We start from the raw sequence: 288,358 nt of genomic DNA, 5'->3' as shown, positions 1-288,358 counted from the left end.
GCTCTTCACATAAACATATTCATGAATCATTTTAGAACATTAACATCTTTAAAACGTTGAAACTGCAGTTACCTTCTTTCCTTGATTGAGCACGATGCAATGGAGTGTTGAGCGGTGCCATATGAACCCGTGTAAGTCTAAAGAATCAAACTAGACTCGACTCTTTAGAATAAGGTTTCTAGGGCCAGAGCGAACGAACCTCGCTCTGATACCACTCTGTCACAGCCCACTATCCCAATGACGGGTTAACCGGGGTTATGACTTGGGTTGAACAATAAGAAATGGAAATGGACAATTACTTAACATTAAAGTATATGGAAATGTCACTCATAGATAAAATGCTAGGATCATATATGATTATTTGGATACTTATAAAACATACACATAAATGAGAACTGATTAAGGTGGGTTACCCAATAACACGTGTCACAATTTCATAACATAAAGTTATCCTAATCAAAGTGTTTTGCAGCGGAAAACGTGTGAGATATACATATGAAGATGTATACTCAAGGTTACATTTCTTGAAATGTCAAAGGAACACCCGCTCAACATCATTCCATTCCATCAACTGCTCAACCTGCACATTTAGAAATACATGCAGGGCTGAGTATAAAAATACTCAGTGGGCATAGCCGAAAATACATTCATGCATACATATATAAATTGAACTGCCATAACAGTAACACACAGGGGTTTTCTTAAATGACCTGCGCTTACTAAAATATTTCTTTCATTTTCATAAAGTCGATCGGCCGATCATTTTCCTTCATATGATCCATATCTGTTCCTTTCTATCACGCGCCGGGAAGGAGGCCTCCTTACCACGGACGCCAAGACCGGGCGCAAGCGACTCGCGGTCTCCATGAGTGTACACGTTAACCCTAGCTAGCGACCTTTGTCTAGCATAGGATCCCAATTGGATTTCCTTTAAAGTTGGCGAACCAACACAGATAGGATACATATAAAAACATAAACATTTTGGCAGTCAATCATTTTTATAAACATTTCATTTTCATAACATTTTCATTTTCATAAAGGGCATTAAACATATAAGCATTTCATAAGAACTGAATAAATAGTCAAAACATATCATGCATATATATTCGCATATGAGGCCTACGTCACGCAGGGGATCTCTATATACGTAATAATAAAATAATGCCCACCTGGATAGGCAAAGCCTGAAGATCATAATCACATAACCTGTCTTGGGAAAGCAGTGCTAATCCCCTTGGTCCACAAAGCCTACAAGAAATTCTATTCTTAATAGGTCTCCTTGAATCTAATCTTAAGTCATGGTGTAGTGCTTAACATTCTATGATTCACTTAGCCGGGTTTTTAATGAATAAATAATTAAAAACATTTCTCTTGAGTTAAGAACACCAACAATATTCTTACTCATCTTTCTTTAATAATTGGAATTATAAATAAAACCAATTAAATCATAAATACTTTTTATTTCATGATGCAAATGAAATGTCATGTCATGCTTAGCATATGATAAGTAATTACTTAAAATATGCACTTAATAATAATTTAATATTATTATAAAAATTATCCTTTAAATAAATTAATCAAACTAATAATAGTTCAATTAATTAAAAATAAGAAAGCCCAATTTAATTAATTGAAGGCAATCCAAAGTTTTTAAAAATAATTAATCAAACTAATTAATAGTCTAATTAAATAAAATAGGGAAGCCATTTAAATAGATGAAATAGAGCTCATGCTTAAATAAATAATAGCCCATATAAATTTAAAAGATGAGGCCCAACTCAATAATATATGAATGGCCCAGACTGAATAAAATAAATCGGGCCCAGCTAAATAAAATTAAAAATCGGCCCAAGCTTTTAAAAATCGCAGCCCAAATCTATTTAAAAATCGAAGCCCATCACTCATAAAAATCGGCCCAAATACTCGGCCCAAATCCCTCAAGCCCAAACCTCTACCCTATTTCCCCTCTCTTCCTTCATTCTCACGCACACAACACATTTCTCTCTCCCTCTCAGCCGCTCACTCTCTCTCGCTCTCTGGCTCTCCCGCCGCCGCCACCGGACGGCAGCACCGTCGCCGGAGGCCGGCGGCTCCGCCTCCTCTCTCCTTCCCTTCGACCTCAAGTCTCCCTCTCTCTCGGCGGCAGCAACCGCCGTCACGGTCACCGCCCGACATCAGCGGGCAGAGCCGCCGTGCAGCGGCCTCCTCTCTCTCTAACTTCCGGCGAGCAGCCTTGATAGGCGCCACCGCCGTCGACTCTCTCTCAAATCTCTCGCTTGTTCACAGATCCGACGGCCGTAGCAGCGGGAGCTAACCACCACCGTCCGCCGACTCCGACGCCTCACCTCTCTGTCTCCGGCAGACGACGACAACGCCGCCCCTGTCTCCCTCCGCTCAGACCAGCTCCGACCAGCCACCGCCCCACACAGGTAAACCCCCAAATCTCCCTTCTCTTCCTCTCAAAATACAGAATCTGAAAATCTAATTCCTCCTCTCTCTCTCTCTCGTTGGCAGGAAGAGGAAAAAGGCGGTGCCTTTGCCGCCGTGGCGTCGCCGGCGTCGAGCAGCCACCGGGCTGAAACTCACCTCCCTCTCGACTCATCACACAAGGACAGGAGACAAATTTCAAAGCTTCAAAATGAAATCTTTTCTCTTTTCTTTTCAATGAATCATGCTTTCATGTAAAAACAGTAAAAGTGTGGAGTATTACAGAAAATAGAATGATTATGCTTTGGTGTGTGTGATTTCTTGGATGCAAGAGGCTAAATGTTTTCGTTGTTGAGATTTGTGTGTTTGTGAAAATAAATGGAGATGCTTTACCCAATACTGCAAAGTATTATAATTTGAAGAGAATGAAACCTTGTGATAATTGTGTTGAGGAGGAGCTCCCTGAATCTGGGTTTGTGTGGTCCGAAAATGTGCAGCTGTTTAAGGCTCTGAAATTCTAGTTCGTTCCCCTTTCTTTTGGAAGAGAGAACTTCGTGAATTGAGAAGTAATGAAAATTGGGCTGCACTATAGTCTTTTGGCAGAAGAACATGGCAGACAAGCTTTACTCAAAAGCTATAAAGTGTAGACCTTTGAGGATTATAGGGAGTGGGTGGAAAGGAAATTTGACAGGTAGAGGGTAGTTGGTTGGAAAAGAAATTGGGTAGGTGGAAAGAGTGTAAAGTGTGAGTGTTGATTGGACTAATAAAATTCCTCAGGATAAAATATCGGGACTGTAATAAATACTTTAGGGTTCGCTAAATAAGTATCTCGTGAAACTTCATGAATGCTAAATTAAATAAATATGCAACGCACATAAATTTAATAATTAAATTTACAAATGCTTTTTGTAAATTACTTTTGTTGGAATTAAAATAAATTTATTTTCTTTATATCCGGCGTGAATCATCCTGACTTCTAAGTTCAAAATAAATTCTAAATTTAGCTCGGGGAAACGGGGTATTACAAGACCAGAGCTGAGCAGCTCGGAAGGTCAGAGCAGACCACAACTGAGCAGCTCGGAAGGTCAGCGCACTCAGTTGGCGAAGGACAAAGACGGGTCTACAAGATAATCAATTTGGGTAGTGCTAAAACAGATCTATTCTATGAGCGACACTTTTTAGTATGTCAATAACTCATTTTTAATTTCTTTTCCGAACCACTTTTGCAATAAAATTATTTCTTGAATTCAGGAAGTTGGGGTGAATATTGTAAATTTTATATACCTTTGGCTATTTTCTCTTTTTCCATGATTTTAGCAGGCAATTTCTTTCAAGATTTATGCAATAATATAAGTCCAAATTTATTCGAAAAAGCCTATGAATATTCTTTTAGCAACATCTCCAGTCTAGAATAGAAAATGCTAGAAATAAAATATAGAATTACTCCAATAAATTATTGTGATATGAAGCTTTACACACAAGATCATAAAAAATTAATGATTCCATTAAAAATTATACTAAGTTGCAGATTAAATGAAAATATCATGTTAAACAAAATTTAATATGTAATGGGTTATTTTCAAGGTCAGAGCTGAGACCAGAGCAGAGCCGCTCGGAAGGTCAGAGCAGAGCAACTCGGAAGGTCAGAGCAGAGACCAGAGCAGAGCAGCTCGGAAGGTCAGAGCAGAGACCAGAGCAGAGCAGATCGGAAGGTCAGAGCAGAGACCAGAGCAGAGCAGCTCGGAAGGTCAGAGCAGACCAGAGCAGAGCAGCTCGGAAGGTCAGAGCAGACCAGAGCAGAGCAGCTCGGAAGGTCAGAGCAGAGACCAGAGCAGAGCAGCTCGGAAGGTCAGAGCAGAGACCAGAGTAGAGCAGCTCGAGAGGTCAGAGCAGGGACCAGAGCAGAGCAGCTCGGAAGGTCAGAGCAGAGCATCATGTAAAATAATTTTTATGCTATTTCTACCATATACCACAGTTGGTACACAATAACATATTCTGTTTTTAAAATGCAAACAACAGAAGAAGGAAATGCAATCTATCACCAAATTCATCAGCAACACAATCAAATACAACTATAAATGTTTCAATCACCAAATTCATCACCAACACAATCAAACACAACTATAAATGTTTCAAACATGATGTAACAGTTTACAATTTACCCTATGCAAATTTCACATATCAAACAATACACTAGACAAAAATAAAAACTACTTATGAAGAAGAAAAATAAAAAACAACACACCTTTATTGGTAGTGAGGGAATCGGCGGAGTCAGCGAGGAGCGGTAGATTTCAAAAGTGGAATATGTAGGATTTTGATTAGAGTGGTGTTGGTAAAAAAAAAATCTTGAAACCATTATTTATAGTGGAAAAGGAGGATGTTGATTGTGAGTGAATAGAGAGATATTTTAAGAAAATCTTGCACTAATTGAGATTTGAGCAGCGTCTAATGTTTGAAAAGAGAGGATTTGAGGCATGAATATAGTTAGAAGGCAAATTAGAAGAAGAAAGGAGAAGACTTAGCAATTAATAGCAAATGAAAAATTAGCGTGATTCTGGAGGACGATAAATTAGGGTGATTCTCTATCTGCAACTTTGCCGTCTGTTGTGGAAGGAAGACTGCAGTAATTGAGATTTAAGAGAGATTAGAGTGAAATATAAAAGATTAAGGTGAAAAATTACAGATTGGATTCTCAAATGCCACGTTGGAGATTGAGATTGAAAAGAAAGAATTTGAGGGCTGTCACGTAGGCTAAGGCCTAATCGTATTATAGAATAGATGGTCCTATAGATTTCCAGTTCTCTATCATTCACAAATTTTCAAATAAAATTTGTAACATAAAAAACCCACGTATGAAACATAACATCTTCACTGAAATAAGCGAATTCGACACCCACTAAAGAGCCGTGGATTTATTTATTCAACGGTGAAAAAAATTCGCAGATTCGTAAATGTTTTTTAGACAATTTTTTTTCTCTGAATAAATAAAACTTAAACGCAAAAGAAAACAAGAAGATTGAATGGAAATATTAAATATTAGAAAATAAAGTTAGGTTTAGAGTTAGTTAAACCTAACAGCTACAGTCAGTTAAGTAATGGTATCGAGCTTGTGATTCGATCCACAGAAAATCAGTTTTTTTTCTCTGCTTCCTCTTTCTCACTCCAAATCTCCAAAATCCCCATTCCAGCCATGACTACACCCACACAATCACCTTCAAATCTACCAACTATGCATCCAATCAATCTTAAATTAGATCGCACAAACTACAATTTCTGGAAGATTCAAGTGATAGCTACTGTGCGTGCGTATGGATTTGAAGATATACTTCTTCAAAACAATCCTCTTTCACAATTCACGGAGTCTGCATCTGCAGAAACTACTCCAAATTCAAATCCAGAGTATATTACCTGGCTCCGCCGCGATCAGTTTATGTTCAGTTGGCTTTTGTCATCAATTACTCCTCAAATGATGGGGTATATTGGACGTTGCACCACCGCTGCGCAGATCTGGAGCACCTTCGAAACTTTGTTTCACTCACAATCTAAAGCTCGAGCAATGCAATTGCGTGCTCAACTCCAAATCATGAAGAAATGATATTCAACTATTGATGAGTATATACTCAAATTCAGAGAACTCTCAGATCAACTATTCAATATTGGTAAACCAATTCCTGAATCCGATCTCATTTCTTACATTTTTCAAGGATTAGGAGCTGAGTTTGAAAGTATTAGTGTTTTACTATCATCTCGATCTGATGAAATGACTCTACATGAGGTGCAATTCGCACTTCAAACTCATGAATTACGTCTGCAAAATCAGACATCTGTGATGACTAACACTGTGCAACAGTCCTTTCAACCTCAAGCTAATGTTGCTTATCCACAAAATTATGGAAATCGTGGAGGTAGGACAGGTAGAGGATCTAACAATCGTGGACGAGGAGGAGGCAGGTACCTTTCGAACAATAAGCCTATATGCCAACTCTGTGGCAAATCCAATCATGTGGCACTCAAGTGCTACAAGAGGTTTGATGTGAGCTTCACTGGTCCAGTTACTAACTCTGCTCAAAACACTCCACCTCAAGCACATACTGTTCAAGTGGATTCCACTACTAACCGTTACTTGTAGCAAAACTCCTCTTCTCAGGTTGCTAGCACAATGCCAAATCAAGCCTCTCCCACTGCCTACACTATCACTCCTGCCTCAACTCATACTTCATCAAATTCTGAATGGTTTTTGGATTCTGGAGCATCTGCACATGTCACATCTGACATGAGCAATCTTCAACTTCAAACTCCATACCATGGAACATAAACACTTACTGTAGGTAATGGATCTACTCTTCCTATCACTCATATTGGATCCACACATCTACCCTGTTCTGCTGCATCACCCAAGTCTCTTCTTTTAAACAATATCTTGTTTGTTCCTCACATTACCAAGAGTTTACTGAGTATCTCACAATTTACATTGGATAATAGTGTCTATCTAGAATTTCACTCTAATGCTTGTTTTGTTAAGGACAATCATTCTCACCAAATTCTGCTGGAAAGCAAACTTAGGGGGGTGTATTCGTTGTGGATTTCCACAGACTTTAAAAAGTCCATGGAATTCACATAGATTCCAGACGACTTTCAAAGAATTTGTGGTTGGATTTCACCTCGATTTTCACTGATTTTCGAAGAATTTAGGGGATAATTCTGGAATTGAAATCCATGATGCCAACGCCCGCTGAGTCCCAGCACCGCTGGAAACCCAACGACCGCTGGAAACCCAGCAAGCGCTGGGAACAAAATAGTCACCGCAAACACTTGGAAAATACAGTCCTTGCTGTCTATAAGTAAGAGATGTGGCAGCATAACTAATAATGCCACAAGGGAACAAAATAGTAACCAGGTATTCATTTGCATAAACCATGTGAGAAATTTGTTTTTGACAAGTCATTAAAAGTTACATCAGGAAGCAATACCTGAACTATTGAGATTATGGTCATAACTGACATGCGCAACCATCGCATGTCACGTCCTTCCTTTGCATCTGTTCTAGCCATGTCTGCCATTGAATGCAACAAGCTTTTAGCAACATTAGGAAACTGAACAAATCATTCTTGTAGTTCCTAAAGCGCTCCTCCATACTTATTAAAACCTCCAGCTCCTGACTATTTTGTTCCCAGCGCTCGCTGGACTATTTTGCAATGAATACCTGGTTACTATTTTGTTCCCTTGTGGCATTATTAGTTTATGCACTGGGCCCAGCGACCGCGGCAACCCAGCGGCCGCTGGGAACCCAGCGCCCGCTCAAACCCAGCGAGCGCTGGACTTTCTCAACGGATGCTGAGTTCCGGCGCTCGCTGGCTTCTTGGCCGCGGGCGCTGGAACTCAGCGCTCGCTTAAAATTTCATGGATTTCAATTCTCGTGGTTCTTGGCTGGATTTCGTCGTGTGTATTTTTTTGGATGAAATCCATGAAAGTCATTCCGGATTTTAAGTCAATGGAATAACGAATACACCTAGATTTGTATGGATTTTAAAAAGTCTGAAACGAATACACCCAGATTTATATGGACTTTTAAAAGTCTTAAACGAATACACCCAGATTTCTGCAGACTTTTAAAAGTCTGGAACGAATACACCCAGACTTTTAAAATCCATAGAAATCTATTAAACTCCACAACGAATACACCCCCCCTTAAAGATGGCTTATATCATCTGGACTTGACCTAGGCTTCCTTATTTTCATCCTCTGTCCAAACTTCAGGAAAGTGCTATATAGCTCAATCTATTTCTGATGTAAAGCTATTGCATGATAGACTAGGACATCCTTGTCAAAATGTACTCAAATCTGCCCTTAAGGCAATGAATAAACCTGTTACCATTTCTACTTCACAATTCTATGATGCCTGTGCTTTAGGGAAAATTCATGCTACTACCTTTCTATCTGCTGAAATAAAAACTACTTCCCTTTTCAGTTAGTTCATTCCGATGTATGGGGTCCCAGTCCAGTTCAATCTTGTGATGGTTATAAGTATTATGTTCATTTTGTGGATGACTATACAAGATTTACTTGGATTTATCCATTATCTGCTAAGTCTGAAGTCTTGACTGTCTTTACAAACTTTCATACCTTTGTTGAAAGACAATTTAACACCAAAATAAAAGCAGGTCAATCCGATTGGGTGGGGGGGGGGGAGAGTACAGACCACTTAAAACATACCTTAAAAACTTAGCAATTCTGTTTAGACACCCTTGTCCCCACACTCATCAACAAAATGGGAGAGCTGAGCGAAAACATAGACACATCACTGAGTTGGGACTCACTCTCTTAGCAACAGCTCACTTACCATACGAATTCTGGTGGGACGCATTTACCACAGCTGTATACCTCATCAATAGGCTTCCTACTCCATCACTCAACAACTCCTCTCCATACAAGTGCCTATTCAAAACTGTTCCTAAGTATCATCTCCTCAAAAACTTTGGGTGCACATGTTTTCCATATCTCAGACCCTATAATACTTCCAAATTATAGTTTAGGTGTCGCAGCCTGCCCAAACTAGGGATAGTTAGGCCAAGTGATCCACGACTAGGGATGGGGTTAAAGAAGAAGGGGAAGAAAGGGACGTCATTTATAACCGTAAAACTTACTCATCTTAAGAAAACTCGTCATAATTACTCATTAATACTCGTTTAAACAGTCTATGAGAGAAGACATAAAAACTTAATTAATATCATTAATCAAGTTGTACATCATATAAAACCATTCTCTTAAGACTCAAAGTATGACATAACATACTATAACATCAACAACATCTTGCAGCGGAAACTAGCTAGACATATGTATGAAGACATATTCTAGACAGGTTAACTACATTTATTAACAACCCTGGAGACTCCGTTCATTGTAGCACCATTACCACATCAGCTCAACCTGCACATTTTTGAAAAACATATGCAGGGCTGAGTACAAAAGCACTCAGTGAACACATGCCAAACATTTCATGCATATAAAGCTCTAAATATTGTCATTGCCGTTCTCATGCAAAACATAAGGGATTTATCTAAAAAGCCTTATGTTCGCTAAACTCATTTTCATTTCTCAAAGTTGTCTGCGCAGACTTTTCTCATCAAGTAAGTATCGTATCTGTTAACTTATGTACTGAGAGGGAGGCCTCCCTCTGCAGCACTGTAATCGGCCAACCTGAAAGCTGACTCACGATTATTGTGTACACTAATTCTACGTCGTGTAGAACCGATATCATTTCTCATACAGATAGATAACATAGTAAAATCTCAAATACTTTGGCAATGCAATAACTTCAAAATATATTTTCAATTCAAGTTTTGAAAGGAAAATAAAACATCAATGCATTTAATATCCGTTCAATCATACATCAATACATAAAACACATAAACATCTTAATTTTAGCGTAGAAAAGCCCACCTCGTTGCGTCTCGTATTAACGGGGAATATCACTCTCTCCCCATGTCTTTACTTCCCAAAAGGACTTTCATCGCTATGAAGAATCGATGAGAAGAAAGGTCATTACAAAGGAAACTCATTTATTAAGCCAAACTCAAATAAGGAATTAAAACTTAACATCTTTAATTCTACTGCTCTGCCAGCGCTGACTTGGCAGCCAGAGCTGACCACTCGACAGAGCTGACTCTGCAGGGCTGAAAATCACTCGGCAGAGCTGAAAATCACTCTACAGAGCTGACTCGGCAGAGCTGAAACTTACTCGGCAGAGCTGACCACTCGCAGAGCTGACTCGGCAGAGCTGACTCGACAGAGCTGACTCGGCAGAGCTGACTCGACAGAGCTGACCACTCGCAGAGCTGACTCGGCAGAGCTGACCACTCGCAGAGCTGACTGACTCAACCCAAAACACCTAAGGGATTGACTCGCAATCGTACGAGGTCGTCCTAGTGTTATAAGCTAACCCAAGTCGTCTCTCAAGGAAGGCTAAACAGGGCTCTGATCATGCTACGCACAGAAAACAGGAAATAAACCTAAACACTCTAATCAAAAGTTGGGTCTGACACTATCTCGCTCTCTAGTTCACCAAAACATAATTGAAAGGAAGCATATAACGTTAACTAGACAATAGATAAGTAGCAACTCAGAACGTAGTGATAAACATTAACAACTAGGGTTGTAATCTAACACTCCAAAACAAACGAATATGAAATCATAATCATCGATCAAACACTATCTAGGCATGAGAACAAAGTCAAGCATCAAATTCAATGAGAACATTAATCGTCATTAGAGAGATTCCTTAACATACGCAATTAAAAGGAAATTCACCAAGCAAATCAAAAGACGAACTAACTAGGCACTAAAGTTATCAAGGATCAATCACATCACGGACACTCATGTTAGGTCCGGAGGGTCTCGAATAGGTGTATGGGGGAGGGGGAATACACCTATGGGCTATTTTTCTTTCCTCAAACTGAGGGATCTCAAGATAGAGATCAAAGCGAAACTTTACACGCAAACTATGACACCTGTTAACTGAAAGGAGTTTTGACCAAACAGGGTTGACGACTGATACTGAAAACTCTTCAGTAAGGAGTTATCAGTTAAGTTACTAGAACTTAACTGATGCACGTAAGGGCTTCAGTCGAGTTTGCTAAAACAGAGATGATAACACTCTTCCTGACTATCAGAAGATAGATCAGTGAGACTGATATCATACGCAACAGAAATAAACTTAGTTTCGTAATAGCCTCGGTTGAGCACGTTGTTAATCTTATGTTTCTCTTTGCAGTTATTCAGTATTCAGTTTATCAATTAAAACAACACAAGTAAGAATGCAAAACTGAAAGCTGTAAATAACACAGAGACTTTTACGTGGTTCGGAAAAACCCTTTCCTACATCCACGGTCGGTTGATCAAACCAACAATCCACTCCGTAAGTGCTTAACAGGTGCACTGCAAACCAACCGTGTGCTTGCCGGGTGCACACAACCGTACCACTGAAGAAACCACTTCTTCAGTACCCACACTTCACTCGTGTCGAATTTCTCTCGCTTAGCACAACCCGCGCTAAGACTTCTCAGAGTCAGAGTTCCTTCCTGAACTCCGAATCACTCAAACACTCTACTCTTTCTTTCTGAAAGGAGGTTTGAACGGTTACCAACTATACTGCAAAGAACAAGTTCTTTGGAGCAAGTTTTGACCTTGGCTTCTGGGTAAACAGAGGTTTGCCTAAGGTCTAAGAGAATGTATGTAATCAGCAGTGACTGATTTTGGCTTTGGAATTCTCTTCTTCGATTCAAGCTTTGGGGAAGTTAAGCTTTAGGCTGAGTAGCGATTTTGGCAGAGCTTCAGCTTATGTTGTTGAATCGGTGAAGATTGAAGTTGATCCTCGAGCACTATTTATTGGAGAGGTCTTGAATAGATCCGTTGGCGGAGAACGTCTTCAAGATTTCTTCCGTTGGAGAGCATTTCGAATTTGGGCTGAGGCTTCAATCTTCGAGGTTCCTTGTTTGGTGGAAACAGCTCTCTTGAAGGACAGGAGATGTGACGTCTTTGATAAAGTAGCCACCAAATAGGAATGACCTCTGCAGAGATAAGGAGATCCTGAGATCTCTGCATTTAATGCGGCTGTACTTTTGTGAGTACGTGGCTTCCTTTGAACGTTGGAAGTTTAGTCCGAGGAAGAATGTTTAACTGATACTTGACTTTAGTATCAGTTCGCTGAGTCCACGGAGCACGCATTAAGTAATCAGTTCCGAACTGATTCTTCAACTGATACTTCAGTTGGTATCTTCAGTCTTTAGTCTTCAGTATTCAGAACCGCAAGCTAAACTAGAAACGAACTCTAACATTTGAGTTCAAAACTGTTCTAGTCTATTACAATTAAGACCTATGGATTTTGGTATCATCAAAACAAGGATTATGATATTCCACAAGGTTCCCAACAACTCATCTAACAACTCTCATTCATCAAGAAAATAAACAACCAAGAAAAATCCAATGGAACTTAATAAACTAAAATAAGAAATCAAGTGGGTTCTTACAATGAATACGATCCAAAACTTCAATCCGACGTAATGTAAACTAACATGATCTTCAATCCCACGAATCCAAAAAATGTTTAATGATGTTTAAATTACTCAAAAACTAGGGAAACAAAGGTGAAAATCGCCTGGGAGGTTGCTGGAGTCGAGAGCCCCCAAGAAAACCCTAAAAAAGGGGTTTTAAATCAAATTCCGTAACTGCCATTTTTTCGTGGGCGGCGGCCGCCTCCCTACGGCGCCGCTGCCTACCCCCTTCGCGGTCCATCTCCAAACATAAGCAGGCGGCGCCGCCAGGCAGCGGGCGGCACTGAGGCGGCGGCCGCCGTGAGGCGGCGGTGGCTGCTACGAAAATCTTCAAAAAGGCCTCCAATACTTCCAAAAATCGCCCGAGAACCTGGCAACCTGCAAGTGACACCCAAGTGCACGAAAAACAATCGAGCAAGTAAAAACAGATACCAAAAAGCGCAGAGTATGCTCGAAAGTGTACTAAAACACACATAAATGACGCTCAGAAATGAGGTAAACACTGACCACTCGCAGAGCTGGATTTCACGCACCAACTCAAAAAGTTCAACACTCACCACTCATGCTCAACAAACAAAGGGTTCTCATGCTTCTCTCTATCTAACATTCCTCAAAACTTCAAACTTAATCTATCATGCTCAACTTCCATCTTAGAACACAAAAACATACTAACAAAGCTCATGCAATGTTCAAAACTCAAGACACAAATCAGCTATGCACGACAAAACCTACAACTTATCATGCTTGGAAAAATACAATTTTAACATATAACAATCCTAGCATGCTCCTAAACACATATAACAAGTCACAACGATTAAATAAAAATCGAAGGACGAGCTATGATGAAGAACACGGACGGGCTGCCCTCATGGGTTTCATAGCTAGGGTTTGAACTGTGCTTAACTCTTTCATTAAACATGCTTAACAATTATCCAAGAACAACATATTAAAAACAAACGACGATCCGACGTCGTTTCAAAATAAAGTCGAGAAATCGACATTTTTCGACGTCGACAAATCTCAAAAATCTAACCATCAAAACGTAGGTAGAGATGACTCTTACCTAGATATGTGTTTGAAAAGATGATTGGGGCTCGTCTCGGCACTCAAATCGGAGCTTGAAAGCTCGAACTCCTCAACAAAGGTGTTATGCGTGAGATGTGTGTGTGATTAGTGTGTGTGATATAATAAAAAGTGAAAAGTGAGGGGTGATGGCTGCTTACAGCCGATACTTTAAGGGTGGGGGCTGCTGGGCGGTTGGGTGGGGTGGTTAAGGGTAGGGTAGGTAGATATTTTAGGATATTTAATCCACTAATCGTTAAATATCTCGTCTCGTCTCGATTTAACAATTAACTACCCATACTCTTCGTTACTCGCCCTCTCAACCTCTACTCACTTTCATTACACTCGTAATTCTATATAAATATAGAAAACACAAGCTCGTTCTTGAAATTCTGATAAACGAGCTCGGTTCGTTTATCGAGAAATTCCGGTTCACTATTCACTCGTCGTCCAAAAATAAAAACTTTCATCATTGGACTCGTATTGAAAAACTAAGAATATTTCTCGATGACATGCACGTAAGATTTTGAAAGTCGACAAAAAGACGAAATAGAATTATTTTACTATTCATCGTCAAAAAGTCAAAAATTTCAAAAACGTCTTACCGGACTCAGATCTCACTTCCGAGTTCATCGTTCTCATTCAAATAATTATCTCGAATTATTCAAATACTCAAACTCAATTACGGATATAAAATCCCACATCATTCTCACATTATCAAAAGAACATCTCAACATCTTTAAAATATAACAAGAAAACTTCATATAACTCATCATCTTTTTACAAAGTAAATCAAACAAGGGATCTAAACCGTAATTACTCAAACTCAAGCAATTATACAAGTCATCAAAAGCCTGGGTATTACATACCCTTCCCCTTAAAATAAATTTCGTCCCGAAATTTGTACCTCCTGTAAATGTTTCGGGTACTTCTCTCACATCTTATCCTCAAGCTCTCTTTCCACTTCTGTCTAACTATAACGTCTCCACTGGACTTTAACCAGTGCAATCGACATATTTCTTAATTGCCGAATTTTATGATATAGCATCATCTGAGGTCTCTCTTCATAACTCAAGTCTGGTTCTAAGACCATTTCTTCTTAGTAAACCACATGGTTTGGGTCGAAAACATATCTTCTCAATTGTGACACGTGAAACACGTTATGCACATTTCCAAAGCTTAGGTGGCAAAGCCAACCTATATGCTACTGGACCTATATTTTGCAATATCTCATAAGGACTTATAACTCTGGGTCTAAATTGTCCTTTAACTCCAAATCTATTTATCCCCTTTTAAGGGTGAAACCTTCAAGAAAACTTTGTCTCCTATCTCGAAATGTAACTCTGTGCGGCGTATATCTGCGTAAGATTTCTGTCTATCTTACGCTTATTTGATTCTCTGCCTTATTTATCGAATAATCTCAATCATCTCCGCGACTGTGTCGGGCCCTAATACTCTTCTCTCACCAACTTCATCCTAGTAAAGTGGTGACCTGCACATGTTTCCGCAAAGAGCTTCATACAGTGCCATATCGATAGTCGCCTGGTAAATGTTGTTATAGGCAAACTCAATTAGTGGCAACACATTCTCTCAAAGTACTCCTCTATCAAAGATAGTAGTTCTTATCATATCTTCTATCGTCTGGATGGTCTTTTCTGATTGTCCATCAGTTTGGGGATGAAAGGCTATGCCAAAATTCATCCTTGTACCCAACTCTTTCTGTAAACTCATCCAAAAACGTGATGTAAATTTTGGATCTCTCTGAGGTGATCTACACCGGTACTCCGTGCAATCTTAATCTCACGAACGTACAATTGTGCTAACTTGACTGGTCCATACGCGATTAGAATCGGTATGAAATGTGTAGATTTTGTTAGTCGATCTTACTATTATCCAAATTATTGTATTTCCTCTTTGACTTTGGGGTAAAGCTGTCACAAAATCCATCGCTATGTGATCTCATTTCCACTCGGTCCAACGGGTTTAACTTGTCATAGGGTCGTTGGTGTAATGCTTTCACTTGCTAACAAGCTAAGCATCGCTCTACAAACGAAGCTATGTCTCGTTTCATTCCGTCCCACAAAAATCTCTTTTTTTCAAATCCTGATACATCTTTGTGCCTCCTGGGTGGGCGGTGTAAGGCGTGTCATGAGTCTCACTCATGATCTTATTCTTAAGTTCATCATCGCGGGGAATGCATATTCTCCCCTCAAATAAGATAGCATTGTCTGATGCTTTTTGGTAACTCTTGAGATCTCCTGCTCTTATCATTTCTCGTAACTTGTTCATTGTCTCATCTTTCCTTGTGCTTCAATCACCATTTTCCTCAAACTAGGCATCGTCGCAACAATACTTGCTATCGTCCCTGGTGGTTTTATCATCTCTATCATCATCTTGTCAAAGTCCTTTATAAGCTCATCCTCTCTCGTGAGGAGACATCCTAACTTTGACGAGACCTTTCGGCTCAATGCATCGGCTACTACATTGGCCTTGCCAGGGTGATAATTAATGTCGCAGTCAACATCCTTTACTAATTCGAGCCATCTCCTTTGCCTCATGTTAATATCCTTCTGCTCGAAAAAATATTTCAAACTTTTGTGGTCCGTGAAAATCTTACATCTAACTCCGTAGAGATGATGTCTCCAAGTTTTCAGGGCATGCACAACTGCTGCAAGCTCTAAATCATGCATTGGATAATTTATCTCGTGGGGTCTAAGTTGTCGTGATGCATAGGCTATAAGTCTTCTTTCTTGCATCAAAACACATCCTAGCCCATTCTTTGACACATCTGTGTAGATGGTATACTCTTTATCCATTTCCGGGACTATCAGCACTGGTGCTGTAGTCAACCTCTTTTAAGCTCTTGAAAACTCTCTTCACACTCCTCTGTCCAATTGTACTTAGCTTTTTTTTCTAAGTAATTGTGTCATCGGTCTTGCTATCGTGGAAAATCCTTCAATAAACCTCTGATAGTATCCTGTTAAACCTAAAAAGCTGCGAATCTCGTTAGGTGTAGTTGGTGATCTCCACTCATGTACAGCTTGTACCTTGGCGGGGTCAACCTTAATTCCTTAAGATGATATAACATGTCCTAGAAAAGTTACTTCGTGTAACCAAAACTCGCACTTGCTGAATTTGGAAAAAAACTTCTCAACTCTTAGCGTTTCCAACATCGTTCTCAAATGTTGTTGGTGCTCTTGCTCATTCTTCGAATAGATGAGAATATCATCTATGAAAACTAAGACCAATTTATCCAGTTATGGATGGAACACTCGATTCATGTGATCCATGAATACTACTGGTGCCTTCGTCAAACCGAATGGCATAACTATGAACTCATAGTGCTCATACCTCGTTTGAAAAGCCGTCTTAGGTATATCCTCCTGTCAAAATTTCAACTGGTGGTAATCTGATCTCAAGTCAACTTTCGAGAAAAAGCTCGCTCCTTTTAATTGATCAAACAAGTCATCTATCCTCGGCAAAGGATATTTGTTCTTGAGTGTCAATTTATTCAGTTCTCGATAATCTATGCACATTCTAAGCATCCTCGAAACTCAAGTTCAATTCACTAACTCAACTCTAAGGAAACCCTCACGGTCACCTTAACATCCATCTATAAAGCGATAAGCATTCACAAATTGCTAACAAAAAGACCACTCTAAGTCCACCAAATATATCCATAAGTAGAATGCCTATTTTTGGAGGACTTACATAAAGGGGTCATATAAACCCTACAAAAACCATAGTATCTATCGTGATGCCCCTTCTAATTTGACACCATTAATAGTACTTATGTCTCGGTCTGGACCTCCTACGGTAATTACTACTAGCTAACTCATCTAGTTGCTACTTTAGCACACTAGAAACATCCATCTATCTAACATCAGTAGGGTACTATATTCGCATGCTCATCTATCATCATGTCAAAAGCTCAAGTACCAGTATCTCCTAAGTAAGTTATATACATCGCAATGTAATTGATAACTAATCAAAAACAAGGGTGTACCGCTCATACTCTCAAGATCATCACTAGCTCTAGTCTACATCGGCTCCTCTTTTCATCCTCATCAACTCTAGCCTTCCTCGGCTCTTTCTCATCATCCTTATCATTTATCATCTTATCATCTTCGGTAACTGATACTCAAGGATCGACTCGATATCTACTACACTCTTCTAGAGTCCTTGGTAGAAAACAGGCATCCGATCAGTAGATCCGCATAGAAAATCTGGGCATCTGTAACAAATCTTATTTCAGGCGGGTCCAATGCTCAAGACGACACGTCCCATCATATTGAGAGGCTTTCTTCCTTGCTCAATCCTACCACTCGATTGGTGGCACGGGGACTAGGTGCGCGATGCCATCCAGTCTAGTAACAACCAATAGGCTTTCATCCTTTCATAGTCTATGAGCATGTGTTTGAAAATCTGCTAGGGTATCTCTGTACCACATACTGTACGCCTCATACTCGTATCAGATCTTCCCTGAGTTCGATCTCACAGCAGTCCACTTTCGTGCAGTGCCAACAGTCCTGGCCAACCTATAAGGAGAACTTAAAGGTGACTCTAGGAACTAACTCTACTCGGCTCAAGCAACAGAAATAAACAAATCATAACTTAGCAAAACTCCTACTAAGTAGTACTGTTCTCTTAAAACTCAAGCTCAAAACATCTAAATTCTCATCTCGTCCCATCTTTACATAGTAGGTAACCTCTCTAAACAATGATATTAGATCCCTTAATCTAAATCATCGTGACTCAGTAAGATAACACAAATAATTCTCTCTCAAAGCCATCTCCAAAGACTATGGCTCATGATACTTTCTCAAGTACCATTCAAGTTGCGTGCGCAAATAACTCGCGTCACAAAACATCTCAACATATCATACAATATCTCAATGCAGCATGCTAATAACTCATCATTAATCATGCTATTATACTCGAACTCATAACTCATAATTATGCATCCTCAATCATATAACATCATATGATATAAACTCTCTCATGATTCAGCATGTAACATCAACATCATACTCATGCAACATAATAACTCGTTATTAATCAAGTTGTCATCCTCAAACTCAAAGTTATGCATCTTCAAAGTATAACATCATAACTTAACATATAATCTCAACATCAAGCTATTCAAAATTTAATGACAATTAAACCTTGAAATTCTTTCATACCTCGTTGAGCCTGATGTGATGGTGAGCTGAGCTCTCAGGTGTTAATAAGTATTAGCCTAGTGACTCATTCTAGACTAAACTCAAGACTTCTAATTCAGAGCTTTCCTTCGCTCTGATACCACTCTGTCGCAGCCCGCCCTAACTAGGGATAGTTAGGCTGAGTGATCCACGACTAGGGATGGGGTTAAAGAAGAAGGGGAAGAAAGGGGCGTCATTTATAACCGTAAAACTTACTCATCTTAAGAAAACTCGTCATAATTACTCATTAATACTCGTTTAAACAGTCTATGAGAGACGACACAAAAACTTAATTAATATCATTAATCAAGTTGTGCATCATATAAAACCATTCTCTTAAGACTCAAAGTATGACATAACATACTATAACATCAACAACATCTTGCAGCGGAAAGTAGCTAGACATATGTATGAAGACATATTCTAGACAGGTTAACTACATTTATTAACAATCCTGGAGACTCCGCTCATTGCAGCACCATCACCACATCGGCTCAACCTGCACATTTTTGAAAAACATATGCAGGGCTGAGTACAAAAGCACTCAGTGAACAAATGCCAAACATCTCATGCATATAAATTAAGCTCTAAATATTGTCATTGCCGTTCTCATGCAAAACATAAGGGATTTATCTAAAAAGCCTTATGTTCGCTAAACTCATTTTCATTTCTCAAAGTTGTTTGCACAGACTTTTCTCATCAAGTAAGTATCGTATCTGTTAACTCATGTACTGAGAGGGAGGCCTCCCTCTGCAGCACTGTAATCGGCCAACCTGAAAGCTGACTCACGATTACTGTGTACACTAATTATACGTCGTGTAGAATCGATATCATTTCTCATACAGATAGATAACATAGTAAAATCTCAAATACTTTGGCAATGCAATAACTTCAAAATATATTTTCAATTCAAGTTTTAAAAGGAAAATAAAACATCAATGCATTTAATATCCGTTCAATCATACATCAATACATAAAACGCATAAACATCTTGATTTTAGCGTAGAAAAGCCCACCTCGTTGCGTCTCGTATTAGCGGGGAATATCACTCTCTCCCCACGTCTTTACTTCCCAAAAGGACCTTCATCGCTATGAAGAATCGATGAGAATAAAGGTCATTACAAAGGAAACTCATTTATTAAGCCAAACTCAAATAAGGAATTAAAACTTAACATCTTTAACTCTACTGCTCTGTCAGCGCTGACTTGGCAGCCAGAGCTGACCACTCGGCAGAGCTGACTCTGCAGGGCTGAAAATCACTCGGTAGAGCTGACTTGGCAGAGCTGAAAATCACTCTGCAGAGCTGACTCGGCAGAGCTGGAAATCACTCTGCAGAGCTGACTCGGCAGAGCTGAAACTCACTCGGCAGAGCTGACTCAGCAGAACTGACCACTCGCAGAGCTGTCGCAACCCGATATAGCCAGTGATAGCGTATACCAAGTATCGTACGACTAATAAAATTAATCGTGAAAGAAATGGAATTTCACATCTTGTATTAGCGGAAGCATTTGCAATTGTACTCATTTTCAAGAAGATTTTAGGACCAAATAATGACTAGTTTGGGTAAACATAATTAAGCAGTTGTAACTTAGCAAGGGTTTGAGAAGTATTTCCCTTATGGGATATTACAGGCATAAGCAAATTAAATAAAGAGTTTCATCAGAGTTATGCAGCGAGATGCGTTACTATATGTGTGAAGACATATAGCAGGGAGTTTAAATTCTTATAGAGTCAAAGCTTATAAAGATAAATATGAGACATAGGAAAGACGCAGTCAACTGACAATTCCAACAGCCTTCACCCATCCTCGCGCCAAGCCAGACCTGCACATTTAGAAATACATGCAGGGCTGAGTACCAAAAAGCACTCAGTGGACTCATGCCGAAAATAATTGAAATGTTGCTCTTAGAGCTATATGTCAATCTTGCCCTTTTCAATGCATCAACAGGATTTAAGTGAGATTAAAAATACATGTTCATGTTTTTCTGTCATAAACTCATTTGCATCATCATAATAATATCATTAGTCTGCAGACATTATATATTCTCGGTATGTGCCAACTATGAGAACTCATATAATATATATATACTAGGTGAAGAGAAGGAGGCCTCCTTCAAATCACCGTGACCGGCCGACTAGAGACGGCTCACGATCACCTCTGCGCACAAAACCTTTACTGTCATATAAATCAGCCAAAGGCCGATATCTTGCATCATGATCATAATCATGTCTTTCATAGAGGCAACATACCACATCTCATTCTCATCAATAATAAATATGGCAAGTTGACAATTTTCATAATACTCATCAATAATGCTTCAACATGCTTCATTTTCATAAGATTCATCAATAATACTTCAACATGCTACATTTTCATAAGATTTTGCATTTGAACTCATTATCATGGTAGCTAGCCATAATAGAGTTAGAATAAAGCCCACCTATCTCAAGGGTCTCGATGACGTAACGCTCAGAGTCGTACTAACGCCGGCCGTCACTCGAACCTTTGGTGGCGCACGTGGTTTAGATTGCCATGTGACAAAATAAACTCTAGTTAGAAATTCATCTAACTAATATCTAATACTTATACTTGCATCAATGCTTAATCTCATCTTATAACTTCTCTACTATTTACCCAATTGGACCTCCCAATTTAATTGGATATCTTATCCAATTAAAAGACTCTCAATCCTAGATAAATAGCATTCAAATAAATCACTTGGTCATTCATACCTCAAAATAATCAATCATTCCACACAATACATTTTCACAATAGTCAATGACTTGAAAATAATTCTATGAACTTGAAATCTTTTTCCTTGTAAGTAAATTCTCAAATATTCATGTAAGCTTTGGAAAATATATAAAATTTTCTAGTAGCATTTTCATGCCATAACATGGTGTATATTTCCACCAAAACCTTTAAAAATCCTTAAAACAAAATCTAGGTAGGATTTTCGGACACCTACAGTTTACCATTCTGCTCTGCCTCAACTTTAACGAATAAACTGTTTTAACTCAGAAACCTCCTGGATTCAAAACTTATACCGATGAAAACCTCTTTGAGTCTAGTTTTCTTTTAAAAAAAAGTAGAGTGAAAAACTCCAAGTGGTTTAAGAGATATGGGTTTTGTTCCACAGTCTACCAGATTCGGCAGTTTTGCACGACTGGAAGCTAGGATTTTTAAAAATTAGTAAACGTTGGCCAAATGGTTTGAAATTTGACATGAATCTATATAAGACATGTATATTTCTACCATAAACATTTGGGTGTCTGAATATGTTTGGAAGTCACTGAAAAGTGTGACCCAAGGGACTGCCCTTCTAGATTTTCGGCGAAAATGCGCAGTAAAAGTTTTACATTTTAAAAAAGTAGTAAACAAAATCCAAATAACTTGAAGTTTTACCAGAGCTTACAAGACACATATATATACATATTTTAAAATGTTGAAGATTTTTGGACGAGGTAAACCTCGTCGACTCATCAGTCCAGAACGTAAGAAAATTTCTCAAAATGGTTGAAATTATAACATATACACATATCATCTTAGATCTATAATTCCACCATTATTCTCATGCATTTTCTCACTAATAACTCATCATGATTCAATTATCATAACATATCAAGGGTTTTCAAGAATATAGCTTCCTTTCTCATGCATCTAACATGTAGAGGTGTAAGCATATGAAAAGTAGTTGAAAGTTGAAGGAGTTCATAGCTCTTTCCTTCACCAATATTTTCGAAGATCACATAAGTAGAGAAGGAACTATCATGCTTCAATATGCATCAATATACATAACATAATAGAAGGATTTGAAGGTTACTACCAACAAATCAAGGAATGTGGAGTAGAGGGTGGTGCGTAGGATCCTTGAAGCTTGTGCTTGAAGGTTGGAGCACTCTTGGTGGCTTTAGTGTGAAGGTAGAACACTTTTGGGCTTCCTTAACTCTTACTATATTTGGTGAAACAAGAAAAGAAGGGTGGTGGAGTGAGGAGGGGAGGCTGCCGAAAATAAAGAAGAAGAAGAGAGGGAGAGAAAGCTTGGCATTGATGAGAAGTGATGGTGTGATCTTTCCATTAATGCCCAATCTTGTAGTAAATATGGAGTTAATGTGTGAGGATGTCATGAAGTGAGGGGAATAGAGAGTGAGAAGAGAGAAGAAGAGAAGAGAGAAGAGTGAGGGACGAGAGAGAGGGAGATGAGAGAGAGGTGTGTGATTTCCTTCATAAATGCAAATCTTGTAGTAAATAGGATGATGGTGGTGAGGATGTCATGCTCTTAATTGTGCAGGAGAGGGAGAAGAGAGAGATCGAGCAAGGGGGGAGAGGGGGGGAAAGAAGTGTGAGCATGTGCACGTGTGAGCTTGAGAAGGGGGATTGTGTTGGCTAGTTAGATTAGCCTTTTAGGGGCTCCTTAATGGTGCATGTGGTCTCCATTTATGGGGGAAGAGAAGAGTAATGTGGGAGAGGGGAGGGAGTGCGTGAGGGTGAGAGTAAGACCGAGAGAGAGAGAACGAGAGAGATCGAGAGAGAGTGAGAGAGGAAGAGAGAGATCGAGAGAGTGAGAGAGAAAGAGATATATATATATATATATATATATATATATATATATATGCTTGAATAATTAACTCTTATTTAGTGTGTAGGAATATATCCCAAGAAAATATATCTATTCACGTGTGAGGAAAAATATATCTCAATTATGATATTACTAATATCATAATAACAATGCATCAATAAATTATATGTGAATATTCTACTAAGTAAAATATCTATCTAACATAGACATTTCAATAAAAATATAGGGCGAAGATATGTCTCTCAATAATAGGATTTATAAGGCCTGAGAAAATAATATCGCCTCCTATTAAACTCTCAAAATAATTCTTGTCTCATTTATTCGCCCACGTGCATAATTCCTCTAGCAACTATTTAAAACTCAATTTAAATTCGAGCTAGGGCACAATTAGCTTCTCAAAATACGGGGTGTTACATCCTCACCCCCTTAAAAAAAATTTCGTCCCGAAATTTGAAATCTCACCTTCGGGAAACAATTCTGGATATTTTTCCTTCATTTTATCCTCCAATTCCCAAGTTGCTTCTTCTTGCCCGTGATGTCTCCATTGTATTTTGATCAAGGCAATTGACTTATTTCTCAATTGTTGGATCTTTCTATCCAACACAGCTTCGGGTCTTTCTTCATATTTCAGGTCCGGTTCAAGAGATATATCCTCTCGATGAATAACATGCTTCGGGTCAAACACGTATTTTCTCAATTGCGACACGTGAGAGACATTGTGAACATTCGCGAAATTTGGAGGTAACGCGAGTCTATAGGCAACAGGGCCTACTTTTTCCAATATGTCGTATGGGCATATAAATCTAGGCTTGAGCTTTCCTTTTATACCGAATCGGTGAATCCCACGAGAAGGGGAAACTTTCAAAAAGACGTTACTTCCCACTTCAAATTGAACCTCTGTGCGTCTAGTGTCGGCATAAGATTTTTGGCGATCTTGAGCTTCTTTAATTCGTTGCCGAATTTGTCTCACAGTTGTGATCATTTCTTCCACTGCGTCAGGACCTAACACTTTTCTTTCTCCTACTTCATCCCAATAAAGCGGAGATCTACATTTTCTTCCATAGAGGGCTTCATATGGTGCCATGTTAATAGTCGTTTGGAAACTATTATCGTAGGCAAACTCAATCAGGGGTAACACTTGTTCCCATTGAGCTCCTCTATCTAACACTACAGTCCGAATCATATCTTCCAAAACTTGTATAGTTCTTTCAGATTGTCCATCCGTCTGGGGATGAAAAGCTGTGCTAAAATTCAACTTGGTACCGAATTCCTTGTGTAAGCTCATCCAAAAATGTGAGGTGAACTTTGTATCTCTATCGGACGTAATTGTCATTGGAACTCCGTGTAAACGTACTATCTCACGAATATATATTTGAGCTAACTTTTCAGATCCATGCGTAATAGGAATTGGTATGAAGTGAGCACTTTTCGTCAATCTATCTATGATCACCCAAACGGCGGTATTCCCTCTATTCGACTTTGGCAAAGCAATGACAAAGTCCATGGCAATGTGGTCCCATTTCCATTCTGGGATTTCTAACGGTTGTAATTTGCCATAAGGCCGTTGGTGCAACGCCTTCACTTGCTGACAAGCTAAACATCGTTCTACAAATGAAGCTATGTCTCGCTTCATGCCTTCCCACCAAAATCTTGCTTTTAAATCTTGGTACATCTTTGTACCTCCCGAATGTGCTGCGTAAGGCGTGTCATGAGCCTCGCTCATAATTTCGTTTCTTAATTTCTCATCATTGGGTACATAGATTCTTCCCTCAAACATCAATGCATTATCTGCGGCTTCTTGGTATGAATCAAGCTTTCTCGGTACGGATTTTCACTCACAATCTTTCCAATTTCTCATTCTCTCTTTGCATACTAACGATCCTTGATCTTAGGTCGGGGGTAACACTGAGTGTTGCCATGATCAGATCTGTGGTTTGTGGTGGAAATACCACTTCCAACCTTAACCTTTCAAATTCCCTGACCAAGTCATTCTCCTTGGTTAAGATACATCCTATCTTGGCTTGTTCCATTCTGCTCAAGGCATCTGCCACGACGTTGGCTTTGCCTGGATGATAATTGATTCCACAATCATAGTCCTTGACCAATTCTAGCCATCTTCTTTGTCACATATTCAGATCCTTCTGTTCAAAGAAATATTTGAGAGTCTTATGGTCGGTGTAAATTTCACACCTTACTCCATAAAGGTGGTTGACTCATCCAGAAACACCTATTGGATGGACTCGAATTTATACGAGGTCGTCCTAGGGTGGTAAGGTGACTCAAGTCGTCTCACAAGGAAGACTTAACATGGCTTTAATCGTATTGCTCATGAGAACTGAAAGGAAATCTAAACACTCTAATCGGGTAATTGGGTCTGTCACTAACTCGCTCTCTAATCACCAAGGCATAAACAAAAAGAACAGGAAACATTAACTAACGTAGAAAACATATAAGAACTAAGAGCATGCAATTGAGCATTAAACCAATCAACTAGGGTTTTAATCTAGAGCTTTAAACAAACGATCAAATTCATAACCTTCAATCAATTTGAAACCAAAGCATGAAAACTAAAACAATCATTCGATTCAAGCACAATGAAAACCTTAATCACCATAAAAGAAATCTCTAAACATTCACCAACAAGAAAAGAAAAGCGTAAGCAATAGCAACGAACTACGAATCACGTAGATTATCAAACTCAACAACAATGATCTCTAATCATCACATTTATCAAAAGCATAAAACAAAGATTCAAGTAAACTAAAGGATTCATAAACCAAGAGAAACAACGAGTTCTTACAAACGTAGTGATCCGAGTGAAAACAATTCCAGCGGAACGAAACGATCAAGCAACGACAATCCAATGAATCCGAGTACGAAAGTTGATGTTTAAAATCTCTAAAAACCAAAGGAAAATAATGGAAAATCGCCCTAGAGGCTGTGCTGATCGAGAGTATCAAGTAAAACCCTAAAAAAGGGTTTTTATACTCAAATCCGTAACTGCCGAAAATTAACAGCGGCGGTGGCCGCCGTGGACGGCGGCCGCTGTGGCACGGCGCCGCCGTGATGCCCTTTCGCAGAAACTCCCAAAAACGTGCACGGCCCGCGCCGTGGGGCTGCGGCGCCGTCTAGACGGCGGCCGCCGTGGCGCGGCGGCGGCCGTGGGTTGTCTTCGAATTTTGCTTCAATCTATGCTGAAAAACTTGACAACTCTCGAATCCTGCACATGACAACAGTATACCAAAAAGGTCATCGAGCACGTGAAAAATAAGGCAAAGAGGAATAAAACATGCTCGAAAACACGGTAGAACACTAGCAAGTACCGCCCAAAAACGAGGTAAACAACCCCCCCACACTTAAATCCTTGCTTGTCCTCAAGCAACAAACACACAATCGAAAGGAAACCCACAGGCGATTCTTCTTACCAATCAAACTCAAACCAATCCAAGCCCTTCAAGAAATCAATGTCCCCCAATCAAGTGTTCAAAGCTAAGATTTAAAAGTGCAAGAACGAGGTGATACAACTCAATCCGATCAGACCCAGTTCTCCGCTAAGGGTGAATTTCCTAATGCAATTCCCTTTACAATCATGTCTCATTCCTTTTCATATTCTTTCACTATTCGCATCACGCTTTTCTTTTTTTTTTTTTTTTGTTTTTTTTTTTTGGGGTTAAGTTATTTTCGCTCTTAATAGATGGGCCATAATTCACGAGATTTCACTTTTGGAGGTGATCCAAAATGTTCTCGTGTGGTTTCCCATGCTCATAATGAAATCATTAGAGGAGCAGAGACCCAGACTATCAGAAGCTCAACAACCAACCAAACATTTCACAACAGAGACAGATATTAGGAAATTGCACTGAAAACACTCCCCTTAGCATCTACCGGACAAATCACGTCAAGAGTTGCTCATCAGGGTGTTGTACCAAAACCTTAAACTTATTACACTTCATAGGGAGCAAATCAATCAAGAAAAACGAGGACAACAATCCAAACAGACACAATCCAGAATCGCCAATAAGTCACCATCAATCATGTGATGTACTTAAAAGAAACAGGCAAGAAGAAAAGAGAAGGGGACCATTCGCCCCAAGACAAACAACCAGGACAACAAAACCAAGCATGCAACGAAATGATAAAGCATCATAAACCGCATGCGGCACAACCAACAACACAACCAAGACAGGACCATAAGACCCCCACAACGAAAAATAACGCCCCTCCCCCACACAGAAAAACTTGCACTGTCCTCAGGGCATGAAAAGGATAAAGTTAGAGAAAGTCCCTGAATAGGAGTGCAGTCAACACAGCGACGGCGGTAGAGAGAGCGGCGACCGAGAGCCTGTAAACCAAACAACCACAAAACCTACAAGAGAAAAACAGCAGAAAAGCAAGAAAGAAAATAAAGACAAAACAAATATGTACAAAGGTGGGTAAGAGGATGCTCAGTAGGGGCCCCGAGGGGGCCCGGGGGGTGCCGGAACTGGTCCTGGTTCTGCAAAGAGAAGGAGGCCCACTGTCTCTCTAAGTCGGCGAGGTAGTAGTTCGTGTCAGTGAGGCCCTGGTTGGCGTCGGTGAGGCCCTGATTGTATTGGGCAAACCGAGCATCATAAGACGACACCTGTTCACGCAAGCGCGTGACTTCTCCGCCAATGGTGTTCACACGGCCGTAGACGTCGCCCAACTGTGCATGCATGGGCGTCACATAGCCACCAAGATGGTCCAGATGACCATAAATGTCGTCGATCCGAGCATAGATGCCGCCCACCGAGTCCTCCACTGAATCAAAACGGGAGGAGACCTCCTGGCGGAACTGGCCAAAGGACTCGTCAAAATGGGCCTGAAACTGCTGAAAAGCATCGGAGGGGCCCGCCTCAGGATCATAAACGAAAGCAGGTGGTGGCGCGGGTTCTTCGTACTCCGCCTCATCATTGTCCTCATCATTGTCATCTACGACATGGCACGCCGAGGATGACGTGCCCTCGCCCCGTTGGAGTTGCTGCAAAATGGAACGGACGTTGTGGCGTTTGGCCTGAGGAATGATGGTGAAGTCTTTGGCCACAAAAGTCTTGAGCTCAGAGTGATCAATCGCCCTTGTCTCAGAGGCGCGCAGGTGTGAGGGAACCTGGGTCGGCGGAAAGAGGCCGAAATGGAGGGCCAGGGCTGTAGAGATGGGGTTCAGAGAAGGCTTGAAACCCCCGTACCGGGCCATGCTGTGAAGCTGGTTCCAAATGATGGTCGTGGCGTCAATCTTCTTCTTTCTCTTTGCACACCATAGCATATAGAGTTCGGTCTCATTGACTTTGTTCGCTTGGTCCTTGCCCAGAATGCAAAATGACAGGAACTTATGGAGCACGCCGATGTCAGCGTCAATGAGTTGGTTGCTCGGGGCACCTTGGCCAGTCCAAGTGGGCAATCCAGTCAGTTCTTGCCAAGCCTTAGCCGGCACCCACGTATCCGGGAATCCCCTCAATCGCTTCGGGTGAAACCCAAAGGCTTCACTCATGATCCGGTAGGTTACGACGCATGGCGTATTGAGCATGCGGCAATGGAGCTCGGACTTGTCTGCTGTCATATTGAGTGTGCAAAGGAACTCCAAGTGCAATGGAAACAAACCCGGCGGCGTGGTTTGGGAAAACTTGAAGAGTCCCAAACTCTTCAAATGTGCCGTGACGTCTTGGTCGAGTTGCACCCTTCGGAGCAGTGGCCAATCAAGACATCGAGGCTGAGTCACCTTCTTCCCTTTAAGGGCCTTCCATCGTGTGCCCTCCCAGTCCTCAAAGATAGCAAAAGGAGCATTATAGACATGTCGGATGTCCTTCGGTGGCGAGGGAGGGCGGGGGATCGGCGAGGCCGGCTGCCGGCTAGAAGAGGCCGGCTGGCGGCTGGAAGAGGCCGGCTGGCGGCTAGGAGAGGCCTGAGGGCTAGGCGGGGCCTCATCTTCGCTTTCGTCGACGACGAGGGGGCGGCGGCGCTTGTAGGTGGTGAGAGGTGCCATGGGAAGAGCCGGAAGTAGACGGCGGCGGCTGTGCTGACGGCGGGGGCGGTGCAGACGGCGGCGGCCGTGGAGACAGCGGTGGCTGTGGAATACAGCGGCGGCCGTGAGCACGGTGGCGGCCGTAAGCGGCGGGAGGAGAAGGGCTGGTCTGCTCTGCGTCGGCGGCTGCATACTGAGAACGGCGGTGGCTGCAGGGGTGGTGGTGATGGAGGTTGTTAACGATGGAGACGGGCTGGCGGGGGGGGGGGGTGGAGGTTGGTGGGCGGTGGTTGGCGGTGGGGAGTGTTGGTGGTGACGGCGGGTGGTGGCGTGGTGTTTATGGAGGTTGGTGTGAAGGTGGAGAAAAGGAGGTGGGAGGTGGTGGACGGTGGTGGTCGGATGTGGGTGGTAGAGGTGGTGGGGCGGCGATTATGGAGAAAGGGAGAGAGAGATAGGGAGGGAGGCGGGAAGGTGGGGGGGGAGGCAGCTAGGGTTGGGTTCTTTTAAAGGGTGGGGACGGGCCGGGCTGGGCATAGCGGGCTGGGCTGGCTGGGCTGGGGGTGACGGCGGCCGCCGTGGGACGGCGCCGCCGTGCACCCCCTTCGGGGTTTTTGTGTAAAGAGCTGGTGAAAAAAGGTGGCTGCGCCCGCCGTGAGGCGGCGGCGCCGTGCACGGCGGCCGCCGTGAGACGGCGCCGCCGTCCCCCCCTTTCGGCGTTTTGTGTAGATTTTGAAGATTTTGGTGGCAGCAATTGGCGGCGCCCGCCGTGTGGCGGCGGCGGCCGTGTGCGGCGGCCGCCGTGAGACGGCGCCGCCGTCCCTCCCCTTCGGCGTTTTGCTGAATTCAGCCAGAATTACACTCTTTGGGCTCGGGGACAGTCCGGTAAGCCTATTTCCTGCAGCACCACAAAAGAACACCAATGAAAACCCAACTAACACCAGCAACAACAGGAAACAACACCTCAAGGACTCACTCCACACAAAACAAAAAGGAAAAGAGAAAAGAAGAAACGTGGGTTGCCTCCCACGAAGCGCTCTAGTTAAGGTCGAGAGCTCGACGGTATTAAGCTTGTCAAAACAAAGGGTCGTGGAGTGCTTGGGACTCCACTACGGCGGCAACCACTTCATGCTCCAAGTAGGGCTTCACTCTATGCCCATTGACGGTAAACGTCTCTTCGTTGTTCTCCTTGCTTAAGATCACAGCGCCATGAGGGAGAATCTCCTTAAGAATGAAAGGGCCACTCCAACGAGACTTGAGCTTGCCCGGGAAAAGTTTCAACCTTGAGTTGAACAAAAGAACTTTCATTCCGGGTTGGAGATTCTTTGGCACAATACGGCTATCATGCAACCTCTTGACCTTGTCTTTGTAGATCCTTGCATTCTCGTACGCCTCGTTGCGCAATTCATCGAGTTCTTCCATTTGCAAGGCTCTGTGCTTCCCCGCGGTAGTAATGTCGCAATTGGTGGCCTTGATTGCCCAATAAGCTCGGTGCTCAACCTCCACCGGTAAGTGGCATGCTTTACCGTAGACAAGGCGGTAGGGGCTCATTCCCAGGACTCCTTTGAAGGCAGTGCGATACGCCCACAAGGCATCATTGAGCTTAAGAGACCAATCCTTACGCGAGGGTTGGACCGTCTTTTCCAGTATGCCCTTGATTTGCCGATTACTTGTTTCGGCTTGGCCCGAGGTCTGAGGATGATAAGGTGTGGCCACCTTGTGAGTGATGCCGTTTTTCCTCATAAGCTTCTCAAAAAGCTTGTTGCAGAAGTGTTTGCCTCCATCACTGATTATGGCCTTGGGGAATCCAAACCTACATAATATGTTCTCCTGCACAAACTTTAAGACAACATTAGCATCACATGTCCTTGTGGGGATGGCTTCAACCCACTTGGACACATAATCGACGGCAAGCAAGATATACTCAAAACCGTAAGACATAGGGAAGGGGCCCATGAAATCTATGCCCCACACATAAAAAATCTCCACAACAAGAATGCTCGTGAGGGGCATTTCATTCCTGCGCCCAATTGTCCCAACTCTTTGGCACCGATCACAAGCAAGATAAAAAGAATGAGCATCTTTAAAAAGGGTTGGCCAAAACAAACCGGATTGGAGGACCTTATGAGCCGTCTTTTGTCCACCAAAATGCCCACCACAATGGGTTTCATGGCAAAGCCTCAACACTTGTTGTTGCTCCACATCCGGGATGCATCTCCGAATGACCTCGTCCTTTCCCAACTTGAAGAGATAAGGGTCTTCCCAATAATATTGCCTGCAAATAGCCAAAAACCTTTTCCTCGCTTGGGATGTTAGATCGGGTCTTAATTCACCACAAGCAAGATAATTGATAATATCAGCAAACCAAGGCACAGGGGCAATTTCAGAAGTATGTTCAAACGGGAAGGACTCATGTATGACATCTTGACTCGATTCAACCACATTGTGCTCAAGTCTAGATAAGTGATCGGCAACGGAGTTTTCACTCCCCTTCCTATCCTTAATCTCAAGGTCAAACTCTTGCAATAATAAGATCCAACGGATAAGACGTGGCTTAGCTTGGGACTTAGTCAACAAGTACCTTAGAGCCGCATGATCACTATGGACAATTACTTTAGAGCCTATGATATAAGCACGAAACTTGTCTAAAGCAAAAACCACAACAAGCAACTCTTTTTCAGTGGTGGTGTAATTCACTTGTGCGCTATTCAAAGTCAAGCTAGCATAGTAAATGACACGCAACATTTTATCCACACGTTGACCAAGAACGGCTCCCACAGCGGAGTTTGACGCATCACACATAATCTCAAAAGGCAAAGACCAATTGGGTGCAACAACAACAGGTGCAGTGCTCAACTTAAGCTTCAACAATTCAAAAGCATGCATACATGTTTCATTAAAATCAAATTCCACATCTTAAGCAAGTAGACGACATAAGGGTTGGGTAATTTTAGAGAAATCCTTAATGAAACGCCGGTAAAACCCGGCATGACCTAGGAAACTCCGTATACCTTTCACATCAATTGGTGGGGGTAATTTTTCAATCACCTCCACCTTAGCCCTATCAACCTCTATACCATCTTTTGACACCACGTGGCCAAGAACGATGCCACTAGTCACCATGAAGTGACTCTTTTCCCAACTAAGAGTTAGCCCACTCTCTATACACCTTTTCAAAACCAAATTAATTTTACCCAAGCAATCACTATACGAATTTCCAAACACGGAAAAGTCATCCATAAAAATTTCAACAAAATCACCTATCATTTCCGCGAAGATCGACATCATGCACCGTTGGAAGGTCCCCGGTGCATTGCACAGCCCAAAAGGAATCCTCTTCCACGCAAAGGTACCAAATGGGGTTGTGAACGCCGTCTTGTCCTGGTCCTCCGGCGCGATTGCTATTTGGTAATAACCTGACAAACCATCAAGGAAACAGTAAAAATCATGGCCAGCTAAACGATCCAACATTTGATCAATGAAAGGAAGCGGAAAATGATCATTCTTTGTGACGGCGTTTAGCTTCCTGTAGTCAATACACATACGCCAACCCGTGACCGGGCGGGTCGGCACCAGCTCCTTGTTGTCATTCAGGACAATCGTGATTCCTCCCTTCTTGGGCACCACATGCACCGGGCTTACCCACTCACTATCGGCGATAGGGTAAATGATCCCTTCCGCTAATAGCTTGAGTATCGCTTTGCGTACTACCTCCATGAGGACGGGGTTGAGTCTTCGTTGACCATCCCTCTTAGGTGTTGCTCCATCCTCGAGGTGAATCCGATGCATGCATGTGGCGGGGCTAATACCACTAATGTCGGCAAGGCCCCAACCAAATGCCAACTTGTTGCTCCTTAGCACTCCCATCAACGCCAGTTCTTGCTCATGCGTGAGCTCGGCGGATATTATCACGGGCTTCTCCTCTCCTTCTTCCAAGTACACATATTTGAGGTGTTTAGGGAGATCCTTGAGTTCCAACTTGGGCTTTTTGCACTTCGTGGCCTCTTCAAGCACCACAGGCTCATCAATGGGGAGTTTGTCTCTTCGTTCTCTCTCTCTTTCCTCGGCTTCCCGAGCAAACTCCTCCATGTCCGCGATCCTGCAAAGACCTCCACTATCTCTTGTTCCTGCGCAAAAACCATCTCGGCGAGGCCATCAATAGCATCTATATAAGAGCATTCATTAGTGAAAGAAGATGATGGCAAAGCGCGACTATGATGCACAGAAAAAGACACGGACTCTCCTAACACGGTCATTTTTATTGTTCCATTTTTCACATCAATCAACGTGTTAGTGGTGGCCATGAATGGTCTTCCTAGCAGTAAAGTGTGTTCCTTGCCATTCTCATGGACTTCTCCTATCTCAAGCACAACAAAATCGACAGGCACAATCAAACCACCCACTTTAACTAGGATATCCTCAATAACCCCGCGAGGATACCTAACTGATCTATCGGCCAATTGTAAGCACATTCTAGTGGGTTTTAAATCGCCTAACTCTAATTGCTTAAAAATAGAGTACGGCATCAAATTAATCCCTGCCCCCAAATCAAGCATACCCGAGGCCTCCTTACCGTTCCCCAAAGCAATATTGATAACAAAACTACCTGGATCTCGTTGCTTGGGTGGCAAGGGCTGCTGCATGATGGAATTGGCAACCTCGGACACAAGAATCTTCTCGTTGTCAACAAACTTCCTTTTCTTGGATGCCAGCTCCTTGAAGAACTTCACGTAAGCCGGGACATTCCTGATCACGTCCAGAAGTGGCAGGTTCACGTTCACCTTTGCCAACATGTTGTAGAAGTCGGTGAACTGTTGGTCCAGCTTTTCATTCTTCAACCGGCTTGGGTAGGGAACCGGTGGCTTGTATGGCTTGGCAGCCTTGTGGAGCTTCACCTCGGGCTCCTTCTCTTTCTCCTTTTCCTCCTTTCTTGGCTGCAGCGGCTCCTTTACTTGCTCTTCCATGCGAGCTTCTTTGGGTGGTTCTTCCACAGGGGCTTCCACTTTGTTATTCACCACCTTTCCATTGCGTAAAACAGTAACTGCTTGGGCTTGGTGGGGCTGCAATCCTTGTCCATGGAGCTTCCCTGGTTGTTGCTGCTGCTGCATCTGGTTCAATGTCCCGGAGAGCTGCCCAACGGTTGTCTCGAGACGCTTGATTGTAGCCGACTGGGACTCCATGCTCTGCTTGGTCATCTCCATAAAAGATTGCATGGTGTCCTCGAGAGTCGGCTTCTGTGGTTGGGCTTGCTTCTGAAACTGTTGGGGAGCAGTCTGAAATTGCTGCTGCTGCTGAAAATTCCCCTGCTGCATAGGGGGTTGTTGGTACTGCTGATACTGCGGTGGCTGCTGCTGGTAAGCTTGTGGGTAGTTCTGCTGCTGAGGAAAGGGGAACTGCTGTTGAGGTGGGTAGAACTGCTGCTGGTTCTGATACCCAAATTGCTGAGGAGGACGGCGGAAAAGATTTCCTTGATTTGATCCCGACCCTTGGCCAGGCGCTTGGTTCCTCCATCCAGAATTCTGCTGAGTTCGCCACCCCGAGTTGGAATTCTGTTGCCCTTGATTAAACACGGGCCTCTGTTCAAATTGAGGTCTCCCCTGGTATCCCTGAGCAGCATAGACCTCTGCCTCCCCTTCAGGTGTGAACTCCCCCATTCGGTGGCACTCGTTAGTTCCGTGGCTAAAATCGCCACAAATGCCACACCCTTCTGCTGGCGGTGCCTGAGCTGGCGGTGCTTGTGCTGGCGGTGCTTGAACGGGTTGAGGCTCCACCTGATTCATTCTTAGATGCTGAACTTGCCTCATCAGGTCCGCTACTTGCTTCTGCAGCTCATTGTTTGGGGCTACAGCATTGGCTTCGATCCTCCTTCCTCTGACTGATTTTTGTTGAGAACTCGCGGCAAGAGTGTTGAAGATCTCCTTGAGCTGATCAGCTGTCTTTCGGGCAATGTTGCCCCCAGCGGTACTATCCACCATAAACTGTGCCGTCTGAATCAATCCGTCATAGAAGAACTGCATCAACATGACGGGAGCCAACTGGTGCTGCGGGCACTGGCGGAGAAGCTCTTGGAATCTTTCCCAAGCCTCGTGGAGGGGCTCGTCAGCTCCTTGCATGAAGTTCATTATCTGTGTCCTAATCTCTTGCGTCTTGTGATTAGGGTAGTATTTGAGCATGAACTTCTCACTCGCCTCCGCCCATGTGGTGATGGAGTTTGGCGGCAAGGACAGTAACCATGTTCTAGCCCGGTCCTTGAGTGCATAAGGTAAGCACTTGAGTCTCAACTGATCCTCGATGAGCTCCAGTAGTGGGAAGGTCCGCACTTGAGTGCAGAAGTCACGGTTGAACTGTAAGGCGTCCTCACTCGGCATCCCATAAAAGAGCGGCAACAGGTTCGAATCGTTGGGCTTCAGATTGTAATTCCGGACTGCCGTGGGAAGCACTATCGCTGACGTGCTGGTGGTCCCAATGACTGGCCTGGAAAAATCTCCCATGTACTGGACATTCTGCTCCGCCATGGTTTCTTGGTCAGGATTAGGTCGAGCTTCTTCTTCTCCTTCCGAGTGCAACGGAGGTGTATCCTCAACGGCTTCCAGAATGGGGTTGGAAGCGATTCTCTCTTCACGGTCTCCCTCTTGAGACTGTGATTCCACAAGGGTTCTCGAACTGGACTCAGACTCCTCCTCCAGGCTTAAAGGGACCTCACGAGGTCGGTGAATGTTGTCGTAGTAGGGCACAAGCTTTCTCTTCAAGCTTCTACGTCCTTGCATACACAACACGAACAAACAAATCAAACGCACCGGAGGGAGAAAAATAACCGAGTCAAAAGAAAAGAACAAAAATAAATACGGAAAACAATGCAACACAATCAAATGCCTAAAGCCTTCCCCGGCAACGGCGCCAAATTTTGACTCATCCAGAAACACCTATTGGATGGACTCGAATTTATACGAGGTCGTCCTAGGGTGGTAAGGTGACTCAAGTCGTCTCACAAGGAAGACTTAACAGGGCTTTAATCGTATTGCTCACGAGAACTGAAAGGAAATCTAAACACTCTAATCGGGTAATTGGGTCTATCACTAACTCGCTCTCTAATCACCAAGGCATAAACAAAAAGAACAGGAAACATTAACTAACGTAGAAAACATATAAGAACTAAGAGCATGCAATTGAGCATTAAACCAATCAACTAGGGTTTTAATCTAGAGCTTTAAACAAACGATCAAATTCATAACCTTCAATCAATTTGAAACCAAAGCATGAAAACTAAAACAATCATTCGATTCAAGCACAATGAAAACCTTAATCACCATAAAAGAAATCTCTAAACATTCACCAACAAGAAAAGAAAAGCGTAAGCAATAGCAACGAACTACGAATCACGTAGATTATCAAACTCAACAACAATGATCTCTAATCATCACATTTATCAAAAGCATAAAACAAAGATTCAAGTAAACTAAAGGATTCATAAACCAAGAGAAACAACGAGTTCTTACAAACGTAGTGATCCGAGTGAAAACAATTCCAGCGGAACGAAACGATCAAGCAACGACAATCCAATGAATCCGAGTACGAAAGTTGATGTTTAAAATCTCTAAAAACCAAAGGAAAATAATGGAAAATCGCCCTAGAGGCTGTGCTGATCGAGAGTATCAAGTAAAACCCTAAAAAAGGGTTTTTATACTCAAATCCGTAACTGCCGAAAATTAACAGCGGCGGCGGCCGCCGTGAGACGGCGGCCGCCGTGGCACGGCGCCGCCGTGATGCCCTTTCGCAGAAACTCCCAAAAACGTGCACGGCCCGCGCCGTGGGGCTGCGGCGCCGTCTAGACGGCGGCCGCCGTGGCGCGGCGGCGGCCGTGGGTTGTCTTCGAATTTTGCTTCAATCTATGCTGAAAAACTTGACAACTCTCGAATCCTGCACATGACAACAGTATACCAAAAAGGTCATCGAGCACGTGAAAAATAAGGCAAAGAGGAATAAAACATGCTCGAAAACACGGTAGAACACTAGCAAGTACCGCCCAAAAACGAGGTAAACAGTGGTGTCTCCAAATTTTCAATGCGTGTACTACTGCTGTTAGCTCTAGGTCATGTGTCGGGTAATTTGCTTCGTGTGGCCTAAGCTGTCGCGAGGCGTAAGCTATTACCTTTCCCTCTTGTATCAATACACAACCTAGTCCTTTCTTTGATGCGTCCGTATAGATAGTGTATTCCTTGTTTGCTTCCGGGACGGCTAGTACTGGGGCAGTGGTCAACCTCTTCTTCAATTCTTGAAAGCTTTGTTCGCATTCGTCTGTCCACAAGAATTTGACTTCTTTCTTGAGCAGATGAGTTATAGGCTTGGCTATTTTGGAGAAATCTTATATAAAACGACGGTAGTAGCCTGCTAATCCTAGGAAGCTAAGAATCTCGTGAGGTGTCGTTAGTGATCTCCATTCTTGCACTGCCTGAACCTTGGCAGGATCCACTTTGATTCCTGCAGCTGAAATGACGCGGCCTAAGAAATTGACTTCTCGTAGCCAAAACTCACATTTACTTTACTTAGCATAAAGCTTTTCAGTTCTTAGCTTCTCTAGCACAGTTCTAAGGTGCTCTTCATGATCCTTCTCATTCTTCGAGTAAATCAAGATGTCATCTATGAATACCAACACGAATTGATCTAAATATTCGTGAAACACTCGATTCATGAGATCCATGAATACGACGGGGGCATTTGTTAATCCAAAAGGCATCACTATGAACTCATAGTGTCCGCATCTCGTGCAGAATGCTGTCTTTGGAATATCCTCAGGTCGTATCCTCAATTGGTGATACCCTGTCCTTAAATCTATCTTTGAGAAAGCGCGTGCTCCTCGAAGTTGATCAAACAAATCATCTATTCGTGGCAAAGGATACTTGTTCTTTAGGGTCACCTTGTTCAATTCCCGGTAATTGATGCACAATCTTAAACTTCCATCTTTCTTTTTGACAAACAGGACCGGTGCTCCCCAAGGCGAAGCCCTGGGTCGAATGAATCCCATATCCAACAATTCTTGTAGTTGCAACTTCAGTTCTTGCAATTCTGCTGGTGCCATCCTATATGGTGCTTTGGATATTGGTGCTGCTCCAGGTTCTAAATCGATCGTGAATTCCAATTGTCGGTTCGGGGGTAGACCTGGTAGAATATCGGGGAAAACGTCTTGATACTCCCGCACTATAGGTACATCTTCAATCTTTACTTGTGCTTCCTCTTCTTGGTTCAAGTATACTAGATATGCTGTCGCACCTTTTTCTTTTAGTATCTTGTTCGCTTGCACTGCAGAGATGATAGGTGTCTTCTTCCATTTTCTATTGATGGCATAAAAACATGTAGGTTCCTCGCCTGGTGGCTGGAATGATATCCGTCTCTGCTCGCACTGTATCACCGCATAGTGTTCTGCTAACCAGTCCATTCCCAAAATGATGTCTGTGCTCCACATGCGCATAAGTCTCAACGTCTTAGCCTTAAGCTTAAGAGGTCCTAATTAGAATTCCAAGTTAGGACACACATGTGTAACAGTGGTGACTTTCCCTAAGGGAGTGGCTACCCTTAATTGTAGCTGGGCTGGTTCTACATTCAGTTCTAACGTATCCTCACAGGTATATGAGATGAAAGAATGTGATGCTCCCGTATCAAAGAGAATAACAATGGGTACACCTTTCAGTTCCCCAATACCTGTTAGGTTTCCTTGGTTCTTATCCTGATTCTTCTGATTAATAGCATACATCCTTTGATATTGCGGTGGTCTTCCTGCTTGCGGTGCAGGTAGCTGCTTATGAGGCTGGTTTGGACGGCGAAAAGGTTGTTGCTGTAGTGGTTGAGGTAGAGGAAGAATTCCTTCCATTGCCCTGAGCTGTGGGGTTGGAAACTGATTGGGTCTTCCTCTACTCATCCCCTGCTGTCGGTTGGGGCACTGGCTCGAGTAATGCCCTGGTTTTTCACAAGTGAAACAATTTGGGTTTCCAGCTCTGCACACTCCTGTGTGTAACTTGTTGCACTTAGGACAAGGGGGTATCCCTCGGTGTCCGGGGTGTGATGTCGCTGGTCCACCATAAAATGATTTATCGCCTTTCACGAATGGAGGCTGAACATTCTGGCCTTGCCATGGCTTTTTACCCTCATTTCCATGATTTTCCCATTTGCGTTTTCCTTTCTGTCCTTGGTTAGAGTATGGAGTGTTTTATGCTTGCGTGTATTGAGCTGATGGAGGTGTTGGTGCGTGTGTTGCTTTCTCCGGTTGCATTGCTAGCTCCATATCTAGAGCTCTGTTCAAGGCCTCGGCATAGGAAAGTGCCGTTTGACTTGCCAATACAACTCTTATCTCTTGTCGCAGTCCGGCGCAAAAACTCGGACATCTTCTCATCCGTATCCACTCTATACGGTGCATAGCGGGCTAGATCGCAGAATAGTCGATCGTACTCCACTACAGTTTTATTCCCTTGCTTTAAGGTGGTAAACTCCATCTCCTTCTTTTTCCTATAGCTTCTGGGTATGAACTTCTCACACAGAGCAGTCTTAAAAAGCTCCCAAGTGGTTCATCTAACTGCTCCGGGGCCATAGTTTTCTGCTTTGCTTCCCACCAATAGTCGGCGGTTCCTTTCAGCTGGAAAGACATGCACATAAGACGTTCTGCGTCGTTGTATCTCAAAAATCGAAAGATTCGTTCCATAGCACGAATCCATTCTTCTGTTTTGGCAGGGTCTCCCGTGCCTGCGAAAGTCGGTGGGTTCTGTCTTAAGAAAATTTCTTCCACCATCCTATCTTGAGGTGGAGGCGGCGGCGTAGGTTCTCTGGGTTCTTCCTCATTCACGGGTACATTTCTGTACACTCTTCGTGGAGGCATTATGATAATCTACAAGTTTGGGTCAAAAGATAAGTTCCTCTATGTGACAAGTCTTCTCATACTCTAGTCTCATAGCTGAGTAATTCACAACATATCATGCATCTCATATATATATATCTATATATACATATATATATATTCACATAGAGTATACTTAATGCGTCAAAGTACCCTGTTTTCAATCAATGTATACATATTGTCAATAACTTCATAACAATGCATCAAACAAGTAATCACATTTCTCATTTAGTCAAAATGGCCTCTTTGGCCAATCATGTATATACCGTGAAAATTGCCTCAGCGAGGACTTCTTTTGTACAAAATTGTACACTATGGTCTATATACTGCTATAGGTCAGTACAAAGTACTACTTTGTTAAAGACCTAGCTACTGTATCTATACTGCGTCTATGTACAAGCAGCCCTACAACTGGGTACAGATACTATCCGTTACCCGTGTACTATAGGGGCCCAATAACCGGGACTGCTCCTGTGTCGTCCTCCGTGTCTCTAACTATCCCCTGGGGTCGTGAAGGCCCTGGTGCGAATGGATCAACATCGGCCATAACAATCTCACCCTCTCCAACAATAGGGAGGGGAGGAACAGGGAGGGTCTCACGGATGGGGCTCATCAGCTGCTCAGTAGTATCGATGGCCTCAGTAGTGTCGATGGTCATCGGGGTAACAAAGGATAAATATCCAAAAGTTGGGGAGTACATCCCGGGAGAATACATGGGGTAGTGAGGGTCCAAGACATCAATAGGAGAAATCTCTTCCTCGGGCAGAGTGCCCTGAGGAAGTGAAGGAATAGGGTCATCAATCGGCTGGGAGCTAAGGAGCTCTAGTCCCAATGCCATAAGAGAATCCTCAGTCTCAGGAAGACCCTGAGGCTGGCTCTCTGCCTCACCCTCTCGGGTGTTACTCTCCGTCAGATAAAAGTAGGGTGGGTTCGCATACATCATGAACCGGCTCAACAGAATGGTTAGGTACTCCAGGAATCGCACCTCAAAACCTCCCGGCGCCAACGGGCTATAGAAGTCTGGGGCAATGAAATGACACCAGGCCTGCCAGTGGGGTGGCATCCTATGTGGTAGTATCTGCATGGCCTGCTGAGCCGTGACCCCGTACTCTACGGCGTCAATCCACCTGTGGTGGAAGCGGGCTAGGAACTCTCCAATAGTCTCGTGGTGCTCCAAAGTACAGTCATAGAAAGCCCGTACTATATCGAATCCGTCTTCCATGCTATAAACAAAAATAACAACTCGTGTTACTCAAACTAAGTCAAGAATGACTTACTCGTTTATTACTCAATAACATACTTGTCTGTCGGTGTTCCTCTAGGATTCTCGTAGTGCATTGGTATCAACATTGATTCCAATAAAAATTCCACCATCTTACTTATTCAATCAACCAAAGCAAGGTATAAATAAAATTGCATTATGCACTAATCATGCTTCTTTCTCAACTTATAAATATTGCTTTCTCATCAACTTAATCAATTGCATAACTCACGCTCATAAGTAACTTTAAACTTTAACTTCTGCTTACCTCATCAAGCTGGCGGAGATGGGGTGTTGGCTCTTGTCAGTGACATAACTCTTTTAGTCTAAGACTCTAGCTTAGACTCATAAACTCAATCAAGAAGAGACTCTATAAGAGATTATACTCAGAGCAGACGAGCTGCTCTGATACCACTCTGTCGCAGCCCGATATAACCAATGATAGCGTATACCAAGTATCGTACGACTAATAAAAATAATCGTGAAAGAAATGGAATTTCGCATCTTGTATTAGCGGAAGCATTTGCAATTGTACTCATTTTCAAGAAGATTTTAGGACCAAATAATGACTAGCTTGGGTAAACATAATTAAGCAGTTGTAACTTAGCAAGGGTTTGAGAAGTATTTCCCTTATGGGATATTACAGGCATAAGCAAATTAAATAAAGAGTTTCATCAGAGTTATGCAGCGAGATGCGTTACTATATGTGTGAAGACATATAGCAGGGAGTTTAAATTCTTATAGAGTCAAAGCTTATAAAGATAAATATGAGACATAGGAAAGACGCAGTCAACTGACAATTCCAACAGCCTTCACCCATCCTCGCGCCAAGCCAGACCTGCACATTTAGAAATACATGCAGGGCTGAGTACCAAAAAGCACTCAGTGGACTCATGCCGAAAATAATTGAAATGTTGCTCTTAGAGCTATATGTCAATCTTGCCCTTTTCAATGCATCAACAGGATTTAAGTGAGATTAAAAATACATGTTCATGTTTTTCTGTCATAAACTCATTTGCATCATCATAATAATATCATTAGTCTGCAGACATTATATATTCTCGGTATGTGCCAACTATGAGAACTCATATAATATATATATACTAGGTGAAGAGAAGGAGGCCTCCTTCAAATCACCGTGACCGGTCGACTAGAGACGGCTCACGATCACCTCTGCGCACAAAACCTTTACTGTCATATAAATCAGTCAAAGGCCGATATCTTGCATCATGATCATAATCATGTATTTCATAGAGGCAACATACCACATCTCATTCTCATCAATAATAAATATGGCAAGTTGACAATTTTCATAATACTCATCAATAATGCTTCAACATGCTTCATTTTCATAAGATTCATCAATAATACTTCAACATGCTTCATTTTCATAAGATTTTGCATTTGAACTCGTTATCATGGTAGCTAGCCATAATAGAGTTAGAATAAAGCCCACCTGTCTCAAGGGTCTCGATGACGTAACGCTCAGAGTCGTACTAACGCCGGCCGTCACTCGAACCTTTGGTGGCGCACGTGGTTTAGATTGCCATGTGACAAAATAAACTCTAGTTAGAAATTCATCTAACTAATATCTAATACTTATACTTGCATCAATGCTTAATCTCATCTTATAACTTCTCTACTATTTACCCAATTGGATCTCCCAATTTAATTGGACATCTTATCCAATTAAAAGACTCTCAATCCTAGGTAAATAGCATTCAAATAAATCACTTGGTCATTCATACCTCAAAATAATCAATCATTCCACACAATACATTTTCACAATAGTCAATGACTTGAAAATAATTCTATGAACTTGAAATCTTTTTCCTTGTAAGTAAATTCTCAAATATTCATGTAAGCTTTGGAAAATATATAAAATTTTCTAGTAGCATTTTCATGCCATAACATGGTGTATATTTCCACCAAAACCTTTAAAAATCCTTAAAACAAAATCTAGGTAGGATTTTCGGACACCTACAGTTTACCATTCTGCTCTGCCTCAACTTTAACGAATAAACTGTTTTAACTCAGAAACCTCCTGCATTCAAAACTTATACCGATGAAAACCTCTTTGAGTCTAGTTTTCTTTTAAAAAAAAGTAGAGTGAAAAAATCCAAGTGGTTTAAGAGATATGGGTTTTTTTCCACAGTCTACCAGATTCGGCAGTTTTGCACGACTGGAAGCTAGGAGTTTCAAAAATTAGTAACCGTTGGCCAAATGGTTTGAAATTTGACATGAATCTGTATAACACATTTATATTTCTACCATAAAAATTTGGGAGGCTGAATATGTTTGTAAGTCACTGAAAAGTGTGACCCAAGGGACTGCCCTTCTAGATTTCCGGCGGAAATGCGCAGTAAAAGTTTTACATTTTAAAAAAGTAGTAAACAAAGTCCAAATGAATTGAAATTTTACCAGAGCTTACAAGACACATATATATATACATATTGTAAAATTTTGAAGATTTTTGGACGAGGTAAACCTCGTCGACTCATCAGTCCAGAACGTAAGAAAATTTCTCAAAATGGTTGAAATTATAACATATACACATATCATCTTAGATCTATAATTCCACCATTATTCTCATGCGTTTTCTCACTAATAACTCATCATGCTTCAATTATCATAACATATAACCCTCTCAAGGGTTTTCAAGAATATTGCTTTCTTTCTCATGCATCTAACATGTAGAGGTGTAAGCATATGAAAAGTAGTTGAAAGTTGAAGGAGTTCATAGCTCTTTCCTTCACCAATATTTTCGAAGATCACATAAGTAGAGAAGGAACTATCATGCTTCAATATGCATCAATATACATGTTTATACATAATGAAAATATATACATAACATAAGAGAAGGATTTGAAGGTTACTACCAACAAATCAAGGAATGTGGAGTAGAGGGTGGTGCGTAGGATCCTTGAAGCTTGTGCTTGAAGGTTGGAGCACTCTTGGTGGCTTTAGTGTGAAGGTAGAACACTTTTGGGCTTCCTTAACTCTTACTATATTTGGTGAAACAAGAAAAGAAGGGTGGTGGAGTGAGGAGGGGAGGCTGCCGAAAATAAAGAAGAAGAAGAGAGGGAGAGAAAGCTTGGCATTGATGAGAAGTGATGGTGTGATCTTTCCATTAATGCCCAATCTTGTAGTAAATATAGAGTTAATGTGTGAGGATGTCATGAAGTGAGGGGAATAGAGAGTGAGAAGAGAGAAGAAGAGAAGAAGAGAAGAGAGAAGAGTGAGGGACGAGAGAGAGGGAGATGAGAGAGAGGTGTGTGATTTCCTTCATAAATGCAAATCTTGTAGTAAATAGGATGATGGTGGTGAGGATGTCAGGCTCTTAATTGTGCAGGAGAGGGAGAAGAGAGAGATCGAGCAGGGGGGGGGGGAAAGAAGTGTGAGCATGTGCACGTGTGAGCTTGAGAAGGGGGATTGTGTTGGCTAGTTAGATTAGCCTTTTAGGGGCTCCTTAATGGTGCATGTGGTCTCCATTTATGGGGGAAGAGAAGAGTAATGTGGGAGAGGGGAGGGAGTGCGTGAGGGTGAGAGTAAGACCGAGAGAGAGAGAATGAGAGAGATCGAGAGAGAGTGAGAGAGGAAGAGAGAGATCGAGAGAGTGAGAGAGAAAGATATATATATATATATATATATATATATATATATATATATATGCTTGAATAATTAACTCTTATTTAGTGTGTAGGAATATATCCCAAGAAAATATATCTATTCACGTGTGAGGAAAAATACATCTCAATTATGATATTACTAATATCATAATAATAATGCATCAATAAATTATATGTGAATATTCTACTAAGTAAAATATCTATCTCACATAGACATTTCAATAAAAATATAGGGCAAAGATATGTCTCTCAATAATAGGATTTATAAGGCCTGAGAAAATAATATCGCCTCCTATTAAACTCTCAAAATAATTCTTGTCTCATTTATTCGCCCACGTGCATAATTCCTTTAGCTACTATTTAAAACTCAATTTAAATTCGAGCTAGGGCACAATTAGCTTCTCAAAATACGGGGTGTTACATCCTCACCCCCTTAAAAAAAATTTCGTCCCGAAATTTGAAATCTCACCTTCGGGAAACAATTCTGGATATTTTTCCTTCATTTTATCCTCCAATTCCCAAGTTGCTTCTTCTTGCCCGTGATGTCTCCATTGTATTTTGACCATGGCAATTGACTTATTTCTCAATTGTTGGATCTTTCTATCCAACACAGCTTCGGGTCTTTCTTCATATTTCAGGTCCGGTTCAAGAGATATATCCTCTCGATGAATAACATGCTTCGGATCAAACACGTATTTTCTCAATTGCGACACGTGAGAGACATTGTGAACATTCGCGAAATTTGGAGGTAACGCGAGTCTATAGGCAACAGGGCCTACTTTTTCCAATATGTCGTATGGGCGTACAAATCTAGGCTTGAGCTTTCCTTTTATACCGAATCGGTGAATCCCACGAGAAGAGGAAACTATCAAAAAGACCTTACTTCCCACTTCAAATTGAATCTCTGTGCGTCTAGTGTCGGCATAAGATTTTTGGCGATCTTGAGCTTCTTTAATTCGTTGCCGAATTTGTCTCACAGTTGTGATCATTTCTTCCACTGCGTCAGGACCTAACACTTTTCTTTCTCCTACTTCATCCCAATAAAGCGGAGATCTACATTTTCTTCCATAGAGGGCTTCATATGGTGTCATGTTAATAGTCGTTTGGAAACTATTATTGTAGGCAAACTCAATCAGGGGTAACACTTGTTCCCATTGAGCTCCTCTATCTAACACTACAGTCCGAATCATATCCTCCAAAACTTGTATAGTTCTTTCAAATTGTCCATCCGTCTGGGGATGAAAAGCTGTGCTAAATTTCAACTTGGTACCCAATTCCTTGTGTAAGCTCATCCAAAAACGTGAGGTGAACTTTGTATCTCTATCGGACGTAATTGTCATTGGAACTCCGTGTAAACGTACTATCTCACGAATGTATATTTGAGCTAACTTTTCAGATCCATGCGTAATAGGAATTGGTATGAAGTGAGCACTTTTTGTCAATCTATCTATGATCACCCAAACGGCGGTATTCCCTCTATTCGACTTTGGCAAAGTAGTGACAAAGTCCATGGCAATGTGGTCCCATTTCCATTCTGGGATTTCTAACGGTTGTAATTTGTCATAAGGCCATTGGTGCAACGCCTTCACTTGCTGACAAGCTAAACATCGTTCTACAAATGAAGCTATGTCTCGCTTCATGGCTTCCCACCAAAATCTTGCTTTTAAATCTTGGTACATCTTTGTACCTCCCGAATGTGCTGCGTAAGGCGTGTCATGAGCCTCGATCATGATTTCGTTTCTTAATTTCTCATCATTGGGTACACAGATTCTTCCCTCAAACATCAATACATTATCTGCGGCTTCTTGGTATGAATCAAGCTTCTCGGTACGGATTTTCACTCGCAATCTTTCCAATTTCTCATCATCTCTTTGCATACTAACGATCCTTGATCTTAGGTCGGGGGTAACACTGAGTGTTGCCATGATCAGATCTGTGGTTTGTGGTGGAAATACCACTTCCAACCTTAACCTTTCGAATTCCCTGACCAAGTCATTCTCCTTGGTTAGGATACATCCTATCTTGGCTTGTTCCATTCTGCTCAAGGCATCTGCCACGACGTTGGCTTTGCCTGGATGATAATTGATTCCACAATCATAGTCATTGACCAATTCTAGCCATCTTCTTTGTCACATATTCAGATCCTTCTGTTCAAAGAAATATTTGAGACTCTTATGGTCAGTGTAAATTTCACACCTTACTCCATAAAGGTGGTGTATCCAAATTTTCAATGCGTGTACTACTGTTGCTAGCTCTAGGTCATGTGTCGGGTAATTTGCTTCGTGTGGCCTAAGCTGTCGCGAGGCGTAAGCTATTACCTTTCCCTCTTGCATCAATACACAACCTAGTCCTTTCTTTTATGCGTCCGTATAGATAGTGTATTCCTTGTTTGCTTCCGAGACGGCTAGTACTAGGGCAGTGGTCAACCTCTTCTTCAATTCTTGAAAGCTTTGTTCGCATTCGTCTGTCCACAAGAATTTGACTTCTTTCTTGAGCAGATGAGTTATAGGCTTGGCTATTTTGGAGAAATCTTGTATAAAACGACGGTAGTAGCCTGCTAATCCTAGGAAGCTACGAATCTCGTGAGGTGTCGTTGGTGATCTCCATTCTTGCACTGCTTGAACCTTGGCAGGATCCACTTTGATTCCTGCAGCTGAAATGACGTGGCCTAAGAAATTGACTTCTCGTAGCCAAAACTCACATTTGCTCTACTTAGCATAAAGCTTTTCAGCTCTTAGCTTCTCTAGCACAGTTCTAAGGTGCTCTTCATGATCCTTCTCATTCTTCGAGTAAATCAAGATGTCATCTATGAATACCAACACGAATTGATCCAAATATTCGTGAAACACTCGATTCATGAGATCCATGAATACTACGGGGGCATTTGTTAATCCAAAAGGCATCACTATGAACTCATAGTGTCCGTATCTCGTGCGGAATGCTGTCTTTGGAATATCCTCAGGTCGTATCCTCAATTGGAGATACCCTGTCCTTAAATCTATCTTTGAGAAAGCGCGTGCTCCTCGAAGTTGATCAAACAAATCGTCTATTCGTGGCAAAGGATACTTGTTCTTTAGGGTCACCTTGTTCAATTCCCGATAATCGATGCACAATCTTAAACTTCCATCTTTCTTTTTGACAAACAGGACCGGTGCTCCCCAAGGCGAAGCACTGGGTCGAATGAATCTCATATCCAACAATTCTTGTAGTTGCAACTTCAGTTCTTGCAATTCTGATGGTGCCATCCTATATGGTGCTTTGGATATTGGTGCTGCTCCAGGTTCTAAATCGATCGTGAATTCCAATTGTCGGTTCGGGGGTAGACCTGGTAGAATATCGGGGAAAACGTCTTGATACTCCCGCACTATAGGTACATCTTCAATCTTTACTTGTGCTTCCTCTTCTTGGTTCAAGTATACTAGATATGCTGTCGCACCTTTTTCTTTTAGTATCTTGTTCGCTTGCACTGCAGAGATGATAGGTGTCTTCTTTCATTTTCTATTGATGGCATAAAAACATGTAGGTTCCTCGCCTGGTGGCTGGAATGATATCCGTCTCTGCTCGCACTGTATCACCGCATAGTGTTCTGCTAACCAGTCCATTCCCAAAATGATGTCTGTGCTCCACATGCGCATAAGTCTCAACGTCTTAGCCTTAAGCTTAAGAGGTCCTAATTCGAATTCCAAGTTAGGACACACATGTGTAACAGTGGTGACATTCCCTAAAGGAGTGGCTACCCTTAATTGTAGCTGGGCTGGTTCTACATTCAGTTCTAACGTATCCACACAGGTATATGAGATGAAAGAATGTGATGCTCCCGTATCAAAGAGAATAACAATGGGTACACCTTTCAGTTCCCCAATACCTGTTAGGTTTCCTTGGTTCTTATCCTGATTCTTCTGATTAATAGCATACATCCTTTGATATTGCGGTGGTCTTCCTGCTTGCGGTGCAGGTAGCTGCTTATGAGGCTGGTTTGGACGGTGAAAAGGTTGTTGCTGTAGTGGTTGAGGTAGAGGAAGAATTCCTTCCATTGCCCTGAGCTGTGGGGTTGGAAACTGATTGGGTCTTCCTCCACTCATCCCCTGCTGTCGGTTGGGGCACTGGCTCGAGTAATGCCCTGGTTTTCCACAAGCGAAACAATTTGGGTTTCCAGCTCTGCACACTCCTGTGTGTAACTTGTTGCATTTAGGACAAGGGGGTATCCCTCGGTGTCCGGGTTGTGATGTCGCTGGTCCACCATAAAATGATTTATCGCCTTTCACGAATGGAGGCTGAACATTCTGGCCTTGCCATGGCTTTTTACCCTCATTTCCATGATTTTCCCATTTGCGTTTTCCTTTCTGTCCTTGGTTAGAGTAGGGAGTGTTTTATGCTTGCGTGTATTGAGCTGATGGAGGCGTTGGTGCGTGTGTTGCTTTCTCCGGTTGTATTGCTAGCTCCATATCTAGAGCTCTGTTCAAGGCCTCAGCAGAGCAAAGTGCCGTTTGACTTGCCAATACAACTCATATCTCTTGTCGCAGTCCGGCGCAAAACAACTCGGACATCTTCTCATCCGTATCCACTCTATACGGTGCATAGCGGGCTAGATCGCAGAATAGTCGATCGTACTCCACTACAGTTTTATTCCCTTGCTTTAAGGTGGTAAACTCCATCTCCTTCTTTTTCCTATAGCTTCTGGGTATGAACTTCTCACACAGAGCAGTCTTAAAAAGCTCCCAAGTGAGTTCATCTAACTGCTCCGGGGCCATACTTTTCTGCTTTGCTTCCCACCAATAGTCGGCGGTTCCTTTCAGCTGGTAAGACATGCACATAAGACGTTCTGCGTTGTTGCATCTCAAAAATCGAAAGATTCGTTCCATAGCACGAATCCATTCTTCCGTTTTGGCAGGGTCTCTCGTGCCTGCGAAAGTCGGTGGGTTCTGTCTTAAGAAAATTTTTTCCACCCTCCTATCTTGAGGTGGAGGCGGCGGCGTAGGTTCTCTGGGTTCTTCCTCATTCACGGGTACATTTCTGTACACTCTTCGTGGAGGCATTATGATAATCTACAAGTTTGGGTCAAAAGATAAGTTCCTCTATGTGACAAGGCTTCTCACACTCTAGTCTCATAGCTGAGTAATTCACAACATATCATGCATCTCATATATATATATCTATATATACATATATATATATTCACATAGAGTATACTTAATGCGTCAAAGTACCCTGTTTTCAATCAATGTATACATATTGTCAATAACTTCATAACAATGCATCAAACAAGTAATCACATTTCTCATTTAGTCAAAATGGCCTCTTTGGCCAATCATGTATATACCGTGAAAATTGCCTCAGCGAGGACTTCTTTTGTACAAAATTGTTCACTATGGTCTATATACTGCTATAGGTCAGTACAAAGTACTACTTTGTTAAAGACCTAGCTACTGTATCTATACTGCGTCTATGTACAAGCAGCCCTACAACTGGGTACAGATAATATCCGTTACCCGTGTACTATAGGGGCCTAACAAAATAAGTACAAGCCCTGGTCTGGGATGGAACTATCCATTGCCAGCCAAATCTATGGGCTATCTAAACAAAGCTACCATATACATATGCATCTCTACTTAATACCATCATATCAAAACCATATCCACCCATGACCTCTACCATCACCCCGGCTACCAGCGTCACTCCCATCCTCCATAGCATCATTACCGTCGTCCTCTCGAGCGTCGCCCAGTCGAGGCACATAAGGCACGCCGTCCTCACTGTCAGAGTCGGCACGGTGGAACGGGTCATAAGCGGCTCTCTCCCGAATCGGATCTCCTCGAGGAACGTCCGTCTCTAAGGCCAGGCCCATGCTAGGAAGATCCAAGGCCTGTGAGGTGAGAGTCCCAATAACCGGGACTACTCCTGTGTCGTCCTTCGTGTCTCTAGCTATCCCCTGGGGTCGTGAATGCCCTGGTGCGAATGGATCAACATCGGCCATAGCAATCTCACCCTCTCCAACAGTAGGGAGGGGAGGAACATGGAGGGTCTCACGGATGGGGCTCATCAGCTGCTCAGTATTATCGATGGCCTCAGTAGTGTCGATGGTCATCGGGGTAACAAAGGATAAATATCCGAAAGTCGGGGAGTACATCCCGGGAGAATACATGAGGTAGTGAGGGTCCAAGACATCAATAGGAGAAATCTCTTCCTCGGGCAGAGTGCCCTGAGGAAGTGAAGGAATAGGGTCATCAATCGGCTGGGAGCTAAGGAGCTCTAATCCCAATGCCATAAGAGGATCCTCAGTCTCAGGAAGACCCTGAGGCTGGCTCTCTACCTCACCGTCTCGGGTGTTACTCTCCATCAGATAAAAGTAGGGTGGGTTCGCATACATCACGAACCGGCTCAACAGAATGGTTAGGTACTCCGGGAATCGCACCTCAAAACCTCCCGGCGCCAACGGGCTATAGAAGTCTGGGGCAATGAAATGACACCAGGCCTGCCAGTGGGGTGGCATCCTATGTGGTAGTATCTGCATGGCCTGCTGAGCCGTGACCCCGTACTCTACGGCGTCAATCCACCTGTGGTGGAAGCGGGCTAGGAACTCTCCAATAGTCTCGTGGTGCTCCAAAGTACAGTCATAGAAAGCCCGTACTATGTCGAATCCGTCTGCCATGCTATAAACAAAAATAACAACTCGTGTTACTCAAACTAAGTCAAGAATAACTTACTCGTTTATTACTCAATAACATACTTGTCTGTCGATGTTCCTATAGGATTCTCGTAGTGCATTGGTATCAACATTGATTCCAATAAAAATTCCACCATCTTACTTATTCAATCAACCAAAACAAGGTATCAATAAAATTGCATTATGCACTAATCATGCTTCTTTCTCAACTTATAAATATTGCTTTCTCATCAACTTAATCAATTGCATAACTCATGCTCATAAGTAACTTTAAACTTTAACTTCTGCTTACCTCATCAAGCTGGCAGAGATGGGGTGTTGGCTCTTGTCAGTGACATAACTCTTTTAGTCTAAGACTCTAGCTTAGACTCATAAACTCAATCAAGAAGAGACTCTATAAGAGATTATACTCAGAGCAGACGAGCTGCTCTGATACCACTCTGTCGCAGCCCGATATAGCCAGTGATAGCCTATACCAAGTATCGTACGACTAATAAAAATAATCGTGAAAGAAATGGAATTTCGCATCTTGTATTAGCGGAAGCATTTGCAATTGTACTCATTTTCAAGAAGATTTTAGGACCAAATAATGACTAGCTTGGGTAAACATAATTAAGCAGTTGTAACTTAGCAAGGGTTTGAGAAGTATTTCCCTTATGAGATATTACAGGCATAATCAAATTAAATAAAGAGTTTCATCAGAGTTATGCAGCGAGATGCGTTACTATATGTGTGAAGACATATAGCAGGGAGTTCAAATTCTTATAGAGTCAAAGCTTATAAAGATAAATATAAGACATAGGAAAGACGCAGTCAACTGACAATTCCAACAGCCTTCACCCATCCTCGCGCCAAGCTAGACCTGCACATTTAGAAATACATGCAGGGCTGAGTACCAAAAAGCACTCAGTGGACTCATGCCGGAAATAATTGAAATGTTGCTCTCAGAGCTATATGTCAATCTTGCCCTTTTCAATGCATCAATAGGATTTAAGTGAGATTAAAAATACCTGTTCATGTTTTTCTGTCATAAACTCATTTGCATCATCATAATAATATCATTAGTCTGCAGACATTATATATTCTCGGTATGTGCCAACTATGAGAACTCATATAATATATATATATACTAGGTGAAGAGAAGGAGGCCACCTTCAAATCACCGTGACCGGCCGACTAGAGACGGCTCACGATCACCTCTGCGCACAAAACCTTTACTGTCATATAAATCAGTCAAAGGCCGATATCTTGCATCATGATCATAATCATGTCTTTCATAGAGGCAACATACCACATCTCATTCTCATCAATAATAAATATGGCAAGTTGACAATTTTCATAATACTCATCAATAATGCTTCAACATGCTTCATTTTCATAAGATTCATCAATAATACTTCAACATGCTTCATTTTCATAAGATTTTGCATTTGAACTCATTATCATGGTAGCTAGCCATAATAGAGTTAGAATAAAGCCCACCTGTCTCAAGGGTCTCGATGATGTAACGCTCAGAGTCGTACTAACGCCGGCCGTCACTCGAACCTTTGGTGGCGCACGTTGTTTAGATTGCCATGTGACAAAATAAACTCTAGTTAGAAATTCATCTAACTAATATCTAATACTTATACTTGCATCAATGCTTAATCTCATCTTATAACTTCTCTACTATTTACCTAATTGGACCTCCCAATTTAAAATTTTTAAAATTTTTGGACGAGGGAAACCTCGTCGACTCATCTGTCCAGAACGTAAGAAAATTTCTCAAAATGGTTGAAATTATAACATATACACATACCATCTTAGATCTATAATTCCACCATTATTCTCATGCATTTTCTCACTAATAACTCATCATGCTTCAATTATCATAACATATAACCCTCTCAAGGGTTTTCAAGAATATAGCTTCCTTTCTCATGCATCTAACATGTAGAGGTGTAAGCATATGAAAAGTAGTTGAAAGTTGAAGGAGTTTATAGCTCTTTCCTTCACCAATATTTTCGAAGATCACATAAGTAGAGAAGGAACTATCATGCTTCAATATGCATCAATACACATGTTTATACATCATGAAAATATATACATAACATAAGAGAAGGATTTGAAGGTTACTACCAACAAATCAAGGAATGTGGAGTAGAGGGTGGTGCGTAGGATCCTTGAAGCTTGTGCTTGAAGGTTGGAGCACTCTTGGTGGCTTTAGTGTGAAGGTAGAACACTTTTGGGCTTCCTTAACTCTTACTATATTTGGTGAAACAAGAAAAGAAGGGTGGTGGAGTGAGGAGGGGAGGCTGCCGAAAATAAAGAAGAAGAAGAGAGGGATAGAAAGCTTGGCATTGATGAGAAGTGATGGTGTGATCTTTCCATTAATGCCTAATCTTGTAGTAAATATGGAGTTAATGTGTGAGGATGTCATGAAGTGAGGGGAATAGAGAGTGAAAAGAGAGAAGAAGAGAAGAGAGAAGAGTGAGGGACGAGAGAGAGGTGTGTGATTTCCTTCATAAATGCAAATCTTGTAGTAAATAGGATGATGGTGGTGAGGATGTCATGCTATTAATTGTGCAGGAGAGGGAGAAGAAAGAGATCGAGCAGGGGGGGGGGGGAAAGAAGTGTGAGCATGTGCACGTGTGAGCTTGAGAAGGGGGATTGTGTTGGCTAGTTAGATTAGCCTCTAGAGGAAGAGAGAGATCGAGAGAGTGAGAGAGAAAGAGATATATATATATATATATATGTATGTATGCTTGAATAATTAACTCTTATTTAGTGTGTAGGAATATATCCCAAGAAAATATATCTATTCACGTGTGAGGAAAAATATATCTCAATTATGATATTACTAATATCATAATAACAATGCATCAATAAATTATATGTGAATATTCTACTAAGTAAAATATCTATCTCACTTAGACATTTCAATAAAAATATAGGGCGAAGATATGTCTCTCAATAATAGGATTTATAAGGCCTGAGAAAATAATACCGCCTCCTATTAAACTCTCAAAATAATTCTTGTCTCATTTATTCGCCCACGTGCATAATTCCTCTAGCTACTATTTAAAACTCAATTTAAATTCGAGCTAGGGCACAATTAGCTTCTCAAAATACGGGGTGTTACAAGAGCTGACTCGGCAGAGCTGACCACTCGTAGAGCTGACCACCATCAGAGTTAACTCGGCAGAGCTGACCACTCGCAGAGCTGGATTTCACGCTCCAACTCAAAAAGTTCAACACTCACCACTCATGCTCAACAAACAAAGGGTTCTCATGCTTCTCTCTATCTAACATTCCTCAAAACTTCAAACTTAATCTATCATGCTCAACTTCCATCTTAGAACACAAAAACATACTAACAAAGCTCATGCAATGTTCAAAACTCAAGACACAAATCAGCCATGCACGACAAAACCTACAACTTATCATGCTTGGAAAAATACAATTTTAACATATAACAATCCTAGCATGCTCCTAAACACATATAACAAGTCACAACGATTAAATAAAAATCGAAGGACGAGCTATGACGAAGAACACGGACGGGCTGCCCTCATGGGTTTCATAGCTAGGGTTCGAACCGTGCTTAACTCTTTCATTAAACATGCTCAACAATTACCCAAGAACAACATATTAAAAACTCACGACGATCCGACGTCGCTTCAAAATAAAGTCGAGAAATTGACGTTTTTCGACGTCGACAAATCTCAAAAATCTAACCATCAAAACGTAGGTAGGGATGACTCTTACCTAGATATGTGTTCGAAAAGATGATCGGGGCTCGTCTCGGCACTCAAATCGGAGCTTGAAAGCTCGAACTCCTCAACAATGATGTTATGCCTGAGATGTGTGTGTGTTTAGTGTGTGCGATATAATAAAAAGTGAAAAGTGAGGGGTGATGGCTGCTAACAGCCGATAGTTTAAGGGTGGGGGCTGCTAGGCGGTTGGGTGGGGTGGTTAAGGGTAGGGTAGGTAGATATTTTAGGATATTTAATCCACTAATCGTTAAATATCTCGTCTCGTCTCGATTTAACAATTAACTACCCATACTCTTCGTTACTCGCCCTCTCAACCTCTACTCACTTTCATTACACTCGTAATTCTATATAAATATAGAAAACATAAGCTCGTTCTCGAAATTCTGATAAACGAGCTCGGTTCGTTTATCGAGAAATTCCGGTTCACTATTCACTCATCGTCCAAAAATAAAAACTTTCATCATTGGACTCATATTGAAAAACTAAGAATATTTCTCGATGACGTGCACGTAAGATTTTGAAAGTCGACAAAAAGACGAAATAGCAGTATTTTACTATTCATCGTCAAAAAGTCAAAAATTTCAAAAATGTCTTAACGGACTCAGATCTCACTTCTGAGTTCATCGTTCTCATTCAAATAATTATCTCGAATTATTCAAATACTCAAACTCAATTACGGATATAAAATCTCACATCATCAAAAGAACACCTCAACATCTTTAAAATATAACAAGAAAATTTCATACAACTCATCATCTCTTTACAAAGTAAATCAAACAAGGGATCTAAACCGTAATTACTCAAACTCAAGCAATTATACACGTCATCAAAAGCCCGGGTATTACATTAGGTCATCTAAATGCATCTTTATAGGATATAGTCCTCTCCACAAAGGGTATAGGTGTCTTCATTCAACGGGTAGAATATATATTGCCCGATCTGTATTATTCAATGAAAAAGAATTTCCATATCCTATCCTATTTCCTAACACTGACCCTGTCCCATCTCACTTTTCTGCTGCAACTGCTCTTCCTATACCTCTTCCCCTGCCTATACCTACTCCCATTCAATCCTCTACAGCCTTTCCTCCGTCCATAAATTACAACAATTCCACACCACAACACACTCCAGCTCACTCTAGTTCTCAATCTTCTCCACCTCACACATCCATCTCATCTCATAATCCTAGTCCTCTACCTCCTCGAAACAAGCATCACATGGCCACTAGATCCAAAGCTGGGATCTTTAAACCTAAGATTTACATAGCTACTTCCATCCTCTCTCCTGCAGAAATTTTTCTTTCCACAACTGGTTCTGGTTCTAGTGCTGCTCACATTCAATCTAATTCCCATATGGCTAAGTTCACAGAGCATCTCTCTGATTCTGAAGCAATTGCAAATCTTCTGTGGCATAGTGTTATGGCCTCTGAAATAGAAACTATTAAACTCAAAGATACATGGGATATTGTGAAGGATTTTAGCCCCAATAGGATCGTTTCTCGGTATCTTAATTCACTATACAACGATTAATTCCTACCATGCTCCTATGAATTTAAGTGCTGCACATTGGAGTTAGAAACACTTACTTGCGAATTGATTCGTATATCACTTTGACTTACTATGAGTGAGAGTTATATAGTAACTTTGAGTACTCTGTATCTTGGGTGATAGCGGTCAATATATGATATTTGATTATCTGTATTAGTACCCGTATCCGGTATAGGATAATGACATCCCCTTAAGGAGCTCAATAAGGTTTATTGCATCAAACCCTGCAGGTTGATTAAGTTCAGGCGCAATAATAAGGTTTGAGTGGTACTGCTTAAGGATTACAAAGAAATTAATTAATTTAAGCTGTCAGAGCTGTAATTAATTAATGGATGTCGGATATTTTAAATACGGAGATTTAATAAGTCAAAATACAAGCCCCGACTCATCACCGGCAATAAAGGGGTAAGTCAGTATTGGTTCTCTAGTGGAATGAACTAATATTTATAAATTAATTATGGTCTGGGCTGACCATGGAGAATTAATTTATTTGAGACCCATCTTTATTACTTGTATATGGTCCCTAGACTGGCCCAAAGTCTCCTTGCCCTAACAGAGACAGAATTCGCCCATCACAAGCATTCTGGCGTCCCACATCTTATTTATTTATTTAAATACAGATGTCTGCTCTCAGGAAATACACACAAAAAAATAGGGTTTTGAGAGCAGAAGCAAGAGACGCTAGACGTGTAGGCAATTCTCTCTTGGGACTTTCATAGCTCGTTGTCCATCCAACGGTGAAAGCTGAGCGGAATACAGTCTAGAAGGACAGAGCTGGAGTCGTTTGATTCAGTCATTGACAGCCTTTGCATACAGTTTACAAGTAAGTAATTCTAACTCCAACGTGCAGCAATTAATTTCATAGGAGCATGTTAGGGATTAATCGTTGTATGATAAATTAATAATAATCCAAGAAATGATCTTCAGGGCAATTCGAGTATTAATTCAGTTTAATATTCCTTCAGTTAATATATAACTCTCACCCATAGTAAGTCAAAGTGATATACAAATCAACATATATATTTAGAATCTCATTAGTATTAAGATTCTATTAAGTCACTGAGATCTTGATTCTTCACTTACGTCAGATAGAAGAATACATCTCACTGTGATCCTATCAATACGTTATGACGTACCATTATAGACAAGTAGTCAAGACAAACTCCTTCCATCTATACTGCAGCCTAAACCAATGATGAAGGAATATTAAACTGAATTAACGTTCCGTATGCCCGATGATCGTTTCTTGGATTATTATTAATTTATCATACAACGATTAATCTTAAACATGCTCCTATGAATTTAACAGCTGCACATAGGTGTTAGGAATTACTTACTTGTGCAGCGGATGCATAAGTCGTTGATGATCGTGTCGAAAGACTCCAGTTCTGATCTTCTCGACTGTATCTCGCTCAACTTTCACCGTTGGATGGACAACGAGCTATGAAAGTCCCAAGCTAGAAATCACCCTACGTTTCCTGCGCCTCTTTGCTCTCAAAAACCTTAATAATTATCATTGTGTGTTTCCTGAGAGCTGACAGCTGTATTTATAATACAGAACAAAGGGAGAGGGCGCCAGTTATAGGGCAGGGACGATTTCTAGCCCTTCTTGGGCTAGGAGACATTGGGCCAGTACAGGGACCAGATACAAGGAATAAAGATGGGCCTCAAAAAAATTAAATTATCTATGGTCAGCCCAGACCATAATTAATTTATAAATATCAGTTCATTCCACTAGAGAACCGATACTGACTTACCCCTATATTGCCGGTGATGAGTCGGGGCTTGTATTTAGACTTATTAAAACCTCGTATTTAAAATATCCGACATCCATTAATTAATTATAGCTCTGACAGCCTTAATTAATTAATCTCTTTGTAATCCTTAAGCAGTACCACTCAAAACTTATTATTGCGCCTGAACTTAATCAACCTACAGGGTTTAACGCAATAAACATTATTGAGCTCCTTAAGGGGATGTCATTATCCTATACAGATACGAGTACTAATACAGATAATCAAATATCATATATTAACCGCTATCACCCAAGATACAGAGTACTCAAGTTACTATATAACTCTCGCTCATAGTAAATCAAAGTGATAAACGAATCAACATATATATCTGAAATCTTATTAGTATTAAGATCATATAAGTTACCGAGATCTTGATTCTTCACTTAAGTCAGATAGAAGAATACATCTCACTGTGGTCCTATCAATACGTTATGACGTACCAGTATAGATAAGTAATCAAGACAAACTACTTCCATCTATACCGCAGCCTAAACCAATAACTTGTCCTAGAGTTATTTCGGCTGTGATTATATTATATCTCTTAAGGTTATTCCAATTATACGGTCTTCTGTGATCTACAACACACCATATAATCTACTTATATAGAGATAAATAACATACATATGCATTCATGAACCCAATCAGATAGGAGATTAAATAGTGAACACAAGAATCATTGTATACAAGCATACAACGTTCTTGCTTTCAGTATACAGATCCAACAAATGACTCGTCCTAGAGTCATCTCGACTGTGATCATTTTATATCTCTTAAGGTTATTCCAATTATATGGTCTTCTGTGATATACAACACACCATATAATCTACTTGTATAGAGACAAAGGACATACATATGCAATCATGAACCCAATCAGAGAGGAGATTAAATAGTGAACACATGAATCATTGTATACAAGCATAAAACGTTCTTGCTTTCCGTATATAAATCCAACAATCTCCCACTTATACTAAAACAAAACGTTTAGTATACAATGTGACTAAATACTAGCTATTACAGCAAACACTTCACTTCTTCTCCCACTTATACTGAAAGTTTTTCTCTAAGTGGGTGGCATAAACCGCAATCCCATCCCTCGAGCATGCTTCTCGTAGGCCTTTTGCGGCAAGCTCTTCGTGAAAGGGTCAGCTAAGTTCTCCAATGTATCAATCTTCTCAACTAGCACATCTCCTCTGGTTACGATTTCTCGTATGATGTGGTACTTTCTCTCTATGTGTTTGGTCGCCTTGTGGCTCCTGGGTTCCTTAGAATTTGCCACTGCACCCGAGTTATCACAATAAATTATGATACTCTTAGGCAAATTAGGCACCACTCCTAGATCCAAGAGGTAGTTCCGGAACCATACAGCCTCCTTAGCAGCTTCAGAAGCAGCTACATATTCGGCTTCCATGGTGGAGTCTGCAATACATTTCTGCTTTGCACTTCGCCATGATACGGCTCCACCTCCCAAGGTAAACACATAGCAGAGGTAGATCTCTTCTCATCCCGGTCAGCCTGGAAATCCGAATTGGTGTAATCCAAAGGAGATAGACTGTCTGAGTGGTAAACTAACCTATAATCTCGAGTCCTCTTCAGGTACTTAAGAATATGCTTTACTGCAGTCCAGTGTCCTGGTCCAGGGTTCGACTGATATCTTGCAACCATGCCAACGACATAGCAAATATCAGGTCTCGTGCAAAGCATTGCATACATGAGGCTACCTACGGCGGAAGCATAAGGTACCTTCCTCATTTCCTCAACCTCACTAGGTATCTTAGGACACATGTCCTTAGACAGAGGAATGCCATGTCTGAAAGGTAGCAAGCCTTTCTTGGCAGCTTGCATGCTAAAACGAGCAATCACAGTATCAATGTAGGACGCTTGAGATAAGCTCAACATCCTTTTCTGACGATCACGGACAACCTTGATCCCCATGATGTACGCTGCATCTCCTAAGTCCTTCATTTGAAACTGTTCGGATAACCACTTCTTTATGTCCGATAATAGCTCAACATTGTTGCCAATGATGAGGATATCATCTACATAAAGTGCAAGGAAAACCACATCGCCATTGGCATCTAAACGGTACACGCAACTTTCGTTTTCACAACGAGTAAATCTATAGGATTTAATAACCTCGTTAAAATGTTTGTTCCATGACCTCGAAGCTTGGTTAAGTCCATAAATGGACTTTTTCAGCTTCCATACAAGATGCTCTTCGCCCTTTTTCACAAACCCTTCGGGTTGCTGCATATAGATGTCTCTTCCTTCTTCAAGGAAACCGTTTAGAAAAGCGGTTTTGACATCCATTTGCCAAACTTCAAGGTTCATGTGGGCTGCTATGGTAAGGAGTATTCGGATAGACTTAAGCATGGCAACCGGCGAAAAGGTTTCATCGTAATCTATACCCTGTTCCTGGGTATAACCTTTCACCACCAGTCTAGCTTTAAAAGCTGCGACTTCGCCATCCGAATCTCGCTTTCCCTTGTATACCCACCTACTACCTATAGCCTCGAAGCCATCAGGTAGTTCAGTTTTCTCGTATACATCCATAGCAGTCATGGATTCTATTTCAAAAACCATGGCGTCGCACTAAGAATCTGCATCCAGATCTTTCATCGCTTGTCTATAGTTATCAGGGTCGACATCCTTTTGTTCATCAACATGAAGAAGATCCGAAGACTCTCCCAAGAATATAAATCGATCGGGTTGAATTATAACCCTCCCACTACGACGAAGCGGTGGTGGTACAGCTGTGACAATGGTTTGTGCAGTATCCTGTGGTGCATTTACTTGCACACTTGGCTGGGGTGATGGAATCGCCTGTCCATTGCCTTCGATTTCTTGAAGGACAATCTCGGACCTTGACTTGTGTTCATTTATATAATCCTGTTCCAAGAATCGTGAGTTGGTGCTAACAACCACTTTCTGATCCTTAGGATTATAAAAATAAGCACCTTTCGTTTCCTTAGGGTATCCTATAAACAGCATTAACTCGCATCTAGGCTCCAATTTCTTCGCTTCCTTGTCTAGCACGTATACAGGACAACCCCATACCTTTATATGGTTCAAGCTGGGCTGACACCCTGACCATAACTCGATAGGAGTTTTAGGAACCGATTTGGACGGTACCCTATTTAGCAAATAAACCGCTGTTTCCAAGGCATATCCCCAAAACGAAATAGGCAATGATGCATAACTCATCATTGATCGTACCATTTCCATAAGAGTTCTGTTTCTTCTCTCTGCTACACCATTCTGCTGGGGAGTACCCAGTGCAGTCAATTGGGATGTAATCCCACATTCTGACAAGTATTGTAAGAGCTCGTTTCCGAGGTATTCGCCACCGCGATCAGACCGCAATGACTTGATAGATTTACCCCTTTTCTTCTCCACTTCTGCCTTGAATTATTTGAATTTCTCAAAGCATTCAGACTTGCGTTGAAGTAGGTAAATATACTCAAAACTTGAGTAATCGTCAATGAAAGTGACAAAATACTCATACCCTCCACGAGCCTTTGTGGACATCGGTCCACACAAGTCAGAGTGAATCAATTCTAACACATGCGAGGCCCTATTCCCCTTGGCCTTAAAAGGCCTTGCCGTCATCTTTCCTTCTATACAGGATTCGCAGGTTCTAAATGGAACAGCTTGAAAGTCTTTCAAGACTCCATTTGAAACGAGCCTTTGGATCCTATTTAGATTGATGTGGCCTAACCTTAGGTGCCACGCATGCGTATATTGTTCATGAGAATAATACTTCCTCTTATTCAGATTAGGACAGATTTGTGATGTAGATGCAACATGGACAGAATTTTTAATTGGACATGTAATAGTATAGAGAGAGTTGTTCAAAATTCCAGAACAAATAGTCATGTTATTTTTCATGATAGAGACGCCTCTATCAAAAGTAACAGAAAATCCATCCAAAAACAATTTTGAAACAGAAATTATGTTCCGCCGAAACTCCGGCACATATAAAATATCTCTCAAAACTAAAATGTCATCACCAAAACATAAAGATAAATCTCCAATAGCAACAGCTGCGACCTTTGACGCATTGCCCATAGAGATGGTGATCTCATGACTTTCCAGCTGCCTTGTCGGCTTGAAGCCCTGCAAGGTGTAACAAACATGATCAGTTGCCCCCGTATCCACTACCCATGAATGAGTAGAAAACGAAGCTAAACATGTCTCAGTTACTAGAACTTGTGACGTACCTTGTCCCTTTGCCTTGAGCATCGGACAATCTTTCTTCCAATGCCCAGTCTTGCCGCACTTGAAGCACTTTCCCTTTCCCGTCGGCTTCTTCACGCCGCCGGTAGGGCCGTCCACTTTGGCTTTGCCACTCCCACTAGCTTCGTTGTCATTCTTGCCCTTTGGACCTTTCCACTTCTTCTTCCTACCTTTCGACGAAGAAGTAGATCCCTTGGCAGATACAAGAACCTCTTTCCCTTTCCGCGTGCCCATGACTCCCTCCGCCGTAACTAGAGCATTCAACAACTCATTAAGAGTATAGTTGACCTTGCTCATAACGATATTGAGATGGAAGTTCTCATAAGATTTTGGGAGAGTATTGAGGATGATATCGACTTTGGCTTCGCCTTCGATACCCCCTCCTAGCAGATCAAGCCTGTCAAACAAATTTATCATATGCATGACATGATCGTGCACAGAACTACCATCGCTCATCTTACATGCCAAGATTTCTCTCATCATGTTAAAGCGGGCAGATCTTTCGGACTCCCCATAAACCTCAGAGAGATTTAACATGATCGTAGTCTCATCGTCCATGCCCTGATGCTGGAGTTGCAAAGTTTGCGACATAGTCATCATAATATAGCACTTGGCCATATTATTTGACTTGTGCCACCTCCTATGCGCCTCACGTTCCGCATCAGTCGACTGATCAGTTAAGGTCGCGGGACGTGGAGTGGTAAGCACAAAAATGTGCTCATCAGCGTCAAGAATATACATTATGTGGCGTTTCCATTCGGTATAGTTAAGACCGGTGAGAGGATTGTTTGCTAGAATATTAATTATCGGAGACATAGACATATCTGAAAGTAAACAATTTAAATATGTAAGAATATGAAAGCATATAGTTCGTAACAATAATATTGTAACCTTTTGATAAAACAATATTAATGAAACCTCCAACGGCTCAAAAAATTCCATGTGCAAGCCACGTGGGGTGGACAGTTACACACGAACTCCTCAACCAGACTATTCACCTAGTCATTTAATTTCCATGTCAACTTAACCTTTTGACAAAAGAAATTAATAGTTGGCACCTTAACTAGACCATATCATCATCAAGAAGGGACTCCTTGGGGAGTTGTACATTGTACTTGATATGATATCTAAGCAATGACCACATTTTAACCTTGAAAATTAAATTCTCGAAATTAACATACTCACTCGGACCATGTCGCTTTCAATTTAATTTTATTGGTTATATTATTTAATTCCATTCTCCAAAGTACTTGTGAAAATTACACAAGTAAGCCACGTGGGGTGGACCGTTACTGCATAACTCCCACTACTTTAATGGATTTAAATATTTTTTATAGAAACCTCTTCTGACAAACTTATGAGAAACAAATACGAAGTAAGCCACGTGGGGTGGATCGTTACTCATATTGCTAAACACTTTGTCTAGAGACCGCATGTGGAGGTCTATAAAATTTTAAGAATAAAAATTATTTCAAAATAATCACAATCTAACTTTGAAATTAAATTTTTGAATTTGACATACTCACTCGGACCATGCCGCATTCAATTTAATTTCTTAGTTATCTTATTTAATTCCATTCTCCAAAGTACTTGTGAAAATTATACAAGTAAGCCACGTGGGGTGGACCGTTACTGCATAACTCCCACTACTTCAATGGATTTAAATATTTTTTATAGAAACCTCATCTGACAAACTTATGAAAAACAAATACGAAGTAAGCCACGTGGGGTGGACCGTTACTCATATTGCTAATCACTTTGTCTAGAGACCGCTTGTGGAAATCTAAATAATTTTTAATCATCCATAAAATTATTAAGCTTAGTCTTTTTTCTTTCAAAAGGTTTGTACATGCTCAAGCACATAATCCTAATCATGCTTTTCTAGAACGCAACATGTAAAACATGCTCGCAGAATTCTAAAACATGCTTAAGAAAACGATAAACCTACTATCATGCTTGTCTAAGCGCAGTTAATAAAACACATTAACAAGCAGAGACGAACAAAAGCAGGTAAAGAGCATAAGGGATTAACACCACGGCATGCAAATAACAGAAATAAAAAAATTAAAATTTTTCGTGACCCATTCGTGGAATCCCAACATCTATTCTATTTTAAAAATAAAATAAAATAAAAGTAAAAACCAAAAACTAAAACTTGGCCCGAACACTTTAGGCCCGTCTTTGGAAAAACTAGGGTTTGGGCCCCCTAGGGTTTGAGATACGCAGCTAGGGTTTGGAAACCCTAGCTGCCGCCGCCTCCATTGGACAGCCGCCTCTCGGCGCGCAGCAGCGGCCCGGCGCTGCAGCAGCACGGCGCGCGCAGCGGCCCGGCGCTCGCAGCAGCTCGGCGCCTGCAGCAGCCCGCCGGTCGGCAGCCTTCCAGCAGCGTCCAGTAGCAGCAGCAGCACTCCTCGACGCCTCCAGCAGCAGCAGCAGCAGCGGAGCAGCTCCAGCGTACGGCACCAGCAGCGGCAGCGCGTCGCCCGTCGGGCGCGCAGAGCGCGTAGGCGCGGCCCCGGGCGCGCACTGCCCCTGCCGGCTGACTCCTTGCCGTCTCACCCAGCCCACAGCCCGCAGCAACACGTCGCGCACGGCATGCACGACAGCCTGACCAGGCGCGCGCGCAAGCATTCGTGCCCGCGCTGCCCTCGGCGCTGGCAGCCTTTGCCGCACCGCACCGGCACGCATCCTCACATCGTTCATCCGTCGTTGATTCGTCGTCATCCTCGTCTCGTTCCTCAGTTTTACAGATTACAACGGAAAAACAAATACAATTTGAAAACCTAATCTAACCACGGATTTTCTCGCGGTAAAAACGATTACAACGTCAAACGACGTATTCCACGAATCAACAGACCATGAAGAACAACAACAGTAAAAACAACGCACATTATTAATCGTACATAAATTAATAATAGAGCCATGAAATTAATCCTGGGCTCTGATACCAATTGAAGGAATATTAAACTGAATTAACGTTTCGTTTGCCCGATGATCGTTTCTTGGATTATTATTAATTTATCATACAACGATTAATCTTAAACATGCTCCTATGAATTTAACAGCTGCACATAGGTGTTAGGAATTACTTACTTGTGAAGCGGATGCAGAGGTCGTTGATGATCGTGTCGAAAGACTCCAGTTCTGATCTTCTCGACTGTATCCCGCTCAGCTTTCACCATTGGATGGACAACGAGCTATGAAAGTCCCAAGCTAGAAATCACCCTACGTTTCCTGCGCCTCCTTTGCTCTCAAAAACCTTAATAATTATCAGTGTGTGTTTCCTGAGAGCTGACAGCTGTATTTATAATACAGAACAAAGGGAGGGGGCGCCAGTTATAGGGCAGGGACGATTTCTAGCCCTTCTTGGGCTAGGAGACATTGGGCCAGTCCAGGGACCAGATACAAGGAATAAAGATGGGCCTCAAATAAATTAAATTATCTATGGTCAACCTATACCATAATTAATTTATAAATATCTGTAACACCCCGCTTTTTCCTCTTTTTAAATATTTTGAGATTTATGTTTAAGAGCACTAAGATATAAAAATAAGTTATTGATGAGATAAGATTTTTAATAAGTTGAACTATTATGTTTTCAATGAAGAACTAGTGAATGAAATACTTTGAGGAAATAAAGATGTATAGAGATGAAAGATGTATAGAGATGATGGTTGAACGAGGATGAGGTTAAAGATGTCTTTTCTTTTGATAGTATGTTAGCCGAGTTCTGGCCTTGGAGTTCTGTTTTGGCCTAGGAGTCAGCTATGGCTTGCGAGCTCTGCTCGGGATGCGGGCTCTGGAATACCATAGGTGAGGCGATTCCTATGGAATTGCCATAGGTGAGGCCATTCCTCTGGAATGCCATAGGTGAGGCCATTCCTCTGGAATGCCATAGGTGAGGCGATTCCTATGGAATTGCCATAGGTGAGGCCATTCCTCTGGAATGTCATAGGTGAGGCCATTCCTATGGAATTGCCATAGGTGAGGCCATTCCTCTGGAATGCCATAGGTGAGGCCATTCCTCTGGAATGCCATAGGTGAGACCATTCCTCTGCTTGGTAGAGAAATCACCATTTCTCTGCCAGACAGAGGGGAAGCCATTCCTCTGCCTTCGTCTGCCCAAACAGAGGGGAAGTCATTCCTCTGCCAGACAGAGGGGAAGCCATTCCTCTGCCTTCGTCTGCCCAAACAGAGGGGAAGTCATTCCTCTGCCAGACAGAGGGGAAGCCATTCCTCTGCCATTCGTCTGCCCAAACAGAGGGGAAGTCATTCCTCTGCCAGACAGAGGGGAAGCCATTCCTCTGCCATTCGTCTGCCCAAACAGAGGGGAAGCCATTCCTCTGCCCAGACAGAGGGAAAGCCATTCGTCTGCCCAAACAGAGGGGAAGCCATCCCTCTGCCCAGACAGAGAATGCATTCCTTTGGCGAGCATTTCTCTGCTCTGGTGCAGAACCTACTTTAGAGAGAGAGGAGTCAAAGCAAGTGGATAAACTTTGTTAACGGATAAGATATTTTATGCAAGTGGACAATTAAAGCATGTGTTAATTATCCAATACTTGATGGCTAAGTAAATGGGGTTATATATATAACACCTTTCTCTTTCATCCACCATAACAGACGTCTCTTTCCTCTCTCTCCTCTCTCTTCTCTCTCTTCTCTCTCGACTATCATTACCAACGCCATTGTTGAGCTGGTAAAAAGCTTCGTAAGCTACGTGTATTCCATAACCACCGATTAAATCTAGCTGAAAACACTTGTATATCCATAGAACAAAATCTGGGTTGAAGGTTCGAGCTAGGAATCAAGAAGCTGGAATTATACTTTTCGTTACAGATCATAAGAGTAAGCTTCTAAACACATGAATTTACTTATATCTAAGCTTTATGAGCATGAAAATGGAGGACCAAAGCATGAAAACAACTCCTAATTCAAGTTGGTAATTTTCGAAGATTACTAGGGTTGGAAGTCTTCTACAATTTTTTGTCGTCTTCTAACTTTAAGATAGAGAGTATATGCATGCTATTAAGATGTTAATTATTGATCTTTGAATGAAAAGCATGATTTGATTTTGAGATATGGTATATAAAGGTGTTAGATTGTGTGATGTTGGAAAGATAAGATTCATGAAGAAAGTGAGGATTTGATTATGAAATGAGCCTATGAGATTGAAGTTATGATTATTGATGGATTAAAATGATGGTTAGAAATGATTAATAACGATTTTGATGAATTGGTTTGACAAGAAAATAGAGTATGATTGACTATGAGTTATTTGGCTAGCTTTTAAGCTACTGACTTAATGGTTTTCGACGGGGTATTTGATACCCAAAAATCTTGAAAATTTTATGGTAAACATATATAAGTGTTAGGAACGTTCATGTAAAATTTGAGGTCATTTGAACATCGTCTGATAACCTTTTAATTTATGAGTCTCCAACTGCAACTGTCTACCGAAAGTGTGAAAGAAACAGATACTAGAATCACTTTTCCAGTAGTTTTTCATGAGTTTATGGTTTCTATATTTTTATATGAACAAGATGAACATGTTAGCTAGCTACCCATAAAAGTTTAAGTCTTTTTGACAAGATCTACTATTTTTCTAAAATCAAAACTTTCAGTTGCACAAAACTGTCGAATATGGTAGACTGTAGGAAAATGATCATATCTCCTAAACCACATAGAGTTTTGCAACCTACGTTTTTTTAAATGAAACTAGACGTTAAGAAGTTTCAAAAGATATGAGTCCCAAACCCAGGAGAGTTCCGAGGTAAAGCAGTTTATTACTTGAAGTTGGGACAGAGTATATGAAGTCAAATATGGTCTTTCACTAATTACACCTACCTTGATCTAGTAAATTGCATGTGTTAATGGTGATAACTATACACCTTAGTAATTCATAAAAAGGCTAATGGAGTATATATGTATGTTTATATATGTATATAGATGTAATACTTTTCCGAGATAAATGTACTTAACCAAATTCGGTTCACTTGAGATATTAAACCACATAGTAATGTCATTAAGCATTATGTGAGTTATCTGATATATGTTAAAGAATGTGTTATACCCTCATAACTTTGGTATGTGATTGTTATATGGGTTTGAGTATTTAGGAGTCGTTCTTTAAGGAACTGATATAACTTAAAACCTTGGTATATGGTTGATAATGGAAATAATGAATAATTAGGAAGTATTATTATAAGAGTGTTTTGTTACAAGGAGTGATTAGTTACAAGGAAACAATGAGAAAGGAAGACTAGTACTTAGATAAGAATAGTAAACCTAGTGAGGTTTTGTCTGATTGACGTTTATTCTATTACATGATCGTCTATGCCAACGATGATATCTGAAGACGCGAGTCAAGGGCATAAGTAGGATTTCTCCGAAGTACAAGTACCAAAGCTAAGATTTCCAGGTGGGCATTACTTTCTAATACCTCTATTACAGGCTTTCTAAATGATGATTTTGATGATGTCTATAAGTTTTAAGATGATAAATTGATGTTTGAACTAATTAACTTGCCGAATTTTGATGACGACGAGCCTGTATGTTACCCTCTACGGATGAAACGATTTCGGGTCCTGCCAAAGGCGGGATTGTGTACACGGAGGTAACTGTGAGCTGTATACCGGGTTGGCCGGTCAGAAATGACCGTGAGCCGACTGTCAGGTCGGCCGGTTACGGTGCTTGAGAAGGAGGCCTACTTCTCAGTACCATGATGATGATAAGTTGTAGAAGTGGTACTACATGCTAAGTATTTATGACTGCAGTCTATTTTTCATTACTTTATGATGCTTATAATTTATCAATTGCTTACACAGGTTCTTTTAAAGAAAAACCCCTGTGTGATGTATAAATGGCAAGTTAAATGTATAGCTCTAAGAGCGAGATTGTTTATTTTCGGCTTATGTCCACTGAGTATTTATACTCAGCCCTGCATGTATTTCTAAATGTGCAGGATGAGCAAGGAGAGAGATTGGGGAATCGCTGGAGGGCTGTTGTTCATAGACGACCCTTTTGAGTACCGTATTTTACTTCTCTACAGTTGTGCGAATAGTTGAAGACTATGTTCTTGAAACTTAATTAGGATTGTTACTCTCAGCTATATGTCTTCATACATATAGTTTGATCACGCTATGCTGTGCTACCCTGAACAATATGAATCATTGTAAATATTTAGCTATACTCCCTTTGTTTTTGTTGACTAAAACCTTGATACAATTGAATGAATGAAGCCGATAATGTTTCTATTAAGTTTGATGATATTTTATTTGTTTTAACTTGAATTATTAGTAGTTTCCGCTTGACGAGTCTTTCAGATTCCCTTGTTCTACCCTATCATTTTATTAGTCGTATCGATACCCAATCTACGCTATCACTGGCTAGATGTCGGGCTGCGACAATATCAGTTCATTCCACTAGAGAACCGATACTGACTTAACCCTTTATTGTCGGTGATGAGTCGGGGCTTGTATTTAGACTTATTAAATCCTCGTATTTAAAATATCCGACATCCATTAATTAATTATAGCTCTGACAGCCTTAATTAATTAATCTCTTTGTAATCCTTAAGCAGTACCACTCAAAACTTATTATTGCGCCTGAACTTAATCAACCTGCAGGGTTTAACGCAATAAACATTATTGAGCTCCTTAAGGGGATGTCATTATCCTATACGGATACGAGTACTAATACAGATAATCAAATATCATATATTAACCGCTATCACCCAAGATACAGAGTACTCAAGTTACTATATAACTCTCGCTCATAGTAAATCAAAGTGATAAACGAATCAACATATATATCTGAAATCTTATTAGTATTAAGATCATATAAGTTACCGAGATCATGATTCTTCACTTAAGTCAGATAGAAGAATACATCTCACTGTGGTCCTATCAATACGTTATGACGTATCAGTATAGATAAGTAATCAAGACAAACTACTTCCATCTATACCGCAGCCTAAACCAATAACTTGTCCTAGAGTTATTTCGGCTGTGATTATATTATATCTCTTAAGGTTATTCCAATTATACAGTCTTTTGTGATCTACAACACACCATATAATCTACTTATATAGAGATAAAGAACATACATATGCAATCATGAACCCAATCAGATAGGAGATTAAATAGTGAACACAGGAATCATTGTATACAAGCATATAACGTTCTTGCTTTCAGTATACAAATCCAACAAATGACTCGTCCTAGAGTCATCTCGGCTGTGATCATTTTATATCTCTTAAGGTTATTCCAATTATATGGTCTTCTGTGATCTACAACACACCATATAATCTACTTGTATAGAGACAAATGACATATATATGCAATTATGAACACAATCAGATAGGAGATTAAATAGTGAACACAAGAATCATTGTATACAAGCATAAAACGTTCTTGCTTTCGGTATAAAAATCCAACAATCTCCCACTTATACTAAAGCAAACTTTTAGTATACAGTGTGTCTAAATACTAGCTATTACAACACTATCACTTCTCCCACTTATACTGAAAGTTTCCTAAGTGGGTGGCATCAACTGCAATCCCATCCCTCGAGCATGCTTCTCGTAGGCCTTCTGCGGTAAGCTCTTTGTGAAAGGATCTGATGAGCCCAGGTTTGTGCTCTATTTTTGTGTTTGTTCTAAGTCTAGATCGAGTCTTTTTCCGTGTGTTTGTGTGGTTTGGTCTCTTGGGAGGGCATAGTTCAATGACAGGAACCAACTTGCGGGGAAGAAGCCAAAATGCCAGAGAAATGGAGTATCAGAGGATTCGAAAAGGGCAGAGGAGTCTGCCAGGGCAGAGGAGTCACAAAAGCCAGAGCGGAGACGATTCCTCTGGAAGCCAGCAGGGAAGTCATTTCTCTGGAAGCCAGCGGGGAAGTCATTCCTCTGACCGCCAGCGAGGAAGCAATTCCTCTGGACGCCAGAGCAGCCGAATCAGCTGAGCAGAAGAATCCTCAGAACATTCCAGGGGTCGAAAGCGCTGCCACCTCTCGTGAAAGAGGTATGCGCCAGAAGCAAAGGGATTGTGGAAGCAGGATTTTCCCTTATGTCCATAAGTACCGCACGAGAGCTGGCAGGCGAGAGAAAGAAGAAAGGAAAGAGAAGACAGAGGTGCAACAGACGAGCGAGGAAGAAGTGCAAGTGGGAGTCCGAAAAAGGCGGAAGGCGGTAGCTATCCAAAAGAGACCGATAAGGCCAAATCACAGCCTTATCCAAAAGGAAATATATCTTCATGAAGATTAGGTCTGAAAAAGGATACGCATCTCCATGCTTGCATGGATCCGGCCGCAAGTCATGGGCTGGGCCTTCAAACCCTAATGACTCCTATAAATACCCGAAGAGCTTCACAAGCCAAGGGTGCTGAATTTCTGTCTTGTTGTGCTTCATTTTGAGAGTAAAAGCTAGCCCAGGCTGCGGGGCAATTTCTAGTACTTTACCGTTTTATGTTTTACACGGCACTTTCGGCCGTAGGTACTTTCATTTTCATTTAAGTCATTTCAATTCCAGTTATGTTTTCTTTTATATCTTTTGCTTGTGTTATTTACGTTATGGTTGGCTAAGTTTATATTCTGATTTGGGGTAAGATGATCTAAGCATGAATGAATAAACTCGAGACGTCTAATTTGGGCATAATAACTATATGATCATATTCCCGATACACTAGGTTTGATTCCAAAAAGGTTGTAACAACTTGGTTAATTAATTGATCACTAGTTAACTAGGGAGTTATGGCCACAAGTAATACTTTGGGTAAAAGGCGAGTTGCCATCGACCTCCAAAATAGTACAACTGGTGTTGGAGCCGTGACTGCTGTGAAATATCGGTGTAAGAGTCAAGTGGGTCTATTTAGTTCTTAAAGCATTCTGGGCAAAGCACAACTAGCGATAGGCCATCGCAGAGAGCGTGGATGTTGTACGGGGTAGTTGATTTCCATTAGCTGACCCTTCTAAGGAATCATAAACTGAAAGGATAGATTGGGCAGGGGGTTTGTTGTGTGCGTGACGAGTGACAATAGGGGCACAACCATTCTTATGCCTATAACCACTGGTATGTGAATATAGTGACTAATCTTTGCACCAATGATCGAGTGTCAATTCATGTTTAGTGATTCGAACCCAAGTCAGAATTGTTTTGTTATTTGATTTATCTCTTTTGTTATTTCAGTTTAGATTGGATATCCGTTCTGCCCATAACCACGTTTTGGTCAGAACATCGAGGAAAACAAAACCTTTTTAGTGACACCCTTGCAGGAGAAGTTACTGCTCAATTCCCTGTGGATTCGACTCTGGACTTATCGCTAGCTAATCTAGTTGTGGGCACAGGATTATTTTATTTGCACAAAGCTCAAACGACAGCTTCGTCAAATTGGCGCCGATGCCGGGGAATTGAGAGCGCTAGTAATTTCTTTTGTGATATTTGTGTGAGTTTTGCCTTCACGTTTGTGTATGCGTCGTACCAGAAGTGCAGGTAACGAAGATCTTTTGTTCCACGAGGATATCGAAAGAATTGCTCGAGAGAACAACGCTGCTAGACGCAGGGCAGAACAAGAGGCACAGACCAGAGAGAGACAATTAGAAGCAGAGAGACAGAGAGCAGCGAAGAGAGAGATGGCAGAAAATCCAGAAAGGCAGAATATTAACGCCAACAAAACTCTCCGAGACATGATGTTTCCAAGCAACCTAACCCTCAGCCATAGTACTACCGGAGATCACTGGAAACTGGGAGCTGAAGCATACTCTCATCCAGATTTTGCCCAAATACAGTGATATGCCCGGAGAGGACCCTCAAAGACATCTTCAAGACTTTGAGATGACATGTGGAACGGTGCGCACCGCAAGCCAAGCACTTGGTGAATATATCCGACTCCTTACTTTTCCGTTCTCTTTGTTAGAGGGAGCGAGGGAGTGGTTGTATGATTTACCCGAAGGAAGCATTCGAACCTGGCAGGAGCTACAGAGCAAGTTTTTGGAGCGATACTTTCCAGCTGCCCGGATCCAGAATCTGAGGACTCGAATAAGCAATATAAAGATGGGATCAACAGAAGTTCTATATGAGTATTGGGGAAGGTTCAAGCAGATGCTGGCCAAATGCCCACAACACCAAATACCGGATCATGATCTTATTAGATATTTCGTGGGAGGACTCCGGAGGCAAGATAGGCAATGGTTACATGCTGCATGTGGAGGATCGATCTTAAACAAATCCGCAGCGGAGGCTTTCAAACTCATAGCCGACATGGCAGAGGAATCGAGAGATGAGGAAGGAACTATAATCAGGAACCCTCTGACGCCAGCCACATCTGCCCAAGATGAAAAGTTGTATAAGCTGTGCAACATGTTCGAGAAGTTTATGACGAACCAAGGAGCAACCAATCAGGGAAATCCCAACATTCGGAAGCCTGTGAAGGCATGCCAACTCTGCATGGCAACTTCACATACAACCGATGAATGTCCACAACTTTTCGAAGATGAAGAGCTTAATGCCATTGGACAACAGCCAGGAGGAAACAATGGAGGGCAGAACCAGAAACCTTTTGAGCCCTACAGACAACAGTATAACAATCAAGGATGGAGGCAACATGAGAACCTTAGGTACGGCAACAACCACTATTTGGGGCCAAACCAAGGCCAAACGAGTAACCCACCACAATACTCGCAACAACCTCAACAAGCAAGAGGGTCTTCCTTATCAGAGCTAGTGCATCAAATGGCTCAGCAACAAGTGAAGTTCCAGAGTGAGACCGAAAAATTCATAATGGAGACAAGAGGAGGAATGCAGAATGTGAACTCCCAACTATCACATCTTGCCCAAGCAGTTGCCAGACTTGAAAGCAAACAAGGGACACTCCCGTCCCAAGTGGAGGTGAAGAAGGTGAATGCCATGACACTCAGAGGAGGAAAGGAACTACCCGAAGTGGTGACAGAGAAAAAACGAGAAAAATCAGAGATTAACGAGCAAGTCGGAATGGGATCAGCAGATGAGGAAGAATTTGCCAGAGAGAAAGAGGCAAAGCTGAAGGCGATTGGGAAGGGAAAAAAGAAATCAAGCCAGACCGAACCCATACTTCCTTTTCTAGGTAGAGCAGCCAAGGAACAAGAAAAAGAAGAATTAACCGAGCTGGTCAAAATCTTCAAGAAGGTGGAAGTCAATATGCCCCTTTTGGTCGCATTACGCTCTATGCCTAGATGTGCGAAATTTCTCAAAGAACTCTGCACTAGGAAAGTCAAATACACTGATGATGCGAAATTTCAAGTGGGAGAATCTGTATCCGCGGTCTTACAAAGAGATATGCCGATAAAATGTGAAGATCCTGGGATGTTCTACATTCCTTGTGTGATAGGAACAATGAAAGTGGAGAAGGCGATGCTCGATTTGGGGGCATCCATCAACGTTATGCCCTTATCCATGTACCAGGATCTGGAGATAGGACCGCTGAAGCCCACCCGAGTGGTAATCCAACTGGCAGATCGATCAAGTGTCTACCCAGAGGGGATATTGGAAGACGTGCTGGTCAAAGTGGAGGAACTCATCTTTCCAGCGGATTTTTACATTCTCGACATGGGGAAGTCAAAAGCACGAGATCCTGTAATGCTTTTGGGCAGACCATTTCTAAAGACCGCCAGGACTCGTATAGATTGTGATACGGGCAAGCTGACATGTCAATTCGAAGGAGAAACGGTGACCTTCGACATATACAATGCCATGAAGCATCCAGCCGATACAGAGATGGTGAGAAGTGTAGACATGATCGAGAAAGTTGTTGAGGAGGTTTTGCCCAGAGCAGCATTCAAGGAGCCATATGACATAATAATCCAGAATGCCATAACAGAGGAGGACTTGCAAGAGGAGCAATTGCAAGAGGCGGTGAAAGTACTAAATGAGTGGAGCGAAGAGGTCAGCTACACTGAGGCACTAAAAATCCCAACCTTGAAGGAGGAAGACCGACTAGTGCCTTCGATCCAAAGGGCACCCAAGCTCGAGCTGAAGTCTCTGCCCAAACACCTAAAGTATATCTTCTTGGGCGAGGATGACACGTTGCCCGTTTTCATCAACTCAGAGTTGACACTTGAAGACGAGAACAAAGTCAAGATGACTTTGGGGAAGTACAAGGAAGCAATTGGATGGACCCTAGCCGATATCAAGGGCATAAGCCCCACCGTATGCATGCACCACATATTGCTAGAGGAAGATACAGTTCCAGTCAGAGACCCCCAGAGGAAACTGAATCCAGCCATGAAGGAAGTAGTGATGAAAGAAATACTCAAACTATTGGATTTGGGCATAATATACCCAGTATCCGATAGCAGGTGGGTAAGCCCAGTGCACGTTGTGCCCAAGAAGTCGGGCATACAAGTGGTGGAGAATGAATTCCGAGAATTGATTGCTACAAGATTGCAGACCGGCTGGAGGGTGTGTATCGATTACCGCAAGCTAAACCAGAAGACAAGGAATGATTACTTCCCTTTACCCTTTATCGATGAGATGCTGGAAAGACTTGCGGGGAATCAATATTTTTGCTTTCTAGATGGATACTCAGGCTACATGCAGATTTGGGTCGCAGAGGAGGACCAAGGCAAAACGACATTCACTTGCCCTTTTGGGACGTTTGCCTATCGGAGGATGCCATTTGGACTATGCAACGCCCCAGGCACATTCCAAAGATGCATGATGAGCATATTCTCTGACCTCTTAGAGAATTGCATCGAAGTCTTCATGGATGATTTCACGGTGTATGGGCAAACTTTCGACTCGTGCTTAGACAATCTGGAAAAGGTACTGCAGAGGTGCGTGGACAAGAGCTTGGTGTTGAATTATGAGAAGTGCCACTTCATGGTCAGAGAAGGAATTGTGCTCGGACACGTGATATCAGGCAGAGGAATAGAGGTGGACAAAGCAAAAATTGAAATCATTGCCAAGCTACCATATCCAACGAACATTAAGCAGCTACGAGGATTCCTTGGGCATGCTGGATTCTACAGAAGGTTCGTGAAGGACTTTGCAAAGATTGCCCAACCGATGACAAGGCTGCTACAAAACGAAGTGGAGTGGAATTTTGATGAGGATTGCAAGGAGGCGTTCCAGATCTTGAAGAACAATCTAATCTCCGCACCCATAATACAACCCCCTGACTGGGGAATGCCTTTCGAGGTAATGTGCGACGCCAGTGGATATGCCATAGGGGCAGTTCTTGGGCAGAAGCGGGGAAAGGAGAGTCACGTCATCTATTATGCCTCAAAGACACTGAATGGAGCTCAAGTCAATTATTCCACGACAGAGAAGGAGATGTTGGCAGTGGTGTTCGCCTTTGAAAAATTCAGATCTTACCTGCTTGGAGGAAAGACCACAGTCTACACCGATCATGCGGCTCTGAAGTACCTTCTGGCCAAGAAGGAATCTAAGCCCAGGCTGATTCGATGGGTTCTGCTACTACAAGAGTTCGACGTGGAGATAAAGGACAAAGCTGGAGCACAGAACCAAGTGGCTGATCACCTCAGTAGGATCGTGAGGAAGGAAGAAGGGGAACCAATCAAGGAGACGTTCCCGGATGAACAATTGTTCAATGCCTAGGGAAGAAAAGAAGATCCGTGGTACGCTGATTTGAGCAATTATCTCTGCTCTGGGTATGTACCCCCTGGGTATACTTATGCCCAGAGGAAGAAATTGGCCATAGATAGCAGAGAATACATATGGGACGAACCATACATGTGGAAGCAATGCGGAGATCAAATGCTTCGGAGATGTATTCCACAAGAGGAGCAAGGAAGCATCCTAGAATTCTGCCATTCGAAGGAGTGTGGGGGACACTTTGGGCATAAGAGGACTGCAGCTAAGGTTCTGGAATGTGGTTTTTATTGGCCAACAATCTTTAAGGACAGCTACACCATCTGCAAGAATTGCCCACAATGCCAGCGAGAAGGGAACATAACCAGGAGGAATGAAATGCCCATGATGCCCATTATGCCCGTAGAGATCTTTGACATTTGGGGAATGGATTTCATGGGACCTCTTCCCAGCTCGAAAGGAAATTTGTACATCCTACTTTTGGTGGATTATGTCTCCAAGTGGGTGGAGGCAAAAGCATCACCGACGAATGATTCAAAGGTAGTGGTGAATTTCTTGAAGACTAACATTTTTTGAAGGTTTGGTGTACCTAGAGCAATCATCAGCGACCAAGGATCTCATTTTTGCAATTTCTCGGTCGAAAACTTGTGCAAAAAGTATGGAGTCCAACATCGAGTTTCGACAGCCTATCACCCACAAGCCAATGGACAGGCCGAGCTTTCAAATCGCATAATCAAAACAATTTTGCGAAAGACCGTTGGCCCAACAGGGAAGGACTGGAGTCTCAAGCTGGAAGATGCCTTATAGGCATATCGGACTGCATACAAAACTCCATTCGGGATGTCACCATATCGAATGGTGTATGGCAAGAGGTGTCATTTACCGGTGGAATTGGAGCACAAGGCGTTCTGGGCAGTGAACAAAGTAAACTATGATTGGGACAACGCAGGACAGGCAAGGAAGTTAGAGATCCAAGAGCTCGAAGAAATCAGGAGGGAGGCATACGACAATGCTGTTCTCTACAAAGAAAGAATGAAAAGGAGCCATGATGCCTTGATCACCAGCAAGCAATTCAGCCATGGGCAAGAGGTCCTGCTGTACCAGACACGGTTCAAGTTTGCACAAGGGAAGCTTAGTACCAAGTGGACCGGCCCATTCGTGGTGAAGGCCCAATTCCCAAATGGAGCCGTGGAGATTGGAAACCCGAAATCTGGGAAAGTGTTCAAAGTGAATGGACAAAGGTTGAAAGCCTATTTTGGGCATAAGCCTGGTGCTGGGGAAGAACTGGATCTCGACCCAGCCACAAGCACCCCAAATTAATAGGATGGTATCACGTCATGCCCAGGACGATAAATAGGGCACTGGCCAGGAGGTAACCTGGTATTTCCGTTTAGTTCTCTTTTAGTTTGTTTCGTTTTTTCGTTTTTTGTTTACCTAGGAACCCGGTTATGCCCACAGCTGTGGGCGAGTCTTAGTTTCCCGCCTTCGCGGAAGTATGAAGTTGTCTTGCAGAAACAGGGAAGGAGTTATGGACAAAAGGACAGTCGATGGAAGAAGCAATGATTCAAGGGCAAAAGGGGGCTCTCGGGCAGAACGCGGCAGAAACCACCAGACGCACGTCACATCAAGTGACAGTTGTCAGCCCTTATATCCCCCAAAAACCCTAAAAACCCCTACCACGACGTCATTTCCTTAACTAGCCAACTTCCCATAATCACCGCCATCTTCCCGACCTTTCGAATACCAAAACCACCATCAGCCACCATGGTATCCACCAGACCCAAAAACAAACTGAGAGGAATAGCCGACGGAACAGAAATCGATCTTACCGGAGAAAACCCCTCACCGTCAAAACCAAAAGTACCGAAGAAAGCCCCACACAAAGAACCACTTCCGATGGAAATCACACCTACTCCCTCATCCAAAACCCTAGCGCTAACTGAGAGCCCCTCGCCGGTGGATGAACATGCAATCGAGCAACTCACGGCGGAAATCGACGTCCCTACTCTCGGCGACGGAGACCAGCATGTAGTTGAAAGAGAAAGCAAAGAAACACCGGACAAGGCGAAGGAAAGCAAGGGAGAGCCATCCAAGAAAAGGTGCACCACAGCTGTCCAGAAGAGGAAGAAGCCGGCAGCCGAGAAATCGGCCACGCCAGCCGGAGAATCATCCACTGAAGGAAACGAACCATCTGGTTCGGCGGCGGAGAGCGAAGAACAGGGAGATTCCGGCAAGGAGCAAGAAGAAACTCCGGCAAAAAGGAGGAAGAAGGTGTTAGACCCAAACCCAATCCGAATGATAAAGGGAGAACCGACATCTACACCGAGGAGCAGGAAGATGGCGGAGAGAGGAATTGCTGTGCCCAAGATTCCGGATATGGACGCACTAAAGCCCCTGGGCATAGTGGACAAGGTAAATGAGTATTTCAACAACATCGGATGGAAGGCATTCTTGGATTGGCCAGGGCACGCTTACAAGGAAGTGGTGAGAGAAGTATTTGAATCAGTACAGGTGGACATCAATCAAACTTGCGGTCCCTTGGGCATGAGTTTCTCCATGAATGGGGAGATCAGAGACATGTCCGTAAATGAGCTCAACCAAAATCTTGGGATGATTCAGCTTAAGGATCTGCAGAAGAAGGACTACAAAGAGGCGAGGAGAGGAATCCCCACATTCACTGCTCAGGAATGGGATGAAATGTGGGCAGAGATAGGAGATGGAGGCCAGTTCAGAACTCAGAAGGTTAAGGGGCACAGAATTCGCGATTCAGCCCTAAGAGTTTGTCATCGCATTCTCTCGTACTCCCTTTTCAGCAAGCTCGACAGCGGAAATGCTATGTCCAAGAAGGATCTCTTTATCCTTTGGGCAATGCACAGCGGGGTGAGGCTCAACTTTGGGGCCTTTCTGATTGAGCACATCGATTCCATAATCAGCAAGCCAAATCAGAGGCTTTCCTGCATTCAATTCACCACCGCTTTCGCCGAGATGAATGAGATTGAGATTGAGGAGGGGAACACCAGAATTGAGCCTGAGAGGTTGAACATCGAAGCCCTGATCCGCATGAAGGACGTAAGAATGGATCGAGGTATTCCCAGATTTATAAATCCAGATGAGAGGGAATCTTCAGCAGCCGAAGCCCAAGGACCCGTTGAGAAAAAAGAGAAAGAGAAGTTGGAGGAGCCAGAGTCGGAAGAGGAAAGAGATAGGCTGGATAGGATCGAGAACATGATAATCGAGACCCAGGAAGCACTGGCGGCAACCCAGAAGGCCCTCCTGGCCTTTTTCAAGCATCAGGGGTTCAGGTATCCACCTGCACCTGCTCCTTGAATTCTACCCTCCCTAGGATGTTTAGTTTTTAGTTTGTTTTGTTTTGTTTTGTTGCGTCTTCATGATTTGTGTTTGATCGTTTGTGTTGGTGTTTCTGTTTTTGTTCGTCTGTTTTAGTTTATATTTTTCTTGACCCCCTCTACACACCCACTTTGCCTAAAGCAAAGTGTGTGTGTGTGGGGGGCCAAGACGTCTGTTGTTGCTTTACCGGGTAATCCTTGTTCTCGCACCCTTTGCCTTAAGGCAAAGTGTGTGAGTGGGAGGGAAGACCCGGTATCTTTTGTGTTTTTAAGTTTGTGTCAAGCATGTTGTACGTTCGAGGTTTCTCAGTTTGTGATGATTTGAAAGTGCAATTGTGTGAGTAAGATTAAGCAAACTCTATGCCGTATGTAGTTGAGGACGATGGATAGGGAATTGGGCATACCTTGTGAGGATTTGAGCTTTTAAATTGTTACTTTATGCCAAAACAATTCTTTCTTTCATTGTGTGATTTTTGACATCTTGATTAAGGGGAATGCTAGAACTTGCCTTGATTCTTGGTCGAACCCTTTGTACACAGTCTAGGTGTATTGAATGATTTAGGCATATTCTTTCTTTAGCCCACTGAGCCAAACTGACAAACCCTGAATCTATCACTTGCAACCCTTTTGAGCTTAATAATTATTTTGAATTCACTTATAAATTTGCCTAGATTTGAGCCTTCCCGGTCAAAACTGAACTTAAGGGCAAAACATAAAGAAGGGGATAATGGTGTAATGGATCCTATGGGCAGGACTAGTGCAAAGAAAACGCAAAATGGGAAATCTAAATCCCAAAATAGAAAAAGTCCAGAAAAAGAAGAAAAAGAAAGAGAAAAGAAAAAAAGAGGAAGAATAAATGGAAGAATGTGCTTAGGCCCGTAAGAATAGGCAAGGATCAAAAGAATTTGGGAAGTCAGTTGCCCAGAATGAAGTTCAGTATGACCTTAGCCTCGTACCAAAAATCCTCACCTTATGCCTTAAGCCACATTACAACCCATGAAAGACCTCATGAGATGCACCTAGGACTTTGACTAAAGGGGAAGATATTAGAAGATAGGCAAGCTTATGGTCAGAACCCAATCAAGATGTCCGGAGTGTAAACACGAGCCTAAACACTTGAGAGAAAGAGTGAAATGGGAGGAACATCCTTATGCCCACAACCCGATCTTGACTCAACTGATGGCAATTTTGATTGTTTGATCCAGCTACTTGTTGTTTCTTTGGATTTTCATTTTACTGTTGGACTGAGAGAGTTTAGCGTGCTGTGTGTTTTCGTTTTTTTTATGTTTTGTGTGTCTTTTTCGTTCGTGTCTGTTTCTTGGGCAAAATTCATGCATGCACGCTTGAGGACAATCGTGTTTAAAGTGTGTGCGTGTGATGAGCCCAGGTTTGTGCTCTGTTTTGTGTTTGTTCTAAGTCTAGATCGAGTCTTTTTCCGTGTGTTTGTGTGGTTTGGTCGCCTGGGAGGGCATAGTTCAATGACAGGAACCAACTTGCGGGGAAGAAGCCAAAATGCCAGAGAAATAGAGTATCAGAGGATTCGAAAAGGGCAGAGGAGTCTGCCAGGGCAGAGGACTCTGCCAGGGCAGAGAAGTCTGCCAGGGCAGATGAGTCACAAAAGCCAGAGCGGAGACGATTCCTCTGGAAGCCAGCGGGGAAGTCATTTCTCTGGAAGCCAGCGGGGAAGTCATTCCTCTGACCGCCAGCGAGGAAGCAATTCCTCTGGACGCCAGAGCAGCCGAATCAGCTGAGCAGAAGAATCCTCATAACATTCCAGGGGTCGAAAGCGCTGCCACCTCTCGTGAAAGAGGTATGCGCCAGAAGCAAAGGGATTGTGGAAGCAGGATTTTCCCTTATGTCCATAAGTACCACACGAGAGCTGGCAGGCGAGAGAGAGAAGGAAGGAAAGAGAAGACAGAGGTGCAACAGACGAGCGAGGAAGAAGTGCAAGTGGGAGTCCGAGAAAGGCGGAAGGCGGTAGCTATCCAAAAGAGACCGATAAGGCCAAATCATAGCCTTATCCAAAAGGAAATATATCTTCATGAAGATTTGGTCTGAAAAAGGATACGCATCTCCATGCTTGCATGGATCCGGCCGCAAGTCATGGGCTGGGCCTTCAAACCCTAATGACTCCTATAAATACCCGAAGAGCTTCACAAGCCAAGGGTGCTGAATTTCTGTCTTGTTGTGCTTCATTTTGAGAGTAAAAGCTAGCCCAGGCTGCGGGGCAATTTCTAGTACTTTACCGTTTTATGTTTTACACGGCACTTTCGGCCGTAGGTACTTTCATTTTCATTTAAGTCATTTCAATTCCAGTTATGTTTTCTTTTATATCTTTTGCTTGTGTTATTTATGTTATGGTTGGCTAAGTTTATATTCTGATTTGGGGTAAGATGATCTAAGCATGAATGAATAAACTCGAGAGGTCTAATTTGGGCATAATAACTATATGATCATATTCCCGATACACTAGGTTTGATTCCAAAAAGGTTGTAACAACTTGGTTAATTAATTGATCACTAGTTAACTAGGGAGTTCTGGCCACAAGTAATACTTTGGGTAAAAGGCGAGTTGCCATCGACCTCCAAAATAGTACAACTGGTGTTGGAGCCGTGACTGCTGTGAAATATCGGTGTAAGAGTCAAGTGGGTCTATTTAGTTCTTAAAGCATTCTGGGCAAAGCACAACTAGCGATAGGCCATCGCAGAGAGCGTGGATGTTGTACGGAGTAGTTGATTTCCATTAGCTGACCCTTCTAAGGAATCATAAACTGAAAGGATAGATTGGGCAGGGGGTTTGTTGTGTGCGTGACGAGTGACAATAGGGGCACAACCATTCTTATGCCTATAACCACTGGTATGTGAATATAGTGACTAATCTTTGCACCAATGATCGAGTGTCAATTCATGTTTAGTGATTCGAACCCAAGTCAGAATTGTTTTGTTATTTGATTTATCTCTTTTGTTATTTCAGTTTAGATTGGATATCCGTTCTGCCCATAACCACGTTTTGGTCAGAACATCGAGGAAAACAAAACCTTTTTAGTGACACCCTTGCAGGAGAAGTTACTGCTCAATTCCATGTGGATTCGACTTTGGACTTATCGCTAGCTAATCTAGTTGTGGGCACAGGATTATTTTATTTGCACAAAGCTCAAACGACAGCTTCGTCAGGATCAGCTAAGTTCTCAAAGGTATTGATCTTCTCAACCAACACATCTTCTCTGTGTACGATTTCTCGTATGATGTGGTACTTTCTCTCTATGTGTTTGGTCGCCTTGTGGGTCCTGGGTTCCTTGGAATTTGCCACTGGACCCGAGTTATCACAATAAATTATGATACTCTTAGGCAAATTAGGTACCACTCGTAGATCCAAGAGGTAGTTCCGGAACTATACAGCCTCTTTAGCAGCTTCGTAAGCAGCTACATACTCGGCTTCCATGGTGGAGTCTGCAATGCACTTCTGCTTTGCACTCCGCCATGATACGGCTCCACTTCCCAAGGTAAACACATAACCAGAGGTAGATCTCTTCTCATCTCGGTCAGCCTGGACATCCGAATCGGTATAACCCAAAGGAGTTAGACTGTCTGACTGGTAAACTAGCCTATAGTCTCGAGTCCTTTTCAGGTACTTGAGAATATGCTTTACTACAGTCCAGTGTCCTGGTCCAGGGTTTGACTGATATCTCGCAACCATGCCAACGACATAGTAAATATCAGTTCTAGTGCAAAGCATCGCATACATGAGGCTACCTACAGCGGAAGCATATGGTACCTTCCTCATTTCCTCAACCTCACTAGTCGTCTTAGGACACATGTCCTTAGACAGAGGAATGCTATGTCTGAAAGGTAGCAACCATTTCTTGGCAATTTGCATGCGAAAATGAGCAATCACAGTATCAATGTAGGACGCTTGAGATAAGCTCAACATCCTTTTCTGGCGATCACGAACAACCTTGATCCCCAAGATGTACGCTGCATCTCCTAAGTCCTTCATTTGAAACTGTTCGAATAACCACTTCTTTATGTCCGATAATAGCGCCACATTATTGTCAATGAGGATGATATCATCTACATAAAGTGCAAGGAAAACCACGTCACCATTGGCATCTAAACGGTACACACAACTTTCGTTCTCACAACAAGTATATCCATAGGATTTAATGACCTCGTCAAAACGTTTGTTCCATGACCTCGAAGCTTGCTTAAGTCCATAAATGGACTTCTTTACCTTCCATACAAGATGCTCTTCGCCCTTCTTTACAAACCCTTCGGGTTGCTGCATATAGATGTCCCTTCCTTCTTCAAGGAAACCGTTTAAGAAAGCGGTCTTGACATCTATTTGCCAAACCTCAAGGTTCATGTGGGCTTCTATGGCAAGGGAGTATTCGGATGGACTTAAGCATGGCAACCGGCGAAAAGGTTTCATCATAATCTATACCCTGTTCCTGGGTATAACCTTTCGCCACCAGTCTAGCTTTAAAAGCCGCGACTTCACCATCCGAATCTCTTTTTCTCTTGTATACCCACCTACTACCTATGGCCAAGAAGCTATTTGGTAATTCAGTTTTCTCGTATACATCCATAGCAGTCATGGATTCTATTTCAAAAACCATGGCCTCGTACCAAGAATCTGCATCTAAATCTTCCATCGCCTGTCTAAAGTTGTCAGGGTCGATATGCTTTTGTTCATCAATAGGAAGAAGATCCGAAGATTCTCCCAAGAACATAAATTGATCGGGTTGGACGATAACCCTCCCACTACGACGAAGCGGTGGTGGTACAGCTGTGACAATGGTTTGTGCAGTGTCCTGTGGTGCATTCACTTGCACACTTGGCTGGGGTGATGGAATCGCCTGTCCATTGCCTTCGATTTCTTGAAGGACAATCTCGGACTTAGACTTGTGTTTATCTATATAATTTTGTTCCAAGAATCGTTCGTTGGTGCTAACAACCACTTTCTGATCCTTAGGATTATAGAAATAACCACCTTTCGTTCCCTTAGGATATCCTACAAACAACATTACTTCGCATCTAGGCTCCAGTTTCTTCGCTTCCTTGTCTAGCACGTATGCAGGACAACCCCATATCTTTATATGGTTCAAACTGGGCTGACGCCCAAACCATAACTCGACAGGAGTTTTAGGAACCGATTTGGACGGCACTAGATTAAGCAAGTAAACCGCTGTTTCCAAGGCATATCCCCAAAATGAAATAGGCAACGATGCATAACTCATCATTGATCGTACCATTTCCAAAAGAGTTTTGTTTCTTTTCTCCGCTACACCATTCTGTTGGGGAGTACCTGGTGCAATCAATTGGGATGTAATCCCAGAATCTGACAAGTATTGCTTAAACTCATTTCTGAGGTATTTGCCACCGCGATCAGACCGCAATGACTTGATAGATTTACCCAATCTCTTATCCACTTCCGCCTTGAATTCTTTGAATTTCTCAAAGCATTCAGACTTGTGTTGAAGTAAGTAAATGTACCCATATCTTGAGTAATCATCAATGAAAGTGACAAAATACTCATACCCTCCACGAGCTTTTGTTGACATCGATCCACACAAGTCAGAGTGAATCAATTCTAACACATGTGAGGCCCTATTCCCCTTTGCCTTAAAAGGCCTTGCCGTCATCTTTCCTTCTATACAGGATTCACAGGTTCTAAATGGAACAGCTTGAAAATCTTTCAAATTCCATTCGACACGAGCCTTTGGATCCTGTTTAGATTGATGTGGTCTAACCTTAGGTGCCAAGCATGTGTAAATTGTTCATGAGAAAAGTATTTCCTTTTATTTGGATTTGGACAAATTTGTGATGTAGATGCAACATGGACAGAATTATTAATTGGACATGTAATAGTATAGAGAGAGTTGTTCAAAATTCCAGAACTAATAATCATGTTATTTTTCATGATAGAAACACCTCTATCAAAAGTAACTGAATATCCATCCAAAAATAACTTTGAAACAGAAATTATGTTCCGCCGAAACTCCGACACATATAAAATATCTCTCAAAACTAAAATATCATCACCAAAACATAAAGATAAAGATCCAATTGCAATAGCTGCGACCTTCGACGCATTACCCATGGAGATGGTGATTTCATCACTTCCCAGCTCCCTTGTCGGCTTGAAGCCCTGCAAGGTGTAACAAACATGGTCAGTTGCCCCCGTATCCACTGCCCAAGAATGAGTAGAAAATGAAGCTAAACATGTCTCAGTTACTAAAACTTGTGACGTACCTTGTCCCTTTGCCTTTAGCACCGGACAATCTTTCTTCCATGCCCAGTCTTGCCGCACTTGAAGCACTTTCCCTTTCCCGTTGGCTTCTTCACGCCGCCGGTAGGGCCGCCCACTTTGATACTCCCACTAGCTTCCTTGCCTCTCTTGCCCTTCAGACCTTTCCACTTCTTTTTCCCGCCCTTCGACGAAGAAGCAGATCCCTTGGCAGCGACAAGTACCTCTTTCCCTTTGCCCAAGACTCCATCTGCCATAACTAGAGCATTCAATAACTCGTTGAGAGTATAGTTGGCCTTGCTCATAATGGCATTGAGACGAAAGTTCTCAAAAGTCTTGGGGAGAGTATTCAGGATGATATCGACTTTGACATCCCCTTCGATACCTCCTCCGAGTAACTTGAGCCTATCAAGAAGATTTATCATGTGCATGACATGCTCGTGTACAGAACTGCCCTCGCTCATCTTACATGCTAAGATTTCTCTCATTATGTTAAAGCGAGCAGATCTCTCGGACTCCCCAGAAACCTCAGTAAAGTTCAACATGATGTCAGCCGCGTCAATCATGACCTGATGTTGGAGTTGCAAAGTTTGTGACATAGTCATCATAATATAGCACTTGATCATATTATTTGACTTGTGCCACCTTTTATGCGCCTCTCGTTCCTCATCAGTCGACTCATCAGTAAGGGCCGCGAGACGTGGAGTAGTAAGCACAAAACTGTGCTCCTCAGCGTCAAGAATATACATAAGATGGCTTTTCCATTCAACATAGTTCAGACCGGTGAGAGGATTGTTTGCAAGAATAGAGATGATAGGAGATATAGACATATCTGAAGGTAAACAAATTAAACATGTAAGAACATGAAGCACATAATTCGTAACAATAATATTGTAACCTTTTGATAAAACAATATTGATTGAAACCTCCAACCGCTCAAAGAATCTCATATGCAAGCCACGCGTGTGGACGTTTACACACGAACTCCTCAACCAGACTATTTACCTAGTCGTTTAATTTCCATCCATGTCAACTTAACCTTTTGACAAAGGAAATTAATAGTTGGACCTTAACTAGACCATATCATAATCAAGAAGGGACTCCGCGGGGAGTTGTACATTGTACTTGATATGATATCTAAGCAATGACCACAATTTAACCTTGACAATTAAATTCTCGAAATTGATATACTCACCCGGACCATGCTGATTTCAATTTAATTTCTTGGTTATCTTATTTAATTCCATTCTCCAAAGTACTCGTGAAAATCATACAAGTAAGCCACGCGTGTGGACGTTTACTGCATATATAACTCCCACTACTTTAATGGATTTAAATATTTTTTATAGAAACCTCATCTGACAAACTTATGAGAGAACAAATATGAAGTAAGCCATGCGGGTGGACGTTTACTCACATCGCCAATCACTTTATCTAGAGACCGCTTGTGGAGGTCTAAAATAATTTTTAAGCACTTTAAAAATTATTAAAACTGCTTAGTCTTTTTCTTTCAAAAGGTTTGATCATGCTCAACACATAATCCTAAACATGCTCTTCTAGAACGTAACACGTAAAACATGCTCGCAGAATTCTAAAACATGCTTAAGAAAACGATAAACCTAGCATGCTTGTCTAAGCGCAGTTAATAAACACATATTAACAAGTAAAGACAAAACAACATGCAAAGAGCATAAAGCATTAACACCACGACATGCAAAGAACAGAATAAAAGAAATAAAGTTCTTCGTGACCCATTCGTGGAATCCCAATTCTAATCTATTACATTTGAAACAGAGGAGAAAAACTAAAAAATGTAAACACTGCCCGAAACAGCTCCATCAGGCCCGTCTTTGAAAACTAGGGTTTGGGAACCCCTAGGGTTAGCTTCGAGATACATGCGCTACTTCCTCGGCAGCCTCGGCAAAACAGAGCAGCGACAACTTCTGGCCAGAGCAGAGACCGCTCAAAGGACAGAGCAAAGACCGCTCAGAGACAGAGCAGAGACCACTCACACGCCAGAGCAGAGACCACTCACACGCCAGATCAGAGACCACTCACACGCCAGAGCAGAGCTCGCAGCCAGAGACAGAGCTCACAGCTAGAGCAGAGAATGCCAGAGCTAGAGCTGAGACATCTCCAGAGCCAGAGCACAGAATGCCAGAGCCAGAACTGAGACATCTCCAGAGCCAGAGCACAGAATGCCAGAGCCAGAGTTGAGACATCTCTAGAGCCAGAGTACAGAATGCCAGAGCCAGAGCTGAGACATCTCCAGAGCCAGAGCACAGAATGCCAGAGCCAGAGCTGAGATATCTCCATAGCCTGAAACCTGTTCATCCACTCCAAAAACCTGTTCTTCGTTCTCCGTCTGATCGTCGTCGTCTTTGTCTCGTTTTACCATATTTATAGATTACAGCCGAAAAACAAAAACAACAACGGAAGTTCTAACCTAACCACAGATTTTCTCATGGTGGAAAAATGATTACAATGTCAAAAACGACGTACCCCACGAATCAACAGACCACGAAGAACAGTAGCAGCAGCAAACCAAACCAACGTATATTATTAATCGTATGCGAATTAACTGATAGAGCCAAGAAAAGCAATCCAGGCTTTGATACCAATTGAAGGATTTTAGCCTCAATAGGATCGTTTCTCGGATATCTTAATTCACCATACAACGATTAATTCCTAACATGCTCCTATGAATTTAAGTGCTGCACATTGGAGTTAGAAACACTTACTTGTGAATTATATGCAGAGGCTGTCAATGACTGAATTGAAATACTCCAGTTCTGACCTTCTGAATTGTATCCCGCTCAACTCCCAACGTTGGATGGACAACGAGCTGTGAGAATTCTAAGGAGAAAAATCGGCCTTCTCAAGTTGGCGCCCCTCTGCTGCTTTCTAAAACCCTAATATTGTGTGTGTCTTATTTTGAGAGCAGACAACTGTATTTATAGACAAAATACAGTCCTAGGGCTCCCATAACAGTGATGGGCAAAATTTAACTCCTACTAGGGCACAGGAGACTTTGGGCCAGTCCAGGGACCAGATACAAGGAATAAAGATGGGCCTCTACTGAATTGATTTCTATGATCAGCCAGATCATAATTAATTCATAAGTATTAATTCATTCCACTAGAGAATCAATACCGACTTACCCCTTTATTGCCGGTGATGAGTCGGGGCTTGTATTTAGACTTATTAAATCTCCGTATTTAAAATATCCAACATCCATTAATTAATTAGAGCTCTGACAGCTTAAATTAATTAATCTCTTTGTAATCCTTAAGCAGTACCACTCAAACCTTATTATTGCGTCTGAACTTAATCAACCTGCAGGGTTTAATGCAATAAACCTTATTGAGCTCCTTAAGGGGATGTCATTATCCTATACCGGATACAAGTATTAATACAGATAACTAAATATCATTTATTGACCGCTATCACCCAAGATACAGAGTACTCAAGTTAATATTAACTCTCACCCATAGTAAGTCAAAGTGATATACGAATCAACATATATATTTGGAATCTTATTAGTATTAAGATTCTATTAAGTTACTGAGATCTTGATTCTTCACTTACGTCAGATAGAAGAATACATCTCACTGTTACGTCAGATAGGAGAATACATCTCACTGTGATTCTATCAATACGTTATGACGTACCAGTATAGACAAGTAGTCAAGACAAACTCGTTCCATCTATACTGCAGCCTAAACCAATGACTCGTCCTAGAGTCATCTCGGCTGTGATCATTTTATATCTCTTAAGGTTATTTCAATTATATGGGCTTTTGTGATCTACAACACACCATATAATCTACATGTATAGAGACAAAGGATATACATATGCAATTATGAGCACAATCAGATAGGAGATGAAATAGTGAACACATGAATCATTGTATATAAGCATAAAACGTTCTTGCTTTCAGTATACAAATCCAACATATTGTTCCACCTACTGCTAACATGAATCCTATTGACTTCAAATGGGTATATCGAGTCAAGTTATTTGCTGATGATACACTTGACAAACTAAAAGCCCGACTTATGGCGAAAGGTTTCCAACAGTTGGCAGGCCTAGATTTCATGGAAACGTTTAGTCCAGTTGTCAAATCTGTTTTAGTGCGGTTGTCATTGTCTTTAGCAGCTACATTCAGGTGGGATATTCAACACATCGACATCAATAATGCCTTTTTGAATGGCTATCTTTACAGACCGGTATACATGAAGCAACCACCAGGCTTTGCAGATCCTTTGCATCCAGATTGGGTATGTAAGCTTAAACGGTCTTTATATGGTCTTAAACAGGCTCCACGGGCCTGGTATGAACGGCTAAAAGATCATCTCATCAGGTATGGATTTCAGTTCTCCACCTCTGATCATTCCTTCTTCCATATGAGGAAAAATGGAAAATTGTTACTTGTTCTTGTCTATGTCGATGACATTCTCATAACTGGTGAAGACTCTGCTCTTGTTGAAGCTTTCATTCATACTTTATCTAAAGAATTTGCTCTCAAGACACTAGGGAGTGTCAACTTTTTTCTTGGCATCGAAGTGAAGAAAAATGATCATGTCTAATATCTCTCTCAGAATAAGTATATTCGGGATTTACTGGCCAAAACAAATCTCTTGGAAAGCAAACCCCAGAACTCACCATATGATTCAAGTACTAAACTTCATAAAGCTGACAGTCCATTATTCTCTAATCCCACTCTTTATAGAAGTATTATTGGTGCTCTGCAATACTTAACCATTACTCGACTGGATATTTCCTTTATGGTCAACAAATTAAGCCAGTTTCTTCAAGCTCCCACTGAGCTCCAATGGAAAGCTTGCAAAAGACTTCTGCGTTATCTCAAGGGAACTCTTCATCATCCTCTTAAGTTCACTTCATCTCAGTATCTACATCTTATTGCCTACTCAGATGTCGATTGGGCAGGTTCGATCGATGATCGAAAGTCTACCGGTGGTTATTTTGTTTTCTTGGGATCAAATTTACTCTCCTGGAGCTCGAAGAAGCAAAGCGTTGTTTCCCGGAGTTCCACAGAGGCTGAATATCGGTCTCTTGCCGATACATGTATAGAACTTGTCTGGATCACGTCTCTACTTAAAGAAATTGGCTATACTCTTCCACAACTTCCAATTATATGGTGTGACAATCGCAGTGCCGCGGCATTAGCTTCAAATCCTGTCCTGCATGCTCGGTCCAAAGACATCGAAATTGATGTACATTTTGTTCGCGACAAAGTTTTGAAGAAGGAACTTGATGTTCGTCATGTGGCAGCTGATGATCAACTTGCATACATTCTTACTAAACCTGTATCTTTGTTACATTTTCAGAAAATGTGTTGTAAGCTGCCGTTTGAGAAGGGATAGTCTATCTTGTGTGGGGGTTGTATTAAATATTAAAAAATAAAGTTAGGTTTAGAGTTAGTTACCCTAACAGCTACAGTCAGTTAAGTAATGCTGACGTGGCTAAAAGTTGTTAGAGTAAGTTAATCTTTCTTTGTAAACACGCTTTGTAATCTTGCTCTATATAAATAGCTCATACTAGAATGGAGAAATCTGATCTTTTCCTTCACACTTTCCATTGCTTCGCTTATATTCAATAGGAAATGTCATCACAAAACAACATTTCCCCAATATTGTGCTTCCACATACTATGTAGAATTGATGTTGCTTTTCAATGGGATTGATTAATCTTTTCAACTAAACTATATTTTATCTTCTATTTTATTATTGTTGAAAGGTACTACTCTGATTTTTTTATTTATTTATTGCATTCTCCATAGCACTTTTGATCATTAATGAATAATGATTGGTCATCAATTATAAGAATCGTTCTTGAAAGAATTTGGGTTTTTGGATTTGTTTGATTATCAATTCAATCAAGACTGAACAAACAAAATTTGGGGTGTTTGGTTGGATGGACCAGAGGGTGTTTGGCTAAGCTTATTTTTAAGCTTATTTTGAAGAGCTTATAAGCACTTGTAGCTTATAAGATGTTTCAAGAGTTTATAAGATATATTTTTTTAAGAACTTATAAGTTATCAAAGTGTTTGAGTAATTGAGCTTATAAGCTAGAGAGTGAATTTTTAGTTAGTGAGAGAATGTTGAATAAAAATGAAATTAGAATGATATATGATGAAAATAAAAAATCATAGTTGAGTTATTTTTGTAAAATGAGTGTTGCTTATAAGATAATGAGAAAATAAGTTGGGATAGAGGGACTTATTTCTTGGAGAGCTTATAAGCTCTTAAAGCTTATTTTTACAGCTTATAAGCTCTTTAGGAGCTTATTTTTCCAACACTTTGAATGAGCTTATAAGCTCCTAAACAGCTTATAAACTGTTTTAAAGAGCTTATAAGCTCAATCCAACACCCTCTAAGTGTGATACTTAGAGAGTGTTTGGCTAAGCTTATTTTAAAGAGCTTATAAGTTCTTGGAGCTTATAAGATGTTTCAAGAGCTTATAATATGTACTCCCTCCGTCCACAATTTAATGCCCTACTTGCCTTTAAAAATCTGTCCACAATTTAATGCCCTACTCTGCTTTTTGTACCCTTTTACCCTCCTTTGTTTCATTTAATTACTACCCTTTGCCATATTTAATTCATCCCAATTAAGAAACCACATAATTGGCCTAATAAATTTAACTTAATTACGCATCCTCATTTTTATGACTTCTCCCTACTTGGTTCTAGATTATTCCTATCTAATCTAGATCTAAGGCTCTCTCTCTCTCTCTCTTCATTCGACGATTTTGTTCTTCGTCTTCCTTTATCTGAGGCGGCGCAATTTCACATAAATCCTAGATCTGTGATTTGTGTTCGTCTTCCTCTTGCATCACTCCATCTTCCTCGATGGAGTCCGTTGTGCGAGCCTACATTTCTAAGGCTCTCTCTGTCTCTCTCCAATCGACGAACAATTCTTCGTCTCACTTTCTTCTTGAATCTGACACGATGGTGGAAGAAACTCCGTTCTCAGAGATGGATGTATATGAATCGGACACTGTCGTGCTGAAAACTGAAGCGTCGCGCCTTCCTCTCTCTGAATCGGAGCTGATTCTGCTTGGATCCGAAGCGGCGCCGTGGTTGCTGCCAAAAATCGAAGCGGCGCCCCTCCCTCTCTCTGAATCGGAGTCGATTCCGCCAGAATCCGAAGCAGCACCGTGGTTGCTGCCGGAAATCGTAGCGGTGCCCTTCTCTCTCTGAATTGGAGTCGATTCCGCCGGAATCCGAAGCGGCGTCGTGGTTATTGCTGGAAACCGAAGTGGCACGCCTCCCTCTCTCTGAATCGGAGCCTAAAAATAAAGCCGTGGGCTACCCTCTCTCTGAATCTTTCAGACGAGAGAGTGAAAAGGCGAAGCGCATCACCGACCTCAGAGAATCTTTCGGACGTGAAAGGGAGGAGGCCAAGCGAACCTCCAACCTCAGAGAATCTTTCAGAGCGAATCAGGTGATTTCGTTCTATGATGCCTTTGTTCTTTGTTCTCTGTGTGGTGGGGGATGGCTGGTGATACATTATTTGTGTTCTTTGTTCTATGTGTGGTGGGGGATGGCTGGCGATGCCTTATTTGTGTTCTTTGTTCTTTGTGTGGTGTGTTGCTGCCCTATTTTGTGCATTTTTGCCAAATATGAGGGTTTGTGTATGCTGCCTTATGATGACTTGTTTAGTCTGAGGGTGCCAATTGTGTTAATCTGTGGTGCCAATTGTGTTTGTGTATGTTACCAATTGTGTGTATGCGCTGCCAATTGTGTATCTATGATGGCAATTGTGTTTGTGTATGCTGCCCTATGATGTGTGTTTTGGCCAATTTTGAGGGTTTGTGTAGGCTGCCCTATGATGACTTGTGTAATCTGAGGGTGCCAATTGCCTATCTATGTGGTGCCAATTGTGTTTGTGTATGATGCCAATTGTGTATCAAAATAATGGCAATAAACAAAAGATGTTTACAAAAAACAAATTTACATGTCAAACACATCAAAATGATTGTTCATGGTATTTGTAACTGTAAACCCTGAACTACCTCTGTACTATTCTACTCATTAATCTCTAATTGATGCATCCCTTCTATGATATCTCCAAGGTTGTGAATTTCACATTCCAATTGTAGGAACTCTAGACTTTCCCTCACCAGCCCCTCTTCAACCTGAATATAATCTGGTAACCTGCCTTGTCTTGTGAGTCTGTCTTTGTTCATGTGGGGAATTTTGTAGTTATTCCCACCTTTTGCCTTGATTATTTCGTGGTAACAGCTTTGCAAAGTCAGAAATACATTGTTTAGCTTCTCAGGTGGATATTCATCATAGGCATCTTTCACATTCTTTAGCAACTCCTCCACATCCCTTGCTGGTTTTTGATCTTTCAATATTTGTATAGCCCTGAAAAAACCAAGATCATTCACATTCGTATCCGGTGAATTAGCTGGTTGGCACACAAGTTGGATTTTAAATCCATTAGTGTTTGCAACCGCTAAAAAGTCCGGATCATCAGGTTTTATGTGGGGTTTGGCATTGTCTTGTTGGATGAATATGTTCCCGTTTGTTGTCTGTGGCCACTTAGCTTTAAAGTAGGGGACCATCTGCCAAAGGGCAAAAGCTAAATGATGAAACTGTGTCCACAGAATCTGATAGCATAATGTAATAAAAAAAACAATCATAAAGATTACCTCTTTAATGAGGGAAGCTTTTATGACTTCCTTAGTAATGGCTGCAATAAGCTTGACTTCCATGGTTCCTTTCAATCTGTTTTTTGAATTTCGTTTGGCTGGTTCTGTTGTTGTGAAGGGATAGATGCCCAACTTTCCATCAAATAAAACTGTGCCATCTATGTCAATAATAGGACGTGCTACATCACACATAAACATAATCTTGTCAATGAACCTCTTTGATTTGCATGTTCTATACGGTTCCTCTTCATCCGGCATGAGGTAATACCTATCTTTGGTTTTAGTAAGGTAAAACCATTTCTCATCAATATGAATGGTGTTGTACATGGTTTGGAAGTTTATAAAACCTCCATCACTGACTGAACTTAACTGATTTAGGCTCCATCTAAGTCCTGACAGCCTATTTTGTGGGGTAAGAAATGGTTTGATAGCACTAGTGTGTGGTTTCAATTTTTTTTCCTTTACCCACTTGTGAATCAAAGACTTAGACACACCTAGGTTTGTAGACATGACTCTCATTGATGATCTTTGAAGCACTGACAGATTCTTCACTTTTTGAACATCAATACTCATCTTATTCTTGTATGAGCAACCTTTTCTTATGGATTTTACCTGTACAGGTACACCACAAGCTCGCTGATGTGAAACTTGGCTCCAAATCCTCCACACTGTCTTCAAATCCACTTTGAAGAGAAGGGCTGCCTCTTTTTTTGCACCATAGTGAAGCTTACCTCCAATGCTATGTTCAAGAAGCCACTGGGCTAATTTATTTCTTTCATTGTCTTCGATTTTTTTCCTTTCAATGGCCATTTTCACTGTTTTATTTTGAGTAGTTGGTGAGAATTGAATTCTCTGCAATGGTGTTGTATTTATAGAGTTGTTTGTGGTTAGGTGAAGTTTGATTTTCCCTCCAAAGTTTTGGAGGGACAAATGTACTGTAAAAGTCAGTCTTTATGCAATGAAATTCTCATTTTGCCTCCATTTTACCTTATACTGTCAGTCTTCAATTTATGGATTCGAATTTATTGTGTTTGTGTATATGACAGGTTTTATATTTCAATTAATTGTGAAGAATTGTGAAGAATTTTATATTTTAAATTAATTGCATAATGCCTCTGATTTTTCTTTACATCCACCGAAAAAAAAAAGATTGAAAAGAAAATATCTTAACAAGTAAACAGCCTTTTAAAAAAACCATAATCCATAATACATATAAAGAATAAATTTAAAAAGAAAAAGAAATCTCCTAATCAAATATTAGTAAAAGTAATCTAATCTCTTAACCACTAACCTTTTATTTCATCCACATCACCTTTTTCAACTTTCTTAGTCTCCGTGCCCACACCCAAGTAGGGCATTAAATCATGGACGGAGGGAGTAATTTTTAAGAGCTTATAAGTTATCAAAGTGTTTGGATAATTAAGCTTATAATCTAGAGAGAGAATTTTTTTGCTAGAGAGAGAAAATATTTTTTTAAGAGAAAAAATCGAAGAAAAATAAACTTGAATGATATATGATGAAAAATAATAAATTATAATTGAAAAATATTTGTAAAAAGATTGTGGCATATGAGATTATAAAAAAAATAAGTTGGGGTACAGAAACTTATTTTTTGGGGAGCTTATTTTTAGATCTTATAAGCTGTTTAAGAGCTTATTTTGTCAAACACTTTGAAGTAACTTATAAGCTATTTTGAGGAGCTTATAAGCTCAGCCAAACACTCTCTTAGTTTCACAACATCATCACGTAAAATCAGTCTTAACTTATGAGTCTTGAACTAGTTTAATATTGAGCAACAAAACACCACTTATACTATAGTTATACATGAGTCAAATTCAAATTTACGATCTTTCATGTGTTTTGTTATCCTTACTGATTATACTCAATTTAGATTCAAGCAACCATAAGTTAATTTGTTATGTGCTCAAACTTGAGTTTAAACGAGCTTTCTCAATTATATATATCTTGTAAGAATTCGAACCCAAATAATGTTTTTATACGTATAAAAATAAAGTTTGAAATACAATAAGAAGAAGAGACAAAGGAAATGATATCTTCTGCAAAATATTATTTGCAGAAGATATATTTCTGCAAAATGGCAAGCTCTAGCATTTCTTTTTTATATATTTTTTTTAGAATGGCTAGTCGTATCATTTGTTCGCAATCTTTTTATACTTTTGACACTTTTCTCAAAGTAGATTTGTCATTTACCTAAACTACATAAAAATGAAACATGGAGCTTCATGTAGCCTCATTAAACAATAATATCCATTTCATTACAATACCGTAACTTAGTACCCTAATTTTAAACCACAAACATGTAATAATTTATAATACGATAATTCAAATAAATTATTACATCAATCATCACCTGATCTATCTTCATTAATTTCTTCAAGAATCACCACAAGTGCAACTATGAAGGCATGATCAACATTTGGATATATTGTCACACAAAATGTATCCTTTCCAAGCAGAATGCTTTGGGCAGTGTGTTTCTTGTGCATCTACAATTGCCAAGTCAAATAATTCGCATCAGCGTCACACCAAAAGAAAAACACACACGAATTCCACACAAATAAAATTAACTATTTTCTATAGCATTTCGTATTTCTTTTTACCAATTTAGATAAAGTTTGTATTTCTCTTCACCAATCATTATTTCACCCAAATAAAAATGAAATGAAAGATTGATGACAACTTATAAATAAATCATTATTTCACCCAAATAAAAATGAAATGAAAGATTGATGACAACTTATAAGTTATTTAGGAGATTATAAGTTTTTGAAAATTATTTTACAAAATAAACACTTTTTTCTAAGTGATTGATAAAAGAAACTCTTAATGGGCATTTACTTTGAAGAATTAGCCTTAATAGATAAAAATAGTAAAGCTAATCCTTTGTTTATTTTGTTGGATTGAAATTTTGAGATATGTTCCAAGCCCTTGATTATTTTTATCATTTAAGCTTATTTTGCTTTATTCTTATCCCATCAAAATGATGAGATTGTTAATTCTACTTTTGAGGATAAAAATACTCAATCATCCATTTTATCAATCATGCAAACTAAACGCCTCCTAAATAACTTAAAAGTTGTAAAAATAAACAATCGAATTCATCATACATTCATATATTATATTTTTCTCTGCAACTCACAATTATCTCTTTGACTCGTAAACGCAAACTCAATTATCTAAACACTTTCTCGACTTATCAACTTTTAAAAACATTACATTTTATAAGCTAATAAACATATACGGGATTGTAAGCTCTTCAAAATAAACATAACTAAACACCCTCTTAATCAACCTATTCAATGATGACTCAAAATGCGAGATTAAAACACAGCATAAAATGGAAAAAATTAAAGTGTTTAATTTGGATCTTACTTGAGCAATGACATTATTAGTATCACCGGCGTATATGGCGCAGGATCGCTCAAACCAGCTGCCTTCAATCCTAAAATCACAGCGATCCTCTTTCGAATTAGCAGCCATGAACACATCCAGCTTCGTCTTGAATTGAATCATCGATGACTTTCTCACATTAAAAAGCATATTCTTCGAATCCGTGCTCTCTCCTCTGAAAGCCTGCCACCTCCTATGCGCCGTCAGCAGCTGCGATCAAATCCACAATCAGAGATCGATCGAGAGATTTAAATCTGATCGATTAATTACCTTCTGCTGGAACGTGATGATAGGGTTTCCGGCAGCGTCGAGCAATACGCGGCGGTCGTGGAGGCTGAAGACTTTCCCTCTGATCCTGAACAGGAGGTTGCCGTTGACGTCGGTGACTCCGAAAGTTCCGTCTTCGAGAGTCATCAGCTTCCGCGTGACGATGAGATCGACGGGGTAAGATACGCAGAACTGCGGGCTGACCACGGCGACCTCCACCGCCGGATAGCTCGCACCGCCCATCATTTTTATATTATATTTTTAATTCAAGGATGATTGCTGTTGTGTTGATCCAATTTATTTGCAACAATGTATTTCTGAATTTGGGGATTTGTTTATTCGGTATCGTATTTAAGGACGGCAGAGGGGCGGGGGCTTTAGCCTTTAGCTTCCCAAATTATAAATAGTTAGAAATGGAAAAATGGAGGAATAATTAAAGCAAAAAAGGCATGGTCTTATCTTATCCTTGTCTTTAATTAAGTTGTAGCTATAATAAGACATAAATTTAGGTTGGTCACACGTTATAAACTTCCCTAGTGTGACATCGATATTAATAATTTTACTCTTATTTTTTTTTTTCCATTTTTCAAAAAATAATCTTTTATCTCTTTTGATAGATTAATTAAATAAAAAAATTTAAAGGTAATGTCACGATCGACTCGAATTTCACAAAGAACTTGTGTGCGGATGTCAGCCGTTAATAATCTAATATTAACAAGAAGAGTGTTTAAGATGGATTGATTTTCGATTTAATTTTTTATAATTATTCAAATTTAATTTAATAATATTATATTAACATTAAATAAATAAATAAATAAAGACATGGGGATGTCCGCATCCAACAACGCCTCATACCTATTTTTATTATTTTCATTTTCTTTCTTTAGCATTTCATCCTCTAGATAAAATATTTTAACTCATTGTCATGCTATTGCTACGCATCTCACAATACAATTACGTATAAGAAAAGTAGGCTAACAACCATAGCATTTCTTGGTTAATAATGATGAAGATTAATCGAACGCTTTCTCTTTTAATTTGTATAGGAAAAACAATTAAACCCACTCAAGCACGAAAAGATTTTATTATGAGATCAATGATGCACTATTTTATGGATTATGTTATTTTGATTTAGTTTACGTCATTTGATTATTAAAACATAAAATATATAGTCGACTTCGACAAATTAAGAAATCAATGACATATGATATGATCAAATCTCATCACTATTCACAAATCGTAATTACGATACTAACATAAATTAAAGTTCAAACAAATTATTACATCTCAAAACAAGATCACCACAGTTCAAGAAGCGCGTCTATCTTGGTTAATTTCCTCAAGAATCACCACAAGAGCGACGATGAAGGCATGATCAACATTTGGATAAATCGTCACACAAAAAGTGTCTTTTCCAAGCAAAATGCTTTGGGCACTATGTTTCCTATGCATCTGCAATTTCACCGTTTGCATATCAGCGTCGCATCAAAAGAAATTTACGTCACATATTTCAATTTTCGCACAAATTAAGCGACCCGAGTCGGTCTATAGTCTGATCGAACCAGCCCATCCCCAAGGTTCGTCTAGACCAACTTTTTTTTACCCTAGGCCACCTAATTTAAGTGTAGATCGACATCACTAATAGTTATTTTCTCAATACAAATGTTACTACTAATCGTCCCACTACCAAAAAGGCTAAATTTCACATGAGATCTTTTATGCGGCACTTGAGATCCATTGTACCACAAGTTGTTCTAGTTTTTTTCTTACATAATCTTTGTCCAATTCCAATTCTGTGTGCTATAATTAAATTAATTTGATTTTATGATTGTTAACTATAGATTTTATTTCATCCAATGAGGGTATATAATTTTCTTTTATTATTAAAAATAAAAATTAAATATAATTCATAATATTATACAATAAATTTTATTTTTATAATAAATATAACACACACAAAATTCCAGGACACTGAATTTCATATGTTCATGCGGACGTCTGCATGTTATAGACCACTCACACACTCTAACACGACATCATATTAATTAGAACATGTAAGTGGTGTGCACGGTACGAACTGACGCACAAAAGGAAAATGTAAGCACAAATGTGTATGTGTTGAATGATTCATGAATTAGGTCTTACTTGAGCAACGATATTATCAGTATCTCCAACATAAATGTTGCAGGCGGTCTCCCACCAGTTGCCTTGGATTCTGAAATCAGAGTGCTCCTCTCCCACATTGGCAGCCATGAACACACTTAGCTTCGTCTTCATCATCATCATCATCTTCGACTTTCTCACACTAAAAATCATATCTTTCGGATCCGTGCTCTCTCCTCTGAATGCCTGCCATCTCCTATGCGCCGTCATCATCTGCAATTTACATAATCACCAATTTTATTAGGCTATATTAATTTTCCACATTTTTTTACCATCTATTTTGGTGATGGGAGCTCTTGTACAAAGACTCACACAAAATATCAATAATTTAACAATTTTAAAACGATTCTTTTGTTGGTGTGGGCTTAAGCCCCCCTTACCTCCTTGGGTTTGGGTTTACAAAATTGAGATGATCAGAGTGAGTGAGAGAGAGAGATTTAGTTACCTTCTGCTGGAACGTGATAATGGGGTTGCCGGCGGCGTCGAGCAAGACGCGGCGGTCGTGGAGGCTGAGGAATTTTCCTTTGACCTTGAACACGATGTTGCCGTTAGCGTCGGTGATTCCGAAGGTTCCGGCTTCCATAGTCATCATCTTCCGCGTGATGGTGAACTCCACCGCGTGGCCCACGCAGTACTGCGGGCTCAAGACGGCGACGACGGGCGTCGCCGCCGGCGGAGGATAGCTCGGGGCGGTGGCCATCATTTTGAATTTTGAATTTTTTTTGTTTTTGTTTTTGTGTGTGTGTGTGTTTTGCTATAATATAATGCTAGTTGCGTAGTGTGATCTGTTTATGAAATGGAGGAGCACAGTATTTAAAGGCGGGAGAAGACGAGTGCTCATAATATGTATAATAATAAAAAAATTAGTTACTAATTGTGGAAAATGTCGTAATCTTGTATTTAATTAAAACCGAAGTATGGTGAGACTGAGATATACAGATAAATTATAAAAACTTTGTTTGGTTTGAGAGTAGTCTCTTGAAGCAGATCTGGTCAATTTATGTGCGCTATTATATTTATAAAATAAAATGTACTTAATATTTGAAAATTATCCAACCAAAGTCTAGGTCTTTTGATCTAATCATGTGAACTCATTAATTTCAACGCGTAGAAGTTTCATAGCTTATTGAATATGCATCTATCCTTCCTTATTCAGATAAGGCATTAGATTTCGTCTTATATTCCTATACCAGTTTTAGTTACGGGTGTAGAAAATTTGTGGCAGTGTTTGGAAATTCATAATGATTGAATATTTCAAGATTAACTATGACTATAATTTCAATTTTTTTTTTAAAAAAAAACTATGCCTATAATTTTGTTGGGAATTCCAAATTGAAATTGTATCATTTGAAAAATGGTATTTTAGAGATCTACATTGAATTTAAGATACATAAATGTGATTTTATATAAAGAGCAAAAAAAAGGAAAACCTAAAAGAACCATTGAGCATCCGTAGTGGGGGATGCGGTGGTCGGTGCGCACCCGGCCCACGTGTGAAACAGAGTCATCATCGGACGAAAAAGCAAAACAATGTAAAGAAAGACAAACAACAACAGATCATATATATCTTGATGTTGGGAACTTAATGAAATATCCTAATCCTAGTTTTGATAATATCAAAATCAATAAGTTTCACTTGTAATAGACTAGAACTGTTCGAACTCAAGTGTTAGAGTTCTTTTTCTAGTTTAGTTGCTGTTCTGAAGACTGAAGATTGAAGCTGGAGGACTGAAGTCTGAAGACTGAAGTTGCCGACTGTTGACGAATTAAGGCAGAGTCAAATACTGATATTTGACTAACCAGTCCAAGAATCAGTCACGACTGATTACTTAATGCGAGCCACGTAGATTCAGCGGACTGATACTAAAGTCAAGTATCAGTTAAACATTCTTCCTCGGACTGAAGCTCCAAAGCTTAAGGGCGCACTCCAGAAGTACAGCCGCATTAAATGCAAAGATCTCAAGATCGTCCTTTCTCTTCAGAGGCCTTTCCTTTTTGGTGATAACCTTTTTCAGAGATGTCCTATCTCCTCAAAGTAGCCGTTCTCACCAAACAAAGGAACCTCAAAGATTGAAGCCTCAGCCCAAGTTCAAATTACTCTCTAACGGAAGAATTCTTGAAGACCATTTCAGCCAACGGATCTATTCAAGACGTCTCCTATAAATAGAGCTCGAGGATCACTTCAATCTTCACCGATTCAACTACATAAGCTGAAACGCTGCCGAATTCGTCACTCAGCATTCAAAGCCATTCCAAAGTTTGAATCGAACAAGAGAATCATAAAGCCAACAAGAGAATCATAAAGGCAAATATTGTATATCCAAAACCTAGGTATAACTAATTACAGAGAACCTGTTCTTTGTAATCTAGTTGGCAAGTTTTCAAACCTCTTTTCAACTGACCGAATTGAGAGTTTGAGTTGTAAGGAGTTCAGACCAGTGTTCTGACTCCAAGAGATCTTAGTCTTTGCGAAAAGGCATAGTTTTGTCTCAGTGAAGCTAAGAGTGAGAAATCCAACCCAGTGTGTTGGTACTGAAGATAGGATCTTCAGTTGTCTAGGTTTACTGTGCACCCGTAAGCACATGCCCAGTGAAGTTGTCAGTCTGATCAACTGATCGTGGATGTAGGAAGTATTTTTAAAACCACGTAAAAATCTCTGTGTTGTTTACAACTTTTAGTTTTTATCTTCTTACCTGTGTACAAACCTTCTACAACTGAAAACTGATTAACTGCAAAGAGAAACTTAATTTCTGACAACGTGATTAATCTCACAGGCTATTTCGAAACAAAAGTTTTTCGCTGCGTGTGTTATTAGTCTAACTGATTAATTTTCGGATAGTCAATAAGATTCATAACATCTCTCTGTTCAACAAACTTGACTGAAGCTTTACGTGTATCAGTTAAAGTCTCAGACTTAACTGATAACTCTTTACTGAAGACTATTCAGTATCAGTCATCAACCTAAACTTTACTAAACTCCTTTCTCTAAAAAGGTTGTGTCAGTTTGTGTTTCAAGTTTCATTTTCAAAAATAGTCTATAAGTGTATTCCCCCCCTCCATACACCTATTCGAGACCCTCCGGACCTAACAATTAGTATCAGAGCAGGTTGTTCGCAAGAACAATTTTGCTTTGACCAAGTTCTACTGTACTAGATCCTATTCTTTAAAGGTCTCAAAATCTCTTTCATTTTCAAAAAGTGCTTACTGCTTTTCTTATCTGTCTTTTTCTGTCTTCTTGTACTATGGAAACTAACCACAATAGAGTATCTTCACTACCTATGTTTAGTATTGAAAAATACGACATATGGAAGTTTCGACTTGAGGGCTTTCTCACCGCTCAACATTGCCGAACATGGAAAGTCATCACCAAAGGACCCATCATCATCACAGAGGTGATCAAAAGGGTTCATCTGGACCAAACCAGAGATCCTTTTGATGAAGTCCAGATCAAATCAAAGGCTGACTTCACCACAGAAATAAGGAAGCAAGATGAGCTCGACAACCTCGCCAAAAGCATCATCTCCGGCACAGTCCCAGACAAGCACGTCACCAAGATCATCAAATGCAAGACTGCAAAGGAGATGTGAGACATTTTAGAAGAAATATGCATCGGATCAGAGGAGATAAATGAGAACAAGTTTTCAATAACTTGTAAAAAATTCGACTTCTTCCTCATGCTAAAAAACGAATCAGTCGACGAGATGGAACTCAAATTCAACCAGATCCTGAACGAAGTTCAATCCATTTCAAAGGACAAATACACTCAACAAGAGATCAACCTGAAGATTCTACGAGCACTACACCGAGGAGATTGGTAGATCTACTCTGTTGCTCATCAGAACAAGCCGGGATTCAACCAGCTCCCAACGAATAAGCTTTTCTCGGATCTCGTGGCAAATGAGGATCAGACGAAGATGCTCCATCAGCCTCAAAAGGAGCGGCGCTAAAAGTTTCAGCAAAGGAAAGCAAGAAGCAGTCAAAGGAACCAACGGAACTCAAACCAGAAGACTTCTTCAGTCAATATGCTCTGTTGACTAAAAGATTCAACAAGATGGAATCCAAAATTCCGCAAGTACAAGAAGTTCCACAAACAGCACTACAAAGGAAAAGAGAGAGAGAGTAAGTCCAGATATTCCACTGATAGAAGCGGAGAAAGGAAATCATCCGCTATTGATCTAAAAGATGTGGAATGCTATGGATGCAAGAAGAAATGGCACTACAAGTCAGAATGCCCTGAATTGTCACAGATTGAGTGGAAATAGATGAAGGCTAGGAGGGATCGCAAGTATGCGAAAAAGAAAGCGATGGTTGCTGACGATGCAGGATCTTCCGAATATACATCAGAATCATCCGCCTTCAACTCCACCAGCTCAGATGATGAGAGTCAAGCCCTCATGGCCAACGACACCCAAAACGTGGCCGACAACAGCTACGACAACGGAATGAATGGCCAGAGGTATACTCTTACTCAAGAACTCTTAATACTGATAACTCCTTGTTGTTTACAGAAGACAACTCAGAATTTGGAGATAGCTCAGTCAACGAGACTGAAGAGTATGATCAGCTCACAGTCAGTTAAGGAAAATGTTCGAAGATATCCTGAAGTAGAATCAGAAAATGGAAAAGGAGATCAATGAAGAGCGAATCAAGAATCAAACAATCATCTTCTTCCCAGATGAAACCTGTCTTGATGGACTAATCATGGAGAACAATTGACTGGAAGAAAAGCTCAAGATTTCTACATCAGAATGTGAGAGAGGAACTCATGAAATCAAGAGGCTCAACCACAAACTGGAAGAAATAGTCAAGGACTGTATGATGAAATCTCCTATGATGACCAACTTTCCATCAAAAGCTGTTGTGGAAAGTATCGGACGAAAGATGGTTCCCGCCGATAAAGGAAAGAATATCATGATCCAGGAAGTGACTGGTACATCTGAAGACAACACTTCGGAAGAATCTGGGGATCATGACATGGAGGAAATTCAGAAGAGAAAACTGATGGCAAGAAGAAATGTTTCTCCTCCACAAAGTTACAAACGAACCAAGGAAGCCCACAACCAGTTCATCCTACTAAGAAGACTGGAGAGCAGATTTCAGTCAAAGTATGGGGAAGGAACATTCGGACTGAAATATCAGCATACCAGCGGAGCAAAGAAACAGAGTATTCCTCACCAATCCAGGGGGAAGAACAACATGAACAATCAGAAACTGAAACCAGTTCAGTTCCGAAGAGAGCAACAACCATGGAGACAAAATAATGACCTGTCCAGACGAGCTCGATTTTATTCACAACAGTGTGCAACTGGACATCATCAACCTCATGCTCCACAGCATCAGTCAAGATTCCATCAGTCAAGGTTAACTCCTGTGTCTCATAGGCAGGGGCGGAGCCAGGGGGTGCCCGGGGGGGCTAGAGCCCCCCCCAAATTTTGAATTTTTTTTTTTTTTTTTTTTTAATAATATGTCTAAAAATGTTGTTATTATTATTATTATATTTGTATTTTAATAAAAAAATGTCTAAAATGTATTGAATGCCCCCAAAAAAATTTTTAGCAAATGTTTTGAACTATATTATCTATGAAAATGTTGTTATTATTATTATTATTATTATTATTATATTTGTATTTTAGTAAAAAATGTCTAAAATGAATTGAATGCCCCCAAAAAATTTTTTAGTAAATGTTTTGAACTATATTATCTATGAAAATGTTGTTATTATTATTATTATTATTATTATTATTATTATTATTATTATTATTATTATTATTATTATATTTGTATTTTAGTAAAAAATGTCTAAAATGTATTGAATGCCTCCAAAAAAAATTTTAGTAAATGTTTTGAACTATATTATCTATGAAAATGTTGTTATTATTATTATTATATTTGTATTTTAGTAAAAAAATGTCTAAAATGTATTGAATGCCCCCAAAAAAAATTTTAGTAAATGTTTTGAACTATATTATCTATGAAAATGTTGTTATTATTATTATTATATTTGTATTTTAGTAAAAAATGTCTAAAATGTATTGAATGGCCCCAAAAAAAAATTTCCGGGGGCTACCGCCCCCGAACCCCCATTACAGTTCAGCCCCCCCCAAAAAAAATCCTGGCTCCGCCACTGCTCATAGGAGATACACAATGGAGCAAAGGAGACCTCAACACTTCACCAAACAAAGCTACTACAAAAAAGAGGCTCCGAAGAAGAAAGCTCATGTGCCAACTGAAGCAACAACCACTTCAGTCAAACAACCAGCCAACCGCAAAAGATTAGCACCAAGACCGGTTCTGAAGCAGATATGAGTTCCAAAAGGAACACGAACTGACATTGAAGGACCCAAACATTGATTGGGTACCTAAATTAACTCTTCATTGCAGGGCAAAAACAGGAAACACAAAAAGAATGAAGAAGTTAAAGCTTCAATCAGAACATAGTACTTGGATAGCGGCTACTCGAAGCACATGACGGGATACAAAGAATATCTCACACAATACGTTGAGAAAGTTGGATCAAAAGTTGCATTCGGAGATAACTCAACAGGCGAAACTAAAGGCTATGGTGTACTCGATATGGGTAATACCAGTAGCAGTAATGTTAGCTATGTTTTTGGACTAAAACATAATTTATTGCCTGTGAGTCAATTTTGTGACAGCGGATTCACAGTGAAGATCAAGAAAGATGAATTCACTGTGAGAAACAGCCAAAAGAAGGTGGTGCTGAGAGGAATCAAGCAAGGAAGTCTCTACGTCGTATCATGGGAAGATAGCCTGCCTGAAACTTGTCTCATCATCAAAAGCAACTCAGAGCTCAACTGGCTATGGCACAGAAGGCTCAACCACCTCAACTTCAAGTTGATCAACAAACTTGCTAAACATCAATTGGTAGAAGGTTTACCTTCTATTGTGTTCCAGAAGAAGGAAGAATGTGAAGCATGCCAAAGAGGAAAGCAAGCAAGAACTTCTTTCAAGTCAAGGACAGGACACTCATCTGAAAGAATTCTCCAACTGCTTCACATGGATCTGTTTGGCCCAATCTCTTCCAGAAGTTACAACGGTAGAAGTACACCTTAGTTGTCGTAGATGATTATTCTCGATATACTTGGGTTATATTTCACTACAACAAAGGGGAGACACTGCTGGAATTGCCAAAGCTGTTGAAAAGACCAAACGTTGAAAAGAAAGTCAACATCATCAGCATCAGATTAGATAGAGGGACTGAATTCCTCAATGCAGTCATTCGTGACTACTGCGAAGTGCGAGGAATCAGTCATCAAACCTTTGCTGCAAGAATTCCACAGCAAAATGGAGTAGCAGAAAGAAGAAACAGGTCTTTGAAGGAAGTAGCAAGGACAATGCTAGCCGAATCAAAACTCCCACTGAAGTTTTGGGCTGAAGCAGTCAACAACGCTTGCTACACACAGAACCGCTCCTTCCTCACTCAAAGACATGGAAAGACTCTATACGAGCTATGGAAGAACAGAAAGCCAACAATCTCATACTTTCATACTTTTGGTTCTCGGTGTTTCATTCATAACAATGACAAAAGAAAGTTAGACACATTTGATAGCAAGACTGATCCAGGAATTTTCCTTGGATACTCTAGAACTGAACGATCCAGCAAAACCTATCGAGTGTTTAACTCTCAAACTCTTTGTGTGGAAGAAATACCTCATGTTATTTTTGACGAGTCTACTGATGATTTCAGGAAACAGGAAACTGAAAGAAATGCTGAGAACATTGAAGTTTTCAAGACTGAAAAAAAGCACCAAACCCACTACATGTTGGTGTGGGGACCAGGAAAAGAAGAGGATACTGAAAAGCTTCAGTATCAGAAGATCAGTCAAAGATCTAAAGGTCCGACTGGAGATGCTACAAATAGCATCAGTCAAGGGGGAACTCCAACAACTGAAGAACAAGTTGAACATGCTGCTGCAACACCAGATCAACACTCCCTTGCTCGAGAAACAAATGAAGGACTTAGATCCATCCTGACTGAAGAACCTCCACCTTCACCAGAAGAAATCAAGAAGTATCGAAGTTGGTTTGAACTCCACTCAAAAGACAACATCATCGGAGAACCATCAGACGATGTGAAGACTCAAAGATCGATGTGCAACCTCATTTTCGACATCAACCAGAACTGCATCAACGAAGATAAGAATTTCAGCTGTTTTTTATCGTCTATAGAGCCCAAGGACATTGAAGAAGCTCTGAATTCAACCAGAATTCAGTTTGGGAACTAGTGGATCACCCAGACGATGCTAAAGTGATTGGCTTGAAATGGATTTTCAAAAACAAGAAAGATGAAGAAGGTCTCGTGGTGAGAAATAAAGAAAGGCTAGTGGCCAAAGGGTACAGTCAAGAAGAAGGAATCGACTACGATGAAACCTTTGCACCTGTTGCAAGACTGGAAGCAGTCAGGCTTTTCTTAGCCTTTGTTGCTCACAAAGGATTCAAAATACACCAAATGGATGTGAAGTGCGCATTTCTCAATGAAGTGCTCACCGATGAAGTTTATGTGGATCGGAACAACCTCCGGGTTTTGAGGTTGTTGGACCAGAAAAGGTGTACAAGTTGAAGAAGGCGCTCTATGGATTGAAGCAAGCTCCTATCTGAGTATCTAGTTGAACAAGGATTCAAGAAAGGATCAGTTGACAAGACTCTGTTCACTCTAAAATAATGAGAGAATCTCCTACTTGTTCAGATTTATGTCGATGACATAATCTTCGGATCTAAATCCGAACGCATGTGCAAGAAGTTTGCTGACATTATAACGAATAAATTCTAGATGTCAATGATGGGAGAAATGAATTTCTTTCTGGGATTACAAGTCAAGCAGACCAAAGAGTGAATACTGATCAATCAGTCAAAGTATGCCAAAGAACTGATCACCAAGTTCGGCATTCAGCACATGAAATCAGTCAAGATTCCAATAAACACCAATTGGAAGGTGGATCCAGGATCGAAAGGAAAATCTGTATCTTCAACCAAATACAGAGAAATCATTGGATCATTAATCTATTTGACTACCAGCAGACCAGATGTCGCGTATGCAATCGGAGTTTGTGCACGATATCAGTCAGATCCAAAAGAAACTCATATGGATGCAGCAAAGCGGATTCTAAGATATCTCAAAGGCACGCCCAACATAGGACTGTGGTATCCAGCTGATGATGACTTCAAGCTTACCGGATACTCAGACTCAGATTTTGCAGGATGCAAAATTGATCACAAATCAACTTCAGGAACCTGTCAGTTCCTAGGCAATAACCTTATCTCTTGGTTTTCCAGAAGATAGGTTCAACGATCTTTGTGGCAGGATCAGCCTCATCAACCCTGAAGAATGATGCTGATCTTGAAGATTTCAACTACAGTCACGATGACTGTTGCTCAATCAACTGGTTCTCCTCAACTGATGACGTGGCAACCTAAGAAGACGAGTCTTCATCTGAGGGGGAACTTATTCTTATAAGTCAACTAGAAAAGTGGTATCGACTGACTACAATGATTAGTCGATCAGTAAGTATCTTCGACTTACTTTGTGTATATCAGTTAACTCAGTTATGAGTTCTTAATAGTCTTCAAAAGTCTTTCTCTAACTGATCAGTCTCTTTCAAAGACTTTAACTGATTGTTGGAAAATGAAATATCTGAGAAGGACAGTTACCTTTTTGTTTAAAAATATTTTAACTTGTCCTGATCCTTTATTTAGATCAAAACCATCTTTTGTGCCTCTGCAATTAAAATCTTGAAAATCTCTTTGATTTGACAAATTGCAATGATGATTATTCATTTTCTACCTTTTTGAAGCTTCCATCATCAACAGTGACGGCGGACGTGAAAAATTTCTTCAAAATGCTTTTAGGCAAGAAAATCGAACAACTTTTCATCTTTCTTACTTAGTATTTTAAATACTTTACACTTGCAACTTTTCTTCATCACAACTAACAACTTTCTACAGACACTTCTGTGAGAACACTTTTCAAAAGTTGCAGAAAACTTTCATTTCGACAATGGAGAGATCAATGACAACGAAGTCATGGAGTGGGAGAATGACGCTCACACACTTGGTCTGCACAGGACCTTTCCACTGGATCTCAACGTTTCTCCGACGTCAAGCTTGTTTCTACCCTCACTTATATCCAGCGACAAGAGTGTCTTCCATCCTAATGCCAGGCACCAAGAAGCTTCTAAGCTTCAAGAGGTCATCAAGCTCATCTCACATATCTTGCTCACCTCCATGGCATGCAACAACAACGAGCTCTCTCTCGTTGTCTGCCAGCATCCCCAGCCGCACATGGTCTTTTTAACTAAGACCTCGTGCCGGCAAATTGACAGTGTTAGTCCTCACGACTGTCACTGATTCAATTTTTCCTGCTCACACCCCTCTCCCGTACTCTCCATCTTTCTCCAACCTAGTCCTCTCTCTCTCTCTATCTTAAGCCCCTTCTCCTCTCTTTAAGGTCCGTATGCATAGCCACATTACATGAATATCTCCAAAGAGCTGTGCATACCTACCTTTTCCCCACCCTCTTTCTCCTCACAAACACTCCTCTTCCCCGCATCCATGCTTCTCTTCTCCATCTCCAAGCCTCTTCCTTTTCTCCGTCTCCCTCCTCATCTCCCTTCCGACTGACGTCTTCCTTTTCTGCATCTCTGTACTCACACTCCTCTCGAATCTTCTCACGAGCTTTTGAGACTCGGAGTTGGGTACCTTCTGATTATAGCTTCTATCATCAGCTCTCTCTTTTTGATGTTGCCAAAAAGGGGGAAAGTAGAAGTCAGAGAAAAACCTTCTCAAAGTTACTTCTCTGCATCTTCTCGAAAGACTGAAGTTGGTAAAGCAAAAGGATCACCAGAAGTTCAAGGATGACGAACCAGTAAGACCTCGAGTAAATGGAAAATAAGTGTAGAAGAAACAAGCTTAGGAACAAGAAGATGAAGATGAAGATCAAAGACGAAGTTCAAGGCGCAAACAGGTAGACTGCTGGAGTCCATGGGTTTCCATGTGTTTTTATGCTTTTTACTCCTTTTTATGTTCTGCTCTGTACCTCAATTGATTTCTCATCAGTTATCTTTAAAGAAATGAAATGAACTTCATTTTGATCTCAACCTAAAGATAATATATTTTTGTCCAGGCTCTGATTATTTACTTCAGTTATGTCTTCGTTTCGTTCATTTGAACTGTTGTGTTTTTCCTTCGAGAATGCAAGTTAATAGGTTATCTTGTTAAGGGGGAATAGTATTCACCCTGTTTAGTAACTTGTTGTTCTTGTTCTGTCTTTTCTTGTCTTAGAACTGTTGTGTGGTTTTGGCATCATCAAAAAGGGAGAAATTGTTGGGAACTTAATGAAATATTCTAATCCTAGTTTTGATGATACCAAAATCAATAAGTTTCACTTGTAATAGACCAGAACTGTTCGAACTCAAGTGTTAGAGTTCTTTTTCTAGTTTAGTTGCTGTTCTGAAGACTGAAGACTGAAGCCGGAGGACTGAAGACTGAAGACTGAAGTTGCCGACTATTGACGAATTAAGGCAGCGTCAAATACTAATATTTGACTAACCAGTCCAAGAATCAGTCATGAATGATTACTTAATGCGAGCCACGTGGATTCAGCGGACTGATACTAAAGTCAAGTATCAGTTAAACATTCTTCCTCGGATTGAAGCTCAAAAGCTTAAAGGAAACAATGCACTCCAGAAGTACAGCCGCATTAAATACAGAGATCTCAGGATCGTCCTTTCTCTGCAGAGTCCCTTCCTTTATGGTGATTACCTTTTTTCAGAGATGTCCTATCTCCTGCTCCTCAAAGTAGCCGTAGGAACCTCGAAGATTGAAGCCTTAACCCAATTTCAAATTACTCTCTAACAGAAGAATTCTTGAAGACCATTTCAGCTAACGAATCTATTCAAGATGTCTCCTATAAATAGAGCTCGATGATTACTTCAATCTTCACCGATTCAACTACATAAGCTAAAACGCTGCCGAATTCGTCACTCAGCATTCAAAGCCATTCCAAAGTTTGAATCGAAGAAGAGAATCACAAAGCCAAAAATCAGTCACTGCTGATTACTTATATTCTCTTAGAACTTAGGCAAATATTGGATATCCAAAGCCTAGGTATAACTGATTACAGAGAACTTGTTTTTTGTAATCTAGTTGGCAAGTTTTCGAACCTCTTTTCAACCGACCGAATTGAGAGTTTGAGTTGTAAGGAGTTTAGACCAGTGTTCTGACACCAAGAGATCTTAGTATTTGCGGAAAGGCATAGTTTTGTCTCAGTGAAGCTAAAAGTGAGAAATCTAACCCAGTGTGTTGGTAGGTTTGCTGTGCACCCGTAAGCACATGCCCAATGAAGTTGTCAGTCTGATCAACTGATCGTGGATGTAGAAAAGGTTTTCCGAACCACGTAAAAATCTCTGTGTTGTTTACAGCTTTCAGTTTTTATCTTCTTACTTGTGTACAAACCTTCTACAACTGAAAACCGATTAACTGCAAAGAGAAACTTAATTTCTAACAACGTGATTAATCTCACAAGCTATTTCGAAACAAAAGTTTTCCGCTGCGTGTGTTATTAGTCTAACTGATTAATATTCGGATAGTCAGTAAGATTCATAACATATCTCTCTTCAATAAACTTGACTGAAGCTTTACGTGTATCAGTTAAAGTCTCTGACTTAACTGATAACTCCTTACTGAAGAGTATTCAGTATCAGTCATCAACCTAAACTTTACTAAACTCCTTTGTCTAAAAAGGTTGTGTCAGTTTGTGTTTCAAGTTTCATTTTTAAAAATAGCCTATATGTGTATTCCCCCCCCCCCCCCCACACACCTATTCGAGACCCTCCGGACCTAACACCTGATGAAGCTTGAACCTTGAGCGAGACTCTGGGAGGAGCCCGCCAAATGATTGAGAGTTTCCCCAAGGCGGCCCAGGTACTACTGCAAATATGCACCGAAAGAGAACCACGGCTGGGCAGACAAACATGCCAAGTGTACGAAGAAATGATATAAAATTTAAGATAATTAAGAAAGAGGAATGGAGAAAATGTCGCATATGATTGAGAATGAATGTGGTGTATTTAAAATGTAATGATTTATATAATTAATAAATTTTGACGTTACTTAGATATCTAATCTTGCGAGTTACACTAAATTTAGTCACGTAGTCCTCTATATGCTATAAAATATATTTTTTTTGTTCGGCGTTTAACTTATTATTGATAAGAAAACAATTAATTTAGTAAATGTTTATCTAATCTTGTGAGTTACACTAAATTTAGTCACTTAGTAATCTATAAGCTTATGGGGTCGGTGTGATTGTTTGGAATCATTTGGGAGAGGTACAACTGGCAGCGGCAAAGCCAGCTAGGCCAAGCTCGAGTGCTCTACTTATGGAGATTATGGCTGTGGTCGCTGGTATTATGCCAATTGAAATCTTTACAGATTCTATGCTTGCGGTGCGGGTAATGGCTTGCCCGGAAGAGGAGGGACAATTTCTACCGAATGATATTTTAGATATTTTGAGTATTGCTCGTTCTTCTATGCTTATTAGTGTCAATCATGTGTATAGATAGAGTTGCTCATTCTTTAGCGCAATTTGCGCGTTCATGTCAGCAGCCGATCTGTTGGATTGATGATTTTCCTCGTTGGTTAAGTGATATTCTTCTGGAGGATTACTCCTAATAAGAAAAATATTTTTTTGGCGTTTAACTTATTATTGATAAGAAAATAATTGATTTAGTAAATATGCCCTCCGTCCCACCGAGCTTAAGTCGTATTTCTTTTCGGGTTGTCCCCCGAAAAATTAGGCAATTTAAAACACTAATTTACAAAACTAATTGCACCCTTATTACCTCATCTCTCCTATACTTTATCACTTTATTACCTTCTCTCTCCTACTTTATCACTTTATTATATCTCTCATACTTTATCACTTTTATACTACACACTTAAAATACTAATCTACAACTTCTTAATTCTCGTGGCTAAAAGAAACGCCTCAAGCTCAACGGGATGGAGGGGGTATTTATCAAACCTAGTAGGTAAAAAATGGGCTTTAAACTTGTCAAATTAAAACTGATACGCATATAAAATTAAAAAATAATTGATACACATGTATATCAGTCAAGTCAAATAAATAGATATAATAGGGAGATCATGAATTACCGAATTAGAGAGAGAAACAGAGTTAGTGAGAACGCAAAGATTCAACCCACAGGTGCCGACCCAATAGCTTGAAACTCTATATAATTTCCTCAATCCCTCTCTTTCGTATGTGCCTATCTCTGTTTGAGGCACTCTATTGTGCAACCAGTTGCACCATGAAACCGGGTCAGATCTGACCCGGTTCAGAACCATATAATATATGCTAAGTTTGCGCCTTGTTTAACAAATGAATAGCTAGCGCAAGTGGTTGGGCGTTCAATGTCCAAACTCAACGGTGGCGGTTTGAATCCCCTTACCAGCGCTTCTCATTTGTTTTCTACCTTTTTTTTTGTTTTTTTATTTTGCATTCTTTTTCCGCTTTGTTCATCTTATTTTTTGTTCCACTTTCGTTTTTTCCATTTCTTCTTTTGCGAATTTTCTTCTTCTTTTTGTTTTTGTTTTTTTTCTTCTTCTTTTTTTTTTTAAATTGTATTTTGGATGTTAATTTTTTCTTCTTTTGAATAAATGCCACTATTTTTATTTGTAAATAACACTATTTTTTCTTGATAAATGACATCATTTGCATTAATAAATGATCCTACATTTATATTACAAATGACACTTTTAATATATCTAAATGATACTTTTTTTCTTAATAAACGACACTTTTAATATATCTAAAAATGACACTATTTTTCTTAGCAAATAACATTATATGCATTAATAAATGACACTTTTAATATAACTATAATATTTCTTAGTAAATGATACTATATTTATATTACAAATGATAATATAAGATTTCAAATGACACTTTAACATGACACTACGAGATTTCAAATGACACTTTAACATTTCGAATAGCACTACCTTGACATACAAATGACACTTTCACATTTCGAATGACACTACAAGATTTAAAATAACATTACAAGATTTCAAATAACACTTTAACATTTCAAATGTTATAGACTCTACTTCGACATACAAATGACATTATAACATTTCAAATGACACTACAAGATTTCAAATGACACTATAACATTTCAAATGATACTACTCCGACATACAAATGACACTTTAACATTGTAAATGACACTACTCCGACTTACAAATAACATTACAAGATTTTAAATGACACTTTAACATTTCAAATGACAATACAAGATTTGAAATGACACTACAAGATTTCAAATAACACTTTAACATTTCGAATAACACTAGTCCGATATACAAATGACACTTTAACATTTCGAATGACACTTTTATATTACAAATGATACTATAACATTTATAAATGATACTATATTTATATTACAAATGACACGTTAACATGACACTATAAGATTTGAAATGACACTATAAGATTTCAAATGACACTTTAACATTTCAAATAACACTACCCCGACATACAAATGACATTTTCACATTTCGAATGATATTACAAGATTTCAAATAACACTTTAACATTTCAAATGACACTACTCCGACATACAAATGACACTTCAACATTTTAAATGACACTACAAGATTTCAAATGGCACTTTAACATTTAAAATGACACTACTCCGACATACAAATGACACTATAAAATTTCGAATGACGCTATAAGATTTTAAATGACACTACTCCGTCATTTGCTTTTCAAATGACACTACAAGATTTGAAATGACACTTTAACATTTCGAACGACACTTTAACATTTTAAATGACATTATAACATTTCAAATGACACTATAATTAGATTTTAAATGACACTATAACATTTCAAATGACACTACTCCGATATACCAACGAGACTTTAACATTTCGAATGACACTACTTCGACATACAAATGACACTACAAGATTTTAAATGACACTATTATCTTCTATAAATAACGCCAACACTATTCTGTTTTATAAATAACAATATATAAATGACACTATCATATTGTGAAAGTAACATTATATTATTCTACAAATGATACTATATGGAAATGACGCTAACACTATTATCAAATATTTGCATTATCTAATCCTCATCAACAGACAAATAAATCCACAAATTTCAAGAATTTCCCATAACTCTTGTAGACCGATTCCATCAAACTTGGTAGATGGGCGCCACCATCTACAACCACTGGGCTGAAAAAACCCGATTCCAGATTGGCGATTTATTGCGTAAGTCTTACATATTTTGTACCATATCTCTGCCTAGCAATACCTGGTAGATGGGCAACATGGTCCTATTCTATCAAGGCAGCGGCGCGAAGGCAGAAATCGTTGTGTCCGCATGTACGTCGGCGTGTCACAGAGGGAGTGAGATAAGAGGAGAGGGGATGGGGCCATGACAGCGACGGAAGCCATAAATTGCGAGGACAAAGGAGCAGGCGACGGCGACATCTACCGCTCTATTTCCGGAGAAGAGAGAGAGAAGAGAGGGTGAGGGTAGGGTCAGTGAGAGAAGAAATGATTTTTTTTAAATACAAATGGGTCAGGGTCAGGGTCAGGGTCGGGGTCAGCAATGTGGGTGGGGTACAACCCAGTTTTACCATAAAACTGGTTTCACAAGAGTTTTTGTCTTTCTGTTTTCTTTAGGAAGAAAAAAGTAATGATCTTTTTCGATGGAAAAATCTAAAAAATAAAAGCAACCGCGCATGGTTAGTAGCTGATTGTTTGTATGTGTGCTTAATTTAGTCTTACTTAATCGTATTATGTATGAATGGTGTTTAAATTTTGTGATAATATGTTTAGATGATAATTTTGGTATTCGAATATGCTTACTTTACATTACAAATTAAATGAGTTTTAAATTTTTGTGATAAAATGGAGGAACTAATAAAAAGAAGGGTTAATAGTGTTTTATGTTTCCAATTTTCATTTTCTCCTAAAAAATCCCGAACTTTCAATTCTTTCTATAAAATGTCCCGCTATACAAAATTCAATGACGAAAATTTAACTTATCTCGCTGAATGAAATGTTTTGGGAACCATCATTGTTGAAAAATCATATTAGAAACCACCATTGTTGGAAAACATTGAAAGTTAGGAGTTTTTTTTTTTGTCATATTCTAGTCATGAATTTTGTATAGGTGGACATTTTATGAAAAAAAAAAAACTGAAAGTTCGGGGTTTTTTAAGAGAAAATAAAAGTTCGAGACATTTTATGGGAAACGCTGAAAGTTCAGGACATAAAACACTATTAACCTTAAAAAGAATTGTAGTAATCAGCTTATTTTAGTCTTAAATGTATGTACGTGTATATATATATATATATATATATATATATATGTGTGTGTGTGTGTGTGTGTGTGTGTGTGTGTGTGGAGGTTCAATGGGAAAATATATTTTTTGAAAGAAAAGAGAGAAAGAATATCATCCCTTGATTCTTGTTCATCGAACGATTATTATAAAAGCTGAAAACATGCGTATTATATATCTGAGAGGATATCTTGGTAAATTACTCATTATCAATCCCTTAATTACCTTAATCAAATCATTTTAATTATAAAAGATTTTAGAGGAAGATACGTTGGATTTGTTTCAATATTCATATGCTTTCTTTACGTTTCTGTGTTTTGCTCTAACTTCCAGTATGCAAATGAACTTAAGATGTTCGAATCACAGAGTGCTATTTGTTCAACGAGCACATATTTCAATATATAAATAAGTTCATTGATGTACACATACATGTTCATCACAAATTCGTATATGTTCATTAACAACTTTACATGAACATTACCATTAATTAAACGAACTTAAGATGTTCGATTGACGGAGGCCATTTGTTCAACGACCACATAATTCAATATATAAAAATTGACACCCAAGTTTTAGATATGGATTCTCAACTCTTGATTAGTTAAGATCACATCCACATGCATTTTGCCGCCTCAGAAGCCTTAGATTGGCCCATTTTTTGGTTTTACTTTAAAATTGAGTGAAAAATAATTTTTTTTGTCTTCGCCTATCTTAATTTTACTACTATTATTTTAATTTTACTTTTGTTGAATGTGAGCCATTCGATTTTTTTTCTTGTATTGTAGAACGTGAGTTATTGGACTGAGGCCAGAAGTCTTGGTTCGAATATGTTATGTCTGTCAAATTGTATTGGACAAAAATACGATCAATGCATGACCCAACTTTAAGATATTCAAGTTCAATCGCAGAGAACAAGAACATGTATCTTGAGATCAAAGATAAGCTGCAGGTAGCTCAACCTTGTGAATGAGCTTAATGGCGAGCTCACAGATTTAGGATATCGAGTTACAGCTGCTCAGCAGCTTCGCCAGATCTTCAATTGATTAAATAGAGGCATACCATCACACGTGCCCCCATCATGGAGTCTGTGTACAACTCAATAGGAAGAATATCATACTCAAGACACCACGTAATACCATCGACCACCGCCATAATCTCCATCATAAGCGAATTCGAACTCACCCGGTTCGATCTGGCTGTCGCAAACTTCACCACTCCCAAATGGTCCTTGACCACCACTCCCACACCATAGCACTGCCTTTGTGAGTCAAAAAAAGCATCCACATCATACGTAAACATCCCGACTCGCGATGGAAACCAATGCCGCCTGCTCAGCCGCAAGCCCATAAGATTCTCCACCGAAAACGTAAAACTCCATACCCTATGAAGGAGCATACACCATAATGCATATTCAATCAAAGATAGAAAATCGAATTCTTCCACACTGCTCTCACCCTCTACCGGCACTTTGTGGTGCCGGCTGGAATAATATTATTCAAAATAGCTTCACTTTTGGGGGATAAGATTGTTCCACACCAATCTTGACCAGCTCTTCCGTTTTAACCGTGAAGACACCCAACTGTATCAATATAACCAAACTCGCCAATAGCATGCGGCCATAGCAGACTATGAAGGAGCTCCTTATTCCATGCTTTAGTTGCCATTCGGCAAATTCTGCACCCAATTGCGCATCCATCAACTGTTAGAAAATGGGGTGATTATATAGTGGTTTGAGTGTGGTGAGTGATTGTAGTGAAGTGGTGTAGAGAATATTGTGAGTGTAGTGTGTGTAGAAGATAGAGAGAATGATTTTAGAGTGGAGCTCTTGTCTCCAAAGAACTTAGATAATATTACATAGAGTGATGTTTTTGAGATAGTTACAAAAGGCTCACAAGAGCTCTATTTATAGGTATGGGAAGATCTCTCTAGATCCCACTACATTAGTTTGTATCTAGAATTCTCTACTAGCATCTACTTAAGGAATTCTCTAGATACTATATGAAAAATATCTAATATCTAGAATACTCATACTTGTCCTAGGTATTATTTAGAATACTCTAGATTAATCTAGCTAGTGGTGAATTCTCTAGATTATACATAGCTTATTTTCACTTAGAATATTCTAGATAAATGCATCACACTTCAATACTCCTCCTTGATGCATTTATCGGTTACTCCAAGCATTCTTCGTAGAAACTGGAATCTGTCCCTTGGTAGTGCTTTGGTGAAGATGTCCGCCAACTGCTCTTCTGTTGGACAATACTTCATCTCGATAAGTTTCTTTGCTTCAACATCTCTCAAGAAGTGATACTTGATGTCGATGTGCTTGGTGCGATTGTGCTGAACTGGATTCTTAGCCATTGCTATAGCTGACTTGTTATAACAGTAGATCTCTGTCGATGAGTCTTGCGGTTCACCCATATCCGCTAGTAATCTTCTAAGCCATATAGCTTGACATGTTGCTTCGGCTGCTGCAACATACTGAGCTTCTGCTGTTGATAGTGCAACTGAGTCTTGCTTCTTTGATCCCCAAGAAAAAATTCCTGAGCCAAGCTTGAAAGCATAGCCTGAGGTGCTTTTCATGTCATCTTGAGATCCAGCCCAATCACTATCGCTATATCCACTGATCTGTGAGTCAGACTTTGGTTTCTACCAGATACCATGGTTGAGCGTTCCTTGCAGGTATCTGAGAAGTCTCTTTGCTGCTCCATAGTGGGTCTCCTTCGGACTTTCCATGAATCTAGATAGAAGGCTGGTTGCATACTTGATGTCAGGCCTCGTTGCCGTCAAATATAGTAGACTCCCAATCAAACTTCGATAGTTGGTAGAATCCGTCGGTTTTGACCCATCTTCTTTCTTCAACTTCTCATTTGGAATGAGAGGTGTAACCACTGGCTTGCAGTCTTACATCTTGAACTTCTTGAGCATATCTTCAATATACTTCTTTTGTGATAGGAAGATACCTTCTTCCTCTTGACTTATCTCCATTCTAAGAAAATAGTGCATTAATCCAAAGTCCGTCATCTCAAAGGTGCTCATCATGTCTCTCTTGAAATCCTCGATCAATTTTATGTTATTTCCCGTGACAATTAAGTCATCAACATAAAGAGAGACAATCAGGATGTCCGTACCTAGAGTTTTGATGTATAGAGTGGCCTCGTTCTTGCTCCTCATGAATCATTGACCGGTGAAATATCCATCTATTTTGCTGTACCGGGCTCGTGGCGCTTGTTTAAGCCCATAGAGTGCTTTCTTGAGACGAAGAACTTTGCCTTCTTGCTTTGTGAATCCTTCTGGCTGCTCCACATATATCTTGTCTATTAGATCTCCATTGAGAAAGGCCGACTTAACATCAAGCTGATAGATTTTCCATTTCTTCTGAGCCGCTAGAGCTATGAGTGCTCGAATTGTGTCCATCCGGGCCACTGGAGCAAACGTTTATGTGTAGTCGACTCCTAGTACTTGAGCATATCTTTTTGCGACAAGTCTTGCCTTATGCTTTTTGATTGAACCATCAGGATTCAGCTTTATCTTGAACACCCATTTGACTCCAATGACTTCCTTATCACTTAGAAGATCCACCAACTCCCAAGTATCATTCTTTTCTATCATTCTTATCTCCTCCTCCATTGCTTTAATCCAAACTTTCTCTTTGGATGCTTCTGTATAGTTATTTGGCTCCAAAGAACAAAAGTTGCATGTCTCATATATATCAATGGATTCATATAAATCTGCTAGAGTTCTTACCCGAAAAGGTGGAAAGTCTGGTGAGGAGTCTGAGTCGGATCCACTTTAGGTATTGGCTTCTGAAGAGGACCTTGGTGGGCTTTATTGATCTTGTTCTCCATGTTCTGTGACTTCTTTTAGGAGTGTAGTTATTGTCCGCCTTTCAACACTTTCTGTCTCCCAATTCCAGGAGGCTTGTTCGTCAAATACCACATCTCGACTTGTCACCAGCTTCTTGGTCTCAAGATTGTAGATTCTATACCCCTTGGATTTAGAGCTATAGCCGAGGAAGATTCCCTTCTCCGTCTTGTCCTCCAGTTTGTGTCTTTTTACTGAGGAAATGTGGATGTAGCAGATACTTCCAAAGACCCTCAAATGTTTGGCTGAAGGCTTTTGTCCTGACCAAGCTTCGATCGGCGTCTTGTTTAGCACGACCTTTTTTGGACATCGATTGGGTAGGTAGACTGATGTATACACTGCCTCTGCCCAAAACTTCTTTGGCAATCCTTTCTCCACCAGCATGGATCTCACCATCTCCATGACTGTTTGATTTTTTCTTTCCGACACGCCGTTTCGTTGTGGAGTGTAGGCTACCGTTAGTTGATGCTCCACACCTTCATCTTCACAGAACTTGTCGAACTCTTTTGAGTTGTATTCGGTACCTCGATCGCTTCTCAGTTTCTTTAGTTTTTGCGACCACTTTGTTTCTCCACAAAGTTCTTAAATCTCTTGAAGATTCTAAAGACTTCTGATTTTTCTTGGAGGAAATATACCCAAGTCATTCTACAGTAGTCATCAATAAAGAGGATGAAGTACCTGTTTTGGTTTACTGAAGGTGTGCGCATTGGACCGCAAACGTCGGTGTGGACAAGCTCCAGTATCTCCTTGGCTTGCCATGTTTTCTCCGTTGGAAATGGTTGTCTATGTTGCTTTCCGGTCATGCATCCTTCGCATACACCTTCTCTTTCATTTAGAAGAGGCATGTCTCTCATCATATTTTTCTGATGAAGTAGCCTTAAGGTATTTAGGTTGAAATGCCCAAATCTCCGGTGCCATAGACTCGTATCGTCGAGTTGAGCCACCATTGCTTTTTGTGGATATTTCCATTGAATGGGAAAGTTTCTATTTTTTCCCATTTTTACTGGTTATTTTTCTTGTCGTAAATTCAACAAGAATCTTTCTCAAAGTGGAGGGCATATCCACTTTCCATCATTTGGCCAACATTTAATAGACTTTGTGCAAGACGAGGTGTTGGGAACTTAATGAAATATCCTAATCCTTATTTTGATGATACCAAAATCATTAGGTTTCTTTTGTAATAGACTAGAACTACTCGAACTCAAGTGTTAGAGTTCTTTTTCTAGTTTAGTTGCAGTTCTAAAGACTGAAGACTGAAGAACGAAGGACTAAAGACTGAAGTTGCCGACTGAAGCAACAGTCAAAGAATCAGTTTTGAACTGATTACTTAATGCGTGCCACGTGGAATCAGCGGACTGATACTAAAGTCAAGTATCAATTAAACATTCTTCCTCGGACTAAACCTCCAACGTTCAAAGGAAGCCACGCACTCTAGAAGTACAGCCGCATTAAATGTAGAGATCTCAGGATCGTCCTTTCTCTGCAGAGGACACTCCTCTTTGGTGATTACCTTTTCAGAGATGTCGCATCTCCTGCTCTTCAAGATAGCCGTTCTCACCAAACAAGGAACCTCGAAGATTGAAGCCTCAACCCAAGTTCAAATTACTCTCTAACGGAAGAAATCTTGAAGACCTTCTCCGCCAACGGATCTATTCAAGACTTCTCCTATAAATAGCGCTCGAGGATCACTTCAATCTTCACCGATTCAACGACATAAGCTGAAACTCTGCCAAAATTGTTTCTCAGCTAAAGCCCAGCCTCTCCAAAGTTTGAATCGAAGAAAAGAATCCCAAAGCTAAAAATCAGTCACTGCTGATTACATAAATTCTCTTAGACCTTAGGCAAACCTTTGTTTACCCAAAGCCTAGGTCAAACTAACTGCAAAGAACTTATTCTTTGAAGTTTAGTTGGCAAGTTTTCAAACCTCCCTTCGACCAAATGAATCGAGTGTTTGAGTTGTAAAGGAGTTGAGGAAGGTACTCTGTCTCCGTGAGATCCTAGTGCCCAGTGCGTGCTAGGAGTGAGAAATCCAACAAGGTGTGTTGGTACTGAAGATTGGATCTTCAGTTGTTTCGGTTGTGTGCACCCGCAAGCACACGTTCAGGTTTGTTGTGCACCTGTAAGCACGAGCATCGGTTTGCAGTGCACCCGTAAGCACTTGCAGAGTGAAGTTGTTAGTCTGATCAACCGACCGTGGATGTAGGAAGTATTTTCCGAACCACGTAAAAATTTCTGTATTATTTACAGCTTTCAGTACTTACTTTCTTACTTGCGCTCTTCCTTTCATAAACTGAAAACTGATTAATTGCAAAGAGAAACTTAAGACTAACAACGTGCTCAACTCAAAGGCTATTGCGAAATAAAAGTTTTTCGCTGCGTGTGTTATCAGTCTGATTGATCTATCCTCTGATAGTCAGTAAGATTTATAACATCTCTGTTTATCGAACTCGACTGAAGCCTTACGTGCATCAGTTAAGTTTTTTTGACTTAACTGATAACTCCTTACTGAAGAGCTTTCAGTATCAGTCGTCAACCCTATTTTGGTCAAAACTCTTTTCAGTAAATAGGTGTCTGAGTTTGTGTTTGAAGTTTCGTTTTGATCTTTGTGTAAAGATCGAAAAATAGCCCATAGGTGTATTCTCCCCCCCCATACACCTATTCGAGACCCTCCGGACCTAACACGAGGTACTAGGAGAACATTTCTAATAAATCGCATACCTTTATTAGTTTCTATGGCAATTGTACCTTTCCCTTTCGTCTCCACTAGTTCTCCATTACCCATCTTCACCTTCGTCTTGACTGAAGTATCTAACTCACGGAAGATGGTCTCGTTGGATGTCATGTGGTTGCTGCATCCGCTATCGATGTACCATTCTTCTTCTCGGGCTTCTGTTGCCGAGTGACATGCATAGAACAAGTACTCCTTCTCATTTTGATTTTCTGAATAGTTGGCTTGATGATTTCTTCTATCTCTGCAATCTTTTTCCACATGCCCGAACCTTTTGCAGTTTTTGCACTGTAGCTTTCCTCGATGATAGCAGTCCTTCTCTAAGTGATTTGTCTTCTTGCAAATTCCACATGGTGGAAAGTTTGCCTTACTCTCCTTGTTGCTGGAGCTTCCTTCCTTGTGATTGGTTTTAAAATTTCCGCCGCTTCTTGACTTATTGCCTCTAACGTTGAGCTTGGACTGAAAGGCACTCTCTAGTGAACTTTCATGTCGCCTACTCAATCGTTGCTCGTGTGCTTCCAAGGAACCCATCAGCTCCGCGACAGGCATTTTTGACAAATCTTTTGATTCTTCAATCGCCGCCACTACTGGATCATACTTCTCGGTAAGGCTGATTAAGACCTTCTGTATGATCCTTTCATCGGAGTTGTTATCTCCGTATGACCGCATTTGATTGATTATTTCCATTATTCTTGAGAAATAATCTTTTGCGGCTTCTGAATATTTCATTTTAAGATTCTCTAGTTCTCGCCTTAAACTTTGTAGTTTAATGGTTCGAACTTTAACATTTCCTTGGAACTCCTCCTTAAGGATATCCCAAGCTTCTTTTGCAGTAGTGGCTCGAATAATTCTTGACATGATAGAATCACTAACAGATTGTTGGAGAAGATAAAGAGCTTTAGCATTTTATTGCTTTAATTTCTTACGTACCTCGGATGAGGATGTCTTGTCGATATCTTCTCCCGGCATGGTGATTCCTTCTTCAATGTCATCCCAAAGATCATGGGATTCAAGGCAAGTCTTCATACGATCACTCCAATAGTCATAGTTTTCTCCATTGAATATTGGAGTCGTGATGGAGAGACTTGACGACGCCATAACGCCCGCTTATGATCGAACAAGCTCTGATGCCACTTGTTAGAAAATGGAGGTGATTATATAGTGATTTGATTGTGGTCAGTGATTGTAGTGAAGTGGTGTAGAGAATATTGTGAGTGTAGTGTGTGTAGAAGATAGAGAGAATGATTTTAGAGTGGAGCTCTTGTCTCCAAAGAACTTAGATAATATTAGATAGAGTGATGTTTTTGAGATAGTTACAAATGGCTCACAAGAGCTCTATTTATAGGTGTGGGAAGATCTCTCTAGATCCCACTACATTAGTTTGTATCTAGAATTCTCTACTAGCATCTACTTAAGGAATTATCTAGATACTATATGAAAAATATCTAATCTCTAGAATACTCATACTTGTCCTAGATATTATTTAGAATACTCTAGATTAATCTAGTTAGTGGTGAATTCTCTAAATTATACATAACTTATTTTCACTTAGAATATTCTAGATAAATGCATAACATTTCATCACCGTGGCGAGCCGTAAACATCGAGCAACCATAGAGTGTGGCTTGGTAATCAGCCTCACAAAGTCAAACATCAATTTTATATACTAGTGCACAGAGCACAAAAGTAACCATCATTTCTCCATATAATAAAGTTAGCTACTTTGTACAAGGGAATTTGAGATGATGCTGAGCAAACTACTCTGATTGACATCTCTATGGCGATGAGTTAATTTCTTCTATGGTTATTTAGTTAGAATTTTAAATTTGGAATGAACAATAATAATTCTATTTATAATTTTTATTAATTTTTTAACCAATAAAAAAAATGCGTGCTTCTTAATTATCATATCTTACTAGTACATTCGCCCGTGCGATGCACGTCGAACATAGTTTTGCATCAAAATTAAATGATGTAGCGTGTGTATCGGTTAAGCGATTAGGGGTTAATGTCTAAAACCGAAGGTCTTGGGTTCGAGCCCCTGTGGCGCGGCCTTTAAATTTCTTTATTTAATCATGTTAATTTATCAAAAATAAATAAATTAAATGATGTATCAAATAAATAAAAAATAAATATTAAATATGGTTAGAATATAAGTAAATGTAAATTATTTTTTCTTAAAAAATAAAATAATCTACATCAATTACTCAGTAAAGATCCTTAATTTTATTTTATAATTTTGAAAAGTATCATTTTTAATTTTTCATCTATTTGATGGAAAACTTTATTTTCTTCCTGAAAATTATAGAATAAAAACATCATTCAAATTAAAAGAAACGAAGAAACAATCAAAAAAGAGTTTTCACATCACAATATATAGTTTTAAAACATAAGCTAATCATGCATAAAATTAATTTTTTCTAAGTTAGCTCATTACCTATGTCATCTTATTAGAAAAGCTTCAATTCATAAGTAGGAAAATAAATTATATTATTAGAATTTATTAGAATACTAATAAAAGAGTTGAATAATTATTTGATACCAAATCAAAGATCTTGCATTCATCTTTAATTTAAGATATATATGGAATATTTTTTATAAATAAAATTTGATTTTTTTAAAAAATCATCAAAATATGAAAAAGAGAATATGAGAGAAAGAGAGAGAGAGAGAGAAAGAGAGAATAGAAAATTGAAGAATACGTATGATCAAAGAGAGGAGAGAGGAGAGAGGAGAGAGAAAATATATGGGATATGAGATTTGTTGAGTTTTATAAATACCCTTTGATTGATTCTTTAATTACAATTTTGCCACAAACTGTGTTTTCATATAATAAATAGATTGGCCCAATGTGATCAAATTTTCAGTTCACAAAGCCCACTTTTTATGGAGACGCTCATTCATGTATATGTTTTTAGTTTAAGCATAAGATTAAGAATTCGTATACTTTCCCTGTGATTTAGGAAGAGTAAAGCTATCGTATTTTTCAATGGCAAAAAACATTCAATGGCAAAATCCAGAAAATGAAGGAAACAGCGGATGGTAGGTAGCTATTGTTAGTATTTGTGCTAAATTTAGTTTTACATAACCATATTTTGTATGAATGACCTTTAAATTTTGTGATAATATGTTTACATGGTAATTTTGGTATGCGAATATGCTTAGTTTACATTACGAATGAGTTTTAAATTTTTGTGATAAAATGCAGGAACTAATAAAAGAAATTGGAGTAGTAGTCTTCGCTTAGTTTAGTCATAAATATATGTATTTTGTGAAATGATATTGATAGGTTGTCTGACGATGTAGTAATTAACATTCTGCCCAACATGAGCCTAAAGAGAGCTACTAGTGTGATTGGGTGTATTTTAGATGCATATTTTGAGTGTTTTTTGTGGATTTTAATGCATAGTTCATGCCTATTATTATCTTTTGGAGTTAATTGTGGAACTAATTAATCTTCTTAATGGTTTTTGATAGGTTTCGGAGAAAAATGTTTGATTTTAGGAAGAGTTTTAAAGTCTTAAAGCGTGTGAAAGGAAAAGCCGATGACGCGTACGTGAAGCTGAATGGTGTGCCCATATCGTCTGGAATGTCCGAAAATTGAAATTGGTGAGAATTTTGTGGGCTGAAACATTTTATCCTTTTAGTGGGCCAGTTTTTATTCTTTAGTTTATTAGCTTTGTTAAGCCCTTATTATGTTAGATGAGTTTTTACGCCACTTTATATAATCCTTACTAGGTTAGGTTTATATAAATTCCCTAGTACATATATTAGGAGTCAGACTGTTTTTGATACACATTATTGACGCCACTTTTGAGGAGCAGCAACTGAACGCGAGTTTTGGGAATTGGGAGTTCAATCAAGTTTTTCTTTTCTTCTTTATTTCTCGCAATTATTTATTTATTTTATTTTGTTATGCGTTTTAATTAAAAAAAAATTATTCCGACAACGATTAGGAAAGTACTAGCAATATTATTCTGTGAGATCTAATGTGTTCTTATACTTTATTTTATGCTTGCATATGTGATTCTCTGTGTTTATTTTTATTAATTATTTTAATCCATTAAATACAGCCAATATTTAGTGGGTTATAATTAATTATACAGCCAATATTTAGTGGTAAATTGGCACATCAAGGTCAAGGGAAAAGCAGTCTTAATTCAATAATCCTGCATCAGAATTTATTGGTTTTGAATCGGGTTTCTCTATAAATTAATGATGTCGACTCATTAAATCTATAGAGCGTCTCTTACGGTTGTCAGTCGATTAGGGTAGTAATTAGTGAAGCGTCTTCTTAATTACCGAATAATTAAGGAGAAATAAGATCATCAGAAGCGTCTTCGGTAGTTATAACTGTTTTACTTGCATGAACTAAAGTTATATTTTCATCGATGATCAGAATAATTAAACTAGGGTGGACTTAATTGATTGTTGGAATTCTTTTATTAATTGTTAGAATTTCTATTTATTCTTTAGGATTAGAACCATTGCAATTCTTTTGAATTTTATTTATTTATTTCTATTTTAGTATTTTCATATTTTTTCCATAATTTCGTTTCTTGAGTTTATTTGCAGGTTGAATTTTAGAAAAATTCTCGCCGATCCCTTGGGAGACGATCTTGCTTACTGCTGTTTGCGCAGTGTGGGCATACCGGCTGACCGCCGGATATTTTTGGTGTAAAACGACGCATCATAGGGCTAGTGTTCTCGCACATAGATTTAGATATCTTTGGAGGTTTTCTCATGGGACTCTACTATTTGATGGAAAACTAATAGATGTTCATCAAGGTCAATATATGAGGTCATGTTCTATTTATTCTTTAGGATTAGAACCATTGCAATTCTTTTGAATTTTATTTATTTATTTCTATTTTAGTATTTTCATATTTCCCCATAATTTCGATTCTTGAGTTTCTTTGCAGGTTGAATTTTAGGAGAATTCTTGCCAATCCCTTGGGAGACGATTTTGCTTACTGCTGTGTGTGCAGTGTGGGTATACCGGCTGACCGCCGGATATTTTTGGTGTAAAACGACGCACCACGGGGCTAGTGTTCTCGCACATAGATTTAGATATCTTTGGAGGTTTTCTCTTGGGACTCCACTATTTGATGGAAAACTAATGGATGTTCATTAAGGTCTATATATGAAGTCATGATCATTAGTTTTGGGGGAGGGGTTGGGATGAATGAGAGGACGTCTACGTCTTGTGCAGTTGACAAGTGGTTGTATTTTGCTATGCAAAAGGAAGTTCAAATCTCATTTGAAGATATATATAAAAGTAGACATTCAAGTCAAGTATCAGATATGCATTCCCAACTCTTGATAATAAGTTATAAGATCACATCCACATGCATTTGCTGCCTGCGAAGCCTCAGATCAGGAGCGAGGTGGTTCATTATTTTCTAGCATCGTATCCCAATCTTGAAGAGTTATGCATACAATATTCTTTCTTCATGTGGTGGAATCTTCGAGTTGTTGATCCACCAAGCTTGAGAGTCTTGTAATTGTGGATTTCAAACTGGGCGGATACAAACAACATATATAGGAGTATTGTCTGATGCTAAACTAGTGGTTGCCACGCCACCAATAGAGGAATCACTTCCACTTCCACACAGCAGAGGATATTCGGAAGATCTTGAACATCAAATCGGAGAAGACACATTGTTGAGAATGAGATATGCAATAAATTTCACCACCTCTGCCGCACTGAAGAGGAAGGGAAGACATAAGCCAGTATATGTTGACTGTTGAGTGAGGAATACGAAGCCAATGCAATGCTATACTGTTGAGTGAGGAATACGAAGCCAATGCAATGCTCGCATAAGGAAGGACTTCATGGAAATCTTAATTCTACTTTTACTCAATATTTTCTAGGCTTTTGCTGCGTGTTGTTTTCATCGGATTATTATGTTATTTTCAAGGGGACGTGAGGTGTAACTATGATTTGCTTAATGTTGGGAACCTTGTTGAATATCCTAACCCTTGTTTTGATGATACCAAAAATCATAGGACTTAATTGTAATAGACTAGAATTGTTTTGAACTCAAGTGTTAGAGTTCGTTTCTAGTTTAGTGTGCGATGTCGAAGATTGAAGACTGAAGAACGAAGGACTGAAGACTGAAGACTGCAGATCCCAACTGAAGTATCAGTTGAAGAATCAGTTGAAGACTGATTACTTAATGCGCGCAAAGGACTGATACTAAAGTCAAGTATCAGTTGAACATTCCTCCTCGGACTGATCTTCCAACGTTCAGAGGAAGCCACGTACGCACAAGTACAGCCGCATTAAATGCAGAGATCTCAGGATCTTATCTCTGCAGAGGTCATTCCTATCTGGTGGTTACTTTTCAGAGACGTCACATCTCCTGTCCATCAAAGAGAGCCGTTTCCACCCAGACAAGGAACCTCGAAGATTGAAGCCTCAGCCCAAATTCGAATTGCTCTCCAACGGAAGAAATCTTGAGGATGATTTACGCCAACAGATCTATTCAAGAGTTCTCCTACAAATAGCGCTCGAGGATCACTTCAACCTTCACCGATTCAACAACATAAGCTGAAGCTCTGCCGAAATTGCTACTCAGCCTTAAGCTTAAACTCCTCATAGCTTGAATCGAAGAAGAGAATTCCAAAGCCAAAATCAGTCACTGCTGATTACATACATTCTCTTAGACCCTAGGCATATATCTGTTTACCCAGAAGCCAAAGGTCAAACTTGCTTCAAAGAACTTGTTCTTTGTAAGTATAGTTGGCACTCGTTCAAACCTCCCCCAATAAGAGTGTTTTGAGTGATTCGGAGGTCAGAAGGGTTTTTCTGACTCGGGGAAGTCTTAGCACGGGTTATGTTACGCAAGGAAAATCCTACGCGAGTGAAGCGCGGGTACTGGAGAAGGGTTATCTTCAGTGTACGGTTGTGTGCACTCGGCAAGCACACGGTTCGGTTTGCAGTGCACCTGTTAAGCACTTGCGGAGTGGATTGTTGGTCTGATCAACCAACCGTGGATGTAGGAAAGGGTTTTTCCGAACCACGTAAAAGTCTCTGTGTTGTTTACAGCTTTCAGTTTTACATTCTTACTTGTGTTATTTCAATTGATAAAACTGAATACTGACTAACTGCAAAGAGAAACCTTAACCAACAACTTGCTCCACCGAGGCTATTTCGAAACTAAGTTTAATTTCCGCTGCGTATGGTATCAGTCTGACTGATCTATCTTTCGATAGTCAGGAAGAGTGTTATCATCTCTGTTTTAGCAAACACGACTGAAGCCCTTACTTGCATCAGTTAAGTTCCAGCAACTTAACTGATAACTCTTTAGTGAAGAGCCTTCAGTATCAGTCGTCAACCCTGTTTGGTCAAAACTGATTTCAGTAAAACAGGAGTCTTTGTTTGCTTGTAAAATTTCGTTTTGATCTCTGACTGAGATCCCTCTGATTGAGGTCGGCAGATTGATTTAAAATAGCCTATAGGTGTATTCCCCCCCCCCCATACACCTATTCGAGACCCTCAGGACCTAACAATTGGTATCAGAGCAGGTTGTTCGCAAGAACTATCTGTATCTGACTTGGTTCTAATTGAACTAGATCCTATTGAGGGAATTGTTGTCTTTGATCAAAATTCTTTTCACAAGATTCCTCTTGAGTCAACTTGCTCCGTGTTCGTTTCCTATGTCCTGTGTGCTTCTCCCTGCTTTCTCTAACAATGTACAGGAACAAGAAAGACTCCTCCATCGATAATGTTCATACATATTTTCGAGGAATCAGCGGACTTGAGATGGGTTCATTGGATTCTGATGAAGAAGAAAGATTCATCTTTCCAGAAGAAAACCAGAGTCCAACCCACTCACAATCAGAAGGAACGAGCAAATATGATCAAACACAACTAGAGTATCAACACCTAAGAATGAGATTTGAAAATCTCCTTAGGGAGCACAAACAGATCATCAAAGACACTGATCTTGTGCAAGATGCTCGAAGGATTGTCATGCGCCACTTCATTACAGATGAAGACGAATCTGACAAAAGAGATGTACAGGAGCGCAGACTGATCAACAGACTGAAACTTCTTCAGTCTCAGAAACAAGAACTTCTACAACGTCTCAAGGAAGCAGAGACAAAATTCAAAATGGCGTCAGAAATTTTTGAATGAGTGATTCATGAGGAATCACTTCAGCACAGAAGAGAGATAGAATGTGAAAGGAACGTGCAGCAACAGCCAATGGACCTAAATTCAAAGGAGAATCAGTCATAAGACTCAGGGGGAACTTACACTTCAAACATCAATGTATCTAGTGATGATCACTGTGTAAGCTTCTCTCAACAATTTCACATGTATCTATGATTACTTCTCTTTATCCTTTTTCGGCTGTATTGTGTATAGTCTGAAGTGTCATTGTATTTACACTCACATTTCTTACTTTATTGACACGTGCACATTTTTTTAAAACGGTTGACACACGATCACACGATCCCGCCCTTTTTACTAACAAGCGGAGTGATCCACGTGTCACGATTCTATTTGCACGGATTTCAAACGATCATTGAAACCACCTCATGCACGATCTCTCACATTCTCTTCAAAAACGTTTCATCTTCGACTAAAGATTTACTCGATCTCCGTGAAATCTCTTGTGCAAAAACTCCTTGAGTGTATCTTTCTCTGCAAGACTAACAATAAGAATCCACAGTTCAATTTATGTGAGAATCAGTTTTCAGACTTTTGCAGAAAACCTCTCAAAAATCCAAATGGGAAAATCAGCATCACAACAAGTTGTCTGTTACGAATCTTTTGTAACACTGGAGTCACTCCAGAATCTATCTGATTTCAACAAGATCAACGAGATCTTAGAAAGACATGGATGGATGAAGTTCGTCCAATGCTCACCTGAGTTTCTTCTCGACGAGTCAATCATCAGAGAATTCTACGAAAACATCAAGACTGATGAATTGACTGGTGAACTCAAAACAGAAATTTCTGTTTTCACAAATGAAGACTTCTCAGACTCAACAAAGATATCCATCAACATCTCTCAAGCGGCAAGAGAAGTGTTCAGTCTCCCAACTGATGGACCAGCACCATTCTTCACCGATGATGAAGCCACAGAGTTCATGAGAGAAGCACTGACGAGCAATGCAGCAGCCGACCACATCATCACCAATGTTCTGAGCATTTCAAGGATACATCATCATCTCAGACCCATTGCCAGAATGATCAAGAAATGCTGGTTTGGCACTCTTGGATCCCCTGGTCATCTCTCAAGACCTCACAAACTGGTGCTGATCGCCCTGCTTCAAAAAGGCCCATTCAACTGGGAGAAGGCTTACCTTCAGATTCTTGCTGAAGAAAAGAAGGAATCCCATTCCACCAAGCATCTGCGATAAGGAACCAGAGTCTCGGCACTCATTCTCTTTAGTGCAAATGAGACACCATGTTTCTGGAAGAACACCACTCAAGTGTCTTCCACCATCCATCTGTTTGAAAACCAGAAAAGTTCAGTCAAAGGGAATGCCAGTATCTCAACTGAAATCCCTCTCCTCACTTCTGAGCCACGCTACAAGACTCGAGGCTCAACCAAAAGAAAGTTCGACAGCTTGTCATCTCCAGTCAAGATCTCACTTGACACTCCTCAGAGGTCTCTAGATGAGGATCATGAAGAAACGGCACCAAAAGCTTCAGAAGAAGTGCTGATTCCAAGCTCTGAAACGACTCAGCAACAGGCTCCCACTGTTCCTCCACCAGATAAGGGGGATCAACAGCCAGAGAAGACACAAGCAACCAATGACAGAGAAACTGATTCTGAAGAACTTTCTCTCAGAGGTTTCTTTCACTATTGTCTTGAAGGGTTCAACAAGAAGGCAAAGTTTGAAGAATCTGCTGACATCAACGCCGCATCCTCATCCTCAGCCACTGTCAATCAAACTAACCTTCTCAAAAACTTCGTGACACAACTGTTCGAACACTGTGTCACAACCCTTTTTCCCTCAATCTTAGCCTCTCTGAATCCTGAAGAGTTTCAGGCTCTTGTCAGTTACTTCTTCTTCATCTTCGTCAAAACCCTGCCCAAATCTCAATACAAGGAGATTGATGAAGTTCTCACTGAAGAAGAAGTGGAAGCATTGGAGAACAACATCTTTCAGAAATTCAGAGTCACCAATGTTTGGGATGCTATTCACGACTGGGCACCCAACTTCAGACTTTACCTAACTTCCAGAGGTCTTCTCAAAGAAGATGACGCTGAGGACACTGAAGTCCACCATGAATCTCCACCGCATCAGACGGCTCCAGCCAACACAAGAGATGAAGAAACACCAACTGAAGAGCAAAGATCTGCAAGACCTTCCACTGATGAAAATTTTGAAATGTTGATAGAAAGGCTGATCATTCAAGAAGAAACAACTTATGAGCTGAAGGTCAAAATAGCTTTCCTTGAATCAACAGTCGCACATCTTCAACAGCAACTGGAAATTCAGAAGAAGTACAGTGGTGTTCCTGCATCTGATGAAGAAGACAAACGAGAAGAAGACAAGAAAGGAAAATAGAAGATGACTGAAGAACCAAAAAGAAGTCCTCCAAGGAAACCAAGCAAACAACTCCGCATCAACTAAGGACTAAGGAAGATCAAGGAATGTCATCTTATCAGAAACTCTTTATTTTGTATATGATGTTCTTAGATTGTCTTCGTTCATTCTTCCTTGTTATGATCTTCTACACAAATGTTTGATATATTGTAGTTTACTGATTTCAAACTGATTTATGTTTATCCAGTCTTTGTTCTCCTTGCCTAAATTTAATTGAGTTGATTATGGATTATCTAATTTAGGGGGAACTCTGTTTAAGCTTATTCAGTACTTGACTGTTGTCCTGACTGATTGTTGGGAACTTGTTCGTATTCACTTTTTGTTTTGTCTATTAAAGAAAATAGGGACTATAAGCGATAATGATTTACTGACGACATTGCGTTTTGCGTTGGACTTTCAAATTCTGAAAACCTGTCTTTTGCATATCTTTTCAAATCATTGCATGCTTTGTACGCCGCCTATTTTCAGTAAGAGATCATGCCAAATATTCCATATCTGTTTCTATATCTCTTATTTCAAGGCACTCATCTGACGGGCATTAATTACGGACGTCAAAATTCATTGAAACTGATTTGGCGCGAAGATTTTAAACCGCCCACGTCTTTTCGATTGCCCTAGAAAACTGTTCATCTCCCACGATCATACTTTCTCCATTACGACCACTACTCAATCTTCCATCACTCTTGCATTCTCTCTAACTTTCAAAATCCACAGCACTCAACTGTGAGATCCCTTCCTGTAAAATTTTTCTTCACAGATTTCTTTTTCAAAATGGCCAAGGCCAACATGAAGAAAAATGACAACAAGAAGGAGGCATCGAGAGAGAAAGAAGTCAGATATGAGCAGACGGTGCACAAAGAATCATTCGAAAAGAAACTGGATTTTGCAAAGGTCTCAGAAATTCTTCACCGACACGGTTGGACAAAGTTTATCACCAGTGAACTGAAGTATCTACTCGACGACGCTGTCAGAGAATTCTACAGGAATCTCGAATTCAACGATTCCGAAGAACTGATCTCAAAAGTTAGTATCATCGACGGGCCAAACTGCATCGAAGAAACTCTCAACGTCTCCAAAATTGTCAGAAAACTGATCAATCTTCCGAACAGTGGATCTTCTATCTCCAGACTGACTGATAAGGACGCAAATCAAACTCTCAAGTCTGCAATGAAGGACGAATCCGAATCGACACAGAGTCAAGTTACTCTTTCCCATCTTCATCCGGAGTTTGCCATGCTGGGCAAAATTATCCAGAAGTGCTGGATAGGTGCAACCGAAACTCCCGACAAAGCTTCTCAACCACAGAAGAATGTCATGGCAGCTCTCATGGAGAATGAATCCTACAACTGGGAATAAGCTTATCTGAAGCTTCTCTTCAATGAAGCTCACAACACGAGGCCAGCGAAGATGGTTCGACAAGGGAACAGGGTCTCCCAAATCATCATAGAAGGAACAAAGAAGCACAAGTTTGTGCGATGGCCAAAGATGATCGAATTCACAGATAGCCTTCGTCTCTTCAAACTGGCAAGAAGAGATCCCAAACCTTCTCCGAAGACGAAGGTAATTGATATCTCATCTCCACCATCATCTGACTCTGATGATACACTTGATTCACCGCCATCAAATTCTCCTGTTCACACAAATGTGCCACGCCGAGTTCGTACCATCCTCCCCAAAAGACCCTCCAAAAGACCTACTGAGATGCATTGGAAACTCTCCCCAAAATCCAAAGGCACAACTATTTTGGAAACTGTCCCAGAATCAGCCCCCATCTGTCTGTCAAAAGGTACTCAGGAAGCAGTTGAACTTCAGACCGAAGCTCAACAAAGTGCTACAAATCACCTCCGACGTATAATTGGTGATGTTGATACGTCATCAAAAGTCTACCGGAACCTTCATAGACTTCTTACGTATACCTTCCTGAAGACGGCGCCATGCCCAAGAATCAGTAGTCTTCACAGCCCTGAAGCCGAAGATTCGTTCGAAATGGAAGAGGCTTCCCTAATTAGCCTATTTCATATTGAAAGTGTTTGGGATGTAATTCATGACTTTGACAAATTTGCCATGAATTACTTGTACATGTCACTCAACGACGACGCTGAAACGCCAAAGACGTCTGAAGAGCCTCTCACGATAGAACAAGTAACTGTTGTTCTCAGCTCTCCAGTTGGTGACACTGATCAACCAACAGAATCAATTGTTGATCCTGCTGCTACTGAACAACCAATGACTGATTCGATCAGTCAACCAGATTTGCCATCTACGCCTCCAACAAATCCTGCTGAAGCAGACCGGACTTGCATCCCTGAAGCTGTTGCTACTTTACCAGAAGAAGAACAGAGATCAGCTGACAATGCTGATCGCCCAATGTCTGAAGAACGAGTCGAAGAAATCCCCAAGTCTCCTCCGCCTTCAACGACACCACTCTTGAACACTGATAAGCCTACTCCACCTGAAGGCTAGAACATCAATCAAGAGCAATCAATTCCTCAGTCCTTTGCTGAAGGAAGAACAGAACGTCCTGCTCCAACCAGCCAAGCCGAGGCATCCATATCCAAAGCCAATGAAGATCGTCAGCAAGTGCAGAATTCTCCTGCCAACTCAGACATCCCAATTGAACACGTAGAACTTCCTCGCGCAGAAGGACCAGTTCTATTTGATTCAGATTCTGAAACTGACGAGCTTCTTACTGTCTGGAAGCACAATCGGCCACACAGGAATCTACTACGGATCTCTGATGATGCTGAAAAACCTATGGATGTTCTGCTTGAGCAGCTTGCTGATCAACGGCTTGAAATCGACTTACTCCAACACGAGCTCGAACGATAGAATATTTACGGAGAGAAGTTTGTGAAGAAAGTTAAAGAAGTCGAGAAACAGGCAACTGCAGACATGGTCTATCATGCTGGCTTGATCAATGAGCTCCAACATCGGATGGGAACAGAAGAAACTGCTCTGCTCAGATACAAGGCAGAAATGCTTGATCCAAAGAAAGGTCTTCCCAAAATTCAGAAGGATCACAGGGAACTGTACACACTCTTTCTTGAATCAGAGATTCAGAGGAAGACACAATACCTTGAACTGACTGAGAAGTTCCGGGAACTGGAAATTGACTTCCTGAAGACGTTCATACCAAGAACTGAAGTCAATGAACTCGTTGCAAAGACAGTACAACCTATCTTGGAACGACTCCAGCAAGTGGAACGACGACTCCAACAACCTCAAGAGTCCCCTGACTACGCCCTCATTCAGAAAATGTTCAATGATCTTCAAGAGCTGAAAAGCCTACTTCCTCCCGATGATGCCAAAAAGGGGGAAGAGGATATAATAAAGCGCATCCAAAGGGAAGAGGAAATGATCCCCTCTGTCTTTAATAGGGTTGAAGCTGAAGAGATCATAGCAAAGGTTGCTCCTTCTTTTGCCTCAGTCGAAGCTAACAGAAAGAGAAGCAGAGAAAGCTCCTCACATGAGCCAGAACAAAAGAAGAAGATAATCGACTTCATATCAACTCTAAAGGAAGGTCAGAAGCTCGAACACTATCTTAAGAATGGACTGATTGTATCATATTTAGAGAAGTTTGAGCGACCAGACAAATGGATACCGTCAGAGTTGAATGACTGGTGGGAGAAAACCAAGGAATGCTACACCAAATGGATGGTTTTTGCAAACGTCCAAGGTGAAGGGGAATACAGGAATGAAGCTTGGAAGTATTTTCTGTTGCAACTGAAAGAACGAGAAAAGGTTCTTAAAATGCAAGACGCTCAGAGAATATATGGAAAAAGGATTCCTGACCCTCAGAAGAAAATTGTGACTCCACCAAAGATCAAGAATGGAGTCGACAGAGAAAGGATCAAGAAAGAAGTTAGAGTCGTATGCAAGATTTGGAATATTCATCCAGACTCCAGGGACAGCAGACAGATCTGGGAAGCAGTTTTCAATCTCTACAATCAGAAACCGTGAGTCGTATGGATGTCCTCTGTATTGTTCTTTTCCATTTTCAAGATGTAACTTAGACTGATGACTTATCAGTCTTCATTAATGAAAAGAACTTCTTTTTGATCTCAACCTGAAGACAATGACTCTTTGTCCAGGCTCTGATTATGGTTTTTTTGTCTTCTCCTTGTTCTGTTTTAGAACTGTTTTCGTTCTTAACTCTAAGTACAAGTTTTTAGGTTCTATAGTTAAGGGGGAACTGTTTTCACCCCATGTTTAGAACTTGTACTGTGAGTTCAGTCTTTTTGCTGTCTAGAACTGCTGTGTGGTTTTGGCATCATCAAAAAGGGGGAAATTGTTGGGAACCTTGTTGAATATCCTAACCCCCTGTTTTGATGATACCAAAAATCATAGGACTTAATTGTAATAGACTAGAATTATTTTGAACTCAAGTGTTAGAGTTCGTTTCTAGTTTAGTGTGGTGTCGAAGACTGAAGACTGAAGAACGAAGGACTGAAGACTGAAGATCCCAACTGAAGTATCAGTTGAAGAATCAGTTGATGACTGATTACTTAATGCGCGCAAAGGACTGATACTAAAGTCAAGTATCAGTTGAACATTCCTCCTCGGACTGATCTTCCAACGTTCAGAGGAAGCCACGTACGCACAAGTACAGCCGCATTAAATGCAGAGATCTCAGGATCTTATCTCTGCAGAGGTCATTCCTATCTGGTGGTTACTTTTCAGAGACGTCACATCTCCTGTCCATCAAAGAGAGCCGTTTCCACCCAGACAAGGAACCTCGAAGATTGAAGCCTCAGCCCAAATTCGAATTGCTCTTCAACGGAAGAAATCTTGAGGATGATTTACGCCAACGGATCTATTCAAGAGTTCTCCTACAAATAGCGCTCGAGGATCACTTCAACCTTCACCGATTCAACAACATAAGCTGAAGCTCTGCCGAAATTGCTACTCAACCTTAAGCTTAAACTCCTCATTGCTTGAATCGAAGAAGAGAATTCCAAAGCCAAAATCAGTCACTGCTGATTACATACATTCTCTTAGACCCTAAGCATATATCTGTTTACCCAGAAGCCAAAGGTCAAACTTGCTTCAAAGAACTTGTTCTTTGTAAGTATAGTTGGCACTCGTTCAAACCTCTCCCCATAAGAGTGTTTTGAGTGATTCGGAGGTCAGAAGGGTTTTTCTGACTCTGGGAAGTCTTAGCACGGGTTGTGTTAAGCAAGGGAAATCCTACGCGAGTGAAGCGTGGGTACTGGAGAAGGGTTATCTTCAGTGTACGGTTGTGTGCACCCGGCAAGCACACGGTTCGGTTTGCAGTGCACCTGTTAAGCACTTTCGGAGTGGATTGTTGGTCTGATCAACCGAACCACGTAAAAGTCTCTGTGTTGTTTACAACTTTCAGTTTTACATTCTTACTTGTGTTATTTCAATTGATAAAACTGATTACTGACTAACTGCAAAGAGAAACCTTAACCAACAACTTGCTCCACCGAGGCTATTTCGAAACTAAGTTTAATTTCCGCTGCGTATGGTATCAGTCTGACTGATCTATCTTTCGATAGTCAGGAAGAGTGTTATCATCTCTGTTTTAGCAAACACGACTGAAGCCCTTACTTGCATCAGTTAAGTTCCAGCAACTTAACTGATAACTCTTTACTGAAGAGCCTTCAGTATCAGTCGTCAACCCTGTTTGGTCAAAACTGATTTCAGTAAAACAGGAGTCTTTGTTTGCTTGTAAAGTTTCGTTTTGATCTCTGACTGAGATCCCTCTGATTGAGGTCGGCAGATTGATTTAAAAATAGCCTATAGGTGTATTCCCCCCCCCCATACACCTATTCGAGACCCTCAGGACCTAACACTTAATATTAAAATCTCTATTGGAGTTATTAAACCATACTAGTATTATTCCCGTGCGATGCACGGTGATACCTATTTAATTAAAATAGTAAAAAAATTATATTTTTAGAATATTATATTTAGAAAATAAAATTCTATAAATTACTTATATTTTTATATAAAATAGCTCTAATAAGGATAGTAGCATTAAAATGAAGATGAAACCATTTTATAGTTTGAGGCTTATCAAATAATTGACTAAGATCTTGACAAAACCTTTTTATCTAATGATTATTATTATCTATTTAAAATTTCCACCAAAATATATAGATATTTTTCTTTCAAATTTTCTATTAGTCTTGAAAGGGTTTTTGGAACTTTTAATTACTTTTTACTGATTTGGATTTCACAACATATTTTTTTGAGGCGTTAATTGACTGTAAATCCACAAATTATTAGTTAATTTTGGTATTTTTTTTCAACTATATAAAGTTGTGATATAAATACACTAAATTTTAATTTCGTCCAAATCAAAACCATACATGGCAAAATTAAAGATGATATAATATATACACATTATATTAAAAATAACTTATACAAAATTTTATACTGAAATATATACAGTACTAATATATATATATATATATATATATATATATATATATATATGTGTGTGTGTGTGTGTGTGTGTGTTTGTGTGCGCACGCGCGTGTGTATGTGAGTGGTAATATATTATATTTAATGCACTTTTTTATTTTTAGTGAATATATAGTTTTATTTTAAAATTTGTAGGTAGATAAAATAATAATACAACCTAGAAACTATGAAAATGACTTAATGGAAAATCATTAATTGGAGAACCTTTAAAAATAAAAAATAAAAGTAGATTGAAGAGTTTAATTTTGTATTAGCGCATCATTTAAATTTACTGAAATTGAATACATTTTATTTGAAAAAACTATGAAAATGTGATAAATTATATCAATAAAAAAATTATAACAAACAAATATCTGTATAATCTAGAGTAGACGAAATGAATAAAAAAAATTAGAAATAAAAAATTATATCCATAAATAGTAAGGTGATTTTTGGCTGGAAAATATAAATTACTATTTTTGAAAGTGGTTGTGATTCTATATATATATATATATATATATATATATATATAATATAGAAAATTATCTATATAGTTTCTAAAAATTACAATAAAAAAATTAATTCTAAAAATAGTAAAGTGATTTTGGCGGGAAAATATAACTTACTATTTATGTTAATGGTTGAGCTTTTATATATATAAAGATTCAGAATTACTTGTTGATATCATTACTTGTTGAGATTTTATGGCTGAAATATAGAGCACGCGGTATCTCAACTCCTTTGGTTATGCTAAACATAATCTTGGGTCGTTTCCTGTGTGGTCGAGTGTTCGTGATCATGTGAATCAGTTGGTTGATAATTCCTATTCCTATATTGATTCTGGAGCTAACACGTTGTTCTGGTGTGATGACTGGCTTGGTGCCTCATTTCATGCATGATTTTTTGAAGCAAGCAGTGGATGATTATTTTTTTTATGGGATATGGCACTTTACTCCTGATTTTATTATTTCCTATCTTGATATTGTTATTGATATTTTATTGCTTCATGTGGGTGGTGAAGCGGATACACGGTATTGGAAGCATTCGATGAGTGGTGTTGTGACGGCTGCCACGACCTATGCGCGTATTAGTCAAGACTTTCCTAAAGTTTTGTGGGGGAAGTGGATTTGGGAGCGTTTTATTCCTGACCGGCGTTCGATTGTGTGCTGGCGTATTATACATCAGCGTTTGCCGACGATTGATGGCCTTATTCGTCGGGATCTGCATGGTCCCAACCGCTGCGTTCTTTGTGGACATGCGGAGGAATCTATCAATCATCTGTTCTGGGATTGTGATGTCATTAAACCTATGTGGGGTGAGTTTTTAGATTGGTTTCAAAAAGGAGAGCTTATGCAGTGCGCGGACATTCATAGCTTGTTGGTTATGGCTTGGTCTTCGGAGTTCAGCTCTTTGATTCGTTCTTTTGGGAAGGCGGGTGTCATTAATTTATTGTGGAAAATCTGGGATTGTCGCAATCGGATTATCTTTGAGGAGTTGGTTTTTCATGCCAAGATGGTGATAAGCTTTCTGAAAGTCACTTTTAAGGAGTTGGATGCGAATTTCAAAAAGTTGGGTCATTCCAACAACTCTTGGTCGGATTATCTCATTCTTCGTAGCCTTGGTGTTACTACCAGAGCGATGCCCCCGCCTAGGCTAATTGAGGTTCATTGGTGGCCGTCGGCTGTCAGCTGGATGAAGGTAAACACGGATGGTTCGGCTCATGGTTCACCCGGTAATATTGAGGCTGGAGGGGTTTTCAGGGACAACTGGGGTTGGGTGCACGACTGTTTTTATTTTAAGGGTGGTCGCGGGTTCGCTTTTGAAGCTGAGTTGTTGGCGGTTATTCATGCAATCTTGATTGCTCATAATCGTGGTTGGCTTTTGCTTTGGATCGAAGCTGATTCTGAGTATGTGGTCCGGCTTCTTAATTCGAGAGGTGTGGATGTTCCTTGGTGGTTTGTTTCTCTCTGGAAGCACGTGCTTGCTAAGCTGTCGGATTTCCGTTTGCAGGTGTCGCACATTTTCTGTGACGGAAATAGAGCTGCGGATATTATGGCTAATCAGGATCGTGTTGAGGGCTGGTGGACATATGCGATTGAGGAGATTAAGTCGGCGGTGATTATGGATAACGCACAGCGCGGTTCGCATTAAACATTGATGCCTGCTTCGCCTTGGTCAGAGATGGGAGTCTGTGTGTTTCAGAGCAGAGCCTTCGAAAGTTAGTGGACAGAGCAGAGCTTGGATTCAGCTCTGGACTTTCCAGAGCTGATTGGTCAGAGCAGAGCCGTTTTCCAGAGCAGAGCCGTTTCGCCAGAGCAGAGCAGAGCCGTTTGCCAGAGCAGAGCCGTTTCGCCAGAGCAGAGCAGACCGTTTCGCCAGAGCAGAGCATTCGGCATTCAGAGGTCAGAGCAGAGCGTGGCTTCAGCTCTGGTCTTTCCAGAGCTGGATGTTTAGAGCAGAGCAGTTTTTTCTATGCCAGAGCTGAGCTCCTGGTTCTGTGCAGAGTCAGCTTAGAGCGCAGAGCTCTTGCTGCATTTTTAGCTTCTGGTCGACAGTGGGGGTGTTGACGGCGACGGCGTCTCACTGGCCGTGTAATTACCCTTGCTGCTGGGTTTTTATCTTCTTTGTGGAGTTTGATTGGGTGGGATGGTTCCGGCGTCAGAGTTTTGCCGGCCGGCTTACTATTCTACCTGATGTTTTTGCGGGGTTGGGTTGGTTGTTTCTTTTGGGGGTGCTAACGGCGACGGCGTATAACCGGCCGTGTAGTCTCCCTTCTTTTGTTTGGGCTAGTTGGTGGTTGGAAGAAGCGACGGCGTCTCACCGGTCTTCTGCCTTCTGTGTTTTTGTTTGTTTTGTTTGGGTCTGAGCCAAGATTGTTTGGGGGCGATGGTTCGGCCGGAGCTCCGGAAACTTTCTCTTCCGCTCTTTCCTTTTTTTGTTTTCGTCTGGTAGTTTCCTTTTTACGGTTTTTCCCTTTGGATTTTCTGTAAAAATGTTTTAATGAGGCTCGACCCTTAGTATGCTTTTCTTGTGCTTTTAAGGGTTTTTTAGGTTTTTTCTTTTCCTTTTTTAATAAAATCTCTGTTTAATAATAATCATATTTACTGCTTATATATAGCGTGTATTAGTAGTTAATTATAGAATATAAGACTAGCTCTCGTACAAAAAGATGTACTAATATAAAATGTTATAATCTTCTTCCAATTATTAAGGAAGAGAGGAAGATGCTGAGAGCCTTGACATGTTTTGCAAGGAAACTAATCTATTTAATTTGTTTGCGATGTCCCTTTACATGCTTCGAAGAGAATAATTACTTTCTGATTAATAACCTGGAAAATTTTAGGATTTTTGTTGTTTTATCTAAGAGCATCAACAACGGCGGGGGCAATGGCGGGATCGAGCCCGGCCTATCGCACCCGCCAGCGTTGCCGAACCCGGGAGCGATGGAGAGGGAGCAAGCGGGCGCACCGGGTGCGAAGGAGGGGCGGTGGCAACACGCGCTCCTTTTCAAGCAAAAAAAAACTATATCAAAAATAAAATTAAATCCATTGTGTTTTATTATTGTTGCAGACGATGTAACATCTTAGCTAACCCATGATATTTGATGATGAATAAATTGGTAAATACCACTAGTGAACAATATTTATGTTATTGAGTGGGAATGAAACTATTTCATTAAATCACGTACAATTATTGATATTTGTAAATTGTAAGTCAAGATGAAATTCAACTTCCAGATCAAAATATCATTAGACCAAGCGGTGAAATTCGCCAAACAACGGACAACTCGATTGGCCTCCCGGCCTGACGAGCATAAAAAACTCTAAAAGAGTGTTCTTTGGCAAACAATTAATTAACATATAAATAGATAATCGATTTATTGTTATTATTGTAAGATGGTCTGATGAAACAAAATTTGAATCTAGTATCAATTAGACACTTTCAAAATTACAAACGTACGTGCCATTAGGATATGAATTTGGATCAATACTATAATAATTAATTAATTAATGCAATTAGTTATGAATTAAACAACGAATAAATCAAATTCAAATGAAAAAAAATCAACGCTCCAACGTTTTTGTGTATTGTTAGAGCTTCTTTTGATTTGCGAGATGATCTCACCATGAATGACGATGAGAACGACAATGAAAGCACAATCAACATTCGGATACACCGTCACCTCGAACTTGTCCTCGCCCCTAAATAATCTATCTAGCGACGAATTCTTGCGCATTTGGAATATTAAATATCAAATCATAAATCAGTCAAAAATAGGAATTTTAATTATACATATCCTTTCAAAAAATTGAGATACAAACTTGGGCTATTTTAACGGAAGAATGATCTCCGACATAAACTTCACAAAATCTTTGAAACCAACTCGCTTGCACCGTGTAATCACAAACATCCTCGTACTTGTTTTTGGCCCAAAACACAGCTAATTTATTCTTCATTTGGAAAATGGAAGCCCTCTTTACCACACTAAAAATTAGGTCTTTTTGATCTTTGCCTTCGCCTCTAAACACTTTCCATGTATCAAGTAGACTGAATGTCTGCATGTAGACGAGACGATCGCATCGGGCCCACATATAAGTAGAGATGACGTGTATTCGCACATAAAAAGAAATTACTTTTATAAATAATTTTTTGAGTGTAAATTTATATTTTATGAATAGTATTTATTTTTTGTTTTAAGCAGGCGGAAACGATTGACCACATTTTCTGGCAGTGCAGCCAAGTTGAGCCCCTTTGGAAAGATTTTTCGCTTGGTTTCGCTTTGAACAGGCTCTTTCTTGTCCTGACATTCACAACATGTTGGTGAATTCTTGGAACAGAAACCTTAGTCCGCAAATTGGAGCTTATTGGAAGCTTGGAATTATCACCATGCTTTGGGCTATTTGGAATGCTCGCAACCAATGCATCTTCGAGAATACTAAGTGGAATAGAATTATTATTGTTAAATTTCTTCGTTCCACGTTTCTTGAGACGGAGGTTGTCTTTCCTAGTATGGGACATATTTACAATAATTGGAATGACTATATTATCCTGCGGCAACTTGGGGTTGCTTCTCGAGCAGCTCCTCCTCCTGAAATTATTAACGTCCATTGGTGGCCGCCCGCTACTCACTGGATAAAGGTCAATACCGACGGTTCGGCCCTAGGTTTGCCTGGTAAAATTTTGGCTGGGGGCGTGTTTTGAGACAATTGGGCTTGGGTTCGAGGCTGTTTTCACGTTAAAGGCGGCATTGGATATGCTTATGAAGCGGAGCTCCTTGCTGTCATTTATGCTATCCGTATTGCCCATCGGCGGGGTTGGTTACATCTTTGGGTGGAATCCGATTCGGCTTACATTGTTCACATTCTTCATAACCGTATCACCTCGGTTCCTTGGAGATACTCTGCGGCTTGGAGGGAGGTGTGATTTATGCCTAATTGTTATAATTTTAGGGGCTTGTATTAGCTTTATTTTAAGATAATCTTCTGGAAATTGGTGTGTTTTATGGTATATTTTATGCTTTGCAGAAGATTTAGGATTTCAAGATGAAGAGTGCAAATGTTGGAGAAGTTTGGGCTAAGTATTACGTTTTTGTGCATACTCTGTCGCATCAGAGAAGCGAAGCCCCGTGCTGCAAAGCAGATGCACTCGCCAGAGAAATCAACTTGCCAAAGCAGAGAAACCAATCGCCAAAGGAATCAATCTCCAGAGAAATGCCCCAGAGCCAGAGCAGCGGAACCACCCCAGAGCAGTGAAGTCAATCTCCAAGCCAGAGGAATCGAAAGAGTCAGAGGAATCGAAAGCGCCAGCGGAATCGCCAGTCAGAGAAACCGAGAGCCAGAGCGGAAGCCGTTCAGCTGGCAAGAGCCGCGATTTTAGCCAGGGTGGAGATTATTTCCGGAGCACGCGACACAGCTGGAAGTTGCCTTATCTTACACGATTCTATTGCCTTTAGAGTTCTACTTTGCATGGCAACTTCCATGGTGATCCATAGGGATTTGAAGTCTATAAATAGGGTCATGCTTTTCATTGTAATATAATACTTTTTGCCCTAGTTTTAGACGCCATCTTTGTGATCTGTTGGCATCCGAAGCTTAGGAATTTAATTGCTTTCATAGTGTTGATTTTTAGTTAGGTTTCAATTTAGTTTTATTTAGTTTATTCTTGGCTTGTGATTGAGTGACACAATTACACGTTCAAGACGTTTACGGTATTTCGTATTTCAATTCAATTTATTTTGTTTAATCATGTTTACGTTTTCCGTTTATGTTTATGCTTTCTTTTTAATCATACAATTTAAATTATGCACTTTAGCTTTATACTCTGACTCTGAGGACAGCGCTGCAAGCCCTGCCAATTCCAGTTCTGACTCTGATCTTGGCGATCCAGAGCAGACCGTAGTCGAGGAGGAAGTCAGCTCTGACTGTGCAGAGCACACCGTATAGACAAAGGTGGAAGAGGCCAGCTTTGCCAATTTCCGCACTAAGCAGAAAATAACTAAGGAAGAAACCAGCTCTGCCGATACAGAGCAGAATACATACGAGGAGAAAGAAGTCATGGCGCAGAATATGGAATACATGGGGGACTTCACCAGGCCGGTAATCGGAGATACCAACACGTCGGCAATCGTGCTCCCCACTGCTGTGAGAAACTACAATCTAAAACCCAATGACTCGAGTTTACTGTCGGTGTTTCATGGGATGCCAAGCGAGGATGCGCTGCAATTCATCCGAGATTTTTTCACACAAGTGCAAACGATTTCTCTGCTTAGCCTCACGGAGGACCAACTCAAGCTCAAGTGCTTTCCCTATGCACTTAAAGACCGGGCAAGGACGTGGATGCTTTCTCTGCCGCCCAACTCTATCACTACGTGGGGGGATGCTTGTGAAAAATTCATGCTGAAATACTACCCAAGTCACAAGACACAGGAGCTGAGAACGAAAATAATGGAGTTCACCCAAGGAGCGGACGAGCCTTTGCACGAAGCTTGGGAGAGATATGAAGAACTCATCCGACAATGCCCTCAACATCAATTCACTAATGTTATGTTGATGCAGTTCTTCTACGATGGGTTAGTGCAAACTGCCCAATTTATGGTGGAGAGCACGACAGAAGGTAACATAGCTCGGAAGACCGCTGCAGATCTGAAAGAGATTTTCAAGACCTTGGCCGAGAGCTCCCAACAGAAGTCCGTCTGTGGAAGAAGAGTTGAAGCCAGCGCGGTGACAAATCAATTCGAGATGCAACAGCAGTTGGCCTCGATCATGCGAGAAGTACAACAGCTGAAGATGGACAAGATGGAAAATTCAGCTCCGGTGCAGAATTCAGCTTTGCCGATGACAACGCCGCCGATGCCAGCTCAGCCAAATCTAATTCTACCGATGGCAGCGCTACCGATGTCAGCCACACCAAATCCAGCCCTGCAGTACGTTGAGCCTTGTGGTATTTGTGGAGATTTCAGCCATGGAGCCAATGAGTGTCATCGAATGAGAGAATTTACTCCGGAAGGACAAGCTGAAGTCTATGCGGCACAAGGATTCCAAAGCTACAATCAAGTGCAGAGCAGACCATACGGCCAGAATATGAATCAAGGTCCACAGAATATCGTTGGAGGATGGAGAGGTCAGCCGAATGTTGGATGGGGAAATCAAAATTTTGGGGGGAATCAATTCCGTCGACCACCCCAAATGGGCTATCAACAACAACAACAGTATTTCCCACCACAACAGGGGCCTTCTCAAACATACAGACCATAATACCAACAGCAGCAATCCATTCCGCAACAGAGTGCGCAGCCGATTCCACCACAGAAATCCACGCTCGAAGAAACGCTGCAAGCCTTTATGGAGATCAGCAAACAAAGTATGGAGTCCCAAGCTTCTACAATCAAAAGGCTTGAAACAACGGTTGGACAACTTTCCAGTGCCTTGAATCAAATCCAACAACAACAGCAGCCCAGGAAGTTGCATGGCCAACCTGCTCAGCCGCATCAAGCTCTAGCTGTAACTGTTCTCCGCAGTGGTAAGATGGTGGATAACAAAGTGGATGTTCCTGCACAGACCAGAGCAGAGCAGCCAAGCTCTACCTTTACCAGAGCAGAGCAGCCGAGTTCAGCTCTGACCAGCCCGACTGATGGAGAGAAGGCAGACCAGCAAAAGGAAGAAGAAAAGGAGAAGGAGGTCAAGCTCCACAAAGCTACTACACCTTATCGACCACCGGTTCCTTTTCCGAACAGATTGAGAAACGAGAAGCAGGATCGTCAGTTCGAGGAATTCTACAACATGTTGGCCAAGGTAAATGTGAATTTGCCTCTTCTTGATGTGATCCGAAATGTGCCTGCATATGTGAAATTCTTCAAGGAATTGGCATCCAACAAAAGAAGGTTCGGTGACAATGAGAAGGTGTTGGTGTCCGAAGTTGCAAACGCAATCATGCAGCAATCTTTGCCACCAAAGCAGCGTGATCCAGGTAGTTTTGTGATTAATATTGCTTTGGGAAATGGTAAGGAAGCAATGGGAATGTTAGATTTGGGGGCAGAGATTAACTTGATGCCTTACTCTATTTTTCAACAATTAGAGTTAGGTAATTTAAAATCTACTCGCATGTGCCTCCAACTTGCTGATAGGTCCGTCAGGTATCCCCGTGGTATAGTAGAGGATATCCTAGTTAGAGTCGGGGGTTTGATAGTACATGTTGATTTTGTTGTCCTTGAGATTGGGGATGTGCACGAGAATGGTAGAGATCACACTCTGCTATTAGGAAGACCCTTTATGGCGACCACTAACACGTTGATTGATGTCAAAAATGGAACTATTAAAATGACAGTGTTAGGGGAATCGGTGTCTTTCTCGGTGAACGAAAATCGGGCTATGCCTTATGCCAACTTTATGAATGAATGCTCATATATAGATGCTATTAATGGCTTGGTTGAGAAGGTATTTTTACAGGAGCAGGAATGCGTGGAAGTTTGCGCTGGATCAGCCGACATGGAGGAATTAGCTAGGGAAGCTGAAGAGTTCAGCGCTGCCCAGCCAACTCTGCTGATGCCAGAGCTGCCGAAGCCGTCTCTGCCCTTCAGCGCTGCCCAGCCAGCTCTGCTGATGCCAGAGCCGCCGAAGCCGTCTCTGCCCTTCAGCCCAGCCCAGCCAGCCCTGCCGAGCTCAGTGCAGCCCAGCCATATCGAGCTGCCCTTAGATGAACAGATAGGAACCAAGAGGTCAGCGCTGGTGTTCGCTATTTTATTTACACACCGCAAGTGTACGGGTGCAATTGTATATAGTGGCAAACAAGGTCGAATCCACAGGGACTAATGGTTATCAATGTCTATCCTTAATTACTCTACTCTATCTGGAAAAACGAATTTTAAAAGTTTGATTTTGGAAAACAAATTTAAATTGAAATAAAGAAACACTAAAAAGAAATCAAGCTGTGAAAATGCGAAGTAACAGAAGAAAGAGAGTTTCCCAAGGCAAAGGTTTCAACAGATTCTCCTAACTAACACGTTTGATTCAATTAATGAGATAATTCCTAAGGCAATCTCAAAGTTAATTCATACCCACTCCCGTGGCATACAAATCGTTGATTACATGCAAGGCTACCATCCCTGGATCACACTTCTAACATGTAACTCCTAAAAGTTCCTAGGATTAACGCCCTCACAATTATTAATTCCCTTTAGAATTAGAATAAATGTGTTCTATGTTCTTAGTTCAGGTATTAATTATCATCTCCCGATCTCAAATTAAAACCTATGATAATGCTAAATTGGTGATCAAGCAATAAAGCAAGCAATTATAACAAGAACATAGAAAGGAATATAAATCTCAATTAATTAAATCAACAGTCAGAAATTTGAATCATGTTTACTCCCTAAACCCTGTGAAAAAAGGGATTTAGCCACACATAGACATATGACTAACAATCACAATCTCAATAAAACTAATGAACATTAAACAATGAAAAACCGTAGAGAAGTCGAGATTCTTCAGTCTTGCTCTTGCTCCGTGTCTCACAGCTCTCAGGAAAAGTCAGAATATGATAAAAGGTGATAAAAGGTTTCTTCAATATGTTTCTGTGGAGTATTTATATGCCCTAGGTCTCAAAATATAGGTCAAACCCGTGTAGGATCGAAAAATAGCTGAAATAATAGAAAAATCGCGCAAAAACAGTTCTGTCACGCGGCCCGAGGCGCGGCCGCGCGCCCAGCCCGCATGAGGCGCGACGATGTTCTGACAGCTTTGCGCAACAATTTTGTTTCTGCTCGTTCTCCCTCGTCCGAACTCCGATTTATGATCCGTTTGTGTTCACGAACTCCTCTCGAGACGAACTACAATTTGTATTTCAGCCAATTCTTTCAAATTCTGCTTCATTATTTCTGAAAATTCGTTCAAACACAAGCAAGTAACAAGTTCTTGACCATAAACGAATATAAGCTCAAATAGACCATCAAACACACAAAATCCTCACAACTAAGCATAAAAAATGACACACCAAGAGGTAAAAAGGCATGTTTATCAATCCCCCAAACTTGAACTATTGTCCGTCCTCGGACAAAACAAAGATGAACCAAGAATGAATCAACAAGAGCGCAGAGAAAAGTGGATAACATTGTGGCTTCAGATTTGTCAACAAAAATACCAACATGCATTTGTATCTCCTATCATCAAGATATCACACTCGTGACAAACTTCAAATTGTGGTCTCAATGACTTGCAATCCTCACCAAAAGGGTAAAGAATTTAAGATCTCTCAACTCTCAAGTGTGTCAATCAACATGGACGTGTATACGCTCAATTCAAGCAAAACAAGTACTCAACCATAAGCTTGTCAATCGTCCCACCTCTCCACCACTCAATGTGTGCTCCTATAACCAAGATCAAAAAGGTCTTTGTTGAAGGTTGTAACGTAGGCTCTTTGGTAGGGTAGGATATATTTGGCTAAGTGACTAAAAGATGTGAATCAAAGCAACATCATCACCAACCTTATAGCATTCTTACTCAATTCTATCCTCCACCTTCCACAAAACCAAATTTTTCAATATATAATCCACCACAACACAACAATTATTTCTCATGACATTATGACTTTCTAATACATCCTATGTACCCATTTTTTTCAATTATTTTCTCATTTTTCTTTTCTTTTCTTTTTTTCTTTCAACAACTTGTAGGGTACTAGGATTTTTTTCCAATCAGGATCAAAGTTCATAAACCATAATCACGCATCTTCACAAACCAACAACCTCATAACAACAATCTCCAAGCTCCCACCCACGGCTAAACCAAATAAAAAGGAAAAATAAGGCTCAAAGGGGTGAACTAGGATCATATAAAGATATAGGACAAATATGGGATAAATAGGCTAGCAAAGATGGCCTTCTATCATCTCAAAGTTATTAAGCACACTATGTGACCTCGAGGGAGAAACCAAGACAAGTTCTAGTGAGAAACATGCATGCTCGAACAATCACTCGAGAATAGGAAATAAGACTGTAAAAAGGTGACAGTCAAGGTTCAAATCTCACAACTTATTTCATTGATTGCAAACACATAGAGACCATGCTTATCATTCATCAATCATGCTCAATCACAACAATATCGACACAACGCATGCACTTTCACAAGTTTTAAACAGAAATCATCATAAGCCAGTTATCCAACCAATCTCTACACTACTCATATCTCCACCAAGGTGTCATCACAGAGAAACTACCAAAGCAAGACTAAGAAAACTCAACGATAGAACACAAACAACCAAAACAAAAAGTGCACCCACAAAGACACATCCCCCCAAACTTATTCACCACTAAGGAGAATAAGTTTGAAAAGGAATTGTGGGGCACGAAAACAAACAAACAAACAAAAAGAAACGAACTAACCAAAAATTGGGTTGCCTCCCAACAAGCGCTATTTTTAACGTCGTTAGCTCGACGATCCAGCAGGTATAGGTGGCGGCCACTTTTCATCAAATTTGAGTACATCATCTGTTGCGAACCAATGATAAGGTGGTTTTCCAACCTTCAAAATTTCTTGAAAACTATGGCCATCCTGTGAACAATCAGAAGTACTACCACACTCCAAAAAGTGTTCATCAGATGAATCAAAATTAAAGAGTCATCTGAGTCTCAAACACCTTCATCCGGGTCCCTAAAGCAGCAGTGGTAGACTCAAGCATCTCCATCCTCTCATCCGACTTGGAGATAAATTTCATCAGCAACTCTTCTAAATTAGGCTTCTTCTCCTCATTGATGACTCCATTGGTGACAGAGAAGCCTGGTGGAGCCTGAAGCGCGTTACTCGGGCACCCTCCATGATAGAGCTATTGCCAACTCTGATTGTTTCCCTGCTGTACTATTTGAAATCCACCCTGCTGAAAATTCCTGAAATTCCAATTGCTGACAAAATTTGCCTCTTCCATCATCATCGGATTTTTCACAGTTGACTCCATCTTAGTAATACTCAAAGCATTTATCTTGGAAGACAATGCAGCGATTTGAGTGGCTAACAAAGTAACTGAATCAGAATTTGTGGTGGCAGCAACATTATCCAAATATACCCTCTCGGATGGCCATTGATAGCATGTAGTGCCCATCCTATCAAAAATCTCCATAGCTGCTCATGCACTACCTGGAAAAACTCCAGAACTAAAAAATAAGAACCAAAAGAAAAATAAAGAACATAAATAAAAATAACAAAAAAAAAATCCAGATTAGTCTCAAACAATCTACAGATAGTACTGATAAAAATCAGTCCCCGGCAACGGCGCCAAAAACTTGTTCGCTATTTTATTTAACACGCCGCAAGTGTACGGGTGCAATTGTGTACAGTAGCAAGTAAGGTCGTATTCCACAGAGACTGAATTAACCAATTCCTATCCTAAATTATTCTACTCTATCTGGACAAACGAAATTGAGTGTTTTGTTGTAAAAAAACAAAATAAATAAACAACAGGAAAGAAAATAAAGCAAGCTGCGAAACAGAGAAACAAATAAGAGAAGATTTCCCAAGGCAAATGTTTCAACAGATTCTCCTAACTAACATGTTCAATTCAATTATCAAGACAATCTCCTAAGGCAATCTCAAAACTAGTCTATACTCACTCCCGTGGCATACAAACAGTTGATTACATGCAAGGCTACCGTCCCCGGATCGCACTTCTAACATGCAACTCCTAAAAGCTCATAGGATTAACGCCCTCACAAATATCAATTCCCTTTAGAATTAAATATATGTGTTCTATGTTCTTAGTTCAGGTAATAATTATCATCTCCCGATATCAAATTAAAACCTATGATTATGCTAAATTGGTGGCCAATCAATAAAGCAAACAATAATAACAAGAACATAAAAAGGAATAACAATCTCAATTAATCGAATCAAACAGTAAGAAATTCAAACCATGCTTGTTTCCTAAACCCTGGGAAATTTGAATCATGTTTACTCCCTAAACCCTGGGAAAAAGGGATTTAGCCACACATAGACATATGACTAACAATCACAATCTCAATAAAACTAATGAACCAAGATAACATTGTGGACGTTGGCCAACCAAGCAGCTGCGCAGCACACACCAGGAAAGTTTCCTAGCAACACTGAAATAAATCCTAAAAATCAGTGTAATGCGATTCTTCTAAGGAGCGGGACTCAATATCAAAATCATACAGAGCAACGGAATCCAGAGCAGCGGGATCATCCAGAGCAGCGAGACGACAGGAATGGCAAGAGAAAAGGTGTCGAGATTGTTGAGGAGGATGATTTGGAGACGATTGTATGCGATACGCCGCCTACTTCTAAGGCGTCGAGTTCCTCTGCTATTAAGAAGCCTATTCCTACTCCTATGTTTCCCAGGCCAGAGTACAAGCCTGTAGCACCCTTCCCGAATAGCCTAGCAAAGCCAAAGATGGATCAGAAGTTAGCCAAGTTCATGGAGATATTTTCAAAGCTTCACATCAACATTCCTTTACTTGATGCTTTGAGAGATATGCCAGGCTATGCCAAGTTCCTCAAGGATGCAGTCTCCAACAAGAAGAAGTTGGGGAAATATGAGACGATTAATCTTTCCGAGGAATGCAGTGCAGTGCTACAAAGGAATCTACCATTGAAGCAAAAGGATCCTGGCAGCTTTACCATCGCTTGTATGATGGGAGGACAGAATTTCTCTCGTGCTCTTTGTGATTTAGGGGCTAGCATCAATTTGATGCCTCTCTCTATTTTCAACCGGTTGGAGATTGGAGATATCAAGCCTACCTCTATTGCATTGCAGATGGCAGATCGTTCCATCACATATCCCAAGGGAATTGTGGAGGATGTCCTAGTGCAGGTGGAGCAGTTTATTTTTCCTGTAGATTTCGTAGTCTTGGACATGCCGGAGGACAAGAATACTCCATTGATCTTAGGACGTCCGTTCCTAGCTACCGGTCGTGCTCTTATTGATGTGCAGGATGGAGATCTCACATTTAGAGTCAATGATGAAAAATTGACTCTATCTATCTATGATGCTATGAGAAAACCAGCCGAGCCGCCGCTGGATGAGTGCAACATGATCGACTCTCTGATAGCTTTTCCTGCAGCTGTAGAGGATCCTTTGGAGGAGTGTATCACACAGAAACCTCCACCAAAGGAAGTTCCCCAGAATGAAGTGATTAATTTGGCTGACAGTTTTCTAGCAAATTTGGAGGATGAAGAGGTTGAGAAGAATGAGCCCCCCAAGTTTGAAGCCAAGAAAAAAACTCCAAAACCAAAAGAAGTTCTGACTTTTGAGAAGTGTTTGTTTTTGGAGTATGATGGGGGGACTTTGAAAACCCATACCCCCAGGAAGAAGAAAGTGAAATTCCGGATTTTTCGGAATAAGAATGAAAAAGGGGCAATGCTTGTGGAGGATGTCCGAGCCAAGAGAAGTGTTTTGGTGGAGAGGGCACCCAAGAGTAGAAAAACCTTCCAATGGTTAGAATGCTGTTTCCGACCTCCATGAGTTTTTGAGGTATCGTCGAGCTCTAGACGTTAAATTAAGCACTTGTTGGGAGGTAACCCAACCTTTTTCTTTGTTTTGTTTTCCTTTCGTTTAGTTTCTTTTTGTATCTTTGTTTTCTTTGTTTAGTGCAGTGTTGAGCTTGGAAGATGCGGGAACTCGCGCCTTGTTCATACCACCACCATGGAGCATGTGTTTCTGTGAGTAGTGACACACATATCATCATCCCTCCAAACTTATTTTCGAACTTATGTTCTGTAATAAGTTTGGGGGAGGGGGTGAGAGTAGATATGTGTATCACTTTTATTATTTTTGTTGGCTTTATTGTTTCATCTTGCTAGGTTGGTGGTGTGTGTTTGTGATTGTTTTTTAGATGATTATTGCTCCATTAGATTTTTTGGTGAGATGTCAATGATGATTTCTGTGAAAAAAATATTGAATTTGATTTTCTTTGATGATTTGAGCATAATTGGAACTAATTTGCATAATTCTAGAGTGATTTTAACCTTGACTTTTGGACGTTGAATAAACCTGTGAGATTTTGAGCCATAACTGTTTATAATACACAGTTTATTCTTTGTTGTGAGTTTTGTCATGCATGTGGTGATCTTCTAGAACTTGCCATGGTTTCTGTGTCGAGGTTGCTGTTGTGCCCAGGATTAGGAGATGATTTTAGGCCATCTTTTGTTAGCCACTTTATTATCCCAAACATTGTCTTTAACGAAAAATTATCCTTTGTTATCCACTTTGAGCCTATTTAGCTTTTATTCTTTAGCCGGATGATAGGGGGTGATGAAGTATATGGGAATCTTTGTGTGGTGAATATTCATAGTGGGTTGTGAAAAAAGAAGGGATGATTTTGTGTTACTATTTACTCTTATGAGTTCTAGAAAAGTTGTGGAAAGAAAAGAGAAAAAAAAGTTGTTGAAAAAAAAAGAGAAAAAAAAAGAAAAAAAAAGAAAAAAAAAGTGTAAAGTCGAGTGTTTATTGAGAAATTTGTTAGAAAATCGACTTTGTTTGTTGGAAATAAATGGAGAGCATAAAAGAGTGTTTAGTTTTGTATGGTGATGATTAAATCCCTTGAGTAGTGTTGATTATGGTGATATAGTTGGGTGGAAGATGGAATTTATTCCATACTTGATTAGTGAAGTCATATGGTGTTCTTGATTTATTTGAGTCACTTAGCCTATATTTCCCTACCTTAACCAATGTCCCTACATTATATCCCAAAGAAAAAAACCTTTTTGATCTTAGTCCTGGCACACTTTTAGCGATGGAGATTGTAGACGATTGGCAAGCTAATGGTAAGTGATCTATATTGCATTGAATTCGATGAGAGTATACACGTCCCGTTCCATCAAATTGAGAGTTGAGTGATACACATACCTTGTGAGATTCAATTGTTTGGAATGTCAAGGTTGATTTTGCTATAGGTTGTGTTTATTGGTGAATTTTGTGCTTAATTGTTGAGGATTTGAGAATTCTATCATTCTTTATCTTTCGGAGGCATTGATGAGCTAGATTTCTTACCCATTCGTGTTATTGATTTTATTCTTCCCATTATTCGAGGACGAACAATTGCTTAAGTTTGGGGGAGTTGATAACACTCATTTTTCCATGGTTTTTAATATTCATATGATGTTAATTTTATAGGAAATTGAGTGTTGGATGATTGTTTTGTGCTTAATTTGCTTTATCTTGTGAAACATGATTCTTACTCGAACTTTGAAGGAATTTTCATATTTATTGAGTTCGAATTTGGAACAATGTTCTGAAATAGAAGTTGTAGATCGTCTCGATACGAGTTCGTGAGCGCAAACGGATCATAAATCGGAGTTCGGACGAGAAAGTTAAGGCCGAAACAAAAACGTCGCGCGCAACAGTCAAAATTCGGCGACCTAAACGGCGACCGCCGAAAATTGGCATTTTAAAGAAGACATTCGGCGACCTAAACGGCGACCGCCGAGTTGGTCGCCGAAATCCCTGTTCAGATATTGGCCTGGTGGAGAAAAAACGGCGATCGCCGAATTTTAGCTGTTTTCAGGCCAAATTCGGCGACCAGTTCGGCGACCGCCGAACGGGTCGCCGTTTTTAGGCGTGTTTTCGTTTTTTCCGCGTTTTTACGATTTTTCAAGTTATTTTCGGTTTAGAATTTGGTTTTTCACCCTAAGACTATAAATAGGTCCTCTTTTGACCTATCTAGGGTTCCCAGCTTTAGTTTTTCAGTTCCCAACATTCATATTTCAGTTTTATAGCTTTAGAATATTTTAGCTTTCCAGTTTTCAAGGCTTGGATCAAGATTGAAGATTCAAATCGCTACAATCGTTTTAATTCGATTTTTATACAATTTATTTTTACAATTGCGTTCAATTTAATTATGTTTATGTTTGATTTTGCTATGTCTGGCTAATTTCCTTTAGCTGATTCTAGGGTTTGTAAATAGTTGATTGAATTTATGTGATTTATTTGTTAATACCTTTGTGCCTTCCAGTTTATGATTCATGATTCCTGGTGCTTAATTTCTTGTGAATTATTTGGCCAATAATTTACATGTCTAGTTGTTCAGTTTGAGTCTTGAATGCGATAATTGTTCAACCGATTCAGGAATGCATGATATAGTGTTAGCCTTGAGTCTTGAATGCGATAGGTGAAGCTATAGGGAGCTATTCTTTGTGTACGCTTGGGAGTTAATTTATTCCTTGGAGTCTTGAATGTGAAGGGGGGTAAATTAATCTACTTTCATAGGTGTTCGTTAGAGAAGCTTGTGAATAGTTGTGTGATCTCTCCTCATAACTGGATTAAATTGGTACATAGGATTAATAGATTTATAGCGTAGATTTAGTTAATGAATTTACTACCCTAGGATCAGTTGTTTTTAATATTTGAATTCGTCTACATACTTTTATTTATCGTTATTTGCGTTTTAGTTTAAGTAAATCAATCTCTACCTTCTGTTGCCTGTCTACTGTTAAAGTTTGTTTAGGAGATAGCTAGAGTTATTTCGATTTTCAGTCCCTGTGGATACGATACTCGACTTGCTATTTCTGTGCTACAATTACACTGTTTAGTTGCAGTTTTTGTTGCTAAGAAATTAGTGATCAACTTTTTGAAAAAAAGTTGATCACTAATTTCTTAGCAACAAATACTGCAACTAACACAGGTAATTGTGGCAAATAATAAGCAATCGAGTATCGTATCCTCAGGGACTGACACAACGAAATAACTCTAGCTATCTCCTAAACAGACTATAACAGTAGACAGGCAACAGAAAGTAGGAAGGTTTGATTAGAACTAAATTCAAATAACAACAAATAAAATAAGGTAAAAACTCAAATAATAAAAAACTCTGACCCTAGGGATGTACTTTTACTAATTAATTACATGCATTTAACCTATTGATTCAATTACCAATTTAATCCAACCCTGATGAGAGATCACAAAACTATTCACAAGCTTCTCTAACGAACACCTATGAAAGTAGATTAATTTACCCCCTTCACATTCAAGACTCCAAGGAATAAATTAACTCCCAAGCGTACACATAGAATAGCTCCCTATAGTTTCACCTATCCCATTCAAGTGTCAAGGCTACTACTATAACATGCATTCCTGAATCGGCTGAACAATTATCGCATTCAAGACTCAAACTGAACAGCTAGACATGTAAATTATTGGCCAAATAATTCAGAAGAAATTAAGCACCAGGAATCATGAATCACAAGTTGGAGGGCAAATTGATATCAATAAATCATACACACATAATTAATCAGCTATGCACAAACCCTAGGTTCAGATGAAAGAACTAGCTGGACATCATAAAATAAAATAAAAGCATAAATAAAAAAAAGCAATTGAAATAAATAAAATAGATAAAACCCAGAAGAAATTCTGGATGAACAGCTTGAATCTTGAATCTTGCAGGAAAAATAAAGCTAATGTATGGAAGCAATAAAATTCTAAGTCTAAAAATAAAAAGAAGAAGAAAAGAAATAAAGAGAGGTAAAGAGATGTGAAAGATGTGTCTAATAGGTTAGGGAAAGGACCTATATATAGACACAGGAGATAAATACAGTGTAGAGCTCGAAAATACTGATAAAATTCGAAAATCCCGCAAAATCCCGAAAATTCGGAAATTCCCGTCGGGCACTATTCACTGCTGTGCGCGACTTTCTTGTTTCGGCCATATCTTCCTCGTCCGAACTCGGATTTGTGAACCGTTTGCGCCTACGAACTCGTATCCAGACGAACTACAACTTTCATTAAGATCAACAGTCCAAATTCGAACTCCATGTTTCTGTAAAATTCATCAAAGTACGAGAAAGTAACATATTTCACAAGATAAAACAATTTAAGCATAAAACAATCATCCAACACTCAATTTCCTATAAAATTAACATCATAAGAACACTAAAAACCATGGAAACATGAGTGTTATCAACTCCCCCAAACTTAAGCCATTGTTCGTCCTCGAATAATGAGAAGAACACAATCAATATCACGAATGGGTAAGAAATCTAGCTCATCGATGCCTCCGAAAGAATAAGAATGATAGAATTCTCAAATCCTCAATAATTAAGCACAAAAATCACCAATAAACACAATGTTGGATTTGTATACTGAAAGCAAGAACTTTATGCTTGTATACAATGATTCCTGTTTTCACTATTCTTATCTCCTATCTGATTGTGTTCATGATTGCATATGTATGTTCTTTATCTCTGTATAAGTAGATTATATGGTGTGTTGTAGATCACAGAAGACCATATAATTGGAATAACCTTAAGAGATATAATATGATCACAGCCGAAATAACTCTAGGACAAGTTATTGGTTTAGGCTGCAGTATAGATGGAAGTAGTTTGTCTTGGCTACTTGTCTATACTGGTACGTCTTTACGTATTGATAGGACCACAGTTTGAGATGTATTCTTCTATCTGACTTAAGTGAAGAATCAAGATCTCGGTGACTTATAAATCTTAATACTAATAAGTATTCAAATATATATGTTAACTCGTATATCACTTTGACTTACTATGGGTGAAAGTTATATACTAACTCGAGTACTCTGTATCTTGGGTGATAGCGGTTAATATATGATATTTGATTATTTGTATTAGTAATCGTATCCGGTATAGGATAATGACATCCCCTTAAGGAGCTCAATAAGGTTTATTACGCTAAACCCTGCAGGTTGATTAAGTTCAGGCGTAATAATAAAGTTTGAGTGGTACTGCTTAAGGAATTATTAAGAGATTAATTAATTTAAGCTGTCAGAGCTCTAATTAATTAATGGATGTCGGATATTTTAAATACGGAGATTTAATAAGTCTAAATACAAGCCCCGACTCATCACCGGCAATAAAGGGGTAAGTCAGTATCGGTTCTCTAGTGGAATGAACTGATATTTATAAATTAATTATGGTCTGGGCTGACCATAGATAAATTAATTTATTTGAGGCCCATCTTTATTCCTTGTATCTGGTCCCTGGGCTGGCCCAATGTCTCCTAGCCCAAGTAGGGCAGATTTTCGGCCCTCACTCAATAATTGGCGCCCCCTCTTCTTTTCTGTATTATTAAATACAACTGTCAGCTCTCAGGAAAATACACTGATAAAATTAGGGTTTTTGAGAGCAGAGCGGGGCGCATGAAACGTGGGTGAGCATTCTGTCTTGGGAATTTCCATAGCTCGTTGTCCATCCAACGTTGGGAATTGAGCGGGATACAGTCGAGAAGATCAGAGCTGGAGTCAGATTCTTTCGACGCGATCATCAACAGCTTGTGCATCCAATTCTCAAGTAAGTATTTCCTAACACCTATGTGCAGCTGTTAAATTCATAGGAGCATGTTAGGAATTAATCGTTGTATGGTAAATTAATAATAACCAAGAAACGATCATCGGGCAAAGTGGAACGTTAATTCAATATAATATTCCTTCAATTGGTATCAGAGCCCAGGATTAATTTCTTGGCTCTATTATTAATTTATGTACGATTAATAATGTGCGTTGTTTTTACTGCTGTTGTTCTTCGTGGCTTGTTGATTCGTGGGATACGTCGGTTTGACGTTGTAATTGTTTTTCCACCACGAGAAAATCCGTGGTTAGACTAGATTTTCGAATTCTGTTTTTTGTTTTCGAATGTAATCTGTAACTGCGAAGAACGAGGCGGAGAACAAGAGTCACAAAAACAGATGCCGGAATCAGGCTGTCGCTGCCGCGCCTCTGGTGGGTGTCGCCGTTTCTGACGCGCACTAGGCCGTCTGGAATCGCTCTCCTTCTGTTTTGGCTGAATTTCAGCCGCTGCCAGATCCGCTCAACGGCGTCGAGGGTTGGGGTTGCTCCGGCAACCCCTACCTGCTCGACGACCGTGCAACGAGGGTAGATGGCAGGGCAGATAGCGGAGCCATGTGTCGCGGCGGTGGTGGCGACTGGCTTGACGGGCGGCGCGGATTGGTTTTTGATGGGGTGCAGGCGCGGGTCGGAGAGGAAATCGACCAGAGCAGCAGCGATTGCTGACGACGGCGCCTGTTTTCGGCGTGTGCTGGTGCTGCTCGATGGTTGTGCAGCGCGGCGGGGAAGAAGCTGTGCAGAGCGGCGTGAAACCCTAGCAGACGTGGGGTGAAAGGGAGCTCGCGGGCCGGACTAGAGCGCTCGGGCCTGAGCGTCTGGGCCGCGACCAGGCTTTGACCGCGGGTCCTGGGCTGCTCCTTGTGGATCTGGGCCGCTGCTGGACGGGCCTGGGCGGCTGGGCCGCGCATTTTGGGCCCAAACAAGGGCTGGAACGTTTTTCAGCCTGTTTAGGCTATTTTTTTTCTTATTTCTTTTCTATTGTTTTATTGTAATAGATTAGAAATGGGATTCCACGAATGGGTCACGAAGAATTTTAATTCTTTAATTATGTTCTTTGCATGTCGTGGTTGTTAATCCCTTATGCTCTTTACCTGCTTTTGCACGTCTTTGCTTGTTAATATTTGTTTATTAACTGCGCTTAGACAAGCATGATAGTAGGTTTATCGTTTTCCTAAATATGTTTTAGAATTCTGCGAGCATGTTTTACATGTTGCGTTCTAGAGAAGCATGTTTAGGTTTATGTGCTTGAGCATGAACAAACCTTTTGAAAGAAAAAGACTAAGCTGTTTAATAATTTTTATAGTAATTAAAAATTATTTTAGACCTCCACATGCGGTCTCTAGACAAAGTGATTAGCAATATGAGTAAACGTCCACCCAACGTGGCTTACTTCATATTTGTTTTTCATAAGTTTGTCAGAAGAGGTTTCTATAAAAAAATATTTAAACCATTAAAGTAGTGGGAGTTATGCAGTAAACGTCCACCCAACGTGGCTTACTTGTGTAATTTTCACAAGTACTTTGGAGAATGGAATTAAATAAGATAACCAAGAAAATTAAATTGAAAGCGGCATGGTCCGAGTGAGTATGCTAATTTCGAGAATTTAATTTTCAAGGTTAAAATGTGGTCATTGCTTAGATATCATATCAAGCACAATGTACAACTCCCAAAGGAGTCCATTCTTGATGATGATATGGTCTAGTTAAGGTGCCAACTATTAATTTCCTTTGTCAAAAGGTTAAGTTGACATGGATGGAAATTAAATGACTAGGTAAATAGTCTGGTTAAGGAGTTCGTGTGTAAACGTCCACCCAACGTGGCTTGCACATGGGATTCTTTGAGCCGTTGGAGGTTTCATTAATATTGTTTTATCAAAAGGTTACAATATTATTGTTACGAACTATATGTTTTTCATGTTCTTACATGTTTATTTGTTTACTTTCAGATATGTCTATGTCTCCGATTATTAACATTCTAGCAAATAATCCTCTCATCGGTCCTAATTACACCGAATGGAAACGCCATATTATGTACATACTTGACGCTGATGAGCACAGTTTTGTGCTTACCACTCCACGTCCCGCGGCCTTAACTGATGAGTCGACTGATGCGGAACGTGAGGCGCATAAAAGGTGGCATAAGTCGAATAATATGGCCAAGTGCTATATTATGATGACTATGTCGCAAACTTTGCAACTCCAGCATCAGGTCATGGATGACGCAGCGACCATCATGTTAAACCTCAAGGAGGTTTATGGGGAGTCTGAGAGGTCTGCTCGCTTTAACTTGATGAGAGAAATCTTATCTTGTAAGATGAGCGAGGGCAGTCCTGTGCACGATCATGTCATGCATATGACAAATTTGTTTGACAGGCTTGATCTGCTAGGAGGGGGTATCGAAGGCGAAGCCAAGGTCGATATCATCCTCAACACTCTCCCCAAATCCTATGAGAACTTTCGTCTCAACGTCGTTATGAGCAAGGCCAACTATACTCTCAATGAGTTATTGAATGCTCTAGTTTCGGCGGAGGGAGTCATGGGCACGCGCAATGGGAAAGAGGTCCTTGTTGCTGCCAAGGGATCTACTTCTTCGTCGAAAGGCGGGAAAAAGAAGTGGAAAGGTCCAAAGGGCAAGCATGACCATGAGGCTAGTGGGAGCGGTAAAGCCAAAGTAGATGGCCCTACCGGCGGCGTGATCAAGCCAACGGCCAAGGGAAAGTGCTTCAAGTGCGGCAAGGTTGGGCATTGGAAGAAAGATTGTCCAGTGCTCAAGGCAAAGGGACAAGGTACGTCACAAGTTTTAGTAACTGAAACATGTTTAGCTTCGTTTTCTACTCATTCGTGGGTAGTGGATACGGGGGCAACTGACCATGTTTGTTACACCTTGCAGGGCTTCAACCTAACAAGGGAGCTAGCAAGTGATGAGATCACCATCTCCATGGGCAATGCGTCGAAGGTCGCAGCTGTTGCTATTGGAGATTTATCTTTATGTTTTGGTGATGACATTTTAGTTTTGAGAGATATTTTGTATGTGCCGGATTTTCGGCGGAACATAATTTCTGTTTCAAAATTGTTTTTGGATGGATATTCTGTTACTTTTGATAGAGGCGTCTCTATCATGAAAAATAACATGACTATTTGTTCTGAAATTTTGAATAACTCTCTCTATACTATTACATGTCCAATTAAAAATTCTGTCCATGTTGCATCTATATCACAAATCTGTCCTAATCCGAATAAGAGGAAGTATTATTCTCATGAACAATATACGCATGTGTGGCACCTAAGGTTAGGCCACATCAATCTAAACAGGATCCAAAGGCTCGTTTCAAATGGAGTCTTGAAAGACTTTCAAGCTGTTCCATTTAGAACCTGCGAATCCTGTATAGAGGGAAAGATGACGGCAAGGCCTTTTAAGGCCAAGGGGAATAGGGCCTCACATGTGTTAGAATTGATTCACTCTGACTTGTGTGGACCGATGTCCACTAGAGCTCGTGGAGGGTATGAGTATTTCGTCACTTTCATTGACGATTACTCAAGATATGGGTATATTTACCTACTTCAACGCAAGTCTGAATGCTTTGAGAAATTCAAAGAATTCAAGGCGGAAGTGGAGAAGAGAACGGGTAAATCTATCAAGTCATTGCGGTCTGATCGCGGTGGCGAATACCTCGGGAACGAGTTTTTGCAATACTTGTCAGATTTTGGGATTACATCTCAATTGACTGCACCGGGTACTCCCCAACAGAACGGTGTAGCGGAGAGAAGAAACAGAACTCTTTTGGAAATGGTACGATCAATGATGAGTTATGCATCATTGCCTATTTCGTTCTGGGGATATGCCTTAGAAACAGCGGTTTACTTGCTCAATCTAGTACCCTCCAAATCGGTTCCTAAAACTCCTATCGAGTTATGGTCAGGGCGCCAGCCCAGCTTGACCCATATAAAGGTATGGGGTTGTCCTGCATACGTGCTGGACAAGGAAGCAAATAAATTGGAACCTAGATGCGAATTAATGTTGTTTATAGGATATCCTAAGGGAACGAAAGGTGGTTATTTTTATAATCCTAAGGATCAGAAAGTGGTTGTTAGCACCAACGCACGATTCTTGGAACAGGATTATATAGATAAGCACAAGTCTAAGTCCGAGATTGTTCTTCAAGAAATCGAAGGCAATGGACAGGCGATTCCATTACCCCAGCCAAGTGTGCAAGTGAATGCACCACAAGACACTGCACGAACCATTGTCACAGCTGTACCACCACCGCTTCGTCGTAGTGGGAGGGTTATAGTTCAACCCGATCGATTTATGTTCTTGGGAGAATCTTCGGATCTTCTCCCTGTTGATGAACAAAAGGATATCGACCCTGACAACTTTAGACAAGCGATGAAAGATCAAGATGCAGATTCTTGGTACGAGGCCATGGTTTCTGAAATAGAATCCATGGGTGCTATGGATGTATACGAAAAGACCGAACTACCAAATGGCTTTTTAGCTATAGGTAGTAGGTGGGTATACAAGAGAAAGAGAGATTCGGATGGCGAAGTCGCAGCTTTTAAAGCTAGACTGGTGGCGAAAGGTTATACCCAGGAACAGGGTATAGATTATGATGAGACCTTTTCGCCGGTTGCCATGCTCAAGTCTATCCGAATACTCCTTGCCATAGCAGCCCACATGAACCTTGAGATTTGGCAAATGGATGTCAAGACCGCTTTCCTAAACGGTTTCCTTGAAGAAGGAAGGGACATCTATATGCAGCAACCTGAAGGGTTTGTGAAGAAGGGCGAAGAGCATCTTGTGTGGATGCTTAAGAAGTCCATTTATGGACTTAAGCAAGCTTCGAGGTCATGGAACAAACGTTTTGACGAGATCATTAAATCCTATGGATTTACTCGTTGTGAGAACGAAAGTTGCGTGTACCGTCTAGATGCCAATGGTGACGTGGTTTTCCTTGCACTTTATGTGGATGATATCCTCCTCATTGGCAACAATGTTGAGCTATTATCAGACATAAAGAAGTGGTTATCCGAACAGTTTCAAATGAAAGACTTAGGAGATGCAGCGTACATCCTGGGGATCAAGGTCGTCCGTGATCGCCAGAAAAGGATGTTGAGCTTATCTCAAGCGTCTTACATTGATACTGTGATTGCTCGTTTTAGCATGCAAAATGCCAAGAAAGGCTTGCTACCTTTTAGACATGGCATTCCTCTGTCTAAGGACATGTGTCCTAAGACGCCTAGTGAGGTTGAGGAGATGAGGAAGATACCCTATGCTTCCGCCGTAGGTAGCCTCATGTATGCGATGCTATGCACGAGACCTGATATTTGCTATGTCGTTGGCATGGTTGCAAGATATCAGTCGAACCCTGGACCAGGACACTGGACTGCGGTAAAGCATATTCTCAAGTACCTGAAACGGACTCGAGATTATAGGCTAGTTTACCAGTCAGACAGTCTATTTCCTTTGGGTTACACCGATTCGGATTTCCAGGCTGACCGGGATGAGAAGAGATCTACCTCTGGTTATGTGTTTACCTTGGGAGGTGGAGCCGTATCGTGGCGGAGTGCAAAGCAGAAGTGCATTGCAGACTCCACCATGGAAGCCGAATATGTAGCTGCTTCGGAAGCTGCTAAAGAGGTTGTATGGTTCCGGAACTACCTCTTGGATCTAGGAGTGGTCCCTAATTTGCCTAAGAGTATCATAATTTATTGTGATAACTCGGGTGCAGTGGCAAATTCTAAGGAACCTAGGAGCCACAAGGCGTCAAAACACATAGAGAGAAAGTACCACATCATACGAGAAATCGTAAACAGAGGAGATGTGCTAGTAGAAAAGATTGATACATTGGAGAACCTAGCTGATCCTTTCACGAAAAGCTTACCGCAAAAGACCTATGAGAAGCATGCTCGAGGGATGGGATTGCGGTTGATGCCAGCCACTTAGAGAAAAACTTTCAGTATAAGTGGGAGAGATGAAGTGAAGTTTTTGTAATAGCTAGTATTTAGACACATTGTATACTAAAAGTTTTGCTTTAGTATAAGTGGGAGATTGTTGGATTTGTATACTGAAAGCAAGAACTTTATGCTTGTATACAATGATTCCTGTTTTCACTATTCTTATCTCCTATCTGATTGTGTTCATGATTGCATATGTATGTTCTTTATCTCTGTATAAGTAGATTATATGGTGTGTTGTAGATCACAGAAGACCATATAATTGGAATAACCTTAAGAGATATAATATGATCACAGCCGAAATAAGTCTAGGACAAGTTATTGGTTTAGGCTGCAGTATAGATGGAAGTAGTTTGTCTTGGCTACTTGTCTATACTGGTACGTCTTTACGTATTGATAGGACCACAGTTTGAGATGTATTCTTCTATCTGACTTAAGTGAAGAATCAAGATCTCGGTGACTTATAAATCTTAATACTAATAAGTATTCAAATATATATGTTAACTCGTATATCACTTTGACTTACTATGGGTGAAAGTTATATACTAACTCGAGTACTCTGTATCTTGGGTGATAGCGGTTAATATATGATATTTGATTATTTGTATTAGTAATCGTATCCGGTATAGGATAATGACATCCCCTTAAGGAGCTCAATAAGGTTTATTACGCTAAACCCTGCAGGTTGATTAAGTTCAGGCGTAATAATAAAGTTTGAGTGGTACTGCTTAAGGAATTATTAAGAGATTAATTAATTTAAGCTGTCAGAGCTCTAATTAATTAATGGATGTCGGATATTTTAAATACGGAGATTTAATAAGTCTAAATACAAGCCCCGACTCATCACCGGCAATAAAGGGGTAAGTCAGTATCGGTTCTCTAGTGGAATGAACTGATATTTATAAATTAATTATGGTCTGGGCTGACCATAGATAAATTAATTTATTTGAGGCCCATCTTTATTCCTTGTATCTGGTCCCTGGGCTGGCCCAATGTCTCCTAGCCCAAGTAGGGCAGATTTTCGGCCCTCACTCAATAACTGGCGCCCCCTCTTCTTTTCTGTATTATTAAATACAACTGTCAGCTCTCAGGAAAATACACTGATAAAATTAGGGTTTTTGAGAGCAGAGCGGGGCGCAGGAAACGTGGGTGAGCATTCTGTCTTGGGAATTTCCATAGCTCGTTGTCCATCCAACGTTGGGAATTGAGCGGGATACAGTCGAGAAGATCAGAGCTGGAGTCAGATTCTTTCGACGCGATCATCAACAGCTTGTCCATCCAATTCTCAAGTAAGTATTTCCTAACACCTATGTGCAGCTGTTAAATTCATAGGAGCATGTTAGGAATTAATCGTTGTATGGTAAATTAATAATAACCAAGAAACGATCATCGGGCAAAGTGGAACGTTAATTCAATATAATATTCCTTCACACAACTTATAGCAAAATCAACCTTGACATTCCAAACAATTGAATCTCACAAGGTATGTGTATCACTCAACTCTCAATTTGATGGAATATATAGGACGTGTATGCTCTCATCGAATTCAATGCAATATAGATTACTTACCATAGGCTTGCCAATCGTCTACAATCTCCATCGCTAACAGTGTGCCAGGACTAAGATCAAAAAGGTCTTTTTCTTCGGGTTATAATGTAGGGACATTGGTTAAGGTAGGGAAATATAGGCTAAGTGACTCAAATAAATTAAGAACACCAACCTTATAACTTCACAAAGCAAGTATGGAATAAATTCCATCTTCCACCCAACTATATCACCATAATCAACACAACTCAAGGGATTTAATCATCACAAAACAGAACTAAACACTCTTTTATGCTCTCCATTTATTTCCAACAAGCAAAAAATCGATTTTCTAACAAATATCTCAAAGTACACTCGACTTCACACTTTTTTTTTCTTTTTTTTTTCTTTTTTTCTTTTTTTTTCTTCCTCGACAATTTTTTTTTTCTTTTCACAACTTTCTAGAGCTTATAAGAGTAAATAGTAACACAAAATCATCCCTTCTTTTTCACAACCCACTATGATATTCACCACACAAAGATTCCCATATACTACATCACCCCCTATCATCTGGCTAAAGAATAAAAAGCTAAATAGGCTCAAAGTGGATAACAAAGGATAATATTTTTTTTCAAGGACAGTGTTTGGGATAATAATGTGGCTAATAAAAGATGGCCTAAAATCATCTCCTAATCCTGGGCACAACAGCAACCTCGACACAGAAACCATGGCAAGTTCTAGAAGATCACCACATGCATGACCAAACTCACAACAAAGAATAAACTGTGTATGATAAACAGCTATGGCTCAAAATCTCACAGGTTTATTCAACGTCTAAAAGTCAAGGTCAAAATCACTCTAGAATTATGCAACTTAGTTCCAATTATGCTCAAATCATCAAAGAAAATCAAACTCCAAATTTTTTTCACAGAAATCATCATTGGCATCTTACCAGAAATCTAATGGAGCTAACAATCACACACCACCAACCAAGCAAGATAAAACAATAAAGCCAACAAAAGTAATAAAAGTGATACACATATCTACTCTCACCCCCCTCCCCCAAACTTATTACAGAATATAAGTTCGAAAATAAGTTTGGAGGGATGATGATATGTGTGTCACTACTCACAGAAACACATGCTCCAAGGTGGTAGTATGGACAAGGCGCGAGTTCCCGCATCTTCCAAGCTCAACACTGCACTAAACTCTCAAACAAAACAAAGAAAACAAAGGAACAAAAAGAAACAAAAAGAACGAAAAACAAAATAAAGAAGAAAAATAGTTGGGTTACCTCCCAACAAGTGCTTAATTTAACGTCTAGACCTCGACGATACCTCATGTTCTCAATGAACATCAAACACAGCGGGCGTGACAGAACGCTTAACACGAACAGAGGTAGAAGACTCATGCGCATCAGCTGCGTGAAAGACGACGCTTCCATTGGGCACATCTATCATAGCCCTCCCCGTAGCTAAGAATGATCGATCAAGAATCAACGGCGGATTTGTATCTTCAGGAATATCGAGGACCAAGAAATCCGTAGGGAAGACGAGCTTGTCAACCTTCACAAAGATGTCGTCAAGCTTTCCTCTCGGCTTCACTCTTGATCTATCCGCCATTTGAATCTCCATTGAGGTCGGCTTGAGATCTCCAATTCCGAACCGCTTGAAAACAGAGATGGGCATCACATTGACACTAGCCCCTAAATCGCAAAGAGCCTTGGGAAAGAGCTCTCCAACAATCTCGCACTCAATGGTGAAGCTACCCGGATCTTTCTTCTTCGAAAGTAGCTTCATTGGCAGCTCAGTGCCCACAGCTGTCGCCTGCGAGATTTTCCTATCCTCATGACCCATCTTCTTGGTGTGAACGACTGCCTTTTTTTCTTTATCATTGGCAGAGGAACGGATATTGGCAGAGAAATGGTTGATTTCTCTGCTCTGGCTGTTGAGTTCTGAACTTTGCTTCGCTGCTCTGCTATCTTGAGGCTCTGCACGCCGGTCTGATTCTTCAAGTAGCCTCTCTAGCTCATCCACTATGCGTCTATGCTCTGTCTCCTCGGGATTTACAACTTTTTCTCTCATTCTTGCAATGGGAGATCTCCAGCTTGATTTCCTTGGCATCCTTGTTGTTCCTCCGCTCTGGCCGATCCCGCTGCTCTGGCTGATCCCGCTGCTCTGCAGAGGAATGGTGAGTCCTCTGCTCTGTACGATCTCGCTGCTCTGGCCCGCTTCTCACTTGAATTGCGTTACACTTTTTGCTCGGCTTCTCAGCACATTGCTCTTCAAGCACCTTCCTCTTCATCAGCCTACGGGGAAGTGGACCCTTTGGAATGTATTCCCTAAGTGGAACAGGAGCCTTGTGTGGTTCCTCAATCAGAGATTCATGCTCTTTGCTCGTCTCCTCACAGTTTGCCAGGAAAAATTCAATCGCTTCCTCATCTTCAGGAGACACAGTGTCATCGAAAATCGCATTGCATTTGCCCTTTGGATTGACAGTAGTGTTGCTCGGGAATTGGCTCGACTTGTGCTGCGCGGCTGCTTGGTTGGCAATCTGACCAATTTGAGTCTCCAACATCTGCACTTGCTTGGACAGTGCTGAGAAATTATTTTCAATATGACCCACTTGAGACTCCAAATTGGTCATTCTTGTATTAACAGTTGTCTTCATACTAGACATCTCTGTTAACATCTGCTGCATCATATCCAACATTTGAAATTGAATTTGCTCAATAGTTGCCATCGTATGCAGTGCCTGAAAAAACAAGAAATAGAAAAATAAAAATAAAAAGAAACAGTAAACGCCTGAAGTACTACCTAGTCCTATCGGAAATATTAAAGCAACTTCTAATCAGTCCCCGGCAACGGCGCCAAAAAATCAGTGGCAAGAGCTGGAACTGAAGGAACTCCCTGCCAATCTCAAATATGTTTTTCTAGAAGAAAGCAAGGAGAAGCCAGTTATCATCTCGGCTACTCTGACTTTAGAGCAAGAAGCGGCGCTGCTCGAGGTGTTGAAGAGAAAGAAGGCAGCGCTGGAATGGAGCCTAGGTGACATACGTGGCATTAGTCCAGCCACATGCATGCACATAATCAACCTAGAGGAAGGAGCTGCACCCAAGCGAGATGCCCAGCGACGCTTGAACCCTATGCTGATGGAGGTTGTGCGCAAGGAAATCCTTAAGCTACTTGCTGAAGGGATTATCTATTCTGTCGCCGATAGTGAGTGGGTGAGCCCAGTGCATGTCGTGCCAAAGAAAGGAGGAATGACGGTTGTGTGCAATGACAAGATGGAGTTGGTGCCGACACGTCCTACCACGGGATGGCGGATGTGTGTCGACTACAGGAAACTCAATGCCGTCACCAAAAAGGATCATTTTCCTCTTCCTTTTGTTGATCAAATGTTAGATCGCTTAGCAGGGCATGATTTTTATTGTTTTCTTGATGGCTTGTCAGGATACTACCAAATCGCAATCGCGCCGGAAGATCAAGTCAAAATGGCCTTCACCACGCCTTTTAGGACATTTGCATGGAAGAGGATGCCGTTCGGATTGTGCAATGCACCCGGGACGTTTCAACGATGCATGATGTCCATATTCTCTGATATGATTGGTAAATTCGTGGACGTTTTTATGGATGATTTTTTAGTTTTTGGGCAGTCCTTTCATGATTGCTTGACTAAGATTGATGTAGTGTTGCAAAGGTGTATTGAAAGTGGCCTAACCTTGAGTTGGGAAAAGAGTCATTTCATGGTTACTCGCGGTATTGTTTTGGGTCATGTGGTGTCTAAGCATGGACTAGAGGTCGACAGAGCTAAGGTGGAGGTAATCCAAAAGTTGCCGCCCCCTATTGATGTCAAGGGAATTAGAAGTTTCTTAGGTCACGCCGGTTTTTACCGGCGTTTCATTAAAGATTTCTCTAAAATTAGCCAACCTCTATGCAAACTACTAGCTCAGGACGTTCCGTTTAATTTTGATGACTCTTGCATGCATGCCTTTGAAACATTAAAATTTAAGTTGAGCTCTGCCCCGGTTATGATTGCGCCTGATTGGTCATTACCCTTTGAGATCATGTGTGATGCGTCTAACTCTGCTGTAGGAGCAGTGCTAGGTCAGCGTGTGGATAGGATGTTACGTGTGATTTACTATGCTAGTTTAACTCTGAATAGTGCACAAGTAAATTACACCACTACTGAAAAAGAGATGCTTGCTGTGGTCTTTGTCTTAGATAAATTTCGAGCCTACATCATTGGGTCTAAGGTTATTGTCCATAGTGACCATGTTGCGCTTCGGTATTTGATGACTAAACCTCAAGCTAAAGCTCGTCTAATCCGTTGGGTCTTACTGCTGCAAGAGTTTGATGTAGAGATCAGGGATAGGAAAGGGAGTGAGAATCATGTAGCTGACCACCTTTCCCGCTTGGATAATAATCTGATAGACTCGAGCCTTAAGTGCTGTCGCAGCTCGATTCCCAAACGCTAGTGATAGCGGGGTACGAGTATCGATACGACTAATATAAATGAATAACGATCAATAGATTTAAACTGAACATCGGGCGGAAGCTTACATCAAAACATACTAAGGCAAAGCATTATAACTCGGCTCAAAGGTATATACGTCGACATCGTTATAATTTCTTGAATATTAGGAATTTCAAGAAGAAAAGCAAAGCAGGTACAACTTATTTTCCAAAAGGAAGTGTAATATCAAGAGTCTCACAGCAAATGCGTAACAATTATATGTATGAAGACATATAACCGCGAGTATATTGCTTGATTAGAAAGGAATAAGACATCATCTCACTAAGGTTTTATTAACATCAGAAGGAAAGCAAAGTACATCGTCCTTAAGACTCTAACATCGAAGGAAAGTAGCTCAGAACTTCATCAATGAAACCATCCCCACCAGCACCAGTCCAATCTCGCTCCAAAGCTTAGCCTGCACATTTAGAAAGATATGCAGGGCGTGAGTAATAATACTCAGTGGGCAAACGCCGGAAAAACATCAAAGGCGCTCTTAGAGCTATATGTTTGGAACTTGACATATCATCAGCAATACACAGAAATAAGTTATCATCAAGAATCTGTGCATGTAGTTTTCATAATCATAACATCATAAAGAAACGATAGCGCTATCTAAATACTCATTATGTATGTACCACGTCTACAACTCATCATTATTATCGGTACTGAGAAGTAGGCTTCCCTCTCAAGTACCGTGACCGGCCGACCCAAAGACGGCTCACAGTCACCTCTGTGTACACAACCCCGCTTGTAGCAGGATCCGAATTCGTCTCATCAGTAGAGGGTAACATACAAACTCAACATCAAAAATTGGCAAGTCAAACAATTCTTAAACATCATTTATCTCAAATCATTTGATAAACTCATAAATATCATCATCAATCATTTTAGAAAGCTCATACGATAAATGTATACTCAAAATATTGCCCACCTGTAGTCCTTCGCTTAAGCTCGGATAGGAATAGGTGACTTACATCATCGTCTCGCTCGGGTCTTCATAAGTCGTCAACATCATCACGAAAGTTCATGTGATAAAACAACCTTAGTTAGTACTCAATACTGAAATCCAAACTCGTCTCAACAATAACTTCTCACTCAACGTCTATTTACCTAGTAAAACTAAATCCCTAGGCATACTCGACTTCTAAGGATTCCCACGTCTTACTCTCGATTTAACTCTCAACTCGGACCATACTCGTAGCAAACGAGCACAAAGGCATGCATAATCACATAAGCATACAACTTCACATAACATAACACAATCAAGCAAACATAAGCTGACTCGGAGACCAGAGCAGAGAAATGCTCAGTGGTCGGAGTGGAAAACTCAGCAGAGCGGAGCAGAGCAGCTCGGCATGACAGCGGAGAAATACTCGCCAGGGCAGAGGAATCATGAACTCTCTGGCATAGCAGCAGAGAAATGCCAGAGAAATGGCGAACTTTCTGTCGCCAGAGGAATCAAACATCAGAGAAATCAAACATCAGAGGAATCGATCGTCAGAGGAATGAACTCGCTGGCAGAGCAGCGGGGAAATGAACTCTCTGGCATGCCAGCGGGGAAACGATTTCTCTGGCATGCCAGCGAGGAAAAGAATTCTCGGCTGAGTAGAGCAAGACTCAAGACAGAATGGTGCAGTCAAGAGCAACTCGAAAACTCATCAACTTTTTATTCCCAAAATCATTAAACACTCACAAACATCAAAAATTACTATCACTTAACATCATAGCCAACTCAAAAACTCATCTAAACTCTACATTCATCAAACATCACGTTAATCCTTTCATATACTCATGCTCATCATCAAATCATCGTTCAAAACATAACCTACAGATTTTTCCCAATTTCTTACATCAAACTAAATTTTGTAAAAACTCATCTCTCAAGACTAAGTTTTTCAAAACACATCTTAATCACTTCAAATCATCACATATGACACATTTCTCACCCCAATTTAAGAAAAGAACCACAAAGATTTTCAAAGGGCATGAACCCTAATTTTTTTGAAAATGATGAAAAAGGCGGAGGGGGAGTTTCTCATGCTTCAATCATCCCTCTATACACATATATCACATAATAAAGTCTAGATCCAAAAGATTAAAACACTTACTCAAGTAGTTTTCGAGAAAAGGAAAATCTTCTCTCTATTCTTCAAGCATTAAACTCCACTAATCTTCTTGAATCAAGAGTAGAAAGTGTTTAAGGACTAGATTTAGTGGAGGATTTCATCATAGTTGCGTCTTTTAGAAGCTCGAGCTTGGTCTCCAATGGAGGAGAGAAAGAATGTAGTGAGGGAGAGAATGAGGAAAGTGAAGGCCGAAAATGATGAGAATGCCGGAAAGAGAAAGAAACTCTTAGTATTAAACAAGATTCTTATTCTTTAAGATAAGAAGCATTAAATGCTCAAATAGTATCCTGTCTCCTCCTTTGCAGCAAGTCTTATCCGCCAATTATCCACATGTGGGAAAGAGATTAAAATAAAGGTTGTGAGTGTGGGAGTGTGTGGTGGTAAATAAAAATCAAGTACTACCACAATTTCATAAATACAGTGCACACATATCAAATAAATCATATAACGTCAGACAAATAGCTCACATAGTTATCACATTAAAACGGATCATCACTCGTCATTAATCTAATCGTCACTCTAGCTCAATCCTCTTTATAGTGACCCTCAATCACTACCTCGACTCTATCTCTCGTCTTTCATCTCAACATCAAAATCAATTTACCTCTCCATCTCATCTCTAACATTATTCTTCATTCCATCAACATCTCTATTTTACTCATATTATCATCCATCGATAACTTCCTCTCGATTTTGTAAGCTAGTCTTTAACTCTTCAAGGTTCTCAATAGTATTTCGATGCTACTTCAAGGTAAAATCATCAAGGGTTCTCTCCTTCTTTTCCTCGACTCTATGTCGAACTCATTATTCCTATTTTCTTAATAGGACAGTCAATCTCTGATAACTCGGTATCCGGTAATTCTATTCCCGGTAGTCGGAAGAAAAATAAAATCTCAACTCAATTCAATCAGCATCTCAACTCGACTCGTTTCTCAAATCTCATCACTCTAACTCCATCATTGGTTTGTCCACTCATAACTCTATTTAATAGATAACCTGTCTTATCTGGTCGTGAAAGAAAATAATCTCGCATCTCGACATCTCAGTATTCTCAGTAGTGTTAAAGCACTATCTCCCAACATAAGGAAAAGTACGGGGTGTTACAAGTGCATCCCTGAATCTTTTCCTTTTGAGCATACATATGCATTAACCTTTGACAAGTGCAGCACCACCGAGCTCAGCCCTTTCCGTGTCCATTCTGCCCAGCCATCTCTGCCAAGCCAGAGCAGCCCCGTCAGCTCTGCCGAGCTCGGCTATGGCAAAGTCAGCTCTGTCGGTTTCAGAGCTGCCGAAGTCGGCTCTGCTCTGGCCAGCTTCACCGAGATCACCTCTGCCGACCATGCCGAATTTAGCGCTGCTCGGCCCAGCTCTGTGAGCGTCGAGCCCTGGTATGCCGATATTGTTAATTACTTAGTTTGTGGTATTCTACGGCCTGAGCTGACATCGCAGGAGAGGAAGAGATTTTTAGCTCAATGCAGGCACTACTATTGGGAGATTCCTCACCTCTTCAACTTGGAAAGGATGGTGTCATTCGACGGTGTGTGCCGGCAGAGGAGCAACAACAAGTGTTGAAAATATGCCATGAAGATCATTGTGGTGGACATTTTGGGGGGCAGAAAACAACACATAAAATTCTTCAATCAGGTTTGTTTTGGCCTTCCATTTTCAACGATGCACACACCTTTACTCTTGCATGCGATCGGTGTCAGAGAGTTGGAAATATTGGCCGCAGGAATGAGATGCCCCTCCAAAGCATTTTAATTGTCGAAATTTTCGATGTGTGGGGCATTGATTTCATGGGGCCATTTCCTACTTCGCATGGGTTTCAATACATTTTACTTGCTGTAGATTACGTGTCCAAATGGGTTGAGGCTATCCCCACGCGGACATGTGATGCTAATGTGGTGCTTAAGTTTGTGCAAGAGAACATTCTTTCTAGATTCGGATTTCCTAGAGCTATCATTAGTGATGGAGGCAAGCACTTCTGCAACAAGTTGTTTGCAAAGCTCATGAAGAAGAATGGGATCACGCACAAGGTTGCAACACCATACCACCCACAGACCTCTGGACAAGCCGAGACGAGCAATCGGCAGATCAAGGGAATTTTGGAGAAAACGGTGCAGCCCTCGCGCAAGGATTGGTCTGCAAAGTTGAATGATGCTCTCTGGGCGTACAGAACTGCCTTCAAAGGCGTGCTTGGGATGAGTCCATACCGTCTAGTCTATGGCAAGGCCTGCCATCTGCCGGTGGAGATTGAGCGCAAAGCTTATTGGGCGATCAAAGCTGCCAACTATGACTTGGACTCTGCTGTGAAGCAGCGCACGCTGCAAATAGAGGAGTTAGATGAGCTACGCAATGAGGTGTATGAGAATGCGAGAATTTACAAGGACAAAGTAAAGCGACTCCACGATCGCCGCATTTGCCACAAGAAGCTTTGCCCTGGAATGAAGGTGCTCTTGTTCAATTCTCGACTTAAGTTATTTCCGGGGAAGCTGAAATCTAGATGGAGCGGTCCGTTTTTACTTAAGGAGGTGTTTGAGCATGGTGCCGTTGAGCTATTCAATGAAAACACGAATGAGAGCTTCAGAGTGAACGGCCACCGAGTGAAGCCATATTACAAGCACCAGAGCTCATCCATGGTGGTGGAGTCTCACACTCTACACGATCCTCACTAAGGGTCAGATCTGAAGTCGGGCTGGAGACTCTAACTCTAGCGCTTGGTGGGAGGCAACCCACCGTTGGTTTGTTTTTCGTTTTTGTTTTTCTTTGTTTTCCATTGTTGTTTTGTGTCTTTCCTAAGTTTTGGTTGCTTGCGCGGATACTTTGATGTGGTGTTCATGTTTTGACTTCAGCGCTGCAGTTTTAACCTTGTCGTCAGCGCAGCCTCGCCAGCGCGTCTCTGCCCAGTTCACACTGCACTTTTCCGCGCTGCACTTCTCCGCGCTGCTCTGCCAGCGCTGCCCAGATTCAGCGCAGCCACTTTCTACTCTGCCACAGACCGCGAATTCCCATCTTCACCACCTCGCACGATGCTTTAGTTTCTCAATGCCGATAATCAGGGACGTTTTCTTAAATCTTCTTATTTCTTTTGTGCCCTGAGGACATGGCATGCTTTAAGTGTGGGGAGGGGTGTTTTATTGCGCTTATGCTTTCAATTGGGCGAGATTAGTCTTTCTATGCTTTGTTTTTGGTCTCGAATCTTGCTAATTTTTATGAATTTGTGGAAGAGAAGATAGTTTTCGATGTGAATTTCGGGTTTGTGAATGAATGGTGGTTATTCTTGTTTTACTCTTGATATATGTTTCTTGATTATGCAAAGAATTTGAGTTTTGTTGCAACATGATTGTAAGTTAGTAAAACGTGATTTGTCCGATAGATGCTAGAATGAGTGTTGTCATTGTGATTGCCTACGATCGTATCTTATCCGTGAAATGTGAAAAATTTTGGACGAATTGCCAACTTCAAAATTGCCAGCTCTGAAACATCTGGCCTGTTCTGAAATGTGATAGCTCTGAGTCTCTGCTCCTCTAGTCTAACTATGAGCATGGGAAACCACGTGAAAAGACTTTGGATTACATCCAAATGATTTTTATTTCACGAATTATGGCTCAACTGTCGAAAATCTTAAGCACAAAAAGTGTGAAAAATGGTGATATTGATTATAAAGGCGATCACATTAGGGAATTCACTTCTAGCGGAGAATTGGGTCTGATCGAATTACTTGCATTACTCTTTTGTTGCCTCTTAAACTTTGAGTTACTTGCATGATCGAGAAATGTGTGTTGTTGGTAAAATTTTGAATTGACTTTGAGAATGTTTGGATGGAAATTAGCATTGTTGAAATCAATCTCTTCCTACGATTCATACGGATTTTGCTTGAGGACAAGCAAAAGGCTAAGTGTGGGGGGGTTGATTTATGCCTAATTGTTATAATTTTAGGGGCTTGTATTAGCTTTATTTTAAGATAATCTTCTGGAAATTGGTGCATTTTATGGTATATTTTATGCTTTGCGGAAGATTTAGGATTTCAAGATGAAGAGTGCAAATGTTGGGGAAGTTTGGGCTAAGAATTACGTTTTTGTGCATACTCTGTCGCATCAGAGAAGCGAAGCCCCATGCTGCAAAGCAGATGCACTCGCCAGAGAAATCAACTTGCCAAAGCAGAGAAACCAATCGCCAGAGGAATCAGTCACCAGAGAAATGCCCCAGAGCTAGAGCAGCGGAACCACCCCAGAGCAGCGAAGTCAATCTCCAAGCCAGAGGAATCGAAAGAGTTAGAGGAATCGAAAGCGCCAGTGGAATCGCCAGTCAGAGAAACCGAGAGCCAGAGCGGAAGTCGTTCCGCTGGCAAGAGCCGCGATTTCCGCTAGGGTGGAGATTATTTTCGGAGCACGCGACACAGCTGGAAGTTGCCATATCTTACACGATTCTATTGCCTTTAGAGTTCTACTTTGCATGGCAACTTCCATGGTGATCCATAGGGATTTGAAGTCTATAAATAGGGTCATGCTTTTCATTGTAATATAATACTTTTTGCCCTAGTTTTAGACACCATCTTTGTGATCTGTTGGCATCCGAAGCTTAGGAATTTAATTGCTTTCATAGTGTTGATTTTTAGTTAGGTTTCAATTTAGTTTTGTTTAGTTTATTCTTGGCTTGTGATTGAGTGACACAATTACACGTTCAAGACGTTTACGGTATTTCGTATTTCAATTCAATTTATTTTGTTTAATCATGTTTACGTTTTCCGTTTATGTTTATGCTTTCTTTTTAATCATACAATTTAAATTATGCACTTTAGTTTTACGTCTAGATTAGAAGTCTTTTCTTTTACAAGTATTTAATTTCATAAGTAGGTTTAATTTAAGTTCTTTAAAATCTTGCCTAGGGTTTAATAGTTCAATTCGCCTAGTTAATTTCAAGTTCGGTTGTTACTTAAGTTTTTAATTCTAAGTTTTAGTTTAATAATCAATCTCTTTACTGCTTTCTTTACTGTTTTTCCTGCGATACAATTAGAAGCCCTTTAAGACTTTCCTTGTGAGATCGACTTGGGTTAGCTTACACGTTACAATAGATCTCGTACTCTTGCGAGTCAATCTAAAGTAGTGTTTAGGTTGAGTCAAGGTGCTTCGGTTGCTTGGAGATTTTAATCTTCAGATAACTCACATCTATCGTGAGGGAAATAAAGCGGCGGATATTATGGCTAGTGACAGCAGAGATGATGGGTGGTGGCCTCATGAGATCAATGAGATTAAGAATGCAGTCCGTATGGATATGGCGGTTCATCGTCATCTCCGCATCAAGATATAGAGCGCGATGCCCGGGACTGCCACGACCTTTGGTGTTGCGGGTTGGAGGTGGTCTGTTTGAGTGTTCAATGTTGGAGTCTCGGTTCCGTTGCATGCTTGCTGCCGTGTTGAAAGGAGGGGTTTTCACGGGTCCCTACTGCTCGATCGTGACTTGGGTGTTAGGCTGCTGCCTTAGTAGTTTTTTCTACGCAGCTGGACGCTCGCGGGTCTTTTCTGAGCCTCAGTCGGAGTGGAGCAGCATTGCCGCTGGTTTGTTGCACTTGGTGATGATGGGAGGGCTGGATGTGCTGGCAGCGCGGGTTTTGATGGGAAGCATGCTGCAAGGGAGGTGTAACGAAGGCGCTGGGCTGCTCAGGACTTCTGTCGAACAGTTGGCACACAGGCTTCAGTTGGTTCGGACTTTTCATCGAGCACTTGGTGATCGGGTTCCTTTCTGGAATTGGTTTTTCAGCGGACGAACGCTTCAGCTGCTCGTAACTTTGGGAGGGTTCTGTTTCATGGGGTACTACCGGCGACGGCGTATAACCGGCCGTGTAGTTACCTTTTTTATGTGGCTTTTGCGGTTGGGTGTTGTGGAGAACTTACGGCGACGACATATAACTGGCCGTGTAGTTACCTTTTTTATGTGGATTTTGGGGTTGGGTGTTATGGAGAACTTACGACGACGGCGTATAACCGGCCGTATAGTTTTCTTTTGTTTTTGTTTGGGTTTGTTTGAGCTTACGGCGACGGCGTCTAACCGGCCGTGTAGCTTGTTTTCGTTGGGTAAGAGCCGGGATAGTTTGGGGACGATGGTTAGGCTGGAGTTCCGGAAACTTTCCTTTCCGTTCTTCCCTTTTTCCTCTTTTATTTTTAGACGAGTACTCTTTTTCCTTTTCACGGTTTTTCCCACTGGGTTTTCCGTGAAAAGGTTTTAATGAGGCTCGGCCCTTAGTCTGCTTCTCCTGTGCTTTCAAGGGTTTTTTAGGTTTTTTCTTTTCTTTTTCTAATAAAATCGCAATTTAATTAAAATTTATCATTTTAATATATTTGCTGAACTAATTATTGGATAGATTTTAAAACGTATAATGTTAGAAAACTCATAAAATAAAAAGAAAAAATAATCTAAATTTAGTATATAAATTAAATTTAATTAATTAAGCATTACCTAATTTTTTCGTCATGTTTATTTTCTAGGTTTCATCTTCACATAAAACAAAAAAGAAAATAATCTAAATTTAGTATATAAATTAATTTTAATTAATTAAGAATTACCTAATTTTTTGGTCATGTTTATTTTCTAGGTTTCATCTTCATATAACTAATTTTAATTTCAATAATTCTAGCAAAACTAAACTTCTACTAAAACTATTAAATAATCCTTTGCATTGTAATTCTACATTATTAAATTTACGGAACAAAGAATAGTAATTTATGTGGATGAAGAGTCCTAATGGATACTACTAGTTAAATACTTCATCTGTCCACCAATTCGTGTCCTAATTTACTGTTTTTGTCCGTCCACCAATTCGTGTTCTACCCATTTTTAATAACTATTTTATTAACAAATAAATCACACTTTCTTAAAAATCATGCCCCCCTTCTCCACTCAACAAATAAATAATATATTTTTTTCTTAAAACCCGTGCTCCCTTCCCCTAGGATACGAATTGGTTGACGGAGGGAGTAACTATTAAAATATAAAACGTAAACCACAATATATTTTTAGATTTATTATATGTATAATATACTCTGAAATTACACAATTGACCTTAAATTAAGTATATATGAGGGATATAATAGGTAAATCAAATTTTGTAAAACAAAACTCTTTTATAGGTATAGATATTTTATTTGGGAACATTCCCCAATTTACGCATACCCTCTTTTTGGACACTACCTCATACATAATTTGAAATTTTTTACCCTTATAACTCACTTATTTATCCACAATCTACTTAAAAATGTCCTTTATGAGATATATTTTTTCCCCACTATCAATATTTATATTCTAAACAACTTTTTATTAAAACTTGTGGTGAAAAAAGGTATACATAAATATAGGGGACAAAAAAGTACAATTCTTATAATAGCATCTTCTCGTACGCTTCATATTCAGTTCAGTACAAGAAATAACACAATTAACTACGAAATTTAACGACGGAAATAAATCCGTCTAGTATATATTGTACATTTTTTCGAAGTGTAGCAATAGGCACGCCGACAGCATTGGACATGACCCTAGTCCGATTGAAACTTAAGACCGATTCTTCGATTTTGAACATGATTTTGCCATTGAAAATTTTTACGACAGAGTTTCGATGCCCAATCTGCCATATGTTATTGGTAATAGCTAGATCAATGGAACGAGGAAGGCAAAAATTTTGATTGATCACAGCAACTTCATCGTGTGTCGTCATTTTTGAAGTGTTCTAACTTTGAAATAAGTTTTGTGTAATTTATCTTCGCACTTGTGATGAATTTGTTGGAAATTTTGTGTAATTTGGCTTCGCATTTTCATATAGCATAAGGTAGTGAAATTGGACAAAAACCGTAAATTCCTTTGAATATAAATTTTAGAATTTCCTACTAGAGAAAGAAGAAAGATCTTCGTAGAGGTTTTCATATTGGGTTTTCGGAAAAAGTCAAGTCTGTATATAAAGAGGTGGTCTCCTGTACACCCGGGTGTATGACCGTACACCCAGGTGTAAATGACACTAACACTACATTATCTTGGAATGACACTAACACTATTTTGTTTTACAAATGACACTATCATGTTATATATAAATAACACTATCTATATTGAAATGACACTAAAACTAAATGACACTATTATGTTATCGAAATAACACTGTACACCCGGATCGGGTGTACTGTACACCCGAGTGTATAGGAGACTTTGTGATATATAAATATATATGAGTCAATTATTGTAATTAGATTCGATTACATAATTCTTTTCTACAAAAACAAACCAAATATTTTAGAGATGACCACATTACTATTAGACCAATTAATACACACACACACATATATATATATATATATATAGAATTCAATTTATATATATATATATATATATATATATATATATATATATATAGGGTGTGGTTATAATGAGAACCACACTTATCGTGAGAACATAAGAACCATTAAAATCAATGCATCTGCTATATAAATTAATGCATTCGCTATTAAATTTAATGCATCCGAAAATAATAAAAATTTTGCTCCCTTCAGGATTCGAACCCAGGATCTGCATTCATCCACCAAGGTGATGCATCCACCGTAGATCTTGATGATCGAATGGCTTAAAATGGTTCTCCGTTCTAATTTTATTTAGTGGTTCGTATTTGAACCTCTCCCTATATATATATATATATATATATATATATATATATATATATATATAGAATTCAATTTACATTTTGTATAATATTAATGATATGATCTGTATGAAGTTTTGCCAGGCCAGTACCAAATTAATTAAATCTATTTTTTATACTCCCTTCGTCCCTAACAAGTGTATCACTTTTTTTTTATCATTATTATAGTTCGTCCCTTAAAAATATATCACGTTTATTTTGGCAGATGACCCCACATAATTCCTTGCATTTAATTCCTTAATAACACCACACTTAAAAAGTAATGGATCTCTTTCTCCACTCAATATATTATCTATTACACATTTCTTAAAACTCGTTCGCCCACCAAATGATACATTTATGAGAGACGAAGAGAGTATATTTTAAAGGTTACAAGATTAGTCCCTGCAGGAACATCCAAACAATGATGATCTCTTGTGTTAATAATACAAAGGCCCGGGATTCAAACTCCACTATTTCCATCCTAAAAAAAAAAAAGAACTATGCAAAATTAATTTCTCAAACCACTTTCCAAACAACCTTTAACTAATACCGAAGAGTGTTCTTCATCATTTCCAGGTTGACATATATGTCCACATCAAAATCTCCATTGTGAACTTGAACTAATCCATACACTAAGAAAAACAATTAATTTGGTGGCTTTCTTTTTAGGTCTAGTCTTCCTCGTTTCTTACAAATCGTCACTCCATCGTCTAAGGGTATAGCTTATAGCCCAAATTCTGAAGTTATTTGTAAAAATAATACAAATTTTAAGAAATACAAAAAATGACCTGAATTTTCATGGAAAAATCTCGGATTTAAAAAAATATTCCCTTCGTCCCATTAGACTTGTCTCATTTTTTTTGGGTACAATTATTAAGGAAAGTATAATTAATGTAGCAAAAGTGTGGGGCCATATTATTTATAGTATAAAATTATTACCAAATATAGAATAGGACAAGATCAATGTGACAACCCCAAAGAAAAAACATGACAAAATCAACACGATAGAGGGAGTAAAAAAAATAGCTTGAACTTTCATGAAAGTTGTTAAATTGGACATGAAAGATCCGAAGTTGATGCGGAAATTTTAAATTCCATCTCCTAAAAACCCACTAAAATTAACCGTACAAAATTAGGATATTCTGCACATATATAGCGTGTGTATCAGTAATTAATTACGGAATATAAGAGCTATCATACAAAAATGTAATATATAATCTGATACGTACTCCTTCAAAGAATCTTCGTCCAAATACTAAGGAAGGGAGGAAAAGAATCTATTTTGTTTGCCAATATTCCTCTACATGTTTCGAAGAGATTCCGCCTATTCTTTTCATTTTGAGGTGGTCTTGAGTACACTCGGGTGTACCGTACACTCAAGTTGACCCGTACTCAGATCTTGACTTGCATCTTGATTCAAATTCGCATCCTGACTCATATCGTGTAAATGACACTATTAAGCTATACAAATGATATTGATGGCCTGTAATTGACACTATTCTGTTATACAAATGACACTGCATATAAATAACACTATAACATTGCAAATGACATTGTTTATAGTTGACACTATTCAGAAATATAAATGAAGCTTCATGTAATTGACACTATAAGGGCCTGTTTGATATGAGTTTATAGGTAGGATAAATTAAATTAATACAGATTAGTGTGATGTTTGATATCATGTGCAGTTAATATGGTCAACTCCTACTTAATCCTACTTCTCCATGCTATTTTGTGGGATTAACCCATACTAATAATCCGTCCACCCTCCTCGGATAAATTTAATACTGAGAAGTTGGATAAAAATTCTGCTACCCTTTCTCACGCATATCGATGCAAATGCTCAAGTAATGGTAGACACACATGATATTTTTAAAATGGGAAAATTGCACCTAAATACACAAACTTTGTCGAAAATCCATATTTGACGCGAAGTTAGTATTTTACATTTTAATACACCAATTTAAGAAGTTGTTCAATTTTGACACAATTTTGAATTCCGGCGACCGGGATATTGACGTGGCAGCCGGAATCGCCACGTCACACACACACACACACTCCACTCTCTCTCTCTCACACCCCACTCTCTCTCTCTCTCCACACGTCAGCTCCCCCACCCCACCCCTCCCCCCCCGGTCGGACCCTCCTCCTCCCCACACCGCTGTCGCACCCACCGCCGCCCCTGCTCTCTCCACCACCACACCTCTTCCGTGAAGGTTGCCGCCTCTCCGGCCACCGCTGTCGCCTCGCCCTCAATTCTCGGTGAGCCCACAATTTCAGTCGCCGCTGCTTGTATATCAAGCAGCAGCGCCACCTGAAACCCTAGGCCCCAAATTGTGGCCACGATTTCCGGCGAGCAGCAGCGATCCCCCGCCATCGTCTACAACCTTCCGGAGACCGACGGGCACGGCGACTCAGCGTACTGCAGTGCCTTTGACGAGGAGAGCGAGTTCGACTGGGAGTCGAGATCGTCGACCTGACCCGAGGTCTCGGCGCCGGTGGACTCAAGGGCAAGGGCAAAGCGGGCGGCGGCAACCTGGATCTCGATCTTGGGCGGATTTTCGGGGAAATTGAACTTGGCGTTGCCCAGATCTTCGCCGAAGGCACACGCTGCCTTCTCCACCATGGTCAATCGGCGGCGGCGACCTGGATCTCAGCAGTAGAGGGCGGCTGGGGGCTCGACGGCAGCGGTGTGGGGAGGAGGAGGGTCCGACCGGGGTGGCTGGGGGGTGAGCTGACGTGTGGAGAGAGAGAGAGAGAGTGGGGTGTGAGAGAGAGAGAGTGGAGTGTGTGTGTGTGTGACGTGGCGATTCCGGCTGCCACGTCAATATCCCGGTCGCCGGAATTCAAAATTGTGTCAAAATTGAACAACTTCTTAAATTGGTGTATTAAAATGTAAAATCCTAACTTCGCGTCAAATATGGATTTTCGACAAAGTTTGTGTATTTAGGTGCAATTTTCCCTTTTAAAATTATGTGAGGATAGTTTTGGTATTAGACAATATAATCCAACATAATCCTATGGATATCAAACATAATATAGGATTAAGTAGCCATGATATCAAACACCCATGAAATAATATAAATCCACACTAATTTCTCAAGATACTTTTAATCATAATCAATCCTAAACTGCAAATCAAACGGCCCCTAAGATTGTAAAGGACACTATATTATTTTAAATAACACAAATTTAAAAATGACACTATAACATTTTAAAATATTACAGTGTCATTTATATAATTGAATAATACTATCAATTATAAGCAGTGTCATTTGTATAACTGAATAGTGTCATTTACACGATTTGAGTCAGGATGCGAGTTTGGATTAACATGCAAGTCAGGATCTGGGTATGGGAGATTTTGTGTTTCATTTTTCTACTATTTTTCACATAATAATTGGTTTCAATGTGGATAAAAATAGTTACAGTAGAAATCCGCTTATTTTCAAATTATTTTACAAGCACTAGTGCTACAAATCTGTCATTAAAGAGAGATTATAATGATAAATACATCTATATTTATTATTGAAGTTTGCACACATATATATATAGAGAGAGATCAGAGAAATATAGATATGTTTAACGCTGGATTTCTATATACTATTTGAAAATTCTGTGACAGAAGCACCCGCGAAGAGGAGGAGATAAAAAGCATGATAGTTACTTACAATTTACCTGAATTTTTTCTAGGGTTTTTGCTGATTTTATTCTAAAGAAACTAATTAAGAAAGTAATACTATTTGTGTGTTTTACTCCTTCCGTTCACGAAAAAGAGTTATACTTACCTCTTTTTTTTTTAATCTACGAAAAAAAGTTTCATTTCACTTTTTGAACTAGCACATCATACATTTTCTCCGATATTTAACTATAGATTGTACTTTTATTACATTTTCTCCTATTTTTTTTGAACCAACTCAAAGGCCAGAGCAGCATCAACTTAGAGGCCAGAGCCGAGACAGCTCGGTGGCCAGAGCAGCTTCAGCTCAGAGGCTAGAGCAGCTTCTGCTCAGTGCTAGAGCAGCATCTTTTCCGAGGCCAGAGCAGTCTCAGCTCGGAGACCAGGGCAGCCTCAGCTCTGAGGCCTTAGCAGCTTTGGTTTTTCCTGTGCTTTGCCGTTCGTCTGTCGACGACTTTTTGCTTTTTGTTTTGTTTCGAGTTGAGGGGGCCGGGTTGCCTCGGTGCATTGGGTTGGCCAGAGCTTTTGTGGCTGCCTTTTTGCCCCTTTCCCGTGTTGTTTCGTTTTTTGGTTTGTCCCCTTTTGTTAGGGTTTTCAGTGGGTCTGCGTCCGTACTTTCAAGGGTTTTCAAATTTTCTTTTTTCTTTTTATTTCCTTTTCAGCAGTGGTTTTTTCCCTTTGTAGTGTTTTTGAGCTCTCTTTCCTGAGGCTCGACCCCTTGTCTACGCCTGTGCTTTTAAGGTTTTTTCAAATTTTCTTTTTTCTCAATAAATTTTCCATTTCAGCAGCAATCTATTTTTTTTTTATATAGATACTAACACTATCTCTACAAATTGTATATTTATTCCACTTACAACAACTTTAACAATAATATGTATCCATCTTCAAATAAAGACTCTTTTTTGTGGACGAAAAGAGTATTATTATTGTAGACGATGTAATATCTCAGCTAACATACAATATTTGATGACGAAGATCAATGAATATCAATCGAATTCAAACAAAAATTAAATTAATTCAAGTGGAGCACGCTCTAATGATTTTGCTTATTGTTCATCGAGAACAATACTTATTCTTCGAGCTTCTTCTGGCCTGTGAGACGATCTCATCGAGAATGATAATGAGAGCGACGATGAAGGCACAATCAACGTTCGGGTACACCGTCATATTAAACCTATCCTCGCCGCTAAATAATCTATCTAGCGACGAATTCTTATGTGTCTGAAAAATTAAATCAAAACACTAATCAATCAAAAGGCCAGATATATATAATTCAATTATAGGGGATGCACGCATGAAATAAAAACCTCTTTTAACCTATAAAGTACCTGCACTTTACCTATAAAGCAATCTATACTTTCGTAGATCTGGGTTTGAATCTCAAATAGAGTGAAATTAGAGGGCAATTGCATGACCACAAAATTGCAATTCATTTATACGTTAAAGTGCATTTACTTTATGAGTTAAGTGTAAGGTTAGTAGATTAAATGAAGGTTTTTTATTTATTTTTTATTTTTATTTTTTTATTGAAACTCAACCCTATACATAGGATAATCAATTTCAAGAATTTGATGGCTCTAGAGATACAAACTTGGGCTAATTTGGTGGAAGAATCTCCAACATAAACTTCACAAAATCTTTGAGACCAACTCGATTGCACCGTGTAATCACAGACATCCTTGTACATGTTTTCAGCCAAAAACACTGCTAATTTAGTCTTCATTTGGAAAATTGAAGCCCTTCTCGCACTAAAAATTAGATCTTTTTGATCTTTTCCTTTACCTCTAAACACCTGCCATGTAGTATGTACACTAAATGTCTGCAGGTCCAAAAAAAATTAATTAATATAAACTACATGTATAACTTATTTGAATGGATTGAATTCGTACAACAATAACATTCTTCTCGTGTCTTATATATTATGTTATGAGATGTTTACTTTTGAGAATTGACCTTGATAGATAAAAAAATTTATTACAGGCTAATCCATTATTTACAAAAATATATAGATTGGAAATTTTGAGATATACTAAAGTCGGTCTTGATAAAATCTATCATCTTAGCTAATTTTTTGCTTGATCATAAAAGGGTAGGATTAGATGAATCCCAGTAATAAAGATAAATATTACTCCATCGTATGCTTTCTTATACAGTAATACCTTTCTCCGAAGTGTGACAATAGGCACGCCGACAGCATCAGACATGACCCTCGTCCGATTGAGGCTGAAGATTGACGATCCTTCGATTTTGAACATGAATTTTCCATTGAAATCTTTTACAACAAAGTTTCCATGCCCAATATGCCAAATGTTTTTGGTAATAGTTAGATCAACGGAACGAGGAAGACAGAATTTTCGATTGATGATCATTGCAACTTCATGATCTTGTGTTGTCATTTTTGAAGCGTTGTAATTTTGAATTAAGTTTTTGTGGAATGTATTTATCTTCACACATGTGATCTATTTGTGGGAAATTTATAGAGACTCAGAGTTGAGAGAAGGAAAATTCTTAGATACTCATTTCTAAACACGACCTTTAACATATATGTACTATATTAAAAAGTAAATATTTTAATTTGAAATCCATTTCAAATTGATTTTAAAATCAAATATCAATTTTGCAGTTATAATAAAATTGAAGGTTTATTTGTAAACTATGTTTTATCTTCTTTTTTTCTTCTTCTTGTTATTATTATTATTTTTTATTTCTTTCTAAAATGGTGAAATTCAACTAATTATAAAATATTTAATATGCATATCAGATTAAAGATCACGATAAAAGTTATATGTAAATATTTGATTTAAAATATAAAGGTTATATTTATTTAAAAATTAAAATTTTTAACAATTCTCTCTCCTCTCTCATCTTTTATTTTTTTTAATAATTCTACTTTTTAACTTTTTTTTTGTCTTTTCATAATATCAATTTTTATTATATTTATAAATATGATAATTGAGTTAGTATCAACTTTATATGAACATAGAAATATAAAAATATTTCTATTGCACAGGGTACAAATGCTAGTTTAATTGAAAACGTCACTTAAATCAAAATTAATTTTGACATCATCTGACTTTTACATGCTACGATTCATAGCGTTTTTTTATAATTAATTAATCTTGTATGAAAACAATTGATTCTTCAACTCCAGCATTTATTCGTTAATTACCACGAATATTAATTGAAAAGAGGGGGGCATGTTCTAATTTTGATAAGTATAAGAAAAAAGCAACTTAACGAAATGCACTAATTTTTGGGATTATGTTATTTTGACTGACTTTTCGTCATTTTATATATAGCATAAAATAGTGGACCTGGACATTTAAAAACCAGAAATCCCGTTGAATATAAATATATTCCTACTGGAGATTGAAGAAATATTTTCGCAGAGGTTTCATATTGGGTTTCCTTAAAAGATAAAGTCTATATATTATAAATATGTAATAATGAGTCAATTATCGTACTACTCTCTCCGACACTAAGTGTGGTGTAAATGATCAGAGTGCACGAATTTAAAAAAAATATTGAGATATGCGTATAAAATAAGATGAGTTTTCTTTAAATATTGTGCCTAAATAGAATAAAAAATATAAATGTGTATATCCTAAAATGAAAAGATCACAATTATTGTAAACAAAAGAAAATGGCCAAAAAAATCATACTTATCGTGGATGATGGGACTAATTAGTTAGATTCCAATCTGATTACATCGTGTATATTAATGATGTCATTTCAACATTCAAAAAAGCATATAGAAAAGAAGGTTCGGATTCACTACACGAATCTATTATTGAACATGCAAGATTTCTCAAACTAAACAACCTTAATTAATTTACGAAGAGTGTTCTTCCTCGTTTTTCAGGCAAAAATATAGGTCCACCTCAATTCGTCGTGAACTTCCATACACTTAACACTACAAAAAAATGCCTCAATACCGGTGAAATTACCGGCGGCGAAATTCCCGCCGGTAATTAGTGACGGCCCAACGACGGGAAAACAAGGCGGGTCGTTTTTTTTGTTCACCGTCGACATTACCGGCGGCATTTTCCCCCGCCTCTAATTACCGTCGGCATTGTCGCCGCCGGTAATTACCGGCCGCTCGCCGCCGATATTTAGAAATTAATTTAATTTATCTTTAAATTTAAATACTGTGGGGATTACCGACGGCATTCCCGCCGGTAATTAGAGGCTGCATTTTGCCACCGGTAATCTCTAAAATAAATCAGCCCCCAGATCCCCTTTTCACGCAGACTTACGCCTCCATCCATACCCTCCCCCTGCCGCGCCTCCCCCCCCCAGTCGCCGCCACGCCGACCCCCAGCCGCCGCCGCCGTCAGTCCACCGCCGCCGGCCAGCCACCCCTGCAGGTATTATTTCTCTCTCTTTCTCTTTATCTCTCACTTTCACATTTAATTAATTTCTTTAACATTTCATCAATTGAACGACGCCGCGCCGCTGCCGACACCGCCATCGCCATCGCTCCGCCGCCGTACGCTTTCGTTTTCGTTATTTGATTTATTTATTAATTATTTTGTTAGATTAAAATTAATATTAATTAGATTAATTTTAATTAATTTATAATATATGAATTATGATTAATTAATTTTAAATTTGTTTTTTAATATAGTTTTGTTAGAATCTAATTAATGTTAATTTGATTAATTTTAATTAATTTATAATATGTGAAGTATGATTAATTTTAATTAGTTAAATTAATTTTAATTTTACAATCTAATTAATAATTTGTTGGAGTTTGATTAATTTTAAATTAAAGTTTGATTAATTATAAAGCATGATTAATTTTAAGTATGAATTTGTTAGAGATTTATTTATATTAAATAATTTTGTTAAATGAAGTATGATTAATTGAATTTTAAGTATGCTAGTATGTGTTTATCATGAAATGGAATTTTAAGCATGCTAGTACGTGATTATTTATCATGAATTTTAAGCATGATTAATTTCAAGTATGATTAATTGAATTTTAAGTATGCTAGTATGTGATTATTTATCATGAATTTTAAGCATGATTAATTTCAAGTATGATTACATGAATTTTAAGTATGCTAGTATTTTGTTAATTGATATTATATATTGTGGGATAGATTTAATCAATTTCTTAAGGATCTTCTCCCTTTGGGATAGAAATTGATTATTTCTTAAGGATCTTCTCCCAACAAATGATTGTTTTAAATTTTATTACTTTATTTTTTATTGCTTTATATGTATTGTGTTATTGCTTCGACATTGGGGGGTCGGGTAGACCTAGTATAGGCTTAGTAAATTAGGACCACTATGGTCACTATAGCTGCTGGTAGAGTCGAGCACTTGGTAGTTAGGATAGTGTGGTTATGCTGTCGAAATTTCGTTTGATTCAAGTAATTTATGATATATTTTTTTTTTCAATTAGAATTTGCAAGAATGAGTGATAATCGCATGTGGATGTATGCGAGATACAATGATCGTTCTGCATTTGAAACGGGGCTGGAGAGTTTCCTTGATTATGCGATAGTTGTATGTTCTGTGACCAATCACGATATAAGAAGAATTTGCGCGCATCTGGAAGTCGTCGAAAGAAACAGGTGCCCGCCAAACAGATGCACTACTTTCCTTTGACGCCCCGACTGCAGAGGTTGTTTGCATCTGCAGCAACAGCCGAGAATATGCGTTGGCATGCGACTTCAACAGACGATGGGGTTATGCGCCACCCGGCAGACTCTCCGGCTTGGAAACACTTGAATTCAGTTTATCCTGAATTTGCTCAAGAGACCAGAAATGTGAGATTAGGTCTATCTACAGATGGTTTTGCCCCCTTTGCACAATCAGGACGTCAATATTATTCTTGGCGGAGATTCGTCGCATTGCTGTTGAGACTCACCGAGAGGACCGGCTGCCTGAGATCTACTTAGAGGTCATACGGCCCGACAGGTCCCGGCTCTACGGCACTGGAAGTGCCGGTAGGAGCCAGGTTAGTAGGGGGTCTTCTCAAAGCACAGGCACTTCCATGATGTCTCAGCAGCTGTATGAGACACGGATCTCCACGCTGGAAGAGCGCCTTCAGGCCGAACAAGCAGCACGTGAGGCCGAACGAGAGGCTTCTCGAGCAGAACGTGAGGCCCTCCAGCAGCGTATGGCTCAATTCGAGGAGTTCATGAGGCGGTCGGGTCAGCTACGTTGAGCAGCACTTTATGTTTTGGAACTATTAATTTCATGTTTTGGACTATTTAATTAATTCATGTTTTGGAACTATTTGTTTGAACTATGTTTAGGAACAAAATTACACTTGCACTTTCTTTTTACATTTAGGTTATGTTGAGCAACTATTAATTTCATGTTTTCAAACAACATTACAATTACTTCGTAACAAAGTAATAAATTCAAAATAACAACGAATGGAAATAAATTCAAATTACAATTATCATGATAAAATACTAATGGTGTATATAAACTATATTGATTAAAAAAAATTATATAATAATAATAATAATAATAATAATAATAAATTAATAAATAAATACTTTTGCGACATAAAAATAAAGACAAAAATGAGTTCGATCCGTAATTAACAGCATCTCATCGATACCATCTCGATATATGATAAGGTTATGAATATATATATATGATTTTGTATATTAAATTAGACTTTAAATGAATTAATAGGTACTATATATATCAATAATACGAGTGTTCTGTACTGGTGACCATTCGAAAGGACTTCAAAGTTAAGCGTGCTTGACTTAGAGCACAACTAAGATGGGTGACCGACTGGGAAGTTCGTCTAACTTATAAATAAATAAATAAATAAATAAATAAATAAATAAAAATAAATAAATAATAATAATAATTAATTAATTAATTAAATTACAAAAAAAATTACCGGCGGCATAATGCCGCCGGCAATTAGCGGCCACATTTTACCGCCGGTAACGAGAATAATCTCCGGTGATATTCACCGCCGCCGTCCGGTGAATATTACCGGCGGCAAAGTCACCGCCGGTAATTTGTCGGTATATCTCCGCCGTTCGCCGAGGAAATATAACGGCGGGACCTACCGCCGTTAATTACCGGCGGCGTGTTTTGTCGCCGGTAATTGTGTTACCGATGAGAAAATTGCCGGCGGCGTCTCGCCGCCGGTAATTTAATTTTCGGCGGCCGTCTCGCCATTACCGGCGGCGTAATCGCCGATTTTTTTGTAGTGTAAGTAATTGAAAATTTAATTATTTGAAGACATTCTTATTCCCAGATATGGTCGAGTCTTCCTTATTTGTTACAAAATCGTCACTTCATCAATTAAAATATCTCGAGTTGCATTGATGGTATGCTAGATTTTGTTTTTTCTCAGTTGTCTAATGGAATAGATTATTATTAAAATGCATTTTATATATAAAAAGAAAAGGAAAACGAACCTAAAAAACCCTTGAAAGCACAAGAAAAGCAGACTAATGGCCGAGTCTCATTAAAACCTTTTTACGGAAAACCCAGTGGGAAAAACCGTAAAAAGGAAAAAGAGTACCCGTCTATCAGAAAAAGAACAGAGGGAGAAGAACGGAAGAGAGAGTTTCGGGAACTCCGGCCTAACCATCGTCCCCAAACAATCTCGGCTCTATCCCAACCAAAAAACGAAACAAAGGAATGGTAGGCCGAGGGCCGGTGAGACGCCGTCGCCGACAGCCAACCAAGAAAAGAAAACGCAAAGAAAAAAGAAAAGCAGCACGGCCGGTTAGACGCCGTCGCCGTGAGCAAGCAAAAGGAGACAATACGGCCGGTAAGATGCCGTCGCCGTAAGTCAACAAAAACGCCACGCCCTTCAAGACCAGAAGTAGCTAACAGCCGGTTATATGCCGTCGCCGTTAGCACCTCAAGCAGAAGAAAACCGCAAAGCATCCCAACGCTAGTAGTTTTGGCCGGTGAGACGCCGTCGCCAAAACTACCAAACCTCAACGAGCAGCGCGCGCACAAGACTCCCTGCGAGCAACGAAGAACAGAACACCGATGCAGAACCACGCCATTGCGAAGAGAAGACCAGTCGGCAGCAGCCACAGCGAGAGAAAGCATTCAGCCACAGCCGGCTGCTCATCCTACCAAACCAACGTTCCCAGACAAGAACGGATCTCCGCCAACGCGAACAAACACTAGAGTATATCCACTTCCAGCAAAACTCACCGCTACTCCAAGTTGTTCTATCCATCACTCCTCGGAAGAGTAGCGTCGAATCGCAACTCTGAGCCTGGCGCCAGCAGAGCAGGCTGTCGAGAAACCATCTATGCAGCGCAGCATTGATCTTCCCAGCACTGGGAGTCAGCTCCGAGCAACGCTCCAGATCGAGCTGTGCCAGAGAGGCGCACTGGCAGATCCACACGTCCGAAAAATCCCGAGCTCGGAACCTGCTCAACACGCCCCTTTCTTTCCACACCGAACCCCAAACACTATCCCAGAACAGTACGCACATGACAATGTGTGGACATGTCTTTGGTCACAGCCAATTTAATATCATCGATAGCAAAAGGCCACCATCCTTCCACACGATCGTTGTGAGCCATGATGTCTGCAGGTTGATTTCCCTCCCGGTAAATATGTGTAATAATAAGCTGGAAATCTTGTAAAAGCCTCAACGTATTCTTCCAAAAATTCATAAAACGCCACGGAACATCAGAAGAACGAGTTTCCAGAAGTCTCACTACATACATAGAATCAGCCTCGATCCATAAGTTCAACCAATTCCGATCATGGGCCAGATTGATTGCTGTAATGACAGCCAGAAGTTCCGCCTCAAAGGCGAAACCCACTCCACCTTTTATGTGAAAACAGCCTCGAACCACCGCCCAATTATCCCGAAAAACACCTCCTGCGGCAATCAAACCCAGTGCACCCAGAGCTGAGCCGTCCGTGTTAACTTTCATCCAACGATTAGTCGGAGGCCACCAATGAACCTCGATCATGCGAGGCGACGGCTTAGCTCTCTGCGTAATCCCAAGCTTCCTAGTAATCAGGTAATCCGACCAAGTGCTGTCAGTGGAGCCAATGTTGTGGAAATTGGTCTCAATCTCCTTGAAGAATGATTTAACGAAAACCAACACTCTTTGAGCATCAAAGTTGATATCCTCGAAAATCTTGGAATTTCGAATGTCCCAAATTTTCCAAATCAAAGAAATAACTCCGGCTTTCCAGAAAGTCCGAAGTTGAGAACTAAAATTAGTCGACCAAGCCAAAACCAGGAAAGAATGAATGTCCGAGCAGTCAATGAGATCCACCTTATCAAACCAAACAAGGAATTCCCTCCAAATCAAATTCACCTTTGGACAGCTCCAAAAAATATGCGAGATAGATTCAGCGCTGCTCAAGCAAAGAAGGCAGACATTAGGTGCTATCAGTCCTTGTCTGATGAGAATATCCATTGTGGGAAGCCTACTATGAATCACCCTCCAGCAAAGAATAGAACGTCGCATCGGAATGTATGGCTCCCAGATCCATTTTCCCCAGTTAACTTCAGGGAAACGATGGCAGCGACTAGAAAAAGCTGATTTAGCCGAAACCTCACCAGAAATTGAATTCTTCCAAAACCTGACATCCGCATCGCCATTCATAGGAAGACGTAAAATATCAGCAACAACCTCAGGAAATCGATTCACAAAAGCAGCAGAGAAGTGCCAGACACCGTCAAAGAAATAATCTTTGACCGAGAAATTCAGAAAATCATGCATGTAATGAGGGATATGCAATTTGTCGATCAGCGTATATCCAAGCCAGTCATCTTTCCAGAAATAAGTGCAATCACCACGGTCAGCACAGGAATAAGAGTCGTCCACCAGTTGGTTAACTTCATCCTTTATACCAAGCCAAACGGAAAAATTGGCAATGTTAGTTTTCGCATGCCCGAAGATCGTGAGGTACCGGGTACGCATAACTTGATGAGCCCAATCCACCCCCTTGATCATCTTCCAGGCAAGTTTCATGAGATAAGAATGGTTCATTATAGTGAAAGAACGAACTCCCAAACCTCCCTCTTCCCAAGGAGAACACGTTCTACCCCAACTAACTGGGCAGCTCGGACGTTGTTCAGTGCAGCCGGTCCACACGAAATTCCTACACTTCCTGTCCAAGGAATGCAGAAGAGACTTAGGCCACTTGTAAGTCATCATAGAATGCACAATTGAGCTTTGAATCACAGATTTAACGAGACAAAGACGGCCAGCAATGGACAGCTGAATTCCTTTCCAGCGAGCAAACTTCTGGACAATCCGATCAAAGATGGACATAAAATAAGCAGCTCGAGGACGACCAACAAATATAGGAACTCCCAAGTAAGTCATCGGCAAGTTACCAATCGAAAACCCAAGAGCGCGATGGATCTGACGACGCCTATCAGTGGGGACACGACGGGAGAAGAAGAGATTAGACTTTTCTTGATTGCAGCTCTGTCCCGAGAGTCCCCCATAGTAATCAAAAATCTCCTTAATCTTCCTTGCATTACGAATAGTCGCACGACAGAATAAGATGACATCATCTGCATAAAAGAGATGAGTCGGAAAGAGAGTCGACCGACTAAAACTCATAGGCTTCAAATGTCCCGAATCCACACAGCTGCTGATTAAGAAACTCAAAACGTCCTCAGCAATCCCAAATAAAATAGGGAATAAAGGATCTCCTTGTCGAACCCCTCTAGAGCAAGAAAAATAGCCCGTGAGATGGCCGTCGTACAGGATAGAAAGTCTCGCTGAACTGAAAATAACCGCCACCCATTTAATAAAGTTCTCGTGGTAACCATTAGCTCTAAGAACTTGAAAGATGAACTCCCATCGAATGGTATCAAAGGCTTTCCTGATGTCGACTTTACAAGCCATGTTGATGCCATTGTTCGTACGCTCCATACAATTAAATCCCTCAGAACTGAGCATGATACAATCATGGATGTTTCTGCCTTTTATAAATCCAAATTGATTAGGCGAGACATGTGAGGCCGCGACCAAGCTAAGGCGGGAGGCCAAAATCTTTGAGACGATTTTGAAGAAGAAATTCGAAAGAACAATAGGCCTAAGGTCCCCCACCACGGAAACGTTCTCCTTTTTTGGAATAAGGATCATAGTGCTTGCATTGCAACCACTAGGCAGATAAGAGTGACTGAAGAAGCGTTGAACAGCTTGAATAACATCAACTTTAATGATCTGCCAGCATTTTTGGAAGAACATGCCAGAAAATCCGTCAGGCCCCGGGGCGCTATTGGCATCCATGTCAAAAACCGCCGCAGCGATTTCCCCCTCATCCGGAATTGTAGTGAGAAGCCTATTTTGAGTCTCGGAAACGCTCGGTTGGATTAAGGCATCAATTTCAAATTGTTCAGCGGTCGAGCTGCCATCATCAGAGAAAAGGGAAGAGAAATGATGAACGATATGCTGTTCAATAACATTCTGGCTGTACTCGTCAACCCCGTTAATATTCAGTCTAGTGATCGAGGCATTGCGTTTTCTAAACTTAGCAAGTCGATGAAAGAACGTCGTATTTCTATCCCCATCCACGAGCCAAGAGGCTCTACTTTTTTGCTGAAGGAGTTTACTTTTCCTGGAAAGATAAACGTTAATTTCAGCTTGAATCTGGACTTCTTCCTCAAATAACGCATCATTGTACCCCAACTCCGAGATTCTATTCTGCACGTTTAACAGCTGCTTCTGCCAATTCTCCAAAGCTCGATCAACATTACCAAAAATGTCCTTATTCCAGACCCGAATATCAGCGCGAAGCCGTTTAAGTTTTTTCATAACACAAACGATGGGACACAAAGAGTCAATAGGAATCATCCACGAAGTCTGCACCATGCCCATGAAGGAAGGATGCAGGGTCCACATATTAAGAAACCGAAACTGGCGTCTCGTCGAGGGAGAGAAGTTTTTACATTGCAACACCAAAGGAGAATGATCCGAAGTAAGACGTGGGAGAATGGAAGTGACAATAGAGTCCCATAAGGAAGCAAAGCCTTGGGAAAATAAAGCTCTATCCAGCATCGATTCCACATGGCGTGGCAGGAGTCTGCGCCCCGACCAAGTAAAACGCAAACCCTCCGTGGGAGATTCAATAAGATGAGAATCATTAATAAAATTACAGAAATCCAAGCACGAACCGCGGTGAGGCATAACAGTGCTGATGCGTTCATGAGCCCCTTTGATGGCATTGAAGTCTCCAATGATAATAGTGTTAGGAATGAGAAGACGAAGGATATCATACCAGAGATCACGGCGAAGCACCTGATCATTTGAGCCGTGAACAATCCCGATTCTGAATTGTAAAGAATGCCAACTACAGTCAACCACCACAATCTGATCAGACGAGAAAATCACCGTGGAGATCACAGACGGATGAGTAAGAACCCAGATATTAGAGCAACGCGGAGTTCGGCAGTTCTGATGCACCGGAATGAGGTTTAAAGAATTCCAAAAAGAGTTTCTAACTCTGTGAAAAGCAGTTTTCGGCTCAATCAAGCCTACGAAAATGGGAGAGAAAGAACTGCAATGTTCTTTAAGCAAACGCTTGGATTCATCCGTCATCCCGCGGATGTTCCATGCAACAACATTCATGTAGAGTGTTGCGAAAGAGCGGAAGAAGCTTCGCTTCTTTCCACTTCGGCAGCCCAGCTTCCCTTAGCCACGTTATCCATAGCCACAATGCTCGCCCTCGAACTGTTCTCAATAACGAAATCTCGCGCTTTATACCCCGTATCTGTTGAGTGCCGCAGATGATTCTTAATGCTCTCACGAGCCGTTGTATTGATTTCCACAACTTTATTATCTTCGGCCTTGGCAGCTTTGGCCGCTAGAGTTTGCTTTGAAGGTCTGCCCCTTTTCTTTAGCGGTGATCCAATGTTCATAGGAGCTTTAGCAATAGCTAATATTTGTTCAAGACGCTGAGCTTTCATCGCATTCTCGATGGCCACAGCCTCGGCACCTGTCGCCTCTAGAATCCTGCTTTCATTTATCAATCCTGGAACCTCCGTACCTTCCTTATTGAATTTTCCATCGGATTCCACAATTATCTCGGCATCAACTTCTTCCTCGTCCTCTGAAGTTCCAATCTCTTGATCAGGTAAAATAACAGGTTGTTTAGAATCCTCCGTGTCAATCTGCTCTCCCCTGCCAGTCAGAACCTCAAATCTGTTACCCGAATTAAGTTTCGAAGTAGCAAGGGCATTCGGTGTGCTCCTTCCAGTTGTAGGGTTCCCCTTATTCTGACAATGTATCTCCATATCATTGACTTCCTCCAGCACTTCAAGACCATGAACAGTATTAGTCATTCTCGGTGTTCCAGGGCTCTCAGCCGATCGTGAAATATTCCTCTCATGCAGATTTATTTCATGATCCAAATCAACATGATTCACAGTTTGATCCCGCAGATCCTTCTCTGGAACAATTTGCCATTGTTTGCTCAAGTCCACGGTCTTCCCTTGTGTGTTTTGCGGCTGATTTCCAGCAGTCCGCGATCCCTCCCCATCGAAGGGTTTTCCTTTTCGACATTTCTCGAGAGTATGTCCTGTTGTTTTGCATCTGGAACAAAAAAATGGGAGATATTCATATGTAAATTCCACATGAAAAGCGACATCCTCTCCATCAACGAGAAGAGTATTAGGCAAAGGTTTAGACATATCTATTTCGATAAGAATTCTGGCGAATTGGCCGAAGTCTCTTTTCGCTGAAGTTCCATCAACCCTTAACGGGTGTCCCACAAAACGAGCAATGCCTGTGAGAACTTCAACGTTCCAGTATTCAATGGGCAAATAGTGTATCCTCACCCAAACGTTTGCCAACGAAGAGTGTTCTTTGAACGGGTCAAAGTTTTTTACCCATTCTCTAAGACGCAGGTGTCCCCCAGAAACTTCCCAGATAGCTTGAGCTTTCGCGCGGAGCTTATCCTCAGCATTGTTGCATATCAACGTGTAGTATCCCTTGCCCAAAGGAATAAGTTTCCAAGAAGCGTTGATGCCCCATAACTTTTGCAGCTCGTCTTTGATCATCATGGCAGTCTTGGGTTTTTCGCCCTTCTTTAGCAGCAGTCTTCCAGTTAGAGCATGAGAGAATTGAGCGATCTCTTTGCGGATCAATTCCTTTGGGATTTTAAGGGAGAACTGGTCTCCCTCCTTTGTGGGTCGCAACGCGTGATAATGATGAGCAGGCAAATCCGGGCATCTCGGCGCGCGGTTAGTAGTTATATCAGCGTATGAACTTCCAGTCGGCGCTTTGTCATTAACAGATCCATCGATCACTTCCTTTCCCCGAGAAGGGTTTCGTAGCAGATGTCCATCGTCTTTGTTGGAATTCGCATGGCTAGGGTTAGTCGAAGTTTTCAAAGAACCTTCATGATTAGGCTTCAAGCCGGGAGTGAAATTACTAGTGAGAGTGGGGAGATTCAAACCACCAGCCGAGTGACCAATGGGAGCGCCGTGAGTAGTCATCGGACGGCAGCAACAGGCGACCAGCGGCGTAGAAGATTATCGGAGAAAGTCTAGGGTTAGGGCCTGTCTAATGGAATAGATATGAACACATAAAAAATTATTAAGTAGAGATATTTTACTAGCTAACTAAAATGTCTACCTCTTCCTTTTGTATATAACTATCTATAGTCATTATCTATAGGATGTGTAGGTGTGTGTTATGGGTAGTTTGAGCTAAAGCAAAACTCGAGCCTAGTTATAGTATTTCAATATATATGTATATATGGGTTAATTGTCATGAAAATCACATTTTATCGTGAGAACTGGGAAGAATACATCAACATGTGAAGTTACTATACATTCGTCGTGAAATTATACTCATATAAAATAGAAAAATAAAATTTTTGCTCCCTCAAGGGTTTGAACTCAAGTGTTGTATTCATCCAACAAGATAATGCATTCACCGTAGATCTTCATGATTGAAGGATTGAGAATGGTTCTTCTTACTCATTTTTAATAAATATATATTCTCATTTGAACCTCTCCCTATATATATAGTGGTTGTTATACAAATCATATTTATTTCACTATAAAACATGGTGATTTTGCTTTTAAAAATGATGAAAAAAAAGAATGTTTGTCCTACATAGATTTCGAACCCAATTTCACGAATTGAACAACGTGATGAATCAACTATAGATTTTCAAGTTTAAAAGGCTGAAAAAGATTTATAATTTATATCTTAAAATGAATTTTTATTTGCTGAGACGCCAAAGTCTCTCATTAGTGAGATGTTTTTGGTCAGATTCGAATAAAACATTATGAATTTATTGTAAAAAATAATAATTTAAAAAATAGAATTTTTGTCATATATAAAATTTGAATTCTAGACTATAAATTTACTTAGCAATGGGAATGAATCTATCCATCGATAGGGTAACACACCGTAGTGAGGGTATTTGGTTGAATATTTTAACTTTCAAGGATTCCACTTCCCCATTTTATCTTTCTAGACTTCCTCTTATTCGAGGGTTTCCGGCGGATAATTTGTAACACGAATATTCATGGAAAATATTGTAATTACAAGATTTCTTATTAATTTGCTAATTACAAGACCTAATCTTTATTGTGGGGAGTACTTCTCAATTGATCAAAACAATTAGGGTAAATATCAATTTTTTGGCCCATCGTATGGGCGTTTTCAAACATACTTATAAAACAATACTCATCGTTTCATTTTTTTTCTTATTTGTGGCACGTAAAAATAATCTGGCGACCGATATTTGACGTGTTCCGGCCAAGTGCCAAGTAGATATTACACATCAGAATTAAAAAAATACAAAATTAAATAGAAAATACACATAATTAAGAAAAACAAAGGCGTGTCTGACATCTAATCCCCTCCCCTGCCGCCATCTCCTTTGCTTCCCCCTCCCCACCGCCAACTCCTTCGCCGCCCTCTGCCCAAATGGTGTGTAATGTCCTGGAAAATCAAGCGCCGATCAGAATATGGCACAAGGGCGGTGGCAATTCCATCATGAATCGATGGAATAAGACAACGAGATGAGGGATTCCACCATGAATCAATTCATAAAGGGGCGAAAAGGTGAGGAAGGGCGGTGGCAACTCCACCATGAATAAATTCATAAATTGAGATATTTGCTGGTTTTGTGTGAGAGAGAGAACGAGATGAGGGATTTAGGGGATAAAAAGTGGGGGAAAGGTGAGGAAGAGGCAGGAGGAAGTCGGCGGTGGCGTGCTGCCCGATCGAAAATTTGAGAAGGAGAAAGCGATGGTTTCAGTTGCTGTTACTGTAAAGAGATGAGAGGAGAGAGGGGCAGCGGCTGATCGACGTTGCTACGCGGCAGGGCGACATCGTGTTTGTGGGTGCGTGAATCTACCCAGAGTGTGTGTGCATTTTCCATTAGAGAGGGCAGAGAGATTGAGATTGAGAGTGAGAGAGATGAAGAGAATGAGAGAGATTGATTGTGCGTGAATTTCTGTAGCAGGCTTGATGCATGGATGAAGATTGCCTCTGTTGGCACACCAGAGAGTTTATACATGACCAAGTAAATCAGGGCCCAACTAGAGACTTCAGAGAGATATTAAGTGTGGAGAAAGGTTGTTTACCATGCCTTTTGAAGCTTTTCCAGCCACTATTGAATGGCGGAGAGGAGTGCCGCTGCTGTGTTGATTGGAGATAGGGTTGAAGATAAAGAAAGAATTTCGTGCGATGAGAACAATTTTGAAAGATATTGAAGATGAACCGTTTAGTCTTCAGAAGTCAGCCGCGCCTTTGTTTTCTTTAATTACGTGTATTTTCTGTTTAATTTTCTATTTTTTTAATTTTGACGTGTAATATCTACGTGACACTTGGCCGGAACACGTCATATACCGGTCGCCAGATTATTTTTACGGGCCACAAATAAGAAAAAAATGAAATGATGGGTACGCATTATTTTATAAATATGCTTAGGGTGGGATATATTTGGGAAAACGCCTAAACGATGGGTGAAAAACTGATATTTACCCAAACAATTATCAATTTTATCTTAATTTTTTTTTACATTGAATTAATTATATTTCATATTTATTTTACGATTCCAAAAAATTGATATGACTCAGAAATTTTTTAAATTAATACAAGCATGGGAAGAGCTTAAACACCAAACAAGAAGATCTGAGATGCCTCCATCAAGAATAATAGTTAAGGTTGTCTCTTTGGGGAGTGGGGTGAAAGCAGAAGAAGGTTGTATCTCGATTTTGCCTATGCTTCAAAAAGAAAAAGAAAAAGAAACAAACAATCAAAAACAAAGAAGAAAAAACACCACCACCATTACACTTATGCTTGGGGCTTCTTCTGGAATTTGAGACGATCTCATCAAGAATGACGATTAGAGCGACGATGAAGGCGCAATCAACGTTTGGGTACACCATCACTTCAAACCTGTCCTCGCCGCTAAATAATCTATCTAGCCATGAATTCTTTCGCATCTGAAAAATTTAATCGAAACATCAATCAATCAATTAAAAATACTAAATATTGCAGGTTTTTCAGAGCATATGGGATCATATGTCCCACAATTTATTGTGTTCATCGTGTCTCACTTTTAATTTGTTATAGTTTTATTTTTTTAAATCAATTTTAATTTATTACGTTTTAGTATAATTTTTTAAATGTTAATTTCTATTGATAAATTAAATATTAACTAGAGTTCATAACGTTTTTTATTTTTATAATACACAATAAGTATAAAATAGAGAGTGAGGGACTGGAACACGGTGGAATTAGATAAGTTGTGGAACTGAGGATCACATTGGTTTTAGAGATACAAACTTGGGCTAATTTGGTGGAAGAATCTCCAACATTAACTTGGCAAGATCTTTCAAACCAACTCGTTTGCACCGTGTAATCACAAACATCCTCATACTTGTTTTCAGCCAAAAACACTGCTAATTTAGTCTTCATTTGGAAAATGGAAGCCCTCTCCACAATAAAGATTAGGTCTCTTTTATCTTGGCCTTCACCTCTAAACACCTTCCATGTATCAAAAACACTGAATATCTGCAGGTCCCAAAATTTAATTAATCAAGTATATATAACTCCCAAAAGAAAAAGTATATAAAACTCATTTGATTGAATTCGTACAATTATACTTCCTCGGGTCTCATATTTAGTTAACTAGCATTTGCACCCGTGCAATTCACAGAAAACGTTTTTATATTTCCCTCTATATATAAAATGATACAAATTCAATATCATATTTACAAATATAATAAAAAATATATAATTTTAACTGAATATATTTAAGATTAATATAGAAAAAATAAAAATAAAGAAGAGTTCACAATGATAAAAAATGATACTCCCTCCGTCCCAGCTTTTAGTATCCAACTTTCATTTTTTGGCCGTCCCACATTTTAGTATCCATTTCTATTTTTGATAAAAGTAGGTGGGGCTCTTACTCCACTTTAATTATTATAACTCTCAAATAAAATGTGGAACCCTTATTCCACTCACAACTCATCAATCACTTTATTAAAACTCGTGACGTTCTCAACTGGATACCAAAAGCCGGGACGAAGGGAGTATTAATTATTCAAAAGCCAAAAAAAAAAAGTTCAAAGAAAAAAATGAAAATAATAAAGGATTGAAAAATAGATTTATTCAAAAAAGATGAGAGTGAGAGAAAGTTTTAATTTTAAAATAAATATAACTTTTACATTTTAAATCAAATATTTACATAATATATATATATATATATATATATATATATAACATTTCATAATTTTAGAAAAAAAATGAATAAAAAATAAGAAGATAAAATCAATGAAATAAAAAAATATAATTTACAAATAAACCTTCAATTTTATTATAATTGTAAATTTCTACTCAATTTTGAAATTGATTTGAAAATTAATTTCAAATTGAAAATTAAATTTTCAGTTACAATAGATTCGTGCAGTATCGTACTTTTTTCCGGAGTGTGACAATAGGAGCACCGACAGCATCAGACATAACCCTCGTGCCATTGAAGCTGAAGATCGATCCTTCGATTTTGAACATGATATTGCCATCGGAATTTTTCACGACCAAGTTTCCATGCCCAATCTGCCAAATGCTTTTGGTAATAGTTAGGTCAACGGGAAGAGGAATGCTGAAATTAGGATTGATAACTGCAATTTCATCTTTTGTTTTCATTTTTCAACTGTATTGTAATTTTGCATTTAGTTTTGTGGAATTTATCTATTTATAGGAAAACTAGATAATAGAGACTCGCACCAAAGTTGTGGCTGAGAAGGAAAATTCCATGTTTTCAAAAATGAAGGAAAATTCTTAGAAACTTGGACAAAAACCATAAATTCCTACTCGAGAAATTAAGAAGGTTTTCGCAGAGGTTTCATGCTGGGTTTCCATGAAATGTAAAAGTCTATATATAAATATATATGAGTCGGTTATTGTGACTAGATATAAGAAAAATAAGAAATTGGGCACAGATAGATCGAAATTTGGAGGCATTATTTTACTAGTTAGGTAAAATATCGCACTCACAAAAAATAATCTTGGAAGTTGGAAAGGAACGTTTGAAAATAGTAAAAAATAATTATTTTTTTATGGACGTGAAAAGTATATATAGCTATCCATAAGAGAGAGATTATATAGAAATATCAAACCTTAAATGTCTCATTATTTTTGGACACATAGATTAAAAAATGTATAATTAGTAGATAAAATGGATTGGTGAAAATTATTTAAATATTATTTATAGAGACAGAATATGTTGTCAAAAGAGGAATGAAATTATTTAGATATGGGACATCCCATTATAGAAAATTGGACATTTGAAATGGGATGAAGACAGTATTATTAAATCTTTATAATTATATAATATTAGATACTACAAATGTCACAGCCCAAAACTATTTATTTTCCTTATAATCTTTATTTAAAATTATTAAATTTTTTAATTTATAAAATGGTTGAAAAATATTTTATTTATTGAACACACGTTTGATTTGGGGTTCAATCCCTGGCGGTAGCATATTTTTTTAACAAATTAAATAGAGTCGTATGTTCATTAGTTATATTGGTATGCTTAATGAATTTAATTATATGTTCATTAATCTCATTTCTAACTTCTCAATAGAACCTAACCTTATCGATATTTATATAAACATAATTATTTATGAAATTCTTGGAATATATGCGCATACATATATATGCTTAGTTGTTAACTTTATTTAAAGAGTATACATACCTATATTAAAATAGCATGTTACGTATGGAAAAAGAAACAAATAATAATAAATAAATAAATTATTAATTAAAATTTTATTAAAAGAAAGAAAACAAGAAAACCCTTGAGAGCACAGCGAGCAAACTAAGGGCCGAGCCTCGTTAAAACCTTTCTAAGGCAAACCCGCAAGGGAAAATCCTTAGAAGGGAAAAAGAGTACTCGTAAGATAAATAAAAAAGTGCCAGGAAGCGGAGGTGAGACGACTTCAAAGGTTCCGGCCTAACCATCACCCCTAAGCCGCTCGGCTTCCCAACACAGACAAACAGAACAAACACAGCGCAAAAAAATAAAAAAACAACTAACGAAACAGCCTTGCACCAAAGACACCCACACTCACAAGCCAAACGCCTCCAGGAAAAAGGAGATAAAACTCCTGGATTCGGCAAATCGACGACGAAAACCACAGAATCCCAAAAGAAAACCGACCCCGAGAAATGGGGTTGGAAACCAACGGAGTCCGACCAGCAGCGCCTCCAAGCCGAGCTCACCCAGACCCGGAAAGACCCTACAGACACTCCAATCCTCACCACTAGCCCCCGCCAGCCAAGAACCAACCGCCTCCTCATCATCTGCGCAACCAGCATAGCGGAGGCAAACAGAACACCAAACTCTCCCAGCCTAAAACAAGCGCCAACCAACTGTTCGGCAAAAAGCCGCACTAAACAACCACCAGAAAGACACCACCCCTTATCAGCGCAGATCAGCGCCTCCGGGGGAAAGGAGATAAAACTCCGGGACTCAGCAAAACGACGACGGAAACCACTGAGTCCCCAGAAGAAACTGACCCCGAGGAACGGGTCCCAAAGCCAACGGAGTCCGACCAGCAGCGCTCCCGAGCCGAGCTCACCCAGACCCGAAGCTCTACTGACCTGCTAGAACACCGCCAGCCAGCAGGTAACCTCCGCCTCATCATCCACCCAACAGCCAAACGCAGGGACGGTCAGAACACCAGAAGCACGCCGCCTCAACCGAGTGCAAGCCAAGTGTTCGAAAAAAACCCACACCCAAGCCAACCAATCCAACCGCACACCAACCAGTCCACAAAGAAACCGAACAAAACAACCCTCCATCTGCCAGACTTAGCGTTTCAGGCGCAGATGGCTATGCGAAGCCATATCGAGACGAACCGCAGCCTTAATCTCCTCAATCTCATGCGGCCACCACCCTTCTAAACGTTGTTGGTTGGCCATAATATCCGCCGCAGTGTTGCCCTCTCTAAAGATATGAGTAACTTGCAGCGAGAAACCTTCTAACAACTTTAAAGTCTTGTTCCAAGCTGCCTTAAATCTCCAAGGCACCGCCAAGGATCGAGAGTTTAAAAGCGAGACCACGTAAGTGGAATCTGCTTCAATCCAAAGCTTGTTCCACCCGCGACTGTTAGCAATTTGAATAGCCGAGATAATAGCCAAAAGCTCGGCTTCAAAAGCATAGCCCAAACCACCTTTGAAATGAAAACAACCACGCACCACATTCCAATTATCGCGAAACACCCCGCCAGCAGCAATAGTGCCCGGTGCTCCCATTGCCGAGCCATCCGTATTCACTTTGATCCATGGTGCCACAGGCGGCCACCAATGGACCTCGACAAACTCCGGAGGAGGAGCATTCCTGGAAGTAACACCCACGGCACGGAGAATAAGGTATTCCGACCAGGAATTCCACATATAGCCTAATTTGGGAAAGTTAGCATCAATCTCTTTGAAGGCGACTTTCACGGTGTGAATGACACGACGGCTCTCGAACTTTTTATTATCAAAAATGCAATTGTTCCGCTGCGTCCATATAGCCCAGATGACCGTGATGATACCAGCTTTCCATAAATTACCGGTGAGGGAGCTAAGTTTATACTGCCAAGCTTCCACCAGAAAACTATGAATATCAGGCGCATGCAAACCTTGAGTGAAATTGAACCAGCCAAGAAAAGTAATCCAAATCTCCTTCACCTGCTCACAATTCCAGAAAAGATGATCCTGAGTCTCGCTCTCATTAAGACAAAGCAAGCAGATGTTAGGCGTGATCATGCCATGACGGATGAGGCGATCGTAAGTCGGCATACGATTATGAAGAAGACGCCTACAGATCAAGGATCTGCGAATCGGAATAAAAGGCTCCCAAAGCCAAGTTCCCCAAGACACCTTCGGAAAGTGATGACAATGTTTATTAAAGGCGAGCGCAGCAGTCACATTCCCGTGTAACGAAGGTTTCCAGAAACGCACGTCTCCCTCGTTGCCAATAGGAGTGAGTACAATGTCACACACAATTTCTGGAAAAGCATTAACAAAAGCCTATGTAAAATGCCAGACACCATCATAGAAATAATCAGCCACCGATTGAGTGAGGAACTGAGTCATGAATTGAGGAATATCGCATTTAGTCATAAGATTGTACCCCAACCAGTCGTCATACCAGAACGAGGTGGAAACCCCATCCCCAACATGCGCATACGAGTCAGCCACCAGACCATCAATATCCTCACGTAAGCTTATCCAGATAGTAGAAGCGGCCACCAAAGGTTTACGACGCCCAAAACAATCCAGATATCTATCACGAATAAGATCATAACCAAAGTCACGGCCACAAACCACCTTCCACGCCATTTTCATGAGGTAGCTTTTATTCATGAGCTCGAACGATCTGACACCGAGGCCACCTTCCTCCTTAATCGAGCAAACCCTACTCCAGCTAACAGAACAAGACGGCACCTGCTTAATGTTGCCCGTCCAAAGAAAGTTCCGGCAACACGCATCAAGCTCTTTGATGAGCGCAGACGGCCATCTATACACCATCATTGCGTGCGTCAGGGAGCTTTGGATGACAGACCGAATCAGGCAAAGCCTCACAGCCATAGACAAGTGTAAGCCCTTCCATCTCGCAAACTTGTTGATCACACGATCTTGGATCGGGCGGAGATAAGAGGCTCTCACTTTGCCCTTAAAGATGGGAACTCCAAGATAATTGATCGGAAAATTCCCCTGAGAAAATCTCAAAACATTCCTTATCGCCCTGCAAGTCTGAATAGGAACTTTATTAGTAAAGAAAATTTGCGACTTATCCTGACTCACAATCTGATCGGAGATTTGGCCATAATAATCCAAAATCTTCTGAATAGTACGAGCGTTATTGACCGTGGCATGACAAAAAACCAAAACATCATCAGCATATAAGAGGTGAGTGGGAAAATTAGTTCCCCGTTTCATTTGCATCGGAGTCAGCGTACCCGCACTCACACAATTCGTGAAAAGCCTACCAAGAACATCCTCGGCTATGCCAAAGAGAATAGGAGAAAGAGGATCTCCCTGACGAACGCCCCTGGAGCACGCAAAATACCCTTTGAGCTGACCATTATAAAGAATGGAAATCCTCGCCGAGTGAAGAATAATCTCAATCCAACGAATGAACTTGGGATCGTAACCAGCAACTCGCAGAACATTGAGCAGGAAATCCCAGTTTAGAGTATCAAAAGCTTTTTTAATGTCAATCTTGCAAGCCATGTTTTGACCACGACTAGTGCGATGCATGCAGTTCACACCTTCCGAGCCCATCAGAATACAATCATGAATGGAGCGGCCACTAATAAAGCCAAACTGATGACGGGAAACATAAACAGCAGCCACCGTGCTTAATCTAGAAGCCAACACTTTGGCAATAATCTTGTAAAGAAAATTAGACAACACGATCGGTCTAAGGTCCGAGACAGAATTGACGACCTCTTTTTTAGGAATTAACACCAAAGTATTAGAATTGCAACCTTGAGGGAGATAAGAATTCCTGAAAAAGGCTTGAACAGCACACCAGATATTCACTTTGATAATCGACCAACAATGCTGGAAAAACTTACCCGAGAAGCCATCCGGCCCCGGAGAACTGTTCGGCTCCATCTGGAAAACCGCAGCAGAAATTTCCTCTTCATCCGGCACACGAGTGAGTAAAGTATTGTGCTGATCCACGACCGTATCTTCAATGACAGCCTCGACTGCCGTGATATCAGTGTTCGTATGGCTGTTGGCCGAGAACAAAGAAGAGAAGAAATCCACAATGTGATCCCCAATATCCTTCTGATCATAATTCAACTCTCCATTGATCTCCAAATGAGAGACGATGTGAGGCTTCCGACGAAATCTTAACATCGCATGAAAGAACTTCGAATTCCTGTCACCGTCTTGAAGCCAAGAAACACGGCTCTTTTGTTGTAAAAACAAACTTTGCCTCGAAAGCACGACGTTAATCTTAGCTTGAGCTTCCACTTCTTTATCAAAGAGATCCTCCGTATAACCATCCCTAGCAATCTGATCCTGAATCTCCAAAAGATCTTGTTGAGTATTCATGATGCAAGAATCGACATTTCCAAAAACAGTCTTATTCCACAATCTCAGAACCTGCCGAAGACGTTTAAGTTTAAACATCACTTTGTAGATAGGACAATGAATGTCCGTAGCCATCTGCCAAGAACCTTCAACCGTATGGAGGAACTCCGGATGTAACGTCCACATAGTAAGAAACTTGAAAAAGTGATGACGAGGAGGCGTGTCCAACATGCAATGAAGCACAAGCGGAGAATGATCCGAAGTAATACGTGGGAGAGCTTGAGCATAGACCGAACTCCAGAGACCAGCAAAAGAATCAGTATAAAGAGCTCTATCCAAACGAGACTCCACATGAGTAGGCATGAATCTGCGTCCGGACCACGTGTAATGTAGTCCAACCGTAGGAGCTTCAATGAAGCCCGTGGCCTCAATAAAATCGCAGAACTCCGCACAAGCAGTAGAGTTAGGCATACAGTCACTACTTCTTTCATGGGCGCCTTTAACCGCGTTGAAATCACCAATGAAGACCACATTGCCATCAATATGACTGAGGAGATCAAGCCAAAGGCTTCGACGACCAGCATGCGTATTGGCCCCATGCACCACCGCAATTTTGAAATTCCATGCAGACCAGCTGCAATTCATGACAACCACCTGTTCCGAAGAGAAAATCACGTCATAACTCACAGAGGGATGACAAAAAACCCAAATGTTCGAGCTCATATTGCCTCTAGAATTTTGAAAACAAGGCATAAGTGTTGGATTTGTATACTGAAAGCAAGAACTTTATGCTTGTATACAATGATTCCTGTTATTCACTATTCTTATCTCCTATCTGATTGTGTTCATGATTGCATATGTATGTTCTTTATCTCTGTATAAGTAGATTATATGGTGTGTTGTAGATCACAGAAGACCATATAATTGGAATAACCTTAAGAGATATAATATGATCACAGCCGAAATAACTCTAGGACAAGTTATTGGTTTAGGCTGCAGTATAGATGGAAGTAGTTTGTCTTGGCTACTTGTCTATACTGGTACGTCATTACGTATTGATAGGACCACAGTTTGAGATGTATTCTTCTATCTGACTTAAGTGAAGAATCAAGATCTCGGTGACTCATAAATCTTAATACTAATAAGTATTCAGATATATATGTTAACTCGTATATCACTTTGACTTACTATGGGTGAAAGTTATATACTAACTCGAGTACTCTGTATCTTGGGTGATAGCGGTTAATATATGATATTTGATTATCTGTATTAGTACCCGTATCCGGTATAGGATAATGACATCCCCTTAAGGAGCTCAATAAGGTTTATTGCGCTAAACCCTGCAGGTTGATTAAGTTCAGGCGTAATAATAAAGATTGAGTGGTACTGCTTAAGGAATTATTAAGAGATTAATTAATTTAAGCTGTCAGAGCTCTAATTAATTAATGGATGTCGGATATTTTAAATACGGAGATTTAATAAGTCTAAATACAAGCCCCGACTCATCACCGGCAATAAAGGGGTAAGTCAGTATCGGTTCTCTAGTGGAATGAACTGATATTTATAAATTAATTATGGTCTGGGCTGACCATAGATAAATTAATTTATTTGAGGCCCATCTTTATTCCTTGTATCTGGTCCCTGGGCTGGCCCAATGTCTCCTAGCCCAAGTAGGGCAGAAGTCGCCTATCACAAAGATTGCAGCGCCCCATACGTATTTAATTATCTATTAAATACAGCTGTCAGCTCTCAGGAAAATACACTGATCAAAATTAGGGTTTTGAGAGCAGAGAGGGGGCGCAGAAAAACGTGATTGGCTTTTCTGTCTTGGGAGTTCTCATAGCTCGTTGTCCATCCAACGTTGGGAATTGAGCGGGATACAGTCGAGAAGATCAGAGCTGGAGTCTGAATCATTCGACGCGATCATCAACCATCTGTGCATCCGATTTTCAAGTAAGTTTTCCTAACACCTGTGTGCAGCTGTTAAATTCATAGGAGCATGTTAGGAATTAATCGTTGTATGATGAATTAATAATAATCCAAGAAACGATCATCGGGCAATCGGGTATTAATTCAATTTAATATTCCTACAATAAGATTAAGAGAACGCCAAAATCTAGAATACGTCTTCTTGAAATCCATCTTCGGTTCAATAAGTCCAACAATGACAGGAGAGAAGGAACGACAATGCTCCTTTAAAACTCGTTTGGTTTCGTCCGTAAGACCCCGGACGTTCCATACGAGAACATTCATAAAAAAGAATGAGAATTCGTGGCCGGGTTTTCACCCGATTCCACTTCTGCTGCCCAGCTCTTAGCTGCAACGTTGTTTAAAGCTCTATCACTCGCCGATCCCCCAGACGTGATAATGAAATCTCTAGGCTTGTCACCTGCTTCCCAAGCTTTGTAAAGTTTGTTTTTGATAAAGTCTTCGGCTTGATGATTGGGTTGTTGATCCACCGCCTTCCGCAGGCGACTCTTTATACCTTCCCCATGAATTAACGACTTCTTGGCAGCGACATCTTTCGGCGGTCTCCCCCTTTTTTTAACCTGAGTCTCAGCCTCATTATTCCTGAAGGTATCCACGATTCGCTGAGCTTTAATTGCACTGTCCATCATCTTTTCCTGCTTGTCACAATTTAAATCTCGAGTTATTGATCCTTCCAAGATGACGGTCTGTTGTGTTGTTGCGTCTACCATCTTCGTACCACCATCTGCTATCCCATCCAACTCCTCTCCCGAGTCACTTTCCTCCACTTCATTGGTGTCGTGCTGGGCATAAAAAACTTGCTCTTGAATGTTCTGATGGTTCTCTTCAATAACCGGAGCAGTGATCGCTTGTAAAATATCCGGCCCCGAAAGAGATCCTCCTCCCTCCACAGCATCAGTTCCAACATCCCTATCAGATGAAACCAAAGCCTGACCAGGACATATCGTCCCCCGCGTTGGCTGAATATGATTTTCTTCAACAGAAACTTGGTCCAAAACTCTAAACTGATTATCAGTAATAACTGGCGACGTATGAGCCTGGGCAATCCTATTCTGGTTGCGAGGTCTCCAGTTTGGCGCTCTATCTTCCTTATTAGGTCCCTTAGAAATAATTTCCTTATCTTTATCCATAGATATATCTATAGCTTTCCCCTTCCTGCTGTCTTCTTTGGTCTTGTTCTTAATTCTGTTGCATTTGTCAATTGAATGTCCCGTAATCTTACATTTTGAACAGAAGGCCGGGAGTTGTTCGAATTCGAATTCAACGTGAAAGGAACGCTCCTCCCCGTCAACCAACAATGCCTCCGGAAGAGGACGAGAGAGGTCGATCTCCAACAGAATGCGAGCATAATGCCCAGCCGCTCCACGAGCAGAGGCGCCATCAACTTTGATGGGCGATCCCAGCGCTCTTCCAATACCCGTAATGACATCCAGAGTCCAAAACTCTAAGGGTAAGTAGTAAATGCGCATCCACACTTCACAAAGGGACGAAATTTCCTTGTAAGGGTCGAAGTATCGCACCCATTGACGTAATCGCATAGTGCCAAAAGGTAACTCCCAAGAAGTGTTTTTCTGAACCAGCACCTTGTCTTCTGCCGTATTGAATTTAATCGTGTAGAAGCTCTTTCCCATGGGGATGATTTTCCAATCATTAGCAGTCTTCCAAACCGTCTGAAGATCACGTTTAAGGTCCTTGAGAAGGCGGGGCTTCTCTCCTTTCCGAACAAGAAGGCGACCGATTAAAGCATGTTCAAATTGATTTATCTTGGGCAGCAGATGCTCTTTAGGAACCCTAAGGGTGGGAATTTCACCAGAGACATCCGGTTGAAGCGAAGTGAAACGATGGACAAGCACATCCGGCGTACGTTCAATTTGTCGTGTTCTCAGAAGCGAAGCGTAAGAAGAGGCGTTCGGCCGGTGAGACTCCGTCGCCGAGGCCTTCTTAGTAGTGTCTTCCTCACGAGAATCCGAAACCCTAGTCAAGGAAGGTGTGAGTTTAGCGTCATGGGTAAACCGACGATTTCTTTCAGGAGATGAAGTCTGTTCCTCAACCACACCCTTTGAAGATTCACCATCGATTATATCTTTCTCAGAATGAATTCCATGAAGACTTTCAGGCGAGAAATTGTTCGAGACTTGCGGCAGGTTAAGCCCCGCCTTGTCAAACAGAAGGGGCTGCTGGCTGACTGGCATCGTATTCGTCAGCGGTTGTTGGTTGATCGGCGGCGTTCCGGCGATCTGCATGGAGGCGGCGCAGCTAGGGTTTAGTTGCGAGAGATTTCATCAGTTCGCCTAATGATCTTATATTTCTATATCCTATCAAGCCTTGTCATCATGTGTTCAATAATAAATAAATAAATAATATAATGTAAACACATGTATATTTATATGATACGTGTATAAATCGGAAGTTATATCATCAAGCCTATAAAGACTAAATTGCATGATTCAACAAACTTAAACTAATAAAATAATAGTAACTTAACTAGATTGATGGCGAAATAGTTAAATTAACACATCAATACTACAAAAATTTTATAAATGGTTGACAATCGCACTCTGAGGTAAAATTTCTAATCTTGTTTTCTATTATTTCCATTCACACACACACGAAGCAAATAATAATAATAATAATAATAATAATAATAATAATAATAATAATAATAATAATAATAATAATAATAATAATAATAATAATAATAATAACTTTTTAAGTCTTCTTTTCTTATATATTATTTGATTTTATGTAATTAAGTGCGACACGACTAAGACGTTGACTTTGATTATAATTACTCAAGTTTCAGGTGTGGAATTTATTTAAATACATGTTGTGGTTATTTATTGTTCATTTTAATATATATTAAGTGTTTACCATATGTGTTATGAATTACATTTATAGCTAGGGGCCCGTAAATAGGGTCTAGGACTTCATAGTCCTTGAATTGCCACAATGCGATTTGAGGTTATAATTCATGTATTCCTATGGGTTCGTAAATAGGGTCCAGGACGGAAAGGTCCTTGGATTGCCACAATGCGATTACATGTTAAAGGGTTGCAACCATTATATTGAGGATTTCGCCAGGGGCCCGTAAATAGGGTCCAAGACTTTAAAGTCCTTGGATTGCCACCGTGCGAATTGAGGATATGTATGAAATGACTGTTGTTCGATATTATTTTTACTACGCCGCAAGTATACGGTGTAGTTGCAATATAGGGAAGTAAGGTCGTATTCCACAAGGATTAGTAGTCAAATTCTAGTGATTACCTTAAGTTATTATGCTAGAGCCATTTAGACTAAACAATGAGGTGAGTGGTTTGATTACTAGTTGATTACCTAACAAGTTGAAAGACTAAGTAAATTAAATAAGCAAAAAGGATTAACATGATGATTAAGGTGATTTAGGGACTAGGCATCAATGGTCAAGCAAAGGACTTCAATTATAGCTCAATATTAATCTTGACGATCCTAATTATCTAGAGTGATCTCCCAACTAGTTCTAGCCCCCTCCCGGACGACTAAAACGATAGATTACGGGTCATAGTTGCCGTCCCCGGTCAACTTCTAACCTATAACTCCCAATAGCACACAAAGATCGACATACTCTCACCCAACTCTTAACCTCCCGATTTATCGAGTTGATATGTTTCAATCACCTAATATATTTCAATTATCCTCTCCCAATTCAAATTACAAATTAGAAATGCATAAAAAGTGGCCAACAATCCATACAAGATATAAAGCAAGTGTTTGAAAAGATAATATGCAAAGAAACTATATAACAAGACTTATATTAAGCACAAATAATCAATCCATTACAATAATCATCTAGCCTAATCCCCAAATCAAAGGGACAGTTAGCCTAACATGTTCAACAACAACCTACCTAATATAAAGAGAAACATAAATGAAAGAGAGAGAAAGAGTGGACAAATCCTATTGATGAGCTTGCTTCAATCTTCTCTCTTCCTCTTCAATGCCTTCTTCAAATGGTAGGTGTGAGTATTAATGGAGGTTAGGGTTTAGTATGGAGGTAGGAGAGTGTATTGGATGTTGGGGGAGATGATAGATATGAAGAATGGGGGGGGGTGGGAATGGGGTATTAGGGCTCAAAATCGCGACTGGGGCCCACTTGGGAGGAGCCATGCCTTTTTCCCGTGGTCACGGCCCGTGACCGCGGCCTTTAATGATGGGCAAGAAGCATGGGACCCGCGGTCCCACCCCGCGGCCGTGGGTGGTGACCGCGGGGGTCCTTTGGAGCCGAGGAAAGAGGCCCGCGGTCCTAACCCGCGGCCGCGGGTGGTGACTGCGGGCGATGGTGCTCCCACGACCGCCGGGCCGCGGCCGCGACCTTCTGCGCGCGGCTGACTTTTTCGGCTCCGTTCTCCCTCGTTCGAGCTCTGATTCGGGCGCTGTTCGCATTCATGGATTCCTCTCAAGACGTACTGCGATCCCATGCTCTCACAATCCTCCAATTGACTCTTGATTTTTCCTAAAAACACTCCAAAAATTATACCAAGCATCAAATCTAAATAAAGCATAACATTAAGGCACAAACAAGCACTCACAAGCAAAACATGAAGAAAAATGATAACAATTCATACGAAAATGAGGTACCAAAACCATGTTGGTTAACCCCCAAACTTAAAGTGTTGTTTGTCCCCAAACGACGAAGAGAAGAGAAATCACTACACCAAAAACGCACATACATAACACAACACCATCATCTATGAGCGCCTTTTTTTATAATAGATAACGATTTTCAAAAAAATCGTTATCTATGTACTGTTATGTATATGCATAGATAACAGTTTTAAGTAATGCATTATGTATTAGCGTTATCTATTAGTCACAAAGATAACGGTATTCCTGAACCATTACGAAAAGCGTTATATATGTGCATCTTCTACCGTTACGAAAACTGTTATGTAAGAACATGGACACATAACGCTAAGCCTGAACCGTTATGCGAAGCATTATCTATGAGTCAGTATTTTATAACGACAATTGTTAGGTCCGGGGGGTCTCGAATAGGTGTATGGGGGGGGGGGAATACACCTATAGGTTATTTTTACAACAATCTACCGACCTTAATCAGAGGGATCTCAGTCAGAGATTAAAGCGAAACTTTACATGCAAACAAGACACCTGTTTTACCGAAATTAGTTTTGACCAACAGGGTTGACGACTGATACTGAAAGCTCTTCAGTAAAGAGTTATCAGTTAAGTCACTGGAACTTAACTGATCCACGTAAGGGCTTCAGTCGTGTTTGCAAAGATAGAGATGATATCACTCTTCCTTACTATCAGAGGATAGATCAGTCAGATTGATATCATACGCAGCGGAAATTAAACTTAGTTTCGAATAGCCTCGGTGGAGCAGATAGTTGGATTAAGGTTTCTCTTTCCTGTTAGTCAGTGTTCAGTTTTATCAATTGAAATCGCACAAGTATTGAATGTAAAACTGAAAGCTGTAAATAACACAGAGACTTTTACGTGGTTCGGAAAAACCCTTTCCTACATCCACGGCTGGTTGATCAGACCAACAATCCACTCCGCAAGTGCTTGCCTGGTGCACTGCAAACCGTACCCGTGTGCTTGCCTGGTGCACACAACCATAAACTGAAGATAAACTCTCTTCAGCACCCACACACCTCGCGTAGGATTTCCCTGCTAAGCACACCTCGTGCTCAGACTTCTCACTCAGAGTTCAGAGTACCTTCCTGAACTCCGAATCACTCAAACACTCTTATGGAGGAGAGGTTTAAACGAGTGCCAACTATACTTACAAAGAACAAGTTCTTTGAAGCAAGTTTGACCTTTGGCTTCTGGGTAAACAGATAAATGCCTAGGGTCTAAGAGAATGTATGTAATCAGTAGAGACTGATTTTGGCTTTGGAATTCTCTTCTTCGATTCAAGCTTTGGGCGGTTAAGCTTTAGGCTGAGTAGCAATTTCAGCAGAGCTTTAGCTTATGTCGTTGAATCGGTGAAGATTGAAGTGATCCTCGAGCGCTATTTGTAGGAGAACTCTTGAATAGATCCGTTGGCGTAAATCGTTCTCAAGATTTCTTCCGTTGGAGAGCAATTCGAATTTGGGCTGAGGCTTCAATCTTCGAGGTTCCTTGTCTGTGTGGAAACGGCTCTCTTTGATGGACAGGAGAAGTGACATCTCTGAAAAGTAACCACCAGATAGGAATGACCTCTGCAGAGATAAGATATTGTGATATCTCTGCATTTAATGCGGCTGTACTTGTGCGTACGTGGCTTCCTCTGAACGTTGGAAGATCAGTCCTAGGAGGAATGTTCAACTGATACTTGACTTTAGTATCAGTCCATTGCGCGCATTAAATAATCAGTCTTCAACTGATTCTTCAACTGATACTTCAGTTGGTAACTCCAGTCTTCAGTCTTCAGTCTTCATTCTTCAGTCTTCAGTCTTCGACACCGCAACTAAACTAGAAACGAACTCTAACACTTGAGTTCAAAACGATTCCAGTCTATTACAAATAAGTCCTATGATTTTTGGTATCATCAAAACAAGGGTTAGGATATTCCACAAGGTTCCCAACAACAATGTAAGCATTAGGAGAACCGTTATATATGAATGTTTTTAACAACGGTTATTTCATCCGTTACGAGGACAGTTATGTATGTGTATCTTTTTTTTTCATTTTTTTATCAATTTATTTTTTGAAAACCATAATATATCTATTTTCTTAATCAAAAACTTGTTTATCTAAACATTAAAAATAAGAAAAAAATTATTTTAAATTATCATTTTAATGGATTAAAAGTAAACATTATTACTCCCTCCGTCCGCGATATCGTTTCCACATTTGTCATTTCGGTCCATCCGCGATATCGTTTCCACTTCCATTTATAGAAGTAGGGTTCACAAACTTCCACTCACAACAATAGTGGGACCCAAACTCCACTCACTACAATGTCCACTACTATCTACTACTATCCACTACTTTTCTTAAAACCCGCGCCGTCCACAATGTGGAAACGATATTGCGGACGGAGGGAGTATAAATTTTCATATTAGAAATTTAATTAACTGTTATGAGAATTTTTTTTTTCATTTTTTCCAAGTTTTTTATAATTTTTTTAAAACCACAGTATTTCTATTTTCTTAAACAAATACTATATACATGTTTATCTAAAAATAAAAGTATAATTTTTTTTTTCAAATTTGTATTTAAATAAGTTATAGTTAATTTTAATTATTAAAAATGAAATAATTTTAACTAATTTATCTTTTAAAACTAGTATAATATATATATTTTAAATAATAATAAAACCTATTGATCTCAAAATTAAAAATTACAAAAAAAAATATTTTTTAATTACTATTTAAATAAATTAAAATTTATTTTAATTATTTAAAAATTACTAAAAAAAAGATAAAATACTCCTATCTTGATGTTCAAATTAATGATCATTGAATGAGATGTTCAAATTTCAAACATCGTCAGACCACATATACTATTTTTTATAAATTAAATAAGTAAATAAAAAAAATTAAAGACAATATAATAATAAGTTTAAATTTAGAATCTCAAATTAATCACCTATTACCATACTATTTTACTACATAATAAAGTATACTCCCTCAAAAATATCATAATACTCCTACACAATTTTAAATATATTTTAACTGAAAAAAAATTGGTAATCTATTTACCATATAGCAAGCAGCCAACACCATCTCTATAAAAATCCCCAAATCGATGGGTGATCCTTCACACATCCAGTTTCTCAAAAAATCATCTTCGTTTAGGGTTTTCTAATTCAAAGCTCGGGGCTCCAATCGATCGAGGCAGAAATTTCCACCATCCTCTTCAGCAGGCCAAAGAGGGTTCTTCCTCCACCCGAGTTCCCCACGGCCTGATACACTTCTGTTAGGTCCCTTGGGATCTCGAATAGGTGTATGAGGGGGGGGGGGAATACACCTATAGGTTATTTTTCAAATGAAAACAAACTGACGCAAACTTTTTCAGTTAAAAGAGATTAGTGAAACTTTGGTTGGCGATTGATACTGAACACTCTTCAGTAAAGAGATATCAGTTAAGTCAAAGACTTTAACTGATTCACGTTAGGCTTCAGTCGAGTTTGTAAAACAGAGGAGTAATATGAATCTTACTGACTATCCGGAGATTTATCAGTTAGATTAATATTACTGGCAGCGGAAAACTTTTCTTTCGAAATAGCCTTTGTGATTAAGCAAGTTATCAAGATTTGTGTTTCACTTTGCTATTAATCAATTTCAGTTGATAAATGTTTGTGCCCAGATAAGGAAAGTAAATACTGAAAGCGATAAACAACAAAGAGATTTTTACGTGGTTCGAAAAATACTTCTTACATCCACGGTCAGTTGATCAGACTGACAACTTCACTGGGCTTGTGCTTACGGGTGCACAGCAAACCTAAACAATCGAAGATCCAATCTTCATTACCAACACACTGGGTTGGATTTCTCACTCTTAGCTTCACTGAGACAAAACTATGCCTTTCCGCAAAGACTAAGATCTCTTGCAGTCAGAACACTGTTCTGAACTCCTCTCGGCTCAAACTCTCGATTCGGTCAGTTGAAAAGAGGTTCGAAAACTTGCCAACTAGATTACAAAGAACAAGTTCTCCGTAATTAGTTATACCTAAACTTTGGATATAAAATATTTGCCTAAGTTCTAAGAGAATGTATGCAATCAGCAGTGACTAATTTTTGGCTTTGTGATTCTCTTCTTCGATTCAAACTTTGGAATGACTTTGAATTGCTGACTAACGAATTCGCCAGCGTTTCAGCTTGTGTAGTTGAATCGGTGAAGATTGAAGTGATCCTCGAGCTCTATATATAGGAAAGGTCTTGAATAGATCCGTTGGCTGAAATGGTCTTCAAGAATTCATCCGTTGGAGATAGATTTTAACTTTGCTGAGACTTCAATCTTCGAGGTTCCTTTGTTTGGTGAGAACGGCTACTTTGAGAGCAGGAGATACGACGTCTCTGAAAAGGTAATCACCAAAAAGGAAGGCTCTGCAGAGAAAAGACGATCCTCGAAATCTCTGCATTTCATGCGGCTCTACTTCTGGAGTGCGTGGCTTCCTTTAGGCTTTGGAGCTTTAGTCCGAGGAAAAATGTTTAACTAATACTTGACTTTAGTATCAGTCCGCTGAATCCACATGGGTCGCATTAAGTAATCAGTCATAACTGATTCTTGGACTGGTCAGTCAAATATCAATATTTGACTCTGCCTTTCATCGTTACATCAGTCGGCAGCTTCAGTCTTCAGTCATCCGGCTTTAGTCTTAAGAACAGCAACTAAACTAGAAAAAGAACTCTAACAGTTGAGTTCGAGCAGTTCTAGTCTATTACAAGTGAAACCTAAGGATTTTTGTATCATCAAAACTAGGATTAAAATATTTCATTAAGTTCCCAATAACTTCACCCTAGGGCGCTTCGTCTTCAACAAAGCAGCGACTCCAAAATCGCTATCATCTTCTGCTCTCTCCACCATGGCCGTGCCACTCGCCGCCGTGAACCCTAGGAGTCGTGCCGCAGCCTCTAGCCGCGTGACGCTACCTTGTTCGGCGCCGCCCCTTGCTACGAGAAAATAGCTCCGTCGAACCCATATCATCGCTCAACAATTCAGAGCCTATTTCACGCATATGGCTGCAAATTTCTGGCGAGGTTCGCCCCAAACCATGCTGCCTAGCGACCACAAGCTCGTCTTCGTCTGCCCCCCCCCCCCCGCAGGTATGACTCTCGCTAGGGTTATAAATTGAATTTTAGTTGATGGAATTTTGTGAGGTGTTGGAATGTTTGTAGTTAATAGATAGATATTTATCCTAGTTAATAGATTGAAATTTATCTTGTTTCTTTTGATTGATTTAATGAATTTCTTGTTGGTCAACTCATTTGTGCTTCACAGTGCTCTAAAAAATTGAGAAGTACTAGTTTGAATTTTCATAGGTTGAGCTAATGTAGTTTAATGCAAGGCTAATTTTATACTTGAATGAAATAATTGTTAAATGAGTTTTCTAAACTTCAGTACTACTGCTATTTGAAGATTTTGTGTTCCAATTTAATGGCTCAAAAGAGGTTGTACATGACCCCTTTCATCCAGTAGAAAAATCTGTACCTGATAGGCTTTCAACTTCTTCTAGATTTACTGATACAAGACAGAGCTTCGAGAGCTGCATTTCTTGTTCATCACAAAGTTGAAAAGAATAGGTAAATAATGGTCCATTTTTAAACTAAAGTTGAGTATCTTTGGGGGTAATTATTTTGCTCAAGTTTTATGAAATGCAGGTATGTTCTAAAGAAGATTAGGCTAGCAAAGCAGACTGAGAAATTCAAGCAAACTGCGCATCAGGAGGTCAAAATTTTGAATTGTTTACAACTTTGGTTAAAGTGGTGGCTGGATTTTATGGCTAAACGATATATATCTCATTTACTTTCTTTAGCACTTTGGATTGTTTTTGTTTAAGTAGTAGTTAATATTGATGGTTAGACCTCATTTCACATACAAGTGTTATTTTGCCTCAGGTGACTTCATTTTCAACTCTCTATGTGCAGTTATTTTAGTTTATATATTGCAATGCTCTCTATCTTTGTACTAACTCAAGGTTCCGCTTTTCTCAGGCAGGTGACGTTTTGGTGTGGATGGAGAGAGAGGAATCCAGAGGCTGCTGGTGTACGAGTACATGCCCAACAAGAGTTTGGAAGATCATTTGGAAGATCATCTCTTCAAAGAGGAGCTCAGCAGTTATATAGTTGAAGGACAAGATACAAGATTATAGAGCTTTAGAGATGTGCTAGTTTTAGAAGGCAACGTGAGCATGAATTGGTGTCATTTCAAGGGCTTCAAAATTTTCAAAAATGTATCACAAGTAGAAATGCATTCCAAGAAGTCACAAGTGATAATGAGTTCAACATTATAGCCTCCAAGCTTGAATCCTCACAAGTTGGATATTTCAATGATGCACTCAACTCTCAAGTGTTTAGAACCACTACTAGAAAAACGCTCATAGATAACGGATTTTTTCCGTTATCTATGACCCAAAAAACCGTTGTGTATACTACCGTTGTCTATGATACGTATCATAGACAACGTTTCAAAAATCGTTATGTATAGTAGCATAAATAACGGTATGATGCGCTCATACATAACGGTACGCATCCGTTATCTATAAAGGTTATACATAATGGTTCCTACCGTTATGTATTATTATTTTTACCGTTATGTATTAGATATATATTTATTTTTTTCCATCATAGTTAACAGTTTTTTGTACTTTTTATAACGGTTTTAGCCGTTATCTATGTAAGAAATACATAACGGTTCCTACCGTTATGTATTATTGTTTTTACGGTTATGTATTAGATATATATTTATTTTTTTCCATCATAGTTAACAGTTTTTTTTTTTACTTTTTATAATGGTTTTAACCGTTATTTTTAATATTTAATATTTTTTCTCAATTTTTATGTTATTTATATCATGAAATAAATAAATAACTTTAGAACAACAAAATAATAAAATCAACAATAACAATATTATATATCATCCAAAATATTCATACATTATCATCCGAATGAACCAAGTATCAAGTATATATGATCATTGCATATTTCGATTCAAAATTGAAAGTACTAATTATAAAAAATGAAAATCTATGATACTATGTGATCTAGCACCAAGTCTTCAAGAACTAGTTGGTCAACCTGCTATGATGAATCTGTAGCAACTAACTCAGGAGAGAACCCGACACACAAGCTCAACCTGCCAATAGAAAAATAATCCAAATAAATTATGTGGAATAAAAAAAAAGCAACCATCAAAGATATTTATCGTCATGTTGCAATATAAACCATAAAGGAGTGTATAAGCAGGCTAACCTGGAGTTCTTGTTCCAATTGTTTGAATCTCTCATCATAGTCTCTCATTTGCAGATAACATTTATGCAGCTGCATAACATTTACCAAACATAAGAATTTCTACCTTGATATCTATATATATATATATATATATATATATATATATATATATATATAATGACTAATGATGTTATTTACCAAACATAAGAATCTCTTATCAATAGGAATTTTGCCATTATCTATTCTACATAATTCCTCGAAAGAAATGCAGAATATTGCATGGATTTACATTTCAAATGTTCATTCACTCTTCATCCTCAATACTTAACTAGATGTGAAGTTAGCTTTAAGTAAGCATAGGTCCCGAGGTGAACCATCAATGAGGTGAATTGTAAAAACTTAAAAATCGAAATACATAAAAGATTCTAAACAAAAACCTTTTTGTATTCATAGAAATTCACAAGTGGTACCTCGGTGGATTTACCTCAAGATGGTCAACGTTGTTAAGGAGGATTGCATTTTGCTTCGACATGATGTCGAACCACTCCCCATTGTGTTGGATCTGGAGACCTACGACTCCGTTATGTATGAGAAAGGTGAGAAGGCCGTGATCCGTATGCGCCGGAATGCCGATAGCCTGATCGGGTTCCGGGTACGACGGGTAGTAGTTGGCGGTGTACAGCTGAAAACACGACTCCAGCATCAAAGCCTCATCCACGAAGCCTTCTTCGAGCCCAGGTTCTCCCCGAACCTGATCGCGTGCATTCGTTTTCTAAACACGACTCTGATTTTCTCCGAGTAGTCGCTCAATTTTTCCCTACAAAAATGTGTTGCAGAATATGCTTAAAACACAGCATAGTAATATCATTCTTCCTAAATGATTAAGTCTACTCACAATGAGCCTTAAACTAATGTTTCAATGTTGTGGGAAATAGTGTTGCATAATGAATTATATCATATTCAATAAAAGAGTCTAGCGAGTTCAAGAAATAAAAAAGCAGATTCTTGTTGAACTTCCAAAGTTCATCATAACTAAAACAAGGCATTATTTATATCCACCACTAGGAAAAGTAATCGATAATTTCTCACGACCAAACACTATAATAAATTAACATTCAAGAACAAGATTAAAATTTAATGGATCTAAATTCTGATATTCTTAGTAAATATTCACAACTTAAAAAAAAAAAAAAAAAAAAAAACAAAGCCCATTTTACCTTCAGATTCTTGAAACAAGAAAGAGCAGAGGATCACAAAACTCAACTGCAGCTTCATATCTCCCAGCAGAAAATACACAGACTTCAAAGCTCAAGAAAAATTAATTCACCTTCTCATTTTTAATCAAGAAAACAAGGTTTACAGAAAAAGCAGAATATATTTTGCATAACTGCATTGGCCTAGCTTAAAGCAAGAAAACCTCAGACCCACATATAGTACTAATCAAGTTATGAGAAGGCAGTGATGCAGCCTAACTATATTGAAGAAAGTATCAAGAGTTCGACCTGATCCAGACACTAAGCAAAAACAATAGCACAATCCATCCATACACCAAAGCCAATAGCACATAGTTCAAGAAAGATTGAGAAGTTAGAACATTAGTTCCTATAGTTTTGAGACAAAAGGGAGAAATTAGAAAATAAATACATCTCAAATCAACCAATATTTCCAAAAATAGCTAAAAGTAACAACTTAATGTCTTAAGAGTTTATAAGTTGTCAAGTATTCTATATTATGAAGTTTATAAGCTAGAGATAAAATTGGGATTGAGATTGATACTACGTAATTTACTTTTTAGGAGAAAATGTTAGAGCTTATTTTCAAAACTTATAAAAATTGTTAAGGAGCTTATAAGTTCGCCCCTTAATTATATGATCCAAAAATCAAGAGAGAGATAAACACGTGAGGAAACAGCCTATGATAAAATAAACAAAGTGAAACCAAAACATCTTAACTTGGCTAAGCTTAACTACAAAGTTATTTACAACCCAATTGAAACTTGATAAAAATTGTTGGAACTTCCACTTCCATAACTTCAACCACCATCAAATCACACAGTATGCAGATATATTATGACAGTCAATCAGTTTAGCATAAGCTAGTGGCAATCAATGAACTCTAAAACTAATTTGATCAAAGGCATTGGATGCTGCAGGAAGGAAGAAACACGAACCTCGTGATTCGACTACGTGTTGAGGGAAGAAGCATCATTGGCCTTTCTGTGCTAATCCTCATCCACTTCATAACATGTAAATCAAAACTTATTCGAAGCAATTGAATACAAAAGGCCATCAAAACTTATTCGCTTGGGGGTGATAAGTCGTTGTCACCCGATGCTTCACCCCGTACCTTTTGAGAAGGCCTCTCATCCACTTGTTGCAAAAGTGGGATCCTCCATCGCTTATCAAGGCCCTTGGAGTTTCATGCTTTGTCAAGATATTCTTTTGGAGGAACTTTATCACCACTTTGGAGTCATTGGTTTGGGTGGAAATTGCTTCCACCCATCTTGAAACGTACTCCACGGCCAACAAAATGTATTGGAAGCCGAAAGACATTGGGAAGGGGCCCATAAAGTATATGCCTCATATGTTAAATAGCTTAACTTCAATCACATTGTTAAGGGGCATCTCGTGCTTCTTTAAAATTCCTCCCATTCTTTGACAGAGATCACAACTCAAAATAAATGAGTGGCAATCCTGGAAAATGGTTGGCCAATAGAAGCCACTTTGGAGAACCTTGAAGGCGGTTCGGTTTGTGCCAAAGTGTCCTCCACTTGGGGAGGAATGACATTCACTTATGATCTCCTCCCATTCCTCTTCAGGTACACACCGCCGGATGATGGTGTCGGCACATCTTTTATACAAGAACGGCTCATCCCAGAAGAACTTCACATCATGAAAGAATTTTTTTCTTTGGTATCAACTCAACTCGGGTGGTGGATGTCGGATGCAAGATAGTTCATGTAATCCGCATACCATGGAGTGTGGGCCTTGACTTGCAAGATTTTCTCATCGGAAAAGTTCTCATTGATGGGCACATTTGTATTTTCCCCTTCCACGGGATTCTCAAGTCTTGAAAGATGATCCGCCACCACATTTTCACATCCTCTCCTATCTCGAATTTTAATATCAAATTCTTGAATGAGGAGGATCCACCTTATCAACCTTGGCTTGGCATCCTTCTTCTCAAATAAATACCGAATTGTCGCATGGTTGGTGTGCACAATGGTCTTGGTGCCAATGAGGTAAGAATGGAATTTGTCGAAGGCATACATGACCGCCAAAAGTTCTTTCTCCATGGTGGTGTAGTTGGCTTGAGCTTTATCTAGAGTCCTACTAGCATAGTAGATGACTCTAAATAGTTTGTCCTTCTTTTGTCCTAAAACGGCCCCAATGGCACTGTCACTTGCATCACATATTAGTTCAAACAGTTGTGACCAATCCGGTGTGATCAAGACGGGAGCAATCACTAATGCCTTTTTGAGCTTCTCAAAGGCCACCAAACAATCTTCACTAAACTCAAATTTGGCATCCTTCTCAAGAAGGTGGCATAATGGCTTGGTAATCTTGGAGAAGTCCTTGATGAATCTTCTGTAGAATCTGGCGTGCTCAAGGAAGCTCCTCACGGCTTTTTCATTCGAAGGTGGTGGGTGTTTCTCAATAGCCACAATATTTGCTCTATCCACCTTCAAGCCGGCTTTAGACACCTTGTGCCCAAGCACAATGTCTTCCCTAACCATGAAATGACATTTCTCCAAATTCAAGACAAGGTTAGATTCTTCACACCTTTGCAACACAATAGACAAGTTATTCAAGCAATGTTCAAAAGAGTTGCCAAAGATAGAGAAATCATCCATAAATACTTCCATAACATTTTTAATCAAATCATGAAAGATAGCCATCATGCATCTTTGAAAGGTGGCGGGAGCATTGCAAAGACCAAAAGGGATACGTCTAAAAGAAAAAATACCATATGGACAAGTAAATACGATCTTTTCTTGGTCTTCGGGGGCAATCATGATTTGATTGTACCCGGAGTACCCATCAAGGAAGCAATAAAATTCATACCCCGCCAACCTATCAAACATTTGATCAATAAAAGGAAGAGGAAAGTGATCTTTTCTAGTAGCGCCATTTAACATCCTATAGTCAATACACATGCTCCATCCATTTACCAATCTAGTTGCAATTAATTCATCGAGCTCATCTTTTATGACGTTTATCCCCCCCCCCTTAGCAACAACTTGAGTGGGACTAACCCACTCACTATCCGAAATAACAAAAATAATTTTCGCATGTAACAATTTGAGAACTTCTTTTCTTACTACTTCTTGCATAATGGGGTTTAACATTCTTTGACATTGCCTCTTAGGTTTAAAATCATCTTCCATCAAAATCCTATGCATGCAAATCGATAGGTTAATCCATTTTAAATCAGAAATTGACCATCCTATGGCGGACCTATACTTCCTCAAAACATTCAACAATTAATCAAGTTCAAGAGGTCAAAGGTAAGATGATACAATTACCGGATACGCCTCATTCTCACCAAGGAAAGCGTATTTCAAGTGTTCGGGAAGAGGCTTTAATTCCAAGCTATGAGTCTTCTTCTCTCCTCCTTCATCTTTTGGTTCTCAATTCCTCAAATCCAAGAAATATGCCTCTCTTTGTGAAATTTTCTGCACACAATTCATTTCATTAGTCTCAACAAACAAGTTAGAAGCACTAAACTCATTATTATCAACAAAAGAGAAGAGAGGGTTTAGGAGGCAAGTGTCCATTGGATTGTTGTAAGTATGGTACTCCTCCATGTTGATGCAGGACTCTATCACTTAAATCATCTTGCATTCATCCACCCTCATTTCTTCTTCTTCATCCTTATACTTGAGTGCCTTGTGGATTGAGAAGGTGAAGCTCTCATCATTCACTCGAAGAGTGAGTTCGCCTTTAGCAACATCAATGAGGGCTCTCCCCGTTGCCAAGAAGGAGCTCCCAAGAATCTAGGGAACATCCTTATCTTCCACCATGTCCAACACTACAAAGTCCACCGGGAAGATGAAGTTGTTGACCTTCACTAGGACATCCTCTACTATCCCATTTGGACATGAAACGGAACGATCCGCTATTTGAAGGGCAATTGTGGTTGGCTTGATGGCTTTGAGGAAAAGGGATTGATGGGCAATAAAGTGGTGGAGCTACATACACCTCCTTCTTCTTTCCTCTATCTCCTTTCTCCTTTGAGGAGTTGCCATCTCCAATTTCAACCTCAACACCAATTCTATCTTCTTCATCGGGCATCTTAGGCCCTTTATATGTTGTCCCACTCCTTAGAGCAATAGCCTTGCAATGCTCCTTAGGATTCACAATTGTATTGCTTGGAAATTGCCCTTGTTGATGTTGATTGTTTATAGCCTTGGCAATTTGTCCCACTTGCATCTCAAGCATTTTCAATTGCTTGGCTTGAGCCTCCAACTTCTCATCCGTTCTTGTCATATGAGCTTCAGTCGCGGTCATGAACTTCATCAATATTTCTTCAAGGTTGAGCTTCTTCTCATCCTTGATCATGCCATTGCTCACTGCAAATCCGATCGGTGGTTGCAAGAAATTGTTTGGATTGCTATAAGAAAGGTTAGGATGGCGGTTAGGTTGGAATCCTTGAGTGTATTGCCATTTCCCTTGGCCTTGATAACCACCTTGATGTGAAGGGCGGAAATTCCCGTAGCCTCGGTTGTTGTTGTGGATGTAGTTCACATCTTCAAAGTTAGCTTGCTCCTCCACCATAGGTTCGACCTTCGATGTTGATATAGCATAGATCTTGCTATTCATCGCGGTTAGTTGGGCCGTCAAGAGGGCCATTGGGTCTGAGCTTGAGGTGGCCGCCACTTTTTTCAAGTTGATCCTCTCTACCGGGAATTGAAAGCTATTTGCGGCTAAGTTCTCAATGATGTGGGTGGCCTCCTCATGATTTTTCTCCAACAATGCTCCACTCGCCGAAGCATTCATATCTCTTTGCATTTCGTCGCTACATCCGGTGAAGAAGGAGCAAATGATTGTATTTTGATCTAAGCCATGGTTGGGGTACTTCCTTAGCATTTCTTTGAACCTCTCCCAAGCCTCATAGAAGGACTCTCCATCAAATTGTTGGAATTGAACAATATCCTTCTTCATCTTCATGGTTTTACCCGGAGGGTAGAACTTCATAAGGAATTTTTTAGCCATATTTTCCCACGTAGAGATGGATCCACCTTCCAAGGCTTGATACCACGTCTTAGCCATGCCTGTTAGGGAAAAAGGGAAGAGCCGAAGTCGAACGACATCTTCCGAAACTCCATTAACCTTTATGGTATCGCAAGTCTCCAAGAAGTTCCCGAGGTGTCCATGTGGCTCATCTTGAGAGAGACCGGCGAATTGATTTTGTTGCACCATATTTATGATAGCCGGCTTGAGCTCAAAATTGTTGGCATTGATTCTCGGGGCATGCACTCCCCCTAGTTGCACAATGGGTTGGAACATATTTCTAATAGGTGGTGGTGGAGGCGCATTTCTTTGAGCTTCTGGTTCATTGATTTGCCCTTGCATGACCTCCAATTGCCTTTGAAGTTGACAGATTAAGTCTTGATTTTCTGCCATAGCTTCCTCCAACTCTCTATCTCTTCTTGCTCTTGCTTTGTTGTGTCGGCAAAAAGCTTCAACTTCAAGGTCTATAGGTATAAGAGGTGCACCCTTAGACCTTGTGTTCATACACTACCTATCAACCAACAAGAACAAAGAGTCAAGACACAATCTTAAAATTGAAAATAAAAATAAAGCAAGTAAAATGTCTAAAGTAGTTAAGCACAATGAATCAAAATATCACAAGTAATCAAGCTAAACTAATCCCGGCAACGGGGCCAAAAACTTGTTCGCTATTATTTTTACTACGCCGCAAGTATACGGTGTAGTTGTAATGTAGGGAAGCAAGGTCATATTCCACAAAGATTAGTAGTCAAATTCTAGTGATTACCTTAAGTCATTATGCTAGAGCTATTTAGACTAAACAATGAGGTGAGTGGTTTGATTAACTAGTTAATTACCTAACAAGTTGAAAGACTAAGTAAATTAAACAAGCAAAAAGGATTAACAAGATGATTAAGGTGATTTAGGGACTAGGCATCGATGGTCAAGCAAAGGACTTCAATTATAGCTCAATATTAATCTTGACGATCCTAATTATCTAGAGTGATCTCCCAACTAGTTCTAGCCCCCTCCCGGACGACTAAAACGATAGATTACGGGTCATAGTTGCCGTCCCCAGTCAACTTCTAACCTATAACTCCCAATAGCACACAAAGATCGGCATACTCTCAACCTCCCGGTTTATCGAGTTGATATGTTTCAAATACCTAATCTATTTTAATTATCCTCTCCCGATTCAAATTACAAATTAGAAATGCATAGAAAGTTGCCAACAATCCATACAAGATATAAAGCAAGTGTTTGAAAAGATAATATGCAAAGGAACAAACAAGACTTATATTGAGCACAAATAATCAATCCATTACAATAATCATCTAGCCTAATCCTCAAATCAAAGGGAGAGTTAGCCTAACATGTTCAACAACAACCTACCTAATATAAAGAGAAACATAAATGAAAGAGAGAGAAAGAGTGGACAAATCCTATTGATGAGCTTGCTTCAATCTTCTCTCTTCCTCTTCAATGCCTTCCTCAAATGGTAGGTGTGAGTATTAATGGAGGTTAGGGTTTAGTATGGAGGTAGGAGACGTATTGAATGTTGGGGGAGATGATAGATGTGAAGAATGGGGAAAAAATAGGGTATTAGGGCTCAAAATCGCGACTGGGGCCCACTTGGGGGGAGCCTAGCCTTTTCCCGTGGTCACGGCCCGTAACCGTGGCCTCTAATCGTGGGCAAGAAGTAGGGGACCCGCGGTTCCACCCCACGGCCGCGGGTGGTGACCGCGGGCGATGGTGCTCCTACGGCCGCCGAGGCGCCGCCGCGACCTTCTGCGTGCGGCCGACTTTGTTGGCTCCGTTATCCCTCGTCTGGGCTCTAATTCGGGCATCGTTCGCACTCATGGATTCCTCTCGAGACTTACTTCGATCCCATGCTCTCACAATCCTCCAACTGACTCTTGATTTTTCCTGAAAACACTCCAAAAACTATACCAAGCATCAAATCTAAATAAAGCATAACATTAAGGCACTAACAAGCACTCACAAGCTGCTGCTGAAATAGAAATTTTAATAAAAAATAAAAAAAAAGAACCTAGACCCATGAGTGCACAAGCGCAACTGAGGGTCGAGCCTCATTAAAACCTCTTCAATGAAAAGAGGAAAAAGAGTGCCCGTCTAAAAAATAGCAAAAGAACTGGCGGGGAGCGGGAAAGGCCCATCTCAGAAGTTCTGGCCTAACCATCACCCCTAGGAGGCCAGGCTCACCTAAACCAGAGACAGAGGAAAACATCGAAGAAAAGCGAGAAAACCCAGGGAGGGAGAGCACTCCAAGCGCCCAACGGGAGAAACACAGCAGAGCAAGTACCAACGCACACCAAGGTCCCTGTGAAGGATATGACAACACCGCATCCAGGATCCAGCATCCCCCTCAGAAAGAAGGAACCCAAAGAAGGAACCCTCAAGGAACCCACAATGATCGAGCCGGGACCAGACCAACGCAAGAAGTCCAATACTGGTGCGTCGTTTTACACCAAAAATATCCGACAGTCAACCGGTATGCGCACACTGCGCAGACAGTAGCAAGCAAAATCGTCTCCCAAGGGATCGGTGAGAATTCTCCTAAAATTCAACCTGCAAAGTAACTCAACAAACAAGATTTATGGGAAAAAATATGAAAATACTAAAATAGAAATAAATAAATAAAATTCAAAAGAATTGCAATGTTTCTAATCCTAATGAATAAATAGAAAATTCCAACAATTAGTAAAAGATTCCAGCAATCAATTAAGTCCACCCTAGCTTAATTATTCCGATCATTGATGCAAATATAACTTTAATTCATGCAAGCAAACCAGTTATAACCACCGAAGACGCTTCTGACGTGATCTTATTTCTCCTTAATTATTCGGTAATCAGGAAGACGCTTCACTAATTACTACCCTAATTGACTGACAACCGTAAGAGACGCTCTATAGGTTTAATGAGCCGACAATATTAATTTCTAGAGAAACCCAATTCAAAACCAATAAACTCTGATGCAGGATTATTGAATTAAGACTGCTTTTCCTTGACCCTGATGTGTCAATTTACCACTAATCAAACCTAAACCATAATTACGGATAGCCGGTTCAATTGGCTGTATAATTAATTCTAACCCACTAAATATTGTGCACTACCTAATGGATTAAAATAATTAATCTCGATAAACACAGTGAATGACAGATGCAAGCATAAAATAAAGTACAAGAACAAATTAGATATCACAGAATAATCTTGCTAGTGCTTTTCTAATCGTTGTTGGAATAAAAGAAATTAACTAGAACTCACAATAAAATAAAACAAGAAAAATAAACAAATAAATTACGAAAAGAAGTAATGAAGAAAAGAAACTGGAATTAAAAGCAAAGGTTTTCGTCTAGTAGCTACTCCCCAAAGTTGTATCCGTGAATTGTGTGTTTCAAAGTATATATATAAACTAAAGCAAACCTAATTCTAATAGAAATAGAAATAATTGGCGCACAAGCCCAAAGTGAATAACTAAAGTCAAACCCACATAAAAGAATAAAGATGTAGTCCACTAAAAGATAAAATAAGAGTCAGCCCACAATTATCTTCTCGTCAATCTTCAATTTCGGACATTCCAGATGGTATGGGCACACCGCTCAGTCTGTTCGCACAACACTCTCTTTACTGCTTCACAACTTCAAAAACTCTTCTAAAAAATCGAAGCTTTTCTCCCAAGCCTATCAAAAATCATTAAAATAATTCATTAGTTCCATAATTAACTCCAAAAGATAATAATAAGCAGGAACTATGCGTTAAAATCCACCAAAAGACACTCAAAATATGCCCAATCAAATACCAAGCTGCCACCTGCAAGAGAGAGCAAACCGGGAGAGAGACCAGAGATACAGAAAGCACACACCTAGGGACCAACCGAGGAGAGAGAAGCCCCCACAAGCATAACAAAAAATCAGTTCTCAGACTACCATCACAAAAGCCGAGGCGGGACACAGGTGAGATAACTTCCCAACCACAACACCTGCCACGTCCATTCTCATCGGATATACCTGCCCGAGAGGTGCGCAAAGCTAAGGCATTGAGATGCAACACCAAACTGAAACAACGTAATCCGCTCAGACCCAATTCTCCGTTATGGGCCTTTACAATCAAACTCAACCTTAAAAATCCTATAACCAGGTAAAAAATCAACAGATAGATCAATCTTCACAGCATGAAAACTTTCGGAGGAGATCCGAAGTGTTCCCGCGTGGTTTTTCATGCTCATGATGGACGAACGAAACATCAGAGGAGCAGAGACCCAGAGCCATTGAAACATAACAAAACAACGACAAATAGGCCAAACTTCACGGGATGAACCCTTTCGAAGGAAAACCTAAATGTTCCGCGTGGTTTCCCATGCTCATAGTGGACAAACGAATCCCCAGAGAAGCAGAGACCCAGTCCCATCAAAGCACCACAGTCAACCAAACCAAACAAACGGGAAAGATATAAAAGGTCATGCAATGAAAACACTCCCCATAACATCAACCGGACAAATCGCCTCAAAAGTTGCTCACCAAGGTGTTGCATCCAAAACATTAGACAAATAACACTACCCGGGTGGCCAAAACCAAAAGGGACAATGACGACAAACAAACCCAAGCACCTCACCCGAATCAACCGGTGAACCAACCTCAGCAAGAGTAAAGCATCTAACAACCAACAAATAACCAAGCAAGAGGGATCACTCTCTCCCCACCACAACCAAGCAAGCAAAAAACATAAACATACGGGGAAAAAAGAGTATGGAGAAGGAGCCATCCCTGGCACTAGAAGCTCCCCGCCAAAGCAAAAGCGCCTAAGAAACGATCCGCACATAGGGAAGACCACTTTGTCATCCCAAACCAGTTGTAGAATATCAGGAATGCAAAAAGGCCAGAACCCCTCTTCAGACACTGTTGAAGCCAGGAAATCAGCAACCCGGTTCCCCTCACGAAAGACATGAGAGATCGTGATATGAAGCCAAGCAATGTCCTGAAGAGTTTTTCTCCATCTGCTCAAGAACCGCCAAGGAACAGTGGTCGAACAAGACCAGAAGAGGTCCACAATGTAAGTGCAGTCCATCTCAATCCAAATGTGATCCCAACCATGATCAACAACCTGCTCCAAAGCAATGATAAGAGCGAGAAGCTTGATGCGTCTTCGACTTTTGGGCCATTTGGCCCTATTTTTTCCATTTGTTTGTGTCAGTTCAGGTCTGTCCAAGGGAGAATGAAGTTGTTGAGGAATGAAGGTCCAGTAGAGCGGAAACAGAAGGAATGTGGTTGAAATGGGCATTACCAGGCCCAGATTGCAATGTCATGTTTACCAGTATGCAGCCTCGGCTGCAGTACCTCTCCAATCCAAATTGGGGCATGGGAACCCGAAGCAACCCACCTGGTATGAATCAAACCGAAGAAAGCAATCCATCTGACCACGACAATGAGAAGCAGACAGCCAAAGCCAGGAAAGGAAAGTAAATCCCGGGGATTTGGAGGAAACGAACAGAAGGAGAAGGAAGGAGCTAGAAGAATCTGAAGAAAGGGAAAGGTTGACTACAAAAACGCTCATAGATAACGGATTTTATCCGTTATCTATGACCCCAAAAAACCGATAAGTATAGTGGTGATATCTATGATACAGTCATACATAACGGTAAAAAAACCGTTATGTATAGTAGTATAGATAACGGTACTGCGCTCATACGTAACGGTATATAACCGTTATCTATAATAGTTATACATAACGGTTTTTCACCGTTATGTATTAAGATTTTCCCGTTATGTATTAGTTTTTTTTTTGTTTTTTCTCATCATAGTTAACAGTTTTTTGTACTTTTTATAACGATTTGAACTGTTATCTTTGTAAGAAATACATAACGGTATGAACCGTTATGTTTTAATATTTTTACCGTTATATATTAGATATATATATATTTTTTCCCATCATAATTAACAGTTTTTTTGTACTTTTTATAACGGTTTTAACCGTTATCTTTAATATTTAATATTTTTTTTCTCAATTTTTATATTATTTATCTCAAGAAATAAATAAATAACTTTAAAACAACAAAATGATAAAATCGACAATAACAATATTATATATAATCTAAAATATTCATACATTATCATTCGAATGAACCAAGTATCAAGTATATATGATCATTACATATTTCGATTCACTTCCCGTCTTATCCACTCAGACAAAGTCCTCATCGCCCTCTCCAACGCTTCCTTCACGCTCATCTCCATCTTGATCTTCGTCCCTTCTTGGAAGAACACACTCTTCAATTCCAACCCTTCTTCTCTACATGAATTGCACCAAGAAAAAGAGTAGTAAAACAAGCCCAAAAAACATAATTCACCATCTTTGGATCAGAATTAAATACTATGTCTAAATACTTTGCAAAAAAATCTATATTTTATTTAATTCACCATCTCTGGATCTTCACCTATTCAACAAACAAAATAAAACTCGATGAAAATCAGAAAATGATCAAGAGCCTACTGAGCAGAAAACCTTAAATGACTAAACTCTATCACTTGACAAAATGATCAAGAGCCTAAATATGATTGTACCATTGCAAACCCCCACTATGACGATGCTGCACTAAATTTAAAATTGCAATTGCACATAAGCCTCAGAAATAAAACAACAATAAGGAACTTCACAGATGATGTACAACTATCACAGAAAAAAGGAGTACAAAATTCTTAAAAATTGCAAATCAGTTTAATGTTTAAATATCTTGTCTGAATTCTCTAAGAAATAACTAACCAGTTCCTCTTCTTCAACAGCTTCCAGGTAATCTTTCATCAAAATAGTAGCCTCACCCTCAACCTCGTCATCAAACACGTCCATCATTTTCTGCGAAACCCAGCTCTTAATAACTGAATTCTCAAAAAAAACGTGGGGAAAAAATGAGTATAACTTACTCTTGTAAGTTGTAACAGAGTCCTAATTAAAAACCCAAGATAGAGATCATAGAAAGATTAGAAAAGGGGAATGATTGTTTATAATGAGAGGTAGCCGATTATAAGAGAGGGCAGCAGAGGTGACACGCCACGACGGAATAATTTAGACCTTGAAATCCTAGGAAACTATATCATAGAAACAATATGGGATATTTCAATCTAAACCAAGCAGCAAGCATTGGAGCAACGAAAGCACATATAAATGTTACAGAACTTATTCAATACCTGAACAACTTATTCAATACATGAACTCACTATAACAGCCAAGATATAAAAAAATTAATCAGATGGCATATAAATTAAACCAAAATATAAAACAAAACTAGGCCATTCAATCTCAGTATTGGAGTTTATCTACTAGCAGCCACATTTATAAAAAATTGTAATCAGAATCTTTGGCTAAAAACATTCAAAACTGCATATCAGCATGAGTAAATTAAAATGAGTTTGAATGTTGCTCTTCAAAGTCAGAATTTAATGAGATTCGCTTTAAGATTGAATCTTTGCACTTCAAAAATGCCTATAAATCTACAACTAACATTTACCCAAACATAAGTCCTATGAACCGAAAAGATTCATCCATATTCCACAATCAGTAGAAAAAATTTAGGCCAATACTAAATCTGAAGTCTCAATCTCGAACCACAGGATGCCAAGAAACCATCAATGAATCCTAAAATTGAGCACACTGGCAATATTTCTTCACATATTACACACAGTACAGCAGCATCGAGAAAAATTGGAACAAAAATGAAAGAAATAGGAAGCGGTAAAATCAGAATTCACAAGAGAACACCTGGTAAGGCAATCGCCAAGCTTCAGATTTAGAAAAACACATGTCATCCAGAGCATCGCTCCGGCTTCAGTTCTCACTTGGTGTTCTAGCTGCATTCGGATCTGGACTTCATTTCACCGTAGTCACGTTTCGGGTTGACCCGATTAGGGTTCCTACTTTTGGCGTCGGAGGCTCTGCTGTTCAACCAAGGACAGGAGGTCCCGGCGAAGGCGTCGCTGCCAGAAATTGAAGCTAGGGCGCGACGGCGGCGGCCTTCCCGCCGTGCGGTCGACAGGAATCGACGGGGAGATGGCTGTAGATTATAGATCTAGGATTTTCAGGCGCGGTGTGGTGTGCGTGCGTGCTCTATGGTTGAGTCAGAGAGAGAGGGGATTGAGAGGGAGACGAGGGAAATACGACGAGCTTGGTGGTTATCGTTGCTGCGGCCGCAGAGGACAGAGGGAAGGCGTGCTTCTATGGCCGGAGTTGAGAGAGAGAGAAAGCTGGGGAGATGAAGAACGAGAGAGAGAGAGTAGGGGGGTAAAGGGAGGGATTTAGGGTTTTATTTTTATAATATTATTAAATTTAAAAATAAATATAATACATAACAGTTTTGAGACGTTCATATATAACGGTTAAAACAACCGTTATAAAAAGACGCTCATACATAACGGTTGGCTTAACGGTTTGGTAATACCGTTATGTATGCAACTAATAGATAACGCTCATACATAACGGATTCACTAAAACCGTTATCAATTTCCATGGACAACAGTACATAGATAACGGTTTTTTGTCAAAACCGTTATCTTTTCACAAAATGCGCTCATACATAACGTTTTTTTAAAAAAACCGTTATGTATGAAGTGTTATGTATGTGTAATTTTGTAGTAGTGAACCTGCTCCAAAGCAATGATAAGAGCGAGAAGCTTGATGCGTCTTCGACTTTTGGGCCATTTGGCCCTATTTTTTCCCTTTGTTTGTGTCAGTTCAGGTCTGTCCAAGGGAGAATGAAGTTGTTGAGGAATGAAGGTCCAGTAGAGCGGAAACAGAAGGAATGTGGTTGAAATGGGCATTACCAGGCCCAGATTGCAATGTCATGTTTACCAGTATGCAGCCTCGGCTGCAGTACCTCTCCAATTCAAATTGGGGCATGGGAACCCGAAGCAACCCACCTGGTATGAATCAAACCGAAGAAAGCAATCCATCTGACCACGACAATGAGAAGCAGACAGCCAAAGCCAGGAAATGAAAGTAAATCCCGGGGATTTGGAGGAAGCGAACAGAAGGAGAAGGAAGGAGCTAGAAGAATCTGAAGAAAGGGAAAGGTTGACTACAGCAAGCAGCTGGAAGCTATCTTCAATCGGATCAGTCAAGGATTGAGCTAAAGAAGGAAAGAAGATCTCAATGAAGATATGAAGCCGGCGCAGCTAGGGTTAGACCTTTACCATTCGGCAGTATAAAAGAAGGATGGTGTGCAGCGTGAAAGAACTTCTTGGCACTTTTGAACTCTTGTTTTATTTAGTTTACTACTTTAATCTTGCCGTGTGTGGCATCAAAACAATTTTACATTCCAGTACTATTTCTTATTTCCATTTTGCTTTCAATTCGAACAAGATTCAAGGCTCGCGGCCGTAGGTATCATTTCTATTAATCAAGTATTTCATTTTACTACGTGATGTGTTTAATTCATTTTGCATTTATGAATTCTGCTATGTGTGAGTAATCCCCTTGGTGAGGTTTTAGGGGTGGAAATAATTGTTGTCAACATGTAAACATTCGTGAGGCATTTGTTCTTTCGGTTAAGTCTCGTGGTTCCGGAAGGATCTGTTCGAAACCATGGGCAGTAGGGGCCTAACGGGTGATCTCCGTTCGGTAAAACGCTGTCCATGTCAAGCAAAGGCCAGGGTATACCAGGGCGTGACAACCGGTATACCCACGACCGAGTAGCTGAGCAGCGTCAACAAAAGGCGTTGTAGATCCGGAAGGTGGGGAAAGGATTGATGGGGTACACTGTCCTTCTTCAGTCTTGGGCTTCTCTAGAGACTATCCATCAACTGTGACAAGGCATCAAGCCATGGTTATCAAACGAGGAAGTTAACTTCTGCGCCGTAGCATGTAGGGATGTCAATCGGGCCAGCCCACCGGGTTTTCGGGCTAGCCCTATCGAGTTTTGGGTTAGTCGGGTGCGGGCTAATCGGGTTGGAGATTTTTTCGGGTTGTAAATCTTCAACCCTAACCCTAAACTTTCGGGTTTCGGGCTAGCCCATCGGGCTAATCATGTTAAAGGCGTAAAAATAAAATTATCATTTGTATTTTATTATTTCTAATGATCTAATGTATAATGTATAAAATATATATACATAGATATTAAAGATATAAATTATATAGCAAAGCATGAAATGCAAAAATATAAGATATTCAAGATTACATAAACAAAATTATATTAAAATGAGATAGTAAAATTTAACATGTATCAATGCACTAGAATCAATCTGCATTATTACTGAATAATTAGTGGATTTGTCATGCACGTCTCATTGACAGAAAAAAAAAATTGGTATCACTTTAAAATGAGATACTAATAATTAATTTCTAACTAATGAGATACTAATAATCAATTTCTACAAAAAATCCGTAATTAATTTCACTTTTTTTAATGAGATTGCACAAACACACACACATATATTCTAACTAATTAATTTCACTTTTTTTAATGAGGCTACATATATATATTTAAGCAATACCATAGATCTAAACATAGCAGAAGTTGTAACTGGATGCATCAGTCACAATTCCATCAGCCCACCGGGCCAGCCAATCGGATTTTCGGGCTAGCCCTATCGGGTTCCGGGTTAGTCGGGTGCGGGGTAATCGAGCTGGAGGTTTTTTCGGGTTGCGATTTTTCAACCCTAACCCTCTAATTTTATCGGGTTATTCGGGTCGGCCCACGGGTTTCGGGCTGCATTGACATCCCTAGTAGCATGTCTATGACTGGTCGGCTAACAAGCCGGAAATGGTTGTGTCCAGGAGGCATGTGTTACTCAAAGTGCAGAGTTGGGGACCTCGGGAGAGAAGGTTGGTGAGGGTCATACTTGGTGAGTAATGGGTATGACTACCATCTAAGGAGAAGTGAAGCACTGCCTTGTGACCGGGGATTGTGTGACCTTCGGACCAAGTGACTACAATGGATTCAACCATCCCAAGTGTCAAGTATAACCCCTTGAAACGTCCCAATGTATTTGGGCCACGCCTTGGGTTTATATGGACCATGGACGGATCATCAGTATGCCTATGACCGAAATGAATGTTGGCAACAGTTATGACCTAACCGAATAACCTCACCCCTTTGTTATTATTGATCTTGTTAATTTCTTGTGCAGAGTATACAGATTGAGACCTGTGACACCTCAGTTTGTCGTTGGAGAACAAAGTAGTTCCTCACTCCCTGTGGGATTCGACCCTACACTTGCCACTAAGACTTGATTCTTGTTGTGAGACGTAGGAGCGTGTATTGTCTGTATCGGGCATACACAAGTATTTTGCTCGCACCGCACGACGAGTGCGTGTCAAAATTGGCGCCGTTGCCGGGAAGTGACGCGTAGCAATTTTGTTCTCTCCTCATTCCATTTTCCGCTACTGGTGCATGCGTGGAACTCGTAAAGCTGTAAGAGCATTGGTGTTTGACCCTGATATTGATCGTACCAAAAGACGACTACGCACAGAAGCACGAATAGAAAGACGCGAAGCTATGGCAGAAGCCGAGCAGGCGCAGACCTTCAGACAGTTGGCATACCCAACTAATCTTAACCTGAGACCGAACGGAATCACCTTACCAGAGAACCCGTTCGCACCTCGTCGGTATGACCTGAAGCCCTCATTACTTCAGATCTTACCGAAGTTCAATGGATACCAAGGAGATGATCCTCACACCCATCTCCAAGATTTTGAAATGACAATCATGCATCAATCCAGTGATGAGCAGCAAGAGTATGTCAAGCTGATACTCTTCCCTTTTACTTTGGTGGACAACGCGAGAAGATGGCTGTATGACCTACCCGCAGGAAGTGTCACCACATGGGCACAACTGCAACAGGCATTCTTGGAAGAATTATTCCCAGCATCAATAGTGGAGCGGATGAGATGGGACATCCGCAGCATAAGGCAAGATGGGCTGGAATCCTTCTATGAATACTAGACGAGATTCAAGATAATGTTAAGCAACTGTCCCCATCACCAAATAACTCCAAAAGATCAAGTGGAGAGCTTTGTAAAGGGGATGCGAAGAAGTGATCGCAGTTTGATCCTAGCAGCCTGTAATGGATCATTGATGAGTAAGACTCCGTTGGAGATCTTTCAATTGTTGGGCACCATGGCAGAAGAATCACGCGATGAGGGGCATGAAAGAAATCTGGAAAAACCGAAAAAAATTAAAGAGAAGGAGGAGATGTCCAAGTTGGAGAAAACTATGGAGAAGAGCATAAACGAACTCAAGGAACTTCTATCGGGTCTAACTATACCGAAGAAGGTTTGTCAGTGTGGCCTTTGCGATGCCACCGGACATCAGTCCAAGAACTGTCCCAATTTCGGCGAGGACATTGTTGATGTTAATGCCATCGGAGGACATGATGGGAATCCACGCAAGTATGATCCTTTTGAAACACTTACAATCCAGGATGGAGGGATCACCCTAATTCTCGGTGGAAGCAAGCTGGTCAGCTGACACGCACCCATCGTGCGGTGCGGGCAAAATACTTGTGTATGCCTAGTACAGACGATACACGCTCCTACTTCTCACAACAAGAACTCAGTCTTAGTGGCAAGTGTAGGGTCGAATCTCGGAGGGAGTGAGGAACTACTTTGTTCTCCAACGACAAACTGAGGTGTCACAAGTCTCAATCTGTATACTCTGCACAAGAAATTTACAAGATCAATAATAACAAATGGGTGAGGTTATTCGGTTAGGTCATAACTTTTGTCAACATTCTTTTCGGTCATAGGCATACGGATAATCCGTCCATGATCCATATAACCCCAAGGCGTGGCCCAAAGACATTGGGACGTTTCAAGGGGGTATACTTCACATTTAGGATGGTTGATCCCATTGTGGTCACTTGGTCTGAAGGTCACACAATCCCCGGTCACAAGGCAGTGCTTCACTCCTCCTTAGATAGTAGTCATACTCGTTACTCACCAAGTATGACCCTCACCAACCTTCTCTCCCGAGGTCCCCAACTCTGCACTTTGAGTGACACATGCCTCCTGGACACAACCATTTCCGGTTTGTTAGCCGACCAGTCATAGACATGCTACGGCACAGAAGTTACCTTCCTCGTTTGATAACCATGGCTTGATGTCTCGTCACAGTTGATGGATAGTCTCTAGAGAAGCCCAAGACTGAAGTAGGACAGTGTATCCCATGAATCCTTTCCCCACCTTCCGGATCTACAACGCCTTTTGTTGACGCTGCTCAGCTACTCGGTCTTGGGTATACCGGTTGTCACACCCTGGTATACCCTGGCCTTTGCTTGACATGGACAGTGTTTTACCGAACGGAGATCACCCGTTAGGCCCCTACTGGCCATGGTTTCGAACAGATTCTTTCGGAACCACGAGACTCAACCGAGAGAACAAATGCCTCACGAATGTTTACATGTTGACAACAATTATTTCCACCCCTAAAGGGATTACTCACACATAGCAGAATTCATAATTGCAAAATGAATAAAACACATCATGTAACAAAAAGGAAATACTTAATTAATAGAAATGATACCTACGGCCTCGAGCCTTGAATCTTGTTCGAATTGAAAGCAAACGGAAATAGAAAAATAATACTGGAATGTAAATTGTTTTGAATGCCACACACGGCAGGATAAAAGTAGTAAACTAAATAAAACAGAGTTTCAAAAGGGCCAAGAGTTCTTTCACGCTGCACACCATCCTTCTTTTATACTGCTGCATGGTAAAGGTCCAACTCCAGCTGCGCCAGCTTCATATCTTCAACGAGATCTTCTTTCCTTCTTTAGCTCAATCCGTGATTGATCTGATTGAAGATAGCCTCCAGCTGATTGCTGTCGTCAACCTTTCCCTTTCTTCCGATGCTTCTAGCTCCTTCCTCATTCTTCTCTTTGCTTCTTCCAAATCCCCGAGATTTACTTTTCTTTTCTGGCTTCGGCTGTCTGCTTCTCATGGTAGTGGTCAGACGGATTGCTTTCTTCGGTTTGATTCATACCTGGTGTGTTGCTTCAGGTTCCCATGCCCCAAGTTAGATTGGAGAGGTACTGCGGCCGAAGCTCCATGCTGGTAAACATGACATTGCAATCTGGGCTTGGTAATGCCCATTCCAACCACATTCTTTCCGTTTCCGCTCCACTGGACCTTCCTTCCTCAACAACTTCGTTTTCCCCTGGACAGACCTGAACTGACATAAATAAAGAGAAAAATAGGGCCAAATGGCCCAAAAGTCGAAGACGCATCTCACCTACACACTTAAACCATACTTGCCCTCAAGTATGTAGGTGGATTCACAGAAGACACGGACGAAAAGTTTGAAAGGAAAGAAATAAAACTACGAGACACGAAACTTGCACCATCATCAGGATCAGATCATACTAACATGCATCATTCAGTTCAGTCTAACCACAAACCATAGAGTAATGATTATGCATAAAGTGTGATAGTAGTTTCTCTCTCTCTCAAGTACCGGGCTAAGTGTATACACTCTTACTTTGCTGTACCAATTTTTCTAAGAGTTTGATTGAAAACTACAAGTGGAACACACTAGTATGACTCATCAGAGGGTCTTTATTTGGTTGTAATGGGGTATACGGAGCAAAGGTGGGATAAATATGGTTCAGTGGCTAATTCAGTATCATCCTTACTCAGCATACATGTTCAGTGAAATTACAACCAGCCTTTTATTCCCCTGTTTTAATAGGGACCAACCTTTCTTTGATTTTTGGCAATATTTTTCATTCATTTTTTTTTTGTGCCCAGATTTTCTTTCTTTTCTCCAGTTCCTCGTTTACCATTTCATGCACCCTAACAATTCTTTCTTTTAGATATAGCAATAGAAAGGCTCAAGAAAGAATAAGTTCGGCTTAAATTGGCATAACAAGGGATTTTATCACATTCATCAACAAAGAAAAATTTAGGGCCCTAATCAAAGAAATGTGCCCTAATCACACAAGTCATTACTAGCAATAGAAGTCCTCAAACAAAATCTAGATTCCCTAGTACAACAAAGTCTCACCAGAAATATGCGATTTTTCATAAATATGGTCCTGATCTCAGTGGTGGGGTACTATCTGTAAGCTCACAACTACTATCATGCACATCATACTCAACCACCAAATCAAACCATGACTAAAATCAGCATGCAAATTCTCATCACCATCAAACAGCGCAAGTAAGACTCGACTCAAACAAGACTCTAAAGACACTAAAACAAGAAAATCAAAAGATAAAACAAAACCTAATCTAAAAGTTCAAGGTAAGAAAACTTAATTGTCTCGGTCGGAGGATCTCTCCTTCGCATTTAACCGGTCCATGATTGCCTTAAAGCCAGTGTCCATTGCTTCCCTCAGGGTTGTTATCTTTGCGCCCAACATCACCAGCTCGTCTTTTACCTCCTTCATCTCAGCCAACAACATCACACTCTCGCTGCTGACAAGGCGGGGTGCATCTTGCTCTTGTGGCCTCCTCGGTTCTGGCCTAGCTACTGCTCCTTCCGGATACACCAAACGATATCTCCCGCCTTCGTCGGCCTCAACCACTCTCCATCGCACAAACCTGCCCAGGTTTAGAAAGTGATTGTCGGCCAGAGCTGTGTCATCCGGGCTCTCCACGTCGAACTTGATAAGCTTCTCCGCTAGGATGGTCACTAGTGGGCAGAGGGAGAGAAACTTGTTAGTATGGGTTACCCCATACTGGAATTGAAGTGCCACGGTGAACCCGAAGTTCACCCTTTTCTTCTCCATCATACACCACAACAGGAAGACTTCCTGTTGAGTGACCACGTTGGAACCCTCCAGCCGACCGTAAATGTTGTAGGCCAGCCACCTGTGACAGATCTGCAGGGCAGGGTCCCGAATCTCGTTCGACTTGCTGCTATTTTTGATATATTTGGTCCCGGTAGACAACAATGACCAATAATGGTCAATCTAGCTTCTCCATTCTGGTGGGGCTATGGTTTTCGCTTGCCTGTACTCCTCTTCATAAAATTCTCTGGCTTCAATCACCCCAAGGTGGATATTTAGCTCATTGATCGAGAGCGGAAACATCCTACTTTGCAACTGGAACCGCAAGGTACCCGGGGTCTCAATCGTGTAGTTTCCCTTGGGCTTAAACTCAACAGTGCCCATGAATTCCTCCGTCAACTTCTGGAATGCCTTCGGATTCCACTCCAACACTTTCTTCCAACCTATCCCCTCGAAATAACCCTCCACTTTCTCCTTTATCCCCAACTCCTCCAAAGCTTCATTAACCACAAAATACCAAGGGGTAATTTCTCTGTTCTGTAGGATGGCATACCTTTGGCTATCTCTCGGTATGACCGCTCCTGAAGCAGTGGTGCGTATCAGGCCTTTTTGCTTCGCAAGTTTCGGTTTCGCGGTAGTGGCTGTACTGGAGGTGGGTTTCTTTGGAGCCAAAACATCCTCTGATCTGGAGCTATCCACGGTTTCAGTCCTCTCCGGATCTTCCTTGTCTTGTTTGCCTTTTCCCTTTTCAGCGGGGGTTGACTTCCTAGCCTTGCTCTGGACTTCCTTGCCCTTTGTCTTACTTCCGGCCGCCGCCAGTTTGGTCTTCGTGGGTAGAGGGGGCTTGGTGACATCCAACTTCCTCTTCGCTCCAATCTTCACCACCGTGCTTTGGGGGGTGGAAGCCTCCACTTCTGTCTCGTGGGTGGCTTCCTCTCCCTCTTCTTCTCCTTCTTCGGACCCCGTCACCGTCTTCCCTTCTTCAAGAGATGGCGCCGGTGGTGTAGGGAGAACTGAAGTGGGTTTCCGCTCTTTGGCAGTTTGAGCGGGGGTTGATTTCTTCAGAGTTTTCCTCGGCTTCTTTATTGGTGGGGTAGGTGCGATCTATTCTTCCTCCATGGGCTATTTCGATACCTCGATCATCTCCTCCGAGGTCTCCTTCTCTACCTTACGTTCTTCCATTGCAGGGACGTCTTCTAGCCCTTTCTCCTCCGTCTGACTGGCCATGACCGGCTCTTTGGTAGCTTTGATAGATGCTTCCTCGGAGGCGGTTCGTCTGGTGGTCCGTTTTGTCGGAGGTCGGGGCTTGGTAGCCTTCTTCTTTGCCGGAGGTTGAGTGCTTCCAGAACCAGTTTCACCCTTAGTCTTTGCCATTGCGAGTTTTTGGGATTGAGAAAGTGTTTGAAAAGTTAGGGTTTTGGGTAGGAATTTAGGGAACTAGGTGGTTTTTAAAGTGGTAGCAGCAGTTACCAAAATTGAAGGTGGGGGGAGGTCGTGTGTAGCGGTTACGGAGATTTAGGGTTTTGGAAGAAGTGGGGAAAAGTGTTTAAGGAAAGTGGAGATGACGGTTATGGCAAAGTTTTAAATTAAGGAAAGAAAAATCTCTCCAAAATTTGAATTTCAAATTTTCCTTCGGAAACCCAAACGTGCCCATCCCATCACGTCAGACTGCTGCCTCTGCCTTTCTGATGTCACCCCTTCCCGGTTAGACCTCTCCTGCTTGCAAAATTCCCAATCCTCCACCTACACACTTTGCAACGCAAAGTGGGTTTGAAATCTCCACTGGGCCTCCGCCCTTCTTACTCTTTCGGCCCATCTCACCTGCAAGTTAGTGCATCCAAACAAAACAACTTAAAAGAAAAGAAAATTCGGTAAAGACCATACCGAAGAAACAACACTGGGTTGCCTCCCAACAAGCGCTCTTGTTTCCCGTCTAGAGCTCGACTCTCCCTTCATCTTTACTCGTACACAGGGTCGAGAAGGTGGCATTCCTCCTTCTCCATTTCTACTTCAGCAAGTTCATGGTAGGGCTTCAGGCGATGCCCATTCACCACGAACGTATCAACTCCATTGTGATCATACACTTCTATGCTTCCATTTGAAAAAATCTCTTTGATCACGAATGGTCCTGACCATTTTGAACGAAGTTTCCCAGCCATCATCTTGAAGCGTGAATTGAAAAGTAGGATTTTTTGTCCCACCAAGAATTCCTTTTTTCTGATCTTGGCATCATGGATCCTCCTGGTCCGCTCTTTGTAGAGCACTGCATTGTCGTAAGCCTCCAACCGAAGCTCTTCCAACTCACTCAGCTGCAACTTCCTTGCTTCTCCAGCTAGGGTCATACTGAGGTTAATTTGTTTGATTGCCCAGTACGCCTTATGTTCAATTTCCACAGGCAAATGACATCATTTTCCATAAAGCAAGCGGAACGGGGACTTTCCAATGGGTGTCTTGAAAGCAGTTCGGTATGCCCATAACGCGTCTCCCAAATGGTTACTCCAGTCCTTGCGGTTAGGGTGTACCACCTTTTCCAAGATGTTTTTTATCTCTCTGTTGGAAATCTCAGCCTGGCCATTTGCTTGGGGGTGATATGCTGTAGTGACCTTGTGTGTCACCCCCACCTTCTTAGTTAGTGCTCTGATAGTAGCATTACAGAAGTGAGACCCTTGATCACTGATTAGGATTTTGGGTATACCATACCTCTCGAACACTTGCTCTTTCAGGAACCCTGCCACGGTGTGAGCATCATTGCTTGCGGTTGCCTTGGCTTCAACCCATTTTGACACGTAATCAACTGCCACCAGAATATACTCGTAGTTCCTTGACTTTGGAAAAGGTCCCATAAAGTCAATTCCCCACACGTCAAAAATCTCAACTAGCATAATCGGAATTTGTGGCATTTCATCTCTTGCGGTAATACCTCCAGTCATCTGGCACTTCGGGCAGCTCTGTACCCATTTTCTTGCATCCGCGAATATGGTGGGCCAGTAGAATCCACTCTCTAGAATTCTGTGGGCCGTGCGCTTTCCCCCAAAATGCCCGTTGTTTGCTGTTCCATGACACATGTCTAGAATTTGGGCATGCTCATCCTCAGGTATGCACCTCCGTATGACCTGATCTGCTCCAATTCTCCAAAGATATGGATCCTCCCAGTTATAGAATCATGCTTGCACAAGTAACTTCCTTTGTTCGAACCTTGTCAACCCTGAGGTAACTCCTTAGTGATCAAATAGTTAGCTATATCAGCATACCATGGCTCCTGGTTGGCTAGAGCATACAGTTCTTCTCCTTTTATTCGGGTGCATACAGAGTATAACTTTTCGTCTGGAAAAGTATCGGTAATGGGCATACCATCATCCTCTTCCAGTTGCAACCTGCTCAAATGATCTGCCACGAGATTTGCAGCTCATTTTTTGTCTCTTATTTCGATGTTGAACTCTTGCAAAAGTAGAATCCATCTGATGAGCCGAGGTTTGGACACTTTTTTGGCCATCAAATATTTCAACGCTGCATGATTTGTGTAGACCACCGCCTTTATTCCCAAAAGGTAGGAACGAAATTTCTCTATGGCAAACACCACTGCTAACAGTTCTTTCTCGGTAGTGGTAGAGCTGCATTGTGCTGGATTCAGAGTCTTGGATGCGTAGTAGATCACACAACTCTCTTTGCCTTTCTTCTGCCCCAGTACTGCTCCAACGGCATGGTTGCAGGCATCACACATGATTTCGAACGGTAAGTCCCATACCGGAGGTTGAATAATGGGGGTTGACACCAACTTGTTTCTCAAAATTGTGAATGCCTCCTTGCAATCGTCATCAAACTTGAACGGTACATCTTGTTGAAGAAGTCTGGTCATGGGTTGAGCAATCTTGGCGAAATCTTTGATGAATCGCCGGCAGAACCCTACATGACCAAGGAACGCCCGTATGTGCTTTACTGTTGTCGGGTAGGGCAGTTTGGCGATGGAATCAAGCTTTGCCTTATCCACTTCGATTCCCCTCTCTGAAATCACGTGCCCCAGAACTATTCATTCCCTTACCATAAAATGACATTTCTCATAGTTAAGGACCAGGCTTTTCTTCACGCACCTTTTTAACACGAGCTCTAGATGCTTTAAACATGAGTCAAAGGAGCTTCCATAGATGGTGAAGTCATCCATGAAAACCTCAATGCAATTCTCGAGTAAGTCAGAGAAAATGCTCATCATGCACCGTTGAAAGGTTCCCGGTGCATTGCATAATCCGAATGGCATTCTTCGGTATGCAAATGTTCCAAATACACAGGTGAAAGTGGTTTTCTTCTGGTCTTCATGTGCGACAAAGATTTGCATGTACCCTGAATATCCATCGAGAAAGCAGTAATAGGCATTACCAGCTAGTCTTTTGAGCATCTGGTCGATAAAGGGCAGTGCGAAATGATCCTTCCTGGTTGCCTCATTCAGCTTCCTGTAATCTATGCAAACTCTCCATCCTGTCTGCAAACGGGTGGGTACTAGCTCGCCTTGATCATTTTCCACAACCTGTATTCCTGACTTCTTCGGTACGACATGAACTGGACTCACCCATTGGCTATCGGATATGGGATAAATGATTTCCAATTCCAACAGCTTGAGAATTTCTTTTAGTACCACTTTCTTCATGACTGGGTTCATCTTTCTTTGAGAATCTCGAACAGGTTTGGCTCCTTCCTCAAGGTAAATGTGATTTATGCACTCCGTAGGACTGATGCCTTTGATATCAGCTAAGGTCCAACCAATAGCTTCCCTGTTTTCCCGTAGTACTCTGACTAAGTGTTCTTGTTGCACAAGGGTTAGGTCCGCACTGATGATAACTGGGAGCGTTTCTTCTGGGCCCAAATAAGCATACTGTAAATGCTTAGGTAGTTTCTTGAGTTCTAGCGTGGGTGCTTTCTGGATTGATGGCAACAGCTTCTCGTTCTGCCCATACTGAGCCAACAACTCTGGTTTGCTTGCCTCTGTTCCTCCAGCTAGATAGACCTCCTGGATTAATTCCTTGATCTTCTGATCTATCTCCACCTCAGCTTCCATGGTGCTTTCTCAGAGAGAGTAAAGTTCCATGATGGCTTCCTTCATCTCATCATCCTCCATATGTTCTGCATCCCGATCAGTCAGACCATACTGAATCACTTTCTCTGTGGTATCCCCTGAACCAAAAGCAATTCCCTGTTCTTGCACCAAGGGCTCAAACACATCGATCATGTCCATTGTTTCCATTGCTTGTTTCCTCTTCATGGTCTCATAGATGTTTAATTCTTCTTGGACTCCATCGAACTCACACGTCAGAATTCCGATTTTCATATCGATCTTAGTTCCAGCGGTCATCATAAATGGTCCCCCCAATAGTATAGCATTCTCTCCTATTTCAGGTCCGGTGTCCAGAACATAGAAATCAGCTGGGAAAATCAAATCTCCAACCTTGATCAGTACGTCCTCCACCACTCCTTCAGGGTAAGCGTTGGATCTGTCAGCCAACTGTATCACCACACGGGTGTTCCTCATGTCACCGATATTCAACCTTTTGTATACGGCCAATGGCATCACAATAATGGAAGCTCCCAAGTCCATCATTGCCTTATCCATGTTTGTTCTGCCAATATTGCACGGAATGGTGCACATCCCTGGATCTTTCCGCTTCGTGGGTAGCTTTCGTTGGATCACCGCTGAGACACTTTCTCCCATCACGTAACGGACTTCTTCCTCCATCTTGACTTTTCTCGAACAAAGGTCTTTCAAGAATTTGGCATACTTTGGAATTTGCCTGATAGCATCGAGTAGGGGTATGCTTAGTTCCACTTTTTGAAACATCTTCATCATTTCACTTGCTTCCTTTTCTTTAGCTTTCTGTCTCAGGCGTCCTGGGTAAGGTGTGTCGGTTAGATTGCTACCTCCAGTTTGTTCAGTAGTTGGACCTTCACCACTTTTATTCGAGCTTCCTTAAATCAGTTCAGCCTCAGCTAACAACTCTTCTTCCTTTTTCTCTCCTTCTGGAAACTCAGTTAGCACAACTTGGGCGTGTTCCTGGGGTTGATTCCCATGGCTGGGAGCTTACCAGCGTTCTCCTCCAATTTGGCCACTGCCTTAGTCAAGTAACTAATTTGCTGGTTGGTTTGGTTCATGCCGGCACGAATTTCATTGCGAAGTTTCTCGCTCTCTTTAGCCATGTTTTCGATGGCTTCTTCCCAAGGTGCTCTCCGGTGTGGTGGCTGGTAAGGAAGTTGTTATTGATTCTGGTTGTGGTGTTGAGGTGGTCCCAGCTGGTAATGTTGTTGATGTTGGTTCTGGTTATACTGGGGATGTTGCATATGTGCTCTCATATTGTTCTGCTGTTGGGGCTGACCATCTTCCTTCCACCGAAAGTTAGGATGATCCCTCCACCTTGGATTGTAAGTGTTTGCAAAAGGATCATACTTCCGTGGATTCCCATCATGTCCTCCGATGGCATTAACATCAACAATATGCTCGCCAAAATTGGGACAGTTCTCGGACTGATGTCCGGTGGCATCGCAAAGGCCACACTGACGAATCTTCTTCGGTATAGTCAGGCCCGACAGAAGTTCCTTGAGTTCGTTCATGCTCTTCTCCATAGTTTTCTCCAGTTTGGACATCTTCTCCTTCTCTTCAGTTTTTCTCGGTTTTTCCAGATTTCTTTCATGCCCCTCATCGCGTGATTCTTCTGCCATGGTACCCAACAATTGAAAGATCTCCAACGGAGTCTTACTCATCAATGATCCATTACAGGCTGCTAGGACCAAACTGCGATCATTTCTCCGCATGCCCTTTACAAAACTCTCCACTTGATCTTTTGGAGAGATTTGATGATGAGGTTAGTTGCTTAGCATTCTCTTGAATCTCGTCCAATATTCATAGAAGGATTCTAGCCCATCTTATCTTATGCTGCGGATATCCCATCTCATCCGCTCCACTCTTAATGCTGGGAAGAATTCTTCCAAGAAAGCCTGTTGCAGTTGTGCCCATGTAGTGACACTACCTGCGGGTAGGTCATACAGCCATCTTCTCGCGTTGTCCACCAAGGTAAAAGGAAAGAGTATCAACTTGACATACTCTTGCTTCTCATAACTGGATTGATGCATGATTGTCGTTTCAAAATCTTGGAGATGAGTGTGAGGGCCATCTCCTTGGTATCTATTGAACTTCGGTAGGATCTGAAGCAATGAGGGCTTCAGGTCAAACCGACGAGGTGAAAACGGATTTTCTGGTAAGGTGATTCCGTTCGGCCTCAAGTTGAGATTAGTTGGGTATGCCAACTGTCTGAGGGTCTGCGCCTACTCAGCTTTTGCCTGTTCTGCTTCTGCCATAGCTTCGCGTCTCGCTATTCGTACTCCTGCGCATAGTCGCCTTTCGGTACGATCAATATCAGGGTCAAACACCAATGCTCTTGCAGCTCTACGAGTTCCACGCATACACCAGTAGCGAAAAATGGAATGAGGAGAAAAAAAAATTGCTGCACGTCACTCCCCGACAACGGCGCCAATTTTGACACGCACCCGTCGTGCGGTGCGGGCAAAATACTTGTGTATGCGTAGTACAGACGATACACGCTCCTACTTCTCACAACAAGAACTCAGTCTTAGTGGCAAGTGTAGGTTCGAATCCCGCAGGGAGTGAGGAACTACTTTGTTCTCCAACGACAAACTGAGGTGTCACAAGTCTCAATCTGTATACTCTGCACAACAAATTAACAAGATCAATAATAACAAAGGGGTGAGGTTATTCGGTTAGGTCATAACTGTTGTCAACATTCTTTTCGGTCATAGGCATACGGATAATCCGTCCATGATCCATATAACCCCAAGGCGTGGCCTAAAGACATTGGGGCGTTTCAAGGGGGTATACTTCACATTTAGGATGGTTGATCCCATTGTGGTCACTTGGTCCGAAGGTCACACAATCCCCGGTCACAAGGCAATGCTTCACTCCTCCTTAGATAGTAGTCATACCCATTACTCACCAAGTATGACCCTCACCAACCTTCTCTCCCGAGGTCCCCAACTCTGCACTTTAAGTGACACATGCCTCCTGGACACAACCATTTCCGGCTTGTTAGCCGACCAGTTATAGACATGCTACGGCGCAGAAGTTACCTTCCTCGTTTGATAACCATGGCTTGATGCCTCGTCACAGTTGATGGATAGTCTCTAGAGAAGCCCAAGACTGAAGAAGGACAGTGTATCCCATCAATCCTTTCCCCACCTTCCGGATCTACAACGCCTTTTGTTGACGCTGCTCAGCTACTTGGTCTTGGGTATACCGGTTGTCACGCCCTGGTATACCCTGGCCTTTGCTTGACATGGACAGTGTTTTACCGAACGGAGATCACCCGTTAAGCCCCTACTGCTCATGGTTTCGAACAGATCCTTCCGGAACCACGAGACTCAACCGAGAGAACAAATGCCTCACGAATGTTTACATGTTGACAACAATTATTTCCACCCCTAAAACCTCACCTAAGGGATTACTCACACATAGCAGAATTCACAATTGCAAAATGAATAAAAGACATCATGTAACAAAAAGGAAATACTTGATTAATAGAAATGATACCTACGGCCTCGAGCCTTGAATCTTGTTCGAATTGAAAGCAAACGGAAATAGGAAAATAATACTGGAATGTAAATTGTTTTGAATGCCACACACGGCTGGATCAAAGTAGTAAACTAAATAAAACAGAGTTTCAAAAGGCCCAACAGCAGAACAATATGGGAGCACAGATGCAACGTGCCCAGTATAATCAGAACCAACAGCAACAACAGTACCAGTTGGGACCACCCCAGCACCAAAACCAGAATCAACAACAACCTCCTTACCAGCCACCACACCGGAGAGCACCTTGGGAAGAAGCCATCGAAAACATGGCTAAAGAGAGCGAGAAATTTTGCAACGAAATTCGTGCCAGCATGAACCAAACCAACCAGCAAATTAGTCACTTGACTAAGGCAGTGGCCAAATTGGATAAGAACGCTGGTAAGCTTCCAGCCATGGGAATCAACCCCAGAGAACATGCCCAAGTTGTGCTAACTGAGTTTCCAAAAGGAGAAGAGAAGGAAGAAGAGTTGTTGGCTGAGGCTGAGCTGATTCATGAAAACCTGAGTAAAAGTGGTAAAGATCTAACCGCTGAACAAACTGGAAGTAGCAATCTAACTGACGCACCCTACCCAGGACGCCTGAGACAGAAAGCTAAAGAGAAGGAAGCAAGTGAAATGATGAAGATGTTTCAAAAAGTGGAGCTAAGCATACCCTTGCTCGATGCTATCAGGCAAATTCTAAAGTATGCCAAATTCTTGAAGGTCCTTTGTTCAAGAAAGGTAAAAATAGAGGAAGAAGTCCGTTACGTGATGGGAGAGAGTGTCTCGGCGGTGATCCAACGGAAGCTACCCACGAAGCGGAAAGATCCAGGGATGTTCACCATTCCGTGAAACATTGGCAGAACAAACATGGATAAGGTCATGATGGACTTGGGAGCTTCAATAAATGTGATGCCATTGGCTGTGTACAAGAGATTGAATATTGGAGAGATGAGGAACACTCGTGTGGTCATACAGTTGGCTGACAGATCCAACGCTTACCCTGAAGGAGTGGTGGAGGACGTACTAATTAAGGTTGGGGATTTGATTTTCCCAACTGACTTCTATGTTCTAGACACCGGACCTGAAATGGGAGAAAATTCTATACTATTGGGGAGACCATTCATGATGACCGTCGGAACCAAGATTGATATGAAAACCAGAATTTTGACATGTGAGTTCGATGGAGTCCAAGAAGAATTCAACATCTATGAAACCATGAAGAGGAAACAAGCAATGGAAACGGTGGACATGATCGATGTGTTTGAGCCCCTGGCGCAAGAACAGGGAATTGCCTTTGGTTCCGGGGATACCACAGAGAAAGTGATTCAGTATGGTCTGACTGATCGGGATGCGGAACATATGGAGGATGATGAGATGAAGGAAGCCATCATGGAACTTTACTCTCTCCGAGAAAGTACCATGGAAGCTGAGGTGGAGGTAGATCAGAAGATCAAGGAGTTAATCCAGGAGGTCTACTTAGCTGGAGGAACAGAGGTAAGCAAATTGGAGTTATTGGCTCAGTATGGGCAGAACGAGAAACTGTTGCCTTCAATTCAGAAAGCACCCACACTAGAACTCAAGAAGCTGCCTAAGCATTTGCAGTATGCTTATTTGGGTCCGGAAGAAACGCTCCCCGTTATCATCAGTGCGGATCTGACCCTTGTGCAACAAGAACGTTTGGTCAGAGTATTACGGGAGAACAGGGAAGCCATCGGTTGGACCTTAGCTGATATCAAAGGCATCAGTCCTACAGAGTGCATGCACCACATCTATCTTGAGGAAGGAGCCAAACCTGTTCGAGACTCACAAAGAAAGATGAATCCCGTCATGAAGGAAGTGGTATTGAAGGAGATTCTCAAGCTGTTGGAATTGGGGATAATTTATCCCATATCCGATAGTCAATGAGTGAGTCCCGTCCATGTCGTACCGAAGAAATCAGGAATACAGGTTGTGGAAAATGATCAAGGCGAGCTAGTGCCCACCCGTTTGCAGACAGGATGGAGAGTTTGTATCGACTACAGCAAGCTGAATGAGGCAACCAGGAAGGATCACTTCCCATTGCCCTTTATCGACCAAATGCTTGAAAGACTAGCTGGTAATGCCTATTACTGCTTTCTCGATGGATATTCTGGATATATGCAAATCTTTGTAGCACACGAGGACCAGGAGAAGACCACTTTCACCTGTGTATTTGGAACATTTGCATATCGAAGAATTCCATTCGGATTAAGCAATGCACCGGGGACCTTTCAACGGCATGATGAGCATTTTCTCCGACTTACTTGATAATTGCATTGAAGTTTTCATGGATGACTTCACTGTATATGGAAGCTCATTTGACACATGTTTAAAACATCTAGAGCTTGTGTTGAAAAGGTGCGTAGAGAAGAGCCTGGTCCTTAACTATGAGAAATGCCATTTTATGGTAAGAGAAGGAATAGCGATGGGGCACGTGATTTCGGAGAGGGGGATCGAAGTGGATAAGGCGAAGGTCGATTCCATCGCCAAACTGCCCTACCCGACAACAGTAAAGCACATACGGGCATTCCTCGGTCATGCAGGGTTCTACCGGCGATTCATCAAAGATTTCACCAAAATTGCTCAGCCCATGACCAGACTTCTTCAACAAGATGTGTCGTTCGAGTTTGATGACGATTGCAAAGAGGCATTCACAATCTTGAGAAACAAGTTGGTGTCAGCTCCCATTATTCAACCTCCGGTTTGGGACTTACCATTCGAAATCATGTGTGATGCCAACAACCATGCCGTTGAAGCAGTACTGGGGCAGAAGAAAGGAAAAGAGAGTTGTGTAATCTACTACGCCTCTAAGACCCTGAATCCAGCACAGTGCAGTTATACCACTACCGAGAAAGAACTATTGGCAGTGGTGTTTGCCATTGAGAAGTTTCGTTCCTACCTTTTGGGAACAAAGGCGGTGGTTTACACAGATCATGCAACGTTGAAATACTTGATGGCCAAAAAAGAGTCCAAACCTCGACTCATCAGATGGATTATACTTTTGCAAGAGTTCAACATTGAAATAAGAGACAAAAAAGAAGCTGCCAATCTAGTGGTAGACCATTTGAGCAGGCTGCAACTGGAAGAGGATGATGATATGCCCATTACCGATACCTTTCCAGACAAAAAGCTATACTTTGTATGCACCCGAACAGAAGGAGAAGAACTATATGCTTTAACCAACCAGGAGCCATGGTATGCTGATATAGCCAACTATCTGATCACTAAGGAGTTACCCTCAGGGTTGACAAGGTTCGAGCAGAGGAAGTTACTTGTGCAAGCCCGTTTCTATTATTGGGAGGATCCATATCTTTGGAGGATTGGAGCAAATCAGGTCATACGGAGGTGCATACCTGAGGATGAGCATGCCCAAATTTTAGACATGTGTCATGGAACAGCAAGCAGTGGGCATTTTGGAGGAAAGCGCACAGCCCACAGAATTCTAGAGAGTGGATTCTACTGGCCTACCATATTCGCGGACGCAAGGAAGTGGGTACAGAGCTGTCCGAAGTGCCAGATGACTGGAGGCATTACCGAGAGGGATGAAATGCCACAAGTTCCAATCATGCCAGTTGAGATTTTTGATGTGTGGGGAATTGACTTTATGGGACCTTTCCCAAAGTCAAAGAACTACGAGTATATTCTGGTAGCAGTTGACTACGTGTCAAAATGGGTCGAAGCCAAGGCAACCGCAAGCAATGATGCTCACACCGTGGCAGATTTTCTGAAAGAGCAAGTGTTCGAGAGGTACAGTATACCCAAAATCCTAATCAGTGATCAAGGGTCTCACTTCTGTAATGCCACCATCAGAGCACTAACTAAAAAGGTGGGGGTGACACACAAAGTCACTACAGCATATCACCCCCGAGCAAATGGCCAGGCTGAGATTTCCAATAGAGAGATAAAGAGCATTTTGGAAAAAATGGTACACCCAAACCGCAAGGACTGAAGTAACTATTTGGGAGACGCGTTATGGGCATACCGAACTGCTTTCAAAACACCCATTGGAATGTCCCCTTTCCGATTGCTCTACGGAAAAAGATGTCATCTGCCTGTGGAAATCGAACATAGGGCGTACTGGGCAATCAAGAAAATTAACCTCAGTATGACCCTAGCTGGAGAAGCGAGAAACTTGCAGCTGAGTGAGTTGGAAGAGCTTCGGTTGGAGGCTTACGACAATGCGGTACTCTATAAGGAGCGAACCAGAAGAATCCATGATGCCAAGATCAGAAAGAAATAATTCTGGGTGGGAAAAAAGGTCCTACTGTTCAACTCTCGCTTCAAAATGATGGTCGGGAAGCTCCGTTCAAAATGGTCAGGGCCATTTGTGATCAAAGAAATTTTTTCGAATGGAAGCATCGAGGTGTACGATCACAATGGAGTTGATACGTTCGTGGTGAATGGGCATCGTTTGAAGCCCTACCATGAATTTGCTGGAGTAGAGAAAGAGAATGAGGAATGCCACCTTCTCAACCCTGTGTACGAGTGAAGATGACGGGAGAGTTGAGCTCGAGACGGGAAACAAGAGCGCTTACTGGGAGGCAACCCAGTGCGGTACTTCGGTATGGTCTCTACCGAATTTTTCTTTTCTTTTAAGTTTTTTTATTTTGTTTAGATGCACTAACTTGCAGGCAAGATGGGCCGAAAGATTAAGAAAGGCGGAGGCCCAGTGGAGAATTCAAACCCACTTTGCGTTGCAAAGTGTGTAGGTGGAGGTTCGGGAATTTCGAAAAATAGGAGAGGTCTAACCAGGAAGGGATGACGTCAGAAAGGCGAAAACAGCCGTCTGACAAGATGGGACGGAAACGTTTGGGTTTCCGAAGGAAAATTTAAAATTCAAATTTTGGAGAGATTTTTCTTTCCTTAATTTAACATTCTGCCATAACCGCCATCCCCACTTCCCTTAAACACTTCTCCCAAAACCCTAAATCTCCATAACCGCTACACACGATCTCCACTACTCCCCCACACCTTTTAATTTGGTAACCGCTGATACCACCTTAAAAACCACCTGGTTCCCTAAATTCCTACCCAAAACCCTAACTTTCCAAACACTTTCTCAATCCCAAAAATCCGCAATGGCAAAGACTAAGGGTGAAACCGGTTCTGGAAGCACTCAACCTCCGACAAGGAAAAAGACCACCAAACCCCGGCCTCCGACGAAACGAACCACTAGACGAACCACGTCCGAGGAAACTTCTATCAAAGGTACTGAAGAGCCGGTCATAGCCAGTCAGACGGAGGAGAAAGGGCTAGAAGATGCCCCTGCAGTGGAAGAATGTGAGGTTGAGAAGGAAACCTCGGAGGAGATGATCGAGGTGTCGGAAAAACCCATGGAGGAAGAACAGCCAGCACCTACCCCACCTATAAAAAAGCCGAGGAAAGCTATGAAGAAATCAACCCCCGCTCAAACAGCAAAAGAGCGAGAACCCACTACAGTTCTCCCTAGACCACCGGCGCCATCTCTTGAAGAAGGAAAGACGGCGACAGAGTCCGAGAAAGGAGAAGAAGAGGGAGAGGAAGCCACTCACGAGACAGAAGTGGAGGCTTCCACCCCCCAAAGCAAGGTGGTGAAGATCGGAGCAAAAAGGAAGTTGGATGTCACCAAGCCCCCGCTGCCCACAAAGACCAAACCGGCGGCGGCCGGAAGTAAGACGAAGGGCAAGGAAGTCCAGAGCAAGGCTAGGAAGGCAACCCCTGCTGAAAAAGGAAAAGGCAAACAAGACGAGGAAGATCCAGAGAGGACTGAGACTGTGGATAGCTCCAGATCAGAGGACGTCTTGGCGCCAAAGAAACCCACCTCCAGTACAGCCACTACCGCGAAACCGAAGCTTACAAAGCAAAAAGGCTTGATACGCACCACTGCTTCAGGAGCGGTCATACCGAGAGATAGCCAAAGGTATGCCGTCCTTCAGAACAGAGAAATTACCCCATGGTATTTTCTAGTTAATGAAGCTTTGGAGGAGTTGGGGATAAAGGAAAGAGTGGAGGGTTACTTCGACGGGATAGGTTGGAAGAAGGTGTTGGAGTGGAATCCGAAGGCATTCCAGAAATTGACGGAGGAATTCATGGGCACTGTTGAGTTTAAGCCCAAGGGAAACTACACGATTAAGACCCCGGGTACTTTGCGGTTCCAGTTGCAAAGTAAGATGTTTCCGCTTTCGATCAATGAGCTGAACATCCACCTCGGGGTGATTGAAGCCAGAGATGTTTATGAAGAGGAGTACAGGCAAGCTAAAACCATAGCCCCACCAGAGTGGAGAAGTCAGATTGACCACTACTGGTCGTTGTTGTCTACCGGGACCAAGTATGTCAAAAACAACAGCAAGTCGAACGAGATTCGGGACCCTGCCCTGCAGATCTGTCATCGGTGGCTGGCCTACAATATTTATGGTCGGCTGAAGGGTTCTAACGTGGTCACTCAATAGGAAGTCTTCCTGTTGAAGAAAATGGTGAACTTCGGGTTCACCGTGGCGCTTCAATTCCAGTATGGGGTCACCCATACTAACAAGTTTCTCTCCCTCTGCCCACTAGTGACCATCCTGGCGGAGAAGCTCATTAAGTTCGACGTGGAGAACTCGGATGACACCGCTCTGGCCGAGAATCGCTTTCTAGACCTCGGCAGATTTGTGCGCTGGAGGGTGGTTGGCCGACGAAAGCGGGAGGTACCGTTTGGTGTATCCGAAAGGTGAAGAAATATTAAATTGAATTAACGTTCCGTTTGCCCGATGATCGTTTCTTGGATTATTATTAATTTATCATACAACGATTAATCTTAAACATGCTCCTATGAATTTAACAGCTGCACATAGGTGTTAGGAAATACTTACTTGTAAAGCGGATGCAGAGGTCGTTGATGATCGTATCGAAAGACTCCAGTTCTGATCTTCTCGACTGTATCTCGCTCAGCTTTCACCGTTGGATGGACAACGAGCTATGAAAGTCCCAAGCTGGAAAATCCCACACGTTTCCTGCGCCTACCAGTTCTCTCAAAAACCCTAATTTTATCAGTGTGTTTTTCCTGAGAGCTGACAGCTGTATTTAAATAGAAAATACAGATGGAGGGGGCGCAGGTTTAAGGCTAGGGATGATTTCCAGCTCTTTCTGGGCTAGGAGACTTTGGGCCAGTCCAGGGACCAGATACAAGGAATAAAGATGGGCCTCAAATAAATTAATTTATCTATGGTCAGCCCAGACCATAATTAATTTATAAATATCAGTTCATTCCACTAGAGAACCGATATTGACTTACCCCTTTATTGCCGGTGATGAGTCGGGGCTTGTATTTAGACTTATTAAATCCTCGTATTTAAAATATCCGACATCCATTAATTAATTATAGCTCTGACAGCCTTAATTAATTAATCTCTTTGTAATCCTTAAGCAGTACCACTCAAAACTTATTATTGCGCCTGAACTTAATCAACCTGCAGGGTTTAACGCAATAAACATTATTGAGCTCCTTAAGGGGATGTCATTAACCTCTATCGGATACGATTACTAATACAGATAATCAAATATCATATGTTAACCGCTATCACCCAAGATACAGAGTACTCAAGTTACTATATAACTCTCACCCATAGTAAGTCAAAGTGATAAGCGAATCAATATATATATATCTGAAATCTTATTAGTATTAAGATCTTATAAGTTACCGAGATCTTGATTCTTCACTTAAGTCAGATAGAAGAATACATCTCACTGTGGTCCTATCAATACGTTATGACGTACCAGTATAGATAAGTAATCAAGACAAACTACTTCCATCTATACCGCAACCTAAACCAATAACTTGTCCTAGAGTTATTTCGGTTGTGATTATATTATATCTCTTAAGGTTATTCCAATTATACGGTCTTCTGTGATCTACAACACACCATATAATCTACTTATATAGAGATAAAGAACATACATATGCAATCATGAACCCAATCAGATAGGAGATTAAATAGTGAACACAAGAATCATTGTATACAAGCATAAAACGTTCTTGCTTTCAGTATACAAATCCAACAGAAGGAGCAGCGGCCAGGCCAGAACCGAGGAGACCACAAGAGCAGGATGCACCCCGCCTTGTCAGTAACGAGAGTGTTATGTTGTTGGCTGAGCTTAAAGAGGTAAAGGAAGAGTTGTTGATGTTGAGCGCGGAGATAACAACCCTGAAGGAAGCAATGGACGATGGCTTTAAGGCAATCATGGACCGGTTGAATGCAGAGGATAGGTCCTCCGACCAAGACAATTAAGTTTTCTTACCCTGAACTTTTAGGTTAGGTTTTATTTTATCTTTTGATTTTCATGTTTTAGTGTCTTTAGAGTCTTGTTTGAGTCGAGTCTTACTTGCGCTATTTGATGGTGATGAGAATATGCATGCTGATTTTGGTCATAGTTTGATTTGGTGGTTGAGTATGGTATGCATGATAGTAGTTGTGAGCTTACAGATAGTACCCCACCAGTGAGATCAAGACCATATTTAGAAAAAATCGCATATTCCTGGTGAGACTTTGCTGTACTAGGGAATCTAGATTTTGTTTGAGGACTTCTATTGCTAGTAATGACTTGTGTGATTAGGGCACATTTCTTTGATTAGGGCCCCAGATTTTTCCTTGTTGATGAATGTGATAAAATCCTTCGTTATGCCAATTTGAGCCGAACTTATTCTTTCTTGAGCCTTTCTGTTGCTATATCTAAAAGAAAGAATTGTTATGTTGCATGAAATGGTGAACAAGGAATTGGAGAAAAGAAAGGAAAACTGGGCACAAAAAAAAATGATAAATATTGCCAAAAAATCAAAGAAAAGTTGGTCCCTATTAAAACCGGGGAATAAAAAGTTGGTTATGATTTTACTGAACATATATGCTGGGTATGGGTGATACTGAATTAGCCACTGATCTACATTTATCTCACCTTTGCTTCGTATACCCTATTACAACCAAACAAAGACCCTCTGCTGAGTCATGCTAGTGTGCTTCACTTGTAGTTTTCAATCAAACTCATAGAAGAACTGGTACAGCAAAGTAAGAGTGTATACACTTATCCCGGTACTTGAGAGAGAGAGAAAATACTATCACACTTTATGCATACTCATTACTCTCTGGTTTGTGGTTAGACTGAACTGAATGATGCATGTTAGTATAATCTGAACCTGATGTTGGTGCAAGTTTCATGTCTTGTAGTTTTATTTCTTTTCTTTCAACTTTTCGTCCATGTCTTCTGTGAATCCACCTACATACTTGAGGGCAAGTATGGTTTTAGTGTGTAGGTGTGATGCGTCTTCGACTTTTGGGCCATTTGGCCCTATTTTTTTCCTTTGTTTGTGTCAGTTCAGGTCTGTCCAGGGGAGAATGAAGTTGTTGAGGAAGGAAGGTCCAGTAGAGCGGAAACAGGAGGAATGTGGTTGAAATGGGCATTACCAGGCCCAGATTGCAATGTCATGTTTACCAGCATGGAGCCTCAGCTGCAGTACCTCTCCAATCCAAATTGGGGCATGGGAACCCGAAGCAACCCACCTGGTATGAATCAAACCGAAGAAAACAATCCGTCTGACCACGACAATGAGAAGCAGACAGCTAAAGTCAGGAAAGGAAAGTAAATCCCGGGGATTTGGAGGAAGCGAACAAAAGGAGAAGGAAGAAGCTAGAAGAATCTGAAGAAAGGGAAAGGTTGACTACAGCAAGCAGCTGGAAGCTATCTTCAATCGGATCAATCAAGGATTGAGCTAAAGAAGAAAAGAAGATCTCGATGAAGATATGAAGCCGGCGCAGCTAGGGTTAGACCTTTACCATTCGGCAGTATAAAAAGAGGATGGTGTGCAGCGTGAAAAAACTTCTTGGCACTTTTGAACTCTTGTTTTATTTAGTTTACTACTTTACTCTTGCCGTGTGTGGCATTAAAACAATTTTACATTCCAGTACTATTTCTTATTTCCGTTTTGCTTTCAATTCGAACAAGATTCAAGGCTCGCGGCCGTAGGTATCATTTCTATTAATCAAGTATTTCATTTTACTATGTGATGTGTTTAATTCATTTTGTATTTATGAATTCTGCAATGTGTGAGTAATCCCCTTGGTGAGGTTTTAGGGGTGGAAATAATTGTTGTCAACATGTAAACATTCGTGAGGCATTTGTTCTTTCAGTTGAGTCACGTGGTTCCGGAAGGATCTGTTCGAAACTATGGGCAGTAGGGGCCTAACGGGTGATCTCTGTTCGGTAAAACGCTGTCCATGTCAAGCAAAGGCCAGGGTATACCAGGGCGTGACAACCGGTATACCCACGACCGAGTAGCTGAGCAGCGTCAACAAAAGGCGTTGTAGATCCGGAAGGTGGGGAAAGGATTGATGGGATACACTGTCATTCTTCAGTCTTGGGCTTCTCTAGAGACTATCCATCAACTGTGACGAGGCATCAAGCCATGGTTATCAAACGAGGAAGGTAACTTCTGCGCCGTAGCATGTCTATGACTGGTCGGCTAACAAGCCGGAAATGGTTGTGTCCAGGAGGCATGTGTCACTCAAAGTGCAGAGTTGGGGACCTCGGGAGAGAAGGTTGGTGAGGGTCATACTTGGTGAGTAACGGGTATGACTACCATCTAAGGAGAAGTGAAGCACTGCCTTGTGACCGGGGATTGTGTGACCTTCGGACCAAGTGACTACAATGGATTCAACCATCCCAAGTGTGAAGTATAACTGATAACACTCATATTTCCATGGTTTTTAATGTTCATATGATGTTAATTTTATAGGAAATTGAGTGTTGGATGATTGTTTTGTGCTTAATTTGCTTTATCTTGTGAAACATGATTCTTACTCAAACTTTGAAAGAATTTTCCGATTTATTGAGTTCAAATTTGGAACAATATTCTGAAATAGAAGTTGTAGATCGTCTCGATATGAGTTCGTGACCGCAAACGGATCATAAATCGGAGTTCGGACGAGAAAGTTATGGCCGAAACAAAAACATCGCGCGCAGCAGTCAAAATTTGGCAACCTAAACGGCGACCGCCGAAAATGGGCATGTTAAAGAAGATATTCAGCGACCTAAACGGTCGCCGAAATCTCTGTTTCAGATTTGCACTGCGAGTCTTAAATTCGGCGAGCGGTCAACTCGGCGACCGCCGATTTTGACCGTCAAATTGGGCGGTTTTGCGAGATTTTCCGATTTTTAGAGTTCTTCTGGGTTCCAAACACTGTATTTTACCCTGACACTATAAATAGGTCTTCTTTTGACCTATCTAGGGTTCCTTTTTCAGCCCTAAACTTTATTTTCTCAGTTTCATAGCTTTAGATTATTATTGCTTTCCAGTTTTTACAGCTTGGATTGGATTTTCACAAGATTGAAGATTCAAGCCGCTACAATTGTTTTATTCAGAGTTTTATTTAATTCAGTTCTTTCAATTGTGTTCTTTTTAATTATGTTTATGATTTATTTTAGTATGTTTGGCTAGTTCTTTTATCTGAACCTAGGGTTTGTACATAGCTGATTAATTATGTGTGTATGATTTATCGATATCAATTTGTCTTCCAACTTATGATTCGTGATTCCTGGTGCTTAATTTCTTGTGAATTATTTGGCCAATAATTTACATATCTAACTGTTCAGTTTGAGTCTTGAATGCGATAATTGTTCAGCCGATTCAGGAATGCATGTTATAGTAGTAGCCTTGACACTTGAATGGGATAGGTGAAACTGTAGGGAGCTATTCTTTGTGTGCGCTTGGGAGTTAATTTATCCCTTGGAATCTTGAATGTGAAGGGGGTAAATTAATCTACTTTCATAGGTGTTCGTTAGAGAAGCTTGTGAATAATTCTGTGATCTCTCATCAAGGTTGGATTAAATTGGTAATTGAATCAATATATTAAATGCATGTAGTTGATTAGTAAAAGTACATCCCTAGGGTCAGAGTTTTCTTTCTATTTGATTTAGTTATCTTTGTTTCTCTGCTATTTAGATTTTTTATTTTGTCAACTTCATTTTTTGATTCACCTTCCTATTTTGTTTTGCCTGTCTACTGTGAGTGTCTGTTTAGGAAATAGATAGAGTAATTTCGTTTTACAGTCTCTGTGGATACGATACTCGACTTGCTGTTTCTGTGCTACGATTACACTGTTTAGTTGCAGTTATTGTTGTTAAGAAATTAGCGATCAATAACCCCTTGAAACGCCCCAATGTCTTTGGGCCACGCCTTGGATTTATATGGACCATGGACGGATCATCAGTATGCCTATGACCGAAACGAATGTTGGCAACAGTTATGACCTAACCGAATAACCTCACCCCTTTGTTATTATTGATCTTGTTAATTTCTTGTGCAGAGTATACAGATTGAGACCTGTGACACCTCAGTTTGTCGTTGGAGAACAAAGTAGTTCCTCACTCCCTGTGGGATTCGACCCTACACTTGCCACTAAGACTTGATTCTTGTTGTGAGACGTAGGAGCGTGTATTGTCTGTATCAGGCATACACAAGTATTTTGCTCGCACCGCACGACGGGTGCGTGTCAAAGGTCAGCCTCAAAAGCCCATCCACGGCCACCAGAGAAATGAAAACACCCGACCACTGAGCTGGAGGTGCGAATGACGCCGCCAGCATGAATACAAGGAGGGTAACCATGAACCGAACCATCAATATTGATCTTACGCCAAGGATGTGGAGAGGGGAGCCAGAACATATAAACATAAGAGATCGGTCGACGTAGGTTACCAGGAACCCCAAGACCATGAAGAACTAGAAGCTCCTCCATAGAGTTTGCCATCTCCCCAAGACTAAAACGTGAGGCCTCCAAAATGTGCGCCTTGATTTGGACAGTCAAGGCTACCGCAAAGATAGGAGCATCATCAAAGACAACTTTGCTATGGTGATTCCAGATGCTCCAGATAGTAGTCATAACTCCGACACGCCAAAGGTTCGCCACCTGCCGACTGGCCTGAACCTGCATAGCCCAGATAATAAAACTCCCCACATCCAAATTCAAGGTGCCATCAAAATGAAACCAGGCAAAAATATAACTCCAGACCTGACTAGCAAACGGGCAATCCTAGAAAAGATGGTCAATGTTCTCCCCATCTACTCTACAGAGCGGGTACCAACCGGGCCCCTGAAAACCTTGGCGACTGAGAAGACTGGCCGTCGGTAGACGACCAAGAATAACACGCCAAGTTACAATGGACCTGTGAACAGTGATGTAAGGCGCCCAAATCCATTTGCCCCAATCCACGGACGGGAAACTGGGGCATAACCGATCAAGAGTGAGAGAAGAAGTGACCTCCCCAAAATGAGAATGAATCTAGGCACGCTGATCGTCCACACCCGAAATGGGAACCGAGATGATGTCAAAAGTAATGTCAGGGAAGGCCACCAAGAAATCCAGGGTGAAATGTCAGGAGCCCTCATAAAAGTACTCGGAGATGGGCTGCTGGAGATACCGAAGGGTGTAGTCTGGAATCCTAATCATGTCAATAGGTGTGTAACCCATCCAATTATCGATCCAGAAGAGGGTCGAAGAGCCCTGACCAACACTTCAGAAAGAGTCCGAAATCAGATCAGAGATAGTGTGTCTAGTGCCCAACCAAATAAAAGAAAAAAACCAAGGAGATCGGGGCCGAAGACAAGAATCAAGATAGCGCTGCCGAAAAAGTCGAAAACCTATCGAATCATCAGAGATAATCTGCCAACGAAGACGAAGCATGAAACCTTGGTTGACATGGGTGAAAGACTTGACATTCAGAGGCACAGACCTTGTTCCAGGACACCGAAGAGTTGGGTTTTGAAGTGGTGCAGCCAGTCCAGATAAAAGAACGACAGGCCCTGTCCAAGTCATGTAAGAGCTTCGCAGGCCACTTGTAGATCAATATATTATGCACCGCAGCGCTGTGAATAACCGAAGAAACTAAATGATGCGGTCCTAAATACAAGCCATACGGGCAGTCGAAACCCGCCCCACGAAGATAGGGACGCCGAGATAGATGAAGGGAAGAGTTCCCATTGAGAATCCCAAGGCCCGCTTGAGACGGCGATGCAACTAGATCGGAACACCCACCAAAGTAGACCGTGGACTTGGCTTTATTGCAAGCCTGTCCAGAAATAGACGCATAAATATGTAGAATGGAGTCGATCATGACACAGCTGCGTTTGTCCGCCTTGCAGAAAAGAAAGACATCATCTGCATAAAGAAGGTGAGACGGGAAGAGAGCAGAGCGAGACATCCGCATACGAGAGATAAAGCCTCTTTCCATGCCATCCAAAAGAAAACGGCTTAGGACCTCTTCCGCAATCCCGAACGAAATAGGCGAAAGGGGGGTCACCCTACCGTACACCCCTCGAAACAACTAAAATAACCATGTTGTTCCCCATTGAGAAGAACAGAAATCCAGGTAGAATGAAAGACTGTCTGAATCCACTGTCTAACCAGATCTGGGAAACCAAAACAGGCGAGAATAGTATCAACAAAATCCTAGCTGAGCATGTCGAAGGCCTTCCGAATGTCAACCTTTAGCGCAAGATTCTTCTCCTGAAGAAAACGCTCCATACAATTGACCACCTCCGAGGCTAGAAGGATGCACTCATGAATGGAGCGCCTAGAGATAAACCCAAACTGATGCTCGGAAACAATCAAAGCAGCCACCGGATTAAGGCGAGAAGCCAGGATCTTGGTGATAATCTTGAAGAAGCCCAAGACGATAGGTCTGAACTCAGAGATAGCCAGCGCATCCGCCTTCTTGGGTAGAAGACAAAGTAAGTTGGCATTAAGGCCATTGGGAATGTAACCATGAGTAAAGAAACGAGAGATAGTAGCAATCAAGTCATCCCCAACCACCTCCCAAGCATTCTGCAAGAAGGCCCTAGAGAACCCATCGGGACCCAGCACTGTCTTTATCCATAGAAAAAATAGTGTCCCTAATCTCCAGCGTAGAAGGCTGAGCTATAAGCATCTCAGTAGAGCCCGAAGAGACCGAATCGGGAATGTACTGAGAAATCCAAGAACGATCAACCGAATCTGAAGTCGGTTCCGCAAATAAGTCACCATAGAAACCGACCACATGAGCCACCATCGTGGAAGGATCATCAGTGATCACCCCATCAATGCTAAACTGCTTGATCTTGTGTGACGAACGACACCATTTGACCATAGAATGAAAAAAATTGGTGTTGCGGTCCCCACCCAAAAGCCAGGTAATCCGGCCCTGTTGTCTAAGATGATCTGTCTTGCGCATCAACAGAGTCCCAATCTTAGCCTGCAGGTCCACTTCCTGATCAAAGAGCGCATTCGAATAGCCATGCTCATCAAAACTCTGCTATAAAATGCTGAGATCAAGCTGAAGCTGAGCGAGAGAGGTATTGTAATTACCAAAAGTCTCCTTGTTCCAAGTCTTGAGAACAGGTCGGAGACGCTTTAGCTTCTTCATGACCCGAACCATGGGGCAAAGAGTATCCAAAGGAAGAGACCAAGAGGCCCTAACCTAGTCCAAAAAACCCTCATGGCTGCACCACATGTTGAGGAAATGGAAACGCCGGCCATGATGAATAGCACCCGAGTCCAAACAGCGAAGCAAAATAGGGGAATGATCCGACTCTAATCTGGGAAGTACCAGCACAGTAGAAGAACTCCAAAGGTCACAGAAATCCTAAGAGAAAACAGCCCTGTCTAACACATACTCAATCGGAAAAGGGAAACGTCTGCGATCAGTCCAGGTGAAAAAGGGACCCGTAGACTCAGGCTGAATAAAGTTGTGCTCATTAATGAACTCTCTGAACTCCCTGCAAGGAGTAGTGGCAGGAATCCGCCTGCCCCAGCGCTCGTGAGCTCCTAAAATAGAATTGAAGTCACCAATCATCAGGAAACACCCCGTCACAAACGAGCTAACAATTAACCACAGATTACGTCTCTCAATATAATCACAATCTGCATGAGTGAAAGCAACAGTGAAATCTGAACCCATGAAAAAGAACTGAATAATAACCACCTGAGCAGAAGATAACACCACAGTCGGGGAAATAGAGATATCCGTAAAGACCCAAATATTAGAACGTCTTCTACCACGATTGTTCTGATGAATCGAAACCAAACCCAAAGAATGCCAGCAAGAAGAAGGAATGCTGGTGAAACGAGACTTAGGCTCCAGAAGACCAAGAAGGCAAGGCATATAAGTAACACAGTAGTGATGGAGAAGAGGCATGGCATTGTTATTCATACCCCTAATATTCCATGCTAGCACATTCATCAAGCAGTGTCAGTGTGGTCATCCTCCCCATGAGGATCCTCAACCTTTGCCATATCGGCCCATTTTTTGGGTCGAAACCCCAGACATAGCCTTAGTTGCTCCGGACGAAGAACTAGAAACCACAAAACCCTGAAGGGCGGCGCCCTTAGCCTGTGCCTCATAAACCCGGTCAAGAAACTCTGTTGGAACCTGACCAGCCGCTTCAAAGGCAGCTCTCCTAGACACCAGCTCCTTACGAAGAGACTTAATATCAGGATATTGCGACGGATCATACTCCAGGAAAACGGATCCATCATTAGGGGAGCGCTTGAAAGAGATATAATAAGAAGCTATCTTGCCGTCACTCCTAATCTCAGAGTAACGAATCAGCTCAGGTATAGGAGCCAGCGTAAGATCCCGATTCATCCTAGTCAAATCCTAGCTAACCTTCGACGCCCGATCCCTTTGAAGCCGAAGACCTGGAGGCCTTGGAGGTCTATGATCTGAAGGAGGCGATGCAACAGCACACGAGCTATTCGGCTCCGGAGAGCGAACCAACCTAAGACCTTTAGGAGACTTATAGTGCTCCCTGACAGTACTATTCTGAACCGGTAATTTACCATAAATGTTCGGCGCCGCGTCTTTTTCACCAACCGAGTCCACGACATCTAAAGAATTCAGGGCAGCAAAGGGATTGTGTTGAGAAACCACAAGAGAGCTATCCTCGGGAGATGAGTTCCCAGCAACAGTCGTCCCCACCAAGTCGCCTACATGGTTCGGGAGATTATCCATTTCGTCCTCCCAAAAAGAAGGATCCCTATCTGTAGGAATCAGGTGCTCGGCCTTCTCGGAAACAACGACCACAGGCAACACCTCAGAGCTCGCCTGTTTATGACCCACTTGTTTTCGGTCTCAACGCTACTGCGTAAGAGGAGCCGATCGGGCACCTTTGCCAGCTTTGTTTGAATTAGTTGGCTGACTCTTAGAATTGATTCCCTCTTTAGATCTCCTGCATGAGTTAGTAGCATGGCCAACAACACAACATGAATGACAATAATACGACAAGTCCTCATAACCAAATTCAACCACAAAGACACAGTCACCGCATTTAACCTCAAAACAATCAGGCACTGCCTTAGACACATGCAATTCAACCAAAACTCTAGCAAAATGACCAACCACAGCATGCGCAGATAACCCATCAACAACTAAAAGAGCACCAGCATGTCTAGCAATATTGGAGAGCACTTCCAGATGAAAAAACTCATGAGGTAAATTAAAAATACGTTTCCATACCTGGGATAGAGAGTCGACGCCTTATAAGGATCAAAGTTCGGGACCCACGCTTGCAGGTGAAGAATCCCGGGTCTCAGACGCCACATTGATTTAGCAAAAGCTATTGCCATATCCGTTGCAGAAGAGAACTTCAAGGTGAAGAATCCCTTCCCCAGAGGAATAATCTACCACGGGGACACAGGCCGCCATATTTGCTGGAGTTCAGCATGAAGATCATTGGCAAACCTAGGACGGTCTCCTTTTCGAATGATGAGACGGTCATGAAGAGCATGACTGAAGGCGCGAATCTAACGATTGTGAAAGGCCTCAGAGAGAATGAGACAAGGCTTGCCGTCTACCATAGTCGGAGTTAGGACAATAAAGTCATGCGCCGGAAGATCGGTCGGCCGACTCTCGTTACTCTTAAGAGTGTCGACGAAAGACTTGGTAGAGCGCTCTCTTTTCATCGGATCGATCGGTTTCGAGTGCATGGGCCCTCTAATCGCTGTCTTAGCTGGCTCCTGTGACGCCCCAATTTTCTTATTAAATAAAAAGAAGTACTTTGATTGAAAATAATAAGACTTCAATATTTAAGATAACTAAAACCCAAATCCAACAAAGAAAAGTAGATAAACATCATAAACTGAGTCTTTATTCTAATTGAAAACAAAATATTATTTCTTCTTTTATCTTGACCATCACTCGCCCTGCCTCTCATCGCTCGAGTCATCTCCTGAAAAAGATATTGTTTTGGGGTGAGTACAATAAACTCAGTGGGGTGCATTTATCCATATTATAAGAATCACAACAAAATATAAGTGCAATAAAAACTGTCTACTCTTTCATATTGCCCGAAAGCAATAACTTTCTGTCTCTTAGCCTGAAGGCTATATAACTTTCTGTCTCATATAGCCCGTAGGCTATAACTTTCTTTCTCATATAACCCGTAGGCTATAACTTTCTTTCTCATATAGCCCGTAGGCTATAACTTTCTTTCTCATATAACCCGTAGGCTATAACTTTCTGTCTCATATAACCCGTAGGTTATAACTTTCTGTCTCATAGCCCGGAGGCTCTGCCTGCTTCTCACACATATAAATTGAGTAAAACGTATAATAAGGATAAATGTTAAATGCAACGTTATAACCCCACCTTAACCTTTCTTGAGCAAAACTCGCAATTAAATAATTAAGTCTCGCGCGCCGTTCCTAAAATGAATTATGAAATCATAATCAAAATGCATTTAAATCAATGAATGCACTTAAATATAGGTATATAACAAAGTTCTTTTCTATTTAAATTTACTAATATTTAGAATATACGAGTATATATATATTGCATAAAATAAAAGGCACATAACTACTAATCATGTCAAACATAAAGTTAAAATTAATAAATCATGCGCATAAGAAATTAAGGGAAATAAGGTATACATGCTTCAAGACTTTAAATCAAAAGAAAGCTATATACTTACATACGTATCATCACTATTATATATATATTAAGCATTAAACAAAAGATAGGTGATCTGGTTTTTAAACCACCAACAGAAAATAGTATATGTATACATATATATATATATATATATATATATATATATATATCGAAAAAAAGGTGTAAGCTTGCTTTAGATTTATGTGTTTAAAAGCAACACACGTCACCCCTCCCCCCCTATGTGCTCAAAAAGTGTAGTAGTAGTAGTAGTATAAGGGATGAAAGACTTCTGACAACCTTTCAACAAAAGAGAGTTTGAAATAATAAAGAAAAAAAATGATGTGTACACCCAAAAGCCATTCGTACACATACTTATATATATTATAATAGCTATGTATTTTCTTTAACCAAAAGGACAGCCACCGAAAATAATAGAAAAAAAATTAGTAGCAAACCAACAATCACTTACACAAGTAAGGATGTGTCAGGAGCCTTTACTAAAAAGGTGAGCTGAAATTTACACAGACGGAGAACGAAGGCAAAAAGTATACAGAGCAAGGCGGAAGGAGGAGAAGGGAAAGAATAGAATACCTTTCCCAGGAGAGATGAGAGCTCGGTAATTTGAGTGAATGAGAGAGGTGAAAAATGACTGCTATTTATACTAGTAGTTGAGAGTTTGTTTTGGAAAGGAGCATCAATCAAAAATCAGTCTTTCCATATTCTTGTATTGTCAAGAAGGAAAAAAAGAATTAGGGTAAATCAGCCATGCAACGAGGGTCAACTTTTAGAGGCAAATCTGTGATCCACTTATTTGGGCTCAAAATATGGGCTCCAAGAAAGAATTGGGCTGCACTAAAAGAAATGAAATTGTTTGGGTTTAAATATGTAGTAACTTATAATAATAATAATAATAATAATAATAATAATAATAATAATAATAATAATAATAATAATAATAATAATAATAATAAATGATTAGAATTTATTATGAATAAAAATGCTCATGCTCAATGCAATAACTAGGCGCGACTTATAAGACTTGAAAATTTAATCAGTGAAAAATTATTTAAAGAAGAATAAATTTCTTTCTAGTTTAAAAAAAATATTTGGGGCACTACATCCTTACCAATTAAAAAAAATTCGTCCTCGAAATTACTTACCTGAGTCAAAAAGGTGAGGGTATCTAGATCTAATGTCATCCTCCTTTTCCCATGTAGCCTCATTATGGTCATGCCTACTCCACTGAACTTTGACTAGAGGGATTTCTTTATTTCTTAACACGTGTATTTTCCTATCCAAAATAGTTGTCGGGTGCTCATCATAAGTTAAGTCCTCATCAAGCTCCAATTCAACGTGACTCACAATGTTGCTCGGGTCGTGGACGTATTTCCTCAAAGACGAGACATGGAAGACGTTATGTATCGACGTCAGATTCGGCGGCAATGCTAACCGATATGCTACTTCACCAACTCTCTCGAGAATGTCAAATGGTCCAATGTAACGAGGTCTTAGTTTTCCTCCTTTGCCGATTCTAACAACTCCTTTCAGGTGATAGCTTCAAGAAAGCTTTATCGCCCACTTCAAAATAAAAATCCCTCCTTTTTGAATCTGCATACGACTTTTGTCGGTCTTGGGCTGCTTTAATGCGTTCCCGAATTTTATTGATCACGACTACAGTTTTCTCCACAATCTCGGGTCCCAAAATTCTCCTTTCACCAACCTCATCCCAATGTAATGGTGATCTGCACTTCCTACGGGGCCATGCCTATCGACGCCTGATAGCTATTGTTGTAAGCAAACTCCACCAAAGAAAGTTGCTTCTCCCAATTTTCTCCAAAATCTAACACACATGGTCTCAACATGTCTTCAAGTGTTTGGATTGTCCTCTCCAATTGGCCGTCGGTTTGTGGATGATAAGCCGTGCTGAAATTTAACTTCGTGCCCATAGCTTGTTGCAAGCTCCTCCAAAATTTTGAAGTGAATCTCGTATCACGATCGGACACAATACTAACTGGCACTCCGTGTAAACGCACGATCTCTTGCACATAGATTTCAGCCAAACGTTCCATGCTGTAAGTCATCTTCACAGGCAGGAAATGAGCAGATTTGGTTAGCCGGTCCACGATGACCCAAATTGCGTGATTACCCTTGACTGTCTTGGGCAAGCCGACCACAAAATCCATGGAAATCTTCTCCCACTTCCACTCTGGGATCTCAAGTGGCTTAAGTAATCCCGTGGGGCGCTGATGTTCTGCCTTCACTAGTTGACACATCATACACTTCCCAACGTAGTCTCCAATTGACCTCTTCATATTCTTCCACCAGAAAAGTTTCTTCAGGTCCTGGTACATCTTTGTTCCTCCTGGGTGAATGGAATAGGGTGTGCTGTGAGCTTCTTCTAGAATTCTTCTCCTTATCTCTCCCTCCTTGGGTATGCAAATTCTTCCTTCGAAAGTCAAAGCTCCGTCTGCAGCTAAGAAGAACCCCTTGATGTTACCTCTTAGTACTCGATCCTTTATTTTGCACAAGAATCTATCACCATCTTGCGCTTCCTTGATTCGATCTCGCAGTCTCGGTTGAATGTTTAAAGCCGCCAAGATTGCGCTTGTGTCCTCTGAAGTTGGTACCACCTCGATTCTTAGCTTTGAAAATTCCCGAATGAGTTCGGGCATGTAAATCGCAGATAGGTTCCCCTTCCGGCTTAACGCGTCGGCCACCACATTCGCCTTGCCCGGATGGTAATGGATTGTGCAGTCATAATCCTTCACCAACTCTAGCCATCTTCTCTGTCTCATGTTGAGTTCCTTCTGCGTGAAGAGATACTTCAAACTTTTGTGGTCAGAATAGATTTCACATTTACTACCGTAAAGGTAGTGTCGCCAAATCTTTAAAGCGTGGACTACAGCCGCCAACTCCAAATCATGGGTAGGATAGTTTTTCTCATGCACCTTCAACTGTCTTAATGCATATGCTATCACCTTGCCGAATTGCATCAAAACACAACCAAGCCCTTGCTTAGATGCATCGCAGTAGATCAAGAATCCTTCGGTTCCCTGTGGAACGGTGAGTACGGGTGTTGTCGTCAGCCTCTGCTTCAATTCTTGGAAACTCTTTTCGCATTTCTCATCCCATTCAAAAGTTACTCCTTTCCTTGTCAACCAGGTCATTGGGCTTGCTATCTTTGAGAAACCTTCGATGAAATGACGGTAGTATCCTGCCAGGCCCAAGAAACTTCGAACTTCTCCTGCATTCTTGGGTGGTTTCCAGTTGTGAACTGCTTCAACCTCCGATGGATCTACTTCAATTCCTTGGGCTGAGACCACGTGTCCAAGAAATACCACCCGATCGAGCCAGAACTCGCACTTGCTGAATTTGGCGTATAACTTTTCCTTCTGGAGTGTCTCCAATACTAAGCGAAAATGCTCTTCATGTTGACTTTGATCTCTTGAGTACACCAGTATGTCATCTATGAAAATGATAACGAACTTATCCAGGTATTGATGAAAAACCCGGTTCATTAAGTTCATGAACACCGCTGGTGCATTTGATAAACCAAAAGGCATCACTGTGAACTCATAATGCCCGTACCTTGTTCGAAAAGCTGTCTTTAAAATATCGGACTCCTTCACCCTTAGCTGATGATATCCTGACCTCAGATCGATTTTTGAGAAAACTCATGCTCCTTTTAGTTGATCGAATAAATCTTCGATTCTGGGTAAAGGGTATTTGTTCTTGATTGTGAGTTTGTTGAGTTCACGGTAGTCGATATACATTCTCATGGTCCCATCTTTCTTCTTTACAAATAAGACGGGTGCGCCCCAGGGGGATACACTAGGACGTATGAACCCTTTGTCCAAGAGCTCCTGAATTTGGATCTTTAACTCCTCCAACTCGGGTGGTGCCATTCTATATGGTGCTTTAGATATGGGCGTTGCTCCTGGAAGAAGGTCGATGGTGAACTCCACCTGTCTGTCCGGTGGTATTCCAGTTATATCCTCTGGAAACACCCCTGGGTATTCCCTCACAACAGGTATGTCCTCGATCTTCAAATCTGCGGGTGTTGAACTCATCACGTTCACTAGACATGCTTGACAATCCGCCTTCTTCATCATGTTGACAGTTTTCATGGCAAAGATGATATGGGGAGTCCTCCTATTTTTGTTCCCACGAAAGGAAAATTAGTCCTTCCCTGGGTGTTGAAAGGCTACCTCACGGTCACGACACTTAATCACCGCATGGTTCTAACTTAGCCAATCCATGCCTAGGATTATGTCAAAGTCCGTCATTTCCATGATGAACAGTTCTGCATCCAGGGTTCGCTTTCCGATTTCCACTCGTACTCCTTTAGGCAAACGATCTATTTCCACCGCCTTTCCTGATGGAATACTTACTCTCAAGGGTTGGGTTTCCTCAACGCACTTTGCATCAGCCTTTTCATAAAATCTCTTTGCAATAAACGAATGTGAAGCACCAGAATCAAAAAGTACTAAAGCAGACTTGTTCAGAACAGGTAAGATACCTAACATGGTCTGAGCCTCCTCATTCATTTCCTCCTGATTCATGGCATAGACTCGTGCATCTCCCCTACGAGCACCATTGTTGTTGTTGTTGCCCTGATTCCTTCCCCAGTTATTATTCTTGTTCCGCCAGGTTGGGATGTTGTTGTTCGGGGCATTTGTTCTCCGTGCTTCTGGGCAGTTCATAGCCACATGTCCTCCTTTGTGACATCGGTAACATACATTTTCTCCATATCTGCACTCTCCGAAATGGTGACGCTGGCAACGTGGGCATAAAGGCTTGTTCGGTACAAATCCTTGGTTGTCTCCCATATTACTCCTTGGTTTCTTTTCTGGTTGATTGTTTCTCTTTTTATCTCGATCATCCCACTGCCTTTTTCCTCTAGTATGTTGAGGTCGAGCAACCGAGATGTCTAGTTTGAGGCGTGATGCGACTGCTTGAGCTCGCTCCAAGATTTCTGAGTATGATGTGATGTTGAGAGCCGCTAAATGTCCACCAATCTCAGGGCGTAACCTATTCTCAAACCTCCATGCCTTCTTCTCATCAGTGTCCACCAAGTGAGGGGCGAAACGAGCTAGTTGGGTAAATTTCCGCTCGTATTCCAGCACGGTCAGGTTCCCTTGCTCTAGATTCATGAGCTCTATTTCCTTTTGCTTGCGAAAAGCCTTTGGAAAATACTTCCCCATCACTTTCTCCTTGAATGTCCGCCAGCTGATGGCTCTCACCTGCTCCTCAGTAAGGGCAGCAGTTTCTGACTCCCACCAATGTCCTGCATCATCTATAAGTTGGAAGGCCGCACATGTCACCTTCGAGTCATCTCTACAACGCATGTAGTTGAAAATGCGTTCCATCTGACGCATCCACTCTTCAGTCCCCAAAGGTCCCTCGTTTCCTTTCAACGTCGGTGGTGCCATGCTCCGGAACTGAGCTACTACTCCATTTCCACTTTCCGCCTGAGGTTGTGGTGGTTGTTGAGGTAATACCCCCCTCAATGCATGTGCTAGTACTTGGGCCAGTGCATTAACATCGTTTCGGTTTTGATTCCTATTTCCCATTGATTGAGTGACTTCGCTATCAGATTCTTCATCTGTCGGAGGTCTCCTGTTACCCCTTGTCCTGGCCATGAACTAAAACAATGCGGTATAAAAATAGAGTTGGTGGCCAAAACAACGTTAGATACTAGTTTCATTTAAGGAACTCATAAAAACAAACATCTTGTAATAACGGAAAAACATAAAGACTTAAATAATCACTAAACACTACTAGCTCTCTTCATCTTCTTGTTTGGGCCATTCGTCTTTGAGTTATCCCCATAGACATAGTACTTCCATGTTATTAAAACTTCAGAGATAAACTCCTCAAAGTCTAGAGTTTCCATTAATCCATGTCTTCCTGGTCCGATTTTGACGACGTCTTCCATCACTTCCTCCACCATCCATCCTATCATTCTGGGAGCTACTTCCCTAACTCGCTCCGCGAAGTATAACGGTTCAGGTGTGCATCTTTCAGTTTCCATTTCCCTGTATAGGTCACGGTAGAGAAGTAGTTGCATTTCTACTCCAAGAGTATGGTCCCATGTTAGTTCTTGGAACCTATCTAATAATTCGGTGGTACGAGTAGGGACCCGACTTGCTAAAGGTCCACTTGGGGCACTTCCCCCGAATCTTATCATATGTGTTCTTTCCATCGCCTAAAGGCCATCACACAAAAAAATAAGAGGTAAGGAAATTTAAACGATTAAAAGAAAATCCAAAAATAATAAATCCTCAAAACGAGGTCCAACAATGTCTCAAAACAAAGAAGTAATAACGCAATGTCTAAAAAAAATAGTTAATTTCCAACGGATGGCTCTTCATAGGGGTGGTTGGAGCCTTGGCCTTCTTCTACGGCTTTCTTTCCACGAAAGACAGTCTTCAAATTGTTCACAAGAATATTTATGTATCGGTCAAATGATGTCTTTTTAGTGCAACTCTCAGAATGATCGAAGCTAACTTCGAATGCTGTAAAATATTTCAAACGGTGGTCAATTACTTCTACCACTTTATTCATTGCCCGCATATCACCCGAATCTCCTCCATTGGAGACATACTCCTCCCATAATCTCAACATAGTCCACAAATTTTACTCTGCACCCTTGCTATCTTCCCACTGGTATGAGAAGAAACGTCTTCCCAACTCTTTGATACTCGTAGGCACCGACGTGCTCTTTCTACATGTGTTGCGTGTTCTAGCCATCTAGACAAGTAATCTCGAGGACATGAGAAAAAAAGAAGAAAAAAAAATGAAATAAAAGCTAACTTCATCAAGAAAACTTAAAGCATCATAAATATACTTTCGACTTTTACCTCACTCGGTAGCGATGTGGTGGTTGCGATGATGGTCATTTTTTTTTTAAAGATTTTTATTGCATGTCTACAGAAACGTAGACCTGCTCTGATACCATACTGTGACGCCCCAATTTTCTTATTAAATAAAAAGTAGTACTTTGATTGAAAATAATAAGACTTCAATATTTAAGATAACTAAAACCCAAATCCAACAGAGAAAAGTAAATAAACATCATAAACTGAGTCTTTATTCTAATTGAAAACAAAATATTATTTCTTCTTTTATCTTGACCATCACTCACCCTGCCTCTGATCGCCCGAGTCATCTCCTGAAAAAGATATTGTTTTGGGGTGAGTACAATAAACTCAGTGGGGTGCATTTGTCCATATTATAAGAATCACAACAAAATATAAATGCAATAAAAACTGTCTGCTCTTTCATATTGCTCGAAAGCAATAACTTTCTGTCTCTTAGCCTGAAGGCTATATAACTTTCTGTCTCATATAGCCCGTAGGCTATAACTTTCTTTCTCATATAACCCGTAGGCTATAACTTTCTGTCTCATATAGCCCGTAGGCTATAACTTTCTTTCTCATATAACCCGTAGGCTATAACTTTCTGTCTCATATAACCCGTAGGTTATAACTTTCTGTCTCATAGCCCGGAGGCTCTGCCTGCTTCTCACACATATAAATTGAGTAAAACGTATAATAAGGATAAATGTTAAATGCAACGTTATAACCCCACCTTAACCTTTCTTGAGAAAAACTCGCAATTAAATAATTAAGTCTCGCCCGCCGTTCCTAAAATGAATTATGAAATCATAATCAAAATACATTTAAATCAATGAATGCACTTAAATATAGGTATATAACAAAGTTCTTTTCTATTTAAATTTACTAATATTTAGAATATACGAGTATATATATATTGCATAAAATAAAAGGCACATAACTACTAATCATGTCAAACATAAAGTTAAAATTAATAAATCATGCGCATAAGAAATTAAGGGAAATAAGGTATACATGCTTCAAGACTTTAAATCAAAAGAAAGCTATATACTTACATACGTATCATCACTATTATATATATATTAAGCATTAAACAAAAGCTAGGTGATCTGGTTTTTAAACCACCAACAGAAAATAGTATATGTATACATATATATATATATATCGAAAAAAAGGTGTAAGCTTGCTTTAGATTTATGTGTTTAAAAGCAACACACGTCACCCCCCCCCCCCTCCCCCTATGTGCTCAAAAAGTGTAGTAGTAGTAGTATAAGGGATGAAAGACTTCTGACAACCTTTCAACAAAAGAGAGTTTGAAATAATAAAGAAAAAAAATGATGTGTACACCCAAAAGCCATTCGTACACATACTTATATATATTATAATAGCTATGTATTTTCTTTAACCAAAAGGACAGCCACCGAAAATAATAGAAAAAAAATTAGTAGCAAACCAACAATCACTTACACAAGTAAGGATGTGTCAGGAGCCTTTACTAAAAAGGTGAGCTGAAATTTACACAGACGGAGAACGAAGGCAAAAAGTATACAGAGCAAGGCGGAAGGAGGAGAAGGGAAAGAATAGAATACCTTTCCCAGGAGAGATGAGAGCTCGGGAATTTGAGTGAATGAGAGAGGTGAAAAATGACTGCTATTTATACTAGTAGTTGAGAGTTTGTTTTGGAAATGAGCATCAATCAAAAATCAGTCTTTCCATATTCTTGTATTGTCAAGAAGGAAAAAAAGAATTAGGGTAAATCAGCCATGCAACGAGGGTCAACTTTTAGAGGCAAATCTGTGATCCACTTATTTGGGCTCAAAATATGGGCTCCAAGAAAGAATTGGGCTGCACTAAAAGAAATGAAATTGTTTGGGTTTAAATATGTAGTAACTTATAATAATAATAATAATAATAATAATAATAATAATAATAATAATAATAATAATAATAATAATAATAATAATAATAATAATAATAATAATAATAATAATAATAATAATAATAAATGATTAGAATTTATTATGAATAAAAATGCTCATGCTCAATGCAATAACTAGGCGCGACTTATAAGACTTGAAAATTTAATCAGTGAAAAATTATTTAAAGAAGAATAAATTTCTTTCTAGTTTAAAAAAAATATTTGGGGCACTACAGCTCCCGACCTATGTTCACATCCGTACGAGTCGTAACAAGAGGGTTGGAGGTGATGGCCTTGTAATGGATAAGGTCCAAGGACTCCAGCAGTTCATTAACCGGCTGCCGGCTAGAACTAGGGCTGCCGCCGGTTCAGGAACCGCCGGTTCCGGGCCCGAACCGGCGGTTCAGGGTCGAGAATCCGGTGAACCTGAACCGGCCCGGATGAAATGTAAAGGGCCGGTTTTCTAACCCTGAACCGGCGGTTCCGGTCCGGGCCGAAAACCGGCGGTTCAAGGGCCGAAAACCAGCGGTTCCGGGCTTTTTCCTTTTTTTTAAATTTTTTTTTGTATTCTTTTTTATGAAATTAAATGATTTGTGATGAAATTTCAAAATTCTAATTCAACTTAAATCTTAAAATATATAATATAATTATATAAATGACTTGTGTAGAAAATTTAATGATTGTGAATTGTGATGAAAATAAATTATTTATGTCATACTTTTATTCCTTTTATGCAATTAAATGATTTATGTCATATTTTAAAATTAAATGACTTGTGTTGAAAATTTATATTTTATGAAATTAAATGATTGTGAATTTGTGATGAAATTTCCAAATTTTAATTCAACTTTAAATATAAATTATAAACATGTGTTGAAATAGAAAATATAAACATGTAATAGTTTTTATGTCATATTTTTAAATTAAATGACTTGTGTTGAAAATGTATATTTTATGAAATTAAATGATTTGTGATGAAATTTCAAAATTTTAATTCAACTTACAATATAAAATATAAACATGTGTTGAAATCAAAAATATAAACATGTAATATCTTTTATGTCATATTTTTAAATTAAATGACTTGTTGAAAATTTATATTTTATAAACATGACAATTAATATATTTTTAACATAATATTTTGTTATGTCATCTTAATTCTTAAGTAATGCTTGTGCTTTTTTTTTAATTATTAAATGACTTGTGTTGAAAATTGAAATACAATAAAAGTACAATAATTCTAACACATTGACAATCAAAATAATGCATAAAAATTGAATTTATTCTATGTATACAAAAAATATTATATGGATACAAATTACAATCTTCAAAATTGAATAAGTAAACAAACTAACACTAACTAAATAACTAATTCATTACAAGTTTACAATAAATTCCGAAAGAGAATTGTCTAACAGGGGGGAAAAATTAAAAAAATAAAGGGCTTGAGCTCAATTTTAATATAAATATTAAAATTGAGTGGCCTATGTATCTTCATTGAATAATGAAGAATCAAAGCCACGTAGTTCTTTTACCTTAACTTACCTAATCGTAGTCCTCGCCGGGCTCGGATCGTTCGGACTCGGTGAATTCATCGTTTGGGCTCTCGTCAGCTTGATCCCATTCATTCTCTTGTTGTCGCAACTCGTCTTTGGACCAATCATCAAGCAACATGGTGGCCTCCATGTTTCGAGGATCCATGGTGCTTCTT

At 40.5% G+C, this 288,358-nt stretch overlaps 5 protein-coding genes, 2 long non-coding RNA genes, 1 other non-coding gene and 1 pseudogene across 12 annotated transcripts; 4 read left to right on the top strand and 5 right to left on the bottom strand.

Moving 5' to 3' along the window:
* Positions 1 to 313: 313 nt before the first annotated feature.
* LOC131022762 (uncharacterized) lies at positions 314 to 1,630 on the bottom strand. The gene is made up of 2 exons (XR_009101410.1): positions 1,170 to 1,630; positions 314 to 580 (listed from the first exon to the last, which is right to left on the bottom strand). It is a non-coding gene; the product is annotated as an uncharacterized LOC131022762 (long non-coding RNA).
* Positions 1,631 to 73,846: 72,216 nt separating this feature from the next.
* LOC131023012 (uncharacterized) lies at positions 73,847 to 75,315 on the top strand. The gene is made up of 2 exons (XM_057952548.1): positions 73,847 to 75,217; positions 75,298 to 75,315. The coding sequence occupies exons 1-2, from the start codon at positions 73,847 to 73,849 to the stop codon at positions 75,313 to 75,315; spliced, it is 1,389 nt and encodes a 462-aa protein (XP_057808531.1).
* A 52-nt stretch (positions 75,316 to 75,367) lies between these two features.
* Positions 75,368 to 263,452, top strand: LOC131023011 (uncharacterized; annotated as a pseudogene).
* Positions 98,138 to 100,086, bottom strand: LOC131022760 (protein LURP-one-related 15-like). 2 transcript variants are annotated; one of them, XM_057952283.1, is made up of 3 exons: positions 99,598 to 100,086; positions 99,310 to 99,537; positions 98,138 to 98,423 (listed from the first exon to the last, which is right to left on the bottom strand). In XM_057952283.1, the coding sequence occupies exons 1-3, from the start codon at positions 99,838 to 99,840 to the stop codon at positions 98,277 to 98,279; spliced, it is 618 nt and encodes a 205-aa protein (XP_057808266.1). In that variant the 5' UTR covers positions 99,841 to 100,086; the 3' UTR covers positions 98,138 to 98,276. The 2 variants fall into 2 exon arrangements, with proteins under 2 accessions (XP_057808266.1, XP_057808265.1); XM_057952282.1 differs by lacking the exon at positions 98,138 to 98,423 and having other exon boundaries at positions 99,014 to 99,537; positions 99,598 to 99,994.
* LOC131022758 (protein LURP-one-related 15-like) lies at positions 100,805 to 102,570 on the bottom strand. The gene is made up of 3 exons (XM_057952281.1): positions 102,203 to 102,570; positions 101,740 to 101,970; positions 100,805 to 101,046 (listed from the first exon to the last, which is right to left on the bottom strand). The coding sequence occupies exons 1-3, from the start codon at positions 102,458 to 102,460 to the stop codon at positions 100,903 to 100,905; spliced, it is 633 nt and encodes a 210-aa protein (XP_057808264.1). The 5' UTR covers positions 102,461 to 102,570; the 3' UTR covers positions 100,805 to 100,902.
* LOC131022757 (protein LURP-one-related 10-like) lies at positions 207,049 to 209,350 on the bottom strand. Of its 4 annotated transcripts, none has more exons than XM_057952279.1 (4): positions 209,215 to 209,350; positions 208,906 to 209,043; positions 207,748 to 207,996; positions 207,049 to 207,425 (listed from the first exon to the last, which is right to left on the bottom strand). In XM_057952279.1, exons 1-4 carry the CDS (start codon positions 209,242 to 209,244, stop codon positions 207,126 to 207,128), a joined length of 717 nt encoding a protein of 238 aa, XP_057808262.1. In that variant the 5' UTR covers positions 209,245 to 209,350; the 3' UTR covers positions 207,049 to 207,125. The 4 variants fall into 4 exon arrangements, with proteins under 4 accessions (XP_057808262.1, XP_057808263.1, XP_057808260.1 ...); XM_057952280.1 differs by having other exon boundaries at positions 207,769 to 207,996; XM_057952277.1 differs by having other exon boundaries at positions 208,906 to 209,345.
* On the top strand, positions 234,459 to 234,565 carry LOC131024060 (small nucleolar RNA R71). Its single transcript, XR_009101654.1, has one exon. It is a non-coding gene; the product is annotated as a small nucleolar RNA R71 (small nucleolar RNA).
* On the bottom strand, positions 240,685 to 241,997 carry LOC131022761 (uncharacterized). The gene is made up of 2 exons (XR_009101409.1): positions 241,388 to 241,997; positions 240,685 to 240,916 (listed from the first exon to the last, which is right to left on the bottom strand). It is a non-coding gene; the product is annotated as an uncharacterized LOC131022761 (long non-coding RNA).
* Positions 263,453 to 264,041: 589 nt separating the features above from the next.
* Positions 264,042 to 265,391, top strand: LOC131023010 (uncharacterized). The gene has a single exon (XM_057952547.1). It carries the CDS (start codon positions 264,042 to 264,044, stop codon positions 265,389 to 265,391), a length of 1,350 nt encoding a protein of 449 aa, XP_057808530.1.
* The last annotated feature ends 22,967 nt before the right edge of the window (positions 265,392 to 288,358 follow it).

Source organism: Salvia miltiorrhiza, chromosome 4, assembly GCF_028751815.1.
Source record: "Salvia miltiorrhiza cultivar Shanhuang (shh) chromosome 4, IMPLAD_Smil_shh, whole genome shotgun sequence".
Lineage (NCBI taxonomy): Eukaryota > Viridiplantae > Streptophyta > Magnoliopsida > Lamiales > Lamiaceae > Salvia > Salvia miltiorrhiza.
This window is presented reverse-complemented; position numbering and strand designations above follow the sequence as displayed.

Bases quoted from the DNA above. Each gene is read 5' to 3' on its own strand.
- LOC131023012 (XM_057952548.1), top strand. From the start codon at position 73,847: ATGCCCGGAGAGGACCCTCAAAGACATCTTCAAGACTTTGAGATGACA.
- LOC131022760 (XM_057952282.1), bottom strand. From the start codon at position 99,840: ATGATGGGCGGTGCGAGCTATCCGGCGGTGGAGGTCGCCGTGGTCAGC. The intron at 99,538-99,597 runs GTAATTAATCGA...ATTTGATCGCAG, and splicing joins TCATCACGTTCCAGCAGAAG to CTGCTGACGGCGCATAGGAG.
- LOC131022758 (XM_057952281.1), bottom strand. From the start codon at position 102,460: ATGATGGCCACCGCCCCGAGCTATCCTCCGCCGGCGGCGACGCCCGTC. The intron at 101,971-102,202 runs GTAACTAAATCT...TGTAAATTGCAG, and splicing joins TTATCACGTTCCAGCAGAAG to ATGATGACGGCGCATAGGAG. The intron at 101,047-101,739 runs GTAAGACCTAAT...GTGAAATTGCAG, and splicing joins CTGATAATATCGTTGCTCAA to ATGCATAGGAAACATAGTGC.
- LOC131022757 (XM_057952277.1), bottom strand. From the start codon at position 209,133: ATGAAAACAAAAGATGAAATTGCAGTTATCAATCCTAATTTCAGCATT. The intron at 207,997-208,905 runs GTACGATACTGC...TGGGACCTGCAG, and splicing joins TTGTCACACTCCGGAAAAAA to ATATTCAGTGTTTTTGATAC. The intron at 207,426-207,747 runs GTGATCCTCAGT...TAAATTTTTCAG, and splicing joins TTTGTATCTCTAAAACCAAT to ATGCGAAAGAATTCATGGCT.
- LOC131023010 (XM_057952547.1), top strand. From the start codon at position 264,042: ATGGCAAAGACTAAGGGTGAAACCGGTTCTGGAAGCACTCAACCTCCG.